Source organism: Lichenostomus cassidix, chromosome 3, assembly GCF_008360975.1.
Source record: "Lichenostomus cassidix isolate B80296 chromosome 3, HeHo_3.0, whole genome shotgun sequence".
Taxonomy (NCBI): Eukaryota; Metazoa; Chordata; class Aves; order Passeriformes; family Meliphagidae; genus Lichenostomus; species Lichenostomus cassidix.
The window spans coordinates 24151819-24440176 of record NC_139483.1 but is presented as its reverse complement, the minus strand read 5'-3'; the positions used below and the strand labels follow the sequence as shown (position 1 = coordinate 24440176).

Genomic DNA, 288358 nt, shown 5'->3' with positions numbered 1-288358 from the left:
GCTTGTGTGTTATGGTAGCAAGACTTTGTAAGGTGAGTCCAGCCTCTCCTTCTGCATTTTTGAAGACTTCTGCAGGATCCAGGAATTCCAGAGGTTTGAACCAAACCATCCCTGTGCTAGAGGAGCTAAAGAGCAATCCCTTTCTGCAGTTCCCAGCCCAAGGTGGAAATAAAAAGTGGTGGACTGAATCACATAGCAACAGTGCTCCAGCCAACATGGGGTAGTCCTTGGCTGAGCAAAGGACTTCTGCCATCAGGAGAAGAGCCCTCAGGACATGTCCACAGTCCCTCCTTTGGAGCCAAACTGCACCTTGTACCTTATACCATCATTGGTGGCTTGCCTTTCCAACCCAGCAGGAGACTTGGGAACTTATGCATGTAGGCCTAGCACTCTTCAAATTTAGTAAAATAATAAATAGCACACAGAAGATCCCCAGCTCTTTCTGAACTATTTTGCAGAGTGCTAGATCTTATTAATAAAAGCTGGCCTGGTGAATGCACTTAGAGCAGCAGGCACAGAACAAAACACAAAAGAGGAAGAATTGGTGAGCTTTTGAGAACTGTAGGTTTGCCCTCAGCTTTTACATACAAGACCTAATTGACATCTCATAAGAACAAGATTTGGAGTCTTCTCACTCTTAGGGGAAAAAGCCCAAACCCTTTCATTATGAAAAGAAAGGCCAATCTGCATCTAATTGATTGGCTTGCCATGGTTTACCTCCCCTCCCCCTACCCAGTGCATGAGATGCAGCAAAATGTCATGGTGCTAGTAAATAAAAGGGCTTTCTGTCTGTAGGTGGTTCAGCACTGAGAGTGCAGAGAGGTTAAAAAAAAAAAAACAAACCCAAAAAACTCTGTTGGGTCTCTTGTTAGTAAAAGTGAGAACAGTTACTGGAAAATATTTTTTGTGATTAGTTGGTGGTAAGCCATGACTAATGCTCATTGTGCCAGTATATGCTTCTTTTTGGGTTACTAGGTCCCTCCTGCCCCCCTTGCTTGTTCTGTGATAGAATTGATAAGGTTGATAAAGATTGCTAAAACTTGTGCTGTAAGGTCTTTGGTGCAGGGACTGCTTTTTCAAGATGACTTGCACATTCCTTAATGCAGTAGGGGTCCTGGCTCAGGACTAAAGACATTATGATAACAAAAATAGTAAATTCAGTGGTGGTTCTTGGTTGCATTGACCTTTGCAGCATCTGGGTCACTTCAGTTTTGGGACTCTTGGGACCCAGAGCTGATGTTTGGTTTCATTCAGGGAGTGGAAGCCAAGTCTCCAGCCATGTTCATTGTGAAGTTTTCAAAATGGAAAACAATTGCTGATTCAAGTCCAAGACATTTTCTGGCTCCGGTAATCTTGTGTTCAGCATAATCACAATTAAATACATTCAGTATTGGGTTTAGGGGCTTAGTGGGATGTATTGTGTCAGAAGCAAGAGAAAACAATGCATTTGTTACTGGGTTTTGTTTTATTTTAGACCTTTACTTACTTGAGGTTCTCTGGTTTTGTGGATAACCCTGAGGATCTTCCTGCAAAGCTCACAGTGATTGCTTTACTTTTCAGTAAAAATAAAAATGAGAGAGAAAGCCACACATAGCTTTCCCCTCCTTCAGGTATTCCAGAAAGTTCTTGCCCTACTAAGCTCCATCTGGCAAGCTGACAAAAATCTCTGTCCCCAGATGATCAGTGATAAGACACTCTGCTGGGAACTGATGTGATGATGCAATTCTAAGAGTGAAGAAGTGCTTGTTTCAGCACTGGCTCTTGGTGACCTACACTGGACTGGATTCAGACAAGGCTCCAGCAGCCAGCAGCAGCTGCAAAGTTATAGCAGCATACATTTCTCAGAGCATATAAAAGCCTGCTGTAAGGATTAATCCAAAACCAAAGGAAACATGCTTGGACACATAGCCTCTAGGTTGGGTTGTGTCCTTCTGCTTATTGCAGGAAGAGGACACAAGAACTCAGCTGCCCAAAAGGAAGATCTAAAGAAGTGAGTTTTCATATGGAAATGATTGATTTTTGTTCTATTCTCAGGGCACTGTTGTAAAGAGGTATTTGTATATCTTGGTGACATCAGTTAAAACAAACCATTATACACTCTGGGTTTTAAAATTCCTATTGCATGAGATAAGTTAGGGAGCACACTGTGGAAGTCAAATGTGTCTACCAAAATATTGAACCAACCAGCCAGGCAAAAACTGACAAAATTGTTGCTGACAGCATTTTTCCCTACACGTTCAATTACTTGCAATATTTAAAAATCTCTATTGATATCTCACAGGATGAGGTGTTAGACAAAGATCCTATCTGTGGAATGAGATCCCACCATTTTATAAAATCCTTCTTAGAGGGAAGTTTAAGAAACAAGTTTCCAGTTTAGAGTCTGTTGACTGCCTGAATTCTGTTAAAGAGTAAGTGTTTGGTGTACTCCAATTCATCCTGGTTCTCTGTACTCTGCAGATAGCTGTTTCTCCAATAGCAATCCAGAAGAACCACCACTCAGTCATTAACGAGTGATGCTCTTCTGAAGTTGCTGGGCATAATTTTTCTGTTCCTGCTCCAAGCACTAGCAAAATCTGACATCTCTTTCCTGTGTACAAAGCAGTTGTGTTCCGCAGCTCCACAATTACATGAATGTGGCAAACTATTTTCTATCTTTCATTTGTTCATGGCATAGTGATAAAGAGAATGCTAAAGTGCCACCCGTGGTATGAGGGTAAATCGGTAATGTATTATTTATAGTCTGTGGTTAGACTCATAAAAATCAATATTGTTTTACTCAAAACCATGAAGTCACATCCTGTCTACTGTCTAAGATTATTCATAAGAAGGAAGAGGTGAGCATGCTTCGTTTTTCAGCATCAGAGGAGAGTGCTCTAATTTATAGGTAGGAAAATCAATAGTACCAAGTTAAAACAAGATATTATATTGCATAGTGAGGAGAGTGAAAGTTCCTGAGGGCTGTGGTAAATCAGTCCATCCAACAGGACAGGGCTCTCTTTTGATCTTTCATGTAGCTCTCCTTATTTTTTGGCTATGTGGAATGCTGATCCCATCAGAAAGTGGAAGAAGGTGGAGACACTGAGAGTAAATGCTAAGTACATTTTTGCAAGAGATAAGGCAGAATGTAGCCAGTTTATACACAAATGAAGAGTTTACACACTGGGAGAGTACTGGCCCTTTGAAAGCCTCTTAAAGGTGTAATTGCGACTCATTATTGAGTTATGCAATAACCAGTAATATTGAATACTAATGAGGACAAAGGATAGGTGGAGAGTTAAAAATTCTGCAGTTTTTGCATTCAAGGGGTGTTTGCCAAAAGTAAGATTGTCTGAAAACAATGTGACTATTTCTGGCAATAGTTAATTTTGAAATAGTTTACATTTTCAGTAGTTTTAGGTTGACTCAGGCAGAGAAGTCTTAGTTATGAAACTATGTAACGGCAGTAGGGGAAGCTCCACAGAGCAGTCAAAACCACTCCAGCTTATGTCAATTATAAAGTGGGAGATTTTTAACAGAAGAAGAAAAAAGCAACGCTGGAAAGTGCCCATAACTGCTGTGAGGATGAAATGTTACTTTTGTTATCCTGGGGAGCAGATAAGTCTGGTCAATGGCAAAATTTTGACTTGAGAAAGAGAATGAGAGCAAGAGTGTGTGAAATGGAAGATGCATAATAATTCTCACTGGTCAGACTCTGTGGAGCTGACGGAGATGTTGAACAGGGGCTGAATGCTGACTTTTGCAGGCTCTAGCGCATCTAGTGTCTGTCATTTTGATGCTATTTGTTGGCAGTCCTTCACCAGGGCTGAGGTTATCACAGCTGTGTCTGGTCTAGTGGAGACAGGAAGTGTATGAAGAATGGTGGAAAGACAAGCTTTACTTGGGAACCCTTGCTTAATGGGCATCATGATAATATGAGAACAGCTCCTGTTGTCCTGCCTCTGACTGTGCTCAGTAATGAATAATGAGCTAAACGAGAAAGACAGACTTAGTGGTGCTTCTAAAAGTGAAACTCTCCCAGTTTTCAATAGTGTTACATTCTGGAGCTGAAATTGGTATCCCTGAGCTTAGTAGCCCTTGATGAATCTCTCTCATTTGGCTTTGTGCAGTTGCTTTTGGACTGCTTTCAGCACTGACATTTGCAGTAGCCTGTAGCAATACCCTCCACAGCTGAATATTAACTAGTGCAAGAAACAGTCATTTTCCTCTTTGTTTCAGGGTTATTTTCTGATGGTTTAATTTAGTGTGCCCTCATTTTTCTGTTTCTTTCTCTATATTACTATTTGTATCTTCAATGAAGGAGTTGTTTTCATATCTATAAATACCCTGATATAAATTTTCATATGGCCTCCCAAACAGATTCTGATATTTCAAAATGTTTGTCAAACAACATTTCCTGAAGTTCAATGATGTCCATCTGTTGCATTGGTTGTGTGGTGGGGTGTAGCATGGATGATGGGACTCATTGCTGCTGACACCTGTAGGCCCTCATGAGAGAGAAGTTAGTTACTAGGCTCTTCAGGACTGTCTTGTAAGCAATTAGGCTGACCACTTAGGTATCATTATGTGTAGGTGGGAGATGGAGATATGGTCTAAGAGGCTGTGGTTTGACTCAGTTGTTGTACTGTGCAGTTAGGATCATAAACTAAATAAAACCATCTTCTGTTAGAAATCTCGTGTCTGAGTGGTCAGTGACAAATGCATTTTATCTAAAATCTGTAACTGTGTGTCATCCAAGCATTTGTGAGAAGAAACAAGTCAACCTAACTAAGAGCTTTTAAGATGGGCCCCATAGTGGTGCTACTGGTAGGTGAGTTCACCTACGTATGAGACTTTAATTTCTAGAAAACTACACTGGAGTAACTGCTTCAGTGATCTCTGCCTGCCTAAGACAGTTGCTTTTTATGACAGACAATGTAGGTCTTCCTGTTTACTTTCCCAACCAACAAGTCAGTCAAGTAACCTTTTAGGAAATACTGCAGGCCACTTCTGAAACATGCCTCACTGCATGGAAACCTTTATTGCTGGGATGAATGATATTCTTAGATATTCATGGGAAATAAACAGCAATAATCCTGACAGGAGGTGTTGGCAGAATGAAGTGTGAACAGGAAGCGATTAAAGATAAAAGGCAATCTCAGGAGTTACCTGTAGCTCGTTGTGTGATTATAGGTGTGGCTGGAACAGGTCACAACACAACGTAGCACCTGCCAACAACAAGCAAGTTGAGATCCCAAGTTCGTGCCTCTCCTAGGCAGGCCCCCTGTTATATAACCAGGCCGGTCACATCAAATAAAATACCTGGTGCTTAAGATACGCTTTTTAGCTTTGACTGTGTTTCTGTGTAGACTGTGCTATGTGTCTTATAAGCAAAGCTTATGTGACTCCTAAATCAACCTTCCAAGACATTTCATGCTAAAACCTTTACCTTCCTTTTCATTATAATTATGCAGTGAATGAGGCAGGAGTCTAGGCAGTGTGTGATCACGTAATAAGAACTGCCTCATAATGACAAGGGAGGCAAATGATGGTTGCACCATCCACCTTCATTAGTGTATTTCTCAACCACTGTGAGTTTCATGGGTTGCTTTATTTTTTTTATTTTTTAGCCACCTTTCTTACAGATTTAGTATAAGTTTTAAGTAACGCTATTCATACACTCTACATAAAAAAGGTCATACATGTTATCTGTGTGATAGTCAAAGTATAATTGGGTTCTGACTAAAGGATAATAGGATGTGTATGAGAAATGTAGCCCATATATTTTGTGCAAATTACCTTCTTGCATTTCTGCATACAAAGCCTGAATCCTTGTGCTTTGGGAAAAGAGTCAGAAAAAATGAAATAATGAGTAATACCCAGGGTTTTAATGGAGCTCTCTGAAGTTACTCCTCCAGTTTACAACCTGGAATTGATCCCCCTCCACACCAATTAGGTAGCTCATACTTCTCAGCCTCCACTGCCCTGACCTGTCTTCAGAGAAATCTTCTAAGTCAATGCAGAGGAGAGATGTTTTCCTGTGGGGAGCAGGATGTGCAGGTCTTGCATGGGACATGTTCTTTTCACAAATAGGTAGCCTTTATCTGAGACCTGTCATTTACATTTTAAATTATGTGGTCAAGAGATGAGTGGACTATCCAGTGTAATTAGAACATGCATATGTAGCAGGTGAGTTCACAGGTCCAGATCTGAGCATCCCTAAACCAGTGGTGGTGAGAGGAGGAGGTAGAGGGAGGAGACCTTGGTGCTCCATGCCAAAGCCCCTCCATGCTCAGGTCTGTGTCTGGTCCCTGCTCTTTTAGATGGGGAGAGATTATCACTCTCATATTTATTCCTACCCTTTTCTTTCGTCTTTGTGATTCCTTTGTGCTTGTGTTTGCCTTTGTTGCCAGGTCTCAGCTTGCTCAAGCTTTTCAATAGCTTGCCTAGGTTTAATCTTCTTTGAAAGGTCAGTCACAGGATGAGCAATGTGTCAAACAGTGCAGTTTTGGTCAATCTGCAGCTCTGCAGTTTGGCAAGCTCACAGTGTGGTACTCCTCATTAGCTAGAGCAACCAAATTTACCAGAAGCAGAATGCATCACTTATGCAAGTCTTATGTAAGATACTCAGCAGAACGATTTAGACATTATCACTGAGGTAAGAGGGTGGTTCCGGGATGTACTCACAGTTCTTAAAATATTAGCTCATCAAATTAGCAGTAGGTAAGCATAAGGAGCAGACTAGTTAGCTAAGCAGGTTTTTTTTGTTGATGAGTCTCTCTAAGGCACTGCCCTGCCTGTGATGAAAAAGGACCGAGCTCCCATCTTGCAAACTGCTGCGGAGAAATTTGCTTAGACACCAGAAATGTTGCTGCGTTCCCTCACCTGGAGAGGGAGTAATTGTTTGGGACACATATGATTTGCAGTTCAAATTCCAGCTCCTCCCTGGGTAGGTCTGTTTACTCTAAACTGTTGGCTGAGTTTGGGTCTAAGGGCACTCGCACACACACAAAGGGCAAACAGGTTTGACTTGACTGAGGACTTCACAGCGGGGAGGTTGAAGGCAAGTTGCAAAGCCCCAGCAAATGAAAGACATGAAAAATGAAGGAGCCTAGTTATGTTTAAAAAGTCTTAAGTATATCCAACTTTTTGTTTCCTTTACATACAGCTTTGAGGGGAAACTGGCTTAAGAGGAAAACCATAGCTAGACTGCTCCCAGAAGATGTGTATCTTTGCCCAGGCTGTCTTGTGCAGTGCTTCCCCATGTTGTTTCATTCCTGCATTAAACAAGGCTAAGTGACTTTACCCTTGGAGCTGTCAACTCTGGAAAAGATTGGGACCTTTGAAACAATGACTGAACTATTTTTCAAAGTTTCTAGGATTAAATGTTAGCTCTCAGTCATGCCTCCCTATTTGTTTCACTATAGATATGCACATATGTTCCTTGAAAACACAGACCAGTAATCATACGAGTTTTTAATTTCTCATTAAGTTAAAATTTCCTTTGCTAGCTACTTTCAAAGCGATTTTTCTGTGTTGTCTTTAATGTTTGGGCAGTCCTTACAGATGTAACACAATCTGAACATGCATTGCTTTCGAAGGTATCTTTCACCAGCGGGCAAATGGAAATATTTCTGACTTGAAGGGAGGGGAAGGAGTCTGCAGAAAGAGGTGAGCTCTGACTCACATCTTTGGAGCTCATAAAGGCTGTGTTTGCATTAGCTTTGCCAAGTGTGCACTATTGAAGGCTTTCACTGCTTTGGGGGCTCAGTGGAAGCTGTGCCTGAGAAGGGCTCTCATGTAGGCATGAGGTTATGGAGGCTGGTCAAAACACAGCTGTGAATCCTGACAGCATTTGAGAAAACAGTGAACTGTTGACTCCAAGCCTCATCTTGCACCTGCTCTAACAGAGCTCTGCACTGCCACAGCACCTCCTGGTGCTGCCCCTTACAGCACCCACACCTGTGCCCCTCCACTTAGGGTTAGGGCCCACGGTTTTGCCAAGGAAATGGTGGTTTGGAAAATTTTCTGCTCTCATCTGTAAAGCAAAACAGAAACAACTTCTTTGATTAAAAGGACATGGCGTGGGAAAAAGAAAGTATAAGCAAGACAGGAAGAGAGACAACATTCATGTTATTTGATATGATTCATACAAGGAAACTAAAAAACTCAGCTAACTGAAGCTAGTCAAGGAGATGAAATGTGGGGAAAAGCTACATTACCCAGTGTAAAATTTCAAATTAATTTGCTTCAGGTATGTTCAGAGCTCTGTACCAGCTTTCAGTGAATATTCCTGAGTTTTGTGGAAACTCATGTCAGATGAATCCCTGTATGAGTTTTTAATGTGAAGTGTAATTTTGCTTTTCACAAAAATTAATGTTCAGCAAAAAGAACTGTACTGGGTCCAACACTGTTTCTATAGTTTGTATGTTGGTATTTTGAAAGAGAAAGGAGAGCAATTGGGAACTGAGACCCTGGAGTAGGAATATAAAGACAAATCCTTGGACATGGTGTTGCAAGGTAGCTTGAACCAAAAGAGAATAATAATGCTACAAAAAGGGACTCACAGAATATGTCGAGTTGGACGGGATCCACAAGGATCATCGAGTCCAACTCCTAGCTCTGCACAGGACACCTCCAGGAGTCAAAGCATGTGCCTGAGAGCATTGTACAAATGCTTCTTGAACTCTGTCAGGCTTGGTGCTGTGACCACTTCCCTGGGGAACCTGTTCAGTGCTCAGCTGCTGTCTGGGTGAAGGACCTTTGCCTAATATCCAACCTAAACCTTCCCTGAAACAGCCTCAGGCCATTCCCTCGAGTCCTGTCACTGATCACCACAGAGATGAGATCAGTGTCTGCTCCTCTTCTCCCCCTTATGAGGACTTTGTAGACAGCAATGAGAAGGATCATGCCTTGTCAGTATTCATACCCACTTGTTGTAGTAATGATAGCTCTTCTTTTTAGTTGTATTTTTTTTTTTTCTTTTTTGGCTGCTTGCATGGGTTTTGGCTATTTGCTCTGTGAAAGGAAAAGTGAATGCTGGAGATGGTGCCCTCAGGAGCAGATGGGGCCACACAGCAGGGACAGGGAATTGAGGGAATTGCTTGCTTCCTGCAGCTCTGAGCTGTTGCATGGTGCTGGTGCAAGCTAGGAACCACTGCAAGGTATCACAGCAGCTCAGGGTTCATCTCTCCCGCATAGGACCCCACAAATAGACCTGGAGAATGAACACAGTGATCTGGCATTGCAGGCAATTCCTAGGTATATCCAGGCTCTTCTGTACACAGGAAGCTTTTGCTTGCTCATGTGTACGTGTCACCCTGCCTTGTCCTGTTCATTTGTGAGGCATCTACTGAAATGTAGTGGCATCACTTGTGCCTTTATTTTAATGCCAGGAAATTTGGGCTGATGTTTGCAGATTTGAAAACTAGTGGCAGAACCAACGTCTGAGATGTTTGTAATTTTCTTTTGGGGAAAAAAGAAGGAAATTATCCCTTATAAGTTCTGTGAGTCACTGCTTCTATTCAAGACTATGTACTGTAAATGTTTCTATTAAAGAAAAAAAAAAATGTATCTATTCCCTAGGAACACTGCAGGCCATCCAGCAGTAAAACAAGTATTTTCACTGAGGAGACAGAGGCTCTTCTCCCCGAGAAGCCTTCCTTTTTCCTCCATCAGTATGTATAAAAGACACACAAAGCCAGCTGCTCAGATGGATTAGAAAGCATTGCACCACGTCAATGGGCACCCTTGTTTGTGTTGTTGAGAAGAGATTCTTAGTTAAAAAAGAAAGAAAGAAATGCCTCCCCTGTAATCGCCACTAACGAGGAGAACCTAGTGAAGTTTTTGTTTTATAAAAGGCTTTGGCAAAAGACGTTTTGGACTCTTGGATTAGTTTATGTTCCCTCCCACTCCCCACTTGATCCTTGAGGATTTGCCTGAGTCATGGATTTTTACTGGGCTTGTTAACTCTGTTGTTATTTTTTTTTTCAGTCAAGGGGATAAAGAAATCTTTTGGCGAGAGCCACTCACGGGGGATTAGCTGCGAGTGGACCGAACAAGGCGGTGACTCCCCAGAGGGGGTGACCCCTGACTCCTGGGTCAGGCAGTGACTCATCTTTGCCTCATAGCCAAGGCAAGCTGAAAATTCCCAACAAGTGTTTTCTCCGTCCTCTCCGATCTCTCTCCACGCAGTGGCAGGCAGTGCAGAAGATGAGCTCTGTTATGACAGCTGCTATTCTGCAAAACTGGGGGAAATAATAAAGTGTATAGAATATCAAAGGGTATAGAAACTGTTATTGGAAGGAAACCATAACCTCTTTTACTACCTAAAGGGACCTGTGTCCTTTCCTCCTTTATAATTTCAAAGCTGCAGGGGTTTTCCCTGCACAGCAGCAGTACATCAATTCATTGCAGAGCTGAAAGGTGGCAAGAGAGGCTTTGGGAGAAGTTTCTGTTATAGATGTTAACTCTACCCAGTGCTGATGGTATTACAGATGCTGTGGTGGTGACAGGAGAAGGTTTTGAGGGAGCTGCTTGCACAAGCTTTATTGATTGAGCTCACTTTGGCTGGCAAGTTACAAGCAATGCATTTGGGGGATGCAAAACACAGTAGGAAGTGAAGCCAAGAATCAAATTGAAAGCTGACATGTATCTGAGGTCAGACTGTGTGTATAAGGCTAATATGTAGTTGAGTATCACTGAGCAAATGAGTTAAGCAGACTAACTCTGCTTTTGAGAAAATGGGTTAAATACTTATGATATCCACTGTTTTACAGTCTTTGAAATCCTGACTTACAAAGCAGTTAACTGCATCCTTTTATCAGGTTATCAAAGGCTTGGATCAATTCATGATGAATAAAAGTTCAACCTCCTCTGTTGAAAGGTCTGTCAGTCACTGAAGTGTACTGGAGGTTTTCAAGAAGCAGCTGTGGAGAAGGAACCTTTTCCTCCTAGCTGTTAAGGAAAAGTAACAAAATGCTTTTGTTTTGGAAGGGAGTGTCAGCTCACACAGAGTCAGGTTCAGTGATGTGTGTTATTTTTTGTGTGAAGAAACTGGATGGAGTTTGGCAAACCTCCAGTATATTGTAGCAATGCACCTTAAAATGACATTTCCCAACAAGTCACAGAAATTAAGCTCCAGTGGAATTTAGCTGCCCTGGCATACAAAGAACACAGAGAGAGGGGAAAGAGTAATATTGAATATACTATACATACTTAGGTATATATGCATTTGATACATATTCATGTGCAAATACAAACACATAAGTGTAAGATTTTTGCTTTCTGGCTATTAATTACTTGTTGATTTTTATGATTGATTAAATGTGCATGGTAGAGCAATGGTCTTAGAGCCTTATAAAAGGAACATGCTGTAGGAGCTGTATAAAGGTAATTAGGTAGGGTCTCTTTGCATGAGGAGGCAGGCAAATAGGAAGTAGTTGCATGAAATGCTGGCAAAGAGCAGAAGTAGTCGGGGGGGACAGGTGATCTGCAGCAAGTATAGAAGGAGGAAGGCCTTTAGGATTAGGAATATGACAAACTTTGTATCTTTCCAGTATCTCCTTTATCCCTCACTCTGTGTAGATCTGTTTTGGTTTTGTTTGGTTTTTTTTCCCCCAAAAAAGCCTCACCTGGTTGTAGGTGGTGAAATGCCCAGTCAGTACAAACAGTCTTAAAACTGTTAGCCATGGGCAAGCACAGACAGCTGCAGCATGCATTTCTCCACCATAAGCAGCTGTTATGAATGCACCAAACTTCCTTTTTGCCTTGGCTGTCCATAGGGTATTAGATTAGGTTCAGAGTGTCCCTGTTGGTTGTCAGGGTCCCTCCTTACTGGGCTGAGGCTTCCTGGCATACTGCTGAGAGCTCAAGAAGAGCTGCAGCTTTTTCACTCCTTGGCTGCAAAGAAATCTCCTTCCATCAGGGTCAGACTGCTGAAGGTAAAGTGACATTTACAGCTGATCATCTCTCTTTTTGTGCTGGGGACACCCAGGGCCCTATCCTCCTCTTCTGGCTCCTCTCTCCTGCTCCTGGCTGGCTCCTGCCCCTGACCAGTAGCATGTCTAGTGCTTGTCAGGCACTGCGTGAAACGGATTCAACCCGCTGGCCTGGAAGAAAACTAACATGACAAAAAAGTGAATTGTTTGCTCCTGGGTTAATGAACTGAATCAGCTCAGTGAAGCCTCTAATGAACATCAGTTTGATGCAAGAGAAAGCGTGTGTTAGCATGGCTGGGATGGAGAGAAGAAAGGGCAGGGCTGGAGCATGGGATGTGCTGCTTTTGGCAGTGAGGAACTGTGAGAGTGACTCAACTCTGACTTGTAACTTCTCCAGGGGGGGTCTTAGTACAGGACCATGACACAGGAACTCCTTTTAGTAGAAGCTGCACCGTTGCCTGTCATTATCATAAATAGTCAGTGGCATGTGTGCTGAAGCACGAGACCATAGTGCACACAGAGGACTCCCAAATTAACTCAGAGGCAGAGTGAAGCACACATGATAGATGTTGGCCACACTGGTACTGCTGCAAGTCACTCCAGGAATGTAAAAGTAAAGGTTGTATCAGAACTTACTGGTGGGAGGACTGTGTGTGTGTGAAATAAGTAACCAAGATGGAGGCTGGGTATAAGCCTCCATCTAATCATCACGAAAGCACTGTCTTCCCAAAGAAGAAACACTGTTTCTGTAGACTATGATGAAAAAGTGGTAATCATAAATTAATTTTCTTAGACTGGGTTTTCAGGGTATTCCAGGGCTCTCATTTATTTTGGTTCTGAAAACCATTTATCACAGCTTTATTAAGGCTCTTGTGACAGGCATTTTTGAAGCTCTGTTTCATATCAGCTAGCCAAGTTCTTTTTAGTTGTGTTGTTCTAGAGGTCAGGGCTGAGATCTTTATGTCACAAGGTGACCCAAGAATTTAGGCAGAGTATTATGTTCTAATTCATTGAAAGTATGAAGAAGAAAATTTTCATTTTGTAGTGTGTTCACAGCATCGGTGAGTCTGAACAATCAGGTCCCTAATGAATATCAGTACTAAATAGTATGAGTAAAGATTTTCCTTTACTAAAGGAGGAAGGTTAGAGATTTAAGATTGTTGCCCTCATGTCTTTTTCTGTTGTCATTTCATCCTCAGCCTGCAAGCTTTTATTCTTGTTGTCCTCTTTCATTTAGTATATGTAACATACGTTCATGTAGTGTGTAGAGAATGAACATGTTGTTCTACCTGTAAGGTTTTTGTTGCTCACAATGTAAGGTCAAACCATTTTTAAATAGTAGAATTTTGTAGAGAGCACATTGTGGAAATTCAGATGTGTGTGTGATGGTGGGACACAACTTCCACCCTTTCCCAGCTTGCACTTGGTGTTATCGACGGGCTTTCCAGCACCTCCGTGCTTCATTTGCAACTCTGTGGTCTTTGGCAGAAGAGAAAGTGCTTCAGCCCTGGGCTGGCTGCAGAGATAGGTTTCCTTGGAAAGGCTACCTTTCCTTGGAAAGGCTCTGGTACAGTGCATCATGACTGTGAAGGGGCAGTCTGTGGGCTGGGGTTGGATCTAGCTGGATAAACCAGGCTTATTGGTAGTAACTTGCCATCGAAGGCTGTGAAATGGCACTTGAGCGCATCTCACTCTATGGTGTCACCTGTCAGTCAACCAGCAGCTTTCCTGCTGAAACACAATGTCGCACAAAGCTCTCCCTGCTGAGACTGTGTCAGAGAAGGAATGAACTATGCATTTTTGCATTGGTTACAGTTCAACGGCTAGCCCTTAAACTTAGAAAATAAACATGTATTTTTGTTCATTTTAATAAACCAGCCCATCTTTAATTCTCTTTCAACTTAGTTGTAACTTTTATTGGTATAGCTGAAGTATTTAGGGTAGAGACATCAGAAAGAGCAAGACACTTTAGAGTTGTCCTTGATACATTCAGGATTTGAGTATCTCCTCAGATAATGCTGTGACTTTAGGAAACCTTGGGCTTCACCCCAGTTTAGTCACATTTGAAAAGTTCGTCAATTCTTAGCAAGAGTTCTGCTGTTGCCAGAGCTGGCTGTTAGCTTTCACACATTATTGGTGTTAGCACTGTGATTTCTTCTTATCGCAATAAAAGCAACAGCCTTTATTCACAGGAGGACAACTGAAGACTCTTATTTCAGGTTTTTCTTCTTTTACTCATAAATGCCCTTTGCAATAAATCTGCAAATGCAAGATATAATTTATATCAGCTGGAGCAATACATTCAGTGGATCATGCACAGCAAATTGTAGGTGCTCCTCTTATGCCATCCAGGGGTTTTCTTTTTAAAATATTCTTGGCTAAAACAGGATGTTTTTGTGTGGACAGCAGTACTGATACTTTGTTGGTCCACCCAGCCCACCACTAACCACCTGGAATTAAGTTATTTTTATAGTTGGCAGATTTTCTACAAGCAAAATGGTTCTGATTTAGCAGATGGATGGAAATATCTGGCATGCTTTCATCCTCGATTGGTGACATGTTAGGGTAAAGCAAGTGTGCTGCAAACGTGGTTTATTTGTTTCTTTGCAAAGGGATTGAGGGCAGGTCTGGCTGAGTTATGCAGGCATAGGCCACCTAATCTCCCCATTTAAGATCTCCTAAAAGATTGGTGTATCTTGAAGCTGGAAATTTGGTAAATCTGTATCATATTGGAAGTATCCACAAAATCTGAACATAGAACCCAATGGGACTGTTGAATCTGGCATATTTGTTAAACAAGGTTTGCTATAAAATGCGTGATATATGCTGATATACTTTTCCAAGTTTCCTGAATTATTTCTTCAGCATTGTTAGAGAGGACTTTAGAATGACAGTCTCTGTGGGGACCCTTCAGCGTTTCTTTACACCTCTTCCCAGATGCCAAAATGATCTGTTCTCCTTTGCTGCTCGTTTTTCTGAGCTCAGGCAAATTAAAGACCATTTTCGAATCACCTTCCCCTGGGCCTATGTGCTTTCTGTGCAAGGCTGTGACCCTTGGATTTCTACAGGAGGAAAGCAAATCACATAAGTGTACAAGAAAAAGGAGAAAAAATGATTTTTTTTCCCCTACAGTCCACACAGATTAAGAGAAATTTCTTCACTTTTACTTATCCAAAAAATAAATTCTTGGAAATCAGTAGGACCATGGTGGAGTGATGGTTCAATAAGGTGTTTGATTTTGTTGTCTCTAGAGAAGCTGATCCTGAGCACTGGGAATTCCCACAGCTCCCATTGGCGTGAGAGTCCCTGATCCTGTGAGTGGATGGCTGGTTGCCCCATACTGGTGGGCTGTAATTCCTAGTGTGCAGGATCACATGATGTTTGACTTTGTACATGAGTTTGACCTTGCTGCAAGGCCCTCAGTCTCTGAAATTTCCACACATTTTTGGCAGCAGAGCAGTGATCAAATGATGTTAAAAGAGACAGTGTGAAGCTGACATCTGAGTGTCAACAGGGTCTCAGTTGTCAGTCTTTCCCTCAGTCCCCTTGTTCTGGTGGAGGCCAGCTTGTCAGCCAGAGCGTCTCAGTCCCCTGATGTTTTTCTGTATGTTATTTGCTCATGGTTTAGGCCAGGGACCAGGAATGTGGGGGCCATAGGCTGAAAAAATTTCCCTATTTCTCTGTATATAGCCAAAAGCTGTGTGCATGATCCTCTTTTTGTGCAAAGCTCTGGTAAGCTTTTGAACATGGGTGCTGTTAATGTGACAGGGCTGGGATTTTACCCCAGGTGTTTTTACAACTGCATGTTTAATATGCTCTGAGCGGCTTCAGACAAAGCTGCGATTAAAAATGCCTGAGCAGGTCTCCACAAGCTCTGTCCCTGTGCCACATTTCATAGCACTGTACTGATGTTGTTCACAGAAGGCTGCAGAGGGAAGAAGTGCAGAGTGACTATTGGACAGATAGTTTTCAGGGACATAGAAGTGGGAGCTCTCTTCAAATCGTTTAAGTAATAAAACAGAGTGTTGCTTGCAGGCCAACAGAGGATCCACTTGCCTGAGGCTCCCAGCACTCACTCTGAGGCATTGCAATGCTTACAGAAAGTTTTCCCTCCAGCTCTCAGCATTCGCTGGTTCTTTACACTACTTCCATCTGTACATTTCTTGTTGCCTCCCGTCTTGGTGGTCTGTTCTGCTTGAATGTGATTCCTGGGCATGCTGTACTCCTGCACCCTCCTGTTACATTGGGAAATGCCTTACCCATTACCTTTAAATAATGTACACAGTAGGAATGACACTGGTTTTCAAAAAAACCCCACAGTAAGGAGATTCAGACCTGTTCATTCCTTACCTTTTACTTCTGGGGTTCTGCTTTGATCTAGCCTCGCAAATGTTAGGTCTGAACTTGTGCCAGTGTCTGATCTGACAGTGTTTTGGTTTGAAGAAACATGCCTTTTATTTTTAATCTCTTTTTTTTTTTTTTTTCCATGAGAAAAATTAAACTTGAGTGGTTTGAGGGGGAATATTTTAAGTATTTGGAACAGTTTCTGTGATATGGAACCATGTGATCCATAGCTGTTGAAATACAAGTGATGGCCAAACCCTGTGCTTTTTCTCCCTGCAGTCAGAGAAAGGCCTGAACCCAAGAGCGCTGGCAAATTCTCCCAGGGTCTACAATCCCCTTTTGGTAGGTTCATTAGCAAGTAAAACAAATGTAAATCAGTTTAAATAGAAAGCTAGGTTAAAGTTATATGGGTAGACAGTTCAAGAAGTGCCCTGGAGAAAGCCATTGCCACCGTTTGCTGTTGACTTCGGTGAGCTCCCTATCACCAGAGAGTGCCTGCTGAACCTTGTGCTTTCTGCTGCACAGGGGGGACTGCATGGTTAGACTACCTGAGCAAAGAGATAAACCTTTTGTCCTGGGAGACTTATTTGTTTCCCCTTGTTTTGATCATGGGGCTGCTTTGGCAACATTTTGGGCAAATCTTTCTCACTGCCTGAGGTGCTACTTGCATTCAGTTCTGCTTGAAGGAAAAATTCCTTGTGCTGGAGCCTGTCCTTAAGTAGTTCCAACTGTTTTGGTGAATATAAATCATAGCTTGGTGTTACAGATTTTCATAGCTGTCTACTTGACAGCTATTTTTGCTAGAAGGTGCATTTTGAGAACCAAATTATTTATGAATATGTAATAAAAAAAGGAAAGTTTCTCTCAGCAGAGAAGCCTATAGGTAAAATTATATCCCATTTTCTTTTTGGTGAGTGCTGTGCTAAGGCCATGGGAAGGCATTGTAGACTAGACAGTTGTACTTGGAGCCTGGAGTACATGTGGCAGTACCATGAATTGCCAAAGATATCTGGGAGAAATAATTTTCCCTCAGTGTCTTGCTGATCAGTTGGATACACAGTGTGAACCTCTGAACAGCACGCAGCAAGTACCTCCAGCTGGCTTCTGTCCCCAGACCCCACAGGCACAGGCCCTAGTGTGAAGAAGCAGTATTTGAAACGATGGGGTTGTCAGAGAACACGACTTCATCTAACTTTAAGGGCTCAAAGTCAGTGTCCCCTGTTTGATGTTTGGAAGGAGGACTGCTATACATAGCAGTTAATTTCCAGCAGTTGCTGTGGTCTTTTCATAAATGCTTGGGGTTGCCTCAGTCTGCCAAGTGTGTGTCCAGTAGGACACTCAGATCTGCTCATCTCTCCACAACCTTATGGAGACTTCTCTGTATTTCTGCAGAGAAGTTCAGGATGGCAGTCACTGAGGCTGGGACTGTGCAGTTCTGTGACTTAGAAAACCCCTGAGGTTTGTAGTGCCCATAGCCTTCTCTTTTAGCCAAGATTCAGGATATGCTCCAGGTCAGGTTATGTGTCAGTCTCATCCTTTCCTTCCCTCCCCTCCCATCTGCCATCATACATGATTACCACTTCTTTTGCTACAGTACTCAAGTGACCCTGTTTCAGGGAGCTGATCCAGCCAAAAAGTAGCTTGAAAAAGAAGGAATAAGTTGTGGGAGCTGCTCTCCAGAAAGTCACAAGTGTTAGTGCTGGTCCATGGGAAAGAGTGGAAACACATATCCTAGAGAGAGGGAAGAGCTCTAGCTATGTGTTGAAAGAGTTTATATTGCATACAACCTCAGAGATTTAGATAGGGAATTTATAAATGTGAGCTTTATTTAAGTCACTAATTGTTAATATTACCATGTTTCTCCTGCAGCAATATCAGGAGCTTTCAGTTGTGATTGTAGCACTGCTGTACTTAGCTCTGTGTACACACCAGAGGAAAACTGCACAGTGTTTGCAATCTCTGTGGATGTGACAAACACAACCAACAATGATATAAATGTGCTTTGTCCAAAAGAGCTACACTGTTCCTGATGAAAAGTCTCTCTCATCTCTCTTGCCCTGTGTTCTGTGTGACAGGGCAGTAGCTTTGGAAAGGATGCAGGAAATATTGCATGTATAGTGCTGCTTTATGTGATACACTTGCATAGCTTAGGGAAGCTAGGCTGGTGCATTGTAGGTTTTCTTCAGATCACAGTAGTTAGCAGGGGATTTATCCTACAGGAGTTCATCTGAACTCCCAGTCTTGTCTTGAATGTCTTTGTGACAAGCCATTACAGTGAGTTGCTATCTTATCAAATGTTGTTTTAATTGCATTTCCTAAATATTCACTGGATGTTCCTTATTTCTTGTACCTGAGATGAGAATAGTTTCTTCTTATTTGCCTTCCCTGTGGCATTCCTAACACTGTCAGCCAGTGTAAGATGAGCTATTCTTTTAAGTGAAATGTAACCTAGTAGTTTATGATCTGGGCTGTTAGTTGCCAAAAAGCTGCAGCTATAGGCATGGGAACTGCATGGTGCCTTATAAAAGGCACTTCCTTGCTCTGATCTGCTCTTAGTACTTCTGGGAGTTGAGGTGTGCAAATGGAAGGAAGTATTCCTCTACACATAGCTTTGGGTTTAGCTCTGTGTCTTCATTCAGAGATATGAAGAATTTTTAATTTATCTGTCATTGGGCATTTCCTGTATGCTGAAACATTGCTCTGTGGTAGAAGTATGAGTGAATGAATGTATGTATCCATCAGGTTTTCCACCACCTCTGCCTAGTGCCTGGCATTTTAACCTAGCCACTACTTATTTTGCTATTACCCTGGGTTGTGAGCTGCAGTTGAAGAGCAGAGATATATAGACCCTACTTATTTTGCTATTACCCTGGGTTGTGAGCTGCAGTTGAAGAGCAGAGATATATAGACCCCACAACTGGGCATCCACACTGAGTGGAGAAGGGGAGAGCAGCAGGGGCTGGTATCCTTTTTAACCATTATTGTCAATTCTTTATTGCTGTACCATTTAAAAGCAAAATGAGTGAGCTAGAAGCTTTGAAGGGGTTTACTGCTGCCTTTTTTTGTGAGGCTCATGGTCACATCTCAGTGTGTCATCTGGTCATCTGTTGATGACCATCAGCTACTGCAGATGCCTTAATGTCATTTACTGCTGGATGAACATAGTGTCATTTGGGGGAAAAAATTGGAAACATTTGAGGAATTGGTAAGTTTGAGAGGATTTAATTAGTTGTGATCAGTTGGATCCCAGCAATCATTTAGGGAACAATTCCCTCAGTTCAATTCAGAACAGAACTCAAAAGTGAATGCAGTATGTCCAAGTCTTTTTTCTTGTGTAAGTACAAGCAATGTAAAATAATTTACATCAGATTTTGTCTTAAGAACTAGGGGTTATTTCCTTCCCCCATTTGGAAAATCTGAAGATGTAATTAGATATTACATAAACTGGATTTGACACAAGACAAACTAAGGAATTCCTGTTTCCCACCCCTGCTGCTCATGCCTGTTTCTGCTGCCAGTTTTCTGCTGCTCTGTTGTGCTGATGCAGATGTTTGTGGGTCTGTGCAGAAATGATCCAGGTTAAACATCTCCACACACAAAAATATCCAGCAGCAAGACTTTTTTTGTTCTTGTCAGTCCAGATCTGCAGATCCAATCCAACTTTATACACATCCCTCCACTAAGTCACACTAATGTAAACAAGGTGGCACTGGACTGTGGTGTGGCTTTGCACCCAGGGAAAGCAAAACAGGAGTCTTTTAACAGAATTATGTAAACCAGTGATACTGGTAGCTCCTGATGCACCCTCTGGCCTGAAACAGCTTCTGCTTTCAGCTTGTATGCTGAAACAGAGACTCCAGATGGAAGTGGCCTGGTGGCGTGCCTATCAGTGGGGTAATACCAAACACAAAATCTACAGGGGTCTACGTCATTCTGAGATGTTTCTATACCTGCTTTATAGCAAGAAAGCACCTGTGTTCTCTCACAGGCTGTTTGAATAGTAGCAACTGTATTACATACAAGAAACAAACTCAACACAACTCCTTACAGTTACTGGAAGGAAAATGTGATGTTGAGAAACCAACCTACTGACTCCAGTTCAATCTCTGTGTGTAGTGGCCTAAGTTCTCCATTCATGCTACAGTAGAAGATAGATAGACACAGCTTCTTCTGTAGATCACTTCGCATTTTCCTCCACTTTTGCTTATTACTGTAGGAAAGATGAAATAATTTTTTAAAGTATAATGATTTTTCTCTCGACTTATGCAGCTTCTGCCTCTAATACTGTAAGGTTTGGGCCTAAGGTGATGCACAGCTCTCCGAGTCTCTGTTTGTTTGAATTCTGTACTGACATTTGATGGCCAGGATATCAAGATGGGTTTGCTCTTTTAAATGCAACGTCAGTAAAAGATGTTAAGTCTGCACATTGTTGGACTGCATTCTGGTAGCTTTGAGCCTGCTTAGGAGAGAATTTTACTTTTCCTCTAACCTCCACAGGATGGGGTAAATCAGGATAACTCCAGATTTTGTCTTCTCTGAGAATGCCAGATAGAATTAGTATGTAAAGCCTTACCAATTAAGAGAGATAATTACAAACTGGGATGCAGGGAACTCCCATTCACTTGCAGCATTCACCAGTTTAAAATTTCTTCAGAGGAGATTCAGGGATAACACTCCAGGGTGGGAACACTTCCTTTTAAAATTACTAAGCAACATTATTGTCTTAAATGTAAATTAGACAATTAGTGGGGTCAAGAGACCACACAAAAGATTTTATTGGTTTGAATAAAATGCAGCCTGACATCAACTAGAATAGTGGCAACCAGATTTTCTGAGTAAGTGTGAATCACCATATAGTAGCAACTTCACCTTATGTCTCGCTCACACATCTACCGTGTTCCCAATTTATTATAGGGTGGTAATTATTTACATCCAGCTTTTCTTGCTGTAAATACTAAATTTTACCTACTCTATTTCTACATTAGGGCTTGTTTACAATGTCTATTCAGTCTTCATTCTACGCCTGATATGTCTTTGACTTTTCTTTCTTCAGTGCTTATTTTCTTCTTTTCTTGTGGGGTTTTGCTTAGAAGTTATGTAGATTATTTTTTAAAATCATAAAGGCAAGAGTTTAACAGATTGTAAATTATAAATATTGAGTTGACGTTTTGGCTAACACCCACGTGTTTTGGCTTTTACTACTTGTTTGGCATGCATTACCTTTTCATCCAGATGTAAGTAGTACTACTAAAGCGAAAAAGCTGTGGCTGTACTACAGGAATGTTTTTCACAAAGTTCTTCTTGTGTTAAGGGCTGCAGATCATCAAAGCAAAAGAAATCTGTTATACTCCACATTATATTTTGGATAGATTAGGCAGACAAATGATGAGAGAAAAGCTGCCATATCGTCTGGATCATGTGCAAAATGAACAAGGTTACTGGGAAGATGTGGTGAGAACATATGTGAAGTTTATAGTAAGTTGGAAACTGAATCCAAGTCATGTTTTAGTGCACTGCAAGTAAAAACTACCTCCCTTTCCTCCAGATTTTCTCAGCTAAATTCTGGACTGGCATGGTTATTACAGATTTAAATTATAGTATGTAAAGTTTTACTTGAAGAGAATGTGGAAAAATTTCGTTAGATCCTTATTTTCTGGGAAATGTTGTTAAAAAAGCATTGTCTTGCCTTTATTTATACATGAGAGACAGGGTTCCTGCCAGCCAGCCATGGATGCAGGGCTTCTCCCAAGTGAAATGCACTGTGAGGTGTTTTAAGCAGCAGAGCTGGAAGGGAAGAGAGGACTGGCCCTGCCAGTTAGGGAGACACAGCTAAATAAATTGAACACTTTATACAGTGGCAGGAGCTGAATCACGTGCCAGACAAAGCAGACAGTAGGTGTAAAGCCCAGTTAGCATCCCAGTTAGCATTCAGAGAAATGCCCACAGACATAAGGATGACAGAATTGGATTTTATTTAATTCTTCAGAGGTCTGTGGGATTACAATCCCATGCTTCTACTGCTAGGAGCACAGCATGAGGCTAATGCAAAACCTAATATTTGTTTTCACGTCATTTTGAAGCGGTGCAGCACAAGGCCTGGGCAGGTATGCTGGGTGTCCCTCGTACAGGGGATATTCAGTTGACTTGGTGAGAGAGGGAAATGTAATTATCTTTCCTTGTACAGTTATTGCAGCATAAAGGAAATGAGGCTCAAACCCTCAAAAGTTCTTTGTCTGACTCTGAGTGATTTCAAGGGCATTCAGGCCCAGTATTTCCAGGGCTTGAGGCCAATGGGATTTTGTGTGGTGCCACCAGCAGCATGGGCTGTGTCACAGGCAGAGCCAGGATTTCTAGGTCCCAGGCTAGTGGCTTAACTGCTGGACCAGACTGCCTTTCCTAATCTTTTGTTCAGATCTGTGCCTTTAACCTGTCTGTTCTGCATGAGGAAAACCACTGTGGTTTTTGTGCAGAAGCTGTGCCTCTGAGCTGAAAAGACTATGAGCTTCTTGGGTATGGGAGGTCTGTTGTGCTGAACTTGTACACTGTCGGAGTAAAAAGCCTGAGTTACCGTGCTGGGTGAGCAATACCTGACACCCACTCAGCCCAGACCTCTTCACTGATTAAATCCTGCACTGTGAGATCATAGCAAAATAATAGCACGAATCACCAGAATAATCAGGAGTGCTTAGCTTGTGTTTAGCAGGAAAATCTTGAGGAAAGAGTCCACACAGTAAACAAATTTTGAAGCAGAAAGAAGTGAGTTTCTACAAACTCTTTGATCACAAATACATGTATTACATCTGTGTGTGCATAAAAAATGAGTTTAATAAAAGCACATACTAATTCCAGATAATTAGCACACTGAATTTTACCATGGTTGGAAAATTCTGCTGAAGTGTGCTTTAAAAACAAAACAAAACAATTCTGCTTGATGCCATGTGCCTGACTTAAAAAAATTAGTAAAGCTACTTTCCGCTTGATTTGAGCCTGCACATTACTGTAGACAACCAGTAGATAATTTTGATGGTGATTTAGGGAAAGGGGGGAAAATCCAACTGGGCACAGAGTATCTGTGTTCACTCCCACTGCAAGGTTTATTGATGCTGTCTGCAGATTTGTGTTTGCTTTAGTGCTGGTAGTTAGAACTGGTGATCAAAGGCGAGTGTAGCCGTAGCCATGAAGGGACATAATTGGTTGGACTCTTTGAGTCCTCTGTAACAATACTCGGTTTGTTGTGTTAGGCAGCGCTCCACAAAGCATAAAACATTGTATGATTGCTGGGGCAGTCGGTCAAATGTTTTCTTCTCGTCTCGATTCCTTTTATACAGGAAACCAATATAGCTCAGAGCCCAGGGATGAAAGCTTTAAACCTGGAGGGTGCCTGGTGTTTCCTGAGAATCTCATGGGGGAAACATTCAGTCTCGAAACAGCTTCGCTGACAGATATATTTTTATAGCTTATTATTTTTTTTCCTCATTCTTTGTTTCATTTGAATATAATAGGCTCTTTATTTTTAAATGCTCATCTGTTCCTGCTGTTTATATCCTCACCCAAAAATCATAATTCTGTGGGTAATTTTCTTTTTTGACGTCCCATTTTAGTTACTGTTGAACATATGTGCTACAAGGCTTGTATAGAAGGGACATTGTTTATTTTTGAGTAATAAATTTTCCATTTTCTTTTCTGTCTTTGAAAAGAATCCCATATTCCATTTTGAAGCAGAAGGTTATAGACCTATTTATAGTTTTTGTATTTTGGCAGTGATGTAAGCATGTTGTGTGGTTTTGTGACTTCATGAGACAAAAAGCTAGAGTTGCAGCTGAAAATGTAAAAGCGTTATTTTCCTATTCTTTTTTCTTTATTACATGAAGTGGAGAAAATACTTCAGATGCAGCTCCACCTGGATATCGCATGTATTTCTGAGGACCACTCCAGGGGCCAAGCAGATGAGCTACCCATGTATTTAAGCTACCAAGTTTCCCAGTGGACTCAAAAATGCTAAATTTCAATGAAATGAAATGTTTAACAAGTTTAGTAAGTTTCCCAGTGGACTCAAACATGCTAAAATTCAATAAAATGAAATGTACAGAATGGCTTCATTGCTTGGCAACATTTAAATGGGGAATATAAGCCCCATACTACTAGTGGAGTTATTTTTCTGTTCCATGCTTTTCAAAATTATTTGGGTTTTTTAGTCATTAAAAAAGAACAGGCATACAACTTAACTGGTGTCACATTTTCTAATGCAGACGAAGAAGCAGCATAGGGTAGAAAAAAGGATTTGAGGAAACATAACATTGCTTACATCCCATCAGTTATGGAACTCGAGGCATTACAGAAGGGAGGGCCTCTGAAAAGCAGTGGAGGTTAAAGGCTGTGGCACACGGAAGACTATCACAAAAGTGACACAGCTACCTAGGCCACATTAGTAAGGACACTTGCCAAGCAAAAGCATTTGAAAGAGATTTAAAATCTGTGTAAGAGGCAGACAACAGGCCTTATTCTTCCATTCTTCATGTAAAATCTGTTTTAGTGTGCTGCCTGTGAGAAGCAGCCTCCTCCTGCTCCTGCCCCCGTGCACCCTGCAGCCCTGGGGAGCAAAGTGCTGATGTTTGCCCAAGTGCCCTTTGTGTGCCAGTGACTGCACAGTGCCAGGGCAGCGTGACACAAACACGTCACCTCTGGCACAGTGCAGCAGATTTCATGGTGAGTTCCTGCACCTTGAAAGCAAAGCAGGCTGGAGAGCCAGAGGCAGACTTTGCTCTCCATGCTGCCACTGGCTCTGAATGACTTTTGTACAGTTATTAAATCTGGTTTTTAATTACCTGTCTATAACTAAATCTGGTTCTTAATTACCTGTCTATAACTAGCAACTACAGTGTTTGCCTCTGAGAATATTTGAGAATAGGACTGTGGGAAAAAAGACTTTTTTTTTTGTCCCAGAAAAACTTGAGAGATTAAAATGTTATACATACATACATATTTCTGTATATAATTATTTAACACAGAACATAACTTTATACATCTGTAAAGATATACACTTATTCTCCAGTTTAACAAATACCCAGATGAATAATAAAAACCCAAATAATGAAAATCTTTATTACTGAGTATTTCCTCTTCTTCAGATTTGTTAAGTTTCAGCCATAATGTGTCTTGTTGAGACAGTTAAATATGTTGGTGGAATTTTGATATTCTGTGGAAAGAAATGTTTGTGCTAAAGTGGGATTTGCTATTCAAAAGCCATTTCAGGAATGCCTTCCTGTTGCTTAACTTAATGTAGTACCTGGAAATTATTACAAGCTCCTTGCAAAAGAACAGCCAGCGATCTCTTCTATTATAATTAATAATTATAATGTAATTAATAACTGCTGCTATGATTACTTAACCCTTTGAAGTACTTATGTTCTTTTTATGTGCTTTCCACCTTGCAGACTAATCATCTTAATTATTTCTGTTTGCATGTACTTAGCACCTATTAAAATGAAATTTAAAATACATTCTCAAGCAGATTAGAAACTGCTTTGTCTTTTGGAGGCCATTGCAGCGGGAATGGACTAGTTTTTTTCATCTCCCTGTGCTGATGGGCTTGGACTTTGTGTTGTGTCTTTTTCCCAGACCTTTGACAAAAAACTCGCTCTCTCTGCTTTCAGCATTTTGAGGCTTACTGGTAATGGCCTAATGATTAACTCTTGGAGCAATGGGGAGCCAACTGTTTGCAGTCATCCCAATACGGGGAGTTCTGCCAGTTCTTAAAAGAAAGAAACTTGTGGAAGTTTGTAGACTTGACACATTTTGTAACTGGATAATGAGTGGCTTTTCATGTTTCAGTCAGTATTAAAGGTTATAGACTCTTTGTCACTGTTCACAAGCCCCTTGGCAATGAGGATGTTTTAACATCCTCACTGGATGGAGGTCGAGTATGCAAGACTGCCCAGGTACTGTCTGCAAGACTGAACAAGTTGTAGATACAATTTTAAAGAGACCAAGAAAACCATTTTTTTTCACCTTCAAAATAAGTCATGACATAAAAGAATAAAACCATCTGCATTAAGTGGTCTCCAAAAACTGGTGAGATTAGGCTTAAATTTGAACATCACTGTACTGAGGCATTGCCCTGTTTGTGAAGCCCTGTCACACAAGAAATATGGGTTGAGTTTTGTTTCTTTTCCTGGCTGCAATGGGATCAGTGGATGCTGTTCCTACTCTCACTCACCCAGAGGAATTGTGCAGCAGTGCTCTGTCTCTCACTGCATCAGCTTTTTGAGCTGACTCACTGTGCCTGCAAAAGTGGCTCACACCTGCTGAGCTGCTGAACTGTCCTGGATGTCCTGGGAGACTCGAGGCTCTAAAGTGGTCTGTAGCTCTTCCTCAGATAAACCCTTGCTAACTGTGTTTATATGTATCTCTTGGGCAGTTTTCCTTTTCTGCTTCATCTGCTTCCCTTAGCACAGCCTGTTATGGGCAGGTGTCAGAAGATTTCCTTTTGCTCTCAGATCCAGATCTCTATCATACTGCTGAAGTACTGCTGAGACTTTGGGATTCAGGATATCTGAGTGGTTTGGGATTTTTTAGGCTTATTTCTGAGATGGTCCCTCTTCCTCTCTGGAGTGATAAAATTTGCCTGCCTCACTGGTTCATACAATGGTGTCTGTAAAAGTTTTTGAGATGCTTGCAGGAAATAGTAAAGGGCTACTGGTGGTGGTAGTGTCATACTGTAATCTTGTCTTCTCTAATTTAAACACAAGACTTTAAGTTTTCTGTACTTCAGCTTGGCATATGTTATATCATCATCACTGGAATCCAGGGCACTCTGTACACCAGTGACATACTAGGCTAAAGCACAAGGAAGGAAAAGCAATGGATGAAGGCTTCTGTCATGGATTGGAGCTGATATTGACCAGGCATTGCTCTCCTCCCTTAAGCTCGATAAGCTTTTCCAGTTTCTTCAGCCTGGTTGCTTTTATGCTGCCATATTTATTGCTATATGGTTGTTGTCTTTTTTATTGCAGATAATAGCTAATTGAGAGTCGAGGAACTTTATTTGTTTAACCTTGGATCCCTGGAAGAGAAGCTGTTACTTTGAACCTTTCAGCCTTCTGCTCTTAAATGCACTAAGAGAAGCAACTCGAATTTAGTGCTTTCATTGCAATTTTAAAGACACAGATAGATGCCTTCATTCTTACAAGCACCATCAAAAGGCCAGAGAGTCTGGAGTGAATCAATCATACATTGGTCATTCACCATTAATCAACCTACACATGCCTGTATCTCTATCAGGATCTCTTCTTCCAATGTGTTCACACTGCCCCACTGCTGGAGAAACACGGTCAGGAGGAAACCCAATAGGGCCCAGTTGTCATGTGCTGTAAGGACAACTTGACTTCCTGACATACTTTGGTATGAGTCTAGTGTTTGTCACATGAATGAGCCTATGCTTATTTATATGCAATGCCATTACATTTCAGCTGTGGAGCTTGGATTTTCCGTTTGCAGTTCTCATGAAAATTGCTTAAAATAACAGATCCTAACTGTTGCAGACTGATAACTTCATTTTATAACTGATAAATACAATAAAGTAATAAACATCAAAGTGCTTTGGTGCAAAGTCCAAAAATGTAAAGTAAGAACAAACATGAGAATGTCTGATAGTTATTCCCAGTTTCCCATATAGATGTGTATTAGTGTGCTATGACCCACCCCTTTTTTTGTGATGCGCAGTCTGTGCGTCATCATTGCTTAACTCTGCTCTCCGTGTTGTGCAATTTGTTTGGGCTTGCATCTCACTAGTCAATATATTGGTTTTCGTTAGTGCTCTGGTTTCATAAACAGAATTATCTCTTTGGATGGGAAATACAGTAAAAGAACAGATGTGTTGCTTTAGAAGGACAGTGATCTTGTTTGTGTGCATAGGTATTACTTAACAGAGGCTGTGCATACTAGACTGCATGCCTTTTTGGGGTTAGCTAAAATAAGATTGGATTGCATGTGAAATACATGGAATAACATTTTAAAAGCCCCTTTCTACCTAAAGCAATGAAGTTAAAACCTACTTCCTTATTCTTTCCCTTCTGATGTTTCCTGTCAACCCTGTTATTAATACTTTTATGCACCAAAGATAAGCTCACTCACCCTATAAATCTAGTGACAGGAAAACTGTGCCCTGGAAAGATTATATTAGCACACAAGAGCTCATGTTGTTGCTAGACAAGAAAATTATGCAGACAAAAGAAAAGTTATTAGATCACATGCAATCCACAGTTATGTAGGAAGTATGTAAGAAATACAAAAATTAGCCCAAATGTCCCGAATTCTAGTCAGTTTGTCAATGAAAGAGCTCCTGTTGGTTGTTGATTCCTTCTCTCTTGGTCATCCAAATCTCAGGTACATGCTTTTGTGCTGATATTCCCAATAGACACAACGTGAAGACAATACATGGAATACCTGGTGGGAAAATATAAGCCCCTTATTGGTTTGTTATTTATTGTTATTGTTTTTTTCTGTTTGTTTGGGGCTTTTTTTTGGTGGGTTTTTTTTTTGTTGTTTGTTCGTTTGTTTGTTTTTGGTTTTGGTTTTTTTTTCTTCAGCCACCAATCTGTGCTGTGGCAGAGTGGGAAAGAAGCTTCTGGCTGCTGTTGCTCAGGATTATAGCTGAGCAGATCTACTGTTTTATCTTTGAGAAAAGGGTTTCCTCCCTCCCTTTCCTTGCTCTCTGGTGGATGTAGGACAGCATGCTACACTCATTTACTTCCCTGGTGTGGCACAAGCTGGATTCTGGATAGTTTTGGTGGGTTACTGAGCCAGTGTTAAATAAGGGGTCTACAAATGCCAAGATCAGTTCAAGATATGCCTACAGAATTTCACTTCTGTTAACCTCTCCAGTTTTCTGATTTGCTGCCTAAATTTCTGTCTGCAAACAGCAAGGAACCCTTTGAGAAAAATGATTCCATGGTGATAAATGTGGCACAACCTTAATTTTGCTTTTATTAACTAGATACAGATCATTGTTTTTCTTTTCTCTTAAAATCTTCTTTATGTTATGGGATTGTCTAATGACAAGCTCTTCAAAGGAGAAAAACAATATTCTTACGCACATGCAAGCCATCATTGTTTCCCCTGCTACTCCTTTGGCTTGATGCTGTATTCTAGGAGTAATTGTGGGAAGTCAGTGCTCCTCTTCCTAAACATAAACTAGGCTGAACTGCACTCTTCCTGTCTGCTATTGTTAGCAAGAGCATTAGAAAACTGCTGTTTAGCAAGTCAGTCATGGAGAAGAAAAAGTAAGACAATTAGCAATTTGTTCACGGCTTAATGCAATGCCCACCTTTTCACCTGCCCTACATAGGATTGTTTGCACTGGGAACTATGTCAAATAGTCTTGGTGAGGGGGATGATTTCATTCCCTGTAGTGAAATTATACAGGGAAATAAAGCAAACAGATTCCCTTTTTTATTCTCAGCAATGCTATTCGCTTTCAGACAAGTGTTATCCCATAAAGGGAGCAGTTGTCTGTTCAGCAAGCATGGTGAGAGCTTTTTCAAACTTATATAGTGTCTTTGGCTAAGATTATTAAATAATTTGTCCTTAACTTTCTCTGTGTTGCCACAAGAGAAATCAGTGAAATTCTGTCAAACATAGAACCAGATATGCAACTAGTTTCTATATACCTTAGCACCTTCCTACTTCAGATTGAGAGATTGAGATTGTTAGGTGAAAAACAAACAAACAAAACAAAAAAAAAATAAAGAAAGGAAAAAAGGCACCTAAATCAAAGTTTGCATTTCTGGATTTATTTATTTATTTATTTAATTAATTATTTGCAGCAAAAAATAGTATAAAATAAGTGTCAGAGAAATGCAGGACAGAATTGCATGCTATCAAGGAGAATTTTGCTATAAATTTGTATTTTTAAAGCCTAGAGAGTTGGAAACTCTTTCTGCTGCTAAAATGTTCTCTGCCTGTATATACTGGGGATTTTATTATTCAGTCTTCTTTCAAGGAATTTTCAATAAGGTGAGAAAAAATAGTTGTTTTATGGCAGGTGTGAAATATCATATGGAAATTTCTAGCATGGAGGAACAAGTTTAGTTCTGTGTTCAGAATTAGTTTCAAGCTTTGGTTTCTGTTGTTTAAAAGGTAATGCAATTTTCTGAGCAGCACATCTAGTTGCCAGCTGTTTTGAAGGCTATGATTTTCAAAACATTTATCCTGTGACATAATAGTATATTTTCAAGTCTTGAATGTGGCTGATTTGGGCCTGGGGAATTAGTCAACTTCATCTAATTGAATATTTTTATTTCTTTTTTCCCTGGTTTTTATAAGTAAGGAGATTTATAAGGCATCCTTACAAGATCGAGGTATGTATAATTTAACAACATGATTCAGAGAAGCATTTCATCCCTTTGGTTGGAGTAAAAAATTTTCTTTTTTTGAATCACAAACACAGTGAATAATGATAAGCATGCTCAAAGGATTTTTTAGGTTAATAAATCATGAATAAGTGTTGTCTCTCCTCGAAGAGATGAATAAAGTGATTGTATTTACTAAGCTGAGCAATGTATTTAAGAATATCTAGTACTGCTATTCAAAAATGCTCTTTTAATAATCTTTTTGTGCAGATAACTGTAGGCCCATGTGAATGTCTTGGTCAAAAGTAAGGAGTCTGTTTCTGCATTGACTCAGTTTTAGAGCTGAGTTTGAAACTGCAAGTCTTCTCCAATAGAAATGGAAAGACAAGGATTCTTTTGCCAGAAAGAGTGAAAATTGTAGGTCTTGAAATGTGAAATGAAGCCTAACAGCTTGTGCTACATGGCTGGATTTTGGGATAGCCAGCCAACTTAAAAATATATGTTTTGATATCTCGTGTTCCAGAAAAGTCATTATTCTGCGCTGAACATAGCTTAAAAAGTTGAAATCTGTTACAATTTTCTGTCAAAACTAAATGTTGGCAGGATTTAGTCTAGGGAAATCAAGGCCTTGTTCAAATGGAAACATTTACATTTAGTAAAAGTTGTTGAAGCAGAGTCTCTCTAGAGCATCATACATGGCCTCATACATGATAGCCAGAAACATGTTATAATTGACTATAATTGTGCCTGAGGGTCTGCTTTTCAAGGAATTATTTGAAGTAGTCTCATAGCAAAACAATGCTATCTTCTTTATTGCTTGTGCTCTGGGGCATCATTTGTTCTTTGTATCTTAGAGACTGAAATGAATATTCAGCAGTTCTGTAGAGGTAAAGGAGGAAAACCCTGACCCAACTGAAGTCACTGGTTTCATGCTGAGGTGATACATAGGGTCATATATATTGGTTTTGCATCATAAAGTGTTACATTCCTTCCCAGGTAGTTAAACTCTGCTGAGGTGGAAGAGCATTTCTTGGCACAGGATGAATAATTTTGAAGATTTTTGCTCCTTCTAGACTTCCTGGCCAAGCTGTAAGGACCTGGTAGGGCAGAGAGAGGGTTGAGGAATACCCCCAACCACCATAAGCTCTTGTAGACAAACTCTGCTTCCTGTGGTGCTCAAGTACTGCCACTTTTACAGCTATGGGACGCATGGGATGAGTAGTGAAATCTTCCTGACACTGGAAGAGTTCACCATTCTGTGCATGAGAGATTTGCATGAGAGCATGGTTTATGCATAAGGGCCTGTTGTTTTAAAGAGGGGTGTAATGACTTAGCCATTGCCTGCCTGAGCACTCCTTTTTAATGTTAAACATCCATGGAACTGCAGTGGAAGCAGTCTCAGTTGGCCACATTTCTGAGAAAAGTGCATCACAATAGCACATTAGTCATCCTCACTTGATAAAAACAAGAAGGATGAATGAAAAGCTGTGGCACAATGTGGAGCTCTCAAGAGCAGCTTATATTGAAAGAGCTAGGGGTTTTTCCTTGATGTTTTTAAAGTGTATGCGAAGACACCACTGCTCCTTGAAAGCCTCTCGGTTTTAGGTTTGAAAAACTACAGACTCCTTGGGATTTCAGGGCCTGTACCAGTGGTTGATTCAGGCCTTTTACCCTTTGGAAGAAGAGAAAAAAAATTCTGGCTTCTGCCGCGGCATGAGGCCATCTGACGTGTCCTTGGAAACAACCAAGTAGAAAAGGTTTGCCTGCTCTGTGTAAACATTCAAGAGCACACAGCATTTTCTGGGAGAGCTGGGCTTTTGTCCTGAGTCACTGCATTCTTTCTCCACAACTGTGCAGTGACCTACTGCCTTCCAGCATACTGTACAGTGTAGCTGGATTGTACATGAGCAGTGCTTGGGGCACATGAATACTCTTTAAGTGAGTTACAGTGACCAACTGCACTATAGTGAATAAACGCTATTAGTGTTTCTCTGCTTCAGTGTGCAGTAAAGGGCAGTTTTCCAGGACTGAATAAATGGTGCAGTGCCAGATGTGAGGATCTGTTGAGCTGTATGTAGATCTTAGGGGAAAAAAGAAGCAGATTTGATGACTTATGGAATGACTTCTGCTTGCAAAATAGAAACATAGAAATGGTCTCTTAGTTGCTGGTAGAAAATAATAGAAAGAACTCTAGATGCAAAACCATGATTTGAGCAGTGGGTATGTTAGCTGAGCAATCAGGAAGAGAATGATTTCTGTTTCTCATTGTAAAATAATATATCAGTCAGATGTTAGCCATCACTGCAGGAAAGTGGCAAAAACACAGCAGTAAAGAGACCCCAATATACCTACCAGATGATGCTCAGACTGCTGATGGCACCAAGCTCACATCTGTAAGTTCAAAGACTTAACACTTCGTCCTTCATTCCCACATTTGTTCATCCAGCTGCTTTGGTTCTGTGGGCAAAATTTCATCGTGGGAGTCACTTGAAACTGGCTCATGAGTTCACTGGCATATGAGGAATACTTCAAAAATATGCAGCATTTTTACATGCAATGTGATTTATAAGTTTGCTTTTTTTTTCTGTATGACTGATTTCATTGTCATTTCAAGCTGTGATGTTACACAACAGAGAGAATCACCCTCTGCTGTTATAGTCACTTTTATTCTTTGCCTCTTGTTTGGTTTGCCATTGAAATATTGGGACAAATGCCTCAAGAAATGGTGCAACAATCTCTCTGAGGCTTTGGAGGCCGGGACAAAGCAATGGAAGGAACATGCAATGTGCAAGTTATGCACTAGGGAATCATGAAGACATTCAGTTATTGTTTTTTGTGTTCTGAGAAAAATTACTTTTGTTATTTAATTAAAATGCAGAACTCAGGCTTGCAAGGTGTTAAAGGACTCTGCTCCTCCTGAAGACAGTGAGGGGTGACAGATAGGTTTTTTTTTTTTTCTCTCCCCTCCTATGCCTCTGTACCACAGTGATACTTGTTTCAGTCCTGAGATAGCATTGAGATTAAACATTTGGAATTGAAGTCCCTAAATTTGCGTAAAAAACTAACTCTAAGGCAGATAATAAAACTATGAGGATAAGCTGCTGCTTCAAATGAGTGGAAATATTTTTTAAAAATGTTTCAATGTGTTTGTGTCATAGGAATTCAGGACTTGACTTGGCGCTTTTTTTAAACTTCCTGTTATTAATGTGGGGTTATTATTTGAGATAATATAATAAACTAAACTAAAATGTAATTGGCAATAAAAGTCTTGACACGTTATGATTTCTAGGAGGTCACTACTCCTATTTTCTTTAAAATGTTACAAGTGATGTGTCCTAAAATATAAATTTTCAAATATGGATTAGATCTTACATTATAAAATAATTTTGCTTATGCCCAAGCAAATAATGTCACTTGTCTGGTATTAGACCTTAAAGCAGGACTAACTAAAGGTTTCTGAAAAAATAAAAAGAGGGAAAGGAAGAGTCCTTGAATACAACTTCAGAACGGCAAAACTTTCTACTTCGTGTATGCTCTTTATTCATTTGACTTTTAACAGAATAACAGCACAAGAGCAGATTTTGAGAATGTCAAGGGGAAAGCACCAAAATTCTGTTCAGTTAAGTTTGAAAAGATGTGCATCTTAGCTGCATGTCTTCAGTATGTCAGAGTTAAATGCAGTTGCCTCTGGAATGAAGTTGACAACAAAGAGTGATTAGGTAGTGTCAGTGCCCGATTATTTATGCATCTCACCTTAAAAGTCTACAATGACCAAGACTGGCCTCACCAGGAGCCCGGGCTGAGGTGCCATCAATGCAATTTCTGCTTCGGAGGAGTGGAGGGTGGCATAAAATATGGTGGTAACTGAACAGGTTTCATAGGTGTGTGTATCCTGCATTCCTCCCAGTCCCACTGGTCAAATCTTGTTGCTGCTTTTTATGCCTCTGACACTGAAAGTGAAAAAGGAGAAAGTGGGGCAGGGAAAAAAACCCAAACGTTTGTCTTCACTGTTCTTACTGCTCTTTGTGGGGTCTTACCTTTCAATCCTGATGCCCAAGGAGGTGCAGAATGACAATATTTCTCAAAACTGACTTGGTTTTGCAGAAAACAACTATAATAACTAGTTCTTCTCCTTAAAATTAGTAAACTGCTGTTAATTGAGGGTGCAGGCAAAACTACAGAAATACTTAATGGAATGCATCTGAGTTTCCACATCCTGTGCTGAAATGAGAAACCAAGGAAAAAAGTAGATGTAAAACTATAGTGATTTGAATGCTGGAAATTAATTTCAGAGGATGACTGGTGTTTTTGGTGAGAGAACACTTTCTTTGGGTTTTTTTTTTTTATCTGAGTCAAAATATGAGCACAGCACAGAGTGAGTTTAAATGTAATAAAATGAGGGACCAAGAATGCAGCAATGAAAATGAAAATAATTTTCAAATTATTCCCATTAAAAAATCCTCAGGATGGTAAAGGGATCTTCTCCTGATTGAAAATATAAGGTCTTGTATGTCTCTGTGAAATGCACAGAATTTGGCTTCTAGAATTTCAGTACTTTGACAAAACCTTAAAAAGAGCTGAAAATGAGGGAGTCCTTGCTCTAAACGTCAGCGACTTGGCAAAGCTTTGGACAGTTGGCATTGACATCAATGCTAGTATTCAGCTGACATCCTTGTTCAATGTATCTTTCTTACTGCAACTGGCAGGGGACAAGAGCTATTGTGACTGCAACTTTGAAAGCAATATTTAATTAAGTAAATTGATGTGCTTATTGGGAAGCTGCAAATCATTTAATGTAGCCTTTTTCTTTCCTTAATTAAAGGCTCTAGAAGGGGTGCTCTTTGCATTCAATAAAGTTTTATCTTTACAGTAAGTACTTAGTAGGTTTCCATGCTTCAGCTTGCTGCTCAGTGGGTATCAGGGGCAGAATTTTTCCTTTAAATATCTTCATTCTCTACCTACACTTTCAGGAAGAAATAAATTTGATGGTGTTTGACTTGTGCTGAACATGCAAGATTTCTTCCTTTTTTATTAAAGGGCGAAATGTTGTTCAGCTCTGGTTGAGGAGTGAATGAGGGGAAAAAAAATTCAGTGAGTTGCTTCACCCTGCTTCCAAAAATAATTTTACATACACTGTGCTCATGGAAGTAAAAAGGAGATATTATCTAATGTTTTGGAGGGGAAAGCAGCTTGTGCAGGGAGATGTAATCATTATCCTCTGCTTACACCTCCCAGAGAAAAGGGAGAAACCAAAATCTGAACATTAAAAGGTTAAATACAACATTAAATGCAATTTGTCTATTGTTTCTCTATTAATGTCTTTCACCAACATACCACTCATCACCTTTTCCAAGTAGTCTCCATATAGCAACAAATGGCGCCATAGACAAATCAGATGCAATCTCGTGTTTTCTTTTCATAAACATTTGTAAATTTGTTAAAAGGAAAAGTAAGGGAAATGGGAGAAAAAATGTTTATTTTGTAGAAGCTGTACCAAGGAGCATTGAGAACAGGGGACTCTTTTTGCTGTAACCTGATGGGTCTCCACAGTTCTGCATGTAATTTGGTTTCCTTAAAGGAGTTGTTCTGTGTCATTGAAATGAACCTAGGTTGTCTCCACAGCACTCTTGAGGATCCTGACCTTGCATTCTGAATATTTAGAGCATGTTATCAGAACCCTAGGTCCAAAACTGGACTCCGTTATGTTCCTCCTTAAATTTGCTGCAATTTTTCATCTCTCTGTTTAATTCCATAACACGGTTTTCCTCACTGACATATCTGCATATAATTCCTACGTGTATGCTTTTCTGTCTGCAGCACAATGGCATGAATGCACAGACTTTTTTTTTTTTTTCAGCAATGTTGCTCAAAGTCCTTACATTTAAATCTTTTCTTTCCTAGGTAAGTTCATCACTTTTCTTTAAAAAGAAATCTATTTCTTTTCTCCTCCTTTTTGTTTTTCTTTTTTAGGTCTCTAAGCTTCTCTCAGTTGTAGCTGACTTTAAAAGATGGAAAGCATTTATCTTTCTTTACATGGAAAACAACCATATGCTTTATTTGAACATAGGTTATTTCAGTTAAAAAACCCCCCAAAAAACAACAACCGCGTACCAAGTAAAAAACCCCATCCCAACCCCCAAACTTATGAAAATAAAAAGTCTCTGCAAGAGTAGATAGTTTGTATCTCTTTTCTTGCAGCTGAATGTAAGATAAACATAAAATGCTAACTGTTCTTATTATAATAGCAGATTTCTAGGTTTTTACGAGCATGAAGCATTGTTGTAAGAGATACTTATTTTCCCTTGATGAGTTTTACAACTTATGAAATTTTCACTGAGATGCACAGAGTAGGCTCTCACATTATGGCTGAGTGCTTGTCAGCAGTCCAGGTACAACTTCTGGAGACTGGTCACAGGGAAAGGTCATCCTCCACCATTCAACCTTCCAGACTGTAGCAAAGGCTAGCCAAAATGTATTTAAAACAGCTGTTCTTTTGTAGCAGCAATTACTGTAGTTGTTACAAAGGAAGTTAGATGATCACAAATGGGACGCAGATCAGTTTAACAATTGTAAATCCTTGCTGCCTCTCTTTTCTGAGTACAGAGCCTTGAATGAATGGAATTAACTTCTGTTTCTTTAGAAAATACAACTGATGGAATGTTTCACCACCAAGATCCAGATGATCTTGTCAGTAAAAAGAAAATCAACATTAATTCCTTCCTGCCAATTGCACAACAGTAATATCCCAAGTTTTTCCCATCTCATTTGATGATTTGCATATATATATGTGCATAAAGGCTGGTTGGCCTATTTAAATGGTAATGGCAAGACCTGGCAAGTTTATTGCCTTATATGTAAGAGTTTTGGAGAACTTCTGTTACCTCTTCAGCCAGTAGTGAGTTTTGCCATATGATATTAGTGGACCAAGACTTTGTTAGCCAGTCTTGCTAGCCCCTAGCACTAGCAATGTGGATTCACTGGCCAACAAACCAGCACGAATTTCTGGTTGAAGGTAGTTTGAAGTATGTGTGGCTCTTGGTTGAACCAGAGAAAAAAAGCTTATGGTCAGACAGATTTTCCTGACTTTTGAAGAGCATCTTGTCTCCTTATCTTTTGCAAACTGTGCTGTAAACACTTCTTTAACTACTTCCAGAGCTCATTTCCACAAGCACAACATTTGGCTCCGCGGCTGGCTTACCAGCAGCACAGAGGCGAGCAGTGTCACCCGGTCACTTTGTAGCCTGCGTTGGGCTCTATCGCTGTCCAGGCAGTGTTTACAGAATGCCACAGTTAACGCTGCCCAGATGCTCTATCTGCGGGAAGCCCAGCAAACAGGCAGGAGTGCCGGTGTTTTCCAAAGCCGAGCGCCTTATCCAGGCCTGGCCTGTTTGTGAGCGGGGTCACCCCGCAGGCCCACACCAGATAGCAGTGCCCAACGTGCTGAAGTTTGTGCTGTTTAAGCCTCTCACGGCTTTTCAGCAAACATTTTGGAACCAAAGCGATGGGGTTTCTCTGGCAGCCTGTGGGCCCAAGAGCGTTTTTACTGTGAGCCTTTGGTAGGAGTTCTGTCTCTAACTACAGGAGTATTTTATGTAGTTGCTAACAAAGCACATGGACTTTGCAGGGCCTGTGTGGTTTCCAGGCTGTGTTTTGCTCTGGTCGTTACTTTTTGTGTTTAAGTGTACATTTTTTCCAATTTTTCCATTTCCCACATATGTTGATGATTACTAAAGTCAGTCATATCATCTTTTAAACAATCAGCTTTCTTAGGGTCTCTTGCTCTTCATGGAACACACAAAACAAGATTTTTTCTTTATTTGTTTGTTTTTGTGACAGATTTTAGATTGTGCATATCACAAGCATATGTCAACTAATCCTAGGAATTGAAAAAGTAAAACTATTTTTAGCCATACTGAGGAGATATATGAAGCAAAATATAGAACCTAACTACATAGTGTCATTATAGAATAATGCAATAATATATTACTGAAAAGAGTCAACATTTTTTATAAAATAAACACCTCAGAAACAGTCACATTCTGCCACGTGGCATATCTGGAATGTAAGACAATATGAATAATTTTAGCAACTCTATTTGTTTTCCACTAACTGTGTACAAGGCACAGAAATCTCTGGCCCATACAACCTTTTAAAATTATGTGTCTGTTTTTATGGGTTTTTAAAAGCATTTAAATTTCATAGTGTGGTTTTAAAAACTTTTTTTTAAAATGGGTTATTTGGTGTTGCATATTCTATTTAACAAAATTTTTTGTTGTTTGTTTGTTTCCTAAGGAACTAATATTTTTTTCCTGTGTATTTTTACCTTCTTGTACAAGAAACTTGTGTACAACACACAAATGACCTTGTTACCTGAGGTTCTACTACGATTTTTAAGTGTGTGAATAAAGGTTTTTTCCTTTAAGGGCTGGAGGTAGGGTTCTTTTAACTGCTTCATATCCACATTCCAAAACCTATTTAAAAACCTGAGTCTAAAGTCCAGCTGACAATGAACTCTATTTTCAGCTAAAACTCCCTCCTCCCCCACTTCGCCACACACTGTTTCTGCTGCTGGTCCACTTGTGATAAAGACCAAAACTGTTGTTTGGCTGACATGCAGAAGGAGTTGTTTATCAAAAGGAGGCTATTCTAGGAGGATATGCTCTTTAAACAGAACAATGGGGATTTTGAAGATAACCAAATCAGTACTACATAGGTGTTAGATCTGTTTTAAATTGTTTCTGTGTTGGAAAGTAGGTGGGGGCCCTGGTATTTGGCTTTGAATCCCTGGCTTGCAAGTGTGAAATGGCTAAATCCAAATTAGCTGCCAACTGTGCTTTGTACTGCAGCTCATGCCTGTCTGTAGGGCCTGAGCAGAGCACCTGAGGAGCAGAGGCTGGGGGTGCAGGGAAAGGGGCCCCAGAAAACCCAATTTAATTTTGTGATCCAAGTGTACCTTGCACTTCACACAGGTTAGTTTGTTTTGGCTTTTTTTAAAATCCATCCTTGGTGCTGCCTAGTTGAAGCAGCAGTACCTAAAAGCAAACCTACATGCAGAGCCATTTTTGGCCAGTAAGGTCAGGTTATAGACACATCCCCATCCTACTGATATAAATGAACTGGTTTCTGGACATGAGAGAAGTATCAATAGCTGATAAGTGGAGGAGAAACCAGGGAACCTCATGGGAAACTTAGTTGTGTACAAAAGATCAGCAGACACATGTGAGGTGTTTTTGTTTGGTCACGCCTTCTGCAGAGAAAGAATCTCACCAAGAATAAAGGTGACCTTCAAAGGCAAGGGAGAGGAATATTACATGTTCTGTCAAGCTCTTGGATGACTGTTTCTATTCTTTCTGAGCTATGACAATCCCTAATTTTCTCCAATGAAAGCTTTTATTCAAATATTTTCTCATACATTTTTGTTATTTTTGAATGTCACTAGGTGCAACTGAAAATTCCCCTTTCTCCCTTACTTGAAGTGGTCTTTCGTGGTACCACGAAAAAAAATCTCTTTCCAAAATTAAGAAGGTGAAGTTTCCCTCTAAATAAAGCAGTATCAACTGTGTTCCCTCCCTTCCCCCTGCAATGCCTCTATACATGAAAAAAAAAGGAGCAGAAAACTTCCTTCTTCTTTAGTGCTGATCATATGTAAGTGATTTATTTAAGGCCACACAGGGAATTGTTTGTAAGAGAGGGATGATTATCTGCTAGCCATCTGATTAAAGCTTTGCTTAAATATGTTTGGAAATTTCCAGGTGGTTCAGAAGAACATATGGGGATGTCCACTTTTCCTGAAATGTGTTTTGATTAATTATGGAAGGGGAGAGGTCTTTTTTATTCACCTGGTGGATGTCTCCGGGCCCCAAAATTCAGAAATAAACTCTTTTTTCAGCTGTAAATTTCCCACCTTCTCCCTCCTTCAATACAAATGCAAGCTCAAATTCTTTTAAGTGTGAAAAGGGCACTTCAGTGACCCCTGCCTAACATCACTGACACTGTTTGGCACCCTCACCTGAAGCCTGGATTTATTTTCTTAAAGATTCCCACTAGGTAAACCCCATGGAAAAACTAACCCTTGACAGCTCTTGCTGTTTTAACTGTCACCTTCTAGAGCCAAGTGTGATGATGTGGGGATGAGGAGGGGCAGTTTGTTTATGCTAGAGCCAGCATTGCTGTTTGTTTTTTATTCTGTCCTGATGTGACGCGTTTTCAGAGGCTGTATCAGACATCGAAGAAAAAAAAGTGACTCTGTGGTTATTCAGACAGACTTAGGGATGTGCTTTGTGCAGCAAGGTAAGGGGTGTAGCCTGATTATTGCAGTAAGTTTTGACAGAGACAGCTCTGTCAAGAGTGGCAAATAATGAACCCTTTGCTGTGCTTGCTTAGAGCAATTGCATCGCAAAGGGACACAAGGATATCTCGGCCAACTACAACTACCCTGTAGTTTCCTGTGTTGTTCAGTCCTCTTGGAACTGTGTGCTGTGCTCTGCTGTTAAATTTGCAGACTGCTTCATAGGTATGTTGCCTGAGATTTATACTTACTAAACTAAAATGGTCCTCTTTTAACTGAAATGGATTCCTAAAGAGGGTTGGGGTTTAAATTAGCGTGTCCCACTACAGACTTACAGGCCTATTGTTTACCTTTATGCTTGAAAATGCTGCCCTTGACTTTTTAATTTTTTTAATCTTATCTAAGTCAAGAAACCATACTTCCATTTGGCTGTGTGTTTTTTTGGCTTTGTTCTAATAACACTTGACCTAGGCACGTAGATTTAACTGCCTGGGAATAAGGGTTGTTCCTGTTTTTCACAATAGCTCATATACATTGACAGAGGTATTGGAAACCAGGTTTTATGACAGTGTAAAGGGTAGAAACCCAACTTAAGAGGTAATACATTCCCATTCTTGAAATACCAAAAGATTTAGTGGAGGAAACTATTATAACTTTCAGTGCTGCTGGAGTGCAATGAAGAATTCTCTGTTTTGTGCATGCTCACAACCGAAATCTTGTCTGTGTTGAGCTCCAAGCGTCAATTGCTACTGCTTGTATCTTGGTCTTGCTTTAATGATCGTTTCTTTGCGCTCACCATTGTGCTGGATGGAACCTTGGAGACTATCACAATGTAAATAAATATAATCTGTTTGTTTCTAGCCTGGTAAAAAAAAAAAGTAACTTGTATGTGTCAAAGAAGGGGAAAAACTGTTAAGGATTCATTTGCATGCCTTTGAGATGCAGGAGGTACAGGAAGCAAGGGGTTTAGGGGAGGGCTAGCAAAGCCATTCCATAGGGGTATAACAATAGGGAAACACAGTAGAGTGGTTAGATGCTGTTAGATTAGATTAGTGCAGATTTATTTGGCAAGTGGTGTTTATTTTTCTATTAATCATACAGAGGTACTTAAAGCTTGCAGAAAAAGTCTCACTCCACAAATCATTGTGGAGAAATTGTAGTGAATGGTTAGTTTCATGGGTGGGTGGTGTTTTTTCTTTTTTTTAAATTTTATTTTTATTTTTAATCCTTCATAGGAGGAAATTCCAATTTTTAGGGGTTTTAATTTTTTTTATTAGAAATGCTAGACTAGGACTAGAAAATAGAAGATGGCAGTAAAATAGTACAGTAGTTCAGGTATACAGAATTTGTCTGCTGCCATGGTTGTCCCTAGGCTGGATTTTTGTTCATCTTTTGCATTAGTGATATCTTTTCCTGCCTTTGCCCTTGTTGTTGTAATCTTAAATCTGGTGAAATATGCTGACTCATAACAAATTTTATGTTTCAGCAAAGGAGAGCAAATAGAGCGAATGAATTCAGTTTGTAGAGCTAATTTTGTGTAGTTACTAGCTTACATCATGGATTTCTCTGCCAGTTAGCTATTTGATAGTAATATAGGAGGCATGGCATGGCCTGAAATGGAGAGAAAGGTTGGAGTTTCAGAGGGACAGCCTCTTCACATTATTGCCAAATCAACTCTCATTTACTTTGCATTTGTAGTTATAAACTAGGACACAGGTCTGATTGCTGCTGACAACCCTCCTCAATATTTGTGGTTTCCCTTCAAAGGTTTTATTTGCTGTAAACATTTTCTTGATGAAATTTGCCATGAGGGAGAAAGCTGGGTAAGACGTGGCCATGAAGCATCACAGAGTTGGACAAAGAGGACTGTGGCAAGGCTCCCCACCTCTGGAGTGCAGCTTCTGCTGCTCCCAGGGCTCCCAGAAGAGCCTGGCTCAAAGCAGCCACCCTGACTGTAGGAGGCAATGCTTGCAGAGCCACAGAGAACCTTTCCCAGAGGCACATTCCTGGACTAGGCAACTGCTGCTCTGCACCCTTGACCCTCTTCTACTTCCTTCTGCTACCACACTCTTACTCCTCTTTTCTCCTGGTTTAGCTGCTTTTTTCTCTCTGAAGACTATGCAGATGGGCAATTCCCTCTTGTTTAAATCCTGCTGTGAGGCAGAGCTTCTTCCAGTGCTTTTCTCCCTTGTAATGCAACTAGAGCCACCATCAACCTTATCTAAAAGCTGATGGTTTGTCACTGGCGCTTCTCCTGACCTCCAGCCCCCTCCTGCCCTTACCCTCTGTCAGGTATCATTCTTTAACATGCACCTTCAGTGGATAAACAGAAAATTGGGTTTCTACTAAAAAAATGGGTAGAAAGGGACATATATGATCTGTGACAAATACATGTGTTTGCCACTGTGTTATTTTATTAGCATAGCCTTTTCCTGAGTCCCAAACGCTGGCCTATTTGCTCATATTGGGTGACTGTTCTGCTTTATTAATTTCCAAGGCAAATTTGAACTCTCCACTAAGTGCTACAATAACTGTGTGTAGACTAGTACTTTCTGTTCTTTCTGACTTTAGTTAAACTGAAGGATGGATTTGTATTTTTCAGCATTTCCTTTGACCCACTTTTCTGAATGTTTCCACTTTCCCTGAAAAAGACTGTCCTGCCTCCCTTCTGGTTTTGCTATTTCCTTTTGTTTGCTCAAATATTTAATAAAAAGTTGCAGCAAGTAAAAACTATGGACAGAAATGTAAGTGGAGAAAATTTCTTTGGTTGGACAATACAGAAGGTCATATTTGGTGACCTTCATTTTGAGATATATTTTTCTTAATTCTTAACTGGATGCAACTGTCAAGATTTATTTTTCTTTGTTTGATTGAACTATTTACTTTAGGCTAGCTGAAGATAAATCCTTTTCTTTTTCAGTTTTTACTTTCTTGATACTTGTGATGATATCATTACATTTGCTTTTGGGTCATTCACAGAGTGTTCCATAGTAGAAGTGTTGCCTGGTAATAAACTACTGGACTCTCTTTCTGAATTGATTTTTTAAAGGCAGAAATGGTGCACTCTAAATTATTTTAAAGAAATAAGAAAGGAAAATGAGATGAATACTCTCCCTGTCCCTTCATCTCTTAAACATGTGGTACGGTGCTGGAAACAGTGAGTAATCCTCACCTTCACAGCTCTGTCAGCCAGAGTGTTTCATGTGAGAAATGCTATTTTGCTGACGCAGGGCCCTGCTTACTCCAGTGCCTTTCTCTTTGTGCTTATTGAGATGCCAGAAAATCGACTGCATAGGTCGTGCAGAGGGAAATTAATTTGGTGCCATCTCGTTTCAGCTCCTGCTTATCCTTATCATATGCCTGTGCCCTCCTCCAGGGGCTGGCAAGGGCTCTGTGGAGTGGCCTGTGACAGGAATAGCCGGGAGAGTGGCTTCAGGAGTGGCCTGTGACAGGAATAGCCAGGAGAGTGGCTTCAGGAGTGGCCTGTGACAGGAATAGCCAGGAGAGTGGCTTCAGGAGTGGCCTGTGACAGGAATAGCTGGGAGAGTGGCTTCGAGTGCAGCGCTAGCAGGGCTGCCTCCACTGGCCTGTGGGAGCTGGCTGGCTCCATGCCTGCCCTTGCCACATGTGCCAGCCTTGTCCTACTCCCTCTTCTCTCATACTTTCAGTGTTCCTGGATCATTTAAATAAGATAGTTTGAAAATGCGGCATGGAAGTTTAGAGAATGACTTTTGGCAGGATTTACATATTAAGCACCAGATCCTGCTTGTCTCTGTACAGATATACCTGCTCTGAATTTACCTTAGGTGCAGGGAAGTGACTAGAATTACAAATGTGACCAAGAGGAACAGGGCTTGCCTGTGTTTTTTGGAAGGGTGGCACGAGAAGGGTGCATAGGATGGCTGTGTCAGGGTTTGATGTCTTGGAGCTGTGTCAGAGCAAACCATATGTAGGAGGCTGGGACAAGTGTGGTGAAAGCCACAAGAGAAGATCCTCCCATCACAGTGCAATGCATCTATACCAGGACTTTGTGGTATTGCAGCTACATAAATGTGGTTCAAGCACTGCAAAACAAACCCCTTCCAGATATCACAAATCATTCTCCTTTTGAAAGTTGTTTCTCTCTTCCCACACCTCCCAGCCTCCAATGCCTTACCTAATGCTCTAGACAAAGCATAATAAATCTTGCCTTCAGTTTTTTATCTTCTGTTGCATATCCTCCCTGTACTATGGAGACCATGGCATTCCTTTTTTATTATTTTCCTGCTTTCAAGGTATATCTACTGTTTAGCACTCTTCTCATTCACACCATTACTCAAAACTGACATCTTTCTCTGTTTCGTGGGAATCTGACAGTGTGAAATCTGTGCACCAGAAACTTAACTGTAACCACCTGCTGTTTTCTCTATAATTACCAGTAAGCAAGTCCACTGTAAGTATGTGTGTCTCCACTTTGGATGCCAAAAAGACATTGATAGCTTCTGAGTCAATCATCTGTTGGTCTGACGTGAAAAAAATACCTCTCACTTGAGTTGGAACCTTGTCCTTCTCGTCTCTTTGCTGGTTGAGATTTCAGGCAGTAGCTGTGATAGCTTGGATATTGCAACACTGTTGGGGCCTATGGAGATACCCAAACTTGTCCTAGTCCTAATCCTGGGTTTGAAAATAGCATAATTTCATAGAGCTAGCTAGTTTTGAAAATGTTCGAAGTCTACACATGCCTGGATAGACTTCAGAGGACCTCTCATAGCTCTTATTTTAGCAGTGTATTTCAGTGGTTATGTTAGTGACCTTTTTCAGTACAAGAATTCATGTTAATTCATGGCAACCTAGAGCATTATTATAAACCTCCTGACTGTTCCATTTTTTGGGCCTGTGAAATGTAATCAAGGGTGGGTTTATCTGATATTAAGAGATGAAACGGTTACCAGCCTTAGGTTTCCTCCCTTATTTTTCTAGGAGGTTACTGCCAGAGTAAACTGAAATTGGAGGTGGTTTATGATCATGATGCAGCTTGTACACTACACTTGCTCAGGAGTTTATCCAGGCAGATCAGCTGATCCTGCTGCAGGATGGTGACCTCTGGCAGAGATGCAGGACAGAGACAGCTGCTTCTACTCTCCCATCTAAACCTGCTTAAGGCGGTGGGTGGGAGTTGTTAATACCATTATTTGTTTAATTGTAGGGCTAATAGGTTTGTGTGTGTGCGTGCATGCACTTTATTACAATAAAATACATTAAATAGAAGCAGAGGAAAAATTAGATGTGCTATTTTGGGAGTTGGTTTCCAATTGTTATTGCTTTTTATTAATGAGACACCAAAAGGAAAAATAACTAGAAGCATACTCTGCTTTAAACTCTCCAGTAAAAAGACAGCTCACCCTGAAATGTCTGGTGCCATGGGGGTGTACAGTACTTTTAGGAATACAGGGCAAGGGTGAATTTTTATTTAGACTGGTGGTCTTATTTTCCTCCAAGTTTAGATAGGCTTAGCTTTCTCAACCTTAGTACTTGAGGATAGGCAGCCAAGGGTGGTCTGGGACTTATTTGTTCATTAAATCTATTAGAAAAATGGGAATCCAAAAGTTATTTCTATTTTAATAAAGAGAGGATAAAGTTTTTAATGATGATAGCCTTATGGAAGTACAACTTTTTCCCTTTCCCACCCCCCTCCATAATACCCTTAATAAACAAAACAGAGATAACACAAATAATTCACAAGCTACCACAGGGATCACAGTGGTATTTTGTGAGGTGCTGTGGGAGCTATCTGCTATACTCAGGCCCACTGCAAATCTGCAAGTGATGGTTTTCTCAGGGCAGAAGCTGAGGGCACTTGGCAGTGGAAAGTATCTTGCCCATAGTGGAGATGGTGAGAGAATTGGCAATGAGGAGGCGACTAGTCATTCTGCAAGGCCTGGTCTGGGGCCAAGTTTTCATTTTCATCTTGTTCTCTTTCTGTTTTTCTTTCTCTCTCACTTTTGTTATTTATACCAATGAGCAAATGTTGCTTATTTTTAGCAGCCTTTCCATTTTGCTCAGGCTCTGGTCCTAAGTAATGGAATGCCTATGGCCCTCCCTCAGGCACCATTCCACCTCTAATACGAGCAGACAAATGCAAGCTTTGGTGTAGGGAGTTATTGATTTGCTTCCAGGCAAGTAGGTGTGTGTGACACATATAAAAGGTGCCCATGCATGCCATGTGTTAGCACTGCAACATCTTACCAAATGGCCTGGCATGATCTGCCTTGGGCTCTGGGTGAGAAATTGTGTTATGCATCTCCATAAAGCAGCCTTGCAACTTGCTTATTTTAGAGGATAGGAACCCACCCCTAAGAGCACAAACAGCCTCAAATACACACACCCATTTCCACTAACAGAGCACAAGCAGGGTCCTCTCTTGAGTGCAGACAGTTCCAGATCTGAGAAGCAGATGGATCAATTAATAGAAGCAGAGCTAAAGGTTACATAGATAGGGGTAGATATTGTAAGCCCCATTTTTTCCCTTTTCTAATTAAGGTCTTATATCAGATCTAAATTATATTCCAGAGATGCTAACACTAGAGATAATGGAGTCCTGAGAGGAACAGTTATGGGAGGGCTTCCACTGAGATGTGGATGTCCAGGGAGTCCCTGCCACACAGATTAGCAGCTGGTGAGCCACAACTTCCATTGAGTGTCCTAGCAGTTATGTCTTCTTTCCAGGCCCCTTGTCTAAACCCCTTTAGGCTGGAAAAAATATATAAGGAAGGGCGTATCCAATCAGAGACAGCAAAGCTTATCCTTTCCTAGCCTTACTCAAAGCCTATCCAAAAGAAATTCAGAACCAAAATGGAGTATCTACGTATTTAAACTGCAAGGAAGGAGATGCAGAGTTCTAGGTCTTGCCCATCCATGCTAGTCCTGCATCCCTCTCAGGTACAAGGCATTTGCTGGGAGAACAAGTGTCCTTGGTCACTGTTACCTACTTTGCATCCACAGCACTTGTCTCTCCTAGACATATTTGTATTGCTGTCAGTGAGGTGATTTCTAGCTTGTGCCTATTTCAGTTCCAGATGGAAGGAAAGCAGGTGAGGAGGTTGTCCCAAACTCTCAGTGTTCCTGAGATCCCACCCAGCCTATAGGTACAGCTGCATAATGCTTGGTTTTCTCAATAGGGTCTGGCTTAGTTTAAACTCTTCCTGTAGGTTTTTGTCTTCCCTATTTTCAGGCCTGACTAGTTTTTATAGGGTTAGGAGCCTACTTATGTGCCCACTTATGCTGGCAGAGGAAATTAATTTTCTGCTAATGGAAAGAGAAGAGGGGCTAGGGAAATATTAGTCAGGCACAGTCAGAGCAACCAGTGGTCCTGTGCTCAATTTGCTATTGCCATGTCTATGCAAGTATTGTCACTTTTGCCACTGCTTGGGAGTTACCATTGACTGCAATTGAAATATATTGGAGAGGGGGAGGAGAAGAAACCTGGTTTGGGAAACAAGGTAATGCCGCCTTTGACAGGGACCCAAATACTTTTTCTACCATAGATCTTTGTGATCTTTCCACCTTTTCCCCTGTTCCAGTTGCTGAAGGTTTTATCTGTACTCTGGCAGATCTCTCAGCTGAAGCAAGTGTTCTCTGTGCCAAGTCCCTGTTTTGGTACTGTCATTCAAGATCCAGCTCTTATTAACTATCCTGAACCTGGTGGAAGGGGGGAAGGTGTCTATTCTGAAGATACTCTTTTAAATTTAGCCGTATTTGTGTGCTATGATCTGCATGCCTCTGCCCCCAAATTACTAAAATTGCAGCACAGTTGTCCAGGGCTTATTTTTCATTAAATGACTCTTATAACTGGTATTCCCATTAATGACTATCTTAGTCTGAAATGCAGCAAGACATTTAACATGAGTGGAATATGATACCCACCTCAAATAAATACAACGCTGCATTAGTAGATGTTTTCATATTTTCAGGTAAGCAGGCTGGTGTTGGGGAAAAAGGTTAGTCTATTAACACCTCTGCTCAAAGCAAGCTAACTTCCTTTTTAACATGGAATAATTATTTTTCCACATAAGCCCTTAGTGCCTCTGCTATGTTTGCACTTGTAAGTCTCAAACATTGCAACACAGATAGTCCTTTGAGTGGAATCTGAGGTCATGTGTCTGCATTTAAAATTTAAAATCCCTGTGCATGGGCTACCATGCAGTGGCTTGTGAGTGCTGTAGATGTAGGGGCTATGGACCCATATTTCAGGTGTGAAAAAAGTAGGGCCTTTTTTAGCACTTAAAGCACCCATGTGGAGTGCCTTTGGCAAAGCTTTATAAATTCTGTTGATTCATGGCTGGCATCTCACCATCAGTATGGTCAGGATTACATATAAATAGATATCTGTCCTATACATAACAGAACCATTTAGAACATCCCTACAGCATAAAGGTGAAGTGAACTTGGGCACAAAATTCACTCCATCTTTGTGGAAGACTTGCTGGGGAGAATACTGAAAGGCCTTTTGTCTGCTACAGTCCGGGGCTCATCAGTGATATGAGGTGGCTGGCAAACCTTACGTCTGTTTATACAGTTCCAGCAAGGATTAAGGGTCTTTAACCAATCACAGTTCAGACATCAGCAGTGGTGGGAACAGCGATTGTAACCAGCATGCCAAGGAAGTACAGGGATGGGAAGGCTTCTATCCTGGATCTTGGATCCTGAGGCTTTCATGGATAAAGAGTTGCAGCTGGAGTTGGAGAGGGTGTAACGACACACAAATCTTTGGTTTAATCATCTTCTAAAGTCGTGCCTAGGGCTGGCTTACAGAAGATGAAAAAAGCTAATGAACCCTGAGGAGGACTGATCTGCAGCTGTCTTCAATAGCTTCGTTGAAGGAGGTCTTTTTTCATTGCATATATAACCACTGCACGTTGCTGTTTCGAGCAGCTGTGTCTTGGCTACTCTGATATGCTTATTGCTGGAACTATATCTTAAAACTCTGGCCAGCACCTGAAAAAATATTATTATTTAAGGTGACATTAACATCCAGGTTCCAGCCCAGTTGAGCTGGGCGCACCACAGTGAAATAGGAGAGGCTGTCTGTGTCCTAGAAAGCTTATTTTTCTATCTGCAGACACCTAACTTTGAAAGAGGAAATGGGTAAAGGCAAGCTAGTTTTTTTCATCCAATGTGAGCTGGTTAGAGGAGTCAGGGAGATTCTTAACAGGTGTGGGATTGCAGTAAGATTGGAGCAATCTGGCCGAGCTGCAAAAAAATCTGATTTAAAATCCCCAAACTTTTGTCGTTCCACGCTGAGTAGCAGGGCTAGGAGAAGGAGCTCAGGAATGGAGAAAAAGACTGAATTTCAGCTTCTCTTGGTGCTGTTGCCACAAATTGTCGAGTACTTATGTATACTATATACCTATATTTCACTGCTGTGCTAGACCCAGAGTTTATACATTGTGCTGCTGTATTCCAGAAACTGTTGGTCTTGCACCAACAGCACAATTTACAAGGGACAATTGATCTAGAGTGATCAATTGCCCAAGTGATCTAGAGTGACTGTAACTGTGCTGGTGCAAGAATTTGAATTCAGAAATTGTAAGGGCACATTCACAAAGAAAAAAGTTGCAATACCAACATTTGTTAACCAAAATATGATAACTAGCTTGGGGTAAGAACTTAAGGCTGTCCTCTGTGCTAACAGGCCCATGTAGAGAAACTTGGAGAGCCCTGGGGTGAAAACTGCTAAAAACAATGTTCAGTACTATGCCTATGTTTTTAAATTTCTTTAAGTAAGGAGTCTTTTTGTCCTACCAAGTATGAGGTATTGTGATGTTTTGCAAATATTTTATATTTGTTTCTGTTCATATGTTATTGGCTAGTTGGTATTTTGAATAAAATTAATCATTGTGAAAGCTTTAAAAATGAACTCTTTACAACTGATCATTTAATAATAATTAAAGGCTGTGAAGGAAATCTGAAATATTCAGTAGTTTCAGCAGTAAAACTGAGGAGGGTATCTTCTGAAATTCTCTAATCTTTCTTTTGCAAGAACTGAGGCACGGAATTTATCTTAAGCAATTCCTTTTGGAAAAACATCCTTGCTAGTATTTTCTTTTTTATTCACAGAATATCCAAAAGAAGGGAAAAGCTTGTGAAGGGAAAAAAAAACCATTGCAACTCACTGCTAAAGGCGTTAATACGATGCTAACGAACCGTAGCCTTTCCAAAGCATAGCTGGCAACATTACCACCCATCTGTGCCGAGTGGGATGTGCAAGCAGAAGTCAGGGCTGAAAACCCTCCACCTGTTTTCAGAAAGTAAGTGAGCACACACTGAAGTTACTCAGCGTATTCACTCTGTCTTCAGCGGTCTGGGTGATGTTGTTACTACTACTTTTCTGCTGTCTCATATCTCCCACCGCCATGTGCCAGCTGATAGGGGAACTGTGACATACCACACCCCCGCGGCCAGGAAAGGGGGTCACATGGACTGGTCTCATCCAGAGCACTTTAAAGAAACTGATAAGCTCTATCTCATTTAACTTGGCCTTTGGAAGACGCTTGTGGAAATTTCTGCAAAGGAGGTGACATCAGTTGTTGTCACAGCTGCTGTGTAAGTCTGCAAGGCTGTGTCTGTTCAATATCTGCCTGGAGTGTGTATGCGTGTGCAAGTAGATATCGTTCATAGATTGCATTTAAATCAAAACCAGTCCATATGAAGCTGGCAATGAGGTTCAGTTGCTCAGAATATGTGCATTACCATCGAGACTTGGGGCAAGGATGGAGTAGGTAAACTTAATAAAGTGCAAAGACGATCAGCTTTGGAGGGCTGGCGTGTACATTTGAAACAAACCTTCTCCCTGGGGAATTCCAAGTGTTAGCATGTGGGACATACTCCAGCTGCTAGCTGCTCAGACTTAAAATAAACCAGGCAAAATCCCATATTCAGACTGTACCAAGGCAAGCTGCTATTGCAAACGTTTCGTCCCCCTTTTTCTTCCAGCTGGGTCAGAATGACAACAAGTACATTTGAAAGGGCATTTAAACATTAGTATTTCACACAGCTTTCCTCGTGCTTCTCTATAGTGACGTGTTTCTCAACACAGTTGTAAATTTAGTAAAGAATCTGGTTTGTACAGGTTGAAACATTGTCCCAGGAAGGCTGGAATTAAAAAACAGGGTGAGAAGGAGTATTTCTAGCTTGTGTGACAATGACATTACTGCCAATACTACTGCTTTCCTAATCCTAGGTGCTTTAAAAATCTCAGCATGGCTTCATTTACGGAGAACTATTTGCCTTGTTGAACTGTGGAGACCCTTTCTCTTAAAGAGAAACACATGTGAATTAAGGGTGGTTGCTTCTTTCTTCTTTCTTAACATATTGAAGAGGAAATAATTTAATGTGTCTGTGCAAGACACCATAGCAGGATTTCAGGGAAAAAAAAGATGTCTGGGAGATGTATGATTGTTTGACAACTAAAATATGAATAACTTTGAGGAGGTCTTAAAATAGACTACAGTACCGTTTGCTTTGTCTTGTGGTTTGAAATTTACTTCAGGACTTCTTTTAAATTTTATTTTAATGACTTTCTGACTATAATTTATTTCTAAGGTACTGAGATACTTGGGAGGGGTGGGAAACAAATCAACTTAATGCAATCTATGCAAATAATGTCTAATTTTTTTTCAACAGTAACCTATGTGAAACTTCATTCATCAAGACTACTCAGTTTTTCTGTGATAAAACCTGTTGTGCAATGTAATACCCAACGTTTAGGAATTCAATGCTCTTATTACTGTCAAAGCATGGATATTAAACTCTACCAGTCAGCTTGAAAAAGGTACAAGTGACTGACATGACCAACCTTTCTGTTTCTTCTCTTCTTCCTTTAGACACAGACACACAAATTCTTGTTCAAACCAACAGGCTTATCCAGGATATATTTATAAGGGTGAACTCTGCCAGGCATTGGTTAATCATATACAGTGCTGGGAATATCTTTTGAAGGTATCCCGAACACTGTGACAGAAGTATTTGTCACTCAAACTATTTATAATTCTAGGATTTTGGAGGGCAGATAGATGTTTATGCTTTTTCAAATGAAATGGCAGCTCTTCCTTTGCAGAAAAGGAATTGGCTATGCCTGTGTGGACACGTGAGGCAGATCTGGGCCATGCTGTTTTTATGAAATGCCACGTTTACACCCCGGACACACTTCTGGCCAGTTGATTGACCTTTCTGTCTCACAGATGACTTTGTAGCTCTGTGAATGTCAGCTTGTTGTCTGCTGGACCTCTAGGTTGTGTGGATTATTGGAAGAAGTCAGTGCAGGGTACCTCAAGAAATGTGAAACCATGTAGCTCCTCCATTAGAAAATCTTTAGGGGCTCTAATGAGTGTGAGCTCTGTGAGCTCTAGTATTAACCACAACTTCTTTATTTTTTGATGGTGTGCAAAACTATACTAAGGCCAGTCAGCCCTTGAGAAATAAGACTGATAAGCATAGTATGTTTTTTCTTCTTTTTTTCCTTTATTTTCATAACCACGTTAAGCAACTAGTTTTGAGGACTTCTGGGCAAAGTTTACATGCAGGTTATGCTTCCCTCCTAGTCCTCCTTATGTCTGTTGAATTATTCTTAACTCTGTGTTTCTGGGAATCGCAGGCAATGTATAGACACAACGCCTTCAGCAGACACGCAAGGAATGTTATGAGGGTAGCAGGCTTCCCTTTTTCCTGATCACTCAGAAGATTTATGTGCCAGTATAATGAGAATGAATGATTAGCTGTTGTTCATTGACAGAGACCTTGTGGGTCTGTCTGTGCACAAGAGGTTTAGGGAGTTGATAACCTTTGTGCTTCAGGTTTTGTTTTGAATAGATAGAAGAGGAGAAAATGGTTATTGGTAGATGTAAAATTGGACAAACAAATTGAATGGTATGAACCAAGTTCTGGCAGTAAAGCTGAAAATCGGAGCTATTTATACAGCTGGAAACAGCATTGGGGTATTTCCATTATTTAGGGACACAGCATTTACTTTTATAGAGTTATGGGATGCTCCTGCCTAGGATTTCAGTCTCTTCTTTTTTTTTTAAGTCTCTGTGAGACAACATGATGTATTGCAGCTTTGGTCTAAACACCAGCCGAGTATAAATGGAGGGGCCGATTTTGAACTCTGAAACCGAGAAGTCTCTAGGTCACTCTAAAGTTGCCCAGAGACAAGGCATGTTAAAGTATCTTTTTTGCCATTCAAAAGCAAGATAAAATGTCCACAGACAGAACCACTATTACTACTATATAAGTTATTCACTTCAACACCTTTCTCATATCATATCAAGTTAATGACCATTTTGTGTGTCTGGTATACATCCAGAACCCCTGTTGTAAAGTCAAGGTTGCATAAGATATCCCTGTTTGCATTAGTAAATGCTATAGGACACTATATTATTTTGACAATTAACATAAAGCTACATAAACCATACTTTTAAGATTTTTTTTCCTAAAGGATAAGAAGTAAAGATTAAATAGTGAACTTTGATTTTCAGATATATTACATACACTTCCTCCACATTCATTTCATAATACTAAATTCTTGGGAACCTGAAAGATAAGAACTAGAATTATTTTGCTTTTATATGCCTAAACTGTAGCAATCTTTAGAAGAAACCTAAGTATTATGTCTACTGCAACCACATTAATTCCAGAAGAAACCTCTGCCTTCTCTGGTATTTATGATTTCCTAATATCCACTTCTTAAAAGTTTTGGTTTTCTCAGCTGTTCCAGCAGCTTCACGTTATAAGCTTTTGAGGCTGATTTAAAATTTCACCATGCATTTTTGCATTTTGATCAAGAACTCAAACCAGGACTTAAGGGCTCAGGTCCTCCTCAGAAGTTACCCATGTGCAAAAACATTTTTATGGAACACATGGTAAAGAAATGGGTGCCTTTGCACACTTGCCTGGAAGGTAATTGGGAATCACTGTGCTCCATTTTTCAAAAATAAGAACCGTAAAACCCCCTCTTGGAATGGCACAAAGCACGCACATTTTCTCTCTGAGAGGCATAAACTCAGCGTTTTTATGCGTACCTACGATAGAGTGGTTGGAAAGGCATTTGGAAGCGTTCCCTTAGCAATAGTCACATCCCCATCCTCCTATCTGTGCTGGCTGCAGTGAAATGCTGCTGTTTACCCCTGTGCTGTTGTATAGCAACCCTGGGAGTTCGAGGCAGAGCTGCGTGCGGTGCTTAGTGCTGGCGTGAGCCTCGTGTGCTGTGCACAGCGCGGAGAGTGATCCTTGATGAGCAGGGCTCTGGTGCAGACAGGAGGCAGGAGAAACAGCCAGGACAGCCCTGTCCCAAGGCACGGTGCAACCAGGGGAGAAGGAAGGGGACAAAACTGCTGCCCATCTTTTCTAGGTGTGTACCTGTGCCTAAATGATTCCATTCAGCCCTGAACTTGTAATGGAAAATCTTGCATGGCTACAACTTAATATATCATAGTCTGTGTTTGTGACTGAGTTGGCTTGAGTTAACAGTACCTTTAGAGATACACTGCTTGCAAAATATGCACCACTAGCCAAAGTATGCCTTTTATCAAGATGGGTTAGGAATATCCAGTGCTTCCCTACAGGCATGTCACTACCTGTAGTTGAATTTAATAACACTAGATTGTTGTAGTGTGGTTTTTACTGGCTTTTCCCCCTTCATTCTTTTGAATCTATTTACTTAATTTTCCTACCATCAAGAGAAAAAACACCACTATGAATACTTGCAAAAGCAGGGTCAGATGCTGAGACTGGATTGAAAGAAGATATTTAGATTCTTAGGATGGTGCTCAAGAGAGATGTGGGCTCAGCTATGCTACACAGCCAAGTACACTATAGAGATCCCTGAGCTAATGCCATGATCGGAAGCTCTGTAAGTGTTGTTCTGTTTTCCCTGGGCTAATTAACAGAGGTGCCTCTCAGCATACCTAATTAGCTCCGTTCCCGCAGCATCCTCAGGGGCAGGGCTAATTAGCGTGGGTGCTTTGCTCTACAGACAAGGCTATATTGCCTCTGGGATCTAAGCTGGCATCCGTGCATGGCGTTGCAAAGTACCATGTAGACAAGCCAGTTTCCTCAAAGCTACGTCAGGATCTCTAACAGCCCTTTGCTGTGTAGACTTGCCTGGTGCATTAATGAGACCCCAAAAGCTTATGCAGGGAGAAGGATAGCAACTTGGGATGTGGGCAAGAGGGTAACATTTTGGGACACAGATGTTTCAGCATGAGTCTCAGATTAATTTGCTTTTACTTTATGTCTACATCTACTTCTTACCTTCACATATACTTCTTATCTTTACCTGTACCTGTGCTTCTTACCTTTGGATTACAAAGAGTGTTAAAAGTAATCACCAGCTGTGGTAGAGGCAAACTAATAGGCCTGTATCGAGGCAAATGAAGTCTGAACCTGCTACCTTGCAGCTTGTTGGTTTTTGCTTTTAGGTTCTCAGCTAAACTTATAGCTACTAAAAGATAGTTATGAACTAATGAACTGAAGCATTTTTAAAGCATATTTCCCTATTGCTCTGGTCAAATGATAATGATAACAAAGTATTCTTTATGGTTTTACAGACCCTGCTCTTTCTAATCCTTAAATGCTTTGCAAGCATGAGTAAGCATAGCTTCATATGAGCCCCTGATAAGGCAATACAATGATTCCTATAGTAAAGTAGTAAATCTGAGATGTGAAGACCAGTCAAAAGTAACTTGCATTTATTAGAAAGAGCACGTCTGCCTGAGTTAAACTTATTCTTGCACTGTGCTCCTCAGAATTTCCTTGTATAGACATTTTTCATATCAGCACTATTTTAACTCACTGGTATCAATTGATTGCAGGTTCAGTTTAGCTGAGCTGACTTGAAAATGTTGCATTGCATCATATGAGAGCTGCAGAAAGGTGGCTTATTATTTACAAAGGGGCTGTACACTGTAGAGGGCTGATAAACAAAAGATCCACTGTTTCTGTCTTCTGCTTACAGTATCACTAGCAACAGGCTGCACTGATACCTTCCCTGATAGCTCAGCCTTGCACAGAAAAACAGTGCCATTTGTGGCTGCAAATTTTAGCCTCTGCATGGAGTCCTCAGGGTCTCAGAACCTCCCAGGAGCTCAATGGGAGATTCTTCTCAATAAGTGGAAAAGATCTGTTAGAGGTAGCCTAATATGCGTCTTAGTCTTGTTTCTCTTTATTCTCGTCATTCTAAAAACCTCAAAGATACACAACATACAGCTATCCAATTTTCTCTGCTTCCCACAAGGAAAGCCTGTGGCTACACCTGCATCATATCTGAACTGATCTCTGGAGTGGTCTGAAGTGCTCCCTGTGTCTTTGCTGTGCAGTGCTGTTGCCTATTAGCTCAGCTTCTCTGGCAAATGATGGTGATGCCCATTTGTGAAAGACTCTTTATTTACCAGGAGAACAGAGTGGGATATATGGAAGTGACCTGGCCAGGAAAAGGGAAGTGACTTCAAGAGTTCCTTTGCAACCATCAATGCTTAACATGCACAGATCAGCCAAGAATGCACACCAGCAGGTAAAAAAAAAAAATCTAGACAATCCCTAGCCATGTCTTTAAATGCTGCCTTTCTGCTTCTCTCACTTCCAGTAGGGAGAAGTACTGTCAGAGACATGGAGCCTTTGCAGCATTTCCTAGAAATGCAGGAAGGAGAGGGGTCTGTTGCAGATAAATCACCCTGTGGCTGGTTCCACATCCACCTACCAAACCCTGCTGTGGTGCAAAAGGCACCCATCTTCCTGACCTTTCTTCTTGGGTCAGTTGTAGTTAGGTACCACGTGTGAGTTTTCAAACAAGAGATGAGCAAGACCTCCTAGTTAGAGCTCTGTAGAAGCCCCTCTTCATAGAAATGACTTCTGCTTTAATGGATGGTCGGGTGCCATTAGTGAGTGGCATTATTTACATGTATGGATCCTCCTCCATGGAAATCCCAGAAACATTCCTGCTTGAGCTATGTGCAAAACAAATCCAGGATTAAAAAAAAAGGCCTCCTGAGCAGAGAGGAACAAGAGACAAAGAGATGTGTGTCTCAGCAAGACTTCCACAGAGAAGCCTCAACATGTGTGCAAGGTGAAAAAGAATAACAGGATGACGTCAGCGTTGGCTGGCGATGCGCAAGGGAGGGCCCTTTTCATCACAGTCTGGCAGAGAAACACACGGCTTTAGCAGAGGGAGGAAGTACAGATCCTTACTTCAGAAATATAAATCCTTTTTTAATAAGTGACTGAAACTGTAGGAGCTCCTAAAGAAAGACAGCTTTCCTGCGCCTCGTATCTTTAACTCTTTTCCCTCCTGATGGAATGTTGCTATTGCTTTCACTTTTCTGCTTTATTCTCCTGTGCATTTTGGGGAAGGAGTGAGCAAGCCGTGTTACCTAACACTAAGAGGACTCCAAAAGGTCAAAAATCAATGCCCAGACCTGCACCAGAAATAACTGGTAGCCAGGGCAATTGCAGAATGCCCAGTGGGTGCATGATCCCACAGGATCCACAGAGTAGGGCTTTTAAAGGAAAAGGCATCCATGTTGTTATTGAAGGTGATTTTTCTTTCTTTTTATTTTTGCTCCCCCTGAAACTTAGATTCCAGTAACAGATTCTTCTTGCCTATTTTGAGAAATGAATTTAGTCACCTAAGCCCTGTCTGTAGTCAGTGAGGCATGTCTAGAGGACAATTCATCCCATGTGTGTTAATTTGGAGAGGTGGGGGTGGTGATGGTGAAAATAAGTGCCCCTGGGAAGGGTCTGCCCGCTCCAGCTGACCACACAGGGAGGCCAGGCAACTTTCTGGGGCTGTTTTTTTGTCTGGCAAAAATTTGAGTATTGCAGTGCTACTTATGGTTTTGATTTGGCTGAAGCAAGGAAGTGCTGAAGCCTTGAACATTTACCAGGCATCACAAAGGTGTAGGTAAGGGTCCATACCTCTGAATAAAGGATGCAGATAAGGTAAATGCTCGTAAATCTAATATGCTTGTACTTGAACAATTGCTAGCAGGACCTGAACACAAGATAGGAAGTCAGTATTTGCATACTGGTTTTGGTCTGTTATTGTTGAAATTGTGATCAGGTTTAGTAGCTCTAGCAATTTCCAGAGAATATGATACCCTTGAAAATTATCTTGTAGCACAGATAAAATGTAATGAACCACCTAGTGCCATAATGCAAAATTTTCCATTCCCCTCCTTATGTTTTATTCTGATATCTGCAATTCACCACCTCAAACAAAACAAATAGTTTTTTATTTACTTTGTGCAACAAAAGCCAAGGCTAATTTTCATAGGAATATTTAATTTTAATATCGAGATAAGAATGACCAACCCAGATTCTGACAGACAATTTTATCAGTGCACACTAACATATAAATCTTGTTACGACACTTGCCCTGAATAAAAAGCAGGTATGCTAGCACAGACGAGAGATTTCCCAGTCTAATGCATCCCAGATGATTCCAGTCTGGGCATATCTGTGCAATCTGAGACTGGCAACAGTGCCTTGCTCTCTTTTGCTTTTGTTGGAGCCAGTGGCCAGACAAGGTGCTCAGCACCCTGCAAGGCTGAGTCTGCTGGGCTCTGGGATGGTGCAGAATTCTGCTGAAAAGAGAAGGACTCATGATAACAACTCGATTCTGTGCTTTTTCCACCAGTGGCTAATTTTAGCAAAACTGTCCTTAGCATGGGTGTGTGGGAGGGCAGACGTTTCCTTCTTTACATGACCTTACTTTGTATAAAACCAAATCCAGAGCAATGATTTTTATCTCCCTTCCCCACTGTTCAAATTTCTGGAGCCTTACTGAGGGCCAAAAAAAAAAAGAAAAAGAAAAAGAAAAAAACGTATAGAAATCTGTGGTTTGTGTGAAGGAGAAAATTTAAATAGGAAGCAAGTTAGCAGAAAGTATCTTGCTGCAACTTGAAACTATACCAAAACATTTGGTCTAATGTCCCAGAGCTGTTTTCCTGCTGTTCTGTTCATGACTTGATTTATGAGTTTATGTGTGCCTAACAGGTAGAACTCTGGGCTGGGATGTATATTTTTGTTAAGACTACAAATCCTTCCTGTGCCTTCTCTCTGTTTCTCCTGCTCCCCATGGCAGAAGAAAAATTAGGGCATGTGTGTAAAGGTGCTGTTTTCTTCCTCCGTCCATTGTGTTGGCTGAATGACTCATAAACCAAACATTGATAATATCAGCTGACAGTTATTTAAACCTGAGGTTTCAGGTTAAGGAGTAACAATGAATGCAAATATAGCTGGTGAGAGGTTGTTTACAGCACACGCGCTTGTGTGTTAGAGCTGGAAAATTTTTAAGAATTGTTACACTAAGTTCTATAAAGCAAAATTAGAATATTATGTTGAGGGCCATGTTAAGATATCTGTTTTTTTAATGATGTTGCGGTGAACCTGCTTCTCAGTACCCCCCAAAAACCTGCAGCTCATCCCTGAGCTCAACAGAGTGAACACCTCTAGTTTTCCTTGCAAGCATCTCTTGTTAAATAACAGGATTGCTGGTCACTCGTAACTGCCTCCTGAAAAAGGAAGGTATAGTATGCTAGTTTAAAAAGACATTAGTGCTGTGTAAGTACCAGTAATAAGTTTAGCTGCGCTTGGGAATGCCCCATTTTGGTCATGGTCTTCCCTGCCCCAGCCCATTAGAGCTTTCCATGGAGCTTGGTCATTGCAGAGGCTACTCTACCAGACAGGTTGCACACAGCCACCCGCTTCCACCAGCTGGAGGAGGCAGCTAACACAGGCATGGGCCATTTGCAGGAGAGTTCTCAGATATGGCCACAGGCAGATTGCATAATATCATTCTTTCAACACAGCAATATGAACTATGATACTATCAGAAGTTTTTAAATTTAGAAAATCTGCTTATTCTGTTAGGTAGAAAAACATCCGCTTGCCCCTTGCACAGATTTTTCTCAGTGTGGATGGACAGGTGTCTTGCGTATTTTTTTTTTGGGTGGGTTTTTTTTGGCACCTAATTCTAGTCCACATCTTCTTTCTTATAGAGAGAAGAGAATTCCCTTTCTGCTGCTAAGTTATGTCTTTCTGGTCTTACTCTTAATAGCTGATACAGATGCCTGGGTGAGAAAACTTACTGAGCCCAAGACTGAAGCAGAGAAACACCAGGGAATATACAAAGCCAGCCAGCCAACAGCAGACAGAAACTGTCTCAGCAGACAGTTCTTATCCTTTCTTATAGTGGCAACAGGAAATGGAAGAGCCTCTGGGATACATTCTCACTTTTCCTCTTACCTTTAGGTCAGTGTATATTTTTCCAGCAGTTGTTCATCCCTAAGCCTTTCCTTGCCCCCTGAAATTTAAAGATGCATATTTTTTCTAGGGCAGACTGAGAAATTATAATCTATATTTCATTAATATAGGCAGCAAGACTACTTAGCTTAAATGTTGAAATAGTTTTCTTTCACATTTGCTTTCTGCTTTATGGAGATTCCCCCCCCCCCCCCAGAAAATCAATCAAAAATATTTTGATTCTTCTGTAGTGATTTTTGACTAATTTTTCTTGTTTTGGGTGAAAGGTGGACTGGGGGTATTTTTTGCCTTGGGAAATTCTAGTCAGAAGTGTGGGATGACATTGAAATGAATGGTTGGGTCTTCTGCCTATAGACCTTCTCCCAGATTGTGATTTGTTTGCTTATATCATTTGACAGCACCGATTTAATTGTGTTAGCGACATTTCACTGGATTTTATATTCAATTAGGAATAGAAAAACTTTGGTCACACTGACAAGTATGACCTTTAAGCTTAGTCTTTACTGGGGTTATTAAATTAAAATGCTTAAAATCATGGAAACATTGTGAACAAGGCATATAAACATATTGAAATGTTCTAGAACAATTTAGAAATAGTATAATTAGTATTTGGAGTAGCATACTCTCAGTACATTTACAATTCAGTGTTTGAAATCAAGCTAATTAAATTCCAAACTGGACACAAGATTTAATTTCAATCACCTAATTTCCCATTATATGTTCACAGTTCATCAGAGGACTCATGAAAAATTTATAATTTCCAGGAATTGGAAATTCTTAGAAAAAGCAGCAGTTGAACATTGGAAACTGTCAGACAAAACTTAAACTTTATCAGGTCTTGTTTATACAAGTCTAGTTCAACTGTTTCAATTACAAAATGTTCGTTCCTGTTGTGTGAGCATGACCCAACTGAGATATGAAACTGGAGTTATTTTTCTGAAACCCCATCCCAGTGTACTTCTCAGCTGTGTCTTTTTATCTTCTAGTGTTATTTTGGACAACAATATAATAGAAACCATACAGGCCTCCGTCTCTGGCTGCTAGCTGTAACACAGCAACGTCTGTAAAGTGATGCAGAATCGTGAGTGCAGCTCAATCTCCTGAATTCCTCCATGGTATCTTCCTTATGTTATGTACTGAATCTGAGTCAGCAGTGCCTTAGCAGCCAGGAGGACCAAGCCTGTCCTGGGGGGCATCAGGCACAGCATGGCCAGCCAAGCAAGGGAGGGGATTGTCCTGCTCTGCTCTGACCTGGGCCAGCCTCACCTCCAGTGCTGTGGGCAGTTTTGGGCCCTGCAGTATAAGAAAGATATGAAACTATTAGGGAGTGTCCAAAGAAGGAACAAGAGGATGATGAAGGTCCTTGAGGGGAAGCCATATGAGGAGTGGCTGATGGCACTTGGGCTGTTCAGCCTGGAGAAGAGGAGACTGAGGGGAGACCTCACTGCAGTTACAACTTCCTTGTGAAGGGGAGGGGCAGGCACTGATCTCTGCTCTGTAGTGACCAGTGACGGGAATGAAGGAAATGGCACAAAGTTGTGTTAGGGGAGGTTTAGCCTGGATATCAGGGAAAAAAATTCCACCCAGAGAGTGGTTGGGCACTGAACAGGCTCCCCAGGGAAGTGGTCACAGCACCAAGCCTGACAGAGTCCAAGAAGTGTTTGGACAATACTCTCAGGCACGTGGTGTGATTCTTGGGGTGTGCTGTGCAGGGCCAGGAATTGGATTTGATGATCCTGATGGGTTCCTTTGAACTTATTCTATTATTCTGTGATTCTATTCACAGTATTTTCAGGTGTTTTTCTAGAAGCTGATCTTGCTTATATTACCTTGCAGAAAATAAAAAGCCACAACACTGGAAAGTAGACAAAATCTTCATGAATGTTCACTGCACCGTATTTTAATGATGAAATAGTTTGATCTTTTTAAAAGCTTGTAAGGAAAACCCCTTCCCAAGGACCTCATAAAACTTTGTAATTCACAGTCTGTATAATGACAGATAGAAGGGCAAAACACTTTAATGACCCGAAAGTCATCAAAGTTACTTATCCAAATAAAGATCAATTGGATGAGGTCTGTTACATGGCATAAGTGACAAGAAAAAGGTCTTCAGTCCAAGTGCTTTGAACAAGTTATGCCTTCTTCCCCTGCAGCATCAAATAGTTATGGTATAACCATGACTTCCTCCTCCAAAGTATTTTGTTCTGGTTTTGTGCAGTGTGAATTTCTCAGGGCATTCCCTCTTAGTGGTGGGAAGGGAATTTTTTGTGAAACTTATGTTTACTTCATAGGAGTCAAAGTTGTGTACAAAATTTCAGTCTGCTTTGTGAGGCAGTGGCAGCAACTTAAAGTGTAAGTAGTACATTTATAATGGATTGTAGTGATGCTGTGTGTGTCCAGATAAAAGAATTTCCCCAAACTGGGGCATACTTACTCCCAAGATTTGTAAAAACATAGTAATGATTTTCTATTAATATACAACCTAGCATTGAAATACAGGAAAAGAGCAGGAGTCAAGATGGAATGAGAGTTTGGTGGTTATGTCTGGTTTGACAGATACTACATGTTCTTGTAAGCCTAATTTCTAAACCAAAGGAAACTTTGGATAAACAACTGACAATATCTAAATTTTCATTAATCATGCTCATTAATCTCTATTTCTGTGCCTCTGTTGCAACTACCTTTGCATGCTCCTCTTAAGTATTTCTATTGTCTCTTTTCAAGGGCTCTATAACAGAAATGCCCTGAAGAAGTGAGTCAGTAAAATATTTACCAAAACTTCCCTGAAAACCAACCATCTCATGGTGGGTAAATGTGGCTAGCACAGGTCTTTCCCATGAGAACTTCTGTGTTTTATAAACAAAGATAAAGTTTGTATGTTATTAAAAACAGTGTCTCGAGATTTGGACAGTTCAGGCCTGGCCAATCAGGCCTGGGGGAAGGTTTCTGACTGACCAATCTGGGTGACCTCTGAAAAGTCTATATAAGCTGAAATTAAAATAATAAAGTCCTCTTTTTCTTGTCACACTGAGAACCCGGGTCCTTTTCTCTGCTAGCGGCTCAACAGCGACAGGTAAATACTGACGTAAATCAGTGTGACCGATGATAACTTGCTTTATTTCATTATTTCAAACTTTTTCTTTACATTTTATTACAGTTCATTTGGAATCAGGTTGTAAAACCTTTCTAGCAAGCTTTTCATGTGAGTTTCCAGTGCAGTCAGTAATTAATGATGATGATATCTGAAGCAAAGCTTTCAAATTCTTCAATATTTTCTAATCATATTTAGTACGAAATTTTTAAATTGGTGTTTCATGCAAGTAAGATGTTGCCATTTCTTGCATTTACTACTACATGTTGCAGGTCACAGAGAGCTTGGATCTGTTCACTAGCAACTAATGTTATCACCAGGATTGTTCTTTTTTGTTTTTCCAGTGTTTGGAAAGGATGGATCTTCTGGTTCTGTTTTTGTTTTTGTTTTTTTTTTTGTTGAAGACCACTTCTGGAAAGCTTTCTGTTTGTTCTGCCTTGGCTAGCAGGGATGTTAAAACACGTTATGTTTTAATGCAGCTGTTTGTACGTATAAATGGGAAAAAAATTTCATTCTGAACACAGCTAAATCCCTTCACAGACTGCTACTTCTCTGCTGAGCCAACGTTACGTGAGCAGTAGGCTATCCCCAGAAATGGGTAGGACTTCCAAGTTAGTGCATGGGATATTGTGGTAGTGTGGGACCAGACTCAGATCATAGTCTGGACAGGCTCTGGCTGTCTCCAGTGGGAGCAGCTCCTTTCTCTGCTCTGAAAGGTTGAGGGGAAGAGGGCAAGAGCATGTGATAAAGGAGAAAGCAGGAGCTGAGTAGCACATGACAGAACTGAACTTGGCACAGTAACTGAAATGTGAACCAGAAGAATCTCCCAAAGCCTCTGCCAATGTTGGTTATGTGGGTGGGAGCTCAGGTGCAGGTGCAGTGTCCATTCTCTGGAATGGGACAAGGGACTGACATACAATTGCCCATTGTAGTTCAAACAGAAAGGGAAGTGTAACTTGCCCAAAGAAGTGCTAAAAGGACTCTGCAAGTGAGGAGTCAGGTGGGTAGGGATGATCAGGATGAAAAATTGATTAGGCACATATTGGGATACTGGTAAAGCCGAATGTTACACAGAAAATGAATGCAATGAAAAACACTAGAAAGAGTGCAATTTTAATAACAGAATACTACTGCATTATATTTATCAGATGTCTGCTGGAGTATTTACTCTCCCACCTGCAAGATTTGCCACCAATATAAAATCTGAGAAGAGATGAAAAGATGGTGCTGGTAAATGCCCTTTTTAGGAAAGTAAGACTAATACCAATTTATTTATCTCTAATGTAGTGTCCAAAATGTCTCTCAAGATCTGAGACAAAATAATTAATCCAGCCATTGAGCCTAAGAGATTAAAATCCTTTTGCTTCTGGCCTTTTCTCCCTCCTCAGTGTGCATTTTCAACACTGAGCACTGGGCTTTGGGCAAATCCTGTTCATGTTGGTGGGATGATTTCTGTTGCCTTCAGTTAGATTTCTCTTGGAATGCACCTCATTATATTCTTTCATAACGTTTAATGTTAGCTTTTAAGACCAACTTCAGTAGCATGGCCTGACAAATGACAGGAATCAAGTCTCTATCCACCATTTTTTAAATATTCAGGTATCAATACTGAATTTTGACTGTTGTTTCTGTCCTCTCATATCATCTGCAGAAATGCCAAGTAACTTTATACTATGACTGCAAATGCTGTAGTTTGCTTCTGATGGCTCTTCAAGGCTGTGAAATGATTTATTAAAACAGGATCTGTATCAGAGAGATTACAGATCAGAAGTAGTCTGATTAAAATATTTGGCAGTCCATGTTTGTTTTAAGATATGTTAAGAGACTGAAAGAATGATGTAGAAAAACCGAAGTTACTGTAATGAGTAAAATATTTTTCATCTTAAGTGTTTCTAAGAACTTTTTTGAAATTATACATTTTACCTCTTCAAAGAATTAAAGAATGACATAAATACCTGCGTATTTTCCCTTACAGACAATCCTAAAGTACAGCCGAATGAATTCCAAGTAAATCCTTCCTGTTTTCTGTCTCATTGTGTATCAAGGTGAAAGCCAGCATGCTATCCAGATCACTGCTTCAAACAGATAGTTTACTTTCTGGCTAGCTTACATCTAAGAGACATGGCATGAAATTAAAACGGTAGCAAAACTTAGAACCTAGATGTAAATTAATGGTCTTTGAGAAATGAATAAAGTTGCCCCATACCTAACATGTATCTATTTTTCAGATCTCACAAACCCACCTGCATTTAGGTGTCATGAGGGCCATCTGAATTTATAAAGGGCTCTGAGTTATTTCTAGGTATTTACACAAGTGTACCTAAACTTGTGTTGCCTAGATTCAATGCAACAAACTTTGGAGCATGTGGTCACACTTTAAAAGACTTCTGCAGTTCATCAAGAAGCCAAGGCTTTGACCATGTGTCCTCAGGTGACTGGTTAGGTAATGTTTGTACACCTCTACAGAAAAACAATGGGTTTGTATAGAGAAGTGTGTAAATATTAGGTATTATGGTAATTATTTGTCTTTTTGCAACTGACCTAGTCTGTTTAATTGTTGAATGTATTTATTGGTCACTGAATCTATACTTGCACAGTCCCCCCTTCTGCAGTGTCTGAGGACCTTACATTTCCTTTTAACAAGGAACTCTTTACTGTCTCCATTTAATGGGAAGGACTTTAATGCTGCACCAAGTCTCTCTTCACCCCTCACGAGCAAGTGTGCTGCCCTTTGCTAAACAGTGCTGTGCCATGGCCGGCAGGAAGGGTTCCTGCAGCCATCCCAGGGCTCCCATCCCGTGCCCTCATGTGGCATGGCTGGGTACACAAACTGCACCTGGAGCCATGGGGGACACCGGCTTCACCAAGGCAAAGCTTCTGTGACAAAGCTTTGGACCATCCATCTTCTCTCCTAAGCTGCTCAATAGAGTAAACCCCAAACTAATCTGGGCATCCACCACACCTGGGGAAGAGTCTGCCATGTCATGCAAGACACAAAATTGGGTTTTGTTCATGCTTGCAGCCAGGTGGTGACGGTGCAGAGTTTTGCACGGCTGTGTGCCCCTGTTGGCTGAGAGGGCTGGGGGTGTTTGCTGGCCAGCATTCCTCCTCCCCAGCTGCCAGTGGCTCCAGGCAGTGACACTCCTGCCTGTGCCCCCTACACACTCATGTTGCCCTGGGCTGTCTGCAGCCATTGGGCCTGCCCTCTGGAATGAGGCATTTCTCCTCCATCTCAACAGACCTTGGTTTAATTTGGGTGGCGAGTGTTTACAGATTATACCTTCTATTTAATAATGCTTCTATGACAGCTGTTTTGTCCAGCTATCTTCGTGATGTAAATGTTTTTAACCAAAGAGCCTTGGATACCTACTAATATGGTACATTTTCTCATGTGTTTGCCAATTTTTTCTTTATTTGTCTAGGAAACCAGCTGAATCCATAATTTAGAGTTTTTGCCCAAGAAACTATCTGAATTCATAATGTATATTTTTTTCTCTCTGTTTCAGAGTAATGTTTAATCCAGTACTTGAAGCAGCTTTTCCATTCTCTTCTCTGTAATAAATTACTAAACTGAAAGAAATGGAGCTAAGATCCCGTAGCTTAAATTCACTGAGCTTTTGTTTTGAGGTTGAACAGTGAATCTTAGAAAGCTTGTTTTTCATTTGTCCTGAAACCTTGCCCCTCCTGCCTCCTTCTTTTCATGCCAATAAAAGGTAACCAGAGACAGCTGGGGGCTCTCTTTCTGCCTCCCTTGAATGGGAGTATCTTCTGAATGCCTCTTTCATGTACCTGCACAAACCCTGCTCTGCTAAACCGCTACAGCCGAGGTTCTCAAAGGTTGAATAGGTTTTCATTGCCTGCATTTCTGGTCTGAAGCAGACTGAGAGAAATGAGTGTTAAGTAAACGTAGTGGCAGCCCTGCCAGCGTCAGCATTCCAGCCTGCAGTGTTGCTCTGGACTGTGACATTGCCAGCGCAGACTTCTGCACATCCAGCTGTCAGGGGCTTGTTTTACTTAATGGCAGTTGAAAAGAAGAGGGATGCAAGGCAAAGCAAAGAGTGGCGAGTCTAGTTTTATATGATGCTGTTTATTTTTTCTATAACAAATGTGTGGTGCCTTGTGGATGTTGGATGGGAATTTAATACGGTGATAAAGTAAAATTGTAAACTTACCAAGTCTGTTTTCAGGTGCCTTTGTTCTGCACCTCTAAACATCTGCAGAAAACATGTTCAACAACACTCAGACACTTTTGTGAATTTATATATGATCTTATTCAGCACCTTCTGCAGAGAACTGATCACCTTGCTGCAGCTGACTGAAGTTAATAGAAAATGAAGGTGTCTGTCTTTCCATACTGGGCCTTTTGTGTGTGAAGTCAGTGCTCACAGGCTTTTAAGTGAAAGTAGAGGTTTATTTTCAGTTTTATGTCATGAGCATTTAAAAAATCCTATGTTGCTCTTTAAAGAACAAGATTTAGGAAACACTGATGTTTGATAACAGAGGGGTGTGTATCTGGTGATTTTAGTAGTCAGGGCAAATATCAAACACTCTAACATTCAGCTAACAGTGGAATTTACACACAGAAGGATTGTGCATTCATAACCTACTAATAACAATGTCAGGGGTATTGTCTGTTGTAGCAGGCAAAAGAACCTGCACTGCATGAATTGGGGTTTTGTTTGCACAAACACCTAGGCATTGTGTAGGCAGTGGGGGGAAAAGTTCCCCCCTTCTACCAAAATAAACTTATTCATTTACCACACGTAGGCACTCATATCAATTCAAGACCTTCCCAAGCAACTACAGTTTTATTCAGTGAGAATGTGTGCTCAAGTAGTTATCTTGCAATAAATATAGTGCGGTTCACGCAGATCCTTCCACCTTACTTTCTTCCAGTTCCTGCTCCATGACCTGGAGAGGTTACTTCTGTCCCAGCTGCTTGTTCAAGGTCTTTTGCTGGTCAGTGCCGTTCCCATAGCTCTGTTATGGAGCTGAGGTACTGTCCTTCCTGTTTCACTTCCCCTGAGCTGGTGGTTGGAGCTGCAACGTGGGCATCTTGAGACATGTCAGGATTATCGAGTTTGGGTACCTAACATGGATGTACCAACGATGGCCAGAGTAGAGCAGTGGTGTTAGTGTTGACTTCTCTGCCTAATATGTGTTATATTAGAAGAAAATGACAGGTTAAAAGGATTGTCAGTGTAGCTGTTACTGTAGAAACATTGATGCAGTGCACTCATTGCTCTGCAGCAGTCCTGTGGCAGACACGATGGGCAGGCCCTGCAGAGGTGTCCTGCAGCGGAGGTGGCGGGAGGGCTGGTTGAGCAGAGAGACAGCAGGTGTGTGCCAAACAGCCTCACCAAACCTGGCCAGGCATCTCCCTCGTGCCCTGCAGCACCATGACTTTTGTGACTCAGAGTTCAGCTGCACCTCAGGGGGATTCTGGATGCTCAGAAACATAAGCTAGGGTAGCTCGCCCTAATAATTTTCAGCATGAGCTCTCAGAGCATCTGAAGTCATGTTTACAAAAATGTATGTGTAGAACTTTTAGTCTTCAGTTGTTGGTCCCAGATGAAAATTCCCATACAGACTTCAGGGTGACCACTGATGAAGAGTGCAACAGCTTCTTGGAAAAGGGATGTAAAAGATCTTTAGGGGGCAGCTTCTCCGTATACTTGAAACCAGGCCTAATTCACCTTGGATTTAAGGTAGTGGCAGTTATAACTTCCTGAAAATGAAGACCCTTTTCCTCTTTTCCGTATTTCATTCTTGTAAGTATGTGTTACCACATCATTAGGATGTATTTTTTATTTTTTAAACTATCGATGTTGCAGTGTTATTTGATTAGTCATTATTTTTAGTTTCCTATGTAGCTGTTTGTCAGTTTATTCAAATGCACTGCTATCAGGGCACCCTGATCAAAGGAAAAAGCATGAAATCCCACGTGTTTCACTTTTGAGAGCAACAACAATGAAGCTAACCTTTCACCCTTGACTTTCTTTTAACCCTAATTTTGAAAGACAGTAGCAAACAATTCAGCTAACTTCCTAAGTAAAAGAATATTCAAACTAGCTCGATTGTAATACAGTGTTCTTTTCAAGTGAATGGAAGGTCTCAGAGTAATGCATACGAATACAGAGGCTGGGTAAGTTCATTACTTTGGAGTTTCTGGTGTAGTAATAGCAGTGAAATGGTTAAAAGGCTGACTTTAAAGTGGTCACAATTAGGCTTCAAAGTTAACACCCCACCCCACTGAGATGAATGGGAGCAGTTGACATTTCTTAGTGCTATTGTTTCAGTCTGGCTTGCTATAGCTTCTAAAATAAGACAACAGTACATCTGTTTACATTCTGCTTCCGCAAACCCAGATGGGCTAGAAACTTCATTGTTTTTTAAGTGGAAGCTTGGATACTGGAGAATACAGCAATATCCACAGGGTATCTGTAGGAAGAAGAGCTGAAAGCTGCCTTAATCACAGACATCTCCCCCTTCTCTGTAAACTTCTATTGTCCCAGGACAAATCTGTAAACCACTGGGGGAAAAATAAAGTAATATATATTTGAAGTACTTTTTACTTACAACATGACATGCACACAATAACTTCTCATCAAGTCCCTGGCATGCAAATTTTCATAAATGGATGCAGTGTTTTGAGCTTTTTTCTCTTTTAGTAATTTGTAGAAGGTAAAGGTCCTGCTTTTACTGAATGTGGTAGCTTCTTTTAAACCTCTCCTACCAGAAAGCCTTTCTGTCTCTAGAGAAGCCAGAGTTTCACCCAGGAGAGTTTGAGATACTTTGCATTACTTTGCGTTCTCATGGGTAGAATCCTTTAATTTACTTCTGAGAGTGATATAAGAAGTAAGATTTTTGAGAGGAATGTCTTATGTTTTTCTGATACTCTCATACTGGCAGCTATATTAGCTGGAGTAAGATCTTAGGAGCTGCAATGGATTAATAAAGGTGCAAGTAGGGCCAGAATTTGGAGCAGATGGTCTCTATTACCCCATGCCTCGTGTAGGGAGTACACATCGTCCTCTCTGACTTTTGTTGAGGGGTCTGCACAGTGGCAAACTGCCCTCAGTAGCAGCCAGAACCCTATGAGAGCTTCTCTGATAAAAGCGACCCATTAGATATGCTTAGACTGTAGATTGAAACCAGCTGTGAATCTGTCGGAAAGATTTTCCTCATTGTGCTTTCATCAGGGTGGAAAGTTTGTGGCTTGTTTTGCATATATATGTATTTTGGCCTTCATTGTTCTGACTTTGCAAGTCCTAGAGCCTGCCAGTGACAGGAGCTCTCATGCATACAGCCTCCTTTTGTATCCTGGCACTCAGAGACCCTGCCTTCCTTTTGCCCATGGACAACACAGCTTGTGCCTTGGAAGTGCCATCGTGGGCTCTCCCAAATGGTGTCTCCCAGATTTCAACCCCGGGTGAATTGGATGGTAAAGGCAGGCGTGCAATCTGTGGTTTGGGCTCATGAAACTTGTTTCCTGCCCAACTTCAAGCTGCATTTTTGTCTGAGCATAAAACACAGTGGCCCTGAGCCTCAACAGGCCTCCAGGTTGTCTGAGACAGCCATGGGCATTTTGAGAGTGTAAACTGTTTCCTTTCTTGTTCTTCTCAGTTTCTGTGTTATGTGGAAGTGTGTGGCAATCTGATCTGGATGAAGAAAATACCAGAGAAAACCTAAAAGGAATATTTACTTTGAAAGCTTTTCACATGATCTAGTTTTCTCTTTCTATTAAAAAAACCAAGAAACCCAAATAACCCCAAACAAGTATAAAAATAAAATGTTAAATCATGCTGGGGAAAGCAATTCCAATATGATAAAACTCCTATAGTGTGAAACAAGAACCACTCAATTCAACTGCAAGGGGAAAGGCATGTTATTTAATCAAACAGAGGGTTAGAGAACAGCATAAAATATGCATTTGTTATATTTGCTTCCATTTTTTCTAGTCCATTTCAAACTGTGAATTTCCTCAATATTACCCTGACTTGAGCTACATCTTGTGCATCTTGTGGAAGAAAATAGGTATCCTAATAGACCTTTCAAATGTAGTTAAAATTACTTCAGCAAGGCTACAGTAGGTCAGTGGCAGACCTGGGAAAAGAAGTTAGGGGATGTTTTGCCCAGTTCTGCACGTTTTAACTAGCAAACTGGCCTTCCTCCCTGTATTATAACAGCATTGTGAATACCTAAATGCTCAGAAGCCTAAGCTTTGTATGCTAACCCTAACACAGAGAGCTTCCTAAGTAAACCTTAAGAAAATATTGCTATAGCTTCTTTGCCAATTGTACCCTAACCTGCTTTTTGCCTCATATTCAAGGATGATTTTGACAACAGAATTATCTTTTAGGGAATATAAAATACTAGGGATTGAAAGGGAAAGATCTGGACAGGGCAGGAATTTGCCAGCAGGATGACATTCTAAAAGCAACTTCTGAAAAATTAACATATTACGAGGAAAATAGAAATTAATTTTTTTAACATTGTGCACTTTTCTTCTTCTTTTAGAAAAGAAAAAGAAGCCTTCCATTATAAGGCTATTTAGTTTTCAGTAAATTGTGCATTTCCCTTTTGTGGCGTATTTCTTTAGTCAATTTATATTTTCCATGTCTGTTGCTTCCAGTCTCTCTGCTGCTCTGAGCTTGCTTGCCAACTGGTATTTGCCACTAAGCATCAGAATCATAGTTTTCTTTGAGCAGCTTAGTACATTATGGCAGTCATTGTCCCATAGAAGAGGATGCAGGATGCAGACGGTCACTCCTGTGGGTCTCATGAAAATGCAATAGGAAAAGAGCCCAGCAAATTGAAACAATATTTTTCAATTAATGAATAATAAAAATTGGAATGTCTTCCCAAAATAACCCTGAAGTTTTATTTCTTATTGGAAATTCTTTTAAAAAACCCCAACAAAACAGTTAATATTTACTTAATCATCCCAAGTCAGGAAAAAAAGGTTGAATAAAAATGTATTTTATAGGATTAAATTTCCATATTTTTTTCAGCTCTAATTATGATAAGGTTGTACAAAGATTAATTTTATTCTTTCTTTGCCTCATCCTTTTTCCATCCTAGACAATGAAAATAGTTTAATCTAACAGTTTTTACATTGTGGTCTGTGCACCAGAGCTGGCTTGTAAAACTTTTTCTTTCAGTGGTTTTATTGTTCAAGAACTGATGCTTCCTGTTACTTCTAGCCATGCATTTTGATTTTGTAAATGAGTATGCTTAGACAAAAGAATAATACTAATCAAGTATATACCTTTTGTACAGCTTTATATTCTCTTGAAATAAAAAATGATACCAGAACTGCAGAGGTAACAACTCCTCTGAAAGGCTTAGCCAACAGGAAAAAGAAATGTCAGCAGTGAATAAGAGAAATCTGGAATTCCTTCACTTCAGGTATTCAGTAAGGATGAGGAAACAGCACAGGTAAAACATAACATGGAGTATTGCTCTTACTGCACATATTTCAAACTTGATGGTGTAAGAACTGTGTTTTGGGTTGCTTTCCAAGGAAGAGAAAACTAAGGGGGTTGTGGTTCATGGCAGGGACTAACAAACCAAGTAGGATCAATTACAATTTAAATAGATGAGAGCTACATGATCTTAGTTGCTGCATCATACTGGTTTTTGTTTCTATATTGCCTTTTGCAATTTTATTGTTTTAGTGCTTCATATTTGTGTAGTTTGAAGGTTGTTGTGTACGTGACTAGATTCACTCCCCACTGGGATATAGGCCAAGATATTTGAAGTGATTGTTTATTTTGAGCACCTTCATTTTTCAAGGGTCCAAACCTGAGAAGTTTTGGAGTAGAGTGCCTTGAAAGGGAAACTCAGTTTGTGTGGTTTGTCATCATGACATGGAAAGACAAAAAGAAGAAAACATGGGTGCAATCAAAATCCTTGTTCACTTTTCATTGTCTCGGTGTCTGATCTTTGGTTTGCTGAATCGAGGTGACCAGATTTGGGTACTGCTGTGCTGGAAGCTGGAATGTGTACCTGGCCATGGTCCAGGCTAAAGGAAGCAAAGCTGAGCAGTGACATCACCCTGTTACTCCATTTCTCTTCCCTAACCTCCTAATTGCCCTACAGCTTTAACTAAGATTTAGATGTGGTCTTCTGGTAAGACAGTGGTGAGATCAGTGCTGACTGTACCACACGTGGAATAGGTATAACAGCTACAGTATATATATTATATATAAATAACCTATATATTCCATTTCTCTGTCCATTGTGTGGGTGGCTCTACCCAATGCAGGAGTAACAGGAGGAGTTGCCTTCTAAAACAACAGTGTGAGCATGGGTGCTGTCAGGATACTCGGCTTAGAATTAATTTTTCCTTCAAATTCTTTCTCACTAACACGGAGAAGTACAGTTTGTGTTGCTGAAGAAAGTGCATTTACAAGAAATACTTGAGTTGAACTCAAAGTAAAAGGAAGTCCTGGAAGCATTTAATTAGGTTCTAGCCTTTTGATTGCCTATTTTTAGGACAAGATGTCAGCTGATATAGCTCCTTTAAAAATGCACTTTGGATTTAAGGGGAAAAAACCCCAGCATAAGCTGTGAAGTCTTAATTGTTAGAAGTGCAACAATAGCTTAAAAACAGACTGTAAAGCCTGGTCTGACAGCTGGAGGAAGGGATACTTTATTAATAGCTATAAGGAACGTGTGGATAGGGCCTGAAAAAGGCAGCAGAGGATATAAAAAGCCTTGTAACATGAAACCATTGCCAAAACCCCTTAGTGAACAATTTATAAAAGAGCCTGCATCACATAAGCATCAAGTTAATACACAGTGAACAGGATAAACAACTTCTGACTGGTTTGCCTCACTGAAAGTGAAGGTGCACCAGAGCTGCAGCCCAGCTCTGCTGTGGCAGATCTTCAGTGGGCTGGAGATGGGCACATGTGGCTCACTGGCCAACAGCCTCTGCTTTCATGACTCAAAGTTTCTGTCTGGCAAGCCACAGATGACTGGAGAGGGCACTTGCTGTGTAGTCATCACACTTCAGTATTTTACAATCTGATAAGTCCCCTAAATATCCTTGCAACTGATAGCCAAGCTACTCTGCTAATATGACCTGAGACATATAACTCCAAGCACTCATTTCCTGAGGGAGGTGGCAGGGAAGATTACTCTCTACAGAGATTTCATGTGGCTACAATCTCTCCAAATTAAATCCCCAATTGAAGCACAACTGTATGCCTTCTGTGGCCAGGAGCTGACTGCATGGGAGATAACTGGAATGCAAGACCCCCCTTGTTGCTCCAGCCTTAGCTGTAGGGTTTCTCTTCTCCCAAACTGCCTGGGTATCCAACCGAGCAGTGTCCCATATTGGATGATGTCTGTTTATGACAGATCCAAACCACTGCAATTTTCTAGTTATTTAAAAAAATAAGTCCTTAGGTAAATGTCAATAACCCCCAGAATTTGGGAAAGCCTTGGAAGCAGAAGGGCTACAGTCCTGGGGAAGTTTTGATCTCATTTGAAATAATATATCCATAAAATTGCTTTAGCACAGAATCCCTGTGTCATGCCGTGCTGACTCTGTGTGAGATTTGACATTGTTCACTCTTTAATAATGTGAGCTCAGGAGGGTGGGGAGAGAGGAAATGCAAACAAAAATCTCAGCCTGATTTTTAGCATTGTACAAATTTAACCCAAGTTGTCTGTGCCAATCCTAATCCCTCCTTTCAGGTTTATCCTTTCCGTGTGGGTCAATGGCAACTCAGTTCCTGATACGTCAAATCCAGAAACTTGCTGAACTGTCAGTATCTCTGGCAGCATCCCATGGTGCATCACATGGACACTTATTATGTCTGTGGTACGTGGCAAACATTCTCAGGATCAGAATTTTCTGAGGACATGTTATCAGTGTGGCTTCCCTTCTCTGCTGCTCCCCTAAGTTGAAAGTGTGTTGCACTGATAAGAAGTATTATAAGAAGTATTATTTCTCTTCACCTTAGTTTTAACCATGTTATTAGGTTGGTTCGCTGTTTTGCTTTCCCCAGAAGATTGTTTTCCGTTTTCACCAGTGATCTTGGCCAGCTTCACAGTGTTGATGGGAATTTCTGCTCCTGCTACTCTGCAGCAGATGTCCTTCCTAAAGTGTTTCTTTTCTTTCTGTATGTTGTACAAAGCAGGTTTCACCTTTCATAGCTATTGTTTGCTTGCAAGAAGAATTGGCAAGGAAGGTATTTTCTTGCAGCTTTTCCTGCACAAACTTTTTTCTTCACCTTCTCAACTTCTCTGGGTGGCACTGGTACTGGGAGCAGCAGAGCTGCCAGATGAGCTGGCAGATGAGCTATTGTGTTGTGCTTTGGCTTTACTTTGTGTGGTATAAGCAATTAGCTAGTTAGAAGACCAGCCCTGCACTCATGAGATATTTCTGTGGTTATAGATGGCATAAAAATGCAAAAGTAGATGTTGCTTGTGAGACTGAAGAGGAGAATTGGTGTTGCTAAGGTGGGAGAGGGATTGCATTTCCATGAAATGTTTGGGGCTTTTTCTGCTGGATCCCTTTTCCACGCAAGAGAAATGTTTAAGGGCCTATCTGTTCAAATACTGTGTAGGAACTTGATCAGCCTAATTGCAAAATGAGGGTGATTGCAACTGCACTCATTGATAACTTCCAGGTTGAGAATCCAATTATGGTAGACTTTGTAGAATGTGATCAGGAGGAAAGGCAGAAACAAATTCTCTTTGTTTTAACCACTGGTAAAATATAAGCCCACAATTTCCTCATCAAAGCCATGCTGGTATATGACAGAAGGAGGGAGAAAACCCTTCCTCATCCTGTGCCAAGGGGGATACACTTTTTATTTCTGTTGGCACAGCCTGATGTCTGCTTGGATTGGCTCCCCCTTTTTGCTCAGGTATGCTTTTGGTGATCATACACCCTACCCATGAGTGCTAAATCATGATTTGATGCCCTGTGTCAGCTGCTCCATACTGAAATATGTCCATCAGAATTTCTAATTTGGTCCCAGGTGAGCCTTCCTTACGCTTTTCTAAATGCCAAAAAGTTGATGTTAGAAATGTTGCTAACCATGCCTCTGACCCACAGAAAACATTAGTTACATTAAAGGAAATCAACTTTCTTTGTTCTTTTTCCTCAGTTTAGGTTTCAAGTGTGTTGAGCCTCCTAGCTACAAGAGAACATGTTATTGCTTTTGCACGTTATTGATGTTATAATCCAGGAGAAACACATCCTTTCAGGACCTACTCCTTATTTAGCAGACTTGAAAAAATTTAAAGTGTAAGACATCGCATGAGACCGAAACTGCAGTCTATCTGTAGGGAGACTTCTTGCTGCTGTAGGATAGGCATGGTGATGCTGTCCTTTGTGAAACAGCGAGACCATTACTTCCAGTGACTGAGGCATGTTCCCAGTATGCAGGGGCCCACACCCTGATTTTTTGAGGTAGGCAGCTCTTAAAATAATGTTATCTCCCTGTCTTTCCTTTGTTGGCCTTTTTCTACTTTTAGACATCAGTTGCCTTTGTGAGTCTTCTTTATGGTTATATTTGCTAAAAAATGCAACTGGTTTGGATTCCCCACCTAAATAACTTGAATGAGAACCTACAATACTTGCTGTTCTCCCTCCTCTTCAAAGCTAGACTACAATTAATGAAAACTTGCAAGTGGTTTGTTTAATACACTATTATTTTTTTTTGAGATTTTTTTTTCTCTTCTCCCTCTCATCATTGCAACCTGTGCAGCTTCCTTGTACTGTCTTTGTTTAAACTTATGCAGAATAAAATATAATTTTGCTCCTCACTTAGACTTTGAACCCTTTGAAATGAAATCAAGGGAGTTTGCCTGCACTTAGTTGGTTTGAATATTAAGAGCTTCTACTGTTTTGCTGTGTAGGGAGTGCCATATCTGATTAAAATAGATTTCACCTTTTGCCTAATCCTCTAGATCAGCAGGTTAATTTATGATTTTGGATCTACAGCAGTATCTCAAATTTGTAAGGTATCACTGCACACTTCCATAGGAAAAAAATGTAATCACACCTGATTTAGCCAGGGTTTGTAAATCCTAGTGATTAATGCAGAATATATCTGAGGTGAGTCTATGAGTGCAGCTAGGCTATTGATTTTCCTCAATTCTACATAAGCAGAGAAGATAGAAAAATATGAAGTATTGACAATTTCATCACTGTCTCCAAAAAACAGAACTAAACATCATGACATAAGTGCATATTTAAATATATGTGTATATATACATTCTGTACATGTTCTCCATCAGTTCTGACCTCATAAATTACTAATATGAATGCCCTATAGTACATATCTATACATGTGATAAACATTTGGTAAAAAATAGACACAGGCAAAAATGCCTTGCAGTGTCTGTGGTCTGAATGACAAGATTTACCTCATAAGAATACCTACAGTGTTAGAGCTGAAGTTCATTCCTCATCAGATAGATTAAGTTAATTCATGTCCTAATAAGTGGTAGCTGCTCTAGGAAGCCCTCTAAGCTTTCTATAACCAGACGTGCCACTAGTAATCTTTCCAAAATGTGATGTCAATGGAGCTGCAGCTGGTTAAAGGGCTATGCAGGGCAAAAAGTGGTATTAGTGGCTAATAAAGGCTAATTCTTTTGCAAGCAAAATTAGCTCGCTTCACTAGCTTGTTATGACTTGAAGTGTCTGGCCGTTGAACTATGCATCTGCCTCATTTGTTGCTCTCAAAGAGATCCCACCCTGACTGACAGCTGTACTGGACTGGAAAAAAGTAGTCCAAATGACTGAGAACAAGAGGACTTCAGCTGGTGCCTTTAGGACAGTAGCAATCCGTGCAAACAACCTTCATAAGTAAAAGAGATGAACCCAACAAGGGATGTGAGTGATATAGGTGCTGGCTCTGGGCACTACTTTTCATTAACTTAACTGATTACTACTGCAGAACTTTGTTGCTCACAGATGCTGTCTTCCAGTCATGTCATATACAACTACCTAAAAGACACAAATGTACAGTAACTAGTTTCAGCAACCCTAAATAATCACTAGAAACTTAAGTTCCAGTACATCCCAGATGTTTTGATGCTCAAAAGTGATTAAGACAGCACCAGAATAGCCTAAGCTTTGTGGATGTCTATTTATTTTTACTCACTGGTGTTTTGGGGTAAATGCCACATCAGGGTGCTTTTATTACAAAGTTCCTGCTCAATGCAGCTGTACCTATTCTAAACTACTTCATCAAAGGCAACCATTTCCTTTTTTCTTAATCTCAGATCAGTTTACTGAAAGCAGTTGTCCCTGACTTCCTTAAGCTTGCCCTGAATAAAAGGTTTCTTAAAATCTTCCCTATGTGCATTCTTTCCTTAGTGCATGCTTAGAAATGTGTGTGCACGTGTTTAAACATGGACACACACATGTGCCCGTGCATATATTAATCACTTTCTGCTTCAGTCCTACAGCCTTGTGCATGGTCAGGCTGGGAAAGGACACATGGAAAAGCTTGCTGCCAAAGAGCAGTGAAACACTGGCTTCCTCATGTACTTCCAAATGATTTTAACGCCTTCTTTATTTATGAGATGTTTCAAATTTCTGAACTCTCTGATAACATTATGCAGACAAATGTGCACTGAGGTCAAGACTGATTATTTTTTCACTGTTGTATTGTTTTTGCAGTTGATTTGACAGTCAGTGTTAACACAGGTCATCCAGAGTGGCAGGTTGGTGATGTTGCCTTTTGTGCAATTAAATTGAATTAAATTCCCTGGAATGTTGTTCATGAATTGAGAGTTTATAGAAACCACATGGAAATATTGGTTTATGCTGTTAAGTAAATTTTGGGTCCCAAACTTGTTTTCATTATGAAACAGTATTTGAGTTAAAAGGAGACCTTGGACTAATGAATGAGTTTGGCTTCAGTAGCACACCTGTGACATTGCTTTCTTTGTGCCAGAGACTCCTGTGAAGTGCTGCCTCCAGTATTTTGGTGACACTGGAAAGGGAAATCTCTCAAGAGAAGATCCATAGGTCTAACTCATTGTGGCAAAAAATGACAAAGCAGAACTTCTATAGAAATTAAGGCTTCAAATTGGACTTTTTCATCTGTTTTGCTTTGTTCCTTGTGTAATTTTTTTTATTAGCCATAGCTGGGTACAGCTTGGATGCCCAGCCTTGTAAGGGAGACTGAGAGATGGTGAGAGAAAGTAATATAAATGATCTTTGTTTACTGAGGATCTCAGGAAATCATGCAAGAGGAAAATCCCAGTGTTTTCTTTTCATGCAAAAAGGGCTTTTTCTCACACACACACACACACACACACACAAAAAAAAAAAGAAAAAAAAAGTAAAAAAAAAAAGTAAAGGCTCTTTGATCCAGACATAAAGATATACTCAAGAATTTTGAAGAGCATAGTCTAACTTATGTTGTTTTCTAGATGATGACTTTTCACATGGAAAAGATAATAAGAAATTATAGAAAAGAGATCTTGTAAGAACCAGGATGGTAGAGAGGATAACTAGAGCTACCATTGGACCCAAACCAAAACTACCCAGTCAGGGATACATTTAAGGAACTAAATTGCTTGCCATGGTACATGAGGGATTGGTGCTGAAGTGTCCCCCTCTGCTTAGATGCCACCACAGTCAGAATATAGCAGGAATGTATCAATGCTGCTGACCATGCTCAGGCTTCAGGAGACAGTCACTCCTGTGAATCTGAAGTATAGAAGTGTTAGCACCATGTATTACCAGCAAAGACTTGTAGAAAATTTCTAAAGATATCTTTACTGAAAAGTCAGAATAGTCTGTTTCTTGCTGAATCAGACAGTTTCTCTGTAAGGAAGGAAAGAAGTACCAAAATAATGTAGGATGGGATATATTTGTGCCATTAGCAGTGCTCTTTCTGTCAGTTTGGGTCCTCTAGTAGGATAAATCTCAAGTCCAGTAGGGGAGTGGTAGGTTGGGTTGCTTTTCATCCTTTACACATTATGGTTACTCTGGCCAGAGTTCCTACCTCTCCTTTGCCTGCTGAGGAAATTCAGCTCTATATGAATATTCTTGATTAAGTTCTGCTGTTATCACTCAGTCTCCATGGTTTCAGTTCTTCTTGGTACCGCTGTTATCAAAAGTAAAAGTGCTGCTCAAACTTTGTTTTTCTTTCTTCAATCTCCCTTGTTTCTTCTGCTGTAACTCCACACCTGTACTGTTTTTTTATGCTTTTCTGTCTTTCATTCTGCAAAGCTGGTTTTGTGCAAAAAATAGCACCATGCCAGAGCAGCAGCCAGCAGTGGTGCAGTTGCCCCAGCTGTAAGCTGGTAATGCAGACAGAGCTGAAGCATTTCTACTTTTGGGCTTTGAACTCCTTCTCAGAGCTGGTTTCCTGATTTGCCTCATTAGCACTGATTTGCTTTGTACTCTGAGTGCAATTGCTCAGTTGGTAAGAGTTAAAGCAACTACATCTCCATTTTTCCCTAGCTTGAGCAAAGCAGCAGTAATGGCCACCTCTCCCTGGGTTTTCCTTGGCAAACTTCCCAGAAAGATGTGTACTGAATTGTAATTTGCTCTCTGTGGTCAGCAGCAATATCTCATCTTTTAGTATCTCAACAGCACCACTACATTTAACTCTGTGTGTGTCTGAGACCTCACCTGATCTCATACAGAGTAACCCTGTATTTCAATTAGGCTGAATATGTGCAGAAGAGATGATCACATTTATTGTATGCACAATCAATTTCTCTTTCATTTGCTACTTCTTCTGCTTTTCGTGACTTAAAAACAAACCAACAAAAAATTACCCACCACTTTCTTCTGGAAAAATATTATCAATTTTTGGGGGAGGCTTCCTCTGTGCCTCTAGTGTATCTTGCAAAAGCTGGTTTTGAATTTTATACAGACAAGCAACTGTCTGTCAAAACACTTCAAAAGAAACCATGAAATGACCAGACCATAAATCCAGGCGTGGCACAAGAGTTGGGAATATGAGACCTGCAATATGTAATATGAGTCTTTTAGTCCCCTATTTCCACCCTGGTGCTAAATATACTGCTGACGTCCTTGCAAGAAAAGAAACACACTCGGCTTAGACGTTGGTGTTTTTGGCAGAGCAATGGGCACCCTTAGTTTAGGCTTAGTTTAATTTCTGTAAATTTCCTTGATAATACATTAAAAAGAAATGTCAAATTATTGTTATTGTATTTATGACTTTGGTGGTGAAGTTTGGCAAATATCAGATCATCTTAATAAAATGTTGATTTTTAAATCTAACATTTCAATTAAAAATACTTTAACAGAAGCAAAAGTGAGAACTTTCATTCCAGGTACATGTGCTCTCCTAGAACTCCTGTTCTGGCTTAAGAAAAGTAAAACTTTCATCTGAAAGTTTGTAAAGTAAGAAGGTTTTTCCAAAATGTCTAACTTGCCTGTAGCATTTGCATCAGATAAGTCAGTAATACTTTGCTAGCCACTGTTGTGTTGTATTTTATGCAGGAGGCAGAAAACCAACCCTGTGTATCCTGAAATGAGCTTTTCCCTACTGTTAATCATGTAGTAGGGTTTTTTTTTTTTTTCCCTTATCTCTAATCTCAGGGAATGTAAGGAAAATGATACTGTTGAAAAAAGCAAAAGAAACAAATTTGGGTTAAAATCAAATTAAAAACTCAGCTCGGGTTTTTGTGTGTGTAAAAATAGGATGTTGATATTGAAATATTATTATCCAGCTTTTCCAGATCTCATGTCTTTCACCTATACCATCTTTCCTGTCCAGTTTTATAATCATGCTTGGTCATCCCCAAACCAAATTTTTGGGCAAGTGTGGGATTTGCCAATTTGTACTCTTAGCACTGTTGATAGAGAACAAAAAATCCATCCATTTTGTAAATGGGACCTCATAAGGAGTTTCCAACAGTTTCTGAAATATTCTCTGTTAATGGCAGGAATTCTGGTTTTGAACTTTTATATGTAACTCTGCTTTGTTTCGTAATGCCTAACTAGGGATGATTCCTGATAAAAACATTGATTTATTTTGCAGGAAGCTTTTCAAAATCTCTTTCAGAATCTCTTTCTGTTGCCATTCAATGAATAGTTCAAGTCTCTTTTTAAGGCTTTTATCTCAATGTTCTAGTTCATTCATTGTGAAATGAAGTGTTTAATGAGTTTTAAAATATTAAAAATATTGGATGTAAGTTGCTTATGAAATCAGGTAGTTTTTGTTAATGTGATTTATTTCAATGTGTTTTGTATAAACAGTAAGTTTCATTAAATAATTATTAATGTTTCACAGATGAGTAATACACTTTTTACTTTTTTTAATAAGATTTGACATGCTGCCCCAATGCATGTTGATTCCTAACATCATGGGGGTAAGAACTGGCATGTGCCCCATGTCAGACATGGAGGGTCATGGCTCTGGTGTCGGAATGCCCACATCAGACTGAGCACTGCTGTGCCCCTTCTCCCCGAGGGCACAGCCTCAAGGGGCAGTGGAAGGAGCACAGCATCAGCTTTCTGGGGGGGCACCTTTCTCCCTGGCCTCTGTGAGGAACAATTTCCCCTGTTCAGGACCCCCCATGAGGCTGTCAGCTCCGAGGGGATGGCACAGCTGTGTACTCGCTGTGTCTGTGGGGTTGAGATCCCAACTTTGGGATGAGGAAGTAAAGCTGCCCTGGAGATGCATGTGGGCAGCATTGCTGTGGTGCAAATCATGGTGAGGTGATTAGAATTATAAGTCTTCTGTGTGTGAGACCAGGAAGGCTCTGCAAAGTTTGTGAAGTTCTGCTTTTTGATATATTTTTTTCCATTCTAGGCCCTGCAGTAACCTGTTGGCTGATTTCAGAGAGCCACCTCATTATTCTGAGTTGGAGTTTCTCCATCTCCAAAATCAGAGGTAAGGCTCAAAGTATCTTAAGACAGCAGGATGAAAAGTACCATGGCTATTATGATTGTACTGCTTGCTGTTAATATCAGAAAGGGAGATGCTCTGTTCTTACATTCAGAAAGAATTAAATGCCATGAAACTAGTGGAATTGTAACAATAGAATGAGGAATGCTGGTAAAATACCAGCATGACATGGCTTGAGTTAGAAGTATTATATTTTTTGCCACATGTTAGGAACCACTAACTCTGGTGGCTACTGTAACTTATTAAGAATTGTATGGGAATCTGTTTTTAATATCTGTGACTTAAAAATATCTTGGAATGTAACACTGGAAAAGAAAATATATTTCCTGAAATCTGCTTCAGTGCCATTTTGTCGCTGTCTAATCTTTGCTGTTCTGGTTTTAACTTTATTTTTCTTGTTTTTTTTTTTTTTTAACTTTACTGTGATTTTGTACACAATTGCATCATTTTCCCAAAGAACTGACATTCATCAGAGGTCACATGCTGAAAATCACCTGTGTAATAGTCTCTTTATTTTCAAAGAGACTATTAAACATTGCAAGGAGAAGAATTCATCTTTCTGATTTCTGTAGTACAAAATAGTAAGGAGACTTGAAGTGTTTTCTCTATGCTTCTGCCACGTCTATTGATTTTTTCCTCCTTAAGTATTTGAGTGTTACAGCTGAAAGGATCTGATTAAACAAATTAGGCTTTTTACTGTTCTTATGGCCTCTACTTAAAATGCATTAAACACTTAAAACTCAGCCTAGCTGAACTGGAATGGATGCTTTAAAATAAGGATTATCTTCCATTTTGTAATAAGGAAAACTGTAGAGCTACAAATATCATCATGGCCACTTTTCTTTGTAAACAAGTCAAACAGCTTTAACTCATGGATAGCATAGTTTCTGCCCTGTGGTCTCGAAAGCTCAGAGAGAATAACAGATTATCACTATTGAGTCCAATTTTTAGCTCGGACACAGATTTCTTCTGTGGCTTAGAACAAGTTATTTCTTCCTCATATGTTTTAGCTTACCAGCTGTATAAAATCTTTGAGGTGCATGTGCTTGCAAAATGCTTTAAACCAATGAGGTGAAAGTTTTAGAAGTTCTTTAAAAGAAGTCACTGTGAGGTCTTAGCCTGTTTCTGTAATTGTTGGTGAAAGTTTTACTATAGACTTAAATGGCTAGACTTAGGGTTAGAATAAATTTCATTTAAATTAGTGACTTTTTCTAGGTGTTTGTATTAACAAGGCTTCTAGTCTCCCTTATGCCTCATTCAAGTTAGAACTTGATTCTCCTGAGGTGTACTAAGAAGCATTCAGGAAATTAATTAATAGGCCTGATTCTTCTCTTTCACCCGCCTAAGAACATATGTTCTGTCATCCTCAAATCATATAAAATAAGATGCTAATGCCTGAAATGTCACCATATGTAACTGGTTTGGTCTAAAGATGGCAAGATCCAGAGTTTCTGAACCTCAAAAAGCACTGACAGTATTCCCTTTGTTTAATAAGGGATTCTGGCCTTAAAACTATTACTGCCCTTAAATGTGATGTGGAAGTAGGAGAGAGTCTGTTTTTAGGCTGTACCTGACTCAGTAGGACTTGAAGGTTAGTTATCCTATCTTGAGAACACTTAAAGCCTTCCAGCAAGGTCTTTTGGTCAGGAAGTGAGAATCAGGAGGGTGTACTAGCACCCATGTCTGCTGCTGAAATTGATACTGCCAGATGGTCCCAGGGGCTGACAGGTTCAGCATCTATGTGTCTATGTACTGGTGGTGAGCTGGTTATCTTCTCCTGCTGGTTGATCCTGGGTCTGCCATACACCTGTTGGCTTTCCAAGGAGTGCAGAGTGGTACCTTGTTGCTTTGCAAGGTTCAGGTGGATTGTTTGTGTGGCCAGAGGTTTGGCTCTAGCTATGCAGATTATCCTTAGTTGCTTCCTCAAGGTCACTGTGCTCAACTTTTCTTTTCATTGAGCTTACTATGGCCTGTTCTTCAATATTCTGGAGCTGGCTGAAGCAGATAGGACCTGAATGATAGGACCTGGGCAGCAGCCCAGGAACATGAGGTTTCCTGCTGTCCTAATGACCATGCAAATATTTCATGCAGGAGTGACTTCAAAGTGGTTTTCCTCTAGCCTGCACATCAGTGCAGCTCTGCCTGAGAGGACAGTTCCATCAGAGAGCAGGCTTGTCTGTCTACTGCTATCAAAGACTGCAGTTACATGTTCCAGGTACAAACTTAGGTGTGTGTCATCCTACAGCATCCTACAGTAACGATCCGGGGGGGAGGCAAACCTATATGCAAAAATAGGTATCCCAGCAAGTCCAAACTTTTCTCAATGTCAGGTGGTATCTGGTGGCTCTTCAGCATGGGAGCAATGTTGCCAGCTGGTTTGTATATAGTAGTAATGCTTAGCAGCAAATTATTGAATAGGCAGATGGAGGCACAACAAGAAAACTTGCTAGTACAGTATTCTCATTTGGGAAATTTTATCCTCAGTGTCAGGAAAACAATTCTTCTGGATGCACTAGATAGCATAAAAGCACTGGAATTTTAGTAATGTTATTTTGAATATCAGAACTTCAAAACTTAAAATTATGTAAGGTGTCGTAATAAATACGTATGCAGAGTTTGGTCTTCGTGGCTTCACAGAATTACTCAGACTTCCTTTATTTAAAAAAGCAACCACATTTTTCACATCCTAAAAGTGACAGTCCTTCAGTGAAAAGAACTAAGTGTTCCTTGAACACACTGATCCCGATGCACATGCAGGGGTTAAAGGTTCACACCTCAGAGGAAATGGCATAGTGGCTAAAATTTACCTGGCAAACAAGGTCAGCTCTGAGGCAATTGTGAGTTTTCTACTCAGTGGCCATAACACTCCTACTCTAAACCAACTTACTTAATTGTCACTACAAGGGATGAATGGCCAGATGAAGCAGTTCTGTTATAATTGGAATTAGCTGAGTTATTTTCATGGTTGGAACTAAACTAGAGAAATGGTCAAAAATATTTGAATGGTGTTGGCACATTTGGTACTGTGTAACTATTAACAAAATGTAAACAATTACATGGTAACTAGAAAGATGCATGCCAGGTTAGTAGTGTGAAAATGCCTTGGCAAATTAGAGTAATGACTGCATGGGCCACATTCTGGTACAGCTCCCACTAGTCACATGAGCATGTTTGATGGGAATGCAATGTGAATGGAAGGCTGAGCAAACACAGGCTGAACCAAATGCTCATCCTGTTAATAGAAAAGATTCCCAGAGTTTTACTATCCTGATCCATCTTTCTGTGTGTTCCTGCATCCTTTTGCCTGAGCCATGAAGCTGCAGTGACCAATCCCTTGCCATCAGTTGTTCAAAGGCAGGATAAACATGTGTTCAGAGGAGTTACCACAAGCTATCAGATGCACAATACTTTTGATTTAATGATAATTTTGTGAAAATCCAACCCAGGGCTAAGTCTACCAAAGAACTTCCGTGTTCTAATGCACCCAATGGAATTTATCCAGAAAAGATGTACTATACTGTGCCAAGGACCATGACTTGGGAGGGAATGTACAAAACTCTGTACATACCAAGGAAAAAACTATTGGTGGGTAGGAATTGTTTGGAGGAAAGATAGCTCACTTTACCTTTTTCTCCAGTCAGAATGCAGTTTGGCCTCCTTTATTCCAGGGTCCTCAGCCATGAACTGTTAGAGTAATGCAGGTTGGTGCTGCATGGCTAACAGTCTGCTTTCCAACGTAGAAATGGCTTCCCAAAACATTTTAGCCAGTCTTAGACCCCCCATCTAAAAGTGGTAATTTCTTTTACCACTCCTTTTCTAAAGTGTTAATTCACAGCCCACTGTCCTTTTCTCAAAGTTGTCTTTCTTTACTCTCTTTAAAACAAATCTCTCCTTCCTGGACTTAATTGTCTTGTAATGGTTACAGAGACACCAGCCTCCCAGTTCAGTGATCCTAACACTGGGACTGATCTACTATGTAATTTCTTTGCTCTGTAGAGTCAGTCTCTCCAACTGTTGTCTCAAAAATCAGCATCATTCTTTTTTGCAGCACTGATATTTTTCAGCTCTGCAAATTCTTACATTTTCTAGCATGATGAAAGGTCCACATAATCAGCTAGTATAACAATTTATACAACATAATCCATGGAAATATACATAATGAGAAGGGAAAACTTTAGCCTTGTTTATGGTCTTTTATGGTTGTCCTGAAGTACTGTAACGGGTTTTAGATACTTGTTTTAAAAAAGTTGTCTAAATCTTGAGCTATGTAAGAAAAGTGATGGTAACCTTGAAAAATAAGGCCTGCGGTATGATGTTGAGATTCATTCAACCATGCTAATTCCAGGAAGTTTAAAATGTCCTCTTATTGTCAAAATAGAAAGTAAATGAAAAAGAGATGATATTTGTTTGTTCTCATTAGTTAAGAAAGCAAGCAAGAAAGCAAGAAGTGGCTGTAAGCATTGTGAGGGAAAAATTAGAATAATATATCAGGGAAGGTTTATAAACATAAGAACTCATAGCCAAGGAAACCAGCTGCCAAATGAAGCTTTGGAATCAGCACTGCTGAAGATATTCACGGCTCAGCTAGACATCCATCTATCAAAAAAGGATAAAGAAATCAGTCCAGCCACAATGTAGGGATAATACAATAATGTTTCCTGCCAAATTTCTACCCCAAATAGTGTATGATTTAGTTGGAATGGAAAAGGAAAGCACTTTGGCTTGCTAGATCTTTTACTGGTATAATTATAAAAGCATAAATTCTTCTGCCTTTAAAAAAAAATATAACTAGCAACTTCTAAAAATTTTACTTATTGTAACTGGAGAGTGTAGGTTTTGCTCTAGTTTCAGACACTTAGATCTTAGATGAGAATGTTGTTATACTTTTTAAAATAAAAAAAAAGATAGATTTAGAATAAAAAAAACTCTGTTAGAATGAAAAATTGTTTCACAACATCTTTTTTTCATAGCAATTTTCTGGATTTAGCCAGATTACTCATACCAAGCCTGAGGAAAAACTGTCAGTAAGGTATTTATTTTTTGCATGCTTAATTAGAGGTATGAAGGCTGGTAAGACTGGAGGGTTAGGATAATAAGGTTATAAAGGCATGGTTAGCTTTTTTCCTCTATGTCACTGCTTCAAATACAGGCCAAGAGGAATATTTCCCATTCATTACTTCTGAGTTACTGTTCAGATGGGTGGTAATGACCTACTTCTAGTGGGTAGGCAGGCAACACTCATACAGTGGGGAGTTCAAGACTGAGTTGAGCTGGCAGACTGAGACTACTGGTCATCAAGAGCTGGGGTTCAGATTTTTAAGGGTTCAGGTTTTAAAGGTTCAGATTTTTACTATTAACATTTGAGTAGTTGCCTATTTCAGTTTTGAGGAGTTTGAAAGCAGTCACTTTGGGCTGAAGTAAGCAGAGCTAAGGTACCTAAGCTCTTTACAGAAAGCTAAGTGTACATTTATCTGGAACACTGAACACCTTCAAAACTGTAACCTAGCACCCTCATCAAGTTTTCAGTGAAGCTCTGATTCACCACTTTTTCATGCAGCCTCAGTAAGTGTCTGATTTCCCCATTGTTTATCCCAGCACATGCTGTAAAAGAGAAGATGGATGGTGGTTCGCTGGCTTTCAAGTGCTCTGCTGCAAGCATAGTCTCCTTTCAGGGCAATGTCTTCCAAAGCATCAGTCATATCAGAGAGCCCAGCCTAGCACAGAGATGAAGCAGATACAGTTTTAAAGAGGCTGTCTCAGGAACAGAATTAGACTTAATAACAAATGCGTCTTCAGGCTGAGTACTGAGTTTCTACAGCAATGTCACACAGAATTTGGTATTTTCAAGCCATCAATACCTTGCATTCCTTAATTTATACTGTAAAAATTAGTGGTAATTTCTAAGATATGCTGTAGAGTAGATCAAAGCTAGTTCTTTCCAAAAGTAAATCTGCCATGTTATCGCTCTGCATTATGAAAATGTGCCACATGATGCAGGGAAGGGAAGTATGAATATCTGCTATCTAATCTATACAATTGAAAAGGGAAATCACAGAGTGAAATCATCAAGCCACATTAGCCAAAGAGAACAGATAAGTAAGGGTATAACACTGGAACTGTAAGCAGTCACGCCTGTTTGGAATTGCACATGCTTTTTAGAAGTGAAAACTATAATGTTGACAGTAGAAAATGAAAAAATCTAACACTGCTTATCAGCAAATTTTCAAAATGCTGTATGGGTAGGACAATAAACATTAATGTGTATAAAAAAAAATACTATTTTTGGGTGTCACTTGAAACTTTTGTACAAATAGCACAATTTAGAAGCAAGGAAATGAGCTGCTACTGGGCTCAGGTACATGTATGCATTTTGTGCCCTTCCACCCAGCTTCTTGCCACAGTGCTGATGGTGTCACCAGCTGTGTGCCACAGCTCTCCCTACTGCTCTGCCAGTGTGGCCTGGCACCCAGCATACCCTTCTCCACCAGCACAGGAAGCAGGTCATGCATGTGCTGATCATCTCCTTTCCCTGTTTGAATGTTTTTGTGAAACCACATGTGCTTGAGTTTGTAAATATGGACATCAGATAAAATTCAACAGAGTCTCAACATCAGAAAACTTGCCATTGAATGTGTCAGAGTCTCTGTTTTCTTTGTTCCTTCCCCCTGCACTGTCAGAAACCACGACAGCAGGAAGAGTGCAACATTTCCTCTGAAGAGACTCATTGCTGCTCTCAGTAGCTCACATTTACCCAGAATCTGCTCTTTCAGTGTGCATGCACTTTCAGCTGCAAAAATGTGACACTGACCTGTACATTTCAAGTCTTGAAATAGGACATTTTGGTAGAGGAAATAGTCAAATCAGGTTACCACAAAACAGGAGCTTTTATAGTTGACTGTTCAGGCAGTGCTGCTGACTGCTGAGCTAGCTCTTAGTAAGAATGTGCAAGTTATGCTATTTTTACTTGCTATGTGTCTAGTACTGGACTTGTTTGGAATAATTTATTCTTGCATGTAGAGGTGTATATGTATAGCAACAAGAATATAGAGGAATTTTCTGTAGCTAATAGTGTCCTCACAAGAATTCATTGAGGAGAAAGAGAGAAAACCTTGCTGAGGGCAGCTTTAATGGACTTTAGAAAAAAAGTCCAAAAAAAGTCCAAATTTGACATTCTCCTCAAAATACTCACTTTTTTGCTTGTGAAAAGCACACTTCATTACCTTGTCATGCCACTTCATAACTTCTTGTTAACTTGTTGTACTTTACCCACTCATCTAGTTCAGTGGTTTTTATTCTCAGGTTTTCAGCCACTATCCTTTCCCAGTTTTCAGTCTTTGCAGTTTGCACAGACACCATCTGGCTTCACCCCCGGGGTTTCCTAGACAAGGGCAATCTAGTTAGCCTTGTGAAATCCAAACCCCAGGCAAAACAAAAACTGTAGAAAACTTCCACAAGACAGGCTTTGTCAATACTCTGTGAGGGGCAACTCCATTACCCAGAGAAGCTGTTAGAACAGAAATCATATTTAAGCACTAAGTTATCTTCTCAACCAACATACTCTTTTCTCAAACTTTTCTTTTCAATTTACTGGAATTACTGCCAGTCTTTTCTGGTCAAGAGAAAGTTTGACCACTGTGTGTGTAATTACAGAACTTCAGAGTAGAACATCATGTAAGAAACTGTCTATAAAATGCTTGGGATAAAGTAGATTAAGAACAGATTTAATAAAGAAATTAGGAAGTCATTCCAGTGTTCTTTTCTGTTCTAAATAACATAGTGAAAATAAATCTCTGAGGCAAGATTCTGGACAAAGACATTCCTTTGAAAAGAGACCACAAGATTCCTGGTCTTCTTAATGGAGAAAACAGAAAGAATTGGTCTTGGTTTGAGACTCTCAAAATGCTGATTCTTTTGAACAATGTGGACAAGTACAGAATGTTGTCCAATGTATTCATCCTTGAACAGAAACAACCCAAATTTCTGTGTGCTCTGACTGTCTCATAGGAGCAGAAAAAGAAAAGGACCCCTCCCTTTCTTTTTTTATGTTTGCTGTGTTCCAAAGTTTCTAAAGGAATTTATTTGGGCAAGGCATTTTGATGCGTACATCTGTTTTTCCCTGAGAAATTATGATCCAGTTGCATAGTTCAGTGGTTTTGTGGCAGATACTCTTTTATTTCAGGCTTTGGAAATCTAAAGTCAGCAGGCAAATGCGTGTCTCTATAGGTGCATTTCACTAGTGATGCCAATAGAATGAGGATTGAGGTGAGTTCTCCACAATAACACAGCCACCCCAACTTCTGAACCATGAAGACTTCCCTTTTGTTTTTTATTGTTTGTTGCCTTCGGTTGTCTCTCCTACCTTAATAGTTACTCCTGTGTGTGTTCATGGGAAGAATGCACATCACAGTCCTGCTCTGAGCATAGGCCCAGGGAAATGAAGAAGAGCCGTTTTTCTATTATTATAAACTGCAAAAAGGTAAAAATATAATCAGCCCCTTTCTCTGCTTGGCAGTCAGAGGATTGAAGGGGAGAGTGTATGAAACAATTATTGGGTACCAGTGATATAGATGTTAACTTTCAATCTTGTTAAATGTTTTGTGAAAAGCAGCATATCTTGCTGTCTGCCCTCAATATGACTGAAGTTTCATGATATTGAGATGATAAAAGACTCTCATATAAGAAATAGGTAGCATATTAAATGTACTATTTTAGCTTTATGTTGTTCCCCAGTGAAAATCACAATTTCACTTTGGTTTGATGAGCATGCTGTGATGGCATTGGTAGGTTTATCTTTTGAAATGGTTGAAGAGTAGAAGAGGACTGGGTACTGCTAGCAGGGAGCAATGTCTGATATCAATTATTTCAAATTTTGCCGTCTAGACCTGAGTTTTGCTTGTTTTTTTGAGGTTTCTTCTAAAATAGTGGCCTTTTCAGTCAACATTGTACAGAGAAAAGTCTCACCAGTGTTCTTGTGTCAGTTAAACTCAGTTATTTAAAAACAGTCTTAGAAGGGTGACTTTTAAAGAATGTGAGATGTAAATGTGTGTTCATCCACTGTCATTGAAAACAGACTCCTGATTTATGTACAGTGTTGACTGAAAAGGCCACATCATGTGGCACATTTTGAGTTGCAATGAAGAAGTTCAAAGCTGGAGACTACAATAGTTTGAAATAATTTTGATGGTAATTTTTCACATTTCCAAGGTATCTAAGATGTGGCTAATAATAATAGCAGGCGTTGTCTGTTTCTCCCAGCATGTGGCATGAAAGTAGTGTGGTCGCAGAGCTATGCATTATTTACATGGTGTCAACATGTCAGCAAGTGGTATGGTAAAGAGCCAGATTAAATCACTCCTGATTTTAAATACAGGACACTGAGTAATAACTCCATGTCACACTTGAGGACACTGGAATCTGGCAAATCAGCAGTAGCTCAATGGGTCAAGCTCATTTGGATGGCTTCTTTCCTTCCTGAATGATCATAGAATCAAAATCAAGGTTCAAAGAAACAGTATAAAGTTGGCATTTTTTTATTTTCCCCCAAAGCAAAAGGTTGTACCCAGGAAACAGACACTTTTGGATTGCTTTTTATAAAGATATGTCATGAGGTCACTGCACACGTGCAGGAATGTCTACTCTTGAGAGTGGGCAACCACCCTATGGTGCATGTTTGCTGTTAGCCTTTGTTGTGTCTCTAAGTGGCAAACCTGGTACAATTACTTTCATTTCTTGTTTTTTTTTGCAAAACCTACTGCAACAGGTGCACCATCTCAAACAGGAAGTGTATTTTTAAGATGCCATCCCATTATTTAGAATAGGTATTTTGAGGGTTTGAGGTTTCCCAAGAAAATCTTGAGTGCTGTTCTCAACCATTTCTTCTGCATCAGCTCTGATTTCTGTGTAACCTCTAGCGCTGGTTCACCTTGCTAGCTGGTAGGAAACCAATTCAGCAAAAAGCCCCATGAATAGCTTTCTGTTGGTTTAGGAATCCAATTACATTCATAGTGGAGCCAAGTGAAAATCAGAAAGTGGAAGGGAAGGAATGAGCCTGGATGTCAGGGAAGAAAAGATGCAAGGGAAGTGAAGGGAGAAAAACTGTTAGATGAATTTAACCATATTTTGAAAACTCACCCTGGAATAGTTAATGGACAGGGAGGGAGCTTTTGGGAGGTTAAAAGAAGCATCCAAAATACTGGGATTCATTTTGCCTTGTCACTATAATACCCTTTTTATGAAGCTAGAACTATGTATGCTCATAAAAACCTTTTGCTTTTTTTATTTTAAAGTATAATGCAACCATTGGAGTCTGTGCACAGTTCTTTCAAGTTAAATGCTTAGTTCAACATTCCACTTCCATTTCCTGGTAGAAAATGTTTTATATGAAAGCAACTTTAACCTTTCAGAAGGGTTCATTTACTGTTATGTTTGGTATCAGCTTTCCAAAAAATGCAGTCTGCATTTGGCTTGTTACAGATTCTGGTTTTAATATTGGTTTAGGAAAAAAAAGTCATATGGCATAATTCAGAAATAAAATATTGCAATGGAATTCTCTCTATACATGAATACACCCCATGAGTGAGTGGTTTAAAGTCAGTTTGATCACTTAAAGCCAAGACTTGGGCTCAAGCTATCCATGAACCAGCTGGTAACAAATAACACATTCAACTTTCAGTCACAGGAAACTGTTAGGTTGCCTTTTTATAGACAACTACAGCTCCTGAAGCACAAGGGAATATCATACGGACTTGGAAAGAATTGAACACCTACCATATGCACATAAAGAAGGGTAATAAAGATGAAAGGCCAGAACTGAGCTTTAATTTCTATTTTTCTGCTTTTGATTTATCATCTGCTTCTGCATTGCTGCAATTTTCTTTGGGCTAAAATTAGGGAGAAGATGCTTGAATTGCTTAGTTTGATCAAACCAATCAAACTTAGGCTTCCCTCTCAACCAGTGTAACAGATGTTAAACATGAAACTTTAAAATACATTCTCGCCTTCTTTATATCTTGACTCTGCATTAATTTCTGACGTGCTGATTGCTGTAACAAGCCACTGCAGTGGGCAGATCCTGGCCATGGGGTGTTGTAGTCATGGTGAGGTGGGCATTGAACTGGTCAATCTGTATCAAGATGACTCTGAACTAGAGCTAGGGCTGGCTAGTTGGGTGCAGGGCCATATAAACATAGCAGAGCCTCCTTTGGGACCTTAGCAGCTTCTCTGCACAGTGCTTCAGGACTATCTCAGTTGTCAGGTTTGCTCAGGAGTCACTGCACTGTGGGCCAGTGCCATGTATGGATATATTCCGGGAGTTATCCTCCACAGGACTTCTGCTCTCAATAACCACTTACAGAAGAAAAGGACCTTTAGACAGGCCTGGCCAGGAGTGAGACAATAATAGCTAATCCTCTGTGCTGCTGAGCCTTAGCTTCTAATAAAGGACTCAGAACTTGTAAGGGTAAAGCTTCAAAGTACAGATTTGCAGAGGGAGTGCAGATAAGGGGGCTGTAGCCCACCCATCAAGACCACCTGGTCTTAATATATGGTAGCAGTCAGCCTTTGTGAGACACACTCTTTCCATATCCTACCTCTCTTCCAGAGAATGAGATTTCCGAGAATGCTGCTGGCAATGTACATGTCAAAGTCGGGTGCCCTACCTTGTCTAAGTCTGTCAGTCATACACAACAATTTTGATCATCCCAGAACTGCAGCAGCTAAATCTGACAGTGATGGTCAAGCTGAATCTTAGTAAAATAACCCTTACGATATTTAATATCTGATGAGGAATACATGCCCAATACCTTGAAGATGGAATGATCTGCAAAAATGCAGACTATTATTTTATCTGGAAATACGTTCTGTGGCATCCCAAAGTGTATTCACTTTTCTTATTCCTTTTTTGTGCATGTGCAGTTCTCATGAACTTTCAGCTATGAGCCCGTATAGGAATAACTTCATTGTGAGAAGGTGGCTTCATTCTATCCTGAAAAAAAGCTGCATGGAAATCACAGAAAGCTACAGAAGAAAGTACCAGTCATTGTTTGAAAGCATTGTGGCCTATGGAGATGAAAAACAGAACGTGGATTTTCCTCCAAATTTTATAAGCTTTTAGAAACATGAATGAATGAGAAACAAATGCAAAAAGTTCACAAAAGTAGGGTTGCTTAAAAAAATATTAAAGCTTTGTTGCTTTCATGATAAACAGACCTGACAAAAAGGATGTTAATTATCTTGACTGTCATTGTTTAAACAGGTAGTTCTATTCTAGTCTCAGTATTTTTTTGTTGGCACCTAGATTAGCATTACTCCTCAGCTGCTAACAATGAAGTTATCAGCCACTGGAACAAACTGTGAAGAGGAACAGTGAGCTTACAGTTTCTTGAATTCTGCAAACTGAGAGGGGCTGGTATGCCTTAGCAAACAATGGATACAGAGCTGGGTAAAATAATATTGTTGTACTACAGAGAAGTGAACCTAGAATATCCTATGTGGTCCTTTCTAGCTTTAAGAGCCATAGTCCATATTTTCACAAATATCTTATAAATAACTCTTTAGAAGCAGTGATAACCATAACACAAATCTGAATCCTTCTCCTGATTTGGGGTTGATTATGCCAAAGTATTAAAAAAATTACAGACTGTAATGTTTGCATGGTTCTGTCACAACTCATATTGCTAACATAATTTTACAATATTGGAAATTTGGTTTTGGGGACTAAAGAGACCCTTCCTCTTCCCCAAAGACCAGAATGTGCTTTAGTTCATGAAAGAGATTATAAACAAGTAAGGACGCAGGCTGCTGCTTCCCTATCTATTGCAGCCAATAAAATCAATAATCTAAACTCACTCAGTGAAATAAAAGACATCCCATGAAGGAATTCCAAAGATATTTCTCATTATTGTAGATGATTTCTAAGCTAAACTTTCATTTTCTTCTCATTGTAGGATAATATAGCACCCTGTTTAAAATATTTTTATTTCCTTTAGCAGCCCTCCAGTTGAAAACAGCTTTTTTACCACCTCCAGATTTCAAGAGTTTTGGGGCACTGAGCACTGCAGAAACTTAAATGCAGTGGGACAGTTGAAAGTTTGGTAAAGATGTGCCTGATTGAACAGCTGGACAGGAGAAACACCTCTTCAATACCGAGTGGGTTTGGCAACACAGTTAGGTCTGCATAGTTGGGATGTCCTAGATAATCCTAGAAGATCTGAAAAAACATCACGGTATAGCTTTTCAACTATTTCAGGGAAAGCTGATGATTTTGTGCCAAAAATGGATATGCATAATTCCAGAGGGAATTTTTTAGGTTTTAGATTGCTGTCAGTGACTAGTTACCTTTGTTTCTGAGTGTCTAAAACTCCCTTAGTGGCCACCTTCTTCTGTATCTGTATGTTGTGCCTAAATAAATATCTCAGCTGTCCCTCAGGTGGAGGGATGCCATCAATGCTTGCTTTAGCCAAACACTTTGTACAGTGATGGGAGCACAATAGGATAGAACCCAGAGGAAATTTCATAGCTTGCCATATAAAAGCACTCAGATTACTCTATCAAGCAGTCTTTTCTGGTCTTAAGTTTCATAAATTTATAACCTGCACCAATTCAGAGAAGTTCAACTTTCTCTTGTTACTGTGTTTTTTGCTTTTCTGAAAAGATGGTTGGAAGACAGAGCTGCTGGAAAAGAGGAGTGGACTCTAATTCATCTTAAGTTTTTCTAATATGTTATCCTTTAAAACCCTCCCCACAACCTAGTTTGCTGTAATAGTTCCAGCATCAACAGTTACTAACCTCTTTTTCATGCAATGGCCATTGTAAAATATAGTTGTGTATATTTAATGCTTTGGTTTCGTGAATCTAAAAGAAAAATTTGAGGCGGTTTCATTTGGAGGAACCCCTCCATTTTTGTCCCCTAAGAACTAGCTGTGTAGCTTCTAAAAAGTATAATAATATAAATAATATAAAAGAAGTCTCTAAGCATTTAAATGGTTGGAGAATTAGACTATGTTTCCATTTATCAGAGGAGTTATAAAAAGTAATTTTTAAGCTGCGCTGCAAGGAAACTGGGAAGAGCTTGAACTGCTAATGTTCCCTTTGCTGTGTGGATATACAGAACACAGTTTTCTTGTCCCACAAGGATTCTGTTGATTTTGAAATTTCAGGCCTGGCATGGGATTCAGTGAATATATGAGTGACTTAAGAAACAAACAAATGTATTTCATTTTAATGGTGACCCCTTTTTTCTTTTTTTAACCTTTTAATATAAACTAAATTAAGTTTCAACGGGAGAAGATGCCTTTAACCGCAAAAGCAAGACTTTTTGTTTTAAAAATGTTGAAATGGCATATTTCTAGAATTTCAAAACCTGGGGTTTTTCCTTTTTTTTTTTTTTTTTTGAGGGCAGGAAGTTCTTTTGGGAATAATTTCAGTTTTGATGAATTGTCAGTTGTGACCCTGTCTCTTCTTATGAAAGCCTTGTGTTCATTCCCAACTCTAAACCCAGGCTCCCAATACTTTCCAGCAGTGTAAGGTGTGATTGCCTTGGTTCCCTTACTGAAGCATTAGAATTGAGACAGAGATTTTGGGCAACTGTCTTTATTCAGTGGTGCAATAAGACAACAGTGAGAGTGTTCTGATGATCTGCATTGGGATTCTTCTTTCTCTACAACTTCTTGATGTTGGAATAGTCCTGTGGTTTGTGTTCCTAAATTCCACATATATGGTGTTTCATGTCATTTTTTGGTTCACAATTTATAAACAAGTAGATACAAGTTACATGTATGCTAGAAATTAATTTCTTTAACACACTGCATGTTTTTTTCCATTACATCTTTCAAGATGGGTTATCTTCCTATAACTAATCACCATGGTTGTGTCGATGGGCCAAAATCTGGTACCTTTGGTGAAGGACTATAAAAGAATTTTGCTGCAAGAAGTCTGCATGTCTCTCATACCTGGAAAGGATCAGTGGCTTTTTTTTTTTCCCACCCAAATTTGGTGGCAATATTTGTATATATTTACATTACCCTAGAAATAAATTCCTAGAAATAATAATACCCTAGAAATAAGTTCCAGTCAGTCTGAAGCTCCAATGGTGTATATATATTTGCATTCTCAGGTTTCTCTTTACTTTCTCTTTTCATTTCTTTTCTGTCTAGCAAAGTTTTGAAATGGTCACAAGTACGCTGAGGTCCATCTGGAGTCTGATTAACATTGTCTCTGGGATCAAGATGTCTTCATTGCCAGACAGCTGAAAGGAAATACATTGTCTCAATTCAAGTGTGTCTGTATATCCTGAGGAGCAAACATTTATTATGAGGAGTGCTCTTCTGAGCTGGAGGAATTAGCAGTGGTCTCTGCAAAACATCAGCACTCCTCTGTAGTCCCCGAGAGGAATGATGCCTCATGATGCATCTTTTTCCAAGTAATAGTTTTGAAAGTTCTATTCCATGATCCTTCCAGCCTTGGAAACCAGAGGTCTTTTCTATTTTCTGTGCCAAGACTTACTTCCACCCATATTGCAAACTGGCAATGCACAAAGAGCAGCTAGTGGAATATCCCATTAGCCTAATATATTACCAAAATTAAATGCCCTGCTCCTATACTAGTCTTCATTGTCACAGAGCATTGTGCATTTCATCCCTTGCTGTCTGTGCTAATCAGTAGCACTCTTTTGCTAACCAGTTCATTTTGCATTGTTTCAAGTCCCAGATTTTGGGATTTGGACTGACTGAGCCACCAGTGCATTGTAGAAGATCAGTAGAGAGATTCTGGCAATGGAGTAGGGACCAACAGGGGTGTGTGGTTCTTGCTGCCCTTTGCACTTGGAGTTTTCACAAGAGGAAGGGCTGTGCTTCTCTTCCTGTCAGGCACAAGCAGCTTGTGTTCAAAGGCACAGGAGATTTTGTTTTCCTGCTCCTCTCGTGCACTGTGAAAGTGACTAACTGCACTTTCATTTTGAAACTGAAAAGGAAGCACATCAGATTGTGGTTCTGCTGCTAAAATTTCATTCAATGGCAGTTCTTGTTTCTGAATCATGATGATTATTTGATTTCGCTGATTGTGAGTATCTGCAGACTCAGGAAAATTTTAGCAGCTATTATCTGACACCAGTTTTACTACCTGTCTTCTTGACTATTGAATAAGTACTTCTCTATAAAAAGGAGAATGCTTCTTGTGCACAGTTGTATGGCAATTTAAACAAAGGCAATTATTTGGAGGCTAATGGTAGTGGCATTGAACTGCATTATCTACTTGGCCTAATTACAGCTGACTCCTGGCATGTCCTGAATCTACAGCTACATAAAGGAAGTGATAGGTGTCACAGAAGCATAGTTGAAAATACTATTGTCTCTGAACATCAAAAAACGTGTCATAAGCCTAGTCTTAGGACTAAACATTTATTCTGATCATACATAGGTCTTGAATTCTCACTGTGGGTTCAGAATTACGTTTGGGTATTGCAACCTTGTCCTGTCATTGCCTTGCTCAAATAGCATATTAAATGTTGTATAAATACTTATGCTTGTTGAATAATAATATGATTATTGTCAATAGATAATATGCATCTCACAAATTGGAATAGGATCATATAATTATAGAATGGCTTGGGTTGGAAGGGGCCTTAAAGATCATTAAGTTGTATTGTAGAATACAATTAAATGACTTTATAAATCTGGAAGGCATATAACATTTTGTAATGTTGATTTAAGTACCAGCCAGAAGAAGGGACATTGTGAATAGTTAGGCTTAATTCTTTATTAGGAGAAGCACTTGATTCCAAGTGAGTTTATATTGGCTACATTCACTTAGAACTTATGCTCTCAACTATTTTAGATATTTAAATAATCTTATATATATAATGCAAACTGAATGTAAGCCCTTTCTGTTATTAGGAAATCACATACTTGACTCTTGAAGAAAGACATAGTTGTTATGCTGGGATACTTTCTTGCCCCCCACCTTCTAGACTTCCCCACTCAGCTCTGTTGTTCTCTAAACAAAGATCCCTGCTGCCATAGATTGGGCCTAACCTGACTTCATCCTATGTCAGATCCTGCCTTCAGCTTAAATTCTTGCAGTGCATCTTAGGAGTTTGGGTGAATAAACCTGTTGTGTGTAATGTAACTATGAAGGGCAGAATTTCATACTGACTCACAAGAAGAAAAGATTTATTACGTACTTAGATGTTACTTCTATGCATAATTTGGAAAATTGAAGAAAAATCAGTAGCCTTCTGTCCCTTTCTCCCTGAAGCAAAGAAATTTGACAGCTGTGAATGGAACAGACTGAAGCCGTTTTGGAGATGGATGTTTAAGTTGTACAGCTTTGATGGCATTGTTTAATAAGTATTCTCTCTTTTTCTTTCATTACATGAGGTTTTGCTTTTCTTGGATCACACAGATTCTTGTAAAAATGTAACAAGCTACAATTCTGAATATGCCAAATAAGAAACAGATGGATCTCTTTAAAGAATAGTCTATCAGTAATATTAATGGCATCTCATGTTGAGGAACCAGGCACCTCCCTTTCCTGATGCCAGCCTTCTTGGCCTCAACAAAGAGGCTCTTCTAACAATGACTTGCACATGGCAACAGAGAAGAAGGAGGTTTTGGTAGCTACAATATAAAATATGACATTTTTTTCTTCTCAGGATGTATTTTTAATGTGCTATACCCTTGGCTGTTATGCACAATGTTCCCTGTGGGGGACTGATTTGCACACAAGGCTTGACTCAGTTGTCGATGTCTCTCTTACAGCACAATTCAACTGGTGTAGTGGACATCCTCTGACATAAGTGTCATCCTCCCCAGTTAACACCATCTAGAGCTTTATTCATGTCACTAAGCAAGAACCTTCTGAATAAAGAAAATTCCAATCGGTGTAGCAAACAATAGGATGTACATAATACTCCTTAGACACCAATTTATGCATTTGAGATTAGAACTCCAGGTTTTGCATTATCTTTTTGCTTTAGCAGAAGTGGCCCTGTACTCTCCTTCTCGCTTGCCTTTTGTCAGCTTTCTCAAGAAAGAAAGCTTAGTGGTATCAATGGCTCTTCGTGAGCAACAGCTTCTTGTAACACATAGCAGATATATTTCTGTGCTATGAACTATCAAAACCTGACTTACCTGCTGTGCTGAAATCCAGAATAGCAGCTTCAGATATAAATATGCTTACTAGATCCTCATAATACACTTGGTGTGTCAATCCCTGGTTGTCTGTGAGACAGCCGCGTGGATAAAGGCAAGTGTGAGACAGATTCCGTGATTCCTGTAGCCACCCTAACTGTTAAATGGGTGTCATAGGCAAAGCATGCAAGTCACACAAAAGATGCACTTCAGAAAAATCGAATAATAAAGCTGAGATGTTTCCTTACTGCTGTTATTTTCTTTTATTTGGGCTATTTCCAAAGTTGGGCGGATGGGCTGTACAGCACTTGTTTGTTGATGAAATGATAACTTAACCTAGATAAAGCACATACGTACTGTTATTTTAATAAAAGAAACAAGGCTCACATTTAAAAGGGAAATATAATACAGTAAACATCCTTTTGTACTGGCCTAGATATTTTTCTAAACTTGTGCCAGGCTGAGGTATTTGCCTTCCAAAGTAGAATTTTTGCAAGAGTCTGCAAGTCCTGTAATACCTTTTGCAGTAGCTGTTGACTGAGCCAAAGGTCTGTGGTCAAGTGGGCATGTCAGTTACAACTCTTTATTGAATGTCTAATGCATTAGACTTTAAGTCCCACAGACCTTTCTCTTCCTAAGCAAAGCTGTTGAGCATTTAAATATCAACCTCATTCTAGTTCCAGATGAAACACCAGAAAGTGAATCCATTCTTCAGCTAGTGATGTCCATGAGTTTTTGATGTCCATGATTTTTGTTTAAACTATTCAAAGTTTAGATATTTTTTTAAATTTATTTAAAACAACCTGAAAACACACAGAATGTTTTCAAAATTTAAACTATTTTCTTTCGAACACCAATTTTTTTTCATTAGTTACTGGAGTCTTTTTAGGATCTCCTATTCAGATTTTATTACCTTTGTGTGCATCTCATCTTTAATGCATTTTGGAATTATTTTAAAGTAAATTCATCCAGTCTTGTTCTGTAGATACTATTGCCACTTCTCTCAAACTGCAACAGGATTGTTCATTGTAAACAAAGTAGAGGTCTGAATAGAGGTAGATGTGAGTGCCACCACCCATGGTACTGAGAACAGTTATGCCAGGTTACTGGCCTGGGATGCTCTGACTCAGTGATAGCTCCCATCAGTGATTTGGTTTGCAGCATTTCCGTGTTAAAATGAAAATGTTCACCTTGCTACCTTGTGACCTGTCAGAGGACTTCAGATGGAAACATCCATTTTGGAGAGGAGAGGTTAGATTAGATTAAGGAGTGAGAAGAGGTGTGAGAATAAATATTTTCTTCATAAAGAGGTCTGTCTTCAGGATCAGTCTGATGTGAGGCAACAGGAACCTGATGCCACCATCTGTACTTAGATCTGCTGCAACAACAACCATTACAACCTACTCCAGGCCTTCTGCACTTTTGTCTCCAGCATTCCTGGGATCCTTACAGCTGTCTTAGATGGTGTTCTCTGTAGTTTCTCTGTAGGAGAAATAATGTTTCCTTCCTTTGTACCTGGAGCAAATAAAGGAAACCCAGCAGCTGCTTTGGTGCTCAGCTGTGATAATGGTGGGCTGAAGGAAGCTTTGATGTCAGCATGGTGGAGAGCAGATGCATTTGTCATATCTTGAATGGAAGAAAAAGGCACACAGGGAGTATTGCCTGAGTGTTTTGTATTTGGTATTGTTTTTCCATAATACCAAGTGTCCTGGTAGCACAAGCTAACTTGCATTTAGAAAACTCCCTAGAAAGATTCAAAATGGTTTGTCTTTACAGAAGATGAAAACTGAGCTCCTGCCTGGTGGGATGTTTGAGGTTTCGGAGTATATGTAGTTTATTTTTGTCTTGAATTAGAACTGAGTCAAAAGTGTTTGCAGAAAAAAATTTGAAATGTTTCTCTTTGATACTATCAGATCAAATACAAGAAAACAAAAATTCTCTCCTTTCAGAGAAGAAATGCTGAACATTTGATGATGACAATATTAATGACCTTTGAAAATGCATGATAAATCCAGGGCAATGTCAACATCGGTATTAGTGGATAAGTTTGTTTAAATAGCATTTAAGACAGATTATTCATGAAACACAATCTTTTGGATGTTTAGAAATGTCTTATTGTATTATTATGCTTAGAGCTTATAGTTATTATACTTAGAGCTGACCTATTGCTCATTTAGCTGGAATTGGTTCTTGCAGTCCACTGTATTTGCTTTGAAGGAAGGAAGGCTGGCAAAAAGTGGCATTGCCGATAACTTAGTTTCTGGTGAGGAGATGCTAATAATGTTCAGGTAAATATCCAAAGCATTAGGCCTCCTTCATCAGACTGATATTATGATGACATGCTGAACTGTGAATTGTAGCCAAAAGAATCCTCATTTAGTGTCTCTGAACAATGCTGGTACATATTTTGCAAAGAACAATGCTGGCCATGTTCTTCGTGGGATAGTCATTAGTAGTTTGATTAGCATTGTTCCGAAATATGATTTTCCAGCCAAAACCTAACAGTCTTCCCCTCAATCCCCCTCTGTGAAAATTATTCTAAAACTCTGTAAAGCACAAAGAGGTTTTACAACCATTTGGTGAGCACACTTTTGTTCCTGTGCAATAAGGGGAAATCTGCAAAGCAGTGAGCTACCTCATCCCCTACTATGCTCAAGAAGAAGCACCAGAGTTTAAATAGTCTTTAATATCTCTTTCTAAGAATTTGTAATTCAGAATTAACAATATAACATTATCAAAATGCTCCCTTTCAGCAGCCAGGGGGTGTGTATATTTTAAACAAGACACTACGCCATATTGAATTGCAAAAGCCCAGGTGATTCCATGGGTCTAGCTCCCAAGCCAAAGAGGCCTGGTACTGCAGTAAGAGCTTGGTACCGAGACATGTCTGAATCTGTGCTTCAGCGGTGCCTGGTGGAAGAAATTTTCTTTTGCTTTGTGCATTTGGGCTTAGTTAATATGATTGCCTCTGCAGCCCAATTTTTTGTGTCCAAGGTCAGCAGAAGAAGTAAACCACAAAGTGAAGGGACTAAAGTCTTCTGCAGATTGTGCAGCACATGAGAATTGAGACTTCCCTGCTTTCAGTCTCTTACAGTGATTCTAACCATCATCAACTGGAGTTCACTTGAGAATTATGGGATAGTTCTTACCATTCCTGTAACACTAATGTGTTTCTCCAAAAAATTATTCTTCCTGCCATGGTGTATACCATACATAGGTATGGATCTATTATACTCTGAATTTTTAATCATGGCAGGTGAAGAAGAACAGGAAAGGTGTAAAGAAAATTTAGCTTTGCTTCTCTGTTTCAAGGCTGGAACAATTACTGAGAATACTGAGAGATGTAAATGGCACATGTGTCATGGTGGAGTGTGCATTTTGCTGGTCATTGCTACAGATTTTCATCCCCAGGATTTTTGTCATGTTGCCACCAACCTGGTATTGGCTGGAGACTGAGAATGGTGGATGTCGAAGATTACCTCTGTGGTCTCACTAAACTGCTTTTTTCTGTCTTTGGCACAGCTTCCTGCCAGCATCCCTGGCATCACACCTTGCCTTTAAACCTGCAGTCCAACTAAAGGCTGTGCCGTAGTGGATGCCTTATAATGATGTGTTTCAGCAAATATGAAGAATACAGTTGTTCTAGCACATCTCAGGTTCAAGCTCTGATCCTTTTCTAACATGTAGTCCTCACAAATATCTTTAAGGCTTAGGAAGACCTACAGTTGAGAAAGATATTTTACTCTTAATTTGGAAAGCTTCAGCATAACGATGGGGATTTAAACTTATCCCAGACTCACAGAAATGCCAGACACTTTGGACTGAGGGTTGCAAGGAGATGCTAGGATTTTGGTGTAGACCTAGTGATGGTGTTGGACATGACCTTAGAATCAGTTTCAAAGGTAATCAAAAGCTAGAGTTGTCAACTATTGGAGGATGGGAAATGAAAAAGTGCAAGACAGAGGCAATGTGCACTTATGTTTACATTTATCTGTTTATATCCAGGCAGCAATGCTAGAATGCTGTACGTGACTTCTTGTGTAAAGCTGGAAAGCTCTCTCTTCTTCATGAAATTAAAGAGGCTTGTTTCTGCTGAAATCCTGCACAGACAGAAAATGATGGCTGCCTTTCCTGTTGCTAAGAAAAGCTTGCAAACCCTGATAACTGATCTTGCAGTTTTCACTTCAGTGCCAATGTCTTACTCATGTGTCCTGTGTTGGCAGACACAAGACAATTATTTGAGCTGGAAAGCTAGAGCAGCACGCATGAGGTGTCTGTTTTTCTGGTTAGAACCTGGCTTTGGCTTGCTGCAATGTTAAATTATGAGCATTAGCAATGTTTCAAATCTGCTAAACTAAAAATTTAACCAGCTAAGATCCATGAGTGAAAGACCATGCACCGCTGAGGTTTCACTGTGGTGCTGCATGGAGCAGGTGAAGCAGGGAGTTTGCAAAATATTGTTAGACTGGTTGTAGGGTGGGGGGAAGAGGTACAACTATTTATGGAGCACCCATAAATGAGTGCTTCTATGACTAAAACACAACATTAAATAAGAGTGACATGCATGCTCACAATCCTGTAGCTATGTCCCCTTTCTTGTTTCTGCCTGGACAGATTACTCTGACCCATCTAGATTATAATGGATGCTCAACTGCCTTAGTATTTGAGTCACACTTGATCTCTCTAGAGATTGTATGTCCTAGATATTTGGACCAGTGGTCCTCCATGTCAGCCTGATTCCTTCAGGTGCCCATAAATTGAGAGATTTATATGACCATGTTCCTGGATTACAAATGAATAAATTCCAAAAATTGTTAAATTGTTACGTCATTCTGGCTTGCTGTCTTGCATGTAATTTTCAGTGCCTGTGATTTTGATCTGATAATGGCTCAGGATCCTGATGGCCCCCATGGCATATACTATATGTAAATGTAGCCATGCTTTTCGCTTTCAAATCCTTGATCCAGAGAATAAGGAGGTTCCTCAGGGACCACTCTCACACTGAGACAGATCAGACTTAGTATGCTACAGATGTGACTTCAGAGGTGAAGGAATAAATATGGGCATCAATAAGTTAAAACTAGAAGAGTACTTTGGAGGTAGTTGCTATCTGTCTTGCAGGAGAATTGCTCTCTGAAGGTAGATGAGGGTAGTAGCTGCAGTATCCAGTGAAAAACAGCATTTCTTTCTCCACATGCAGGAGTAGGAAAGGGACTAACTTACAAAGGAACATCCAGAAACATAATTTCCAAATCTTTCATAACTGGAGAAGGGGCAGGAGGGCCTCCAGCTTGGTGCAAAGGCAATTCGGGGCATTGGGAAGTACAAAGATGATCACAAGTTTTTCCAGAAGGAATGGGTGTTCTGACTTCAGCTGGGATTTAGACAGAGTTAAGTCTAAGAGCTGCCACAGCCAATCTTTGGTCTGCTATGGATCAGTGACCACTTTCAGGTCATTTTACTCAGGTTTCTATCACTTTATGAATCAGACAGTATGATGTTATCTATGTATGAACATTTCCCTCACACAAATCTTTTCAGCAGCCCATAAGCTTGTCAATCTGGGCAAAGGTAACTGTTGTGATGTCAGAAAGGCAGAGCTTTATAAGGCTCTGTTAAAATTGGAAGGAAATTTTTTTCAGTCAATTAGTACTGAAGAAAAAAAGCAAAACCAGTGTCTTCCTCAAACACAGCACAACATGTACTTCTTGTTAAGGACAATGTGTGTGCTGAGTGTCACATTTCAAACTTCAGCTGTTTTTGCTGTTGCCCTATTCAAAAACAAGTATGGTTAGAGTTTCATTACAATGGGAAAAGTGTGTGTGTATATTTGTTTCCCACTGTTCCATAGCACAAAAGCTGTTGGGAATTTGCTCCCATTTTAGTAAGATGTACTGGTGTTGTGTTTTGTTTTTACCTTAAAGCATAGAAAAAATAAGCCTCAAAAGTGGATAAATGTGTGAAACCAAGAGGCTAAGGAAGCAATTATTTTCCAGCTTTAACTAGTGTTGCTGCTATTACTGTGATAGTTTGCTGAATTCTTCAGCCAAGCATCTCAAAGTATATAAAATTAAAGTTATAATAATCTATGTATTTCTGGAAGCTCAAGTGAGATCAGGCTGTTATGTGATGTAGTGTGTTACTTCTGTAAGTAGCTTAGTGGCTTCTGTGTTTCACCATAGGGATCTTTTGTGGCTGGATATGAGGCTTTTAGGGCTCTCTTACATTATTCCAACCACATTATGTAGGGTGAAAGGGTTCATGTACATGTCTAATTTGACAAGATAGATGAAGTGAAGGAACCAGTCTTTATTGCTGAGATAGGGAAATGAGGTGAAGGAGACATATGCCAAAGTTCAATCAGATAGATGAGGGCTAAGAACTGAGGCCATGTCTTACAATTCCCTTAATGATAAGAGAAAGTATTTCTGTTTGGTCATGGCAAACCAACACAGGTAACGTGCCGCATTGAAGTGGTGTCTGTTAAGGTCTTTTGGAATTCCCCTCTCTCCTCCCCTGCTTTTTCACAGTAAAATGTATTTTCATTAACAATGATTCTGCAGTGCTTTTGTACTATGTGTACAGGAAACTGAATGAGCGTCTGGGGACCTTTTAACTGGATCTATAAAAAGTCTGTGTCAATAAAATCCTGTCAGATCTATCCTTCAGTACTGTGATTACAGAAGAGGAAAAAGAAAGGTATTGCTCAATGTGACTGCAATATTCCAGCGTGTAATCTTCTCCCATGTGGTCATGTTTCCTCAGATAAGAAAAATTGCCGCTCTTGTGTCAGTGGGGATGGGGTCACTGAATGGGAACAGGAGCGTTTTCATTTTTTTCACAATGGACAGTTGTTTTTTGTGTTTTCCTGACTGGATAAGCTATGTCCATGGTTACTGAACAAAGTTTATTTCTGGAGGAAATAGGTAACCGTGTTTGTGCAGTGGGGGTATCAGAACACAGAGGATTTGAAAGAAAAGGTCCAGAGGTCATCAGCAGAGGGGATAGGATGAGGAAATGCAGTGAGATATATCGTGTGGATTCTGGCATATTCTTCATGGGATGCTTCCTTTCGAGTGCTGGTGAGCAAGAGGGGTGAATAGAAGCCCTTTGATAACACAGCAGCAGGGTGAATTCATTTCAGGACCAGCTCTTCACCTTGTACAAAATAGTGCAACTGATTTATGCCCACAGAGGATTTAGCTTGAAGCTTTAATTGCTTTCTTGGCTAAGTTCTGTTTTCCTTATGAGTGCTCAGACTATCAAAGGAGTGTTAAATGTTGTATTTCACCAAAACCTCTCGCTCTTGCCACCCTATTTGTTCATTATATTTCCTTGAAGAATTGCTGCAGAGTAACTTTATTTCTTAGATCCAATAAAAAGTGTGTCCAGAACTGCAAATGGCTTTGTGAATGCCAGCAGCATTCCTAAATTGTTCTTCCTTGTTTAGTGACCAGTGGAATGCTGACAGGCTATAAATGCAGAGTTAATCTTACCAGATAATTTATGCCATTGCCACACTGTTTGTATCCTGTGTTTCCACATTCATCTTCAGGTTTCCATGTTGCTTCAGGTGTAAGTTGTGCTTTGACCTCATGTAACATTATTGCTCAGAGCACCAATTAAACTGTGACTGCAGCTCATGGGTGCAAAGCTGGGTGCTGGGGAGAGTGCTCTGAGCTCTGGTGCTCAGAGCAGACCTAAACTCCTGCTCAAACAGTGTGATGGAATCTCAGGCAGTTCATTCCTGCTGAGTACTAGGCACTTATCCTGCTCAAGTTTAGGATCTAAGGCCTTTCCAAATTAACATCTACTTGAACCAGATTTACTCTTCCATATTGTGTAGCTCTTGCAAGGAGAAAGTGATGTATTTTCCCCAAAGGGTTGACAGTATAAAGCAACAACAACAAACAAATAGTGAGCATCAAAACGGATATTTTTTAAATTGTTTTTTGCAGGTAGGAGAGACCGAACGGTTCATCTAGGATCATGCTAAAAATTTTGCAATGTGTTGTTGAACTGAAGTTTCAGATCAGCATCTTAAAGGCAGGATGTGAACTACTTTTGTTTCAGTGCTCCTTTCTGATTCTCATATGCATAAGCGTATCCATGTTTTGGTTACACTTCAATCCTAAATATTCATGGTAGAAAAAGTGGCTGTGGAAATATCAGATGTGACTGTATCCCTGGCTGTTTTTTATCACATTTCTGAGCCAGGAGGTGGTATGGGATGCAAGAAAGTTCCTCATCTGCCTCCATGCAGAAGCCATCTGTGTCTGGTTTAGCAGCGTGATGATTACCTAAGGGTGGCTGGCGGGTTTCATGGTGGAGTAAGCCAAAAATCATACACAGAGACCATTTCCATTATAATATCTACTAGGATATTGTACAACGGGCTAGAAAAATAATGTACTCATTAGAAAACTCATTATTATATTCTTCATATCCTCCCAAAAATCTTTGAGTTTTTAGACTTTTGAAGTCTCTCTAGAGGTGGGTAGAAAGGTATGAAATTGCACAACAGACTACACTCATAGTAAAAGATCATTTTTGCATGGGTAGCATACCTGTCTGATCTGTAGCAGACTTTGTTTGTTACCTTTTCCCTCATCAGGTGCATATTCTTGGCATTGGAAAGCTGTAATGCAGTCAGCAGTTTGTGTTGTACCATCAACTCACTACTCTTATAGTCAAAATAATATGTCTGAGTTGCAGCATGTTTTAGTACAGCACAAAATATTCATTGGGTTTTGCGGCATGCCTAAGGCACTGCTGGAGGCTGCAATGAAAGAAAGTGAAATTAGGAATTGGAGTAACTTTTTGGTTCATGCAGTTCATCTGGAGGCAGACAGATTGGAGCTTCCATGTCCCTTGTCAGCATTTTCTTTGACTGACACTCCTGGGGGTGATGTCAGCTGAAGCTGTTTGCCCAAGTGCAAGAGGATTTATGGTGATTTGTGTTACATATAATGGACTTGCTGCAGATAAATAATGAGTATTCAGCCTGGGGTGGAGGCAGCTTCAAGGGCAGACCAACAGCAGCCTGAGAAAGTGCTGCCACTATGGACAGCAGTGCATGGTGAGAAGGTGAGACCCAGCAGATATTTACTGAAATAAGAGAGAAGCAAACCGAGCACAGGAAGAGACCTGTTTTCCATGAGGACAGTCAGGCAGGGAAGACAATGCCCAGAGGGGCTGTGTGGTCTCTGTCCTTGGAGGTTTCTAAAACCCATTTGGTCACAGCCCTGAATGTTCTGGTCTGACCACATGGCTGAGCCTGCCTTAAGCAGAAGGTTGATCCAAAGACATCCTGAGCTTCCTTCCAACCTGAAGTATTCTCTGATCCCCTGGCACCTTAAATTAGTGAACTTTGTAATGTAATTTCTGGAGGAAGCCAATACATTTTGTTTTAGTAGAATCATACATCTTGTATAAACTCTAACAGCATTGATTAAACAATTATATCCTCTTATAACTATTTTGTTAATTATGCTTATGATTTAAAAAACAGATGACAGCTTAAAGTTCTCTGTTCCAAAACTCACAGTGAAATTAGAAACCTCCTACCCCTTCTCTGCTTTTTTTTCTCTTTCTCCTTTCTCTCCAGAAAACATCCCTAAATATAATTAAAAAATCCCCCAATTACTAAGTGAAATATCAATACAGAGGACAATATTGATGCATCAAATCTTTGGTTCCATTTCAGTATTATTAATTTGTGTCCTTAAGTTATTCGTAATGCCTTTTGTTGTTATTTAAAGAAGGTTTTGCTAAGTCATTGGGGCACATCTTATAGAGTATGGGTTAATTATGGGCCACATGGGCACATTATTTTCCAGACATAGATTGGTCTAGCATCTGGAAGTTCCCATCATCTCATTGTAAGGATTAATACTAAAAAATAACCAATTTTTTGTATAAGCATTTTAAAATATTATTTTTAGAAATGCTATATTGCAGAAATAAAGTTGCCAAAACTACAAGAAGAGAATAAATAGTATGATATTGTTCTAGGATATCTACTAGGAATTCTGTGAGTTAAATCCATAATAGAGATTCAAGCATGCTTTTTCGTTTGATCTTGAAATGATATAATGCACATGGCTCAGTTTTTATTCACCATGTACTGGATTGAGTATTTATTCAAGCTGTGAGATAACGGATAAGATTTTGAGATCTTTGGCTTGTTTTTGGCATTTAAGTGGAAGAAGAACATGATAGGAATCACATTCATATGGTATTTGAAAAAAAGAACAGTGTTACATCATGCTGTCACCTCTGCCAGCTTTATTTACCTAACCCTTTAGCTAACACCAGTGGTACTTCAATAGGGCTATTCTTTTGGTAAAGGAGGATTTAGGCAAGTAATGGCAGCAGAAGTAACTTAAATTTAACTTGTTTGTCCCTACACAATGAAATAAATTCCTCTTTCACAAAGACATCTTCTGCCTGTTTTTCTCATTCTAAGTGATATTTTTCTTCAACTATGGTAAGGTACTTAGCAGAGAAACAAGAACACTAGTAAAGCATGTATTAATCTCATATATTTTAGCTGCTTAAAATTTGCCCTTTCTGAAGCAGTTGCTTTGTCTCCTAAAATTGAGGCAAAGTTATAGATCTATCAATGTTGTTCACCCCTTCACAGGAATATCTGGTTGACTAAGTTTGTTCATCTTTTGGTTAGTTAAGGGTAAATGAGATAAGCCCCACTATAAGCATGATAGATTTTTTTTTCAAAAGTAATTTTATTTTTTATATATCAACCTGTATAGGTGGATCTGAAGTAAATTAAGATGGTATTGTAGTGTTTAAAAAAGGCTTGTGAGTCATTGCTGTGTATTATGTAGTCCAAAAAGCATACATTCTCCCAGACATTAAAAATAACAAGCTTTTTATTGTGTGAAGTAGCAATCATCTGTTGCAATTTGTATATTATGTAGCAGGTTCTTTCCTGCTCAACAGCTTTCTGAGCAGTCATTTATTTCACTATGCCACAAAGTGGGATGCAAGCCAACAACACGAATAACATAAAATAACGATAGTGCATACAAATCTATCAGTAGCACACCTTCAGCTCAGATATTTACTGTATGTAATGCCTTTGGTCCCGCAGTGCACAAAGAACCTTTTGTCCAGACAGCCAATAGAAATCGTGGAGAATCACTATATATTTTTTGCAGAAGGCACTGAGATTAGCCAGAGCAGAAAAATACCTGAGTGTCAGTCCTGATTATGCAAACATTATTCAGAAACAAAAATTTGGCTGTTATAGCTGTATTTTTAAAAACAAATACACTGTTTCTCAGAAGTAAAAGAAGATCCCAAATCCAGTTACAGTCCTAAACACACTTCTGCACCAATTGCCCCATATATTTAAGGTGAACCTGTTAGGAGGAGGTACTGAGCCCAGCAAAGACAGTGATGTTAAGAGTGGTAGAACAATGCAGTCAGAATTGCAGCTGCCGAATTAATAGACCTGATGTGTTCTAAGATCTGAAAGAGTTAATTATAAAATGTTTTAATGGTGAGTTATAAAATGGGTTAGAAAGTCTTAGTTATAAAAACTGGCAGTGCTGACTATGATGAATATGCTGCTTCAGCGACACTAGCACTGAGGGAAGTATTTTTTTCACCAGTTTTCTATTTTCAGCGTGAAATATCTGGATCTTGCTCATGGTCAAGTGGCTGAGACACACAAATAACTTGCCCTATATGAAGTAGACTAGTCTTATTAAGTTACTTTTTATAACATATTTCCAGCCAACTTTGTGCTTGGAACAAGACAAGGTCCCCTCTTCCACAGGGGGGAAGTGCCTGTGTCTGACAGATGAGGCAACCCTCAGCACTGCATTACTTGTGTTTGACTTATTTGCAGAACTTTAGTCCCCTGCTTTATGTTGCCAGTAGGTCCAGCTTTCAGCAGACCATGCTGGCTCTTCAGATGTTTTAAATAGAACAATGCATTATTCATATGCCATCATATGAATTCATGGCCCTTCTGAAAAGGAAATTACTTCTACCTACTTCTAAGACTTCTTCCATTGAAGAAAATTAAACAAAGCACTCAGAGATGGTTTTAATTGCTTACGACTCAGTTGAGAAACTTCTAAGAATGAGTTTCTTTTTGTAATGTAACTTGAGAGCTCATTCATTGAATGTAATTATGCTGTATGACGGATTGGGAAGTATACATGGAGAGCTAAATAAGATGGAGATGACAAAATAATGGTAATAAAAATAATAGTGCTTGGGTTATGTGATACTTCCTCACACTACATCACCACACTGTCACTGTCTTGTAAAACAGACTAATGCAATCTTGTGGCTTCTTCCTGTAGCATATATTTAGCCAGCAGCATGCATTGTCCCTCTCCTGGACTTCAATGTAGAAGTGGCTTGGCCACATGCTTTGGAGCTCTTTGGCACCTCTGTGGAGAGAATGCAGACGTGCATTCTCAGGGTGGACGTGCCACCCCTCTCATCTGGGAGACCGAGGGGTAATTTCACAGTTCCACAGAGGCCATGGCCCTGCTCTTTCCCTGCCTGGGGGCTCAGCTGGAGTTCAAGATGAAGCCTCCAAAGAGCTGTAAAGCCCCTGGGTGCAGACCCGTGTGTGCAACATCACAGTGACCCAGATAAGGCACTGAAGTTGTTTACCACTAATGAAACCTTCATGACCGTTTCAATGCAGTGTTAGAAAAGGCTTTTATAGATTCTTTAACACAAAGCAAACATGTTTTATCAGTCACATGAATGAACGTGTTTGCCTGTCTAAATTGCTGTGTGGTACGAGGGCAGTTCCTGTTAATCTGTAACTAGGAGGCTGGCTGGAGAGGGATCACTTTGATACCCCAGTTAAGTGCTCACTGGGGCCTACAGAGCAGGGAAATAGCCCGCATTTTCATAGCAAGCAACTAACAGAGGTGGCTGAGGTATAGCTTCAAAGAGAGAACAGGAGCACTTCTGAGCTATGTGGGGAGGGAGGGCTTGTTGCTGAACATTTTCATTTCTGAATGCTAACTTTCGCTGTAACTTAAGAAACCAGACGACATGTGCTTTCCAGACTCCCTGGTTTTGTCTAGTGAGAAGAATCCCACTCTTCTGTTTCTCTTTTCCCACCCTATTCCAGATGTGCAGGCCTGCATAAACCAGCAGGATTCCAATTATAATGATACTTTCCCATTCACTATTCATCCAGTTTTTTCTTGATGTGAAAATGAAATGTGACCCAAAATAACCCATCTGGGGGGGTGGGGACATGGTCTATCATTACGTACATGTGATTTATTTTTCCAGAGTGTTTTTTAATTTTTTTTTTTTAAGTACTAAAACAAAACAAAACCTCAAAAACAGGAAGAACAAAGAATTGGATGTATGCAGGAGTCTCCTATCCAAATGAATGGCATCTGAGGACAGGAATTATCTCCTAGATGGAATGAATGAGCAAGACTCTGATACATAGTGATTACTCATTAATAAAAACAATATCAAGACCCATAGTGATGAGACTCAGAAAAATTACTTCTGCGAACAATACCAGCATCCTTGCTAGGAAGTTACAGATGAATAACAAGAAATATAAAGACAAAACCTCTGACGCTAAGTCTTGGAACAAAATTTTAGTTTACTTCTATATTAGCTTTTCTAGAATCACAGAAATATGAATAGTGTTGAATAACTGAAAAGGAAATGTTGTAATATTTACCCCACGTTAATAGTGACTGGTGTATTTTAATGTTATGCTGTTTTTCCTTTCCAGGTAAGTTGTCAGGCAAAATGATTGCATTGCTTTTTGCTGTGTAGTTTCTACATCAGACCTGTAATGAGTGGAATTTTACAAGCTAGCCAGACAATATCCAGAGAAAAGCTAAAGTGTAAGTTAGGAGTGTAAGATTATTTCAGCTCTCTGCCCTTTTCAGAACAAAAAAGGAGTGTTTTTTAAAGAGTGAGATATTGTATTTTGAATATGAGAGGAGGCTGAATAAAGGTATGAAGTCTTTGAAAAAAAGGTCAGAAAAGGCCTGAGACAAGAGAGTAAAGATGAAGATAAAGCCAGTGGTCATCTAGCTCAAGAAAAATGGAATTGATAATTTAACATCAATTTGAAGAAAGCCCGGCTGGCTCTCTTTGGCTTTCTTTAGCTTTTATCTGAAAACCTTTCAAGAGTGCTTTTCTACAACAGCTATTTGAGTCTTGCTAAAGATCAAAATCTTTAGAGAACTTGTTATAAGAGAGTCAATAGAGAAGCTGATTTGATTTTTTTTGTCAAACAATCATTAGAGTTTTTTTAAACTGAATTACTACTCTGACAATTAAATGCACCAGGATAAATAAGAATGTGCTGAACTATTCTGAAGAAACTGTTTTCAAAATCAGCTGCTTCAAATGACTTTGGCTCTCAGGTGTGGTTAGCACCTCTCCTGTGCCAGTGCCAGAGACAATGGCTAACCTTATGGTTAATGCAAAGGTTTCAGGAGATCCAGAGAGAAAGTTGTGTCCTGATGTAAAGCCCAACAGATCCAACTAATCTCTCAAAACAAGGTGCTTCAGGCAAAGTTCTCAACCTGATTACCCCATTTCTGTACCTGAGAAAATCTGGTCTCATTCTTCCCATCTCCTTAAGCTGCTGAGGTTTTTAATGACCGCTGGTCTCATTAAGGGATATTTAGTCCTTCTGAAAAATTCAGTCCCTAATTACTCTGTCCTTCCAGGAACATGCGGGATGTAACTCTGCAACACTGGTGGAGGTGAGAATGCATTTTGCTCTTTTTTTTCCCCCCTCTCTTGGTATTTACTTAGTTACATACTTATTACTTTCAAATCCTGCTTCTTATACATTTGGAATAAAAGACAGTATAATCTTATGATAGGGAAATCTGTGTAGTTGGCTGCATATTTTCAGAGCTGTTCACAAGTAACCAAATGTTTTAATCGGAGTGTCATGCTTTATCATAATTCTAAATACAGGATGTTAGGTTCCAAATAACTTTTGGAAACTTTAAAAAGTTTTTATTGTATAAGAATAATTTTTTCCCTAGAACATTTTATTTGTAAAACATTGATAAGTAGTTGGAAATTTTTTGTATTCCCCTTGCAAGGATAGTATAATTTTCTGAATTAATGGTAACTGGTGCCTTTAGCAGTTTGAATTTGATTTATTGCAGAACCTGATGCTCTGACCTGAGTAGAGACATACCCAATCATATACATTCTCATGAGCATGCTGATATAATTTTAACAGATTGATTTGAAATCTAGCTCTTTTGCATTAACACAAAAAATGGACTCAGAAGGTTTATATTCATATGAAAATTCATGTTTACACTAAAGGAGATTTCCTAGCACAGGGTTAAACTATAAAACTAGAAGTAACAGATTTGTCTTGCAGTACTTATTCACGGAACTGCATAGCAAAATATGCCTTCTGAATTCACAGCAGCCAGGAGAGTTGCCTGTTGGTGTTATTTCTCATGCCTTCTCAATGAAACCTGATATTCCAAATTTTTAAACTTTTTTGAAAAACATATATACTTTAGGAAATTAATGTGAATGTGGCATAGGTGAGAATGGAAATTCTCAAAGGACATCTCTTGGATCTTTGTGACTGCAGTCTCCACCTCCTGATACATAGCCTTTTTCTGTGCTGTCTAACAGTACTGGCTCAAGGATTCTTTCTTTCACAGTGGTGCTGAGCTATCTTGTGGAAAAAAACTAACACATGTCCTCTCTTTCATTCATTCCACTGAAAACTTTCTTCCAAAATTAAATGATGGAACTTCTTCCGTGTTTCCAACTGGTAAAACTCTGCTGAGTTCAATTTTATGATGGCTGACAACTGGTGGGATAGGAGAAAGATCAGGCTTGCAAATTCTGCTTTAGAAGCCTGATTCGAAACAAAAAGTCACGTTTAAAAAGGCTGAGCACTTGCCTGTGCACTTGACAAGATTTTAAACAATTAGGAAACCAGCAATGGCTTCTGATCCCATGGAAACGGCTGTAGAAAAAAAAAAAAAAGCCTTCCTCCATTGAAAAGTGATTAGTTTAAAGCATTCTGTCCCATTTTTGGCAGTTTGATGGCAGTTTCCATGGGGATGGGAGTAGAGGATTGCTGAAGTGTTGTCATAACTCCTGCAAATGACACAGATGGAGGTTAAAAGATGTAAATTATATTTCAACAGCACCTGTAAACATATTAATTTTGGGAGAGGGAGAAAGGAAGGACAGCAGCATGTTTTTCCTCTTTCTCCATATTCAGTGCATTTCTGATGAAAGACACAACTAGCCAGAGTAAAATAAAACAATCGTTTTTGGCTTCTCATTCATAGTTCTGCAATGGTAGTAATATTTACCACTTTGAGAACATGAGGGTCAAGGGTGTCAAATTTCTTCAAAACTAGATATTATTTTGCTTACTTTATAAATTGGTCAGTTGAGTCAGAAAAAAAGTTAAGTCACCAAAAAGACCAGGAATCAGAAATAAAAACACTGTCTGCTTGTTTCTAAAGGCCTGACTAGGTGATTCTACTACTCAAATAATGACATTTTTCTCAGGACTCCCTGGGGGCACCAAGAAGTCCCTGCGTTCCTGCTCAGACAGGGATGCTGCAGGAGGGCTCATCTCCATGCCCACCCACAGGCCTACATCCTTAAGCTGAGCCCGGGTATGCTTAGGTTGGACATTAGGAGGAATTTCTTCCCAGAAGGGCATGTTAGACATTGGAATGGGCTGTGGAGAGAGGTGGTGGAGTCACTGTCCCTGGAAGTTTTTAAGGAAAGACTGCATATGGCACTCAGTGCCATGGTCTGGTTGACAAGGTGGTGTTTGACCACCTCGATGATCTCAGGGGTCTTTTCCAGCCTAAATGATTCTGTGATACTGGCCTGGCCTTGGTGTGTCCCCATCCCCAGGGAGATGCCTGGTGCCCACTCTGGAGGACAGGAGGTGTCCATGGGGCCTGGCCCTCCAGTGACAGCCAGTGACAAGAGCAGGGTTTTCTCGGGAGAAGCTTTTCAAAGCTTTTCAGCTCCGGCAGTCCCAACATGGCAAGGTAAATTTTGTAGCTTTTGAAAATGACCTCAAATCAAGTGCTGTGCAATTCTGGCTTTCTCACACCTTACCCCTCTGTGATGTGGGGAAACTACAAGTCAAACCTGGTGCTCTCTCTGTTTCAGCTGATGGCCAGGCCTGAGACTGAAGGGTTTGAGTTACTCGTGCTTTGGTAATTTTTGCACTCAGTCAAACAGACATCTGAAAGGACTTTTTTGAGAGGAGGAGGTTAGGAAGAAACTGCACAATTCTGACAGACCCATGCTGAGAAAAGGTCTTACTGTCACCCTTCTTTGTGTCTTTAATTGGTAACACTAAGGACCTAGTTCGTGACTGTGAATTGTGAAGTATCTGCACGGAGATCAAAATCTCTTCAATAGAATCATGACGTGAAAAAAAATGCTATGTGGATTACTCATGGAAAATCTAATTTTAAACAGTGTTGGTTGGTTGTGATTTGTTGGAGAGCTGCATGGCATCGTTCCTCTGGTCTGATGTGATGAACACTGGGATACTACATATTCCATACTGGCTCAGAATTTCCTATGAAGGACATAAGATGTAATGAAGAGTACAGTGGCCTTTATTTGATGTTAGCTCAGTAATGCATTGTGCAAACACAATGGGTTTTTGCCTATGGGTATTTGTGACAAATACACAATTCAGCTATTATTAGTTCCAGTTTCTTTTAAAAAATGTATTTGTCAATCTTAATACATTTCAGTTCATCTTTACTCTTTTAAGTTGTGCTGTGGAGCTGTACAGTTACAGCTGAATTTCATTTTAATTTCAAGCTAAGTCCTAATCAATATTCAGGGCATTTCTATGGTCTGCTTAAATCTATTTAAATGAGGAAAATATTCTTTCCACTGTCCAATTTGGATAGGAAAAGACATCAATCATTTCACAAGTGGTATGAAACTGAGAGAACAAAGATTTAAAGGTGAAGGCCACATAATTGCTTAGTGAATGACTCTTGACAGGAGTGATTTGCGTGTATTCACTTTCAAAACTCCATGTGTAGTTTTATGACTCCACAAAGAGTCAATTTTGAATCATACTGGGGAAGTGTCATTTGCTAAAGTCCAAATCTGAGTTTTGAGTTTTCTGATTTATTTTTTGGATAGGTATTTAATAATAGCAGACTTTTTTTTTTGGTTGTTGTTTTAATTCAAGAAATTTCTGTAAATTGTTGAGCTTTGGTTGCCAATAAGTGGCAGAAACAATGACTAAAGAAATGCCTGATCTTGCAAAGCAATGCAGGAATTCCAGAAAATCTGTGGAGAGCTTAATCACAGGTTGGATTAAGGGGCTGTGGGACTGTGTTATGGGGGAAAAAATGAAGATTGGTTGTGATTGGAATAGTGATAATGCACCTTGGTGGCTGTCTAACTGAAAGCAAATATTTATCCTCATTTTTGGTTAATTTGCATGCAGAGTGGAGTTGCTAATGATAACGCCGCTACCTATAAATGGTGCTACACTGTCAAAGTTGAAGGAAGTGGAATTTTAGTTTATGCCATATTTTCAATTATTTTTAGGTTTGTTCACTGTTGACTGAAAAAGATCAAACTGAAAATTTCACATGCATGTCAATAAACAGGTTTCCAAGCTAAACCAAGATTGTTGTGACACCTCAATCACAACAGAGAGCTCTGGGGCACTAAGTTTTTAGCTATATACAGCTAAAGGAAGAGCTAATGCAATGCTCAGAATGGTAAACTTTCTTCTAACAGGATATATAACTTAAAATCTGGTGAAACTTGGAGAATTATATTACTTAATTTACTATTGCAATCAAGTAGTTTGTATTAATTGTGTAGTATTAAACTGTGGTACATTGCTTTTGTAGCACTTAGCTTTTGTATAACTTAACATTTTTGAAAGATGGAGAAATTTTATTCTGGCTGACTTTTTTTCCTTTGTTCTGACACTTGTACCTGAGAGCTCACTGCTGTGAACTGAGAAACTTCTGCATAAGCTGCAGCTCTGTGGCAAATATGTATTTTTACTGAGCTATGTGAAATGATCTAACTCACTCCAGAAAGAAGGAGTTGTCGTTTTAGAGATTGGATGTTAGTGGGATGTAATCATTAGAGTCACTGGCATGTCTGTGACCTGTGAAAGGAATGAAAGAAGGCTAAAAATTCCTAATTAAAACCAACTTTTGGGCCTGATCAATTTGCTCTGTATTTTTGTCTGTTAGACCAGTAGACTCTTGGTGCTATCCAAAATCTTTCCCAGAAAAGTATGCAGAAAGTATGCAGCTAAATCTTCAAATAAATGATTAAGCATACAGGAAAATCCTGCCAAGACTAATTTTAAGGCAGACTAGAAATTCTATTCTAGAAATTTATTTCGCACTTCCTCTGCTTTTCAGTGGCATTTCTAAAATTACTTAATAAAGTATTTGAATATTTGGATTTAAGCTACTTCAAAAGTGTTAACTGTTGGAGAACAAGTACATTTGAATGGATTTCAGACAACAGCTCTTTGGAAGGAGTGGAAATTAAACTTTTCCTGACGTTTTTTCTCCCTTTATTTGCTGTTAATGTTCCTATATGTACAAAACCTGAAGTCTGGGTAATATCATGATATGAAGAGTAAATTCTGAATGATGAGAATAGACAATTTGCTTTTATTTCAATTGCACAAGCTACTGTATTAATGACATAATTTATATTTTTTTCCTCTTTTAGTGTTTATTAATAAAGATTCTGCAGTGAAATTCTGCACTGACAATAAGGTTGCTTAATGTTTATATTTTGTTTTTATCTTTAAAGACAGACAGGAAATTAACTCAAGCCAATGTTCTTAAAATAAGGGGTAGAGATTCATTCTGTCTGGTTTTGTTTTAAACACTTTTTGACTTTTGAAAACTTGGCTGACTTTATTTGTCTACTGTAATTCTGTTTCATGTGCCCTGATCTTCAGTCCATGATTGTCCTCTTTCCAACTGCAAGTGAAAATTTTCTGTAATTCTTAGATTTACATGTAAGCCAGACTCCACAGACAGGTCTCAGGTGTGGAAGCTACTTGCAGATCTCCTGAGTTATACTTTGCATGTAAAGATTTTATTTGCAAACAGTTACTCTTCGGTATCATTATAAATAAAACAAGCGGAAAATTCCAATGTTTAGGAATGTAGAAAGTACATCATCTGTGTATGCATATGTATTTGTCCAGTCTGTACATGTATGAATTTCTTCTTCCCAAAATATCAGAAGTATCTTGGGTTTTGAGGCTTGCTGATTAAGGGCAAGGAGAAGCACAATGAAAAGTTTTATTGATGACTTGATATGATGAATCCTAGCAGTTGGTGCAAGTCATCACTTCTGGAAACAATGTTTGAATAGCTAAATGTGATTGTGGTGCAGTAAACTGTGTGTACAGAGATTCTAAATATAGATGTAGTAATTCAGAGCCAGTTACTGTCAGCCAAGTCAATACAGATCTTAAAAATGTCTAATTCTATTTTTGATGATGAAAAGTGCAGTTACTGAGACTTTAGCAACTGCCTGATAGGCTTCTAAGAAACTCTGTGAGTATTTATCCATGCCTCAGTGGCCTGTTATAGAAATGTATGTAAGTGTCCTGATATCTGCATCTCTATATTTAATATATACACAATAGTTTTGGGGTTTAAATAAGAAAGGCCTGTAGAGGAAAGTGCTATCTATATCCATGTCCAAAGCTGGCAGTGCACTTTTAGCAGCTGACATCTGCCTTCCCATGTAGGAAATTCCTTATTTGCTGTAGAAACCAACAGGGACCTCATGTGCATTAACATCTTTATCCCTTTTACTTCATGTTTGTTCCACAATGACAGTCTGAGTTGGACCTGACCAGGAGCATTCATTTGGTAAGCCGCTACAGCTGAGAGAAACATACTCAAAGAACTGGAATGACATTTCAAAACCAAACCAAAAAAACCCCAAACATTCACAAGCAAACAAAAAACGGGTTTAAAGTGGGACTAAACCCAAGCTGGGTGCCTAGAGAACAACTGGACTTTGTATTAATGACGGCAGCAAAGAAGGCATTAAGCACCTCAGCCTTTTCCTCATCCCTTGTCACTGTTTCCTCCTCCAGCCAGTAGAACATGGAGATTCTCCTTAACCCTCTTTTTGTTGCTAATGTGTTCATAGAAACATTTTTTATTGTGTCTTATGGCAGTAGCCAGATTAAATTCTAGTTGGACTTTGGCCATTCTAATTTTCTCTCTGGAAAGCCTCACGGCATTTTTATCTTCCACTCTAGGAACCTCCTAGACTGCTTCCTCTCTGCTGTAGGGTATTTCCAGCAGACATCTTGTAGGTTGCTGTCGTCCACAAAAAAAAAAAAAGGCTAGTGATTGTGACATCTCTCCTAGGTGCTTATAGAACATTCTGTTTGCATGTTCATCCTGCTTGAGTGGTCTGTAGCAGACTCCAACTATGATATCCGCATTGTTGGCCTTCGCCCTGACTCTTACCCATAAACACTCCACCCTATTGCCACCATCATTAAGGTCTAGACAATCAAAACAGTCCCTGACATGCAGGGCTCCCCCACCATCAGTTTTTCCTTGCCTATCCCATCGGAAGAGTTCATAGCCATCCATCACAGCTTTCCAGTTGAGTGGGCCTTCCCACCATGTTTCCTTGATGGCAACTGCATCATAGCTTTCCTGCTGCTCCTCCGGTTTCTTGCCAATGCTGCCTGCATTGGTACAGATGCACTTCAGCTGAGCTACTGATCTTGCCTTTTTTTTGGGAAGGAGAAGCCCTAATTCCTATGTGACCATTCTCAGGAACTTTTGTGGCTTGTAAGGTACCAACAATCTTCGTGTCTTTGCTGCTGCATGGATCTCCATGTGGGAAATTACCCACATTTCTTTTTATGAGAAGCAAGAATATATGATTTTTGGTAGAAAACAGAGATACAAGGAAAAGTTTTTTTGGTGAATACAGTTTAAAGAAATACAATCACAAAACAGGGATTAATTTCTTAAAATATATCCATCTTCATGATGCAGATACTCTTGCTGTTTCTTCACATATGGATTGTAGCGCAGTGTAGTTAAGGTGGCTTTTGTGCAATTAATCATAAAACAGAGGCTCAGTTAAATTGTCTCACAAATGCATTTTATTCTGCAAGGACTCATCAGAGCTCCATAGGAGTAGCATTAATTGCAATTTTCAGTGTGTAAAATGAAAATGTGGATTCTAAAATGAATATAAAATGAAAATCTGTGTGCTAAGCAAATTCTCGAAAGAGTGACTATTGTGAATTAAAAAGTTTAAACATCTAAAAGGTGTTTAGCAGCTTGGGGTACATCTGAACCTTTGCTTCCCCCTCCTTAGCAGTGGTTCACATAGTGCAATTGTTTTGTACCTCTGTGGTGTCTTGAAAGACAGGGAAAACACAACTGTGCAGGAGATGATGTCAGCATCTCTGTTATCAAAAGATACAGTGAGAGTGTGTGTGTATGTGTTTGAAAAAAAAGGAAAAGATACTGGTTTTGAACCCAAGTAAGAGCTGTGTCTGCCATGCCATTACTTTTGCTGAATCAGTACTGATAGAGGGAAAAAAAAAATCACTTGGACCCTCTGCTTCTGCAGCTGTCAGACAAAGGTCTGAGCTTTCTGCAAACACTGTGAGGATATCATGTCTCAGGCTGTCTAGGGAAGCTTTATAAAAGCAGAGAGATGGAGGGGAAACCTATCCCTCTCCCTTCCTCTCTCCCATGTACAGGGCATCCATCCACTGCTGTGCCAGAAATGAAGTGGTTTTCTGTCTTATCTGCCTATACACCCTCTTTTCCCATGCATGTTTGGGCCCAAATCCTCAGTTAGTTTGGCATAGCTCTTCCCAAGCCAGTGGAGCTGCCCTGCTCAGGAGCTTGCAGCTGAGGATGCAGCCATCAGTGTTATTCTTAGGCTCCCTGGCATGCTGAATGCATAGAAGAGCATCGTGCTGGTCTATGCACCCTTGGACTGGGTGAGATGATCTTACAGCTATGAAGCTGACAAGAAGGGAGGTTTGGAGAGGGGATGCACTGTTTTCTGGAATCTAGTCCTAGTTGCTGTTTTGTGTTTACTTCAGAGGTAGAAATATATTTTGCTGGGTCAGAGCCAAATCCTTTGGGAAAGTTCAGTCACTGTAAGTCTGATAGTCTGAATTTATGCACTCCAATTTTGCTTTAACAGTTTTTTGGGGTTTTTTTTTTCCCTGACAGAAGTTAATCCCAAATCTGGATTTTTGTTTTAATTTTTATTTTGTGCCTGATTTTCTGATAGATTACAGCCAGGGTGAGAGAGCTTAAGAAAGTGTTTTGCACCTTAATCATTCTAAGGAGCACAAAACTACATCTAAGGCATTTGTAAACCAGTCACATGGGAAGGAAAGTCTGGAGGTATTGAGCAAACTAAAATCACTTGCTGAGTGTTTTGAGAAATTCTTCCACTTTTTGGCGGAATGTGGCAACTGTTAAACAGTACATGGCAACCACAGAGGACAGGATGGAAAACAGGAGTACAAGATTCTTGTGGGAACTTTGGGGGAAATATAGAGAGACAGCCTGCCATGCAACAGACTCCAGGATCTGTTTGTGCAGAGGAATGCACAATTGGAGTGGAATAGGAATAGGAAAAATAGACTTCCCCTCTGTGAAAGGGATGTTATTTAAAACAATAGCTGAGACTTTCTCAAATTACCAAAAAAGTATGATACTGAAGAATACAGAGGCAAATACACAGCTGAAGAGGGGGAAGGAGAGAGCAAGAGAAATCTCAAAATTAGCTGGCTAGTGCTGGTAATTTCAAGACTACAGGAGGAATACTTGTCCTAATACGTGAGCCTTCTTAACACTAATTTAAATGGAAGAAAATTTTACCAAAATGGTTATCATAAAACATAAAACCATGGGGATTTCCAAGTGGGGACTTTCTAAATTAGCCTGAAATAGGACTTAAAAAAAAAAATTCTCTTTTTAAGTCTGTTGCTTTGTAGTTGCAGTTAATTCAAGGGAAAATGCTAATTCTGAACCTACAGCCACATAACTAATAGGGGAGTTTCAAGAGACTTTTATTCCCACTTTTATCCTATGATATGTGACAAGCTTTCAAAATCTTTTAGTGTATGTTTTACAAAAGACAGAGCCCTGAGTGTCTGGCTGTAAGCTTTTGGGTACTGAACTCTTAAAAATCTGAGCCTTCTTTAGCTGCCTGATTGGGCATCACTTGTGAGTGGTGGAGCATATGAAAAATTGCTCTTTGCCCCAAAGGTCAAAAAAGATGACGCTCAGCCTCTCTTAGGCTCTCTAGGTTCCACTTTGTCTGAGACTGTATCTCACAGATGTGGTTCATCACTGCTTAATCTCCAGGTTTGCTGTGCTCCTGAGGCCTTGACCTGTGAGTTTCTGAGAACTGCTACTGAAATTCTTTTAGTTACCTGGAGAGCACTCCACAACTCAACAATCCAAGTCTGGTGGTCTTATCCTGTCATATGCTTGTCCTTCTTCTGGAAGTGCCACAGTATTTTTTCTTTCTCCTGGAGGGAATTTAAAATGTGATTTGACTCAAGAATTTTGCTCTTATGATGCTAGAAAGTGGGGTGCATAGGTAAACCTGCTGTATTTGAAGAACCTTTATCTGTATGGTTGAACTTCTGAGCTTGTGTCAACTTCAGCCAGCACAGAAATCTGCTTGTACAGCTCAGGGCGCAGTTTCGCAAGCAGGACTGTTTCATTTTTCCATAATACAACATGTCAGCAGAGACATGAAGGGTAGAGCCAAGGGATCCTGGCTCCCGGGCTCCTACGTTTTCTCTGGACAATAGTTTTCCCTTAGAAACTAATAAGTTATGGACTAAGGACTGCTCCATTTAAAACTATCTTGGGCTCCATGGCTAAAAGGATTTTATTAAATAGGAGTGATTACTAAAGTATGTTACTGTTGGGGGGGGTGAGGATAGTTAAAACTCATGAAAAGGCTTTGCTTGCAGCAGAAAAGCACTGTAACCACTTAAAAATATCTTTGCTAATGTTTTTATTTTAAAAACGGAAAAAGTGAGTCAGCACTGAAAGCTCTGTATTCACTGCTAAGTCCAAACTCAGCTGCTCTGGAGAGTCTCCCCATTCCCTGCCCCCATCTATGCCGCTGGTACAAGTGAATATAGCTACTCCTAATTTAGCAACATGCAGTTGCTACCTTTGCATGGGCTGTAACAATCATCCGAGAGATCTGCTGCTGTAAGAATTTCTTCTCCAGGTCTGTAACCTCTGTGCAAAAATACAAAGAAAATAATATGCAGGAGTCATCTTTGACAATGACACACACAGTGAGTGTGTTCTTTCTCTGGACTGCTGGAAAAAGAAAGGGATGCTGGTGGAGCATAGCAAAAAACCAGATGGATTTTCATATACACTTAGCCTTACTTATGCTTGGTCCAGAGGGTAATCCACTGTGGTAATAGCTCTGAGCAAACCTAGAGAAACAAATCTTTCTAAATGCTAGGATATTTTGTATCTGCACTCCGATTCTATACAGCATTTTGCTTTGTGATGAAAGGCGGAATAGCTCTCTTAGAATGTCCTCAGCAATAACTGGGTCCATAGGAAATAAATAAGAGTGAACTATTTTCTAGTCTAAGTAGATGCTGTGGTGTTGTCACAGAGGTGTGTATGAAAATATGAAATGCATCATTTGCCTCCTAATACCACAAGTCTTCCTGCCTAGCATGCAGTTTTGCTAAAGAAAAGCTACATTCTATATTTTTTGATCCAGTATCTCCTACAGGTTCCAGTCTGCCAGGGTTTTCAATGCACACTGCAAGCCTAAGCGAAATGCACACCATGCTGTGAAAGAGATACATTACATAAGAGGTCTCTGAGGCTTACACAGAGCTGGACTGCAGTGTAAACTGTCTCCGGGACGGATAAAAACCATCTCGCAAACTAGGATTAGCACTGATTCTTGTCAGGGGCTCTTGATTTGAGAGAAGAGAAGGAAATTTGTGTGTGCTGTTTTAGTGAGTTTTAGCAGCTATATAAACCCCAGTTTGAAATTCTGATGTGTATCTAACCATCAGCATGCCTGAACTGTGTTTGATAAAAGGGGCAATGAGCTCCAGTTATGCAGCCCTTACTCCTGCTGGTTCTCCCCTGTAACTGGAGAACAACCAGGACTATTTGCATATAAATCCTGAGCGTTTGGCAACTTTTGCTGCAGCATGAAAAAAAGAAAGGCAAATTCCCCATAAGTTAGTGTTTCAGACACACTGCAGAAGATTTACTTTATCCACTGCTTAGCAAGCGATCCCAGCAAGGCAGCTGGGTGTCTGTCTGCCTGTCTGCAGCTTATCTACAGTGGCCTGAGCCTAGCATCTGAAAGATTGTCTGAAGTTCTGGGGTGACAACCATGGTTGCAGTTTGACACTTCATACTGTGAGTTCCACTTTGTGGAGGGAGAGACAGACCTTTCCTGAAGGTCACTGCAAAGCTTCTGACCAGCCATCCACAGAGACTGCTTGCTGTGACAGTTCAATTCCAGTCTCAGTGCAGACAGGTTGCTTCCACTTTGACTTTTAGTAAAGCCCAACAAACTGCTTTCTATCAGCACACACAGGATGGGAGATGTCCTCCCAGACCTCCAGGCAGGGCAAGCACATGGACCTTTTTAATTCCAGGGAGAGAACAAAAGTTGTATGTTACTGAAATTTCCTAATGAATTACTGTCAGGCATTCAGATTGCACGATAGAAGACAAATACTGTAAATATCTGTGTTAAAAAAAGATGACAAAAGAGGTATATGCCAGAAACAAATCCCTGTACTTAGTGACCAATATCCTAAATATGGATCTGCATGGTAGAGAGGTGGAGAAATTGGATCATGTTAATTACTGAGCACCTCAAGTCATGTGCACTGCAATACCAAGTGTTTCACTGGAGATACTCAACACCTCTCAGAGTGATAGGAATGCTCCAAATTCAGTTTCAAAGCACGAAGGTAAATTAAGCCATGGATCATCATCAAGGAGGATGATGTACTACCAAATTATTAAACCTATGTTAGTCTTCTATACCAATATATTTTCCTTCAAATTTCTTACCAAATTGCTTCAGAAAGCTTTATGTGATGGCTGTTACATGAAGCTATTAGATAGGGATATATGAATGTATCCTCCTGATACACAGTGCTTTCAGAAAGCCTAAAGCAAACTCTAAAATGTTGCAAAGTGTGGCCTGTTGCGGAGCACAGTCTTATCTTTCAGATCTTTTGGATATTTTTAGGCTGCTGTTTTTTATACATATTATGTCTTAGGTAAAAAAGAGTTTTTAAGTTGTGTCTGCTTTTTGTTCCTCATCTATCAAGGGAAGCTCTTGGTATCTTCTGAAGGACTGTCACCTTGCTTTTCTGTAGGTTTAGCAGTCATTTGCTTAGAGTTGCAGATAAAGTTGCCAAATGTTTATCAGCCAAACCATCTTCAAAACATATTTTCTTTCCAGGAGAAAGGCCTACACACAAGCCTTTTATGGCATTGTGTATTTATAGCTCTAGTCTGTACTGTGAATGAATGGATTGCTCCACAAAACACAATGCAGAGGCATTTGATGAGATTGCTCATCAGTCACAGAATCACAGGATCACAGAATGGGTCAGGTTGGAAGGGAGCACAGTGTGTCACCTGGTCCAATCTCTCTGCTCAAGCAGGGTTATCCCAGAGCACATGGCACAGGACCCTTGAGTATCTCCAGTGAGGGAGACTGTACAGCCCCTCTGAGCAATCTGTTCTAGTGCTTGGGCACTGCACAATAAAGAAGTTCTTCCTCATGTTCAGGTGGAACCTCCTGTGCATCAGTTTCTGCTCATTGGCTCCTGTCCTGTTGCTCAGCACCGCTGAGCAGAGCCTGACTCCTTGCTCTGACACCTCCCTTCAGATACTGACAGACATGGATGAAGTTTCCTCTCAGTTGTCTCTTCTTGAGGCTGAACAGGTCCAGCTCCCTCAGCGTTTCCTCATGACAGAGATGCTCCAGTCCCTTAATCATCGTTGTTTCTGTCTGCTGGACCTGCTTAGTCCAGTGGAGGCCACTGGGCAGGGAGTCAAAGGTGCAAGGATCCTGCTTGGTTTTCCATTCTTGCACAAAGAGAAGAAGGAAAAGGCTTATCTGAGTTTGGAACCATTGAGGGTGTCATTGCAAAACTGGCTTTTTCTGAACTGCTGCAAAGCCAGAACTCTGCCCCTCACTCCTGAGTCTTGCACAGGTCTCTGCAGAGAAGTGGGGAACAATGTCAGGACAAAGCTGAGTCATGACTGTGGCAGCTGGTCATTCAAAACTTTCCAGAAGGTAGTGGTTCTTTCCAGAGCTGGTGCTCTGAGGCAAAACATGCACAAGCCTCTCTGGTGCTCCACCAGCCAGCAAGTTCACTGTCTGCAATTCCTGCTAGCACTGGAAATAGCTTACAGCCAGAAAGGTTTGTGTGTCAGGGCTTACATGGTGCCTCAGTAATCCAGTGATAGGGTACCATATTTTACACCTTTGAATGTCCAACCTGCACACTGTTAACAACAGTGTATTTCTGACATAGCAAACTTAGGATGGCCTTGCTCAGCACCCATATTTTCTGAATCCATCTGCTTTTTTGAGTTCCAGGACCTAGAGGAACATCTGGAGCCTTAGAAATAGGGCTGTTTTCTTACAAAACTGAAGACTTAGGAAAGATAGCATATTTTGCCAGTAAAAAGGGAGATTGAAGTAATTGCTAACGTGAACTGTGAAATATACAAAATATATCAGTAAATCAAGCATACTCAAAACACTGTTTTGTATGTAAAACTATGATAAAAGAAATATTTAACATTTTAAAATGTATCATACTGTTTTTCACTGGAAACAAAGTTTGTCAGTAAATTGAATCCATGATAGTAAATTATCCATGATAATTTGTTCTGTACAGCTTTGATATTTTATTTTTTAGAACTGGAAACATTTTTAATACTGCATGATTCTTATTTGTTTGATGTGTGCAGGGCACATAGGAGGATGCTGTTCAAAAGCTTGTTAGCAAGTGAATGACATACGTGAGCCCTTTGAGAAAAATTGGTTCAGCTTAAATCTCTTCCCCACCATTAGGTATCTGCCTTTATCTCCTCTGAAAGTGCAAAAAGGGTAAATTTTCTGAAGTATATTACAGAATAACTTGTGCAAAATAAGGTCTCAAGTTGTCCAGACTTGGAATGAAATTACAGATTTCTGTTTTATTTTTCAAGTATTTCAGCAAACATTGCCAAAACAAAGCAGAATTTTATGAACAAAACGTCTCTCAAAAGAACATCAGGCCAACTGTGAAATCAAACACTTAAAAAAAACCCCAAATGATACCAAAATGAAAATTTTCTTAAAGAGCCACAAGAAAGGATGCACTTCTAGATAAGGTGGTTTGGTTCCTTTGCAAACGCAGGCAGATTTGCAGGCCCTTGTTATTAGGGGGCATAAATGACGCAAACTGCAAGTCAGAAATGTATGTTGCTGTTAAAGATTGGGTGCAGTTTTGGGTGAGCTGTGGTGTGATATTTCCATCTGATACCTCGAGGCAGCCAATAGCAGCAGGTGGTGAGAAGCTGAGGAGCACAGCATGTTCCAGTAGCACCTGAGGTTTGATCTCTGTGGCACGCTTGCTGCACGCTGCACAGAGAGCTTCTGGCAGGGTTTCCTTGTTGTCTTTGAATTCAGCACATACAAACCCAAAGTACCTTTATTTAGCTCAGATCTTCCATAATGAGTGACCATTTCCTTCGAGGTGTATGTCACTGAACAAACAAATAGTTCTCAGACATTCTGGTGCAGGCACTGATGGATCTCTAGCAGATATCTATTTAACCCTTTTCTTTCCGTTTGCACTCAGGAGTTGTGCCTTCTGCAGGATCTCACTCCCTACCACCCACAATAATTACAAATGATGGGGATTTAAATTCTTTGCTGAGATGTGGTGCTTTTCTGCACGACATAGAAAATCACAATTTAGAAAATAATGCTTCCATGATCAGACAAGAGGTAACATGTTTTGTACTACAAGGATCAGAAGAAGGATGGATGTTTCTATAATTCATTGTGGAAAAAGAGAAGGTGTGAGCAGTGTTATCTCAGGGAGTGTAGATGTGCCTACTTGTGTTATTTTACTGCTCTTAACAAGATGTTCTCCAGAGTGAATGCATCACCCTGGGAATGTGTTTAGGTTTAGGAATGGGACTCAGCTTTCACAAATGAAAGGACAGTACCTAAAGGTCCAGTTTTGCTTTGGGTTCTTCATCTGTGAAACATAAATCTTTGACAAATGGGAATGAACAGTTTTAACACAGGAGATGTTATAATTTAGCCTCAGGGTACATGGGGCTCTGGTGTAGTGCTCTCTTCACAGTGTCCCCAAGACAGAAGATCACAGAACTCATTTTGCACATGTAGGTGTAAATCCAGTGGGAGCTTTTTCTGACAGCTCTCTATAGATGAAGCAGTCCAGAAAAGGGTCACATGCCACTGAAACCTAGCAGAGACAGTTTAGGGTGTTTAGGTGGTGAAAACTGCATTTTAGATTAGAGTTTTGACCAGAGTGGTCCTGCTTACCATCTCTTGCACTTGGGTTTTACAATTTTTTTTCAGTATACATATGTGGGTAGTTTTTGTCTTTCTTTTCTTGGCTGGTTTCATTTTTTTCCCCTCTTCCTCACAAAAAATGCAATTGTGCTTTTATGTCCCCAAGGAATATAAGAACCTCTAAATGAGACAACCACAAAAGTGGCCTATAGGGCTGTATTTAAATTTTGCCGAACGACAAAAGGAATAAGGATCTGGTTGGTATCTGCACTTTCCTTTATTTCAGGATGGTACCCAGAACTGGTTGCTACCATATGGTTATTGCTGCCCACTGAATCTGCTGTTGAAATGTGCAGTCAGAAGACCCCAGCTGCATGAGGTAGTCTTAGTCTAGATTGTAGTTGCAGAGAAGGGGTCCTGTTTCTTCACTATTTTCTTATGAAGTCTTCTAATGCTGGCTGTAACATCCTCTGGATGTTGTGGGTTTCAATCTGCTTTCAGTTTTAGTGGTTAGATTGGTTGGTTAAAAAGCTCTTTTCCTAGTGAGGCTGAATGAATTTGCAAGCTGTAAGTGATAGGAGAATGTAATATCTGTCTTTAATTTGTACTCCCTAAATCTGTGTGGTCCTATGTGCCTTTTAATTTTCACTTGTATAAGCGAACAACTGAGTGAAAAAAATCCCTGCAACTTTCTGGTCTTCTGACACATTGGAGTAAAAAGGTTTGGTTTTGTCTGTAAAGAAATCTAGTCACATTTCTGAAGAATCTCCTGCTTTGGACTCTGACTCAGATCTGGTTTATACCCCAAATACATAGATGTACGTCCTACTATAATTAAGATATCACATGAGAATTTTTTTTTCAGTGAAAGTTCTTTGTTTTCTTTTCCATTTCATGATGTTCCAGCACAATTCAGACCTACACATTGTTTGCAGAATACAAACAAATAATAAAGACATCTTTAAGATTAATATAGATAGGCAAGGTATACATAGGTATATAAGATGTATATAAGTAGATTTTTAAAGTTATTTTTCCTGGTGAAATTTTGTGACTGCCAAAGAGAAGATGAAAATTGATGATAGGTGAAAAGATATGATACACTTCTAATGCATGATAACCTTCAGCTTGTGCCAGAAGAAATGACTGTAAGTGGCTTACACTTGGTGGGTACAAAGCTGAAGTGAGATTTATATCTTTACTTTCTCATATATCTATGCCATTTTCAGTTATTTTCTGTACCGCATTTTTCTCTTTTGGTTTTCTTTTGGCATATTAGTCCATTCCCTACAGAGAACGCTAATTAAAGAAAACATGTAACATTTTAAGTCAGACTGAGGCTAGACTGAGGACAGAGTGGAGTTGTACTTTGTGGTTGGTATATCCCTTTTTTAAAATGTTCTATGTGTGTTGAATAACTACATATACATGACACCTTTTTCCTAGGGTGTCCAATTACTCTGTGAAATGATGACAGGGCTAGCACACCCTTTGGGAGATCTATTCCTTTAGGCCCAGAAGGAAAAAGGCCTAGTGCCTTTGCATAAGAGGCACTGGACAGTGAAAAGCTCTGTAATTCCTGCTGATCCAGTAATACTGTGAAACCACATGAAGGCCACTCATTGCCCTGTCCTGGACTGCTGTGACAGTGTGGTATAACCACCTGTAAAGAGAGTTTGCTTACACCAAACTCCAGCATCATGAGGCATACAAATTTCACATTTCTCTAGGAACCAACATAACCAACATTCTCACCTTACCCCTTAACCCTTAGCACTGATGTAGGTGTGAAAGCACATTTGCTTAGACTAGAGAGGCCCCTTGCCAAAGGCAGTTTCCTGCAGTTTCACAGCATATACAGTTTGTGTTTATGATCATGCTGCAAGAGTAACTTGTTTGTGAGTTATGTGTCTTCGTGTAACATCATTGGTTTCAGAAAATATATTTTTTCTTCTTTCTTCTTGTGGTGGAATTCAGGTGGAAATTAGAGATGTATGGTATAATTGCTGATAAATAGCACTTGTCTTCCTGGACAACACCACTCTAAAATGATCTTAGATACTACTTTGTGAGTTTGTTGTGGTTGTGCACTCAAGATGTTAAGCATTCTAGATTTGAGGAGTTTTATATTGTGATTCACTGTACTACAGAGATCTCAGCTTTCTAGGGAGTGGTGGAGTCATGCTAGCAGCCATCAGCTACACATGGAACAACAAAGCTGCTGACATCTTCGTCATGTTTAAGGCAAAACTGCCCTAACTGTCAAAAAACGACTCTTGCCTCTTGAGTTACAACTTACCATATTGCTTTGCAGACTTGCTATTGGCAGACCTAGGTGAAATTACTTCCTTTAGCAATATTTAATCACTTAACAGTGTATTTAAGTGAGTATGCTTCATTTTCTACAAGGTGATGAGTACTCCCATTACAAGAGAGTTTCAGTGGAAACTCAAAGTCCTTGCCACTTTGCTACACCGTGTCAATAAAGTGCTTTTGCCGCTACTCTGGTTTATAATTTTTGAAGTGCTCTATGAATTTATAGCACTGTGTAAAAAATAATCCTTAGTCTAGTAGTATTACCTTGTAATTAAAATAAATATATAATTGCAAAATTATATAGCCTCAATAGGGAGGATTACCTTTAAAAAAGTTTTTCCACACCACTGAAAAAACCCAAGTTCATTTAAATGAAAAGAAAGTGGCTGCCTGCAAACTTTTAAGTAGTTTCCTCAAGTTTAGATTGCAAAAAAATCTTGTGATTGCTTTTTGGGCTAAAAGAATATTTCAATAGCTGAAATAGAAAGCTGTAGATTGATAATTGTAGTAAATGAAGATTACATTATCCAGCCATATCAAAAACCAGTGCTGTGCCCAATGTGCCAGTTTTCCTGACTGTGTCAGAGAAAGGGGCAGTAGTGAAGCCCAGAGGCTGCAGCTCAGCAGGCCCCGGTTGCCTGTGTTCTGTGCCATCAGCATGGCTCTCCGTACACCTCCCTCCCAGGAGGGCCAGGCAGGAGCACCTGATGGATGAGGAAAGCTGTGCTCAGGCTGGTCCTGCCCCAGGATGTAGCCAGGATGTGGTGAAAGGCCATGTGCTCCCCTGGGAGCTGTGGTCCCATCCTGTGTCCTCCAGTCTGGATACAGATTTTGAATTTCCTTTTTTGAATAGTGCAGACTGTGAACCCTAAAGGACTGTAATAGCAGAAGGTAAATTAAATAGATAAGTTTTGTTTAGTTACAGCTAAAAGCAAAAGAAAGCTTGCATTTACAGTGTGCAACATATTTACGAGTGCCTTAGGAACCGGGCTGATAATTCTTCTCCCTTGGAGAAATAATATAGAGTATACTTTACTTTTAAACTCGAGTGAATGACTGAGCCAATCATTTGAGTGTGTGGCTTTGCTTCTACATAGTAGAGTATATCACAGAGCAGATATATTAAATCCAGAAAGTTCCAGAAAGAGAACCATGATTTAGTGTGGATCTGCAGCAGAATAGAAAATCTGAGCTTTGGCAAACCTTACAGTGAGTATTTAGGAAGCTACAACAAAGTTTGGTGACACCAAACTTTGAAATTGAAATTGCAGTGCATGTTCCCATCTGACAAGAATTTCACTCTGGGTGGTAGTACTGATGCTGAGCAGAGTTGACTGACCTTGGTGTGGAACTGTCAGACACTGCAGCTTGTTGCTCTGCTACAGTTTGGAGCCAAACAGGGATGTTCCTGGCACACCCCTTAGCATGAGGGTCCTACATGCACTTCATGCCTCATAGTCACAACAAGGCCTTCCCTGAGTTGGAAGCTTTTTGTCCCCTTTTGTCCTCTTTACCACTAGTTTGTTGAGGCTCCAAGTAAATCATACACTTTGCTGTAGAGTTTGTGGCTGAGTCTGGAACTGAACTAGCATCTCTGTGTCCCAGCCTATTGTCCTAGTCACTCTCTGTTCTTCAGACTCTGACTCAGCGCTCCTCAAACATCTCAATTTCCATTTCTCCATTTTTTCCTGATTTTGTGTTTTCCCCCTCAAGCAAATTTCTGGCTCCTCTTCTATTTTCCCTTCTTGCTATTCTTCATTATTTGATCTTTAAATATTCAGAAAACTCAATGGATACCAATATAGCATTGTGGAAAATACTCTTGCAGTTGGATGATGTGATGTAATCTCATTGCTTATTGTGTTAGAGATGATTTATTCTGTTTTATCTGTCTGTGAATAGGTTACCCTTTTCCAAATACTGGGATGTCTTTTTTTCTTTAGCTCAAAATTGATCCTGTTAGTTCAATACTATTTATTTTCATTTCTTCAAATTAGGCTCTTTTTCAGGGGGAAAAGGAGGATACTGAGCTCTCTCTGGGTAAATTTATAGAATTTGCCAGTGTGCAGCCTCTCCAAGTTTGGACTGGAAAAAATGTGGAAATGATAAAATGTCATCCAAGATAGAAAAGAAATGGAGGGATTCCTTTTAAGCACAGTCATAAGAATCAAAATTAATCTTTAAAGATGAACTACCCCCTACAATTTCTGGGGAGATCATTATAACCAAAACTAGCAAGCTCCAGCTGTAAACTAGTGATGAGACCAACATTAAAAGGAGAGTTTGTTTTGGAGGATGATTTCACGCTCAAAGGCACCAATCTCAAAAGCACACAATGTTACTAGTAAGAGGAAATATAATACCTCACTTGACATCATTGCCTTGTTTCATGAACTGTGCTTTTGTTTTATCTCCATGCTAATCTGGGAATATCTCTTCTTTGCAGGTTAAAATTATAACATGTTGGCATTTAGCTGGCATCTTCTCATTTTCTTCATTTAAAAACATGGTCAGAACAGTTTTCTTTGGAGTAAAAATTTGATTTAATGATACCGGCACTAATATACTTAATAAATGTGTTAACAACTTTTGTGTTGTGTAGGTACATTTCAGTTTGGTGAGAATTGGCTCAGTCCATTTTCCCATTTAACCCCATTCAAATAAAACTACAGAGTCATATATATGGTTCTGTATATGCATGATAGATGGGAGAGAGGATAGTCCTAACCTCTGTTTTATGGACAACATACTGGGTTTATTACAGTGATAACAGTGTTCTATTTTTTCCTTGTCTTTCACCTCCTTTTTCTCTTCATGCAAGTTGGATGTAAGAAACAGACGTTTTTGTTTGTCATTTTACTAGTAATTTTTTCCTGTCTATCTTTGATGGGAAGCTGCAATGTTATTGCTTGCCAGCAACAGTCAAGCTTTAATGAGGTATTTGAGAAGTCCCAATGGAGAACCTGCCACATGTAGAGAAAATATAGAATAAATGCAGGAAATACGCTGGCCAGTGCTTTGTTTTATGGATTGTCCTGTCACACATAACACAGAACTGTTCATTTAGTCATTTGTATGACTGTTCTTGATGAATATCTTTCAAAACTAAATTTCTCATAGGAAACCAAGTAGTTGGTTTAATCTAGGCATTAGAAAAGAGCAGCCGAGTCTTCTGAGATAATTCATGTCCCTTTTGGAGAGTCATGCCCAGTTCTACCCTTAACTGATCATGGATTAATTTGTTTCACAGTTTTTTGGAAACCCTTTCTTCCTGAAGACTCTGGTTTTGAAATCTGTTGGAGTTTGGGCAGTGAAGGATCAGAAGCTGAAACTTCCTCCCTCCCCTTTTTTTTTTTTTTTGTTCAAGGTGCTTTTCCTACTTCTAATTTCTTGACTTTGACAACGACTGAGCTTTCAGCAGACCACGGATTGTTAGCACCCTCGAAACACCAAAACTAAAGCTAACTTTTGCAGCTGCACTGCTTCAGTCTGTCTGAAGGGTGACTTGCTTTCTATATCAGGGTTATGCTCACACTGCTCTCTGGCAAACTGTAAAGGTAAACGCCCAGAGAGGGGAAGGCAGAGCCTGTGGGGTGAGCTGTAAATACAGCAGTCTGTGAATCAAACCACTCTCTCTCTCCCACCCTTTCTAGAAATCTATCAAGCTGGCAGGCTGCCCTGCTTGAAATGTGGAAAATATTATGTAACTTTGCCTTGTGCGCTGCGCTGACAGTGTCGGCACTAGTCAGGTTTTAGTTACACTATCTGCCGTGGCTATTTTTGGTGACCAAACGCTTCTCTCTTTAAATTTATGTCTGTATTTCCTTTGCCCCCACCCTCTCATTTATGGTTTTTTTTTTTTTCCCATTGACAACAGAATGCACCTCAGCTTCTGCAAACAGAAAAACAACTTCAGCAAAGCTGTTCAAGTGATATTCCTTTTTAAAAATAATACACCTTCCCCCCAACAACAACAAAAAGCAAACAGAAAACCCTAACACCCTGCTGGAGGAGGGATTTGTTTTTTCTGACTGTAGCCAAGCACTGAAACAGTCAGTCTCAGATCCCCTCCCCTAGAGTTATACGCTGTGTCAATACCTCCCTCTGCTGAAAGCTCTACATTCTTCCTCTCTTGCTTGACTACATTTTGCTGTGGCAGAACTTGCAGAAGGAATCTGTGATACATAATAGAGCTGCCTGCTTGCTGCAACACAGCTGCCCTACCGAGACTATATCCTCTGGGGAGGGCATAAACTTAAAGTATTTGTGCTTCCCCAGGGTGACTGCAGACTAAAATCTGAGATTAGGAAAAGACGATAATTTGGAATCAGATGACTTTTAAAAATACTCTTTCAGGAGCTCCTATGATGGGATTCAATCATTGTCAAGGGACATTCTGTTTAAAGACAATTCTATGTGTGTGTGCGCCTTACAAATTCAATTTATTTCCTTCAGTTTTAGTCACTTAATTAGTTTTTGTTCTAGAAATAGTAAAATTACTGTGTGGTTTGTGATCCATTGTGCTTCATAAACTACCATGTAAGACCTTAAGTGTTGTGTTACTCAAACAGATTGAATTATCTTAATGATTGGAAAATCTATGAATCATCTCAGCTACAAATGGTGTGGTTATTAGGGAGCTCAGAGTCAAGAGCTCAGTTTTTCAGATGCTGCAGGATTAGGGACCCAAGCCAGTCATTTCTCATCTCAGACCATTATAGTATAAAGATTTTAAAGTGACCAACACATTTTATTTGTCTCTGTTTCAGGTACCCCAAAGTGACATACTGAAAAGGGCAGTGATTATGTTGGAGGTGAATGATTGAACTTAGTAGAAAACTGAGCAACTTCCAGATGTCTCAAGTTAGCCCCCTAATTTAAGTAGAGGACTAGAAGCAAGAGGCCCTAATTCAAAATCAATATTTTTCTTTATGTTTATCACTCCTTTGGAACTTTTGAAGTGTCTGCCTGTGTTGTGGGAAAGGCTAATGCACTGCAAAGCAATAGCTGAGCTACACCAGTTCACATCATTTTCTAATTAATAATTTCTAATATTTCCTTGTTATATTCAGCTGCTTCAGATCAGATGAGTTTTCTCTCTGTTTGATGGCAGATGGCAAACAACCATTTTACATCATGGAATGATGTGATTCATCCTAGAAGAAGTACAGTTCAGGTTGCTCCTACTAACTTTTTCAGCTGAACTTTTTAATGTCTTCAGGGAGGTTTGGTAACGTTGAAGGTGAGAGCACTAATAAGGAATAAGGAAAAAGCATAAATTCTGTGTACAGAAAATTATTCTGATTGGTTGGGGTTCAAAAAAACCACACAAGGCAGAGCAAGGGTAGAAAGCAACAAGAAAGTGCCAGAAGGAGCATGGCTGTAGGGAATAAAAACACTCAGGGGAAGGTCATATAAGGAGGAGAAGGAATAGTCATCATGTGGTAAAGTTTTCAGGAAGATGCTATTGTATGCAGACTTGTGAGGAGAACTGACCTTAAAGAGGAAGAAATAAATGACTACTTGCCAGAAAAATTATGTTAGGAGCTAGGATTTGTAGGAAGAGAGGAGTGTTTGACTTAGAGTGTGCTGTGAGGTTGAGGTCTTATGGCTGTCTGGAAGATGACTTTTTCTACCAGAACAAGGCTTGGTCAAGGAAGCATGAGGAAGCTTGAGCAAGGGCACCCTGCAGAGAAACAGAGGTGTCAAAGATACCTGTGTGATTCATTAGGCATAACTTTTTTATGGAGGTTTGCTCATTCTTAATTATGGTGCAGCATATTCAATCTTTTTTTTTGTCTCATACTTTGAATATTTATAACCAGTAGGAAAATGCTCACAAAGTTATTTGGTTTACGGAAGGAAAGTCTTGTCATGTATTTTTACTTGATATTTTTTCAAAATTATATGAACTGATATTAAGAGTTTGTTTGTATGCTAAGCCCCTCATAGACAAGTTTTATAAGATGCTGGCTGTGACCTGCTGAGACAAACCTGAGAAGCAGAGATGCAAAATTACTTAAATGGATATGGAAAAAGGGATCTTAATTGTTTTTTCTAGACTTCACTGGAATATTGGATATGCCAACATTTCTGGCACTGGGCTGGATGCTATTACTGCTAAAGAAAATGGCATGTTTTATGCCTATGACTTTTTTTTTCCCCCAGTCTGTGACGCACAAGGATGATTTAGAGAGACGTAACTGACTGAGCTGTTTGGTAATTAACATATGAGCATTGCTGCACTTTGTGCTAGCTTATCCACTGTGAGAGTTTCAGAGGGATGTGGTCAAGGTACAAGGTACCATTCTGTGTGTTTGAGTTTACTGAGATACTTTGAGCACTCAACTGCATGTCTCCTCTAAACAGAGCTAGATTTAGATGGGGGCAGACAGGCTACAAATTGTGCATCCTGGCTGTAACAGGGCAGTCAGAAATGCATCCGTAAAGCTGTGGGTATGTAGTTTGGAGTCAGCTGAGTGACAGAATCTGAAGCAGTGACTCGATGGGAATCTGCTGCTGGCTTTGGGTCTCAAGTGCTAGGTTCAGTTCTGTGAGCTCTGTAAAGCTTCCCCAACCTGCACAAGGCTCTTAAGGGATCTTTACAGAAGACATATGAAATGAGGATATGAAAGATTCTGTACTCATAGCATAACTGAAATCAATTCACTTTTATCACTCTTTCAGAGAACAAGGTATATATTTGTGTAGGGCTTTTTGCTCAACAGAGTGGCCATACAACAAGATGCCTCCTAATGGAGCTACAGTTTAAGTATCAAAATATCTAAGTAGCTGGGCCTACAACACAAGAAACACATGAACCTTTAGGATACCAGAGTAAGTTAGTAGGGGCACACTTCTGCTGCAAAAGCAGTGCCACATGTTTATATTGCTTAGTTTGGAAAGTAAACCAAAAAACTCTAGGAGATGGAATGTGTATGAGAAGGGCTCATTATCAGTTGTGATAAATACTCAATGAAACCTGAGGCCACACAAATCTCAACTGGTTTCAAGTTTTCTTAGAGTCGAAACTCAGATCAGGTTCCTCAAGAGTTCAAGAATTTCTAAGCAAAACTAGACCTGCTGAATGCATAGAACTTGAATAGCGGCTTTACAGTACATGTTCAAAGCACTTGCTATAAATTAATACATTTCCACAACACCCATGTGATTTAGAAAAGTTTGATTAACCTCCTCTTACAATTTAGCCCACAGGCAAACAAAAAAGGCAATTCGTTTTAGTATTTTAGGATTTTAGGATTTTAGTATGGTGTGATGCACTTCATTGGGTGACTAACCTCTAAAGGTGGACCCTCTAGGTTCCTGTCTGGTTTTGAAGAATGCACAAACTTTTACAAGTATTGTACTGAGCAGGTTATCCTGGCGAAGTCTGGTTGTGATGAGAGTAGGATGAACTATGTGCAATGAAAGCTTTGTGACAGAAGTATAGGTCCTGATTTTGGTTTGTAAATTATTTTTTGTTTTAGTATACTTGATCGTGATACAGACAGTTAGGTGAGCTATTAAATGGAACGGTTGCATATGACTGAAGTTTTGCTCTGTAAATTCTATTACTTGAATCCTGGTGTTCTCATCCCTGGGTAACCACAAAGCCTGGAAATATATGGTGTTTAGGTGGGTAGGTGGGTGAACAAATAATAATGTATGTTTTCTGATACTTGGGGTTTTTGTTTTTTTTTTTTTTTTTTTGCAGGAGTCCTGAAGAAAACTGGGCAGCGTTATCGCACAGAGTAGTTCATTTGGATGTATGTGTGTCTACACGCACATGTCCTCTCCCCTAGTCCCCAAAGGAGTTATACAATGTACACGTGCAGAATCAACAGGATGGCCCCTTCATTAAGTCACTGAACAGGAAACCAGGAGAGTTAACTCCTGTTCCTGATTCTTTGAAACTTGCTGCTTGCAAATCTGGGAAATCCACTTAAGAAAACTGAGGCACGTGAAAGCTATCAGTAACACAGGAGATGGGTAAATTTGTGGTTGGATTTGAATAATTGAAACTGGCATGGAAAAATGTGGATGTCTTAAAAATACTGTTAGAACTGACTTTGAAGGTTTGGAACACATGTCCAAGGATAGAAAATACTTTAAAGATATGCTTCAGGATTATAAAAAACATGTTGCTTTGACTGCTTTTCAATAACAAAAACAAATTTGGCAGTATCAAAAGGCATATTTTTTTTTCTGTTAATTACTCTTGAAATGTTTGTAAAACTCTTTATCAAAATATAACTTTTTTTGCTTAAAACGTCCCTTTTTTGATAGGGGGCAAAATAAAAATGTTGCTTGTTGTCTGGCATTTTAAATGTTATCTCAATCTGTGTAGTCTTAGCATTCTACCAAAACAAAATAAGTCTTCCTTTCCAAAACCACCTGAGGATTGAAACTCCTCATATTCTTTATTCCAATTAGTTATAGGGACATGTTTTTACCACCTCTAAATGCTTTGGATTTTCTGTTTTGGTTTTAGTGTCAGTGCTCTACCTCTGCTAGTTTCATGGCAGGGGTGTGGATTATATTCAGTCACGAAATCCTAGGAATGCTAGGACTAGTGAACCCTGATGGCCTATCAGGCCTGATGGTTTCGTCTTGTTATTACGGCTTGGAAAGTTTTTGTCCACTTTTGTGTCCATAAAATTTGTTTCCTTTCTGTGCAGATTCCTGGGTGTCTTACAATGTGTGAGCTCATTGTTGCTTTTTCATTTAAATGTCTACCAGGAAGCGTCCCTGTTTCCTTCAGGGAAAGTTCCATGTATGCTAGAAAACACTACTGCTGTCACTTCTCCAGGTTAACTACCTCAAAAAAATAGACGGGATAGATTAGTCTGTGTCTTTGCTCTACTTAACTGCCCACCTTAAATATAAACTTTGGAATCCCCGAGGCTGGTTTAGGCCGTGGGAAATGTATCTTAAAACAGATGAGGCCAATACAGGACTGCTAGATCTTTGAACTTTTTTCCTCTTCCTGGGCCACAGAGACAACATATGTTGAAGTTTCTGTATAATTTTTTGAGTAATATTCAGGAATCCAATTTCTTCTTCTAAAAGAGAAATTTAGATGCTTAATGGATGACAGATGCCTAATGGATGACATTGCTGACTAGCTACAGCATTTAAATTCTAATTGCAACCTGATCTGCTTCTCTTCTCTAGATCTTCCTCCAGCTGAACAATCTGTCACCTTGCCAGTGCTTTAGCAACTTCAGGCTTCAGGCACCTATTTTTGTGTGTCTGTTCCTCTGTCAGCCCAGAGATCCAGCTCTAGGCTTCCCAGCAGTGGGTTCTAGGAGGTGAAGCAATCAGCACCTGCCTGTCCAAACAGCAGGGTGTCCATTCTGTCTGTCTGGGTGGAAGGTGCTGGGCAGGCTTTGTGTTTATAAACTTTGATTGATAACTGCACCTGTGTGGCTGCCAAGGTCAGACCGCCTTTGGGAGAATGTTTTATCACCACGGGCACCTGGCTTGGCATAAGATTTAGGGACATGGCCTGTCTTTGATGACATGGTTCTGGCAGTCTGGAAAGACTTAATTGCAAGACATTGGCCTACAAAGTCTAACCAGGCGACAGCTTTGCTTTTTGATAACAGTTGGAAACTTGGAACAAACAAGAAAGTCTAAACTCCATCCACTGCATCAGTGACAAGTTGGGTTTCTTAGCCTCTCCTTGCTGGGCGAGAGTCCAAGCCATGGTTCTTTCTCACCCTTTTATTAGCAAAAATGCCAGACAGAAGAACAGAGATCTTGAGGGGCTAAAAGACAGAGGTATTTTGCAAGGAAGACTGGGGTAGATGGAAGGGAAAAAAAGCCTTTGAGAGTAGAGCCATTCTGCTAGTGTTGCCTCCCACCCTTGAAAGACATGGAGGGATTATTTGTAAAGAGAGGCTGAGACAGGCTGAGACAGGCAGAGATAGAAGCTTAATGTGCTGATTACAGGTGACACAGCAAGGAGGTGCAGATCATGGTGCATCTGGGAAAATACATATGGCACTTTTTGGCAGGCTGGAAGGAAAGGTGGGGAAAGCTATGGGCTGGGTATTATTTTCCTGCATCAAGACTTTGGGCTGAGACTGAGATGACACAGTGACTTGGTTCTTTAAGAACTGGTATAAATTTAGTGGGGGTGTTGCAGTATACTATAGTTCTTTGAGCTGAGTTTTCTATTCTTAGGTGTCACTTACTGAGACTAAAGCTGCAGAAATCGATACACTTTCTCTAGTGTTGCTAAATATCGAATGCCTGAATATACGCTACCCTTTCTCCAAATCTTGCAAGTTGGCACTTCATATCACTGACATAAATTTAAAATAAAAGACTTAGAAGGAATTCCAGAGGTTGCCTCTCCACTCTTCCAGGGCCTTGACATGTCTCTGTAATGACAGAGTTACGTTGAATACAGTATGCCTTTTCTTATCCTACTGAAGTAATATTTTTATTAGAATGCTCTGCTCTGGAATAATTAGAAGTAAAATTAGTCAATAAGATGTTTAAATGCTATGTTACTTTAATCTAACGGTATTTTGAATTGTACTTACACTAAGAGAACCATTTTAGAACAGAACACTTTACTGCAAGGTCTGACTTACGCAGGGGTTACATATGTTGGGTTATGTGGTATGTTTGAATATTTTGTGGTGGTTTGTGGTCCCTTGATATCCATAAAATCACTGCTTGTACTCATGACAGGATTCCTAACATACATAAATAACCTGTGCTCCTTCTTTTTCACTTCCTGATGGGTAATGGAGTATTGCCTAAAACTCCAGATCCAGCAAAAGCAGTACACTGGAAAATATAATTCTTCCTAGTGATTTGGGTAATAAAAATGTCAATCAGGCTTAGGCAAAGATGCTAAAACTTTTCTATAGATGTCTGTGTCACAGGATAAATATGTATGTGGGTTTTAACCCACTGTTTCAAAGAGTTCCTGTGGCTGGATCAGAGAGAGAGTTTGGTCTCCATGTATGGCTTTGGGTAGGAAAATTATACTTAAGTAGTTCTACTGTATAAATTTATAGATAATGTATTTGAAGGGGAAATGCATAAAAAATGTCTATAGATGTTCTAAACAGCAGAGGAAAGCTCTAGGCTTCAGCAACTATTTAGAAGATGCAGGTGAAGACTGCATAATAATTTCTTGTAATGACTGGCTTAACTTGTGGACAAATAGCTGTCCTTTTGGATACCTAACTGCAAGTACAAAAATATACTTGCTCTTTCTAGTTTTCATCTATATAATCTATATCACCAGCCCCTGTTCTCATGGGGCACTTCAGCTTACTAAATGTCTGCTAGAAATACAATAGAGCAGAAAGGAAGCAGTGTAGGAGGTTCCTGGAGGATGTGGAAGATAACTGCCTGACACAGCTGGTGAGTGAGCCAACCAGGGAAGGTGCCCTGCTGGCCCTGTTTGCAACCAGAAAAGGACTTGTGGGTGATGGGATGGCTGGAGGATTACTTGGTCATAGCAATGACAATTCTCAGAGAAGTAAACAGAAAGGTCAGCAGAACTGTCACCTTGGACTTCTGGAGGGCAGAGTTGGGCCTCTTTGGGAGACTGCTTGACAGAGTCCCTTGACAGAGTCAGGCAGTCCTGAAGGGCAAAAGAGTCCAGGAAGGCTGGATGTTCTTCAAGAGGGAAATATTAAAGGTACCTGGTTTTCTTCAAACTGTGCAATCTGTTTTTTCGCCTGCATCTTAGTCTTCCACTTGGCTGTTGTTTCTCTCAGAAAAATCATGTTGACTCTGCAAACTTACCTGATCCCTTGACTGTATGCTTTTATTGTGTGTGTTCTTGCATCGTGATTATTGGTGTATCAGAATGGTCTTGTATTTTTCCTTCTTATGGAGATAGAAGAGAAAGTTGCCCAAGGATTAATCTGAGGAAAATAGTTCTCAAGCTTTGACAGGAAACTTCATGACATGCTGGAGGCCAAATTCTATGCCAATTGCTTATCTGAAGCACTGACTGGAAAGATATGAAAAAAACATACCGGGCTTTGAAAAAGGCTTTTGAATCCTTAATTTTATGGATAATGTCTTTGAATTCAGTAGAGTTACCCCACTCTGCCATGAAAAACAAAAGATGTGTGAATGTGACTGGCTAATTTTTTGTCTTTGGTGTAAGAGTTCTGCTTATTCAGTGGGTGGTTATGTACTGTGCTGACTAATTATAGAAAAATGTCAAATGTTTTATCCCCTTTCTAAAGTGGGACACTGCAGAAGGATAACCAAAAGGACTGTTTCCTTGATGGTTTCAGAGTCCCTGTCCAAGCAGATTATTGGGTATGGCCCCCTGCTGCTGTCATCCATATTTGCATGGACAATAACTAAGCTTTGGTAGATGCTTTGCAATCTGTAAGCATTTGGCTGCAAATTCATGGTGTCAGACAAAATGAGGATGTCTCAAAAGCTCAGCTGAAGTGAAATGGGAACAGGAAGTCAAAACTGAGCCCATGTGTTCTGGTGTCCTCTTTAATCTGTTTACATCTAATAGACCTGTTTCTACTGAAGCTGATGGAAAAATTGATTTGCTTAATGGAATATATTTGTCTTAATTATGTACTTGTTTTAATTATATGTTCTGAATCTATTATCACCTACTTTAGAAATCCCCACGTGGGTTTGCAGTAAAAGCAAATACATGAAAGCAAGATAGCACCCCAGGCAGCTCAGAATTTCAGTTGTCATTTGATAAGTGGATAAGTTGAGGGGAGCAGGTACTCCCAAGCTCCTCTCCCCCTGTCCAATTTTATTTTTTCCTTTTTTAAATAAGATTTAAAGACTTAAAAGCCTCAATCAGCTCTTAATTTTAGATCACATTTGGTGATTTTTTTGTTTTTAAAGGAGTCTCTTGCAGAAGCACTTGATCTACATTTCACTGCTAAGGTAGAGCATAAAACATGCAAGCTTCTCACTGAGTCAACGAGTTTATATATACTTTTAAAAATTTCCATCACTTTCCATTTCTATCTGTGTGTGAACACTTATATGAAACTTTAACTGTTCCTGCATTCTATCATTCATATCCCAGTGTTGCCACCAGCTGGCCCAGGTCTAGTAGGGGCTGTTTGAGGGCTGCTCTGCCCTGCACAGGGCAAGCACAGCTCCTCAGGGGTGGCTGTGCCCTGAGCAGCGAGGTGTGAGCACGCGGTGTTTCCACATCACCCGTTACCTCACGGGTGTGAAACCACGCACGGAAACCACCACATGGGTACCAGCTTCAGAGTGTGCCTTCCTGTTTTTCTACAGTCTTCTGACTCGAGCTCAGAGTGTAAACAGACCTTTGTTTTTGTTCCTTTTGCATAGCATACGTCTCTGTGGCAGCTTTATCCATTCAACTGGCAGCAGAGAAGTGAGAATTTTTCTCTCGATCACCACTGTGTAGGCCAGCCCCAAGTGCTTTGCTGAGCAAAACTGACTGGCCTCAAGCAGTAGTTTTGCTTCGATAAAAGAATGTAGGTTTGGCTTTTTTTATTTCTAATGAATATTTAAAGCATATAATTTATTGTCTTGCTAGGATACTGTAAAATGAATTTTAATTTTTTTTAACACTAAACATCCAGGAAATAATGCAATAAAGCAGAAAATATTTTAAAAAACCTAACCAAACAAAAACCAAACCCAAAAGCTTACTACATAATTTACACTTTTTGTGTGGTTAAAAGTAGAATCAGGACAGGCCAGTGGGCTCATCAAAGTTCTGTTGGGTCATATATAAACTTCTTTTGGAACTATCTGTTAATAGAATATAAACTATTTAAAATAATACATGGTATGTTCACCTACACTTGTTTTTCCATCTCTGGCTTTGTATTCATTGGCATTGGTGAATTTTGGCCTGAAAAAAACCCAAGTTGGATGAATTTGTACTAAAATACTGAGTGCAAAATTGCAATTAAAAATTTCAATTTAAAAGCAACTTATATAAAGATGTAGGCAATTTGCCATCAGTTGAAATCTTGACCTCCACATTGGATAGCTTGCTGAAAAATTAGCTTGGCTTTGTCAGATGTTTTGGACTCACTGGATAAATTTCATCTCAGTTTATACCACACGTCAGCCCAAGTGGTCATAGGTTTCTTTGTTTCTGCTTCTTGTGGAACTGCCATTGAATTTCAGGCATGGAAAACAGGAGATTGTATGTATTCAGAGGTCATATGTATAAACTTGCTGTCAAATAATTGAGTAAAATTAGGGGCAATCAAGTTTGCTAAGGGAAGCATTCAGTGCCTGGTAAATGAGAGAATCCACAAAGGATGAATTATATCCATTCAAAAGCATTGTGAGCTAGTTCTTAAAGCTGAATTTATCATTATTTTACATACAATATTCAGTCCCTGTTCTAGAGGCAGGTTCATGGAGGGTTTCCCCTCCAGGACCATTCTGTGTTGTTTGATGTTGCCATGCAGCCACCAATCTCTGTTATCAACATGAACTGAAAGGGGAGGGCCAGGTCTGTTCCACACACCAGATCTGCAGTGAACAGAGACTTCCCTGCATATCTTGACTTTTCTTTTTTATGTAATGTTCACATCTTTTTACTGCAGACAGTTTGAATGACTCACCAGCAGGACTTTGGAGGCAGCTTAGGCCAACCAGGAGTCATAGCAGGTTGTTGTAGACAAGTACAAGCATGGAAAGAAATCCAAACCTTGCAAGTGAGATCCACCAGTATTCATGATGTGGAAGCAAAGGGAAACGTGGATACCCAGGATTCCTTTTTTCTAGACCAAAACCTCACACTTTGGTTAAGTTCCCCTCTCTTCCTCAAGCAATCCCTTGTTTTCAGCTTAAAGGAATGTTTTTTAAACGTATTGAAAAACAAACACCACCAAAACAACACCACCCCCACCACCCAACAAAAAAAAAAAAAACAAAAAAAAAAAAAAACCAAACCACCAACAAAACAAACCCCACAAAAAACAAAAAAAAACACAACACAAACCACCAAAACAACAAAAAACCAAAACCCAACAAACAACACAAAACACACAACAAACCAACCAACCCAAAGGGTTTTCTTGTAAAATGTAATGCTCCTACTCCAGGGTCTAGAAGTTAGGGATGCAGAAGGAAAAGGCTGATAGAATTAGAGCTTTGGAAAACCAACTGAGTTTTGACACCCCTTGCTCTTAGGAACAGCTAAGCTGTTAACTGAATTTTTTCTTCCCTTCCCCCTCCAAATCTGGTTTAGTCAAACACATGGCATGGAAAAACTTCAGCATTGTTAGTCTTGCAAAATTAGAAATTTGTTTCCAATTCATTATACAGAGAAGTCGCTGGATATAATTAAAGGTAGGACTATGTTCTCCACTGCCATAAATATATTTTCTGTTCTTCTAAGCTAAGTAAAACTAGAAAGAGAAGGAAAAGAACAAAAACTTTGTTGTTTGCCATCCTAGTTTCCTGCTTTTGGTTACTGATTGAATGGATAGGTGTATATTTATGTATGTTTATATGCAAGTCCCTGATTTTTTTTTTTTTGTGGTATCTGTGCAATAGAATGTTGTTTATTTGTTAAGACTTTCTTTTTTTGCTGCTGTACAAGATTTAACTGGATGCATCAGTAAACAGCAACTGAAATGTCCAAACTAGTTGGATGGATTTCTTTTCCCCAAGCAGACCACATTGCATATGAGAAGTCCCAAAAAGTGAAAAGGTTCTACTGTTGATTTAATTACACACAGTTCTAGTTCAGCATTAAGTTTTATTATAAATGGCTCTCTCAGAAATTAAAGTCAATAGATTATATTTCATAATCTCTGCTGTTTCAGGTTTTCTCATACTTCTTCCTTCATTGGTGTTAATAACTTTTATCAAATTTCTAGAAAGCTGAAAAAATGTGACAGGGAAATACTGGAGAAAATTTGGTAGCACCTGCAACTTCCTATAAGCATAAATTACAGCAAATTTAAATATTCCTCACTGTTAAGTGGTCATTCTTACATCTGGTACTTTGGAGGCCTGTTATAAAGATAGGTTAGCTGTCAGTCATTCGTGACCCCTTCCCCTTATTTTGGAGCAACTAATAGGACAAGAAAGACATTATAGCTCAAGCCCCTGGGGACAAGTGTACAAGACAAGACACTATAGCTGATGCCTTCAGGGAGTACAAGCTTTCTGTTGCAGTCTCTGCTGTAACTGATGGCAGTTAAGAAATGCCATGTGTTAATATCAGAATCCATAGGTTTACATTGGTGTCTACATTTTCCCCCCCTCTTTATCCTAGATCTCAATTTTTTAGACATCCTTAAGGTCTGGGGTTTTTTTTTGCTAATTAGAGTGCAAAGGAAACTGAGAAATAGTCTTGCTTCAATTACAAATGCTAGGGAAAGGGGCAATTTGATTTCAGGGAGCAGAGTGTACAATGCTGCTAACCCCCTGGGCAGAAAGTCATGTATTGGTGGAAGGCAGTCCTTGCTGCATTGGTTGTGCAGCAAAAACTCCTTTTTTGCACTGGGAAATGCTGCTGCTTTTTGTTTTATCAGCTAGTTTTCTGACTTCCCTGCTTATTGAGATGTCTTCCTGAAACCTACTGCATTCAAACGGAATAAGTTACAAGAATATTTGTAAAGATTCCCTCTGAGCCATTGCTCAGTGTGGGCAGAAACAGCTATTTCTATTGATATGGGGGAGTTTCCCCAAGGCAGCTGTTCATACCTTTACAGAAATGTTTTTGCAAAGTCCTGCACAGTCCCTTTTTTATATTGCAGTAAAAGTTTGTGGTTTAAACCTCTTAGATGATGCTTATATATAACAAGACTGAAGTTCCCCTCATGTGAATGCTGTTTGTTGCCAGACAAGTTCTTCGTATTTTTATTGTAAGATTGAAGAAGTACAATGAGGTGCTATTTGGCAAAGATGCTAGCTAAGAAAAAGGTTTACAAAGTGTTATGTAATCCATTCAGAAGCAGTGTTTCCTTAGCTGTCTTCTCTAGATGTTGGAGGAACTTTGTTAAAAAACTTATGAAGCCTCATGCTACACAAGTATGATTGCTGAAGTAATTGCTGAAGAAGAGCTGTTGAACCCAGGTATGACTCTATTTCAATAGTCTAGAACACATCCCCCCATCCTCTTTTGTTCTAAATTTGTCCAAGTAAGTTTTATCTCTAACATATCAAAAATAATGCTCAGGAGTAAGCTTTAGAAGATTGTCTTGTGGAAAGACTCCTCAAGAGAAAAAAACAATACTAAACTTGGTTCTCCTAACACTCACTATCAATGGATGTCCCTCTAATTTCAGCAATGTGATCCTTATTTTTCTTTATGATGTAGGGTAATTAGATTGCCTTACAGATGGAAAAAGTCTATTCTGATAGTAAATGCAAAGTTAAAAAGGCTCATTTGGGCACATTGTGCCCCAGAAATATAACTTCAAAACCAAGATAGTGCAAACCTGAGTTCTAGTTGCAACTATGATAGTGATCATCTCTGATCTTGGGTGATAGATTTCAACTCTTACCCCTTTCCTGTCTTATAACTGGCTTGTATACATCATCTTTGTTCCTAAGACTAACCTAAATGTACCAGAGGAATGAAACAATTTTAAGCAAAATTTGCAAACTATGTGAAAAAAACACTAAATCTCAATCTATCTGGCCTTCATTTGCCTAATGTTTTCTTTCTGTCTTCTCTTATCCCCTCTCACTTTTTTCACTAAATGTGTCAGCAAAAGAAGTGTGAAGCTGAGGTGAAGCCTGGAGATTGCCCCTTGCATTGCTACAACTTTCCTCTGAAGAAGGAGAGTTGTCTTGAGGTTTCTACAGTTTGTCTTTTGGGTATATATCTGTCTGCCCTCTGAATTTAATATTGAGCCTACTGAGAAAGAGCTCAAAAAATCAGGAGCAGGATCACTGTGTCTGTTATGACCAGCAATAATAATCTGAACCAAAAAGCATCTAGTTCTTTTGCAGTACACCCTTAGTCTCACTTAGGCTTGCCTCTATGGGCTGTACTTATTTACCTTGAATCTTGCCTCCTTACTGGAGGAGAATGGCACATGCAGCTTGGCTGGCACCACCAGATCCTGCTGGAACTCTGGATTGTCTGAGCAACTTTGTTGTGGAAGCATCAAACTAGGAATCTAAAGGAACGGTATGAGTTCCATGTACCACTAGGGATTGTGTCATGGTTTGGAGGGGATGGATCTGTACTCTGTGCAAACCTGAGAGATAGGACTGCTTGTGGTTTGACTGTAGATCTGCCTATTGGCAAGTGCCAGCTGGTTAAAAATGCCATTTTCACAATTTATTCTCAAGAATTTTTATGTTTTTTCAGTTCTGTGAACATATTTATAGCACATTTATCCTAGGATGAATGTTACTGGGTTTTGAAACAACTCATTATTACAACCAACTTATATTGCTGAAAATGGCTTTTTCACAGGCCAACTTCTGTGAAAAATTAACTTTTTAAGGTGGCCTAATTGGCCTCCTGTCACACTAGATTTTACTCTAGGACTGCTAATTTGGCATTTGGGGGTTCATTTGGATTTTCACTTGAAAAAAATGAGAGGCAAATGAGGCCTTTGAGTCTATTCCAATTTTAATTTTTATATAAGTGTCTCAAAAGCCCACAGCAGCCAACTCCCATCTCAGGTTTTCTACTCAACAAAATGTTTCTAACATTATATGTACACACTTATCAGCTATATGTTGTGAGATCAGGCATAGGTTTTGCTAGGTAAATAATTACCATATCAGAATCTTAACTCTGTAAGACATTGTATGGTAATAAAAAAGACAGTTAAAAAATTTATATAGGTTTTCATTCGAAATGCCTCACGAGAGGTCTTGGCAGCTTTTGTCACCCTGTCGTAGCAACAGCAGTGAGAGAAAGCATTTGGCTCTAACAACAAAATGATCTCATTCCATAGGACAGGAATATAGGGTGAAGAGCCAAACCACTCTGTACTAATTTTAGGTTCCACTTGAATCTGTGACATGTATTTAAACTTTCTTCACAGCATCCTCATTTGCGTTGAATCTCTTCAACAACATCTGATTTGAATGGATCCCCAGTGAACAGCATAACTTCTTGGTGCTGCTTTGCTTCCTGTTTGCTAGTGGAAGGCTTTTACATTTATTTTGGTACTTTCCTCTTGCAGACTTTTTGCATCAGTATCTGACAGAGCAGAGTTTCATCTGAAACCTATATGTGAGAAGCCACATGTTCAAGCTGCCAGAGTTCAGATGACATTTCAACTGAACTTTAGTGTTTTAGTCCTGTGTGTTTAAAAAAAAAAAGTAAGTAGGAAGCCACAAGAACTACCATCTTAAAATACTATTGATTCATATTAGTAATTTAATTTTATCCTTTTTTATCACCTTAAGTCACTTTGAGACAATCCATACAAGGTCAGTGCAGTTATTCCAACCCTGTAGCATCTTTGCACTAGTAATGAGTGGGAATTCTGAAACACCCAAGGCTAATCTAGCACCCATGTGTTGCCCTAACAGCTCATAGAACTCGAAGCTGACCGATTTTGCTGGCTGGGGATTCCCCAGGCAGAGGGAAATCTGCAGCTGGTGCTGTGTCTGCATAGCTGGCTTTCTGCGTGAGCACAGCGCTGCAGCTGCTCGCAGGCAGCCGGTCGGGATCAGCCCCAGGGGTGAGCACCAGCACAACTCTGGAGCTGCTCTCACACTCACTCAGGAGCTGTGCTTTTCCAAGGCTGGTCGAATCCTAAATGTACTGGAAATCCTGCTTTAAAAATCAGAAAAGGGGGAAAAAAACCCTCCCTCCACAAATTTTTGACTGCAGTGATCCACAGGTGGTTTGGATTACTTGAGTATAATCTGAACTGTTTGAGTTATATAAGAAATATCTCCCTCTCATGCTCTACTGCATAAGCCCAACATAAAAGCTTAGGACTTAGGATGTTAGGCACATAAATCCCACAGAATTTTAGTGGAATTTAGGGTATTATTTAGTCTCTCTTGAAAAATTAATTCTAAATCTGTGCAGGATTAGAGAAAACTCCCACTGTGAACAAAACTTTTTCGCAATAATGCACACCTTTTCCTGAAGCTTTCAGCCACTGTTACAGTGTTCAAAATATCACTTCATGCCTGAGGAGTCTGGCAGAAATCTTAAAGTTCCCCTCAGTACAGTAGGCTGCAGACTGGTCTAATTTACAGCAGCAACTTCTATTGCCCCATGAAACTTTGGATTTGCCTTTCATTTAAGTTAATAGAATTAATATAACTATATTAAGAGTTGCTTGAGGCAAAGAATATATTAGATAAAGGCTACAACAGTGGGTTTTCCTTTTTTTTTTTTTTAATAGTAAATTAGGTGGTTTCTGGTGTTGTTTTAATTGACATTCTGCAAAATGTATGTTTTTCTTACAAAGTGAACATCCCCCCTGTTTGTGAGAGCCTTTCAGGCCTTAAAAATCCTAGGAGTTACAATAGCCATCTTAAGCAATATTGCCAGTATTTCTTCATCCTAAGGCTCTGTTACCCCACTCAGCACAACTGCCCTGCCCTACAGAGTCTGCCTTTGGGCTCCTGTAACTGCCTATGGTCTGCTCCATCTTTTGCTTTCAAGATAGGGCAGTTCACAGGTAGCGTTAAGTATTGTAAAAATAATTGCCAGCATCCCTCAGCTGCAGAAGAGTTCTTTTTGAGACAGCACTTCAGTTTTATGTTGCCATTAGCTGTCAGCTATCAGCTTGCAGCTTTTGCCCTGCTCCTCTCCTAGCTGAGCAGGCTGTGTTCCCATCTCCCAGAGGGGGAATCTCCCAGTGCTGTTTGGCTTCCAAATTATTTACACTGAAACATCCTTGTAGGAATGGAAAGAAGCAAAGGTCATGTTAACAGCCCTATGTTAAAGGGCAGCAATACCATGGTAACAGTGGAAAACCATCCAGCTGCCTGCAGAAAAGCTGAACCCCTTATGAAGAGGAAACAACCCAAATAAACAGGGAGATAGATAAAAAGCAATATCTTAGCCCTGAGCCACGTGTCAACTGGAAATGTAACATTTGTGAGCTCGTTGGGTATTTCCTACACCTAACTTTGAACTGCTTTGCTGAAAATAAAAGCCGTAGCAAATATTTCGAAAACTAAGCGCCTTGTAAATGTTCTGCCCCTCAACCTGAGGCTTTCTTTTTACTGCAAGCGTGTAATGCAGCCAAGTGTTGTTTAGTATCCTTCCTGTGCCTTAAAGTGTGACTTTTATGGGTGACGTTATGTTTATGGGTCTTTGTTCATCCTCGGCCTCATGTACCCCACTGCTGCTTCCTCTGAGGCTTTGCCGCCACACCGCAGGGTGTTAATTTCCTGTTTTGAGTCTGTCACAGACAAATTCAGAGCCTCGATTAAAACACAACACGCAGATACATGCTGCTGACAAAGGCACTAATAAAACTCTAAAGTTTAAAGGTGGCCCTGGTGTTTCCTCACCGAGCAGCATGGGGACCTTTCACCCCTTGGAGACATGCTGTTTGCAAGGGTTTCTTTTCTTTTTAATTAGGGCTCGCCTGAATGACTCTTAGCTAACTGCTCTAGCATTTGGTGTGTTTGGTTTATGGATGCATTGACTATAAAACAAGCACAGCTTACTTGAGATTTTTTTTTGTCTTAAAAACCTCGACCTCAACAGACCCAAAACAAGACTTATGAAACTTACAGGAACTGCAAAGGAAAAAAAAAAAAAAAGGTTTAAACAGAAAGCATGTTGATTGGGGTGATGGGTCTGGTATGTAGGTCTCTGCAAGACACATGCATGGGCATCTGCATTTCCTGACCTCTTATCTTGGTCACTGAGCAGAAGTGGTGGGGAAAAAAATAACCAGCTTTGGTTTTTCTTGCTTTGGTGAAAATCCAGCAGTGGAAGACTAACAAATGTCATCACTTAGGCACGAATTTCTACAGGCCTCACTTGTTTAGCAGTGTTTCAGCACACTTATTTTAGACTATCCTGTAGAGTCACAGGTCTGACAAGAACTTTTTCTATTACCCAGTATTGTTTTTTTCCTACTTTTTAGTGTGATATGTTGCTCCTAGCATCATTGTAAAAGCCCTTCCTCCCTATATAAATTCTGCACACATGTTTATGAGACTGCATTTTAAACTTGAATTTGAATTTGCTCTAATGGAGGCCTTGCTATTTTCCTAGAGTGTTGGGACATTTTTTTTTCTGTTTCCAGTAAAATACTACTTATTTCTGTATTCTAATTAGTTTTAACCTTTACACATGTATTTGGAAGCTGAAGTTTCTTTCCTAGTCATTCTGACATATGACTGCTAGTTTGCATGTCTGCTACAACTCCTCAGAAAGCCAAATACCTCATCAGAGTTCCCTCATAGTCAAGAGAGAAATCCTGGAGTTTCTCCAGCAGTCACAGAGACCTCTCTTGCTATATACCTGAAGTTTAAAAATTTAGCCTAATTATATCTGCAGTACAAATTTTGTAGCCTGATTTCTTGCAGGTGTGGCTGTGCCCCTCTCACTCATATCAAAGGGAATACCATCTCTTCATAATTTTCAGACAGAAATGGCATTTAAAGTCTTGCAGCATCTGCCTCTGACCAGCCCTCACTGTCTGTCTTTAAGGCTGCCATGCCTTCTTTCCTCCTCATCCTCCAGTGTCATATGTTTGAGCTTACCTGAATGACTTCTCACCTCTTCTGTGTACTCCAATTCAGTGGTGCTCTGTGCTCACACCCAACCTTTTTTTTCCCCCAGAATCAAGTCCCAGTGTGGCTGCAAGGATGACTTCAGGCCTGTTGCATGGAGAGGGCATCTGGAGGGGTAAGTCTCACACATACTGAAGATGCTGCATGTCACCTTGTGCACTTTTTGCTGGTATTGGATGGACAAAGTCAGCTTCAAACAACACATTTCCTCTGCTTTCCTGCTGCAATATTTCCTACAGCTCAGGTTCGTAGCCTTTTGCTGTGCCTGTGGGTTCCTGGACCCTCTGTGTCTGCTGTGTTGTAGTAGAAGGAAGAAACTGCAGCTGCAGCTTAACTACTTGCTCTGATCTGCCCAGTGAGGCCACAGCACTTAGCTGGGGGAGAGGGAAAGGTGGTCTGGGTCCCATCCTCAATGGCTCAGTAAGTGACACTGAATGCCTCTAAAGACACCTTGCCAGGCCCTGGGGGGCAAGGCCAAGAAGTATTTTTTGTTTTAAAGCAGAGCCCTGAACCAAGTAAACTGCTGCAGGATTTTGTGTGGATCTGACTGAATCTTAATCAATGTATTTGAGCTTCTTTACTTCATCTTCTCATACTTTTACTTTTCTATTAGCTGTGGTTTGTCCACAAGACTTTATCTTCATTTTTGTCCAGTTTGCTTTTCTCTTTTGTGGCTGTTTCTACACGTCTCCATATAGCCTTTCCATCTATTTCATCTAAATCCTCACCAAGGAGGGAGAAAAAAACCCAAACCAAAACATTACTAAGAGCTGCTGTGGTGTTGCGGTTTCTCTAAACTGTTGTTGTCCTAGACTGTCTTGCTGTCTTGCCTATTTAGATGTCAGTGTGGGTAATCCATGGATAGCAAGCCACTCTTGCAAAAGCTGAGTATGTCAGACTTCCTCAGAATAGGTGGAATTTTTGGGCATCAAATGTGATTATTAATTCCATGTAAGGAGTTGGTGTGTTTCTCAGTACAGACTAGGATCTGTATGTTCAATGGAATAAAAGGAGCTAAAACCACACCCCTTCTTATGGGACTTCAGGCTTCATTGATGAAACAAGCTCTAAGATTCAAATTCCAACTAAGAAAATTTTGGCTAACAAGCAAGACTAAAGTTTTGCTTGAGTGCAGGCAGATGTTGGTGCTACTAGCCCTTTGCAAAAAAATACAAACAAACAAAACACTGCAAAAGACAGCATAATCAGATATGGAGGCATTCCCTTTTTACTGACAGTGTATCTAAGACAAAACGGGATGTGATGACTTTGTACTCCTAAGCTGTAACTGGAAAGGGTAGGGAATGAAAAGCTACTGGAAGACTTCCAGCTAAGTTAGAGCATTCATCAGGCATTCTTAACTCTCCCTGAGGAGGGGTTCAATGCATTTTAAAATACTCTCATGTCTTTAAAGAAGTCCATTTCTGCTTTCAGATTGTGTCATTGTTACTTGCTGTGGCTGAGTTGACCTAGGGATTGGTAGGAGAATTAAGCTGTAAGTCTTCTGAGGCAGCAATTCTTTGTTTGACTCTGTACTATATAAACATCAAGATGGGTGGCAGCCCATAAATGAGATCTAGGCATGCTGCTATATATGTATGATACAAGTGTTAGATGACTGTTCTGCATTGTTCAGTCTTTTTCTATTCTGAAATGGTACATTCTTCATTGGTCATGCCTTCAAGGTTTCATGTATGGGGGCTAGTACTTCACAGTGATAAGCTTCTTTATTTTTTTATTTTTTAAAGCTGGATGTTAACAGTGTGATAGCAGCCATTATATAGCTGGGATGAGCTATGCGAGAATAAGAAATGTGGTTCATGCTTTAAATGAGTTAAATGTGATGTTTTCCATATGCAGGATATATATCCTTCTCTCTGAGTAAGACACAGATCTCATGCAAGTCATGGGTTCTATGTTTTTTGCAAAACATCTGTGAGTTCTGACCTTTCAAGGCTTGTGTGCATATGAGCAAGAGCACTGGTGTGCTCACAAATTATGGAACAAACTTCACAGAGAATAACAGAGTAAATCTTGGAATGCATGAGAAAAGCTGATGGAGCTGGAGGCCAGTGGCAACGCTGGGTAACACAAAAGGCCAGACCAATTTCCCAAGGCACCGAGTTGTTTTAGCCAGACCAACTGCAAAGGAGGCGTTGTCAGGGTTTCTCAATTTTCTGAGTTATGCAGCTGCTGTTCCTAAAGTTATTCAAGTGTGACAATGATATGAAAGCAAAGCACTGGGGCTGTTCCAAACTATTTTATGTTAAAGTCATACCTAGCACAAGCTGTGTCTGCAGTGCATGCACTATTGTCTAACCCAAGAAACAGACCTGTGAGTGCTGGCTGTCAGTGTGAGGGACACAGAATGAGGCAGCGTCATTCAAATCCTCCAGTTTTACTTCAAATAGTGGGACATTAATGAATTCCATGAATGTCAAAGGTGTTTATCTGTTCTGACCCCATTTTAACTTGGACTGTTGCCTTGCTTGTCTCCTGGCTACTCAGGGCTGCACTTTTCCTCTTGTTGTCCAAGAGTGCACATTCTTTCTCTTTAATGCCTTCCCTGTGTTACTAGTTTGTCTTTGTTAAAGCTCTCTCAAACTTTGCTCACTTCTGTTTCTGCTCTCCCCTCTCTTTTCTGTAACCAAGCTGAACCACCTCTTTTACAGCCAGCCTTTGTGCTTCTATTTGTAGTGCTTTACCTGTTCCTGTATCTGGTGGTCATGATTGCCTGCTTAATTATTTCCTGACATTGTCCTCTCCCCTCCCCCACCCTCCTCTCCCCCCCACCCTGAAGCTTCCAGTATGGGCCTGTTGAAGGGAAACTGCTACCATTCTTCCAGTTTGAGAAAACTGAATGGAGAAAAATCACACTAAACAACCCCAACGTCTTGAGACGGCATCTCCCTCAGATCTGCATCAAACTCCCTGGAAGAAGGAAGTGTCTTCTCTAGTATAGAAAAAGTTGAGTATAGAGTATAGAAGAAGTTGCTGATTGCTAAATGCTTCAGAGTGGATCACAGCTCCACCACAATTGCGTTAGGACAGTCACAGTCCTGATTTGCTGTATCTGCAATAAGTTAGATGAAAGACTGAGCTTTTTGTGCCATTCTGAGAACAGCATTTTCAGCATGTCTATCAAAGTTTGGCTAATGGGCTGGAGATGTAGCACAGCTTCAGGATATTTTTGCTTGCATGCTATGAGAATGTTCTTTCAATCTAATTGCACCTTGCAAGCTGAATTTAACAAAAATTCCATTGTTAATTTTTTTGTTGAAGTCCAAGTAGGTGATGTAAGATAATAGCCTAGTGCCAGGAAAATCACTGAACTTACGGAATAAATCTGTTGAGCTGTAGGCTTCTCAGGGTCATCAGCTTGATCATGAGCAGGCTGAAGAAGGACTGTAACTGTTTTTCTAGAAGCTAGAGTCAAAGACAGACCCTAAAATGATTTGATTGTTTTAGCTGGCTACAATATGGAAAAGGTTGCAATCCTCAGATGCTGTGGACCTTCAGATTGGTGAAAGCCATATAGTTGCTGAAAATACTTGTGTAGCCCAATAAAAATCTTGCCAATATTGCTGTGTCAGGAGTCACTAGATGGCAACATTACCTGTACTCTTACAAATCCACGTATATGGGCATTGTCCAGCTTTTGGAAGAGGTGTGCCTTGTTCTGTGGAGATCTTTCTGTTCACTGGGAACTCAGGCCAGCCATAAGGGCTTTCCAACCCCGTTCTGAATGGGGAGATTACTTGAATGCTGATAACTGCATGCAGAGTGTCCAGCAAGCCACTCTAATGGGGTACCAACCAATTTCTTTTTACGTAACTGTAAAAACTCTTTGCCAGAAGGAAAGAGTGATTTAGTGTGTATGTATGACAGCTGTGGCTGCTGTCAGCGGGGAAGCTGTAGTGGGGGGTGGGTGGGAGGTAGCAGTCAACTGGAGGTGTTTCTGTAGCCCACTCACCTAAATCTGCCAGCAAATGTGAGTTAAGACCCCTTTTAATCTTTTGGCTGGAGGCTGTACTGCCAGGGCTTCACATCTGCTACTACTCAGAGAAGCTGAGAGTATCCCTCTTCATTCTGGCCTTGGCAGGTTTTGCACATGGTTCTGATTTTGTGTGAAGTTGATTTTAGGTATGTGCCATAGAGGTTGTGCTAATCTACTAAAAAAAAAAAAAAAAAAAATCATGGGATTTCAATTTAGGATTTCAGTACCTCTGTGAGAAGTGTGGTTAAGAATAATGCTTGAGATGTAGCTGTTTACAGTTGATTGAGAAACTGGCTAGATAAGGTATATTATATTAAAAACTGTGGATTCTGGACTTGGCTCATTTGTTGAAGATTTCCTTGTTAGAACTGTGAAGCAACATTTTAGTAAAATTTGGCTTCTATTTTAAATTCAAATTTTCATTGACAAATTTATGTCTGGTTCACACAAGTTATCTGGAAATCACAGAACTGTTGAAGTATGCAAAAAGTCAGCCTTTTTGCTGCAGATGTTTCTATTATTAACTGTTATGACTAAAAAATTCAATTGAAAAAATTTTAGGGGGACCCCAACTCAGAAAAGTCCTGATGCAGTTAATTATTTCTTCTTAGTTTACACTGGAATGCAAAATAAAAATGAGTTGTGAGAGTAAATGCAATATCAGTCAAAACTTCTCCTAATGAACTTTTATTAAAATCTTGCAATTTGGGGATATTTATTTTAAATAGGGAAATTTCTAACAACTATAAGGAATATTATTTGGAATATATTAGTAGTTTTCCTTCTCTCTATATTGTTCAAAGTTTCCCACTGTGATGAGGACATTGTACTTTTTGTCCTTGTAGCCACATATCCTATCAGTAAACCCATCGCAGGCTCACATGTGGGACAGCCTCTTCTCAACTCTATAGTCAGTACAGTAAGTCTGAGAAACATTATTTTTCCCTCACCTGCATTATATTTTCTATTTGTGAACTAATTATTCTTGAAGAAAATTCAAAAGCGTATTGTAAGTAACACACCCTAGAAATGGGAAATGCACTAATGCACTTAGGAACAGCTTCATCTTGCAAATAAACAATAGAAATACAGACTTTTTTTTTTTTTTTTTGCTCCACTAGGGAGAAAATAGCTCGCACAACCCCTTTGGAGGTCATTGTATTTTCTCTTATCACCCTGAAAAACAGAGACTTTGCACAATGTGAGCTATAGAGTAATATAGATTGATAGCCACATAGCTGTGCTCCTCCCCCCCATCAGTTCCACAACCTCCTATGTTGGTGCTCATCTCCCTGGGTATCATGCATAGACATTTAGGCATAACATCTCACAGGATTCAATGCAATATTCTACTGGTAAAGTTGAATCAAAGCAGGGCAACAACTGGTGGAGAAGGCATCTGTGTATCGATTGGCACTGTTTCTCTAGCAAGTACTAACAGAAAAAAGAGGGGAAATCTGGTATCTCTTCCTTCTGAAGTGCTGATTACTCAGTTAAAATACTAAAATTGTATTCACTAGCAACAGCACCTATATGGGCTACTTGTGCTGTACTTGCTAAGCTGCTGGATCCAAGTAGTGTTACAGAAAACCCAGACTGAGGACTGCCAGGCCAGCTTGCTTTGCAGAGCACCAGGGTTTTTCCTGACTCTTATTTGCCCTTGGTTAGGGCCTCTGGTGAGCACTAGTGCTGCTGCTCCTCATATCAAGTGAGGAAATTGAAATGTGCTTGAATTAGAAACAGATGACTGGAATTTAGAGATGAGTTAAAACTGCTATAAGCAAAGGGTAGGAGTGATATAATTAGCCTGTCTTGAGACTTCTTGGCTTATGGTACATATTAAAGTCCTTTCTTATAGCTTTGAAAAGTAACTAAAGAGACATGAAACCAGTGCAGATACAAACATAACTCTTGGAATTGAGCTTTACAATTCACTCTTAGATCCAAAGTGTCCTAAAGAAAAAATGCCAGAACCTGATTTTCTGCTGGTCCAGATCTTGCACAGGTATGATTTCACTGGGATCAGTAAGATAGTTTCAAACTGAGATGGGAATTAATAGATGACATTTCCTCTCTGCCTGCTGAAAATTTGGCTAGCTTCCTTGGTTTAATAATGAGAAAATTAAAATACATAATAGAATCTGTCTTAATTTTGTACAAGACTGAGTCACTATTTAAGCTATAGGGCTTGGATCCATCTGTTTTACAAGCCTGAATTTGAGGATGGACTTTTTGTATCTGCAGTGATCTCTTAGCTTTATTATCAGCATCCTTAAAGAACATTAAAATGAAACCTTCCAATGAGGAAAGTGGTCTCCATTACTGTTTGGATGCTTTGACCAGTGCTGGCTGTGCTCCAGGACTGTGGTGACATTGACATCCACTGCACTGATGTGTTAGTTGATGTAATACTGCTGAATGACTCGGGGAGCCTTGGTTTTCCAAAGGCATATAGCAACTGAAAACAAAAAAGTGAAACAAATCGAGTAACAGATTATTTCAGATGCTAAAGACAAACAAGGCTTTCTGTACGTAATGCTTGGTTCTCGCCTTGTCCTTCAGAGCCCTTAGCTGTCAGCTGAGACTCTCTGTGTTTTGAGCACTGAGAATGGGTGCACTAAAGCCTCTGATCAAATGAACACAGAACTGCAGATAATTAATTCCTGTTACAGCTGCAGGAGTTGAAGAATAACTTGTGCCAAAGTACGGCAGAAGGACAGAAGAGTTTTACTGCTACAAACAGCAGAATGTTTGGCACGCTCATGCTCCTTGTTTCAGAAAAGCCTAGGTGAAAGGGGTGATGGAAACACCCAGTTTAGTGCTGCAGACTCAACATGTTTGGCCATGATCAGTTTAAGGTAATGCAGAGAGCTCTGACCTCAGAAGTGGTTATGATGGAAGCAGTCATATTGTTGTGTGTATAAAATGCAAGATTATCAGAGGATTTTGACAAAACTCATGGAAACTTGTGAGTGTATTTGCAGGACCAGCACCTATTTTGCTGTACAGTGATCTTTGCAAAGAACCCTCATCTGGAGCTCCATAGTAATCTATTATTGTAATGGATTATTGGAGCTAGTAATATAAAATTATTCAAGCATTCAATTTTTTAATGAAATGTGGCTTTGTTGAATTTTCTGTATTTTGCAGGTACATAAATGTGGTAAACCTTTGGTTTTTTGTGGGGTTTTTTTTTTCCACTTGGAAAAATGTATTCCTTTCTATCCCTTGAGATGCCTTAATTTAAACTTTAAAAGGCTAGAGAATATTTTAAATGCCTTCCTGTTTTAAAGTACAATACATGCATTTAGCAGTGTTATCTATTTTTATGGCTATAAGTTAACTTTATTCAGATCTTTCTAGAAAGTTTCAAACTCTAGCCTGTCACTTGGGATGCCTTTTGTTTCTATGCTTATGAAGCCAGTTCTGATTTCTGACCAGCCTTCCACTTAACAAAGGACTGTAAGGACATCTAGTCTGCTTCTTTTGATATTTCTTTGCTCTAGGAGTGGAGTGTGTTTCCATGTGGGGGAAAAAGAAGAGTTGCTTTTCCCATTAAAGGTGTAGGGTGTTTTTGGTAGCAAGTTTAAAGCTTGTTGGCACTAATGCAGAGTGCAGAGTCACAATGTCGACCTGCCTAGAGAAAAGACATCTGGCTGGGTGTTGTGCAGCACTGTTCAGTGGGATCACTTGTTTTTCTGCCTCTCTGTCTGCTTTCCACCCCACTCAGTCACAAAAGCTGCCAGGTTATCCTGACCTGTGTACGGCTTAGACTCCCTGTTGGTGAAGGCTGGGGGTCACGGTATTCTCCCTTTATTTTGCTCCGTGCCCAGACTGGTGTGCCAGGCAGCTGGTGTGGCCTGACACAGCTGAACTTGCACTGCCCTCTCTTAAGGAAATGCTTGAGGCATTGTCAGCTTTAGGACAGATTTAAGTGTCTGTTGCGCTAATTAAGTTGTGCAAAGGAAAAATGCTGAAGATCTGCGTGTCTGGCTATCATGGCTTTTCCAAGTAATTGCTAATGTTTGTCATGCAGGAACTGCCAGTTTTTGAATTGTTATTTTGTTATTGTTAAATTATGGTAAGAAATTACTTTGTCTCCATAACATTCTCTAAAATTGAAAGTACAATTAACAAAAAATCAAATTTTCCAGTTTGTTCCAAAGAAGCATCTGCAAAAATACTCTAGAGGACATGATGATAACCACAGTCTGCAGCTGTTGTGTGTTGAGAGCTGATCTCAGATCTGTGGTCAATGTTGATTTCAATTTTGTACTTCACATAGGGATTCAACTTTTATTTACAAAGTCTTACTCCAAAATGTTGTATCCACTCTTTGAATAGGGCATGGATTTGAAAGTTTAGAAATAACCTTGTTATAAATTAGGTCATTTACTGAACAATTCTTAATCAGAAATTTCATCACTACTTTTTGGAGAACACAGGATCTCCAAAACAGAATAGCAGTTAAAATCGTATTTTACCATGGTTAAATTTAATTTGAAAACTCAGGGGCAGGCTGGGTTTGAAGAAGCCTTTTTAAAAGAAAGGAGGACTTGTTACCACTACTTATCAGACTGGAACATGTCGGCAGGGTGCTTTCCACCTGAGAAATTATCCTCTTCAGAGTTTCGTGAGGCCTTTTGTAATGATGGAGTTCACACTTAAGGACCCTGGAACAAAGACAGCTTTAACTCAAGTTTGTGCAATTAGGACTCTGGGTTTGTAGCATTACTAATGATGATTACAGAGTTACAGTTTATCATGGAAGGGCACCCAATGATTATTTGGCTCCTCTTGAGAATCTCAATCCTCATGCATAGCTTTCCACTAGGAAACATCTGTTCCTGAGTGGTCTGACTTTGAACCTTAACTTCCTATCACGTCCAATGGAAAGATGTCTCCTGCTGGTGCTTATTATAGAAGAAAAAAAAGAAAAAAAGTATGCTTGGTTAATAATGCCATGCTTTGGGGATTTCACTTGTCATCTATGGGGTCATGAAAGAAAAACTTCCCCACAATAAGTCATAATTTGATGTGTGCATTTTGGGTTCTCTGGTCTTTCTCTGAAGCACAGGAGACTAAACCGCAGTAAAAGAAGGGATTTAGGCAGGGTACATTCTTTGAGCAGCATTACATTTTCAGGGATCTGGTTCATGTTTTCATGTAGACATATTTGGGGCTAAGACTGCCAGCTTTTAGGTCAAATATCTTTTGATTGTCAGGGTCTATTGGATTTTTTTTCTTTTCTATGCAGATTCACTGGAATATTAATTTCTTGAATAGGCAGAAGGATGCTTCAATTCAGACTGAGATGAATTAGGTGTTTCTGCAATTAAAATATGAATCCAATCTCTTGTTGCAAACTAATAAAATACAATATGTGTATACTGACTCCTAAATATAATGTGCTCTTATTCTTTCTTCAAAAATGCAATGCAAAATCCCTGCCACTTCTAATCTGACTGGCAACAATATGCAATCTTGCTTCAAGCTTCCAAACATCTCCCTTAACGTGTGCTAAAAACTCCAAAAGCTGCATGTAAAGCTGTGGTTACAATCTTTCATTACACTGGCAGAAAAACTTTTCCCATAAGAAATTGTATTGTGATTTTATGGAACCATCAGCTACAACATAATAGATAAGGAAAACCATACAATTCCACTGCAAAGTTGATATTGTAGCACAGTTTAGAGGACATGATAGAAGGCAAAAAGCTAGACTTGGTGCTTTTATGAGTCTTTGTATACCTCTGTTCCTCTACAAGAAGCCTTTCCTGTCAGAAATCCAGTGAACTTTGCTATACACTCTCAGGCTATAGCTGTGTGTCAGACAGGCCAACAATATCTGTATGAACTCATCTGAGTTGGAAGGTATCTTCAGTATAAAGTTTAAAAGTGGTCTAATTTTGGTAAGCCTTGGTTAAATGGGCACTAAAATGAAGTCAGTGCCTAAAATCTAATCACAAATGCTGTAATACATCCATTAGAAGAACTGATTTTAGTACTGACTTATTTGTGTGGGGATATTTGAGAGGGATTTTTAAAGATGTAAGAGAAATAACTTCAGTAATGTAGAGTTACATTTGTATTATGCACTCCGATGCACAAAATTTGAAGATTAGAGGCAGAAATGGATTCTTTGAACTTTGTGCTTAGAAGTGGAGTCCTTATTGTTTTCTGTTTAATACAAGCAGTAAAGAACAGCTTCTGCTCCAATAAATCAGAGCTCCATCAAGAATTGAGAAGGTGAATATACTGTACTAGGGGAATGCAGTACAAGAAAACAAGAATAGGATTTTTTTGCCTTTTACTCAGGACTACAATGGTGGTGGGAATGGAGTAGCATAAAGGAGGGCTGGAGCAGAAGAGACCCAGAGAAGAAAGACCCTGAAATTGGAGTGCAAAGCCTTCACAATATTCAGTGTAGTTGGACTGCAGGAAAACAAGGGCTGCAGAGGTAGTCTTGCATTTTTCTCTTTCCTGAGTGATGGATGTCAGGGTCTTTTTTCTGCCAGCCCAATTTCTGTGCTGTCTTTACACCTGAGGGTATTTGGCCTTCTGCTACCTGTAAATGGCAATAGCTGATAAGGGCTGTATGAGAATGTGCACGTAGCATACAGCTGTGACAGACCCCAGTGGTCCATTGCATTATTTCAAAGATCAGAGTGTCAAAATTTCTCTCTGTGTGTCATTGTAACAGAATTTCCCAACTTTTTTTTTTTATTGGTGACATGGAATGTAGAGGAGGTTAAGTTACTCATAGTGCCACCCTGTTCTCTGAGCGTGTTTAACCTGGGTGTCACTCCAGGTTATGTGAATTGAGTAGTGGTAAGGTTTGCTGCAGTGAATGCAATTGCTAGTATTCAGTTTCATAACACTTTGCTGGAGGCCTTCAGAGATTAATGGCTAAACACAAACCTACTCATGCTTTTACAACAACAAATGCAGTCTAAATTCTGTATAATATCACCCTTGGAAGGCAGAAGGAGTGAAAATTGCTAATTCTCCAGTCAGTAATAGTACTTTTTAATTATTTCTTTCTAAGCTCTATGAACAATCCTGGAATATTACTTTGTTTGCAGCTCATTATGGATTTAAGGTGGCTGCTCATGTCTTTGCCATACTATACCCCATGCAGGTCTATGTATCTTCAGGGGATTGTGTAAAGTGCATACTGGAAGAAAGATCGGCTCTGTAATTTTACTGTCTAGGAGCTTCTATGTAGCTACTTACATGAGAAATGGCACTATCTCTTGTTTTCTAAGCATAATAAAATAATGAGTAGTGAATTGCTTTCTTTTTCCTGGAGATAAGAAGAATCTGCAAGATTTATTCAAAATTTGTCTTTTATGTAGTGAAGAGATCAGATTTTAATGTGTTTGTAGCATTGGCTTCCTTATGTTTCAAAGTTTGTGAAACATTTGCTGTGGAAACATTTGTTTTCAAACAACCACTATTCATGTTTTGGGCCCCTTCAGTACAAATTTTGTTCTGCTATCAGTCTGTCATTGTTGCACCAGTAATATTTCATGGATTACTATCAGTGCTTCAAGAGTCTGTCAGCCAGGAGATCAAAGTCTATTTTGAAAGCCACAACTCTCACCCCTCCAGATTGGTGAGCAATCTGTACAATTGTTATAGAACAAGGATAACTATAATAGAGGAGGTGTAAGACATGGCACACTGGCTATGGTCAACACCAGAGTTGTTTGCAATGTATGTTTGAGTTGTTTAAGTTGATTGTCAGCTATGTGGTACAGTAGGGTTAAAAGATTTTGCCCCAAGATATAGTCCTTGATCTGTGTACTCTTTCCCAGCTGGTGTATTGCTCTGCTCTGCTTTGTGGTCAAAGCTGTGCCATACCAGATTGCTTGAGACCTCATGGTGAAATAGGGAAAGACAAAGATTGTGTGTAACTTTCATTCTTCTTGACTGTGTTAGTCCTAAATGGCTAAACCTCTTTGTCTTAGCAATAGAGAATCAAATCCAGGAGTGGCTCTCACTTAAGGAAAACAAGTTATCTTAAGCCATTAAGCTGAACCCTGAATTTTGTGAGAGACAACTCTTGTTTTGGTTTGTAGGACTGTGCTGGAATTGAAAAGACTCTTGGCACAACATAGAGCTGAATAACAGCTTTGAGATTTGGCCCCTAGGAATTTCCTGTTTAAAAAATGCTGGGCTTGGCCATGAACTTCGTATATGCAGCACACACAACGCCAGATGCTTGTTCCCTCTTTTGCAAAGCTGAGGGAACTGAAGGCACTCCTGGATTTTAGCAGGATCTGCAGAAGCTCTGACAGCTGATAAATATGAATGTTGTATCCATAACTCCCGAGTTGCCATAATAATGTATATCATACTGCATAGCAATCAAGTAAGATCTGTAGCTTTACTTAGGATATCTAGAGTTTAGATACAATGCAGATTACAAAGCTTTTTTTTCTTTTTTGCTTTATTTCATACTTACATAATTTTGAGGATATAGAACAGCAAATCATGATTTAAAATGTTAATTTGAAAATAAGTATGTAAGTTCTGTGGTTGTTTGGAATAAAGTAAAAACATTGCAGAATAATTTTTACCTCCCTAAAACTGGTTCACCCTAGGTTGTTGCAGAAGCTGCTTCAGGATCATCACCTGAGTATCTGTTCTTAAAACAAAGCTTTGATTTGATTACAAACAATGCCTCAGACATTTAAAAGCACATCTGGTATAGTCCTGAATCCAATAAATATTTAAAGAGATGTAAAAAAACCCCACAAAACCCAAAAATCAACAAAACCACCAAGGAGAAACTATAACCAAGCTGGATGATTCAGCCCCAGAGACAGGAAGAGCTAATGACTAAAGACTCAGTGTAGAGAATTTGGGCAGGAGTTGGAATGCTTCTCTTTTGGACTTGAAAATGCTCAAATATAGAAGCTCGCAACATTTCCATTCACCTTGAGATATGACTGTTGTATAGCTCTTTGCAAATTGTTTTATGACCTAAATGATACACAAATCCTAACAGGCCATAGTGCCTTGTGTCCTTCAATGTTGTTACTTTTCTACTCCCTGGATTCCTTTTGTCACCTGGAGGGTTTGTACTCTGTCCTCTTTTGAAGACATTTGAAATTGCTGAAGCTTTCTCAATAAAACTCCATCCGTCCCTGCTGACTATAATTAAATCTTGTCTAAATAGTTTTAAGGTGTTCTGTCTGATATTTCTTCAGTCCTTAAGTATCTTAAAAGGTTTAAGCATATTTTCACTGTTAACCCTTTGTGGTAGGAGGAGGACAGGTTCATATTTGTTGGGATGGGGTAATAGTGGGGTCAGCTGTAGTTGTGATAGAAAGCAGGTGTAGTTTCCTATTGGCTGGAGTTGTTGCAGGACTGTGAATCCTCTTTATAGGTGATGATCTTGTTCAGCATCTCCTCTGTTTCAGCAGTTCCTCTTGACTAAATTGGATGGTTTCTTGCCTCACTTTTTGTCTAAATTGTCCTCTTTGACCTAATTTCTTCTGATGTGCTCTACCGTGGGTATTGGGACCTAATTGAGGATTTTGGATTTCACTAGAAACCAATCAATTTTTTAAGCACAGGGCTGAGGATGAGCTCACTTACTTTTGAGTCAGGCATCCTTGAAAATTATACAACCATTGGACTGAAAATTCTTCCCACTATGTTTGTGCTTAAACTGGCAAAACCTCATGACTACTCAAGAAAAAAAAAGAAAAAAAAATGGCTCTTACCCAACTACAGGATGATAAAGCACTCTATTTATTTAACAAATAATCACTTTGGGCTAGACTGGGTTTACTTTTCTTGACAATATTTTCTCCCAAAATTTTACTGAGGCCTGTTCATGTTTACAAACTTTGCCAACACTGGCTGAGAGCTTTAAAAAAATAACAAAATCAACAACAACAAAAAAAAGAAGGAAAAATAATCCAAGAATTGTGCTGGGTAAATTTAGATTAAGAGGTGGTGGCTGAGAAGTCCTTTTGCCACTACTGTTTACTTTGTTCAAGCAGTGACAAATGTACAGAAAGGGCCAATTTAACAGGTTTCCCTCCACTTAAGGTATTTGGTAGCAGACAGATAGGAAATCTGCTTAAACTATCTGCATGTGAATTATAGATTATGCAGGGCTTCAGAATGGGTCTGCTAACTTGGTTGAAAACAGCCTCCTCCTTCCACCTATAGGTGCACATTCTGGGTCTGATTATGAAACAGCAGAACTGCATGGGATCCAATGTCCTGTGGGGCAAGCACGTACATTCCACAAGCAAAAATGCCTGAAAGCAAGAGCATTTTAAAAGAAAAAAGGGGCCTTCAAGTTCCTTGACTTTTATTGCACCTTCAGGTGATTTTGGAGGCAGACCGATGCTGGCATCAGGCTCCCTTGTTCCTCTACTTGTCATCAAATACATAGGTATGTACTGAAAACATAAGAAGTGAGAGACCTTTTAAACTGTGTCCAAATAGGTCAGTTTCTCAACCCTCTTGAAATATGAGAAATAAATAAAGAAGGATTAGAGGATTAAAGAAAGAAAATGAGGAAAAAATAGAAAATGGCAGAGAAAATGAAGGATAAATTACAATGGAAGTGGATTAACATTAAAGATTGAAAAAAATTAATGCTTAGAAAGGTCCATATCAGTATTTTATACATCCTTCACAGTAAATGAAGGGATTCATTGAGTACTGCACCCTCCTCCAGGGTTGCATGCTAGTTAAGTATTATAATTTCTCTTGGTTTTCTCCTCCATCACCTCACAAGGAAAAAAAACCCAGGGAAATACAGTTTTAGTATGACACTGAATAAAATATCTGCTTTTGTTCTTTTTTTCCTGTCCAGTTTTTATCAATGTGAGCCCTCTGTGCTGTGAATGTCAGACATGGGCAGCTGAGTCATACGGGATAAAACGGAAGTACGGTTGACCTGCCATTGTCAGCGTGTCCTATCACAGCTGTTTTTCTTACCCATATGAGAGTTTTTGTTCTTTGCACAGCTATTCCTTTCTAAGTCTGCCCACTTAATTGTGTTGAAAACTGGTCCCTTTCTGTAAACCACCCAAACATTCACAGCAGAGAAAACTACAAGTAGACGAAAAGCTTAGTTGTAGATCCTAAGAGCTACCACACATCTAACTTCTACTTACATAAATTTCACTGAGGCTGGAGAAACAGCATCTGTGAATGCTGAACTGGCATCATTCTACACCTGAATAATCATGAGAGGCTGTGATGTGATGCCAATATGTGTAACTTATGTGCAGCTGGCTGGGAGGAGTTGAGGAAGGCCACAGGTAGGCAATACGAACCCAAATGTTACTTTTTCTTGTGAGTGGTTCATCATGTAGCAGTGCCTGTAAAATACTGGGTAGGCAGAAAAACTGCCACTCTGAAAGAAAGAGAGGATGATAGAGAAAAATGAGTGATGCTACTGCTAGTCAATATTATTTGGTTTGTATTTCCTTGCACTAACAAGTGGAGATTTGGTTCAAAATGCAAAAAGTACTGTGAGAGATTAGGGTGAGACGTTAAATAAGAAAATAATTATTAGAATGTTATTCGCAAGCTAACAATCTTACTTTTGAGGTGCAGCATTGCAGGTGCTTTGCAACAAAAGGGTAGTGGATATAAACTGTTGTCTCAGTTTTCAGAACCTTTTATTGTTGTTGTTCAGTCTTTGTAAACCATTTAATTCCCTTCCACCTGCCTTTTCCTAAGACCTCATGGGTGCAACAGTGTAAAATTAGCTGCTGAAGCTTTTGAAGGAAGCTCCAGGAAACAGATGATGTGCTTTCAGGCTAGACTGTCAAAACACTTCCCCAGCAGATCAGATTTATTCTGTATTGGCTATTCAGAAGGGAAATAGTAAATTATGTTGCTGTGTCCCTTGGCTGAGGAACAAACCAATTTGAATTGAATACATTATGCTGGAGCAGGGAATCCAGTATTTCTCTGGGGTGGGCTGTGGCTGAAGTCGTTCACTTTGTCCTAGATTCTGGAGTGAGTGTCCAGAGAGATGATTTCACATAGCTCTATAATGAATGACATTTGGAAGAAGCTCCTTCAGGAATGCTAAAAATATCTTGCTCTATTTAGCCTTTTTTTTCCTGTTCTAAGCAGGTCAGATGGCTTGACAGGAAGAATTCTTTGAAAATAAGAAAAAATTGGGGTGTGTGTCATTGCATCTATATTAGGGGTATACGAAAGTACTGCCAAGAAAAATTTCTAGACTTTTTACTGTAATGTCATCTTCAGGTCTTTATTTACAGTAGCCTTTGTCCTTTCCTCAAGTAGGCATACTTAGGACAAGGTTCATCTGTCTCATGTTTTTCCATGCATCACTAAAATCCATACTCTTTTGGAATGTATTTTCCTTCCATATAAAGCAGCAGTGTGTGGATACACTGAACCATTGCATCATTATCAGGAAAGGGTGGGGGTCATGCTCTCTCTGACCTTACACCTCTCAGTGCAAGTGGCTGCTGTAACTGCATGTTCTGGTCAGGTTTCAGAGTTCATGTGGGAAGAAAGAATTTATTCCTCCTTTGAAAGAACAGATGGTGTGTGAATACTGACACACAGGTCACAGTGGGCCCTCTTAGGCCCTGCACAAGAGGTCAGAGTGTAAGTGAACATTAAGTTCACTGCAAGGGACAGGTACAAGTGTGGGGGTATGTTGGCAAAAGGGAGCAATAGCCTGGTTTGAAGTAAAGATAACCAAGAGGGTTATTGGAGAAAGCTGGAGGCCAATACATCCATCTTTTCAGAATATGAACTTATCTCCACTCTTTAATTTTCATTTTTTATTGAAATCTCTCAGTTGTTTCATATTTACACTATTTTTTTTCTTCATGTGATTTGACTTAGAAATATGCAAGCCAGTTTTACTTTGACAAGAATCCTCAAGATAATTTTTATGAGACTCAGTTTCTTGATTTTTATGCTGTGTCTGACAACAGATTCATAGGTTTTGAAGACAGAGAGGACCATTGGGATCACCTAATCAGCTCTCTTATGTAAGATTTCCTTGAATTATTTCTGTCTGGAACTAGAGGAAGTCTTTCAAAAACAATAAAGGCAAAAATCTTCCAGTCTTAATTTTAAGTAGAGATTTCCTTTTTTAAAAATAAAAATAAGTTACTTTGACTTGTTGTGTTTCAGAGAGTCATTTGATCCATAACATTTTAAGGCAGTTTGAATTGTTCATGTTTTCATATTTTTAAACTATAAAATTGCTAGCAAATTTTATTAATGAGAAATAGGTTTAGGAGAGCCAATGTTTGCTATGGCTTTGTAACCTTTCACAACCTTTGGCTCTTCTCTCCTCTCCTCTCTAGGTACTCCTAGTTAATCCAAATGAGCAAGGCACTGCTGTGCCATGTTAATTCAGAAGGGTGCATGTGTTAACTGCCCACATGTCAAGTGGATTTGCTGCTACTGCTTTCTGCTGGCTTTTCTCAAGTAGGGAGCACGAAATGAAATCTCTTAGCCACAGTTTTTTTACAAAATGTTGAGATTTCTATCCAGTGTCCAAACCTGAAAATGCCCGGCAAATTCCAAGCTGCCTGGGGTAGGGTGCAGGCAGTAGGGGAACAGCCTAAGGTGATGGTCATGCCTAAGCCCCATTCCCTTCCATGTCTAATTGACACCTGGCAAAATCTTGAGAGCTGAAACAGTGAAAGCTGTTATAGTTCCGATCATGGCTTTGAATTGGCACCATAGATTCAGATCTTCTCTGACTTTCTACTTCATGAGGGCTGTAAACTTTGCAGGTGGATCCCATTCATGGAGGGTATAATCATGATTGTCTTTGGGAAGTTTGAATTTGGATTATGTATACTGTGCTCTCTCTAATCATGTTGTCCATATCTTTCTCTGCCAATACAGCATGATTTTTCTCTCTGGGCTTTTTAATGGCAAATGGAATATTCCATCTTCCAAATTTGTTTTCAAAAGCCAAATCTGTTGTATCATTTAATTTAGTAAATCTAACATAAATTGAGAATTCAGTACCACATGGTCATGGTAGACATAGAATTTCATAGACATTAAGATGTTCTATGACTTTTGGATTTGCTTAGAAGTCTAATTTTAAGAAGCAACAGACATTAATGGGTATGGAAACTAAGCTGCTGCTATATTAGCGAAGGAGAAATTATTCCTCCAGGTCATGGGTGAAGTGATGAAGCAACAAACTGAAGTGAGCTGACAGCACACTGCCCACGAGCAATTACTTTGGACTGTGGCTATAATGATTTTCCATATGTTGCTAAAAAGACCTTCCGTCTTTATTATAGACAGAACCGGCAATAATAATAAGAATTCATCACATTACTGAAGGTAGAGTCTATTTGGAGAGTTATCAACATTCATTTAAATTCCTCTGTCGGAGATTTAAACTGGCACAGGCAACTATTGCCGAGGTTATGAGAGCTGCATTTCCCTTGTCCTAAGATGGCCAGCTGCTCTGTTGTGCTGCATGTGTACATGCTATTTTTACAGAACTGTCTATTGTCGCCAGTGTTGATGATCCAGAGCACTCCTGCCCAATGGCAACAGGCTTTAGGAATGTAAGCTATTTCGTGACTCTTTGCCTTTCCACACACAGAAATAAAAGTAATAATAATAATAATAAAATAGCCTTGGCTGGCTTGTATAAGGGATCATTAAAATAATCAAATAGAGAACATTGAACTCACATGTTGGAAGCCTGATTATGAATGGAAACTTGATTAAAAAATAGTTGCTGTCGTGTCCAAAATAGCAGAAGGCAAATTAATGTTTCTCTCTCTGCTGTTTGATGTGACAGCATGTTTAAAGATTTACCATTTCATCCAGTGACAGGGCGGACAGCCACATTAACAAGAAACAAGAATTGTCATTCTCTTTCTGGCATTGACTTTACATTCAGTTGTGGATTTCTCCCATGGCTTGAAAGGGAATGTGCTTGCATTGACTGTCTGTGAAGATGGCATTCTGGTTGGGTCCTGTGTACATGCTATATGGGTAATAAGATTTGTGGAAGGATGCATTATGTTCTGAAGCATATAGGCAAACTTATCTCACTTTGCAAAAATCCAACATACATTAACATAGGGAGGAATTGTTTACACAATATAAATTTTGAATTCCATCTTAAAATTGAAGCAATATGTGAAACTGCTATCTTGCTATGAGATCAGATTTATGAGAATCACAATGACTATGAAAAGGCTGACCTTTTTTCAGGCTAGGATCTAACTATATTGACTGAACACAGGTCCCTAAAGCTTTGGCATGGCCCACTGGTTGCAGCTTGGAGCATGCATAGCTCTTCAGTGGCACATGAAAAGAAACTGTCTGAATTGGCTTGCAGCCCTGCTCTTGTGAGTCTTAGGTCAGTTACTGCCAGGATGCAGATGGTGATGAGCACCACAAGATGCTTCCACTTTTATCTCACCTGGCTCTTGACAAAATTAACAGCTTTGTACGGCTTAAGCAGCTCTGAGTTTCTCTTTGAAATCTGTAACTAGCTAGATCATAAGAAATTCAGTCTCAGAAGTTTAGGTTTGGCTTCCATGTTCTCATTAAAATACTGGTGTAATTTAGGAAACTTTTGTTTTTCAGCACTAACCATTATGTTGCCTCTCCCCAACCTGGCATTTGGGTTTTTTGGTTTCAAGATTCTGTTTGCCACACACAAGTGTTATGCACGCAGTTAGTTTTAAGCAGTGAGAAGGTGTGAATGAGCAGTGGAGAGCAGAGATGTCTTAAGATTACTTGTGCAGTATTGTTGCTGAAAGTAACCACAAGCTCAAGTTCACGCTATTTCTGCTAACAAGTCCAGTTTCAGAGTCTCTGCTTTCTCTTTGGGTGGTGACTATGGGAGGGAAGGCTAAAACCAGCCAAAAGGCATTACATAACTTAAAATGTTTTATGTCTTGAGTTTGCTGGAGTTATGGCTCTGGTTTATATGACACTCTCACAATAGAGTGAGGGGAACAGAAGGTGAGATTCTTGCAGGCAGTGACAATGTAATTGGAAGGAGAATGTTTTCAATGATCCTATCTCATAATAGCGTGCCCCTGAGCAGGGCTCTGTGGAGGTGTCTCTGGAGCTTGCTTTTATTGAAAATTTACACAGTCTGTATGATGATGCATTTTAGGTTTGTAGATAACACCCAAACTGAACCTGCTGAGGAATGTCTAAAATTTGAAGAGAAATTGAAGAAACATTCTGAAAAAATGAGGTATATTTCAGTAGGAGTAAGTGCTGAGGAGGATGATGAGAATAGGCAGCAGTAGAGATGGAATACAGAGAATAATGAAGGTAGTTGTTTAGTAGAAAAGAGTTTGGTACAGTCATGGCTAAGCAGCTGAACAGGAATCAACAGTGTTTTGTGATTGCAAGGAGGGAAAAGGCAGGTGCTTTGGAAGGTTCTAAAAGATCAGAGCTTTTCAAGGTGCATAAAATGAACCTCCTGATCTCACATTACCCTCCTGGGTTTAAGTTTTTGTTGCAGGTATAATCAGTTGGGTAGAAGAACTAAAACAGAGATTTAAGGGATTGAAGGAACATCTGCATGGAATATTGAAATCAGATTTTCTTAACCTACATGAGAAAGGAAACAATGGATTTACAATATGTATCAAGCAGCTGCAAAGAGGAAGTGGTCAATCTGGCAACCATGGCCCTGGCAGGTATGAGAGGAAGTTAATGGGCATAAACTAGCACAAGAAAGGTTCAGGCCAGTTTTTCTACTGGCAAAGACAGACAGATGGTAAAGAACTGCAAAAAATTGTCTGGGATGCTGTAAAGGACCTCCAGTATTAGAAATTCCAATAGGATAGATAACCATTAGGCAGAAAAGATATAGGTAGCGTTCATCTTGCCTTAGGACAATGGCAAGTTGGTGGAAAAATCTCAGTGACCTTTTGAAGACTTTTGCAGGTTAATTTTTCTGTTCATCTATAACCAGTTGCCAATCCTTTTTTGAGCAATAGTGTAACATGGCCAAACTCTAGAAAAAGTACTTCTCCATATGCATTTTGCTCTAGACATCATCTGCTACCCTTTTCAAGTTACAGCTGATGGTATACTGACTCACTGGCCATGTCCAGGAGCTGTGCCCACTGCCAGCATGTTTTCACTTGAGAAAATCAATGGCATTACATACAGCAAAGACAGAGAGCATATTAACACAAGCAAAGTGTAAATGTCATGCTTTCTTTCAAGACCAAATGGAGGAAAATTAATTTGTTGCTTAAATTACTTATAAAAAGCTTCATTTGGTTTTGGGTGTCAGCTTGAGAAAAATATATGTATTCATAAATACCTGTTTACTTTGTCATTTATGTGTTGCCTCTTTATAAAGCTAATAAGATGCCAAGCCAGTTGTAACCCTGTTTAAATTTGAGATAAGACTGAGAATTGTCACAAATATTTGATTTCTGACCTGGGCCAAGCAAATTTAATTTGTAGGAATTTGTGAGCTTATTTCATTGTATATACATTATGCCTTTGCTAAGCATGTATTTGTGGGAGCTATCTATGACTATCTGTGTGGAGACCTGATGCTGATTTGAGTAAAAATAGGATGCAAGATGATGTGCAGTATTTGTTGTTGAACCTGGAACTTTATTGATGCCAAGGCTGGTGTTCTCTGTAGTATTGTTTCCAGGAAAATGTGGGGATGATGGAATTGCTTGACATGGTAAAAATCAGTGCATATATCCTAAATTCTGTCTTGAAATGAAGAGGCAAAAATATCAAGATGGAAAGACTCGAGAATGCTATATGATGCATTCAAATGGACTCCAAATAAAGGTTTCACAAACCAAACCATGTTTCTTGAGTTTCTTCCATATTCCTCACATTTCCCATATGCAGAGCAAAGTTGCCTAATTATATTGCCTGCAGCAAAATTCTGTCACTTTTTTTCTGCAAAGCTTTGTATTCAGGATAGAGGTAGAGTTGCTGTACCAAACCACAGGTATGGCTCCCTGTGGTATTCCAGCTCATGAAGGCATCAAATGCTGGAAGGAGAAGGGTTTGTACTAAACCTGGTGTTTGTGGTGATGCATGAGCTGTGAGAGACAGTTTTCTGGAACACAATTGCTCCTTCATGGACTCTCACATAATGTTTTAGGGACAGTGGCTTTCTCATCTTTTGATGTCTTTTAAATATCTGCAGATTTAGAGGAAGAATGAAGGGTATTTTACTCTTTTCAGGAATGCTCTTTTCTTCCCTGTCTGAGGTCCTTACATTTAAGAGGAAAGACCAAATTGTTTAGGCTCAATAAATAGCTTAGTATGTGCAAGCTGTATATCACTGATCCCCCCAGCCTTACACCAGAAACCACAGGTTTTTTCAGAACACAGGTAGATTTTTGGAAAAGTAATGCTCGTTTTCCTTGTGGTTGCCTAGTAATCGTAGGGTATTTTCTAAGGCAATGCCAACATTTAGCTAGTTTAGTGAGTCTGAATGTGCAGAGTAGGACTACAGTTGGCAGAAGATGATTACATAGGAAATTGTTTGTGCCTCTGAGCCTCTGTTTGTGCCCCTGACACTCTGCCTCAGGGGTGACCCACCTGCCTGACCCTGTAAACAGCATATTTTTATTTGATGAAAAACACATGATTTGTGTTTTTCATCAAATAAACTGGGAACCAGCAGCATTTGAAAAGTGGGACACAGCAGGGCCCAAAGTTGCTACAGAGTGTGCACAGGTATCCTGGAGTCATAGCATGGCTGGGGAGTGGTGGCTCTGGGTCTCCTAAAGCCAGGTACTGAGGTTGTACTGCAGCTTCTGCATCAGGAATGTGTTGGCTCTACACAGAGTCCCTGCTTGAACTGCTTGGAAACAGCAGGCTGTGGCTGCCTGTGCCATTATTTGCTGAAGTCTTAGTGAGCAAATTTTTCAACTGACCCTGATCCATAGATCTCTCCAACAGTTCTGTTCTTCCTCTGCTTACTGCCTTCATATGTAAGAAATCTCATTTTATCTGCTCATGCATGTGGATGAAACCTCTGTGGGTGAGAATTGGACACTTGCCTTCAAACAGAGCAGTACTTTTTGATTTATTTAGATAGTCCTGTAATGAATGGAAGATCTTATGGCTGTTGAGTTTGGGTAGGGGTTTGCAAATCTATTCTTCAGAAGTTTGTGATCCAGTTTATTTCCATCTTCAGTACTAGAGCAGTTACCAAGTGGGTTTGAAATTCAGGGGAAGTCCCCTGTGGTTCTTGCACTATTGTCATTCTCTAATATCAGCCTTTCTTGTCTTCCTCTGAATTTTGCTTACTCAGTGGACTGTATGATTAGGTCTATGTGGGCATATTATATTTCATAACGAAACACACAAATGAGGTGTTATTATTCATTAATCTAGCAATAATAAATAGAGCTGAGTAAGGTTTTAAATACACAGCACATGTTTTCTGATGTAGAGATCTGTGTCATTCTGAGCCTTTGACAAATGTACCAGAAACCAATGCAAGTTTGTGTACCCTGCTGTGAAATGGGAACGTAAACTGGGAACACATTTCTAATGATACCCATGCAGCAGTGCATAGCTGATATGTGCATCTAATATTGAATTGGAAAAGAGAAAATCAGTTTTGTAACTTAAGTAGGTACTTGCTGCAAAGCACTCTTGGAATCTAAATGGAGATCAAATTTGGAGATGTACCTGACCATATCGCAAATTACTTATGCAAATTGTGGTTTTTAAAAGATGTTACCAAGCTGCAAATTACAGTTAGGGAGTTTTGTTTCTCCTGTATATGGCTTTTCTGGCAAAGAGAGGAATTGGACTTGTATCTAAAGCCTCATTAATAAAGCATGGTTCTATTATTATTTTCTTATTTTATGATTTAATTTTCTTTAGATGCCAACAGTTAGGGACAGCTAATCACTATTTGGAAACAACCAAAGCCAAGTCATGGATGCGTTTTAAGATCCTGCTGTGGGTCCTGGAAGTTCAGCAGGACAAAATTGAGAGCATCTCCTTACATACAGACTATCCTTTCTTTTATCCTCAGCCCCTCAAAAGCAAAGAATTAGGGATATCTTCTGTGAAAAGGGAACATGTCCTTCAGGACCTTGTGAGAATTCTCACTACTAGAATCATCTACATCAATATGTAGTTGATCAGTGTGAAGAAAAATGAACATTCCTATGGCACCATTCCTGCTAAATTTGGGTAGTCCGCTGATCTCCATGGGACTATTCCTGTGCTGTATTTTTGGTCCAGTACTTACCAGTTTGTTCATTTGGAAAGCTATTAGAATTGTTACTGGAGAATCAGAAGGGCAGAGGCAGCATCTGCAACCAAGAGGTTTGCTGCCGTAAATTTTTAAAATGTCTTTTTAGGATAAATGTTGAAGACTGGAGCACCTCTGGCTGTGCATCTGCAATGGTGAGTGATGCTTTTCAAGCTTTTATTACTAGCAATAGTCATGGGGGGATGTTGCTGTGGTTTGACACAGGAAACAGAGAGTACTAGAGCCACCCCTGCTACCAATGTACTACAGGGCAGTACAGCCTCAATGCACCAGTGTTACAGCTTGCACCCTGGAATTTGGCAAGCTGGAGCAGTTTTGAGGCTGAAAGGTTCAGACTGTATGCTTAGAGCCTGCAAAAAGATATTTGAGTACATATAATGATGGTTCTATGCAATCTGTCATCTTGGCTTTTCTATTTATTAAAAGGAGAGCGCAAAAAATAAATTCTTGCCTTGCTGGTAGTAATTATCTCCAAATTTGGAGAAACATAAAGAAAAGTCCGAGCAAGATTTTCACTTTATTTAAACTGAAGTTACTTTTCTCTGCACTGCTGGTGGTTTATCTAAAATGATCCCACTTACTGGATTGCTGTGGCTGAGAATAAAGTTGAAAAACTCGTCCATAGGTGATTTAATATATGTATGCACATGCAGGTAAACATATAAAGACACCACTGAGACAAAATTCATGCAGCCAGTTCTGCAAATAATCTGCATGGAGATTTCATTTCTTATTTTGTCATAGTTACCAGACAAGTCTGTTAGATTTGTCAGGTCGCTGTATACAGATGAACCCTTTGTTGTGACATCCAAATTTATAATTCTGATCCTTTCACTTTCAAATGTTGCCCAAAGGCAGACTAAATACTAAGAAACTAAATAGCTACTTAAATTAAAATATTTTGCTGGTGTGGAAAGCCAACCTTTCCTATCCTTTTTTATAAAGATCTTGATATGTGACAGTGATGGCACTCAGTCACTGTCATGTTGCGAAAGGTATGCCATACTGTGGTGTATATAGTTAATATTGCAATATTAAAATACTTTTGGTAAGTCTCTGCCTCCTCTGTAATTAGTTCTCTATGACGAGAATACCTGTACACTGATACTGCAGTGGAAAATTAGGAGCAGGAGAGCTTTTTGCATAGTAAGGAGAGAGCTAGGAGTATTGGATACCATAACAGAGGGAGCTCGGGGATACATTTCCCTCCTGTGCCTCTGGCAAACGTGAAAAATGCTGTGCTCCTCAAGAAATGTGTTTTGCTTTTTATATGTTTTCATATGTATAATGTGTGGGTTATACATATGAAAATTCTATGTGGAGTATTTGTAAATTGTGTGTTTTTAGGAAAGCTGCAAAAGATCAAGGTATTAATGACGTTTGTGGAACACGTTTATTTAAACCTGACATCATCAAGATGCCTACAGGACTCTGTTAATGACAGGTGACTGACTTCTGTGGAACCCAAGGACTCAGCCCAGTCCTTGTGATTTCTGCTGGGAATTTTGACAATAGGGGTTACAGCTGGTGAAGGTTATGAGGCTTTCTGTAATATAGGCCCTTGTCCTGTTAGGGTGTTGTGGAGAGGACTTGCTTTGGCAAGACCTTTCTTGTACTTATTCTTGAATTCATTTCTTGAATGTGAGGTCACAGTCTGTTCCTCTGCATTTTAATCATGGTTGTGATTAATGCAAAACTGAAAACTTTTCTGTCTGTGTGATTCTTTACAAGATCAGAACTCCAAAGTTTTGGTTGCTTGTTCTCCAAAAGTGGATTTTTTGTTTCAAAGCAAGATAAATGAGTAGAGCCACAGATGCAGACCTGAATGATGTTAAAGAAATGTTTGCAACAAAAGAGGTTGACGGGATCAAAACAACAAAAGCCTAAATTTAGACGTACATTACTTTATTCAAATGCATTTTGAAACATTTACCAGCAGCTTTGAAAAGTTGCCATGGTCTGTTAAAAAAAAAAAGTGAACAAGAATTTCTCACTTAAAGTTCGTATAAATATTAGCAAAAAGAAATCCCTCAGTTTTTCAGCATTTATATTTTCCCCATCCTGGCAGCAGCAAACCTACTCTCTTCTTCCTCTCCAATAACTGCATTTTCCCCCTTTATTCATTGTGCTCCCTGGTTGAAGTCTTCTATTTTGAGAAAACAAAGAGCTTTGAAGATAATTGTTTTATTAAATGTATGTAAAATTGTTGTGGGTCAGCTCTGTGCTACACCACCCTTGACAATCTCTCTTGACACTTCCTCCTGCGCTAAAAATAGTATTACTTGGTACTGTGGTGAGGAATGAGTGAGGGGGTGAAGAAAAGACTTTTTATGATGTGAAGTCAGGAACATGCCTGCTCAACATGGCAGAAAAGATTCATTCTAGATGCTTCTTGTTATAGAAAAGGTGGTCAAGGCTGCAAAGCGACTTAGGTATGGCATCCAGGGGACTTAAGACATTTCCAAAGTACCCTGAAGCCATTCCTTGAAAACAAAGAAAAAAAGCTAATGATGGATTTGATGGGCTTTTTTCGTACCTGTTTGCTGCCAAATGAGTTATGTAGCTCTTGGATGATGGCCTGTAGCTCTGAGAGACTCAGAGTACATAATTACGAAGCTCACATCAAGTGCATAGTTTTAGCTTGAATATTCATCTTTCTTTTGACGTGTCATACAGCCTGTTCTTCTGGAGTCGATCAACTGCAATTACAATAATGTGAAATGGTCCTTGCTGTTTTGCATCGTATGATCATTTATGTACATAAAACATATGTGGCTCTGGCTGGCCTATGGTGCTTATGACTAACTCATTCCCTACAAAAAAAAAAAAAAAAAAAAAGGCCAGACTCCCCAAGAAGATTTTACTATAGCCTTTTAAAATGTCTCATCAGTGAATGAACATCTGGGGGACAAAGTCTGAGTTTATTGGATGAATCCTGAATTTCCAGGATTTGCTGGTTAAACTAGTTAATTAAAATTTGGATGCACTCGCTCTGTCAGGGCTTTGGCTCTCTTTGGCCAGTTTACATTTGTCTCTAGCTTATGACTCTCAAACAGTCTGTTTAGCCTGTCTGCTCTTGAATTTGCCTTGAGAAACTCTTGCTATCGTTGCCAAGTGCCCATCATCTCAAGGAAGAGTTATTTATTGTTGATTGTCTCCCTGACATGCTGTGAATGGAGAAAAAGAAAATCACACAGGGGTTTTGAGAGGCTTAGATGTTTAAGGAAACACTCTGCAGATTTATTGAAACAGTTTAGAAAAGCAACGGCTGCTGACAGTGCCCCTTTACTTGATACCTCATTTGACAAAATCACGCGCCTTCAATTCAGGGTGTGATATAAATAGGTTTACAGTAGGTCTCTCTGAGACTTAGTTTTATTTCAGAACCAGAATTTCTGTTCTTTGGGTATTAACAATATCCCGGTCAGTTCAGGTGGTATCTGTGAGGCTCACCTAATATCCTGCACAGAATAAAGAAAAGGGAAGAATTAGAGCAATTCCTCCTACAAGGAAAGAGCGTTTCCTGCTAGGTGCCAAGAGACAAGCCGCTCAGAGCACATCTACCAGCTGTTGCTGGGGTGATACAATAGAGAAGTGAATCAGGACAGGCGGTGACCCTGGCTCGGGTTTAAAATGAAATTTAGGCATCATTTAAAGTTGTGAGGCCCAAGTGACTCCAGGGTCTGTCTGGTTTTGGAGCTGATTTATACTGAGTGCAAAGCACGTGTCCACACCATGCTAAAGGGGACAGGGTGGGGGGGCTAAAATATGATCATGTTAGCAGAGATGGGGCTGGAAATGGAAAATATGTTGCTGGATTGGAATGGTGCTTTAGGGGATCTCACAGGACCTGCTAAGCTGCTGAAGGGATGCAGCTATGCTGGTTCTTGGTGTGACTCTCTGCAGAACCAGACTGTGGGGAGGCTCGCTCTGAGCTCGTGCTACCTCAGATGTTTTGAGCTGCAACGTGGCCCGCTTTTCCAAAATGCTTCTGAATAATAATGGCCCTCTCTTATGTGGTTTAGACCTTTGTGCTGGTTTAAATACTGTCAGAAGAAACTGCTGTGTATTTTATAATCTGGGCCAAGTGATCTTTCCATTTGGGGAATTCAACCTTTTAACATGCTTTAACTTGGGGACCAAAATTAGTCAGAAAATTCTTCTTAGCTGTGTAATTTGCTAAATAGTCATTGTCACTGGGATTTTCTAATATTGTTCACTTTTGAATGTAATCTTGCTGGCAGAGGCTACTCTATTCCAGGAATAAATTACTCTCAAAGGAGAGTGATTGTTAATGTTTCCATCATTGCCTTCATATGGTGGAGGTTAAAAACTATGTTTTCACCATAAAATGGGGAATTTATTTTTGGGTTTTTTTTGTCTCACATAAGAATATGAATCTTGAGATAACTAGCTGACTGTAAAACCAAAGCAAACCAGAAAATCATTCCTTTCCCTCTGCCAAAAAAAATCCCCTTCTACTTTCTCCCTCCTCCCCAGTAGTGTGTTGACAGTTTATACGTCTGACTGTAATTATGCATACTGAGATAAAAATAAGCTATGCTTCTTCTGTTACTTATCTCAATGTAAAATCCTACTTTGACATACAAAACACACATTTTACTGTTATTGTTCTCTTCACTTAAGGAGATCCTCTGGTTGTGCAGTGTGTGGGAGGGTGTTTTAGTGACTCTGTATAAAGGGACACACGCAATACAATTTTTTTTTTGGGTAGCTATAGGATTGGCAACTATTTTGTAGGCCAGTCTGATTGTGTATCAGAGTTTCCATCGTTGAACATCCCCGGCAGGCTGAATTCAACTGCAGTGATGTCAAAGCCCAGAATGACTCAATAAGACAGCAGCAGAATGTGGAAGCAAGCTGCTTTAGAAAGTGCTGCATAAAAATAGATGGCACCAGATGTTGATAGGAGGGTGTAAGGATATCCAAATGGTAACTGTATGTGGAGCCTACCTGAGTGATATGCTCAGAGTATGTGCAAAGGGAGACTGGTGAGACTCCGTTTGGCTTTGGAGTTAATGGACTGCTTGAAACAGGCATATGTGTGTGTGTGTGTGTGTGTGTGTGTGATTAGCTTTGCATGCAGAAACAAATCTGAGTGAGAGGAAGGATGTTTAGATGAGAAATTAGGTTCACAGTCAAGCTTTATTGCTCACGTGTAACCACTGTGCCTCAATTTCTCACCTATAACATGGAACTGAGGGTGCCCCCCACCCTGTCCCTCAGGGTGTATTGTGAGGGTGAGAACAGCTTTAATTCTGACAGACCTTGTTAGAGCAAGATGAAACATTTTAAAATTGTTGTGATTATTTTAGGCAGCACAACGTCCTCAGTCTTCACTTGTGCTCGTGCAGTCTGTGTTGTTATTACATTTGCTTCTGAAGTTTCATTTAAAATGTCATCATAATTCAAAATGAAACTGTCCATTTTTTCCCCATTTCACCTAGTTTTGATGTGAAACTGCACATTTCTTATAGTTCTTTAGATCACAAAGCTTTGCTTGAGGCTGGGCCCCAGTTGACTGAATAGTTATGCAAACATTAGCAAATTTTCCCTTGAGCTAAGTTTCATGTTTGCAATGAAATCTGAACTCAGGCAAATTTTGTGTGGTTTTCTTTGCAAACATGTAGGCAATGCATGAAAGCTGTGCATTTTCCTGTCTGCTCTCTGGAATGATCTAATTTTTCATTATTCTGAAGTCTCCCATGTTAATAACGTAGCAGAGTTGTCATTAATTTGCAGTTTAATATCTTCATGTTAGCCATTTGGTAGAGTGTTTGCTGTAATTTTGCAAGGCATTTTTAGTAATTTAGGCAATTAGAGTTCGACTGATGGTTTACATATTAAGATTTTATCCCATGCATTAAAAAAAATTCTCCTTTTTCTTCTTGTCATAGTCCGAAACCCCAAATGTACTTTTGTTTGTTTGTTTACAAGCATGTGTCATTTGAAACAGAAGGCTGGCAGATCAGTGTGAATGTCTAGCCCCCTTCTGCCAGATTTTATATTTGGGCTGGAGTGGCGGATGGCTGTTGTTTTTGTAGGTTGGCAAGAAGTGTAATTGCACAGAGCCCTTCCACCCCCTTACGGCACACTTGGAGTGTTTGGTGCTGCGCTTTGCAGTCCGTGCAGATCTGCCCTCAGAGCAGGAGCCCTGCCAGCTCTGAGCAGTGCTGATCGAACTTCTGCCACCAGCAATAATTATCCAGAGTTATACCTAAAATTCCCCGGTTGTACGGTGCACATAGCATGGAAGACCTGGGTTGATCTTCATGCTTTTTGTTTGTTTTTAATAATTTTGGTTTTCTGCTCCATTTCAGTTCGTTTTTCAGCCAGTTAAGAAAAATTAATTGTTTATGCATATTAACAGCCTACGGGAAATCTTGCACCTTTCCCCCTATTCCCTCCTTTCCTCCCTCCCTTCATGAGCTCAAAAAGAAATATTTCTAAGCTAGAGCATGAGTCAGTAATCTTGATTTATTGAGCTGAGATACCTTTGCCTGTATGTGATTAGAGACAAGTTAGAGATTCTTGTTGGTGCTAGTTTGCAACCCCAGATGTCACAGCTTTGAACATAAAAAAGAGCAGAAAAATTTGCAGTAGTCCTGAAGCTGCAGAAGCTGTGACTGTTCTTGCCTTATTCTTTCCCCTTTCAGCAGGGTTTGAGGAAAGCAGTGTGTGCCCTCAGTGATTTCCAGACATAGTCAGCTCTATTATCTTAAATTTCCAGCAGAAGTGGTACATTTGCAGCCAAACACTGGCATTTGCAACGAAATGGGAGAGGTGCAGACAGTTTTCTTTTACTGATCTTGCCGTGGTAAGGGAGTAACCTTGATCAGGGGGATTGGTGGGAGGCTGGAGTTTCTTTCTGGATCCTGTAAAAAAGAGTTTACTGAAATTACTGGTGTAGTACTAGTTATATAATGGGACAGTTAATAGTGCATTAGTCTCTGAATTATTTTATCCCTTGCTGGCTAAGGACATATCACAGAAACATGGGATCTGTGGTTTTCCAAATCCAGCAATTTGCACCCGAGTACCCAAGTGGCAATGAATATCTGGTGCTTTCCAGCAAGAAAGGCTCTTTATGAGCAACTGGTCGTTGCATAATGTGGTATAGAGGATATAAATTAGACTGACTACTGAAGGGAATCTGTTTGTGTCCTGAAGCATAGTATTTAGAGACTTTTTCGAGACACAAAACTGTCCTATTCTTTTTATTTATAGCGTACATAATGTTACTAACTCTTAAATGCATTAAAGAGTTCTCAATCATTCAAGCATGTGCACAGTAACCCTCAGTAGGGATTTTCTTGGTTATCCTCATTCTCCTGGAGGCAGAAATGGGGCTGTTTGGACTGGGAGCAAAACAAAGCTCACAGGGCAGGGTCCCTTACAAATGTAGGGATATTATTATTGTTTTCCAGTGCATAACAACCAAATCCTCTTGTTTTGCTAGTGTTATTTTGTTACCTCACCCCTCTTCCCCACTTGTCCTTACAGCTGAATGACCTTTCATGTGCATAGGGTCAGCCTTTGAGATAAATGTCCATCTGAAGAAAGAGAAACAGAGGGTATTGCAGTGATAAAGCTACAAGTTCCTTTTAAGCATGCAACAAATGCATAAAAGCATTCAAATACATAAATTTATGCTTATTACAGCTTGCTATGGATACATGATTTTGTACACTAGCTTCTGCCCAAACATTTTATGCTGTATACTAGTTCATCAAACTACAACAGCCCTCTTCTCTCCTCTCCCTGTATGTTTATTGCGAGTGTTTGGGTGGATTAAGTGGCATGCAATGTTAAAAGAAGAGGGAGATGTAAGAAAATGCTGTAAAACACTAATTGAAAAGCTTGTTTATAAGTAGTCATGGTGAAAAGCACAGCAGTCCACAGTATGACAACTAAATATATCTAGAGCATGTAGGTACTTGGACGGTAGCTGTTTGATGAGAACTTGATTATATCTTTTTATCAATTTGCCCTCCAGCTTGGCCATGCAGGCATGGGAGGAACTGTAACACAGAGGATGCCACTGCAAGCACATCGTCTCCTAAGCTTTCCTTCAAGGGTAAAACCTTGTTCTCTTTCAAGGCTGCAGTTAGTGACAGCTGCTTATATTGGCAAAACAGGGCTCTGGAACTTTTCAGCTCTCTTTGGTCTGTCTGTTGCTCAGCTAATATTGGTATCTTTTCACATATGTCTGTTGGGTTGGTATAGTTTTTTAGCAGGTCTTTCCCCATTCCCTTTCTTTGGCTCAGAACTCTGAACCCTGTTTCTGCTCCCTCACCTCCAAAACTCACACTTCCACCATTTTTATGGCAATGGAAAAATCAGCAGTGGCACACAGCAAGTCTGGATGATTGCTGAACCACCCCTGGATTGTCTGCATACCATGGCAGTGTTCACCACTCTGCAACAGGGAAAGAAGCAGCCTCTTACTGCCATCACTTAGATGTGTTTTCATGAGCAAGCTATAGATTTAAAAGCATGAGAGTGTTTCTCTGCTAGGGTACATAATGCTTTCCTGCTTTTATTCATCCTAGTTTGAATTTTGCCATGAGTTCTTAAAAAGGCTTGTAATTTTAAAATTTTTATGTACTCCCACAGCTGTGTACACAGACTAGCTGAAGTTCGTGCACTACCACTGAATGCCACAAGCTACAGGCAATTGCTGTCTGAAATTTTTCTCCTTTAGGCTTTTCCTCTAGCTGCTCAAATACTAGGGGAACTCTGACTAGTTTGTTAATGTGTAATAGAGTTCAAAGATCTCTGGTGCAAGCATGTTTGTTCACAATGTACAGCTTTATTTCTGTTAGAATTACAGATGAAAGAGGTTCTAACACTTGCAAGATATTTAATGTTTCAGATTAGTATTATTAGCTCAACTTAATTCAGGTTCATCTAAATCACTTGCTTTCCATGAATCTCTTCCTCCCTTCCTACACCCATCTGTTGGTTACTACAGTTTTTTATCTATTTTTGTTTGTTTGTTTCACCTACATACATTTTTGCTACTTCTTTGTTGCTTAAACCAGAATTTTCCCTGATTCAACGTAGCAAACAAAACCAAGGACAACATGGAAAACATCTGAAAAGATTGGTGCCAGCTGCAATCATGTCAGCAGAGCAGTTTATATTTAGAGGGGAAGCGTGCTGGAGAGGAGGTGAAGAGTTCAGAGTGGGATTCAACCTGACTGCTTGGATCTGAGCGAGGAAGGACTGGCTGCTGCTAGGATTGAGCTGGCCTGCCCAGCTCCTATATGTAGTGCTGATTTCAGTCTATTATCAGGGCATTTTCCACTGCAGCCTCATAAAATCTGTTGGGAAGGAGAAGGGTACACCAACACCCACTGAGAAGTCACAAGGAGCTTTCAGTGTTCTCTCTTCTTGCATAAACCTGACTCTTAATTCTGTATCCTTCTCAGTGGACCACAAGTCTTTGTATTTAATGTGAATTTTTCTGTCTTGGTAATTGCATGTCCCCTTTCAATGCTTGTTTGTCACTCATCCCAAAATTCATGGCTCTATTCCTACAGTTTTCTTGTCATGGAGGGAGCTATAAATGGATCCCCATGTTACAGATGAGGCATTGACACTGACAAAGTGATCACAAAATAAAATTCTGTAAGAACAAGAATGGAGCAAACCTCCGTTGATAGAAACATAGCTGAAATTTGACCCACTGATAGGTTTTGAACCTGACTACCATATCTGTAGGCTTTGTTGCAATATTTCCTCTATTTCTTGAGATCAATTTCAGGAGAAAAAAATGAACAAGGGCTTTTCTTTCAAATATTAGACTGTATCTGCTTCTTGCACAAGTACAAAAAGGATTTTTTTTAAACCCACAGTAAAAACCCACAGTCAAACACACAATAAAACATTTATTAAGAGGTCTTATTTAATATCTTTTTAAATTAAGAAATTTAATGAGATATCTTGGTGATAGAATGTTCTCTCCTCTGTATTGTCTTCACCAATGTACTGTTGAAAGTGAAGATTAGAGGTGCCAGCTAGTGTAAAACTGAAAAATTTGAAATAATTGTTTTGTAATATTATGATTCAGAAAGATAAGAAAATTGTAGCTGCTGCCTGTTAACACTGCAGCTAGTAGAGCATCTGGAAACTGGAAAAGAAAGCCATTACCTCAAATGATGCCCTTTATTAGTTGAAGGAAGTGAAAACTTTCAAAAAATGGCCTGGAGGAAGTATAAATAATCATCAAAAATTATTATTTTAATTTTGCATTTATGGAGACTGGGATGAGCAGGTCTTATGCCTCAGTATATGAGTAAAATAACTTACTTAATTACAACAGTACGGTTTAATGGCAAACATTTATAACCACAGCAATATCCATTACCTCTTAAATAAGACTTAAAATTTCTACAAAGATTAAATCTGAGTGATAGCACTGTCAGCCAGAAGAAACAGCCCTTCCTGAGGTTTCCTAGCATTCCCCCTCTGCACTCTCCACACTGCCCAGGGTGTAGGCATCCTGCAGTGAAAGGGTTAAGAATGCAGAAGGGTGAGTCTTGTAGCTGAATTTATCTCGGTAACCCAAGATCTGCATGAATGTGGAACACTGTTACTACTGCAGCTATTCTTGTATTGGCTTCCCCACCAAGCCCTGACATGCTTTTGTCCATGTATGCTTCTTGAGTTTCACTCCAGGGGGAAGTTTGGGGAGATCTGGTGACAAACAGGCCTCAATCCCTTGCATGCTTACTGAATCAAGTTGTTTATATTTTCCACACATCCTGCTTTTGTTATGCTGGAATTTTTATTTCCTTGTACTATACTATACCCTTGTGTACTAATTAAGATTGAAAATTATTTATTAATTTTTCTTTGAAAGGAAAAAACAAGTATAAGTCTTGAATACTACTTACTTATTTTTTATTTTTATGATCTAGAATTGAAATAAGCAAATAGACAAAGGAAAACTGTTCCCTGTGCTCACAAAACTCTGGTGGACTGATGCATTTAGACACGGACTCCTTGCAGATGGCAAGTATAGATCTGTATTATTGGAGGAACATGATGGAAGGCTGAGTTTTTTCCCAGGATTTGGCAGTTCCCATCCTTCCTAGTCTTCCTAGGGACAATGAATGCTTCTATGAAGAATTTCTGAGCTTCATTACGTTAAAAAATATTATTTTATTCTATTAACTGTGGAGACTGGCTCATATCAAAACCTGAATTAGAAGATGTTGTGGTCTTGGGAGAAAATTGATTTGCATTTTTGCAAACAAACAATTTCCCTATCCTGTTCATTTTGGTATATATTGAGCTAAGTGCTAGATCCGGATATGTCCACCAAGACAGTGTTGAACTACCATATCCAGCTGGTCTGGCATGGGATATAGCTCTGACTGCTCATGGTGCTAGGAGGTATGTGTTTAAATATCACTGTTAGAGTGATTATTGCACATGGGAATGTTTAGTTGCATTTGCTCACCCCAGAGTGTTGCATTCAAATACAACTCGACTAATTTCTAGGAGCATGGTGTTTATGAGGTAAAATGAAGAGCACTGCATATGCTCAGGCTGGGTTTCAGCTCTTTACTTCTTCCAAGTCTTGAAGCTCAGGAAGTAGCCAAGCTGAATCAAACTGTATTGGAACAATAAGATGAAAGGTTGGGTTTATAGATTGAGTTGATATGTATAATTTGTGGGAATGGGATTGTAACAGTGCTGTTGCTACTCTGATACCTGAAGCAGAATTTTGATAAATCATTTGAAATCTTCTCTGGTAAGGGAATTTTAAGCTATACTTTATTTAGCTGAAATTCCTATTATCCAGAATAAGAACATCCCCAGAATGAGATCATCATGCTGTATTTTCTTTTAAGTCTTAGAAATTTACTAGCTTCATTAAAGTGCTTTGGTAGGGAGAACAATCTTTGGATTGCCTGGATAGGGGGAGCAATGGAGGTGGGCATCATTTTCCTTGTTCCCTCTACTAAAAAGGTATATGCACAAGTGCGTATTTGTGTCTGTGGATCATCTTGCATCTCTTGAGGAACCTTTCTCTTTATACTTTGTGTAAAAGATTCAGTTGTACAGAGCGATAATTACTCTCCCTATTATCAGTGCAAACCACTACAAATGTATTTGCAGACAGTAATAAATAGTTAATGTTGATGCCTAAATAAAGAACTCATGCGAAAAATTATCTTTTACTTTAGGTGGATGACTCTCTGAAAAAGGTATGAGTGTCAATATTTTAAAAATAAACCTTAATACCTAAAAAAGTGCTAAAACTAAGATGAATATCCATTTTTGAAAATGCATAATGGAAGTTTTCTATCTCTGGAAAAGCAAACAACAAGCCCAGAAGTCTAGCTCTAGGCTTCCAGTTTTAAAAATAATTGGTAGATATTTCCTCATTTCCAAAACTGGTTATCTATTCAGAAGGGAAGTTGTGAATTTGCATATGCTCTCATTCTGAGAGTGAAGTCCTTTGAGATCAGTGGGTGTGAAGTGCTGAAGAGCTGTAGCATGGACTTGTTCCAAATTAGCAGAACCTTTTTTTGAGCAGGAGACAGTATTTTTAACCTGCTCCCTCAAAGCTGGAATGGTGTTTGCTCAGCTGCTAACATGATTGTGGTGAAAGATACAAATAACATAAAAAGGAAAAGCAAGTGCCCTGGTGAGCTTGATAGTAAATACATCCAACAATGTTACTATTATGAGGACACTTCCTTTTTTGGGAAAAAAAAATGCTACTCAGCACAACATAAGCAGAAGTTCCTTTCCTTCCCAATTCTGTGTGAGATGAAACTTCACAATTTACAAGTCTGTGGTCTTTACAGTAAGCTGATATAAGCAGTGCTGACTACATGCCTTGCCCAGCAGTGTGTGGTCAAGTGCATGTTAGTAAAGATGAAAAACTCTTAGTGGTTTGGCCTAAATTCTTTTGGCTCCATAGGCACTCTTGTGCTGCATGTCAGAATGGAAATTGACATACTTTGAAATCCTACTACAGCCGAGTGCAGTTTTAGACTATAACACAAGGAGTGAGAAAGGAAGCTCTCACTTTGTAGGCAGACATCTCTACTGATTTCTCAGCAGCTAGATGTTTCTTGGGATCTCCTGTCAGTAAGAGTGCTCTTCTCAGGGTAAAATTTGGCAGACTGATTTGAAAAAAGTCCAGCAGAGGACAGCAAGAGTGGGGGAATGCATAAACTCCAGTGCATTTCTCAAGATCAATCTGGGAGAGTGCCATTGATCTCACTCCTCTGCCTCTGTAAATTTCTGCCATCTGAGAACTCTTTGGTGGGATGTTGCTGTGACAAGAGCCTCAGCTCTGATTTTAACTGCTTGTTTAGCTGCGATGGGTTGCTGAAGTGCCAAGCTCATGGATAATAATATGGGCCTCAATGGTATAAATGCCAGCTGATAATATCAACAACAGTGAAAATTACACAGAATTTATTCCACCTTCTTTTCCCCAGGAGCAAAAGACCTGAGGTTTGTTTTTTTTTTTTTTTCCCTTATAATTCAAAGTATTCAGAACCAAAGTATACTGAAGGCAAGATTCCATACTCAGTAAGATCCTTGTGGTTAATTAATGGAAGTGAAAGCTCCTCAAAGGACCTTCAGCTTTTTATCTTTGCTGATACTGTTAGCCACGGAGGTCATATGAACTTCAGTGAACCTCTTTGTCTAGATGTGCTTAACTCAGGCTAAAGTGGGAGTCTGAGTGCAATTTTGCAAATCAGAGGATGGACTGCAGTGGTGAATGCAAGTGAAGCTTGGGGAGAGAAAGCTGCACTGGGAGGATGGTACAGAGGCTGTTAAAGACACTGTTGTGGAATTAGTGAGGACCAAGACTTGTGTATAAATCCCTGGGACAACTAGCATGCGTTTAGTACATTGAGTTGGGTTATTTAAGTCAGTTGTGGAATCCTAGCTGCTGCACAGTGATTTAAGAGCCCTTTACAGGATGAAAAATGAACTTGTGTATAAAGTAAATTTGAGAATATATGCTGTAGTGCCTGAAACTTCCTTCAGACTCCACATCTACAGGGAGTGCTTTTCAGCCAGCTACCCACTCTCCAAGTGCCAACTCCTTTAGAAAATTTGCTATATTAAAAGAAAACCCCAAAGCCAAAAAACAACAGCCCACGTCCCCAAACAGATAACTCTTTAAAATACAAAAGCTGTTTGAAAAAGTTGACTACAGATCTGTTTTCTCAAAAGCTCAGCATTTAAAAAGTGTCTGGTTCATCCCAGATCTACAGACTCAGGCCTCACAGAGCCTGAACCTAAGAGTAGTTGGAACAGATCTTCAGGTACTGTGAATCAAAGTGGCCCTGCTGACAGAAATGTAGTAGTGCCAACATGTGCTGTCTTAGGATTTGTGTAAAGCAGGTCCCTTTAATAGAAGGTCAAAATCATGTTCTAATAGAGTAATTGCCTTTAGAATCTCAGCTAATGTTTGTGATCTTTTTGCCATTTGTTAGTTGTTTTGACCTCTTGTGTGAACTGGAGTAATGGTGCTGGGGAGGGAGGAAAAAACCTTTGAAAAGAGGAAAGTAACCCAAACCCATCTATTTTGAAATGATATGAAACAGCTGACTTAGTATTGCTAAATTCTTCTTTTAGAGCTGGTGAACAATTTGTCTGCCCCTAATTCCTTCTTTTTTTATTGTTTCTTTCAAAATGTTCTTTTATTATTGCAGCTTATGAGAACATGTAAATTCCTAAAAGCCTGTCCTTTTCTGAACAATTAGGTTGTGCTGATCCCTCAAGAGATGCTGCTTAGACACTGACACGAGACTTATCTGAGCATGTGCCCCTCTATTTTCATTTTGTTCCTAGGATCTCAAATCTTGGCATTGCTGCTTTGCTTCCCAGAGAAAATAGAAAATAATTTTCCCCTTCTTCCTCCTTGTCACCCATTTTAGATGGTGGTGTGAAGGCCCTCTCCTTCACCTGCCTCTATTCCCCCTCAGGAATTAAACTGCACTTAAAGCTTTCTCTCTTTTCTGAACAGGCTTCTCTCTCTCTTCCTTTAATTTGTTAGCTGATAGTTAATTCTTCTTCTCAGTATTGAGCAGTTACTTCAGCACTATTCTCCTAGAAGCACAAGGGGCTCTATCTAACACTTCTCTGGCAGTACAAAAAGAATTTACAGTTTCAGCCTCTTAAACTGCTTACATCACTTGTTTTTGTGTTTTTCAGAGAACTACTGAAACAATAAAAAAAATCTTTGAGCTCTAATTTGCCATTCACTATTTGACATTTGCATTTCTGTTTCTGTCATAAACCCTGGCCAACCAGGCTATAATCACATTCATGTTTGATTGCTACATCTCACAGATCCAGTAGCTGTTACACAGATGTTAATGGGAGACTTTCTGCTGAAGGCCTTAGCACAGGCAGAAGAAAAATCTTCAGAATTTGGCCTGTTGATTCCTTCTGTTGGAAACAGCTTCCTGGGTTTTTCTTCAAAACTTCCTACCTCGTTTTCCATTTCTTTAGATGAGAATCGAATCGCCAAACTGTGCAAACATTTTGAGTAGAGCTGATTACACTGATAGTATTTATGGCATAATTTTTGCCCAGATTAATCTGTTCTCACTTGCTTGGGCTAGCATGAGGAGTGCTGTGCAGGCTGGGATGAGTGGATGCAGACTTTACTCACCTGGCTCAGCTTCCCTGCCCTGGAATGCCTCCTCACTGCAGCCAGTTAGAACAAGATCCCAGCCCCTGTGGGGACCTGAGGTGTGAGCACAGCTGCTGCTCTGGGGTCCCCTTGACACCAATGGCTGGGTCCTCTGCAGTCCACAGAGAGCACACAGGACTGAATGAAAGTCTTTGCTCTGGTTTGTTTCTAAATTTAAAATAGCAGCAAGCAAAACATGGTTGGACTGTCAGAATTTTGGTTCTAGTCTTGTTCCTTTAAACTTCTAGTAAGACACCCTCATTTCAAAAGAAATGAATAAAAATGTTGTCACACCCATAGCACCGACATTTTTGGGGGCTACAAATAAAATTGGAAGAGTGTCTCCATATGCTAGAAGGAATCACAAGATTCTTTCCAGAGTGGTCTGAAGCCTGAAAGTCTTTAGACAGTGCATAGGACACAAGAGCTAGACATAGACCCATAACTACGGCACATTGCAGAGTGTATTTAGAAGTTGATAGCAATATTTTGAGACTCTTTCAGGCTTTCCCAGTAAATATACCTTGTTCACTAAATATCTTTAAAGTAATTTTACTGGTGTCACTACTAAATATAACTGTGCAGTCAGGAATTGGAGGGAAAACCAGGATGATGGCATCCCTTAGCTAAAATAGCAGATGCATTATGCATATCAGCTCCAAGAAGGGTAAACATGTGTCCAAGGTCATGGTTTCACCCTTGGCTGACTGAGGTCCTTAGGGGAATTTTGGTTTTGCCAGAGTGTATTTAGAGTCTCTGAGAATTGCATATCATGTCCCAGGTGCCTCTTGTTTTCTAAAGTCCAGCTTGAGGCTCCATGTTCCAAATTGCCTCTTTCATAATCAGCTTTTGGCAGACTGTGCTGCAGAAGTATTCTGTCTTTTAGTGGACCCTCCACACAGGAAAAACCTGACTTGCATTCCTGAAAAGAGACCATAATTGAAAGGGGTGCTGCAGCAAGTACAGACGTGCATTATCAAGTATTGACAAATTTCTCCTGATTTCAGTTTAGAGGCAGAGATAAATGCATCTCTAAAAGGTCAATAAAACAAAAAACTGTCACATTTTTAGAAGGGAATCAGCTGTTGCACAATTTCAGCTTGTCTTGATTATGAGTGAGAAGAATCTCACTTTAGTTTCAGAAACTGCCTTGGAGCATCGCAATGTGTTTTTTTTCCTCCTTTGTCACTTCCTATCTTTCTGAATAAGCTGCTTCCTGCTACCCCAGAACGGTCAGTGCCACCCCTTAATTTACAGTTAGGAATGCAGACACGAGGGAAGGCGAGGGGATGAAATATGGTGTCAAGTTTGTATCTGCTCACATTTCACACACTAAGGAGACAAGCCCCTTTGGCCAGTTGCCATGGGGAATTTTCTTGCAGAAGTAAATAAGTCAGAACAGAAAGAACTCAGATTCATACTACCCCAGCTGCAGAATGTCATTAAGTCTCAAAGGGTGCTATGTGCATTGTGTGAAAGGAATTTTGTAATCTGGCTGTAACTGTAGTTGCAAAACTATGTTTGAGTTTAAACCTTTATTTTGAAATTTTAATTATTGGCTTGTTTCTTGCATTCTGATTAAAGCACAAATTGTCTTATAAATAGTTTCTATTTTTAAACCAGAAAAAGGTTTAGATTAAACATTTCAATAGCACATGAGTGGTTAATTTTGTTTTGTTTTCTTGTTTCTTCCCATGCCAATTTTGAACTAATCTCCATTTCCTAATTCACTTTTTAAGGATGCTTGAAAAGCGAATTAAATCTACCAGGGCAGTCAAAATATCATGTAGATGGCTTTTCATTTTAAAATGTCATTCATTATCCAGCTTTCTGATCCCAGTAATCTTCAGAAACTTGGGGATAGGAGAGGCTGTTTTCTTTCTCCCCCCACCCATTTCATGCCTTTTTTTTCCCTTAAAAGGTCTAAGAAGAGAAAGCACAGCAACCTCCCTTCCACTAGTAGGTTTTTTTTTAATTTCAGTTCTTTTTCAGTGTGAGTTACGTGAGTGTGGCATCCGTGAAGCTGGTGCTGGTATACATGGGAAGAGGCTCATGCTGTGGATTCTTAGTTCCAGAGGACAAAATAGCTTCTGTTTTGGTGGTGTTTCTTAGAATGCTAGTACCTCTTCTCTGATTTGGTGAAGGAATGGGAAACTTGCATGCCTTTAGCACTGATATTTGAAATAAAACCCATTATCTGGATGAAACAAATAGCTACTGGAAAAAGGCATTTTCAAAGTTGCCATTAAGTCAGATTCTATGTCTCTGGAATAATATGCAATGGCACAACTTACATTACAGCTTTTCTTGAAGTGTTTTGGATGTTGTGTCTGGGGCAGTAGCTGTCATGAATTTCCTGGAGAAAGGCTGATGCCTGCAGAGCTGCAGTCATGAAACCCTGGATTCGTGCAGAGCTTTAGTGGCTCAAGCAGCCCACGTGAGGCTGGTTTAATGGAGATGGTCTTTGAAGCAGCTGATCACTGCAGGCTTGGTGTAGTGAGTGCAGGCTGCTTGGATGGCAGCAGGGCAGGGGATGTGTCTGCTGACCAAAGTCCAGGGCCCTGGGCTCACATGGCTCCCACAAACCTTTCTGTTGAGGAGTGTTATTGCTGTCAGGTCTGCCTTAGATTCACCATGTCAGAGGAACCATGTCTTGGCTTCATCACATGCTCCCAGTCTCCTGTCCCCCATCTGTAATGACATCTCATTAACAAAAACTTCAACCTAAGCTTTAAACTGCTTTGTGCTTTGTGGTCAGTGGGTGAAATTCAGGCCAGAGCCTGCCAGCTCCTAAGCATCCCATGTGACGCTCGCTGGCTCTGTCAAACTTCCCTGCAACCCAGGCAAAGGGAGGTTAGAAATAAAAATACCACCTGGGTGGGAGGGAGAGTACATGTGTGTGTTTGTGTCATTGCCCATGAGCTCCCCGAGCTGCAGTTTGGTGGAACGTGTACCGAGCAGAACGCCAGGAGACAGTACATCCTGCTCCCAGCTCTTTCCCCCGACTATTTTTGTGCTCTCCACAACTGTTATTAAGCAAGACCACAGAGTATTTTTACAGCATAAGCAGAAAAGGTCTATGTTGCATTTAAGGGCTGTGAACCATCAATAACCCATGCTGAAATATAGGGATACGTAATGCCTGTATGCAATCTGAAGAATGTGTCCTGGGATAAAAAGGAATTTGGATGTTGATGATATTTCACAATGTTTGATCAAACAGATTAGTTTGCCATTGGATCCACCTCTTCTCCTTGTTTCATTTAAAATACTTCCTATCAAGTTTTTAAAGGGTTTATTACTATCACTTCTGATCATAAAGTTTTTATTTTACTTTGGTTTTGGTGTGGCAGGAGTTGCATGGGACATCCTGGACTGGGCACAAAGCAGTCATACAGCAGATTTTTCTACCTAGGCTAACAGAGCCAAGCAAATGGAAATCTTCTGACCTCAGCATGGTGTGTCTGAGACTGGGCTTGGGTCTCTGCTCTCCTGAGAGTGTCTGCCATGTCACCCTTATTAGAGCTGACAAGCCAAAATATTTCTTCTGGATTTAATTGCTCTTACTAGAATACTAGGCACTTGTAAAATGGACAAATTTTAAGAATTCTTTTGCCCAAAATTTGAGACAGCGTTACATTTACACCACTATCTTCTTGGTTTGTTTTTTAAAGAACTTTATTTTTTTTTAATGTTTAAAATGCATGGCTCTGTGTATTGCTGATTTCAGCAGGATCTGTTGAACTTGAAAGATAGAGATTTCTATCCTGAGTTATTTCCTATGCACAACTAATTGTTATACCTGAGTGAGAAACTTTTTTTTTTTTCATTTTTGTATTCCATTTAAGCAACATTTTATAGTTTTGATGCCCAGTTTAAACCCTCTGGATGACATTAAGAAACTTCATCTACTAGACTCAAAATTTTGAAGGATTACATTTCAACAGGGAGATTAGGACAAGGTGGTGTAGGTGGGTCAATGCAACTTGTAATTTATGAAGGGGGCAGCTGAAAACAAGAGGGGTTACACAGAATGTGTGCTCAGTACTGTGCTCCTGAGGATGGATATGGGACTGCAAAAAGGTGTGTTCTGCAGTATTTCTGTGCCTGTTTTTCATGCTGTGGCAGTCCCTCTATGGAAATTTCTTGGGCTGTTTGGATCTGGAGTACATATAGAAGACATACTGCTGCCTCCTTTTGAGAATGTAACAGTCAAATTTCTCTCTCTTTTTTTTTTTTTTTTTTAACCTAAGGTGGTATCAGAGTAAATGATGGGAAAATTTGTCCTTTCATTCCTCAATTTTTCCTTAGTCTTAGGCCCTTTTAAGTTGTACTCTTATTTTGTGCTAGGGATTACTGTCAATTAGAGCCCAAGGTTTGGAAGAAGAAGGGTGGAGGGAAAGAAGGAACTACGTGATCTCTGAGTTATTTGAGTATACTTAAAACATGGAGTAAGCACTAAGAAAAAGGAAGTGAACGACTTATTTTGGTCAGATGAGGCAGAGAGTAGATTTTGAGGAGTGGAGCTGAAGTGCCCCATAGCAGACAAAGTTATTGCTGAAGAGCCCTGCTTCCCCTTTTGATATTAACTTACCCCATTTTAAGAGATTTTTTTGGGGGTGGGTTTTCAATGTGTCAGCAGACTTAACAAAACTGAGTTAAAATTTCCTCTCATGTTTATGTAGGAGCAACTGCAGGGTGGGTCAGCTGGCAGATGCAGGGTGGGACAGGAGCTGGGCTGAGCATCACCCAGGTGTAGGAGCAGGGTGAGCTTTAGGTCTGGGAGCAGGATAAGCAGCAATTAGGAGTGGGTGAGCATCAGGGTGTCTGTTTAGCCTCCCAGGATTACACAATGCATGGGGATGAAGAAGTTTTGTCCAAAACCTTCAGGTTCCTCTCAGAGCATTTCTGTAAGGTGCAGGACCGTGGCTAGCACAGGTCTTTCCCATGAGAATTCTTTTTGTGTTTTATAAACAAAGATAAAGTTTGGATGTTGTTGAAAACAGTGTCTCAAGATTTGGACAGTGCAGGCCTAGCCAATCAAGCCTAGGGGGAGGTTTCTAGCTGACCAATCTGGGTGACCTTTGAAAACTCTATATACATGTTGGATTCAAACAATAAAGTACTTTTTCTATGCCACGCTGAGAATCGGGGCTTTCCTTCTCTGCTAGCGGCTCAACAGCGACACACGACTCTGAAATCCTGCTTCTTGTCATGCCTTGGTTTTCTTCTCTAAGGAAGAAACACTGTTGGAGGTGTTTCAATGAAAGGCTTGATCCATGCCCCACTCCTTCTCTGTGGTGTGGCTGGGGACAAGGACCTTCCTCAGGAGGCAGACAGCTCTGCTCTATGTAGCAAATCCCAGTCTCTTCTGCTTTCCTTTCCAGCCACACCCTTTTCCCTTTCTTGCTGGAGGGGCAAGCCTCAGCCCCTTTGCAGAAATCTGCAGCCTTGCCAGGCTCCCCTCTTTCTCCCTCCATCACCTGCCCAGTGCTGCTGCCAAACTTCTGTCATCCCTGCAGAGAGAACGAGTTATTTTTTTTCACTGAAGCAGCAGATTTGGGTTTTACCTACCCATCCATAATGGTTGCTCTGGCTCTGCTCCTGTCCTGGGTGCACTGCAGAATTCTTACAGGCCCCCCTTTTAGTGCCAGCTCCATGGGTGGCCTGGAGAAGATGGGTCAGTGTGGGAGCGAGGAGGGCTGCTTGTGCATTGCTAGGAAAGGTCCTGACCATGGTGGGTAAACCCTTGTGGGGAAAGTGTCATCTGCCAGCAGATTCTCAGTGTGGTCTCCTGCTCACAGCAGTGCAGTGCAGAGTCCAGAGTGTGGGGATGGGCTTTAACACTGACTTGCTGCCCTGGCTTGGACTGTCCTTTGCTCCTTGCAGTCTTCACTGCCAATTTTGAGACCTTGAGATTTTTTTGTCATTTGAGAAAAGTCAGGGCATTAATATGGGTAGGTCTTTTACTTTTGTGTGACTACTCAGGAGGTGTTTAGCTGAATGACACTGGCTTTTTTTTACCTCCACCAGGCTTTCTCTTTCACACATGTGAAACCTTTAGTTATCCCTTTCAAGAAATGCCAATGTTATTCAGAGTTGTTAGATTACTGTTGTGAGTAAGGATTTTTGATGGGCTGCCTAAACATGGATTTGACAACATGCAACAACTTGTGATAACTATTGCACACAATCCAAAGTGGCTCATTATGTTGTCTGGGAAAGAAAGAGTGCTGGTGTTGTCTTCCAATCCCTGCACCCCAGGAATTAAAGAAACTGGAAAGGGGCTGTATGGATTTTATATAACAAGTTAATGTTTTAAACATTTCTCTGTTTGTCTGGAATATGAGCTACCAGTACTTTTGTTGTTGCTGTTGCTAAGTTACATACAAGTGTTTCTTTATGAAGTGACACCCTCAAAAAAAACCCCAGCCCCTCCGCTCTTTTGAAAGATTTTGCTGAATTTTGTTTTCTCCTTTTCAAATTTTTTTAAATCCTGCTCCCCTCTTTCCTCCCTGCACTTCCTCCCCAGGGCAAAGAGAGATTATAGAAAATTATTCTGTGACAATAAGTCCAGAAATAGCAAACGATGATAATGAAAAGACACAATGGTTTGCTTTTGGTTAGGACTAATTAGGATTGCTCTGATGTGTTGGGATTTTTGTGCACCCATTTTTACACAGATGCATCATCCAGCAGGGCGCATTTTTCATTGGGCCTGCTGATCGCTTCAGTGCATGCCAGACCTCTGAAAAGTACCACAGTTTTTACTACCTAAAACCACGTGAGTTTTAAGTAGATCTGCTTTTGGGGAATATTTGTTTGCTTTGATCATGTAGAAGTCACTGCTGTTGTAAGGGCTGCCCATTTTAATATGGGGAGTGCTAGGGTGGCTAAAAGGTCTGACTTCTGAAAATATTTCTGAAGCTAGCGAGCCAAGTTTTGTCCTGGCTAAACCCACATGACTTCACAGCATTAGTGCTTCAGGAGCAGAGACCCTGCAAGCAGCTGGTCCCTGTCAGGCACCCACTCTCCCAATGGGGCTGTGAGCTTTTTCCACATTGTCTTCCAAAAGGTCTGCTGGTAAATGGGGCAATATTCCTGAGTATGTGCCTGCTAAAAATATTGTGAAAAGTGTGAGAGATGGCCAGGTGATCTGGGCAGCGTCAATGACACGCTTTGGAGAATGAGCTTGGGGGGACTGAAAGCAGGGTGCTGGCATTTTTAACAAGACTGAATTTTCTTTCCCATAGCCATTTGAAATCCTTCTGGGCAGGGGCTTTTAACTGCGATGTGTTTAGGAGGAAATTTAAAGCAACTTATGGTTAGGTTACATTATAGGTTCAAACAGGATACGTATCAGATACCTGGAAGGAAAGTATTACTATTTTGAATTGCAGGGCAGCCCAGATTTTGCATAGAAATGCTATTTCAAAGCTCCAAGGCAGACACAACAGTTTTCCTGAAATAATACCAGCAGTAATCCCTTCAAATATCCCCAAGTGTATTGGCTCACGCATGTTTTAAAATTCTTTCTCAGTTTTGTTATAAAAACTTGCATATTTCTCTCTCCTTCACCATATGAAAATCTTCTAAGAATTTTTTATGAGCTTTTGTAGACTTCAGAATAAGCCCTGCTTCCCCTCCCCTTCCTTACTTTCTAATCCAATTTAGTCAGATAGTTACTTCAAATCCCTTGGAGGCCTGTAGTTTGTTCATTCTCCCACAGTGCTGAGATTTCCCTCCAGCCCAGCTGGCAGGAGTTTTTAGAAATAACAATATCTCAGGGGGAAGGAGCTGAAGATTGAATGGGGTCTTTTGTCCAGGTCTCTATGAAGCCAGATTAATTATGCATTGCAGAACACAGTTTAAAGCTCTGAATTAGGTCCTCATTGCAATGAAAGGAGAGCACAGGCTTGAAAACTGAAAGAATTCCCATTTCTATCAGAGGGACAGACATATAATGACTGAAAGCAGGAAGAATTTTTGAAAATTGCAATTAAACAGTATTTTGTATTTACCACTCGGTAGCAGTTGTCTTAAGCGTTTACAAAAGTGATTCTTTGACATTTTTTTCACATGATCACTCCATAGGTGGCTGGACTTTGAGGATTTTCAAGTCTTTTCTGTGTTACTAGGCTACTCTTGAAAGTACTTGTGCTTTGATGAATGAGAGGTTTTTTTTTTGGCCAGCACTTACCTGAATAGAGGTCTTTAAAACCTCAGCCGTACAATTAGCTGTTGGTCAGATGATACTGATGGTACAGGAAAAAAGCAAATGGTTTTCTCCTTTACTTCTGGGGATTTTCTAAAGCTGCCTGACCCAGTGTGATGTGCAATAACAACATTTTTCTTGGTTTTCTAATGCACTTTAATTCCAGTTTGAAGAAAGTAAAACTCTTTTGTGGATAATAAGTCCATAATGCTATACAGCTGCCAAATAAAAAGTTGTCCACAGGCATTTGTATTCATAAGGGCACTTTCTGTCAGGCTGGGAGATTGTGTTTTGATAGAGGACTGGGGCCAAAAGACGGATAAGGAAAAGGTTAGCTATGAAACCTCTTACTGTAGAAAACCATAGTACTCTCAGATATGAACAAAATGGGATGGATGGAGTGTGAGCAAAATAAACCGATTATTTTCTTTTTTATAATTTCCTTTAAATCCCACGTATGGACTAACATGCTGCAAAATAACTCTACCATTATTAACTCAGCCCTTCAATAATTTTATTTAAAGATTACAAACTGTAAACATCCAAAGAGATAGCCAAATGCATTCTTAGAAGGATAGCAGTGTTTTGGGGCTGAGTAAATAATTTACTGAATCACACTGGAAAGTCTATAAGTGGAAGCTCAGTGTGGAAGTAATTTGATACAAATATTATGCAGGAGAAGCATTTTTACAGAGCAAGCACACATTAATGAAAATTAATAATGTGTTTAGTCAGTATTTGAGGCACATGGTTCATCCTAGATTGTCTCCACATTGCTTCTCTAGAGGTGCAATGAGTTAATTGAGAGCTGTGTTGACCCAAAGCAATGGCTGCTGGCAGGGAGTGGAGGAATGGGCACCTATGGCAATGGTCTCCTGTAGTGTGCCTTGAGGAGGGCACAGTGTCAGAGCAAATGTGGCTGTGGAAGAACAGTTCCCAGCTGGTGTGCAGTTATGGGGAAGCTGCCTCCAGCTGGCCTCATTCAGAGTCACCTGGAGTTGCTCTGCTTTTTGCTGTCAGAATGGGGCTTGTTGAGGAGAGTGAGAAGTGTGCTGTCTTGCGAAGCTACATCCGAGGAATTTACCTTGCACCTCTGCTTCTCTTTGCTGCTGCTTTGGGTCTGCTTTGCTCTCTTGCAACAAGAGCCTAAGAGCCTTGTTTTTCCTCGCTCTTTGCTTGTCCTGGAATGAGCTAGCTGCAGTAGTTAGTAATTCCCAAGTTTTCTCCAAAACTCAAATTGAAATAAGGTTTCTGTGATTTGAAAGAAATGCAAGTGTTTCCTACTGTCATTTCATTTGCAAGAATGAAAGGATGGAAATAACTCCCACTGACTTGAAGTGCTTGGTGAACAAATGCTCCAGAGAAGGTGGTGGCAAGGCTGGAAATAACCAGATACCCAGGTCTGCAGCAGTGGTCTAGCTCTCAATATCTGCTATTTGAACCTTCTCATCAGAGGTTTTTGACCTCACACCAACTTTGCCTGGATGGTCTCTAGAAAATATGAACAAAAGTCAGGTTTGCCTGGTAACTTGCAGAGTAACAGTAGGGCTCACCACATTAGTTACAATGCTGTAACTAGTGTGCAATGCAAAAAATCTTTTCTACATCACTGATCTTGCAACAAAAACAAAAGTTCTTTCTAAGATAAGAATACATGGACAGCTAGAGCTATCTGGATCCTTTCCCAGCAAAAGCTCTTCTGTAATAAAGCTGAAGAGAATGAAACAAAATGGACGGCAAAGTGTCATCTTTGATCTGCCAAAAGAGGTGAGAAGGGCTTGCTGAGGAAATGTGCCTCCTCTTAAGGAAACCCTTCTAATTGTCTCCAACACAGTCTACCTTGTGCCAGTCTGCTTGGGAGCTGCTGCAGTGAAAAACCTGGGAGCCTCACTTGGAGCCAGGAGGTCTCAGGGCTTCCAGGTCTCTGCTGGGGAGTCTGCAGGCTTGGGCTTAACTTCCTGGGGCCACAGGATTGCTGGGCTCCCAGCCGCTGGGCTGAGAGCAAAAGAAAGGATGTCGCAGTCTTCCAGAAGAGTGTGATGCTTGGTGAATTTCAATTTGAATGTCTCCACATGAGAGAAGCATTTTCATTAAAATAAAAAAAAAAAAAGTGTATTAATCCGTCTCCCTTGAACTTAGTATTAATCAAAACTGTGAAGATAATGAAGTTAATGCCAGGGCTAGGAGTACAGTGTCAGCTTTTCATCTTTGGATGTCCATTATCTGAACATTCTGAACAATCCTGTCAAAAACTCTCAAGTGATTATATTTAATTTATTTAATTCCTTTCCTTCTCAGATTTCAGGTCTTCCACATTTGGAGAAGTTTTGAGTTTTTCCAGCAGAAGATCGGACATGTTTTAGGGTTCATAAAAATATTACTTAAAAAAATTTAACTGTTTACTTTTGAAAATCCTGTTTATTTAGTTAGAATTTCTGTTCAGATATTTTTCTATCATTCTTCTTGTTGTCCAGTGAAAAGAAAAACTGAGTAGAAAAACCCCTTTAATGTCTGAAAATGACAAAGATAAATCCTTCATATCAGTAATGTTACTATAAAGCTGAAGACAAGAATTCGGTAGATTAAAATTACATGAACTTAAAAGCAGCAAACCAGCATTGTCATGATGACTTATACATGGTTTTCTCTGTTAGTGGGAGATAAGGAGAGTTCTTTATCACAGTTGTTTCTTTCTTCTTTCTAAGCGGGCCCTAAAGTTATTTTCCTGAGCCCTACAGGGACAGTTTCAGGTGATCTAAAAATGTCAAGTTTTGTCTAGTTTTACTGTAAAATCTGGGATCCTCAACACTTGAAAAGCTGACACATATCCCTATGTGTGGAAGTAGAGGCTCAGCTGCAGTTCAGCAGTTTTGGCTCAAATAATCCTTGTGTCTTAGCTGGAGTATTTGCTTTCATGTCAAGAGCCACGCTGCCGCCACTCAAACCTTTCAGGGTTTTTTTCGAGCTGAGAGGTTTTTATGCATTTTGCTCTTACTGGACTAGTTTAGTTTCTGAGTTCTGCATATGTGCAGTTGTAACGAAATCAAATATTACAGCTGGAAACTGTGAGATCAGCCTTGTCATTGCTCCGGCCTCCCATTTACCGTGAAAACAAACACAGTTCTCTTCTCATGTCTGCCAGCAGGAAGGGGGTGGGGAGGCAGTCAGAGAGGCAGAGGAAAGTTTTTTCTTCAAAAAGGAAGAAGGTCAACTATTTTGGGAAACTAAAAGCTCCCAGCAATTAGAAGAATTCTTTTCTCTGCTCAGTGATTAGAGAAGTCTGCAGGCAAGCAGTAATTGCTGCAAACAGTAGAGCCTTGCAGATGGACAAGCGGTAAATGCATCTCTTTGCCTTTGCAGAAACATGTCTTTGCAGAAGATAAAGTGGATAATGCAACATACTTTGCTGTGCCAACAGTTAAATTATAACACAGAGTCTATAAATCTCTATGCTGGGTAAATCAGTTCTTCAGGTGCAGTCAGCTGATGCGCTGAAGGCAAGGACTGTGTGACTGATTTCTCCCTGCTGCTTCTGACGTCTCTGCGAGACTCGCTGTGTTTCTTAAGGCTGTATCCACCTAAGATAGGGAAAGAAACAGATCTTGGAGAAATTCTTACCTGCAAGATGCAAAACGATGACAAGTGTTATTTCAAAACATAAAAAAAATTAAATTCCAAATCTGGGAAGTGCTGTGATTGCCTGGAGAAAATGCAGAATAACTTTTTAATGTGGCTTTGTTTTGGAGTCCTTGTGTTTGCCCCACATGTCTTGCCATGAGTTCAGTGTCTCTGAACTCTTCTGGCAAGCAGACCCTTAAAGGAGTCCATACAGAAAATTGCAGACATGTTCCTCATTACTCTTTTGAATGTGTTTGTGAGTGTTCTTAATTTCTTTAGGTTTCACCTCATCCTAATCAATAACTAGAAAACTAGTGCAGGGTAGAATCTGAAAAGTGTATTATTTAAATGACCTATTGAGTCATCTGGTCTTCTGTTCTGCTAGTTTTCATGCAATGAAAATTCCCTCATATTTTTTAAGATGTTTTCCCAAAGCCTGATACTTTTTGTTCAACAACTTTTTTCTCTATAGATGCATTACTTTTTTGTGCCTATGGTTGTAATTTGTTGCCTTCATTCTTGTTTACATTGCAAATACTACCAGACTGCTGTTTACAGTCCTTTCTCTGAGAGCTCTTAGATGAGCTATAAATGTGTTTATACAGAAAATTAAATAGTAATCTATTACAAAGCATCGCTCAGCTCAGAAACTTCCCTAGTTTTCATGATATGGTTCTGGTAATCTGATGCTCAGCTGACTGTAGTAATCCATGTAGGATCATATGGGAACTGTATTAACTGTTAAAATGTCCAGTCTGCACTATCTCCAGATGCATATGTGCATTCAACACTGAGTTGTATTGATCTTTGCAGCTGTGCTACAAGCTGTTGTTTATTGGCTGTCTGCAATCCCTCCTAGGTGTCCTTTGTTTTTCATTCCTTGAGTTTTTCATCTGATTGCTGACATACGTGAGGACATTCTCCCAGATGTAGTCAACCTTTGTGCAATCTTCTCATGGCTGTGCCTCTGTTTTGTTCAGTAGTATCTATGGAAAGCATGTTTCCACTTCCCCACGTCCTTTAGGAAGAGCTATAGCACAGAACTGATCTGGCTCTCTTTCTCTCCATCCTTCCAGTGAGGGTTTAGCAAAATGCCTAGTAGAGAGATTCAGATCATGCTGCTCGAAGCACCTTTCCTCTGGTTGCCAGAACTGGGTGCCTCAATGTAGGTGCATCCTGGAAAGCACAAAGTCCACAACACCAGCAGGGAGTTCATAGCCTCTGCCTTAACTGGAGCTCCTCCTGCAGCATTCATGATTTTCTCAGCCACTGGAGTAACTATTTCCTTTCTCCATCTTGAAGATAAAATAGTTCCTACTCAGGATGTGCTCCAGTTGAGCTTTGTGCTATCCTCTCCATTTCCCTGCAACGCCCTGCCTGTTCACTGGCTTTACAGGCAGCTAATGCTGTATTTGGAGAAGAACCCAGTGAGGAAAGGCCAGAAAGAATCCTGAGGGAAAGATCCTTTCCTAGTGTTGGGTGTGCACAGTCTTCTCAGGCCATATCTGTAGCAGCCTTTTCTTCCCCAAATTCCCATTGTTATAACTATCATTTCTGTTGCAGACACAGTGTTCAGTGAAAGACTTCTTTCACTTCTGATTTTGTTATAACATTTCCAACCTTTTCAGACCAAGTTGTGATAATATTTGCAGCATCAGTGTGTTTTAAGTTATTTTTATGTTTTATTGGTTTTATTAAATATTTAAATTGATATGGTATTTTAGATTTTATTCTATTTTTATTAAAAATTCACGTATCTTCTGTAGCATTTTGCAGCCAATAGTAACATGGAATAGAGTGAGCAAAAGAAGTATTTTGGAGATCTGTGTGTCCATCTTCTGAGATGGCTGTTTCATTTCTCTCAGGTCTCTTGAGATCACATACCCTTATTGCAGAGAGTTAGAATACTTTGCTACTGGGAGGGAAAGAGGACAGGGAGATTTTGGCCAACAGTCAGAGAGCTGCCTCAAGTCTTTCATCTGACAATGCTTGTGCCTCTCCTGTGCTGATCATGAGATCATTAGATTATCTTCGAAGACAATTAGTGAGGCTGATACTAGCCACAAAATTTTCTGTCACATGTTGAGATTACTGTGCATTTGTCAATTCCTACATAATGAGTTTAAACTGCCAGTTCATTGGAATGCATAATTATTCTGCTTTTACTTAATTATCTTATTTTTTGGGTGGCTCTGTGATGGGACTGATACTTTTTGTATCTAGGAGTACTAGGAGAAAGAGCACTCCACTGAAATTCTGGGAGTACTACTGGAAGGTCTTGGAGAAGAGCTAGCTAAAGATTTAAAAATGGCTATTACTATAACCCAAAACATTTATTCTTTCATTGCTCATCCTCTCTTCTCAGATGTCATCCTATGAATGCAGTATGACGCATCAAAAAAACCCCAGTGAAGCCCTCCAACAAATATTTGCTCACAGTAGGTGCATGATTCATGAGGTGGTGTTCTGCCAGCATACGAACATGTTTTTTTGTCCTGTTTATTATTAACTACTTGGAATCTTATAAACTTCTCTAATATTGCACTTCTGCAGTGTTTATTTTGGAGACTACAGATTTTCCTTTATTCAGATGCTATAAACAATGTAATGTCATGAATCACTATGCCGTAGGGACTGGTATAGTTAATGCTTTTAATGGAAGTCACTGGCATCCATAAGTTGTTTTTTTTTTTCTCAGTAATGGGTGGAAATTTAGTGTGGGTTTTCTTACCATGGCCTAGGAAAGTTCATGATGTAAGTCTAAGATAGCCCAATCCTAAGTGGAGTTCCAATTAGTAAAGGTAAAATGAATTTCACCTACACTTAATGGTCAAAATTTGACTTGAGATGCCCATGAGTCATTTACATTTTTAGCTTTCTTTTTTCATTAATAGAAAAAGCCTGTGCTCAGGGAGTGATTCATCTGAACTATGTAAACTACCTAAAATTAGGATGAGATAATTCCTCTCTGGTAGCCCCTAATTTTTTTCTGATGAATAGGGTGCAGGAATCCTATCTGAGATTTAGAAGCTATATTGTATAGGTAAAAGTAAATGGGGTGAATCTTTCCAACAAAGACAGCCATGGCATTCAAACCAATATCAACTCTACTAGTCAAATACCTTCTACTACTCTGACTTGACTGAGACTTAGAGAGGAATGAACTGACATATGCCACTGAGATGCTTTTTAGCACATATTTCTGAGGAATGTAGAATGTTTTGATTACAGCTCTGGTCCTGAATGAAAAAAAAATTCTCTTGATTCAACAGAAGTACTAACACAACTGTGCCTTATAGCTCATTGACTGGTTGCATAAAATTAATGTGATTGACTTGGAACATAGAAATCCTGGTGATAATTCTTGTATTGCTACTTTCTGAATGTGCAGAAGCTTCAGTTTAGAAGTTTTTCTAGAGAAAATCTGCTGGTTTGGAAAACAGGACTGTAACTTTACCAGGGAATGACAGTTTTCTGTGTTCTGTCTTGATGAAAATCCTCACAGCAAACCTTAACTGATGGTGCTGAGAAACTGAGCGCAATAAACAGGTGAAAGTAGCTATTTTCCCTACTTTCACTACACTGTCTTCTACCAGTCACCCAGCCTTCCAAAGTCCACTGTCTTTTTTTGGCTGCAAGGCAAATAGTCTGTTTTTTCTAAAATTGAAGTTACACCTTATGAACCTGTGCTAATCATGTTTTGATGAGTAGGTACTGAAATAAATTATCTTCCTTCAGTAACAATTTTACAAATGTCCAGGTTCCTATCTCTCTATGACTGCTGCTGAAGTCAATGGCAGCAGTCAGAAAGTGGTTTCTTGCAAAGGTTGTATTTCAGAATTTTTTTTCACTCTGGTTTATAAAACTTTATAACTTGCTTTCTTACTCATGTGAACATCAAAGTTGGGTAATTTCTGTTTTCCATAGCAGTATTTTAAAAGCACAAGTGCTCTAATTCTCTTCTCACTTCAGATGAATACTGACATGGTTTCTCTTAGGTTGTAGTATCAATACCAGTAGGCCCTGGAACATTTTTATATGCCTTGTTTACATTCAGGTAAATTCAAGCATACCAGGCAAGATTTCAATTACTAGCTAATATTGTATTATAACTCTTGCAGCAAATCAACTATTTGTTCAAAATGTACTCCAGAAATTGTATTTAGGACTTGAAAATTTGTTGGTGTTTTAGATCATACACAGTAACTGTTTTTTTTTTTTTTCTATTTTCTTTTGCTTTGCAAAGACAACAAAATCTTTAGCAAATTGCTCTTTTATGTAGATTCATAGGCAATTGGCATTATTTTGGAAAGCATGTACAACATAATGAGTCATTAAGATTTCAAAGTTTAGTATGCTGGAGGGAGAGAAGAAACCAAATTATATAAGACCTTGGAGCAATAAATATTTTATTTTGCTTATGGTGTGATGTTCAATGATTGTAAGTTACAAATCAAGATTCTATTCTTTGCTTATGCAGCTGCTGCTTTTACATGTTTCATTCACAATGTTTTTTCATGAAGCAGCAAGCTGACACTTGCCATGTTTTCTGTTCATTTTTCTCAGAGCTCTAGACTGGAACAACATAGCCTATGAACCGTATTTGAATCTGTGAGCTATGTTTGATTTCTGTAGGCATAGGTCCAAAATCAGTATAGCTCTGTGTTGTTTTGATCTGAAAAAATGCAAAGCATTTTTGAAAGAGGTTGGTACTGCTAGCCCTATTTTACAGATATGAAAACTGAAGGAGGTCTTGTATAGCCTTGTGACCTTCAGTCAGTTAAGCAGTATTGCCTGGTTTTCATTGGGAGCTCATGGAAGCAGGACTCATGAGATTTTTGAAGTGGTTGTGGGATTTGAGGTCTGAGTCATGACAGGCAATTCTTGTGTTTTGTTTAATTTCTAAGGTCTTTCCTATAACTGGGATCTCAAACCTGTAGCACTTGACTGTTGTTGCTGATACTCTCATTGACTTTGGAAGATGGTCAATGTTTCTGTGCCTCAGAGTGGCATAAATTAATTGATGTTAGCTTCACTGCAAGAACTAACTAATGTTTGGAGTTACTAAAGAGAAAAGAACCTTGACTACCATTTGTCCATCCATGTTTAATATTAATAAGTTTAAGTGTTCTTTTTAATGAAACAAAGGGTAATTTTCCTTCGGGTATATGGCTTGAGACTTGCTAGACCACAAATTAACAGAGCAGAAGTACTTGTGATCTTTGGCTAACTGAGAACTGAAAACTGAATTGTTAAAAACAAACGCTGCCTGAAAACTTTCTCTTCCCTTCTTTCTAGGATTCATCATTTCAGCTTGAAGAAACTAGAATGGACAAATAAACAAACAAAATCCCTGAAATTTAAGGTAAAACAGTTGAAGAAAAAATTCTTCATAAATGTAAGATAATGATTTGAAAATTAACTGTGTCTGATAGAATAATAGAACTTTCTGTTGCTGTTTTAGAAGTAACTTTGATATTGTTCAATTTTCATCTCCTTTATTTCAACACACATGATGAAATGCATTGAGATTTACATGTAGATATTTTATCTGTCAATCTAACTGTGCTTTGAAGGTTTCTATCAGTACACTATTCCAGTATCTTACAAATCCTTACTTTAGAATTAAATTCATTTTGCCCAGATATCCTGACTCCACGTGTCCGTGTTGATGTCTGCTGAAAGAAATTAGAATCTTTTCACTGACTGTCATCGATCAAACTTCCCAAAGATACTTGGGCCTAAATTTTGTATCTCCTTAGACACAATGATATTAATAAATTTTCATTCTTTCTTAAAGAATTGTTAACTATTGTTAACTATGTTAGCAATTGTGCTGAAAACAGGATTATAAAGAAGCACAATTTAATAGTGTTTTGTGTTCAAGCCTCCATTTTGATGAGATATTTGGTACAGCCATTTTACATCAATTCAGACTCGTGTTGCAATTTTACTTAAATTTATTTCTTCTATTGAAATTTAACCAAGGAATTAGATTTTTGTTATTGACTTGCTGAAATATATTGACTAATATATATATACATTCATGTACTGGCATAAACCCCCCCAATGAATATGGGTTGAAAGAGCTGTCTTGCATTATTTCCTCTTTATGCACTCTAATTTAGATACCTTAAATACTTATATGCTCTTATCCATGTGCCTGATTGATTCTAATGATATAAAAGTGGCAGAGTGGCTGCTAATGAAATTCCTCACTCAGGAAGTTATCCAATAATTATTTCTGTGAAAAAATGCAGAATTTTCCTGAAAAGTGCCTCAAAGGATTCCATCAGGAATAAACACATTTATGGGAGAAAGATTGCTCTGAAATTTAGGTCTTTACTCTCAAAATTAAGTCAGAAAAGCTATTGTATCAATACTGCACTGTGATGAATATATTTTGATTGTAAACCCAGTGTTTCTCTTGCACTTGCCAAAGAAATGAGGCTTTTCCAAATGATAAGCAAGGAAAAACAGCTTGTTTCAGAGGTATGGGAGTGGCAAAACCATGTTTCCTCCTCTATTTTTCTTTTCCTCTAAAAAAGCCAGTGAAGGGGTTTAGGGTAAAGTCTCTTTAAGAAGTAGGCAGAGATCATTGGGAGGGAGGGAAAAGAGGGAAAGCACCAAGTGCTGCCATTGGAGAGGGTCAAGACAGCTGAATCAGGGTGATACAGACTTTTCATTATCAGAAACAATTGCTCCAGCAAGAACAGCATGGGACTTCATGAAATGTTTTTGAACTCAGATTCCTGATAGGAGTGCATTACATAACTTGTGCTTTGTGAGTGCTGGCAACTGGCAACCTACAGAAAGACACAGCCAGAAGCAATGTGCTCAGCTGCTTGCGTTTTTAAAAAAATCACCTATATCTGGGCCAAGCATTAAACAGACAAGCCTATCTTTACCCTTCCCCCTGCCCCCTTCATCAACAGAAGCCTGGTTTTCATCACAGATTAATAAATGAAACCTTCTATCATTTTACTGTTCTTCCCACAGCCTTTTGGTAGGAGTTAACAATGCTCCGAGTCAACATTGTCATAGTGCTCAAAATGTCTTTGCATGTTTGTTCACTTGAAAGAGTTGTGGCGATTGGATTAGAGAAAGGCTTTTAGTCCGTCACCGTGTACAACCTCAAAAACTTCAGGATGGTTTTGAGCATGTTTGGTTTCACAAAAATCTGTTGGGGAGCTGTCTTGCTTTTTGCCTTTTATAATAGCAATAATTTTTTTAAAAAGAGCCCATGTTATGTATTTGACTGTCTCCTGAAGTGATTATTTGTATCATTTGCTGTTAAGGAAATATGTCTAAGTGATGAGGAATTCTAATTAAGCAGGCTCAGCTGGAACAAATAGCTGGAGGATTTCACAATACTGTTCTGAAATTATTGGCAAACCCAGAAGCCAGGGAAATTCTTGATTTTTGGGGTTTTACCATGGTGGACATAGCCACTAAATCTTACTTATTTGTTTTCAAATCAATGGGTTGGTAGACCATGTGATTTCACAATTGCTGTCAGTGGTTGTTCCTCTTTCTTACTTTCTCTTCCATCTGCCCTAGAAAAGATGCAATTTTAGCCAAGCAAGCAGAACCTCTTCCACATTTCTAAGAGAAGTGTTTACAGGACTAAATACCTTAGAATTTCCTTGGATTTGGATGGGTTATTTATGAGAAAAAAATTTGGTTGTTTTCCTTGGAGGTAGAGGCAATTCTGCTGAACCCTTGAGGAGAACCACATTGTAGGTATTTACTGAATTTGTGAAAAATTAACAGTGAAATCACATATTAAATTCTGCTGTAATATATTCTTTTCTGTGTAGTATGCTCATCAAAAAACAAGTTAAAACCTTTCTGTGTTGTGTAACTCTAATTCCCTGTTTATATGGTAAACACTTCTCTGTTTTGCTTTCCAAGGGCCATCATTCCCTGCCTGCCTAATCTACTGTTGCTAACAAAAATGACAGTAACAAACCAGGGAGCAACAGCCTTCTCTGGCCCTTTGTTTTCACTCTCTCGGGTAAGCACATGTTTTTTTTTCCTTTGCCTTTCCTCTTTTCTCCTTTTCAGAGAAAGGAAACCATTTGTATGTTGCACTAAGGAAAAGTGATTGAAAAGTGGAAGCCCATACTTTTCTCTTCAGCAAGAGCAGATCTGCTTTCAGTCTGATGTTTGGTGAAAGGAAGCTTCAGAGCTGCAGGCCAGCTGCCAGGAATGTCTGATTTCCTTTCCACCCACTCCTATGATCCTCCCTTTTGGCAGTGATTACCGATGACCACAGCTGTCATGCTAGGTCATGGTAAGCTGTCAAGTACATGAGATATACGAGGCCCAGTCCTTGATCTGAAGAACAAGATCTTAAATTGAATCTGGTATCCGCCAGCATGTGAACATACCACAGCAAGAAGCGCTGGGTTGACGTCAACTTGTCGTTCCGGTTTCTTGAGGAGGTGGGCAAGCCGTAGGTGCTTTTCTAACTTTACAAGCTTATGATATCCTGAAGCACAGAACAGATGATTGTCAGGAATGGGCAGATCCTTCCAACCAGCTGAAATGAGAAATAGCACTTTGTGTAGCTCTCACCCAATAAGTATGTAACAATACAGGCCAGCTCCGTAGTCAGTGATCAGAACAGCAGCATTCAGGTGGTTGTTCTGCTGCTGTGTGAGTAACCCACTGTTGACATTATGGTGTGACTGAAAATCACCACACAACTGCAGGCTTCAGTTCAGAAAATGATGGATACTTTTGTCAGGGACATAACTTCTATAAATAGGACTTGCCCTCTAGGTAAGACAGTATTTTGTTAAGCTTCATGTGTTCGGAGCCGAGTGCTTAAAAGTCTTCTGAAGAGGTAATATTTTACTACATTTTGTACTGTTATGCTGGCTTCAGAATGCACTTTTTGCTGTAGCATCTGTTCTTCTAGTAGCATATTAAATAACATGACTAAAATCCATTAGGTATTTGCTCTGTAGGCCTTCCTCCAGAGAGGGAGGCATTTGTGATGAAGTGTTTGTTTTTAAAACATAAAAGATTGCTTTCTGTTTCCCAGCGAAAAAAAGGTCAACACTAGAGGGACAGAAGGTCATAAACACTGTGATTGTCCATTGTTTTTGTGGGAGTTTATTGCCGCTTTAGGCTGGCACAGCCAAGGAACTTGCCTTCAAAATAGCCTCAGGGTATGTGGATGTAGGTGATGCTGATTTCCTTTGGTTCTCATTTAAGATGACAGGGTCTGATACTTGTGGTCTTGCTCCAGTTGGAGGAGGATCACCTTAGCAAGTTCCATGTGAACTTCATTTAGCATGATTTACTTCAGAACAGCAAACATAATTTCAGTCCGTTTGCTCTTTGTTCTCACAAAACACCTATGGCCTTGTAACAAATCTTACATAAAATTAAATTTGACTTTATTAAGCTCTTACACAAGGTTGGTAGAAAATTCCAGGAACCTTGTGGACAAGAGCCAGTTTCTTTACTGATTTCTCCTGGCCAAACAAGGCAACTAATGACTACTTTCACAAGGCTGGGGAATCCACAGCTACAGCTAAGAGGGGTAAAAAAATGTAATAAATAAACAAGTCTGTCCACAAACCCTTCCTTAGGAAACCAGCATGGGAAGCACAGACATTTAGAATGACAATCCAGCATGTTTTGCCAAAGAGAGACTTTCCAAAACAGTTGTAGAAATGGTTGCATTTTCCTTGAATGTCCATTTTAATAGCATTATAGCCTCAACCGTTTATGTGTTAATCTAATTGTTTTCTTGCTGTCAGCTGTATTTATTACCATCGTATAAAGTTGTTAACCTTCATAAGTAACCCTTGAGAGGGAGTGACAAACTCCAACAAATGCTGCTGTCCATGAACCCAGTTACCTTCCAGCCTCTGTTCATTCAGGTAGTCAGTTCTGAGGCTGTGACAGAAGCTCTTGTTTGGTGTCCCTGCAGGATACCACGTTTGCTTCATTTGTTCAGAAAGCTTTTCATAACTGCCCGTGTCTGGAGCACTCAGGAGTGAATATGCTTCCTCTCTTTGAATAATGGTTGAACTCCCCGTGGAAGCGGAGGTATTTAAATAACTGTGTTGCCATGTAGAGTATCTCATGATTTCAATCCTCAGAGTCCCTAAGCTATCTGAGCACATATTTATAATCAGCTTGGTGAATGCTCTCTCTGGCTATTTATCAGCTGTGAGCCTGTGTTTCCATTTCACAAGTGCAACTCTATAACTTAAGAATATGGTATGTCCTGTTGTTAGCAGATTTTTTTTTTTTTTATGTCTCCAAGAACAGAAAGTTCCCAGCATAGGACAAGCCTTCTTTGTGAGATAAATACATATATACTTTCTTCTCTTTGTCTTGCTGTCTTGGACTGTGGGACATAGTTGCTGAGAGGCAAAAGGATTTCTGTGTCTGGCCCTCACTGCCTTGTTAGAGGGTTTAGCTCTAAATATATTTGCAACTGGCAGGACACCTGTGTCCATACTGTTGAACTCTCCTACACTCAAAAACCCCAAACTGATTTTTGGAAGCAATCTCTGGCCTATACTAACTTCTGAGCTGTGGCTGGGAATGAAATGCAACCTGGCGCTCTCCCAAATCCTAGCTGACCCACACTACAGCTGTGTCAGGGCTGCTCCACCACTTTGATAGGAAAAACATTTGATATTGCTTAATCTACAAGGATATGTACAGTTCTTAGCCATAAACAGGGTCATCTGTACTGGGTAAAGGGAAGACACAACCCTCTTAAGTGAGTCTCAGATGCCTAAATTTCAGTTCAGGTTGAAAGTTTGCAAGGCTATCTGTAGTCAGCATGGCTTCTGAAAGCCCGGAGACACAATTTTGTAAATAATGTCTTTTTAAGTATTATGCTATTCTGAGTAGTATTACTCAGAAGTAATACCATTCTGGCGAGACTGAATGTCCTGGCATGGTGAAAGCACCATCAGAAGTCACAAAATGGCCTTCCCTGATTTCACATCTCCTGAAGGGTTGGCTTTGGTGGTTCTGTTTGAGGTGACAGACATGGTTTGAACACAGAGATGAGCAGCTGTGACTTCTTCCATTTAGGAGTGTGGATAGTGCTGGTGGTGCAACAGTGAGCTGTGTGTCAGAGCTGCCACCCACATGGTCAGAGCTGTATCTTTCACCTCAGATAAGAACAATGAGGTTTGCCTGGAAAATACTCTGGGGTTTTCTGCTGAATGAGGTATATCATATGGATTTGGGACCCTAAGGGTGCTTAGGTGGATCCATCCTAAGGTAGATGTAAGGTTCTGATTGCCTGTTTCCTTCAGAAGGAAATTATTAATGGGCAATCATCAAACAATTGCTTCAAGACAGGCTTTGGACTAAGACTGCTCTGTTGGTCAAATCTTATATCCTGTTGTCACCAGTACTCCATGGAATAGCTGAGAATACTGAATACTCACTTTTTGAAGGCTGTAAACTGACTTGTGTTAGATAATCAGAAATGAGAATACCCACTTTTGAAAGTTTAGATTTACAGTTTTAAAACAAATCTTCCCACTTCCAGAACAATATTTTATGTGGAGGGAGCCTTAATTAAAATTTGTGTTTAAGAACAACAGAAACTGTTGTGAAATGTGGATTGACTCAGAATTTTTAAGGACATGCTAAAAGATTAAAGAAAGAAAACAATTGTTAAAAGTGCATAAATTTCTACTTGCTTACTCTCCAAATGGGAATTCAACTGAAGTGAAATGGATATAAATTTCTGTTCAGGCCTACTTCAGCTGGTTCACATCCCATCCTACCTGGGACAGGACATGAACCAGATTTAAGAGAAAATTTCATAGTACTTTGTGGTGAAAAGCATTCTGCCAGGGTGAAGGACTGAATTAGAAATGACTGGATTTCTCAAGAAGGAGTCATCAGTCATGAAGTTTTATTTTTTGTGAGTGGCCTCAAGAGACTAGGCAGATCTAATCTGTGAGGAGCACTGCTGACTCAGGCTGCTGCGGGAAGGTGTCGAAGGACAGCCAGGGAAACGTCTGACCTTCACTTTGCCACTGACCGACACTTGGGTTTTCCTGCCTGGAAAAAAGGCAGTGGGTTGGGGTAGCTGGGAAGGAAACAGAGACCAGAACCATTGACCTCAATCTAAACACAATACAGAAAAAGACAATAAACTCCAGGAGAAAAAACACGGGAGTGATTTACCTAGGAGGAAGTGAAAATATTAAATTCTTTCAAGTAACTTCAGGAGGTGTAATAGAGGAAATCTATTGAAAATGCACAGAGAAGACATCTGTCTCTAGCTAGGGATTCCTATGAAACACAGAAGTGATAGATATCTACTATATAACTAAAATTTACAACTAGTTAAACCTGTGAATACTGTGGATTATTGCAGAGAGTGAGAGACCTTTGTTCAGTCACTCCTCTTTTTAAAAAACATGGGAAGGCCAGATTTTAACAGTGGGCAAGTTACAAATAGTAACTTACAGAATCCCACTCTGAACAGAAATTCTTTGGTTTTTTTCCATTACAGTGTTATGTTGACTCTGGTTTCCATGTACCAGAAGCATATATCATATCCTTATCATATCCTTAGGTTCTTAGACACAGAGATCAATTAACATATGTCAGTTCTTACACTCCAATTGCACCTGGCTGACTGACACACCTACCTGTGTGGAGAGAACAGAGTGCCAGGATTCAGGTATCGTACAGGAATTTTGTCCTGTCAGATGATGAAGATGAAATAATGGAAAGTATTCTCTTTCTCTCCAGTCTGAGTGTGATATTTTTATAGCTCTTAACCCAGACTAAATTTTCATGCATTATGAACATCACAAAAAAAAAAAAAAATTAGAATTTCTGTCTTTTATAAGGTGCACATTCATTAAGAAGGAAGCTAGAAAACCATCTTTAGAGTAATTCCTTCTATGACAGAGACAAAAAGACCAATTTATTCCCTCCAACTCCACAAGCATAACCATAACAATGCAATTCCATAATTAAAATGAAAATAAATTTTACTCCTTTGTCTTAGTTGATGCCATATTGCCAGAAAATTGCAATCCTTTTTGTTTGTGTGCCTAGGACATTGTGCTCATCCCCAGTGTGGTAAAAGAAAATTAAGTAAAAAAATCTATTTTGCAATGTTCAAAGTAGTTCTTATTTCACGGAAAATAATGAATTTCATCAAATCAACAGTTATGACTAAGTGTGCCAAGTACAAGACAAATTGAATAAAATGGTAGGGTTGTAAACCATTTAATTTTCTTCCCAAAGTACCTTGAGAAAAAGTTTCCTCAGAATCTACCATGCAGCATATGAGTAAAGGAAAAACATACCAAAAACTTGCTATGTGTGTGGGTCATCATCCCATACTTTGGCACATCTTTTCTTTGTTCCCTATACTAATATAATGAGTGACTGAACATGTGGAAATATATCTTACTATATCAGTATTTACTTGATATTAACTGTGTTGAACAACGGCTTGGTAAAAGAATCATTGGTAGGTTTAATGCTTTGTTGGCTAACCAAGAGTGAAAGTGGAGTTTAACATTTTGTTTATTGCTTGTTTGCTGTATATCACTAAGACATGTTTGGGCAGCCTAGATCTCATTCCCATAATTAAAAGAATTCCTGAGTGCAGGAATATTTCTGGGAAAGCAACAGAATTAGATCATCAGAGAAGATTTGATTTATGTGAGCGATTCTTATATTGGATATCTCCAATCTTCTTAATTTAGGAAGATCAGGCTATCAAATGCATAGGGATTTTGTAACAAGTGCTTTAGGTTCAGGTGCACTGTGGATTTAATTTCACTAAGCTCTTTGCAGCCCTTCTAATATCTTTAGAGTTGAGTTAGTCTGTTTGTAGGGTCTAGAAAGTGGTTAAACCTAACTTTCTGAAAATGTGCAGGTCACAGCTGATAGTACGACCAAGTGAAAAGTCCTTGGAAGTTCTCTTCTTTAGAGAGTATAAAGTTATTTTTCACCTCTGAGTTATCTTGACTCTAAGTCTTCATTCAAATAAGCGCCAGCTGGTAGGAATATTTCTGTAATTGCAGAGTGACATAATAAATAGGGCTGAGAAATTTCTAAAGCTGTTCCTGTTCCATTTCAGACAGGCACTCTGGCAGCATTTGCTGTATAAGGGAGTCTTCATCAGCTAATGGCAGACTTAGCTGTAGCTTAGCTGTGTGGCAGACCTGTGGTTATATGCTGAGGCTGGAGATCCTCTGGAAAAGTCATGCCTCAGGGCCATGTGCCCTACAGGAGGATCTGGGAGGATATGGGGAGAATGTTTGGTGGTGTGTCTGGTTTAAGAAACACACAAGTCAATATACAAAAGGAAACTTTGTACACTGTCAGTTGGTATCTACTGCCAGTAAGAAATGAGAAAGTAGGGTACATGCCAAGCCTCCTGGCAGCCTTTTGTGTTTGCCTTTCATGCTGTGCAGGCAGAAATATAAAACCTTAATATGTAGTTGGTATATTTTCAACCTACTCTGTATTTCAAATGGTGAATGAAGAACCGTGTTAGAGGCAAGATCTGGAGAAGATAAAAACAAGACGAGCAAACCCTAGAGATAAACCAGTTAGAGGATTTCATATTATGGGGCTGAGAAGCTACTGCAGACTCATAGCTGGAGCTGTGGCTTTTGTGTACATGACCAGCACTTCCAACGTTATTTTATTCTTAAAACCACTGGCAGTGCTGAACAAACTGTGTGGAGTACTTTCAGCTTTGTTTTTGATTGTTGTAACTTTTCCTTTAGATAACATAAAATTAAATACTCTGTGGATTCAGTGACAAAAGCTCAAATAGCTGCATATGTAAATGAAACCTCCTTGTAAACTGAGCATCCCAGTGCCACAGAGCATCACTGGCACTTGCTGTGGGATGTTTGCTCTGCTGACAGACTGGAGCAGGACAGGGAGTACATGGGGACTTATTGGAATACATCTCAAGAGTAATGGCTTATAAAGACTCGCAATAAATAATAAATGCTCAAGGTAATATTCTTTCTAATGAACATTTTAATGGTTTCTTTTCCCCAGTAGGGGACTTTCAGACTTCTTAATAGAGGCACAGAATGAACCCTTTGTGCTGCGGCTGTCTCTCTCCATCACTTTTTTTTTCTTCTCTCCTGTCCCTTATTGCTGGCTGCCACTGCTGCACTCTGCCTCCAGCTGTGAGGGCAAAGTTTACAGTGTCTTCAAAACCTTCTCTTTGTTTTCTTTGGTTGGGGTAAAGCTTGATGAGGGACAAAGCAAAGTGCCTCCCCTGCCCGCTGGAATGCTCTGGACAGCATTCCCGTGACTCAGCCCTGCTCCCTGCACCAAGCATGGACTGGGAACAGAAGAACCCAGCATATGTATGCAGTGAGACACCATCACATGCTGCCCTGGTGACATGGTGAAATTAGCTGGAGAAGGTTTTACACTCTCATCTGAGGCAAACTTCAAACATTTTCACATGGAAGCAATGTATCCCAGTGCATCCATGCTCTCTGCATAGCTCGTCTTTTCTTTAGGTTCTTTGCTAGGTGCAGGATTCTTTCTTTTTCTCCTATAAAAATTTTATAGGCACCCTTTGTGATGGAAAACAGCTTCATATTCTGCCCTAGTGATTTACCAAACTTCATAATATCAGCAAATATGAATATTAGTTTCCTATCAAACTGTTTTGTGTTAAAATTCTGTCCTGCTGTGAGATTATGCCTAGCCACCTTTAAATAGTTAAGACGTGTATTTTTAACTGGAGTTAGAATATTTCCTAAAGGAACCTACAGTCTGGGATGGAGTCCAGATGTACATTTGAGATGGCTAAAATGGAAAGTCCTGATTTTTTATTAGGCATGCCATTCAGAGTGCAAAATGAAGTGTGAGCAAAGAGAGCATGTTGGCATGGCAACAGCAAGTAAAATTTAATGCAACAGGTTTTGATTCTGACCTGAAAAAGGAACTATTTGTCCTGAGAGACAGCTTGTAGCCCATAAAAATTTTAGAAGACAGTAACTTGTCTTCACTAAAGGCCAGCAACTGGAGAGCTGGATACCTCAGAGGTTTTTAGCCAACAACAGAATCTATATGTTCTAATGGTTGTTGTTCTGACATAGATGTGCAAAAAGGAATTGCTTCAATAACGAGTCTATTGCTCACATAATAACCACCTGCAGGCAACCTCTTAAGTATAAAGTGTCTCTATTATTTTTAATAGGGTATGAGGTATTAATAACACTAAGACATAATGAGACTAAATACTTTGTGTCAATTACCATGATTAAAATTTTGGTTTTAGAAATTCCCAACCCCCAAATCTATGGTGAATCCACAGTTATGTCCCATTATGTGTTGCAGCTATTCAACTGAAAAGACTCAGAGAAACAGCAGGTTTGGTAAAGCAAGCTGTTTTCTAGATTAGTTTATTAAGGCTGGAGCTAATGGCAGATAGCTTAAACTGCACAACTGATGCCAGGCATTTGATTCTGAAGGATGTCATCATTTTCCTTTCAAGATTAGCTGCTCTGGATTCCTGAGAGTGGAGCTGGCTGCACAAATCACATTCAAAACATTTGACTGTCTAATTCCTTCTGCAGCCACCTCATCTGTCTCCATGGGAAGAAGCAAATTTACAGGAGCAAAAAGAGGAACGAACTACTTTCCAGTGTTTTGATTTGCAGGAAGAAGCAGGCTACTCAAATCTTAAGCGTAGCTTTGATCTTCCAGGATTTGCAGTTCACCCTCTGGCCTAAATATGCTTGTAGAAGTTGGGCTAAGGGTAAGGGATAATCTTCCACTATGAAGGAAAGATTCTAGACTTGACTCAGGGACTCACCTTGGAGAGGACTTGGGTTACCCCACTGGATGTCAGGCAAGTGGAGAATAAGCATCTGTTTGCCCTTTGTGACCTGAGGATCCTTGCATTGTTTTAACCTCATTGATTGCAGGTGTCTTCATAGAAAAGTGGTCAAAGACATTTGTGCTTACAAACCACATATGCACTGCAGGCAATAAAATCTTCCAGTGCTCCTGTGAAGTAGAGCTTCTCTAGTCTTCCCTGTGAAGTAAATTTCTGGTCTTCTGACATACCATGCCATGCTCTTAGCACAGACACATTTGAACGGCTCCAGGCAGAACCAAAGCGTAGCAACATCCTTGTTGCACTGTGACTTTTTGTTGGTCAAGACTTTTATGACCTTTCCATAAAAGGACATAAAAGCACAAATCCTTTCTATAGTGGACAAACACAATTATAAACCACACAAGACTTGAGTTTAGTGCATTTCTGATGCTATGACTGCTGGCAGTGTTTGGAATGGACATCCTAGTTAATATAGGCCCATCCTGAGCTGCATTAACAGTTCCTCTGTCTACATATTTAATTCTTTATTTCATTTAATAGGGAAGATGCTTAGAATCCTCCAGTGTGGCTGAAAGCTTTCAGTAGAAATATGCTTAAATGATATGTTATTCTTTTCATATTCTATTGAGGGAACAAACAACATGTGTGGGGCTGCAAGCAGTGAGTTTCAATGTCTTTTCATGCAGGATGGGTCATGACCTGAAGTCCTTTCTAACCCTCTTTTATGTGAGTCTTCCTTTTCTGGTCTTGCTAAACCGTTGGGATTTCCTGCTGTGGATGAGGGTTTTTTTCCAGAAGCATGCATATATGAAATTTTGCTGTTTAATAACATTGCCTAAATAATTTTCCATTGCCTGCTGAAATCAGTGGAAAGCCAATCCCTTGAAAAGCCTTTTGCAGTTCTGATATTTTTCTGAGAGGTATATTTTTTTCTTATAGCAGGAAAAATATAGCAGGAACCAGTGGTACCTACACTGGAATAAATTTCATCAGTCCCATGTACTGTAAATTGCTGACCCCTTAAGATTCATCAGGTAGATGGTGCCCTTGGCTTCATCACAGTGGGATGCACCACAGGAATGTAGTGGCTTAACAATGCACGATAAAAAATACTAAGAAGACAATATTCTTTCCTTCTATTTTAAGTATACCATGCAGCACTTCCTTTGGAGGAACAGAGAAGTAATTATCATCATACCACCATTTCCTCAGTGACTAGATTAACAACAGGTTATGGGGGTCCAGAGCTGGGGAATTTAGCCTTGTTACCATTTATAGGTTCTCTCTGCATCCTATAATATGGTTTCCCATTAGCTAAAAGTACCATTTCCGGAAGTTGCCTTAAGGCTTGGTTTGATTTGAGGTGGGGGTGAGGGAAAAAAGCAGTTGCCCTGTTCCACTGTAGCTCTAGACAGTAAGAAGCAGGTATGCAATTTTTTAATCTGTCAATTCTTTTCCATTTATTGTTCAGCAGGATGTCATCTTCAAGAAGTTCACACAGACCACTGCTTCTCAACCTTTTACAGGTAGCAATAGGGTAAAAAGATTGAAGGGATATTAAGAAACGGTCTGGTTACAATTTTCTGCTTTTCCTAGTGGTTAATTTTTATTAGACAAGACCAGAATACTAGCTGTGTTAATATTGATTAATCATAGCTACATGGAAAGATATTTGTCTGTAATACCCAGCACTGGTAATTGTACTGAGATTATTTTCCTTTTGTGCCATTACTGCTCCTGACAGGACAACTCCTCCTGGTCTCGAATGGAGCAACTGACAGTCCTTTAGGCCATGTCTAATTTTAATATTTCTTAAGGACCTCAGTAGTTTTGATTTGTGGTTTGTGGTGTTTCTGTCTCCTGGTCCATATTTACTGAATTTCAAAATTCATACATGCTCAACAAAGCAGTCCCACAGGAGAACGTGTTTGGGCTCAATTCCAGTCTTAAATACATTTACACTTTTTTTCTTTTATTTTTTTTTTCTTATTTTTTTTCTCCCCTGCTACTGCAAAATCATTAAGGATATGTTATATTTTAAAAGAAAGTATTTTTGATCCTGAATGAATGAGATTATTGGGTGATAGGAATCTAGTAATTGAAACTCTGGATAAATTTCAAGTAGAAAACCCCATACTTATCTAATTCCTTTCTGAGATATCATAAAGTAACACCAGAAGTGAAAGGCCAGCAAGGGCCTTATGTGCTATCTATGAAAGCCAATATTTTTTTTCACTTAAGCTATGTAATATAAATCTGGAATAACTCAATTTTAAACCAGATTACCCAAAGGAAATTTTTTCCCTAAACAACTTGGGAAATTCTATATTCCAACTGTTTTATGCGTAATTTCATGAGCGACAATGCTCTTCCAGCAATATGTTTTTGCACATAATCATCTGTGAACAGAAAACTTCAGTAATATTTTTGAATAAATACAATAGATACCATAAATACTGATCTGCAAATTGATTTATAGTCTCATGTGACTCATTAAAACAATTAATTTGTGTGGGTTTCTTCCCTCCTATTTATGCAGAAACCTCCCATACCTAGATGTAGAATGACCACAGTAACCATTGTTAGGATTAGTGGGGATTTTGTTTTGATTGTTATGTAAGGAGTTGAAGCAAGAACTGATTATATATATAGTGCATTTTTATTTTATTTTGCATAAAATCGAATCATTCAGCATCTTTATTTTCAAGGGTAGTTCTATCAGATTCTTACATCTGAATGCCTCCTGGTCTTCCACATGACTTATCAGTTAAAAAGTAGATCATCTATTTTAGTAGTGAATCTGATCAGGGATGTTGTGCCACTTCATTCTTAACTCAGTTTTGACAGATGTGTATTTAGATAGCCTATATCATCTGACTGATGCACAAAACTTATTCCTCCAAAGAAACCATGTGTCTTCTGCACCTTTTCCATCTCATTTATGCACATGTACACATAGGGCTGGCTATTCAAAAGATGTTAATATGAAAATGATGACAATTTATTTTATAATCAGAACAGGGCATGACTGGAGCAAATCAAGTATGCTGCAAAGACTGTGTGCCAGACCTCCTTGTCAAGAGCAGGTGGCTGAAGAGTCAACAATGTGACATAAATGCTTTGAGTGTGATCCGAATGAGCATAACTGATTCACCACCACATGGTATCCATATACTTTGTGGGGCCTTTATTCCACATTGAGGCATTGAGACATAAATCAGCATACAGGGATACATCAGTGAGATACATCATTTATATGAGATGCATGGTTCTGTGCCTACTCAAGACCTCTTACAGATGCTGCCCCCATAATAGTGAGTGTTTGAAGAATATGTTTTGCTGACAAGGAACTCAAAGGTCCTTTTGATTTTTGCATAAAATTAATTTGCATGATATTCCATGCCAGTAGTTGATTGTCAGTTCATACTCAATGACAAAATCACCAAAATCCCCCTGAAAACATTCAAAATGTTCAAACATTCCAAAGCAAATACAACACAGAGGGAGAGAGGGAATATCTAATAATTTGTTAAATTATGACAAAGTAAATTAACTTCCTGCTATGATGAGGTAACAGGTCCACAGGTTCAGAGGAGAGACTAAGCCTCCACCTCCTATGTTACTTAAGTTTTGGAACTCTTTTGAATGATTCTTTCATTGGAAAGCGAAGGAAATGAAATCTTGTGAGTAAATGCAAAGCTGAATTAAAAGAGAAACTAGATAATAATGACCTGATTATATTGTTTAATTGAAATATACTGAGGAGTTTCCACAGGGAGTTGCTCTCAATTAAATATTGTTAAATATTCTCATGAATTACCTGAATGAAGGAATAATATTCTATGCAGTAAATTTGCATATGACAGGAGATGGGGGTGGTTCTGAACATGTGGAAAGCAGAATTAGAATCCCAAATGATTTTGACAAATTGGAGAGATCATCTGAAAGAAATGGGATTAAGTTCAGCAGGAACAAATGCAAAGTGTTAGGCAGAAATAATCTGCACAGATACAGGATGGGGTAACACAATAGACAGCAGTTCTCTGGAAAAGATCTGGGAATGTGAATCGAATTAAACACGAATTGATGAATTATTAAAAAGCTAAGTGACCAGCTAGTATGTATATGAAAACCAGAATGCAACCTGCAGCAGTAATCTTCTAGGAATTTGTACTGGTAAGGACTCACTTTGGAGCACTGTAGCCAAGGACAACTTGAAATTTTGAAGTTATTAAGCACTTGTAAAAGAAAGTGGAAGGGTCAGGGCAATAATTAAGATGTAAAAGAACCTCCGTGCTTTTTATTACTTCAAGAGGAAAGAAGTAATATGTCCTTTTTGTTCATGGCAGACATTTAAAGAAAGAACAAGCTAAATTACATCAGGGAAGACTCAGAGTAGTTATTAGGAAAACCTTTCTAAACATAAACGTAGGCAAGCCTGGAGAGGTGATTAAGTCACAATCATTGAGAACACACATGTGTAACAAGTGACACGAATATTGATTCTGCCTTGAGGAGAAATAAAATGACCTTTTAAAGTCCTTTCCAGCCCAACTTCTATAATTTTGTATAAAGACAGGAATAAGTTTTGCCCCTTTGCTTATCTCAGATTGCACTCAAATTGAGTTCCATGAAGAGATTTAGTGAATCACAGGAAAAAAATCCGGGTCAATGAGATCAGTACTTACTTGTGTATAAGAACTCAATTTGGTGAAATTATTGCTTAGCATTTGTGCGCTGTGAATTTTGTTAAACTTATGTTGACTTATAACAGGAAGTATTTTAAGATCACTATTTCAGGTTAGTATGAGTATAATAAAATAAATTCTAGCTTCTGAAGTGATTTGATCTACTCAGGGAATAAGGGTGAGTATTCAGTAAAGTTAGTTCTTACCCAATGGCCCATGGAAAGTTTTTGGAAAAGAAAGATGACTGAATCACGCCACCTTTATATATACTCCTGCTGTTTGGACTGCAGCTCTTTAGCTCTTGGCTGGAAGAGATCCACAGGGAGCACTGTGTTCTGTGCACTGTGTCCATGACCTGAACTTCAACACTGCTCCCTGCAGAATGGGAGACATGAGTGGTGTAAAGCCAGCCCACTGACTTTTCATCACCTGGGCTCTGTCTTTGGTTATTCCTTTTGTGCAATGCATAAGGGGTGATCAAGGCATGAACTGCATCAATTTCATTCCTGTGTCTATCCAGAGCTCTCTCTCTTGATAGGGACTTGATGTTCTGAAGTGTTGCTTGAACACTGCTCTCAGTCTGTTTGTTTAGGCTGGTGCTTAAATGCTTAAAGGGTGTAGTGGTGGAGAAATATTTGCACCATCCAAAAAAAATATTGGTTTCTGAATATTTAGGGAAGCTTGTGAAATTCTTCATACCTTTCTGCTCCTTGAAGTCTGTGGTAACTCTTTTGTATGCTACTTCCTTCCAGCTTCGTGTACCACATGGTACCAAATATCTGTAGCAGAGATTGGGAAACCTCTGTTTAGCAGGTCTGGTTTATGGTTATGCTATAAATAGAGGTGAAACATGTAACTCATTTCAAGAACATTTTCTTCACTGAGATCACAGGATCATTTAAAGCTGTCCAAACACTTAGGGTGAGTGTCCAGGTAGTCTGGATTTTTTTTTTTCAGGAAATTTGGAAGTGGGACAGCTTACTCACTGTAGATGATTCATATCTTTATATCCTAGTTTGAAGTGGTTCACCACACCATGGCCACAACTTCAAAAGTGTCAGATGATCATCAGACAGCACTCCTGCCTGTAAGACTGATTGATTTTCCCAGCTTTCTAGAGTTTTCGTAACTTGCTAACCTCTGCTCTTAAACCCAAACAATTTAGGTTCAAGAACAAGCATTAGGAAACTGTTTATGAAATAATGAAAACACTAAATTCCCCAACAGAAGAAGCTTTTAAAACCAGAGCTCTGGGGACTCAAATGCAGAGATACTGCCCTTCTCATGGATTCTTAAAGCACTTTTCCATGTTCCTTTACAAAGGTTTTATCTTTTCCAGTTTTAAATCTTTTTGTCTAGACAGCAGTAAGTAACTGGCATACCTTTCTGTCAAGAATGGTATGGTTAAGTCTTTCAGATAAATATAGCTGGATATTTAAATACAAAAATAAATGTCTAAAGCTCTACTTATTAGTAGCATCTGTCTCGCACTTGATGTGTACTTCTCAGAAATATTCTAATACCTACAGAGGCTATATTTAAGCAACCTTGCTTCTGCTTTGGTGATCACATGTCATGCACTGCCTATATTGTTGATTTTGTTGCTAAGACCCGCTGTGAGTTCTAGTTTCCAGTGTTTCAGGTTACATGTTTAAACCTGGCCTTCCAACTGTTTCACGCTATCCTGTGTGTCCCCATCTACTAAAGCTGATACTCTGGAGGCCCTCTCTTTCCACACTGGTCCACATTGGCATGAAAAATTGAGTGGAAAGAGGAGTTAGGATTACAGATTTTTTTTGTTTATGGTAGTTGTTAATTTTCCATTTTGGAAATGTCACTAAGAGGAAGACTTAGGAAGCATATATTGGGTGTATGTGGTCAGTAGATTGGCCTCTGTCACCTTCTCCCTTCCCAGAGTATTGCAGGCATTAGGGAAAAACCCCAGAAAATATGAGGAACCTGGCAGACATCAAAGCTGAGAAACCAAAGAGGACTAGAGAGAAAAATTTTTACTTTCAATCTCTTTCCCATAAGCCTTTGTTTTGACATTTTTCATTGGGATAGATACAGAAAAATTTGATCTTTATGAACACTTATTTGGAGGATAATTTATATTTAGGCTCACTTGTGATACTGGAAGAGATCTTCCTGTACACCTGTGAGGCTTTAGGTAACTTACACTGTAAAGCATCAGTGACTTCCAGTGGGACTTGGGTTATCCCAGTGAAGTTCTGTGCATGATGACATATCAGCCATCATGATAGGGCTTCACTTCTGCAAGTAAAAACACATCATGCACTGTGTTGTGGAAATTACTATTCCATGCCAAAAAACTGTATGTTACTCTATCAGGCTCAAGTTCATTCCTCTGACTCTCTCCAAATATTTTTTGTACATGGCTATGGTAGTTTGTGTTTCTTCAGTGAAATAACTCTAGAGTTTGTATATATGTTTTAATGCATTGTAAATTCTTTTGGCAGCATGTTAATACTCCTTTGATTAGAACAGCCACTGTTGTTTGTTTTTATATTTAGAGCAAAGAAATGCAAACATCCTTACCATCAAGACTAGGTGGGGTAGCACTGAAGGTAGGTTGTTTTGAATCTCTGTACTGCCTGTATTCTAAGCTTGTGTGTGCCTGTTTTGCTCTCTGATCCAGCAGAAGCTGCTGCTTTTCAGGACGCAATAAAAACTATTTTCTGAACACCTCTTTTGAGGGGATAAAGGGTAGAGGAGAGAAAAAAATCCAAGCTGAACAAATTCATAAACTGAGGTTGACTTTACCTTAGAAGAGTTGTTTGGATTTTCATGCCCCCACATGGGTTCATTGATCTACATGCCAAAAAGAGCTGGTTGGTTTTGATTTACAGATTCTACATTTTTTAGGAGATTATAGTCTAATTCTCCTTCTGCTGTGACTAGTCAGGGCATGAACTGCAGTCATAATGATAGGCACTCTGTTTCTGGATTTTAGCATGCCAGGCAAGGAAGTCACTTCAAAGTAAAGCTGAAACACGTGAAGAAGTTGTGGGGGAGAGAGCACTAGGAGGAGGAAATTAGGTTGACCCCGGCTTATTAAAGCCTAGTATGCACTGATGAATTGGTGAATTTAGGCACCACTGCAGAGGATAATACAGGATGAAAATGACGTCTGGCTTTTATTAATATTGTTGGTATGAAATAGCAAATTTAAGAAAAATGTAATTTGGAAAAGGAATCCATTTTAATGGGAAAATACTTTGTTTTCAATGGCTGTTGGTATTACTTGCCTTGGAGTGCTGTTCAGGGTCTGCTTTGAGATGAGAGCACAGGGAGGAGCCACGCTGCACTTTTTGCTCTGCATGTGTCTAATAAGAGTCCTTGTCTTCAGTGGTTCACAGCTCCCACAGGGGTGGGATAAAGGGACTTCCTGCTTACAGAGAGCATTGAGGGCAGGAGCTTAACTTCAGGACTTTGAAATATCCTTGAAATTGCTTGGTAAAATGTAGCTCGTGGATGTGTAAATCTCTTCTAGGCATTTTGACACATTTCAGTTTCATTTAGATATTTTTCTTTTTTTTTTTTTTTTTTTTAATTTCTCCACCCCTCTTATAAAGTCTGGCCTGGGACTTTAAAAGATGCTACAGTTTAGAACATTGTATTTTCACATTTGGCTCTTTCTAATCGTTTATCTTAGTATATCTTAAAATGCTATTACAGCACAAATGAAGTACAAGAAATCCTTGACTGGGATTCTGGATATTTCCTTGTAATAGACAACCTATTTGCTATATTCTGTCTCTTTGTAGCCAAACATGATTCTCTTTCCTTGGATATTTTAAATGATTTCCTTAATTATTTCTGGAACTAATATTTGGGTTGTTGCTTGTCCAAGAGTGGTCTATTGTGTGCTCTGATGACAATGAGCAGATTAGGCTTGCTGGTACTTGCTTCTATCTCAAATAGATGAATGTCATTGTGAGAGCTGAGTTTCTGACACAATATTTACAATTATAACCTCAAAAGTTGCTTTCTGTGCATTTGCTTGAATAGCCAATTAGGATTCTTTGTTCTGGTTTCAGTCAGTAAATTTGCTCATTAGAACGTTTTTATGTAACCACTTTTTGGTTGAGATATCTGTGGAAAAGTGACAGGGAAAGCTTAACAAGTTAAACAAACATTAAACTTTAAAAAAAAATTCAATTTGTGAGGCATTAAAACTGTCTTTGGTGTAAAATATTTTAGGTCTTGATTCACCAGTTCATCTTCTTTCTGAAAACACTTCAGTTTGGGAATTACAGAGAGATTTTAATTTAGGTATGTTCCTCTGCCCTGTTGGATCAGACCAGCATTAATTTGCCCACCTGCAGATCTGCTTCCTCTAACAGATAGAGAAAAAGTTTGCTTTATAACTGGAATATTAATGTGTTACCAGATTTCTTAAAGGAAGCTTGATTTAATCTGAAAGCCTAAATGCTTCTAACTGGATATGCTCACCTCCCAGCTGCACACATTCCTGGCACTGAAGAGAATGCGATGAAGCAAAGATTTCTCAGATGTTGGCATTGTAGAGCCCCTTTCTTCTCCCTCTCCTTCTCTCCCTTGCCCTTTCTTTTTGGATTGAGGGGTCAGAGAGGTTCAATTTGGGTATTGAATTACAATGCTGGCACTATTTTGGAAAAGAAAATGTTGACTGAAAACCTGAATCCTTTTTTTCTTGTGTTTGGCACAGTGTAAAAGTATATGGATGCAACTGCATAGCCAAATTAAATGGTATCAAAAGCATGGTAGCTTTAAAATTGTAGAGCTATGTGGCAGACTGTTTAATCTTTTACCTGCTGTATGTGATATAATAACATTGATATATGTTTGAGCAGCCTTTTGGGATTTTACATATCAGAGAGACTGTGTATTTTGAAATTTAATCCTCATGAAATATTTGACATCCTGAATGGGATAATTGACAAAGGGACACTAATTAGGGAGTTGTAATTCAGAAGGTTCTGATCATGTACTTTACACTGACATATATATTGTCCCCCTGGTAACGGTGTTAATGGTGCTTAGACATGTGCATCAAGAAAAGAGAGCATACTCCTGGGAGCTCTGGAAATCAATCTCCTATGTAATGCCATTTTATAGTGCTCTAGAAGGAGCAGATTTACACATTTTTCCATTTATTAAGCTGATCGTACATAAAATATTCTGGCTTTGAAATAGTTTGACTCAGCTGGTGTTTTCATTCTTAAAAATCTGCAGTGAATAATATTTTCCTCTGAAACTGAGCTTGTCTCTAAACTGCTTTGCATTTCTTAGCGTTCACTTGAAATCTTGGGTAAATCTATTCTATTCAGCTAAACTGAGTCCTGTTTACCTTAGGCAGGAATTATTTCATCAACCCCTGAAATGCAAAACCTGTGGCAATAGAGAAAACTCAGTCTTGTGACTGCGCCTCTGACCTAAAGGACAAGCTTTCTCCAAGTATGATTTCATTCAGGTAGTGAGAGCAAGAGCTGGATTAAGAAACAAAAAAGATTGGCCTTAGGCAAGCAGGTGAGCTCAGTTTTTTCTGTTTTCCCCCTGGCTTTGTGATCATACTATGCACATAATCAGGCTGTCTGCTTGCCCCAAACAGAGCATTCCTTTATGGCATTTCAACAAATCCAAGAGCTCTTGAACTCATCGTAGTAGACTTTTCAAACTTTCTGCATGATCATATGGCTTAAGTCAGGAAATATTTTTAAAGCACTCATTTGCTATATGGTAAGTGAATACAGAGCCTTGTTAGTTAATACTGCTTATGGTGCAGTGCTCTAGCACTGCAGAAAACTGAAAAGCAAAGAACAGGCTAAAATCCAGTTCAAATTGCTGGAGTCTGGCAAAATGTATTTACCAAATCTAAAACCACCTGGGGAATACTGATCTCACTCTTGAAAAATGTGTAGAGGGATTTTTAACTTTTTCAACATTAAGCATTTTTTAGGTCTCCTGGTGTGCAGCTTATACAGATGCTGGCTCTTTTTGCAGTACAGCATGTCCTCTGATGCTCGTGTTTGGACATTGCTTCAGCAATGAGTCAGAGTTCCAGCTATTGTTTCACTAACATCAGTTCCTGCTGTGCTGGGGGTTTCCCCTCTCATCTCTTTCCCAAATTATCAGCCACACTCAACTCTCTCCTGTTCATAAAATCCAATGGGAGGCCCTGGATTGGGCTAGGGTGGCTACAGTATACTATTCATGCAATTCTAGCATTGCATCTACCCTGCAGAAGAAATTTATTTCCATGCCTGACCTGGGAACCCAAGAGCTCTGAGGCGGCAATGAGAGAACAGTCATTACAATACAGTGCAGACAGCAGCACTTTGCCAAAGACGGCGCTTGGGTGGGAGCACCTCCTGTCATCAGCATCGTGCAGCTCTGTGTGGCTTCTCTGCAGAACAGTCATGCTGTCATTTCAGGAGTTCACTTGGGGGAAAAACAGTGGCAGATAGGCTTAAAACTGGTAAGAATTACCAGTGTACAAAAATCCGTGCAAAGTGTGGGGAAAACCTTTTGCTATTTAAAAAAGTACAGAGAGCAAGAGAAGATGGTGTGTACTTGGAAACAAGAAACCAACCACGTTGTTCTACAGCAGCTGGATGGGAGTGGAAGGAGATGAGGGCATCAACCCCTTATGTCCTGTAGCACCAGGACATGGAGAATGGGAAAAACGAACATGTAATGTACAGACTAAGCCAATGTTGTAAATGTGTCTGAGTCACCACAGCCACCTGGGCTGGAACCTGTTATCATTTGGTCTAATACTGAAGGTTTATAAAACCAGCCTTTCTCAAAACTGAACTGTTTATGACAGATGTCATCTGTGCAACACAAACGCCACTGTGATAGGACTTGCTCTCGTGAACTTCTCTGATACACCTAATCTCATCTAGGCTAACGAGAATAGCCATTACATGTGTTCAGAAGTGTCCTTGACTTATGGCAACGCCCACATCTCATATGGTTTCAATCTTCCCTGCATGTGGATATTTCCAGAAGATTTTTTGAAGTTGTTTTTAAACTTTTCAAATTTGTTTCTTGTGGAAATACTAAAGAAATCATGTGTATGGTATTTTCTCTTAATAATGGTACTTAAATCAGCTATTTTTTATATGTCCTTAACCTTGCACCTCAGCAGCAGACTAAAATTCATTCATTATTTAATGCTATCCTCAGAGATGGGCTAGGAGGTAGAAGGAGTACATGTCCCAGTCAGACTGAAAAGTTGCTTGGTATTTTGCTTCATTTGTGATGCTTCAGCATGAGGCAGGCAGATTTCCAATTTAAGTGCCTTTGCAAACATTGTTGGTAAATTCTGACAGTAATAAATATGATTATTCTTCTTGAGTCTTAAACTTTCCACAGGCTTTTTTGATTTTGTGCTGCTTACAGCCCTAGGACCCTCAATATAAGAGAGAAAAATGCTTTATTAAAACAAGCTGCTATATAAAATGTGTGCTTACTCAGCTGGAAGCTACTTGGCCATTTCTGCTGCTGGTCTCAAGTTCCAGAGCTGCAGATGGAGTTGGGTTAATATAACATAACTTTCCCAAGAGCCTGCAATAGGACTTGATGTGTTTTCTGCTACATAGCCTCATCTTCCAAATTAACCTGGAGACAAATGGGATCTATTTATTTGCTACTTCTCTGAGACAATATATTTGGCTGTCATAGTAGTGTCTGCTTTGTATTTTGAGTAAAGCTGGCTCCCTAAGGAGCTGGTTAACAAAGACCAGAGAATACCCTATGTGCAAAAAAAAATCAATGCCACCCTTGAGCATGCAACTTGACAAGGAAAAAATCAGCAGAAAAAAACTGAAAAATCTTGTGAGAGAGGGCATGTGTGCCTGATCTTTGGTTCAGTGTCTTCTCCCTGTTCTCTAGGCGTGTGGCATTCAGTTGTGAGTAAAGAATCAGAGAGAACCTGAAAAACAATAGCAGCAGTGTGGAAATCAACCCATATACCCACACTCCCTGAGTGCTTCCAGAAGATGTGGCAAATTCCATTGATGGAAAAGCTGATTCATACATTCTCCCTACCCCAAAAATGTGACAAACAAAACCACTCTAGTATATTTAAAATCTGTCCACTGACTATGCCAGGTATTAACAGGCCATATCCTTGACCATACTTTTATCAGGAAAGCAAAATCAAGTATTTGAGAATAAAGCTTCATGAAGAACAACACAGTGGGGCAACAAACAGATCAGCTTTTAACAGGACTGACAGTTCCCATTCCTCCTCTTCATTACTCTGTGAAGATAGACAGAAACAGCAGTAGATGTCAACTTATTGACCTGCTAGATCTGTTCTGTTATTCAGGCTGTGATGCCAACAGTTCCAGTTGTTACTGACCAGGCATCCACCTGGAGATGCTTGTGCACCATGCCTCTTGTGTCTGTAAAAGAAGGGAGAACACTGTGAAAATGAGGTTGGGACGCAGCCCCAAGCACCAAAGTCAAAGCTCATTCATGCTAAAAGTTGGATTCCTGCTGCCTTCAGTGGATTTACTTTTTGTTTTGTTAAATAGGTGTCTGTATTTCTGATGACCCTGCTTTTTGGTAAGAGGGAAACTGCATTCACAGAGGCACACTGTGATTCAGAACCTTTAACAATGAAGTAGCACAGGAAGGTAACTTTTCTCAATAACTCCAGCTTGCATGAAACAGAATATATTGTTGGCATTACACCTTAGGACAAACCAAAGCCACTGCAAAGATGCACAAAACTTACAGATGAAAATATGCACCTGCTGTATACAGACCAGCTTGTTGTTGGTTCATTCAACATTCCAAACTGAGTTTTTCATTAAAGCTGAAAACATCAGTGGGTGAGTCCCCAGTTCCCTGTGGCTGGCTTGGCATCTGCCCAGTGTGCTTTATGGCAGCTGCTGCAGTACCGACCAGGCAGCTACTCCTCAGGAAGACCACAGCCTCCTCCCACCTGCTATTTACATCCCCACCCATTCAGCTCCAGGCTTAGGCAGGGGAAGGAAATGGTCTCACACTACATGTGCCTACGTGACACGGTACGGTGTGTTAGAAATAAATCAAGTGGTTTGCTGAGGATGGAAGTTACCAAGAGCCCCTGATCAACTCTGACCAAGCCACACTGGGTCTTCAGCTGCATGTTCTCCACGGGTGAAGGGTGCAGGTGACAGGACCAAATCAAAGTAGCAGTGTCAATACAAAATTGTATTAAAGCAAATGATTTTGAGAGAAATAATTGAAAAATCAAAAACTTTAGGAAAAACTCCAGAGGTGACATTGTGTGCTTGAAAATTTTAGGGTACATTTGCTCTTCTCTGTGCATGAATATTGGTCCATAGGCTGCTTTTTTAACCAGCAGTGGTGATGGTGATGAGGTGATTGTCATTATTTTCTGATTGCATTTCTTTAATAAGTCCTTAGACTTTTACAGGTGATGAAAAATGTCAGTAACAGCAACATCAAGAAAGATGGAAACCAGTACCATTGCATGTTTTTTTGTAATGTGGGGAGCAGACGGGACTTTCAGCTTTTTAGAAATTGTTTTAGAAGTCATATTAAAAACTATTAAAAAACCTCCCAAACACCCAAACCAGTGAAAACCTCAGTATTCAAGGAGATAAAAATACAGCTGTAAGTGACATGGTTTGGTCTGGGTTACTGCAGGAAGTCAAAGAAGGCAGCTTCTCTTCCAGCATCTAATAGCTGTGAAAGAACAAGGTGTGAAAGATAAGTGGAAAAAGCACAAGACTAATTCCTTTGAGATAGTTATTACTCCTCCTCTTTTCCATTTCATTTGGAATAAAAGAGAGTCAAACAGACTTTTCTGTTGTGTTCACATTTGCTAACTGTTTACAGTTCCCTGTTAATTATCTTCTATATTTTAATGAAAGAAAATCTCAAATTCTTTGTTTTAAAAAGCTTACATTTGCTACACCAAAGAACTGATCAAGTTCCTAGCTTTCAATCCAAAGCAGGATCTTTCAGAGATTTGAAGAAAAAAAGAGCAAACACCAAAATAGACTTTAAAGTGCTGCTCATGCTGATACAACATCAGATAGGAAATGAAAGTTTAACATTTCAGCTAGGGAACATTTCTTCAGCTTCTAGGGCAAGACAGAGTTGCTCAGGAAGTGTGGCATTTTGCCAGAGCAGGGAGCCTCCAGGAACTGAAAGATAACAGTGCTGGTGACCCTTTGCTGCCTTTGACCAGCTGGAGAGAGGGAGGCAGGCACTGGTGTGTGCACTGCTACGTGAAAAAGAAACAAGAGTGCATGAAAGCTGCAATATCAGCATTAGGCTGGGAATGTGCGTCTTTGCTGGTGGGAATGTAATGTTTCCAGGGTTAATTTCTTTTCCATACTGTTGTTTTATAGTCTACATCTGCAATGATACATTATTTCTTCTCTAGAATTCTACCTACATTTGTGCACTTTCCTGTGAAATGCAGTGTTATGTGATCACACAGAGTGACTACTGCAGTTGATGGGATCTGTCCTTTAAAATTCCTTAAGGAGTTTAAAAGATGTGCTCTGGGGAGTTGGTTTCTCCCTTTCCACTGTAACTAATGGAGAACATAGAGTAAGTAAGAATCACAAATGGGAGTTGTAGCATTTTGGTGACCCAGACAGGGTAACTTTTCATTCCTGACTGGATCTGCTCTGTGAAGAGATCTGAACTGGGTGACAGGGACCAAGTGTGTGGTGATTCCACTGACTAACTGTTGGATACCTGATTTCTGTACTGGCTGAGTTGGAGGGAAGGCACCAGGGCTGTCCCTGCCACCACTACACACAGGCCACAGGCTCCATGCAGCCTGTGAAGCAATGGGTTGCCTTGCTGGGCAGCACAGAATCATCTTGGGACTTTTGCTCCTTTTGTCTACTTTTGCCTCTGGATTGTTGGGCTAGTAAAAGAAAAAAAAAAAAAAAAGAAAAAGAAAAAAAAGGAGAAGAAAAGAAAAAAAATCAGATGCAGCTAAGAAGAATGGGAAGTTTAAGCTGTTCACATGGTGTTATTGCAGATAGGTTCACAGGGCATGTGAGGATGGGAATATTTCAGTTGGAGTAAGAAAAGAAGAGCCAAATGTTCAATGGAGAACACATGCTTGTTTAACTTGCACTGTGCTGACACACAGTGGAGGGCTCCACAGTACCCTTTCTAAAATTCCCTCCAGTCCTCAGTAAGAAAAGAAAGTACAGATTTTGAGTACAGAGGGGGCACTCAGCAACCCTAGAAGGAGCAGCAGCTGTTGAACCAGCTACAGAGAGGGCTAACCAGAAAACACTGAATGCTGAGATCAAACAAATGAGAATGAATCAAAGAACCAGCAGGAGACAAACAAGGGGATGTAGCCCAGTGTGCTGCCTTGAACTCAGTTCTCTCTTAATCCATAGTGACCTGGGTTTTGTCCTAGAATAGGAAGTTTTCCCAAAATATTATTACCCCTGGATGGGTATTTGATTCCATTTCCTCAATTTTTACTGAGGTATGCTTATTTGTATTACTGAGAAAACTTGTTTTCAACATAATTTTACCTCCCAAAAGTTATTACTAACCATACTGATACATAATTTTATTTTCGGCAGGGAAGGGGCAAATCCACTACTAGTAATTGTTAAGCACTTCTTATCTGTATTTCCTGGGTAAGAATTCCAGAGCATGGCTTCTTTTGAAACTCTTCTCACCTGCTTGGGCATGATGCTGCTAGCTTAAATGTATTTCTTTCTGTTTTGAAACAAGCCACGTGAGAGGATACTCCTAATGCTCTTGGCCAAATTGATAGTGCTATGTCCTGCCCTGGGAGTCATGAGCATTTGCTGTGTTCCTCAGAGATATGTATTTGCAATTAGTCATCCATACAAGGAGACTGTTTAAGACAAGCCTTTCCCCCAAAGCAGTTAATTCTTCAAAATGAAAATAATCAGATAATGAGTTCATTTCCTATTTCACATTTAATGCCAAACATTTTTGGGTAAACAAGATATGCTGGCAGAGTTCTGCCCTTATTGTATGTTTTTTATTAACTGGGAAACAGACAGTTGATTCTTATCCTCTCTATCAGCTCAAATAAATTACACATATTTTAGAATGAGAGACTTGTGCAAACCGGCTGGTTGGTTTCAATGCAGGAGCCCATCAGCCAGTCTGTGTAAACTGCACCCAGGCCCTGCTAGCAAGAAATGAAAACCTATTAAGACCCAGCCTGGGAATCTCCCACTCAGTGGAAAGTTTTACCACAGTAACTCATATTCCTGCACCATGAAAATAAGTAAGGCAGTAGGGAGTCTATCCCTGGCAGCTTTGCCAAATCAGACAGGAGCAGTGTTGGAGCTGCTGTGCTGTTCCTGCTGACAGCTCCTTGGGAGAGCAAGGGAGCCCTGCCCAGTGTGGGTGCTCCACTCGGCTCCACACAGCTCCTGAGCTGATGGAAGCACCTGCTGTTCACAGTGCAGAGGTACACTGCCAGGTATCCAGGGACTCTGTTTTAATGGGCTTGCAGAGAGAGGTGAGAATATAGGAAAGAATGGGACCAACAAAAGTGTTAAATACTGCTCTCTCCCCCTGGAGCTCAGCTTTGGTCAGTAGACTTGCTGTGAGGTTACAGACTTGCCAAGGAGAACAGAATCTGGCTCAGAGTCTGGAGTCCCCAAACTGGTCAAAATTAATACTTCTTTCCAGACAGCAGAAGCTGAAAAGAGAGAAGTTGAAAAGATTTATTTGGAAGTGGTTTTTATGACTTACCCTATGTCTAAAGCATTTAAAGAAGATTGTTCTTAAGGTGTCCCAAATTTTAGCAAGAGGTCAAAGGATTCACAGTAATTTCTAATTTTGATCAATGAATGCCTATTGGACAAATAATATTCTTCCTGTCTGGGCACAGTGAACTTCAAGATGCCATGAAGAGACCAGCCATTCATAAACAAAGCAAAACTGTTTTCCCTATTGATCCTTTATATCAGCTTAGCACTGAGGTTGATGCTGTTGTTTCCTGTCCAAACAGAAAAAAGGTAAAAGCAATCTCTCTGCTAAAAAGCTCGCAATCTGAACATGCAAAAGGAGTCAGGAGATGAACACAGACAAGAGGCAGGAGTAACAAGAGAGCACTATGGATCAGCCCAGCCCTATGGATCAGCACAGCCTTAGCCAGCAGTTCAGGTTTCAAGTGTGTATTGCAGAAAATGAGCATTTCAAGGTAAGGTTTGAAAGAGCAATGAGTTTATTTGTATAGAGGTTTTTCTACTTTTTAAAAATAGTGAGAAACAGTGTCAGAGAAAACAGTTTATCTGAATGCAGATGGCATTTTTAGGAAGGCGTAATTGGCCCCAGAAGTCTCAGATTCATTTTTTGGACAGAAAAAAAGATCAGTAGAGGTTATTGAGATGATTGTTTTTTCTGATCTGCAAAATAACATCCATGACAACGGAGGGTGTATCAGAGCTATATAGGTGCAGCTGGAGGAAGACTTTGGCTCTGGTTTGCAAACTAGACAAATCCCAGCTTTGACAACTTTGCTGTATATATCTTCTGAGGACCTATTAAACAGCAGTAACCTGAGATTTCGCTGGGGTATGGAGCAGAGGGAGTCTGGAGTTCACAAAACAAAGCCAATGAACATTGTGATTTCTGGGACAAGCAATATTTGCAGCATGGGCTCCAGACAGGAGAAGCTGGTGTGTTGGTACCATGTGACTGCAGGCAACCTCAGCAGCACAGCTCCTGCTGTCAAGAGAATAAAGGAGTGTCTTGAGAGAACCACTCTTTTCCAATCCTCTCCTTAGAGGGGGAAAAGTGCAAATATTTTTCTTTCTGCTGTCATTTTGAGGGTGAAGCCACCATTTGGACTTTTACAACCCAGTGTTTAGCTTTCAGATGACAGAAATACAACAGTTGACAAGAACTCAGCCCTCATACATGCTAGTTAACACTTTCATGGCTGAGTTAAATGCTAGGAGACTCTAAGCTGCTTAAATAAGAATTTGGCAAATGACCACCACTAGCTTAACCCCCTGCCCAAATCTGAATAGATAAACATATGTATCTCTTCTCTTTCTTTTTATGGACCTTCTCAGTTTATTTATTTTTCTCTTTCAGTAAAAGCCTGATTTGGAAAGTTGTTGGAGGCTGTGTTTGCTTAAGGCTGGTAGTGTCAACCTGGATTGTCCAGTGTTAAGGAAAAAAATCTTTACAGAAAAAGAAGGAGACTTACCCTGTTGTGAGTCATCAGGAGCTGTGTGCTGAAGGAAGGAGACGTTCTTGGGGAACAAGTTACTGGCATGGGTCATCTTCAGGGGAGAAGCAGTGTTGCACTGTGGGTATGGTTTCACGAGGAAATTTGGAATGTGCTCTGTTTTCCTGTTCTCAGGAGGTTGTGGTGGATTGACAGTGGCACTTGTTTGTTGCAAAGTCTTGGGGCTGCTTCAACCACTTCAAGCCCTATACCTGATGTTTGGGTTTAAAGAAGTTTGAATTTGCTTAAATGTCTACAACTTTTCCATACAAACAATGATAGGTTCTGGGCCAGATACATAATCCAAAGGTGCTTTCTGTCAGCTCCTCTGAAATTTCTGGTTCATGGCTGTTTTCTCAGGAATAGTTTTGTATTCTGTTGGTCTCCAGTTACAGGAACTTTAGTACTATGTGGTTTTTCAAGGAAAAATAGCCTGTGGTGAAGGAACACTTAGAAAAGGGCCCAGCTTCTCTTCAGGATTCTTTGAGGAACTGCACTGCAAGAAAACAAAAATGTTACACCTGAGTGGAGTGATATTTTTCAAATGGATCTTATTGATTTACCATGTGGTTTGCCAGCCTGTTTCAGCTGTGAAGGGATGTTTGGCATGAGCACCCCATTTCATCACCTAGGAGGGTCACCACACGGTATAACAACATGAGCTATAGCCTTTTGTTTAATTCTATGCTCCTGTCACTCTAGTTTAATATGTATGAATTTTGAGTAGGAATAGCCCATTTAGACTAGTCCCTTGCCCTCTCCAAGGTCTGCTGTAGAGCAAATGTCTCCCCTCTCAGACTCAACCCTGAGAGGGCCTCCACCTCCAGCAGAAATGTCTCGGGACACGTGATGCGACCTCCAACTGAAATGTGTGGCACTGGTTTGTCCTTCAAGTGTGAAGCCAGTAAGGACTCTCTACCACAGTTTTTGAACACATTTCCAAGTATGGCAGGGTTCAGTGGCAGGCACATAATAGGGCTTTTGGCATGTATTATACTGTGCTCAACAACTCCACTCTCTGATCCAAACATGCCCACCAAAAATAACTTCAGTGAACAGCTTTTATTTTAATTATTCCAGTGTGGGACTCGTGAAGTTTTGCCAAAAATCTGGCTTGTAAAGCTTTTTGTATCTAAGCACAGAAACCCCTAGTGTGTAGTTAATCCCCCACTGGGATTTTCCTGATCCGGTCACAGGTCTATTCTGCAGCCTCATCTTTCTTTACCTATCACTTGCTGTCTCTCTTCACCCCACCAGCTCCTTGAATTCTTGCACTTTCTTGCTTTCTGTGACTGTTCTTTCCCAGCTACCCCCTCTAATGCTCTCTTTTCTCATTCAGCTCCACACTTAGTGGTTGATGGTGTTTTTTGGTGGTTCTGCAGTAGTTCTGATATCTGCAGGAATTTCAGTAAGTGAACTCCTTTCTCCCCCCTTTATTCTCTCTGTCCAACCTACTACATGGCATAATAATGAAAAACCTGCACTTTTGCCAACATCTTGCAAACCTGCCTTTTCCTATATGATCTGTTTCATTTCATCGCTGAGGCTGTTTTCTTCCAATCTCCTTCCCTTCTTCCCCATGTCATAAATTGTAAAGGAAACATAAAAAAAAAGGGAATATCTCTGTGGTGTGGTGAGATGAGCTACTGGGTTGTGCAGAACACTTCCAGGCCCTGAGAGGGCTGACTGTGGTAGTTACTCTCATCTCTGTGTTGGATTATTTATTTAACCTTTCCTTCATCAAACCCTAATTTGCCTTGTGGGGAAACACATGCAATTTAGGATACTACCATTTAAAGATGTATTTTCTGTTTTTTGCAAATAACCTCAGAGAGTTAATAAAATGTTCCTCTAAAAATATTAAATGAGAAGGAGAAAAACAAAAAAAGGTTTGATATGATGTTCACTTTAGGTTAGGTTCATTCCCTAAGTACGCCAAAAGAGCAGGAAACGGCGGAACTTTCTAGAGCAGGATAACCTATAGCATGATGGTTTTCAGCACAGGTGGGGATAAAACAGATTCAGATGCCTGGAGGGAACTGAGCCCAGCTCTCCTGCAGTCTGAGGGAGTGTTCTGGTTGTAACTCGATTGCTTAAAGCAGCTCTGGCAGCAACACCCACTTCTTTACTGTTTTGGTGGAGGAGGTCTGGATAGCAGAGGAGGAGGACGGTAATCCCTGCATTGAGATAGGTGACCAAATTCCAGAGAGGCTTAAGCTAATTCTGATATCTTGTGCATTTCCTAATGGCTCACTTGAGCAGCTCCTGCTCAGTCTCCTGTTTGGGATCTAAGCCTCTGGATCCCAGCATGCAAGCACTCTCCTGGAAGTCAGGAGCTGCAGTTTGCAGTGATGTAGGGCCTAAAGATTGCTTGTGTCCAGAACAAAATATTTATCTGTATTTATGTAAATGCTGAGCTTTACAGGGTCTGTGCTTGGTTACCTTTTTAAGTGCTGCTAAAAATAACAATATGGACATTGTGACATTTATGTGCAGCATTCATATAACATCTGTTACAACATCTATAACATCGTGCTGGAATTTATAGAGCAAAACCATGGGGAATGTCTTTGCACCAGCTAGGGAGAGACAAGACATACACTTTTGAAAGAATCCCTTTGCATTCAAGATACTTTCAAGCTACTGCTTGCTAGCATGCTTCTCTGTGTTTGACTCAGCCTGAAACTCAGTATATAATACTGGCATTTTCATTTTGTCTCACATTTGGACTGTGCTCTGGTTCTGCTACTGTAAGTTTCTGTGTGTATGCAATGGGGAATATAAAATAGGGGATTTTCGAAGGTCTGGAGGTCCTTCAGTGTCAAATTACTTTCGGAATTCTACTTTAGCATTTCCATAGGGCCCCCAAGTATTCTTGGCAGTTTACAATAGGCCTTGTCCCAAACCATTTGAAATACATTTCAGATGTGCTGAGAATAATAAAACTAGAAGAAGGGAGAAAAAAGGTATGAAATAATCCAGGATATAGTTAGAGGATCAGTGATTATACAGGTACACTTTATTTTATTTTTAAGGCTTGGATGGAAGAAAACTTCATTTTTAATTATTTTTTATTGACTTACATTGTGGCAGTGTGAGGAATGTTTCTAGAAATCCGATTTGAATTAGAGGGTTTCACATGAACTCTGACTGCTTTTGAAAGAAAGAGTTGCAAACACTAGACTTCATTATCCTGTAGAAAGACTAGAAACAAAATGGTTTATTCATTTTCTTCTCATCAGCTACGCTTTTCCAAATCTACCGATGAATTTGCCCATCTGTGATTGAAAATATAGATAACTGGGAAACTTTTGCCTTATGGTTAGTGTAAAGAAAACAGAACAAAAAGTTCTGCTTTAATATAAGAAAAAGGATGCTGCAACTTTTGAGCAAGAATCAGCCAGAATCTGTTTTTAAAAAAAACCCTTACAAACAGAAATGAAAAAAAAAAAAAAACAAACCCTGAAATAATCGAGAAACTTCTACTTAAAAATTTAAAACTTTTAAAAAACAACAACCTTGGATCATGTAGATTTGGTGCCTACTCACTGGAATGTCACCAAATCTCCCTTGTTTTGCTTGGGCCTCACTCAAACATAACTGGCCTCAAGCTAGTAAGCAAGCCAGCAAATGTCCTGGCTTGTAAAGAAATCTGATCCAACCCTGTAAACCGAACCCAGCCTAAGAGCAGTGGTGAGAGGAACATATGGAAAATTAATGACAGATAATAGAATGGTGGGACAGACTTAAATAAAAGATTGTTGTTGAGTTTATGCAACAATGCCAGCTAATGGTTTTCTGAGTTAAGAAAGTTATAGAGTTATCTGAGCAATGTTTTTGACTTTTCCAGCACTTAAGCTCTAGAAAGGGCTGCTGTGTTTCTCTTGTCCCATTGCACGTTCTTAATTGATACCTGTAGCTGCTGGATCAGCTGCAGCAGCACTTTGGGAAGTGCAGAGACCCTGATCCCACCTGTTTAAATAAATGGGAGCCTCAGGAAGAGGAGTGCATTGGAATTTCCTTGGGCTCAAACTGGGCATATCAGCAAAAGCCAGGCTGAGAGCTACAAGCCTGCCCAGGCACTGGGAGGAGGAGCTAAGGGTGCTGTGTGTGTTTTCTTTTTCCCTCTGCAGACCTCCAGGCATTTTGCAGAGATAAGCTGCTTTGTGATATAATGGCACATATGGGGAAACAGTCCCAGGGAGCTCATAATTTCACAGCCTCTCTCTGGTGAAGGAAATGGAAATTGAATGAATGGAAAGAATGATTTTGGTGAAAGAGTATGTATTTCTGGAATACGCAAATGATGGCCTGGGATGCTCATTTAGGGAGACTTTGATATGTGATGCCATGCAGTAGCTATTTTGTACCAAGGTTAAAGTGATTCCTTTCCCCCTATTCCTCCACATTTGTTTTACTGAAGACAAGCTAAGATTCTAACATTCTTCCTGCCTGGACCCGAAAATGTCTCTCAGTCCTCCCTGGCTGCATCCATCCTGCTGCATGAGCAAATGCTGAGGTTGATTTGCCCACTCAGAGACCCATTAGGGCCAAAATTTGTGCAACTGTTCTGTTCATTCCGGTGTTTTAAAAAAACTCTTATGCCATTCAATATACTTATGTTTTCTTCCTGAACCTGTTGCTTCTGGGCCAACACAGGGGCTCAAAGTCTTTCCCAGAAAAGCATTGGGGAGGCTCTGGAGAGAACCAGGCTCACCTCAGATTCCTTTAAAGCAGGCACTGAGTGTCTCTGGTGTCAGCTCTAAGCTTCTCTCCTTGCTCAACGAAGAGGAGAAATGGATTTTCCAATAAAAGCTGTTCAGGTGACCTCTGCATCTTTATTAGAGTTCAAAGAAATATCCTGAAATTGGTGTGTCAATGATCTGGTGAATTTGGTAGCTTACTTTAAATAGATAATCATATTAGACTACCATAAGGACTCATACTAAACATAAAAGTTGATGTCTATAAAACAAAACAAAAAAAAAAGATAGCTGACTTGTATAGGACAAAATGAATATGTACCACACAAATACATAAATACATGTTGTATGTACACATACACAGTGGTAGCTGTAATACCTGTAGTGCTGCAGAAAGCCTTAATTATGTGTGTGGGGTGATTTCTCAGGCAAATTTTTTTTTCCCTGAGAAGTAACTTTTAAGCCACTTCACATGGCTCAAAGACTGGGAATTGGTATCAGTGGGAAAGGGAAGAAATGAGAAATGTTTAGAAATACCAATGTTTCCAAACATAAATATTTCTATTTCTGGTTTGATAAACCTGTTTTAATCCCTTTGGGTTCCTGTGGAGGAGTAAAACAGCCTAAAGGTAAGACTTATGATGTAAAAGGGTGTTTGCTGTGACCTTGCCAAACCTATGAACTGACCAAGAGAGGTGATGGCTCCAGAGTGCACAGAGCATGTTTTGCTTTTCTAATGTCTAGAAGATTCAATACATCTGAAATATAGCAAGAAAATTTCCTGCAGGGCAGTGGAGATGTCCTACTGACAAGAGGGAGCTGTATTCTTTTCTCATCACCTCATAAACAGTGGGGTTCTGACTGAGGATGTTAGGTAATGCTTGCCACATACAGAACTCAAAGGGGGTATTACTTTCATTGTATAACCCTTTGAGATCTGAGGCAGTATTGTTTAACAAAGCATATTGTTTTTCCCTCTTGCTTTTACTGAGCTTTGATGCTGATTTTAGAACTTGACAGCTGTGTTTAGACTTGTCTTACAGTTCTTGTACAGAGTGGGGGAAATAGAGATGTTTGGGGCAGCAGGCAACATGAACTATGTGGAGGGAATAGAGTCAAGATTTGCCTTGGGAAACTATGGAATTGGTGCACAATGCTGAACTTGTAGCCACCCTCCCTTTGGGAGACTCCTTTGAGATGAATGGGGCACTCATCCCTTATGCCCCACCCAGAGCTGAGTGCCTCAGGGAGGGAGGAACTCATGGCCATGGAGCACCACTGGTGAAAGGTGTGAGTCCTAGCTAGGCACCATACTTCAGAAGGGCTCCTGCCTTTGCTTGGGATTGTCATCCAGAAGATTTTAATAAAAACCCCCAGCACTGCTTGATTTTCTCTGTAGTGCTCTTTAGTTTTTCAGTATTTAGGTATGAATATTTTGTTTGGCAAAATAATCAGAATGAAAGAATATCCATTAGGAATGGTCTCTGAAAAAAATAAAATTCTTGCAGATATTGTAATCAATGAAGAGAAAATAAACTTCTTGTCATTACTCTCAAATCCCTAACATCAATTCTTGTAAAATTGTGTAAATTCATCCTCTATGGCATAAAGAAAGGTGTAGAGAGTTCATATTTATTCAGCAGCTGAGTTTATAGGCCCATCTTTGAATAACTATGGATATCTTGTTCAATATCTGAAAATTGCAATATTCTGCCATCTCTGCAGATGTCAGTGGGACTGCACACAGGAAACCAGGGACTGAGCTGAAATACAAGAAGAGAAGGAAACAAAGGACATTCAAAATGAATAAAATAGAAGTAAGGCACAATCCTATTCAAGGACTGAACAGCTCCTCTCTCCTCTCTTATCACCACTCCTCACTGAAGCAGAAGAATACCCAAGAATCTTAATTCTTCTCAACTTCCGTAAGGTACCATGTGAACAAGGGCTCTTAATGAATTCTGTGACACAATATTGTTCGGTTTTCTTTTGAGAGAATGATGTTTCTATGGTGTTTGCTTAAGTCCTAGCACTGAGGGGAGGCCCCCTGAGTTTCAGTACGATTGTATCTAAGGGAAGACGCAAACCCCCAGGTACCTTCAGATGTTCCTTTCCATGATGTTTATGTACATTCTTGTTTCCAAGATGGAATCCAAGATGTGATCCAAGATGGATCTTGTTTCCAAGATCCTATGAGCACAGAGCCCTGGGCAGCTTCTACAGCTTCTCTGTAGAAACACCACCTCCCCAGACCATGAGCTTGTCTATTCTGTAAAAACACTTCTCCCATTCTGAGATGGGATGTCTTCGACTTTGTTTTCTCACCTTCTCTCTAGAATTTATTTGCCTTTGGCAGCCAAGGGATGTGGCATGATGAGCAGTCCTTGCCATCCATTGCACACACTTACACACAATTTGAATTAATTTTTAATGCAAGGATAATTTAATGGCTACAACTTTTAACCATTTCACAACAGATCAGTTTAACAGGAATGTAAAATCATTACACTTCTAAACCAATGTAATATTGTTTGCTACAGGTCAGTATAATTTGTATCCTCTATAAATGAGAATTAGCAGTTCAGAGGCTATATTTGGTTCCTGAGCACAACCTTCATTTATTTTCATAGAACAAAATGTGCTACAGGATTCTCACTCCTAACATGACATGCTAAACCATATCCCCATATCTTAGCCCCCAAGTTTTGGTCATTTTAGAGAGCAAAAATCTAAAAATTCTTAAAGTATTTTTTGTCACTTTCGAAGCAGACCCGAATTTCATCTCTTGCACTGTTCTTAATTTTCAAACCAGTTTGGTAGAAATGTCTGGAATGTGGAGTATTGTATTTAAAAATAAAGCAAAACAATTCCTAATAGCCACTCTATAATTTAGCTAAACAAAATCGCATACCCACACCATTCTGGAAGCAGGGAGTAGTGAGGATGGACAAGTAGTGGAAAAAAAAAAGAATTAGGAGTAAAACTGTGTATACAGTGGCCAGAATTAATCACTCTGAGGTTTGGAACAAAGATGAAAATATAAATTAAACAAAACTGCCTTTATCCCATAAAATTCTTAAAATGCTAGTTCAAGAATTCAGAGGGTGCAGTGTTTACTTCCAAAGAAAACTGTATGAAAGGCCAGGAAGCCACTTCTGCTTGGTTAGCCTTATACTAAGGATCAAAGCAGAAAGGTATCTCATTTCCACATATAACTTTGAAGTATTTTATAAAGAAATTCAGAAAATGTGTCTTAGAGTAGTTCTTACTAGGCTGCCTTGCATCAGAAGAATAAGTAAAAACTATAATATCTCTTTGCTAGTAGATGTACTGTATTGTTCAAAACTTCTTCATCTGTCTCTAGTAATTCTTGGTTTGTGAAGACCAAGAAAGAGTCAGACAGGTTTTTTATTGCCTTGGGATAATTTTTTTCCTCTGCTCTCATAAACCTTCCATATGCTTCTACATCCATGTCTTGTTTTCAATTTTGGTGAAGGTTTTTATTTGGAGTCTCATAAAATTCTAATTTATTGCAGCTTCTTTTTATAAAATGCAGAGGGGAGGATGGGAGTATTGAGATAGCATGTGCAAGGCAGTCCCAAGGAATGCATTTGAGAATTTATAATGCTGGGCAGTTTATCAACCCCTGCTTCAGCTATTGGCAACTACTTTTCCTAACTCTCTAACCTATGATCATGTGTTCTCACGGTGTGCATAGGAAAACCAAGTATTATCTAAACATAGTAACATACACTTTTTCGGGGGAGTGCAGAATTCAAGTGACGAACTTCTAAATCAAATAGGCCATATTGCTGCATAATGTGTATATTGAGAGGTGGTGAGGAAAAGCTGCCCTCCAAATGTGCCACATCTGGCACTACTTGGTAAAAATTTCTCATGCATTTTTGTGCATTATGGTCCTTGGAATCTGCTTAAATCAGGAACAGGAATGTCAGCTTAGCAAGTAGTTGCTGGTTTTGCCAGCACAAGGAGTGCATCTCGAGCACAGGGAAAGGCATTTCCAAGTCTTACCTCTTGTGGGGCAGAAGCCAGAGCAGAGAGTTATAAGATGCCTAAAATACTGAAGTCAATATCATAAGAGGTCTGAGGAACATCCAAGAGCACAGTGAACTCCCAGATCTCTGTTTCTTGTGCACATGAACTCCTGCATACAAAGAGATGTCAAAGGACAGCCTAGTTTGATATGCACAATGGGGAAAGAGCACCAAACATGCCTAAAGGTTCATGGACTTGTGCATCACTAGTTTTGCATTTTTACATTTACTTTTGGATAGAACAACTGGGCTACAACTCATATCAGTCTATTTAAGTAAGAAAGTCTTCTTTCTTTCTTATGCAAACTAACTGCGTTCTCAGAGAGTGAGGGGAAATCAGCTAGAAGAGCCTTCCCTGTACATGATGTGCTCCTGTGGCTGTCAGTTCTCACTGTCCTGTTGGGGACTGGTTTCCATCAGTATGCATCATTTGTTGAATGCTCATAAGAAATAAGATAGGAGAGATATATCCCTCTGGAAGTCACTGGTGACAGCTGACCCTTTCCTAGGTTAGGAGCAGAGCCTTTGCCTTTGAGGGAGCAGGAATACATTCATGCTAACCTATTTGTCCTCTGTTCAGAATTGACTCAGGACCAAACTGAACAAAAAGGAACAAAGTGTATTTCTCACCAGCAGAGCTGTTTTTCTTTGCCCCTCTCTGGTGTTAAGTTGACCAATCTAAATGAAAACCTTATACTACAAATAGTGAAGAATTGTGGTGCTAATGTGTTACCATGGTTCAGAGTTACTGCGAAATTTCAAGTAGTCCCTGACTTCAGTGGAATGAACACAACCTTTTTGAGCAACGAACTACACCACTTTTACATAACTATGTGATTTGCTGAAGATACCTGTAAAAACAAATATTCAGAGTTTGCACCAGCACAACCTACGTAAAAGGTGTCCTCAGGCAAAACAGTAGTTTAAGAATTTTGAGCAAATGACATGTGTGCTTTTGCACGTGTGGTACGTTTGATATACATGTAAACATACATGTGCACACACGTGCAGGTATTTTCTCAACATATTTATCTTTGTGAATGTTAGCCCTTTCCCACTCTGTACAAGTTGTGGTAGATCAGTAATACAGCACTTGTGATGTTTAAATGTTTGGGGAGAAGACCCTCCTGGAAAAAGTTCATAGTCGGGGGTCACGTAAGTACTGAAAGAGAAATTCAAGTCCTATAGCACATTTGAAATCTATTCTTGCAGGGGCTGTAAGGAAATATGAGAGCTGCTTTGCTGGAGAGAAACTGCTGGGCACCAGACCCTTTTTTTTCTCCTCTAAATGAAACATAGAATAGGCTTTTAACTGCCTTTTCTCTATAATAGCTACTTAACCCTGTTCACTAACATTAAGAAAAAAAAGGAAAATTCCAAGAAAAATTCCTATTCAGAGTAAAAAATATAAATTAAACCAAAGTGCGCAATGCACACCCTTTTCTTTCCTTCCTGTTTTGTTTGGTGTTTTCTAACTCTGCTTTTTGGACAGCTGAATGGGGGCTGGGAAAGTGTTTACAATATTTTCACATGATTGAGATGGCAGAGTTCTTGCACTCTGTGAAAGGCCTTCTGTTTTCAGATGGCATTGAAAGTTTACCGTCTTTCCAGACAAAAGGAAGAGAGCCCGTTGCCAGCGGATGAGTAATGGGCATGGCCTCTGCACAATACCTCCTATCCACTCCTAAATCTACATGGTGTTCTTAGGCTTCCCGGCTTCTCCAAAGCAACCTTTGTCTCTGCTCTGGGAGACCAAAACTGCTCGTTGGGCAAGTGGGGATGCAGCCAAGAGGGGAAGGCTCAGTGACAACAGTTGCTCAGTGCTCACTGCCCAGTATCTGCCTCCTTACCACGCTACTATAATAGTTGGGAACCCATCAACAATTGAGCATCTTCTATACAAATATGTTGCAGACCATCTGTGTAGTTTTCAGTTCCAGAAGATTCCAGTAACTCACTAAGTTTTAATTTTTTTTTTTCTTCTTCTTGCTAATCTGATGGGCTGCCCTGAGATAAGTGATTAAAGCAAAAGCCTGACATAATTTCTTCGGAGCTAAAACTGCACAGAAGTTGCCAATTCCTGTATTTGTTTTCTTACAAGGAACTTGAAGCAGGCATTTTCCACTATTTACAATTTCTAGGTTCTATCAAGTCATCTTTTTTTTTGGTCAGAGAAGTATTTTGGTGAAAATGATTGCTAATATAATCTTAGAAAATATTTGAACAGACAATTCTGAAGTTTTTCCAGAGAATCTGTGCACTTGTTGGTGTTATAGAGACCAGTAGGTAATTTTTTTCTTGTTTCTCTTACAAAGCTCCCTAAAGCTTGTCTATTTGGAATTTATCTATATGTATATATGTGTATGTAGGCTACCTATGTGTGAGGCATGTATGTGTGTGTAAGCATATCTGTCTCTGTGTACCTGTCTAAAAGAACTTGCATTTCACTCTGCTAAAAAGTGCATGAAGAAGAGCTTTCTAAGAATTAACTAAGCATTCATTAACTGCACTTAATTTTGTCTGTGTGCTCAGCTAAAAATTGTCAGTATTAAGTTCTTATTCTTTCATGCTAATTTGATATTGCATAGTGACTGATTTATTGTTGTCAGGAAAACAGAAGCAAAGACGTAAGAGATACTGGATTTCTTAAGGGTTGGTTGTAGCTGGTATCAGCAATTTACTGATTAACCTGTAGTAACCTGTAGTGCTGACAGTCCTGGGTACACAAGCAATGCATTAAGGTTATTAGCAAAACAATTTTCTAAATTACCTGAATGGAGCTTTCAAGGTAACTAACTCTATTCTTTGGATGTTTTTTCCTATTTCTTTTTTTTTTTTTTTTTTTTAGGAGTTAACCACCTAAAGCAGTATTAAAATAATCTGGCTTCATTTCCTTTGCTGAAAGAGCAAGTCAGCTGAAATTTGGACATTTTGCTGAAAGGGGTGGGGGGATGGAAACCAAGAAGTTTTTGTTTTAAAGAGCATGACCATACACATTCCGCTCTGGTGCCTTTAAAGGGGACTTCCCTGTTTTAAATGCCCTTGAGCAGAGAAATACCAACACCTCTTAATTGTTTAATATATTACAGCCTAAAACATTTACAGAAGTGCTTTCCAAGTATTTCACCGTTCCAGGTGCTTGGTCCCGCACCTCCTAAAATAATAGGCTGTTTCCCCTCAGTTTTCCTGTGCTTGGTGCCACAATGAAACATATGCTGTGTATCAAGGGAAGGGGAAGTGAGGGAAGTGGCATGCCTGACATTGGTGCTGCTGCTTGCGGCATACACAGAGCTCTCTGTCTTGCGTCACAGAGCTGCTAAAGAACGAGAAAATAGCATGGCTTGTACTTGGGCTGTAAGATCCAAGGAGAAAAATATCATATTGTTAAGCGTTTGAATGTCACTCTGCACAAAGACCCCTTATCACTGTGTCCTCTGAGAAGAATCGCAAAAAGAATAATAATTCTACTAATTATTATTTAGTATCAGGAGTGCTGAACATACACTGGTGCACAGTACAGCTGTCTTGCAGCTGCCTTATGGCCATGCTCCAAAATGTATTTGTTCTTGCGTGGAAGGGTCATGAAGCCACAGTCTGATGTTTGTCACGGGTAACCATCCTACAGACTGAGGCAAAAAGATTATTCTGAAAAAAGAATTATGCCTTATTTTGATTCAGTAGGGGCAAAGTAAGATACAGTTTTCTTGGCCTGTGCTTAACTAGTTTATTTTTCAACTTGCTTGGCCAAAATGGACTGTGGCTTTTCCCAGCGCGAGAAATAAATCCCCTAATAATGCAGAACACTTAGGTTCCCCTAGGTTCTGAGAGACTCTACCCTGCTGTACCAGGATTTGAGCAGCTCTGTTGCTCTCATCAGCACGTCGTGCCTCTGCTCAGAGTCTGGGGTACTGCATGCTCAGAGCTGTGCAGTGCAGCCATGCCATGAGCATGGATAATCCCAACACACTGGGACTCAGTGCGTGGGCACTCAGCAAAACTGGGCAGGCACAGGGACTTTGTCTGGAAGTGAATCCTCAGAAACTTCCTTCTCCTTCTTGAAAATCCTGCCTACTGTGCAATCGCAAGCTAATGCAAATGGTTTAAAGAGCTGGGGTCTCAAACCCTTCTAATAGCTCTGTGTAAGGGAGCAGCAGCTGGATGGTTTCCAGTAAGGAGCTGGAGGGAGAGAGGCTCTGTCTGTCCTGAGGGAGGAGATAATGGGAGGTTAAACAATTCTGTGAGAGTGGAGGACTGAATCTTTCCGTGGCTGCAGTTTCCATCAAGCACTTCCCAGCACAGTTGCCTGCCATCCCTTTGAACCCACGTCTCCCATGTGACAGAGCAGTGATCTGGCTGCTGAGCCACTAGACTAATATTGTTCTTTTAATCTCACAAAAATGTGTTATAAAAGAGTTGGATTCACATGAGAAATTAAGTATAAGATCTGTCCTCATAAAGACATTATACCATGAATGCTCTCTTTCTGCTGCCTGCAAGAATAGGTGGCTCAAGGGTGAAAGGGTAGCATTTACATTTAAATACACCTATTGGAATTGCACAAACAGAAGGCTAAAGCTACTGCTCCCTCTCTGAATGCTTTTAGAGTTTGATGCCTTTTTTTTTACATAGTAGCATCTTTTATTTTTTTTTTACACAAGCGAAAAAGGGAATCGAGATCCTTAAGATCCCATAAAATAAAGTAAAGGAGGTCTTTGTGCCAGCAGGATAAATGGATGAACCTTTTCAAAGTAATTATTTTACTTTCTTCATCTGTATGTGCCACTCAGAAGGTGAAATCCAGATTTCAACCAGAGCTTTCTCTGCTGTTATATCAATTGGTGGTGCTGGCTTGGTGGATGCTGTTTACATTTCTCAGAGAAAGTGAAATGCACCTTTTTTTTTTTAATATCTGCCAAACCCAGATTTACCCTGTCATAAAACAGAAAGCTCCCTAACACCTGGAGAAAACAGAAACTTAAACAGGGTGGAAAGGGCAGTTGGTGCAAGGGTAGCCTGGCAGCCAGGGGGCAAGCTCAGTGAAACCCTTGAAATGCACCTCCTTGACCCAGGCCAGGGCTTGCTACCTTTCCTCTCCAATATCTTTCTCTCCTCTGTACAGTGGCAGAGGCTTATGGGATGGAGCTGCAAAAACTCTGGGCTTACCTTTGCTTTTCGGAATCTCTGATTGATGAAAAAAGGAAAAAAAAAAAAAAGGAAAGAAAACCCCCCAAGAGTAAATGTGATTTTTCTTCACATCTTTAAATTGCTCTTTTATCATGATTTTTCACTTCCACACAAGGGCCAAAACCAAACAGCAGGAATAAAGGCCTTAAAATTACAATGTAGCTGGAAGTAAGAAATCAGCAGCTCTATGCTGAAAATTTTTTGCGTGTACTCCCTGATATGTATTAAATTACTACACAACAATACCTCTGAACATTTAAGCACTTGAAATCCAGGTCTGGATGTGTCAGTTTCTTAATATGTAGTTAATTTTTCCTTTGAATATGTATGTAAAACTGCTATCCTAATATATAACCTTGGACAGTGGGGAATAATAAGTAATTAAAAAAAATGATCGAATGATATGGACTTTGGAAACTCTGTGGAGTGAAATGATCACATTATCAAAATGCATGCAAAGATGGGAATAATGAAGGAATCCATATCTCCATGTTCAGTAGCCTTTTAAGGGTCTTTTTTACAGTATAACTGACTCTGTTTTGTTTGGGTTTTTTAGAGTTTTGGGCTTTACAACACTGCATGTCTGTATAAAACAAAATAGTGGCTCCCTTAGTCTTCCTAGTCTAGCAGGTCCTAGTCCTCCTAGTAAGTCTTCCTAGCTTTTGTGTTCTAAGAAATGATGAATAATTCTTTCCTGTACACTTTCTTGATTTTTAATAATTTCATGTCAACAAATTACCAGACATCTTTTCCAAGACAAGGAATCCTCTGCCACATAAACTCTCCATGTAGAGAAGCTTTTCTACTCATCAGATAATCCTTGTTGCACCCTGCTTTAGCTTTCCTCTTTCTGCTATGCCTTTTTGGAGGTGAAAGGGTCAGAGGGGTGCTCAGTATTCACCCTGAAAATCCTCTACATTGTCATTTTTCCCTTCAAAAGGACTCTTGAAATCCTATATGCACTCTGACTGCTAGCAAGCATTGGGATTATATTTTCATGAGCTTTAAAGGCCCATTTTACAAGGAATTATTCTCCTGGCTCATGGATTCATAAGGCCACAAAACTTGAATTCAGAGGATTTTATGTTCTCTGAAGAGCAGTTTAGACAGCCTGAGTTTCATACCTGTATTTTGAACTTACTTTGAAGGTGCCTCAGTGCTCCTGAAGGAGAAATCCCTTCTAGCCAGCCAACAACCAATATTATGCACCTCAGCCCATTGAAAATTTAGGCAGAAATTATCTTCTGAGGAATAAAATAGAGAGTAAAACCTTTATTAAAAAAGTAGAGGGAATGGCAGTTGTTCTGAGGTTCTGGTTCCTGGCCTCAGTTTTCTGTTTCCAGTGGCAGTGTAATATAAAATACTAAGTTATTTCCAAGAGAAAGGACCAGAATCAATCTGCTACTGCTATTTGAGAGGTAAGTAATTTCTCTTGTTTCTGGGGAAACCTTGTCAGGTTTCTCTTCCAGGTCAAAGAAGGAAGCCTGTAGTTGCTTTTGTGTTTTCATGTCATTAGACTGGTCAGAAGATGGTGCAAGTTGCTATTTGAGGTTAGAATCAGACACATCCATTTAAATTCAGGCAATATTATTGGAGATGGGCTGAGGAGTTTATGCTAAAAGTTTAGTATTGTGAAGTTATATCAAGCATAGCTCAACTATCAACTATCAACTATCATAGTTGATAGTTGTTAGTTGAAGTTATATCAAGCATAGCTCAACTATCAACTACAATCAAATATTTATTTCCTGGTCTGAGGCTCTCATTTTACACTCTGAATGAATAAAATACAGCCTGACCCAACACAGGCTGTAAGACAAGTGCAAGCTCTACTTAGAAATTCACAACCTGATTTCTGCCTCACACCAGTTTTATGGTCATTTAGTTCCATTGACTTTGGCAGAATGAGTTCTGATTTACAGCATTGCCTCAGTGCGGGTTTAAAGCTGTGCCACACAATAGCAGTGCTGGTGTCAGGTCTTTGGGAGCAAAGTGTCTTCACACTGTTATGGCCACTGTAGTATCAGATCTGAGGCTCTAAAGAAAATCTTTATTAAATCTTGATCCACAGAGAGCATGTTTTCCAAAAATTACTTTGGTTTCTCATTTGTGGCGTTATTTTATCATTTAATATCGGTTCTGAGGTTTGGTTTTTTTTTGGTTTTTTGGGTTTTGTTCAGTGATTTGTCACTTACCAAGTTAATCCTGGGGTTTCAGATCATACATATAGGTCAGAGGTTTACAAAGCCAATATTTGTGTGTAATTTTGGTTGGAACAGATACCATCAAACTGAAATTAAATCTAAAAAGTGCTGTTACATTTAAAAACAGAAGCCCAGCAACTAAACAGAAACTAAACAGATAGAATTAGTATTTTTAAGAATGACTTGGAAATTAGTTTACCTGCTGTCATCTGTCCTAAGTATGATTGTAAGTTTGCACACAATAGACTATTATTTCTTCAAAGTACTGTGCACCACCATGGGAGGTCTTCTGTGCTGCTTCTTGCCTCATATTGACTTCCTAGTGTAGAGCAGGCAGGAAAAAAATGTCTGCGTGAATGCATCTGATCAAGAAATGAGAATCTGTGCTCTTAGCTTGACTCGTTGACACAAAATACTGTGGGAAATCTAAGCAAACTGAACACAAACTTTCAGGGAGCTTCACTGCTAGGTTGATACAACCTGCCTGCTGGAGCTCTCCTTTAGGATCTTTAGCTCCTGTAGACTGAGGATAGGGAAGAGTACATGTGCTTTTGCTGTCTCTCTGGTGTGCTGGTTAAACTGCCAGGGTTCACTTTTCACAGTCCTTAGTCTGTCACTGGGAAGCTGTAGAATGATCTTCCTTGTGAGCCAGCCCTTGTCTTCTTATGCAGTGCAATGGCCACGTTTTTTGGAGAAGAGATCAGCTCTCTTGTCTTTCCACTTAACATAATCTGAAGTGCGGTAGGAACATCAGGAGGGCAGGGCAGCATTAAAAAGAAGGATTTGTTTCCTGAGAGATGGCATTGTTTCTCAGTTCCCAGCAGCAGAAACTTTAAACTAATGACCTTTCCAGAACATGTAAGCCAGCTGAGCCCAAGACTCATGTTCGTTTTGATGATTTGATATTATGTTATGATTATTTCTAGCAAGAACAATGTTTTGCAACATCATATTAATGATAATAATAAATAAAACCATACTCCCTTTTCTCCCCAAAAAAACCAACTTCCACTGTGGTTATTTAGCCGGTGGGCCTTGGAGGACTTCTAGGCTGTGACAGTTGTCAGGGGCAGTGCAAGACAGACTCTGCTGAAAGAACCAGGTACCTGTAGTGCTACTTCTGTGTTTCTCTTCCTCCCCCTCACCCAAATCCTGACTTTAGGGAGGGAACAGAATTTTTTTCTTATGTGCCTGGCTTGCTGGGAGAGCCACATAGCTGTGGTCTGTTTGCTCAACATTAGCTGTGCTGCCCAAGTGTGAAAGCAAGCATGGAGTGTAGATTCTCTCAGACTTCTGTGGGATCTGGAGCAGATCCATGAGGAATGCTACTGTTTTCAGCACTTCCCTTCTCTGCCTAAGACCAGGCACTCTGAGATATGAATGTTGTTACAGCTGCCACATACTATATATAAGCCTCATGTTGACGATTATTGCTTTAAACTAGAAGGTCTTTGTTTAAAATGTTTTCTTCCATCTAGAATCTACTAGATTTTGTGTTATATTTAAAGTAATGCTTTCTAATTTTAATGTTGTTAACAGTGTACCTGGAATTTACATAATATCACCATTTGTATTTATAAAAAAAGACTATCCATTTATTTATTTATTTATTTTGCAGACAGCTTTATAGTAATGGAGAACTAGCCCTGAATTAATTGAAACTAATTGGTCTATTCATTTTTCAATTGTTTGTGTCAATTTATGTTTTTGTTTCTTTATTACTTCTAGGTCTGCTTTGATCCACTTCTTCAAGTATAGTGCTTTAAAATATAATGAAATCTGTTGCATTTCAGAGAGCTGCATGGTCAAATTCTGTCACTTCTGTCACCCTACTGAACACCATGCCACACTGCCAAGGCTTGGAAGCACTGACTGCTGGCTTAGGCAAGACTGGAAGGAAAGGAAGACCTGGGCACATTGACTACATCCAATCTATTAAACAAAATTAGTCAGAGACTTTTCCTGGAGGCCAGCTGGCATGCAAGAGCTTGAATCCAAGCAGCTAAACTTTCTTGCCCTCCAAATCACTGTGGCCACATCCAAAATATCTGCTGGAGATGGTGCCTGACCTGAGTCAATACCCAAGCTGGGCTTTGGCATTGTCTGGAAGACCATTAGCAGGCTTTCACCAAAACCATGCCAGGCACCAGTTTAATAGTATGGATGATTTCAGGCCCATGCCTTGCTGGTCTGGTTTAGTTTATTTAGTGTCAGAAGGAAACCTCAGTAATTCTGCCAGGAGTCAACAGGAAACCCCTACTGGCTTCAGCGACCAGAAGCTGTTGAGAAGTAAAATCATTAGGTTGTTCACCTCTTTTACATTTGGATCCTTCTCCTCATTTTAATTTTTACCAAAGGAGCACTGAAAATTTTTGAAATCTCATGGAGTAATAAAATTGGGTTGCTGCCTGCTCAAAACTTGCCAGTTTTGAACTACCAAGAGGTTTTTCACACAAGCTGATCTTCTGGAAAAGCCAGCTTCAGCTCTCCTCCCTGATGAAGGATCTCCTATGGCTTTGAGCACATAGCTAAGAACTCTTGTGACCAGCACCCTGTTTGGATATAGGGGTAAAAAGCAATGAGGTGTTGAGATACAAACACACCAGTGCTTGAGGTTACATAAGCATGCTAAACTGATGTGAACATAAAACTCCCCTTTATTTCTGTGGCAACTTATTTCACATGACTGGGATGGCAATTTATTTTAAACCCTGCACAAAGGATATGAGTTTGTTGGCTCTTATATCATGGGCTTTTTCAGAGCACTGGGGGTGGGTTTGGATAAGACTGATGTCCTTCATAGAGTGTGGGGTAGTTTGGAGAGTTGGTGCTCTGTGCTTGTAGAGCTAACCCTGAGCTATCCCATGGAACACTGCACTTCAGAGTACTGTGTTATACTTCTGCCTGCAGCAACATAAATCAGAATCAGGCAATTCATGCTATAATCTTTTTCTCTATTCTGAAGACAAGTGGCAGTGAAGGCCAAGTAGTTTTAAAAAGCTCATCGTACAAAATTATCATATTAGGCCATGCTGTATTACTGAGATTGCAGAAAATTACCTATGTGTATTGAATTAAACCATGATTTTCCAATGATCTCAGCAGCAGCAGCAGCAGACTTGGGACAATTTAATCATTGCGTTATCGGTTTGGTAGGTAACTACTATCCTGAATTGCTGCTCAGAATGAAACAAACTGTATTGTTTTATCCAGAAGGTTTCTGGTTTCCAGCACTAGCCCTTACTATTCTTAGAGCTCAGCCATATGTTTGAATTTCTGAAGCTGACAAGTACTGATTTCAACACTTTAGGTAATGCAAATTTTGCATCTGGTTCGCTACAGGCTGAGTGTGCTCTTAATTAATGTGGTCACTTGATGTGCAACATCTTCCTGAACTATTAGAACTTGATTGTGTGCTTTTAACCAGTGTTCCTTTTTGGGTAAAAAGACTGTTTCTTAACCGACATATTAGTGGATCAGTCTCATAAAGGAGGTTGTAAAGACCTACATATACATAGTCATACCTAGCCCAGGCTGTGCAAATCTTATTAATTGAAAATGTTATGAAGAAAAGAACCAAGTTGTTGCCCAGAAGGTTATACTCAGAAATTGGTATTTTTTTGCTGAGCTGGATTTTGAAAAGCAAGAAGTATGGCAAAGCAGAGGAGGAACATTTGACATTATCTAACTTTGCCTCCCTTTTCCTTCCCTTTCTGTCTTGCCCCTCAATCTTAAAGCACTCTCCCATGCATGCTTGCACATGGCAGTGGCTCTACTCAGACCTACTGAGACCATTGCATCAGTTAAGGCTTGTGAGGCCCTAATGTGTTTATTTTTGCAGTCTGGTCTTGTGAGAAACTGAGGAGGGCTTGCATCTCCCTCCTACTGATAATGGTGGTGTTGAAAACTCTTGGTGCATTCCAGGGCAAAGCCTTGGAGGCTGCGGGTTAGAGAGCTGCTAACTCTCCTTTGGAAGTGCACGCAGATTCCTTTGGCCTTCACTGGGGGAAAGCCTGGCTCCCCACTAAAAAAAAGGAAAAGAAAAGAAAACAACAAGAACCTAAGATACAAACCCCCAACACAATAGTAGTGGTGGTCCAAATAAAACATAAAAACCCAAGCCTCAGCCCAAGCACTGGGTCTGGGGAGCCTTTGGAATTAGAGGCTTGAAGCTCGACCCGGGGATGAGTCCATGGTCTCTTTGTGGAAGGAGGGTGCAGGCTCTGCCCATGTGTGAGTGGCTTTGGTGTGCAAGGACATAGCCCAGCGGCCTGGGCTGGTAGTCCCTGCCTGCTGGCTCGATGCTTGCTCCCTGCACACAGGCTCTGAGCTGTGCTCTGCAGCCATCACCCCAGGCTTCATCTCAGGCTCTTTCTGACCCTCTTTGGCTGTTTTAAAGCTGGATCCTTTCAGCTTATATTCTCTCTCTGACAATTCACTCCCTTCCCCCAGACCCCTTTCTCTACTTCCACAACTGAACTCACTTTTCCAAACTCCCCATTCCGCCAGCTATCCACTCTATATGTTTATATTTTCCTATTGCTGAGGCACGGCATGCTGACCTGCCTGGACAGAGCTCCTTTATCACAGAGATAAACATGATGTCCCCCTCACATAGAGTTTCTATCATGTGTGACCTTTCATCTTGAACTGCCATGACCTTTTTTTTATTAATGCTGTACTGTGCTGCTTGCAGAAGCCAGGAAAGAAAATCTTTTGTTTCTTGATAGAATACTGCTAAAGGACATGATACGGTCTTGTTTTTAATCCAGCTAATTAAAATCTGCATGTGCAGTGTAACTGAGAACGCAGCCTTCGCCCACCACTTTCCCACAGGCAGGGAATAAAGGCCTTTAGTGCAGCAGCAGCTAGCCACCCTTGGATAACAGAGAACAGAGCCCACAATTCATCCCAGCTTTCCTTATCATATTCGCAGAGGGCTTTCCCCTCCCTCCCTCCATCCCCCTCTCTCTCTCCATGGAATCACTTACTGTAGCTATGTGCCTCTATACATCACTGCAGAATGTAATCAAGTTAAAAATATGTTAGCTCGCATTTATCTATGCTCCACTGAGCTTCAAATATAATTCATTTCTAGTTAAAAAAAAAAAAAAGAAGAAAGAGGGGGGAAACAAGCAGGAGAAAGAGAGAGAGAAAGAGAAAGAGAAAGAAAAAGAAAGCAAAAGTGTGTATTTCTACTAAAACGCCAACTCTACTTATTTTAAAACTGTCCTGCCAAGAACTAAGCGAATATCACAGTTTAGCAGTTCACACTTTTTTATGTTCATTTTGTTGTGTTTTTTGGGTTTACTGGATGGTTGTGGTTATTACTAAAGCTGCCTTTTGTGTGTGTGTGTGTCAGGGAGAGGGTGCCACAGAATTTTTTCTTATGAAACATTTCCTTGGTTAGTTTTTCACTTGTTGATTTTTGTTGGGTAGCTGAAATGAGGAGGGAGGAGGAGAAGGAGGGCAGCCTGGTGGGAAGGAGCAGTGAGGGCAGAATGGGAAGCACTAAAACTGAGCCTCCACCTGTTTTCTCTTTCTTCAAGTCATGTTTTATATGATGATGATGAGGTCATCAGGAAGTATAAAGATGTGCCAGGAGATTCAAAACTTGGAAGGAGATTGTCCAACATGAGTAGCAAATACATTTCAGTGCATGTGCAGAAGCCCTTCCCCCAGAGGAGCACACAAACAGGCTTTCTGTGGGCATTCCCTGGTAACTCACACAAAGAGCTGCTCAAACAGCTGTGCCTTTGGCTGAGCACCATCCATGGGGCTGCTGTGGAAAATGCTGATTTTGGGGCATTAACTTCCTCAACACAAATTCAGCAAAATATACTTACAGTTATTAATGGAAGGGATTGTGAATCCTGAATGAATATGCACCAAGCTGGGAAATGGTTTCCTTTATTTATCATAATGAATGATTCATATGTGCATTGTACTCAGGGAATGATTAAAGATATACGAAAAAGTCATGTTTTGAATTCCCATAAAGCTTATTTGGTGACATCAGTCTAATTAAAACACCTAACACCACGTTTTTAAATATCTAAATATTTTGAAAACAGAAAACAGCATGATTATAAGATGTCAGAAGTACTATGCTGACTACATATTAAAATATGCCATGTTGAGCAAGCACGAGAGTGCTTTTCATCACAATTTGATTATCTTATGCTGAAATCTATAAACATGAATAGAGATCTGAACAATTTTCTGCTTTTACTGCCTATGGAAGGACAATATTAAATCAGAAACAGCTATTACTATACTTTTATAATTCTGATATATTATATTTATATAACACAGCATATGTTTTTTATGTATTTTGAAATTAGTGTCTAATCAGTCAAACAGTGATGGCCGAGAGGATGTTTATCTGTATTTTTCCAAGTTAAGCTTTCCTTTTTCTCATATTTTAAGGAATATATTCAATAGTTGCTCTTTGATGGTGACACCTACTTTGACACACTGAAAAGGTTGTTAATATCAGGTAACATATGTGATATGAAATTAGTGTTTACATATTGCATAAGCAATATAAGATTTATGAGACTTCATGTATTCCCTTTAAGTGGGCTAATGCTAATAAATATGGCATTTTTTATTGTTAGCAGTCTTCCTTAGACATAAAAGTAATTTGTATTTTGGGGGACAATTATAGTTTTTATGGGCAGAGCCAATGTTAAATAATGTCATGTGACTCCATGTAACTAATAACATAAATTAGGGTGGTGGTTATTGTTTTTGTCACTAATAACTGTTGTAGAGCACTTTTTAAGGGTGGTGGTTATTGTTTTTGTCACTAATAACTGTTGTAGAGCACTTTTTAAGGAGAGGGCACATGACAAGATCAGAAAATCAACCCCATTGCTATGTTAGTCACACATGGCAAGAAGTATGGTATAAATTCCCTCTCAAAGTTACTGAAGGATGCTGAACAGGGCGTACTAAAGGTCAGGCTTAATAATGGGGCAAAAGTCTCAGATGCCCATAGTGAACACCTAATGTATTGAAAATCAGGATATCTTCACTAAATCTCTAAATTGCTTTATGCACTCAAAGCTACATCTACAGAGTTCAGATTGTGACAGGACCCAGAAGTGTTTAGGAGGTTGTTGTCTATACACTTAATGAAAAGAGGGTCAAAATGACATTCTGTAATCTCACCTGTGGGACCTGAACCTGCACTTCCTACCTTCTGGTTCATCTGTGTCATCAGCAACCATTTACAGGGATTCCTTGCTGGTGATACCTCAGAAAATAAGACTGAGACAGGGGGGCATACCTGAAATTTTGTATCAATTTTTTTGATAGTTTTCAATTCCCATTTCAAAAATTTATTTCACAGTTTTGAAATTTTCAACATTTATACATCCACTTTTTATGCCACTTTTTTATTAATCTTGTGCATGGCAGATGTATACTGGTCTTCAAGAACTAAGAAGATATTCTACTAAGTGAAAGTTCAGAAAGCTGAAGAGGCTGACATGTAATACATAAATGGCAGCTATGTTCAGCTGTGGCTGCAGCTATGGCTGCAGAAAGATCCCTTTAAAAATGACTGTTCTTCTTTCCTATACTAACCTCATATCAAAGCAAGCACTTAAATCAGCGCCAAAAGGAGTGAAAAGAATAATTGTGATTAAACTCTTTTGACGCTGCAAATTCCCCTTGCAATCCAATTCTCAGATTTCACTGCAGCCCTTCTTAACAAAAGCTGGCTAGCCCAATTGTGCAAGAATGTTTTATAAGGCTATGAAACCAAGGGCTGGTTAATCAGGCCCTTTCTGCAAACGATAAAGACCAAGGCAGCAATGCTGCAAGCAAACTGATGATTCAGGGGGACAGTAGGAGGCAGCTGTTGAACTGCAAACAGAACATGAGTCACCCTCTCTCTCACTCTTAAATTAAAAAACCCAAACCAAAACAATAATACAATTAGAAATTACTTTCCCTACCCTCAGAGTCAAAGAAGAGTGTGGCAGCCCATCTGTTCTTGCAAAATAACTAGGTAAGTTTATTACTGGTGGATGGAATGGTGTAGCCACATAGCTCTGGAAGAGGAAGAGTAATGCTGACCAAATGATCATGCCCAAGTCAGGTTTTACCTACTGAGAAGAATTCTGTGTGAATAAAAGGCAACTTGGGAGCTTGGGATTTAGCCTACTGCAACGTAGTAGTCACAACAATAATCCTAATAAGTAATGGGAACACGAGGACAGAGCTCGTTAGCTGTAATGAATTAGTTATCAGCCATGGGAAGCTGTGGTAGCAGCAGGAGCCCCAGGCTGGCTGCCCTGCAGGTACCTGGCAAAATGAATGTGGATAGCACACACTGTGTCTCCTCCCCGGGCCAGGCTGATTGAGAGCAGTAAACTACTGAAACAGAACCAGGGAACAACTCACTCAGAGGCTTTGTAAAGACTCTTTTCTACTCATTTACCCCTTGTCTGTCAGTGAGGTCCCAGGCTTTTTTCTGGAACGTGATTAAGTCCAGAAGGAGCAAGGTGAGCTTCCATTCAGTTCAGCATTAAATCAGAAATGAGTCCTTGCGAGCTCTGTTTCTCTGCCTATGGTAAGAAGCCTTGAACCCCTCCAAAGAAAAAACAACTGAAATCCATTCTTCCAAATTCAAACCTGATGCAGTTCCCATTCATGTTGGTTGGATCAGTGTGCCTACCTACTTCAACATCAGGATTTTAACTTTCCCTGTAAGAAATAAAATCCTGAACTGTACCTTCTATCTACCATCAGGGAGACAGTGTTGGACAGGTAGAGTATCCAAAGCTCAGTTTTATGAAATTGTGCCCACAAGCAACTAGCCAGAGTTTGGCCTCTCAATTTGTTCACTTCCTATGAGGGTGGCAGTATTATGACATTTAACATGAATACAGTAATTCAAAGAAAAGCAAAATAACATGTTTTGCACATTTTCTGGTACTATGGTGTATTGGTTTGAAAAACAAACCAGTGGGAGATCACAAGTCAAGGATGAAATTAAAAATAAGTGAAATAATACAAGGAAAAGCACTGACAAAGTCAGATACAACCTAACACCCTGTTAGGGTGGTAGTAGCAGTCCAACTGAAGTAGTCCAGTTGAAGCGGTGATCCTGTGAAGATCTAGTCCCACAAACCAACCCCCCAACCCAAACACACCACACCAACCAAACCAAACACCCCCCCCCCGCAGAGCATCCCACAATGGGATGAGATAAATCCATGAGTCACACGGTGGGTCCCTGATGGCCCATTGCCTGTCATGTGGGGTGGGTCATTAGCAGGTGATAGCAGGATAACGGCCCACAGCTGGTGGTAATAGAATACTTTACATCTATATTGCAACCTAGGACACATGGGATTACTATTTACTGCTGCTGTTTAGAAATACTTACACACATATATGTAGCCTTTCTAATTTTCTCAGAAGAAATGGGAACAGGATTTTATCTGAGCAAGCTAGCTGAACATTTACTAATGCGACTAAAATAATTCGTGATTCATCTCACTTTTACCTTTTTACCTTTTTGTATAGTAAACTTTGAATAATTTCTTCCTGACAGACCGGTACTATGCATATGCACGGCCCAACACTTCTACCTTGCTCCCTGTCACTGCAGGAGGATTGGGATAATCCTTCTGATTGCACCAGATCAGGTAGGACATTGGTAGCAGCAGACCCTTAGTTACCACTACCCTGGTTTTGGGTTCCAAACAGCTGGGTGCATCCCTGACAGCTTTAGCCTATTGAAAAAAATGGAACTCTGAAAATTTCAGTTCAAAATTTAGCCATCGTCAAATCTGACATAATCTGTTTTTCAGAGGTAAGTGCTTAGAAGGAAATACCCCTGAACATGTGTAGTAGTTGAAGTTTACCTCTGACAACATCTTTGGGAAACACACTGAAACACCCCACAGGAACAGGAGATGCATAAAGCCTGCAAGCTCTTTCCAGGTGGAAAAGTAATTCTGTGACAGCTAAGAGATGAAATGAAACAAAAAAGACCAAGTTCAACACACATGAACTTCCTGAATGAAGGCAGCTAAAAGGTCAAGAGAATAATCTGAGTGAACAGCTATGTGGTGAGAAAAGTCACCAAAAGTCAGCTTCAGGTGTGCTTCCAATCAGCTGCTTGTTTTGAGGAAACATCATTTCAACCTTATTTTTTTGCACCTTCAAGCTGGTTACCTGGATTAGCCTGATACTTAACATGTGCCCTGTGACTTTGTTGTTTTTCTTGCTAGGGCTGTGTTGATGCCTGGTCTTGGTGCTTAGGCTCAGGGTAGTGCATGCTTTGCTTATACATTACAACATTTGTATTTCCTTTTCCTTGGCTTTACTTTCAGAAATCTATCAACAAACCTCTAAATATTTTTTATTTTTGTTTTTCATGGTCTACCATTTTTTCTTCTGTAACATTTTTTTTTCTGATACCTGTGACATCTTGGAGGTCAGTAACTGTCCTTTATGTAAACCTGCAAATGCTGATCAAGATGCTTTGATCTCTGTTTAATGCCTTTCTCTGAACTGCTTTCTTTTAATTTCTAGTTATAGTATTTTCTCCATCTTTTGCCTCAAATGCTTTTCTTCAGATAGTAAGATTTTTAATTTCAGCTTTCTAACTTTGTTGTCTCTTATACTTCAAAGTGCTTGAAACATTCTGATCCTTTATAAAAGTCCTTGCTTAAATATTCTTTTTCAGAGACTCAGCTGCGCACACCATGTTTTTTCTAAGAGTTTTTTGGTGGTTACTACCCTAACAGATGGAATTCTTGACTCTTCCGTGGTAAGTAATCCACAAAAAGTTAGGTGGCCTTGGTGTCACTTGTGAAGTTGGGATTTTATTTCTTTCTTTATTTACGAACAGCCAAGAACATTATTGGTTTCTATAGTGAAGATGGAAATATTGCCGTTGGAGCTAAACTGAGGTTCAGGAGGGACCATTGTTTTAAAAGCAGTGAATTTAGGAGGCAAATGTAAACTTTCTTAGTGTGATGAAAAGTAATATGTTCCTTTGAAGTATGTTTCAAAAAATGAGAAGTTTTAATTAATCATGCTTTGAACGTAGTATATGAGTTGACTTTTCATCTCTGACTTTGACTTGATTAGCTGTCAAAATACTATTAATTAAAATACTCTTTTAAAATTTTTTTTAGAAATTCTTTGTAAGCTGCCTTGAAGAAGATCGTAACATAAATTTAAGCAGTTGAAAAACCCTTCCTTCCATTTCTAAGCATTTACTCTTGGAACAAATCCTGCTGAAGTCCCTGGGAGTAAGGGACAATCTGACCCATGATCTGGGAGACTTGCTGATCTTATTCTTACCATAGCTGTGTCTTGCCTGGTATCTTGCTTTGTGTCTGTCAGGCCCACTATGGAAATCAATTATCCTTTGTCAATGTCTTGTTGGTAGATTTAAATATGTCTTAGAGGATTAGTTAGGCACAGCTTTTCTCTGTAGAAATTCTGCTGATTTGACTCTGTGGCATCCTGAACATTCAGTCATTTTATTATTTTGATTTTAATGACTATTTCAAATAAATGCCTTAAACAAGCAGTAGAGACTCTTCTAAATAAAGGCACAGCACTTGTTACCACCAGTCTTCTGGAACAGTTGTTGTTCACATGTAGTCTGAAAGTTTAGTTTCCTCACAACTTGTGTGTCTTACAGGTTGGGTAGTTTTTAAAAAATTCTATATATTGGTAATTCAAAATCTTGCACAGCTGCTCCTCTTTATTACAAAACCAACCAAATAACTCCCCACCCCCCAAAAAACCAAACCCCCTGGAAACCCCAAACCTTAAACAAAACAACAAAACTCAAGAAGTTTTGAGATTAGTAATCCTCTGATGTTCTGAGCAAAGAAGACTGATGCAGGAAAATAATATAGCTCTTCAATAAAATGCCTCAGATTTTCTAATTGCTTTCTTTAGGCCCTTTCTGATCGAATGCCATCACTGACTGTTGTGTGAGCTTTTTACTTCTGATGGACTGATTTTTTTCCACCAGCTCTCAACTTGTGATAAACCCTCCAATGCATGCCCCAGCTTCCTGTTCCTGATATGCAGAACACATGTCAGAACAACTGGCCCAACTAGAGATGAAAAAAACCCCAATAACCAAAAAGCCCCCAAAAACCTAGAGAGAGAAACCATAAAATTAAAAAATAGAGAAATACAAACACCAACCCAGTATGATCTCTAGGATGTTAAAATCGAGATTTTGGAGATTCTAGAGATTCAGTTGTCATGTAAATGAGTCTGAGATTTTTTTTTTTGTTGCTGCTAATACAAATTTCTTTGGCTTGTAAAAGGTTCAACGAACGCATGGCTGTTTCTCATTAGTGGTGGCTGTCACTAAAATGAATATGTTGCTGAGTGTTCAGTTTCTGGGAAACGTGGTTGAAACACGAGCAGCTCTCTCTGTGCAGAGCTCAGAGTCAGATGTTTTCAGAGGGGATGTTCCCCATTAAGTAATGACAGAGAACCATACGGAACACATTACAAATCGAAATACTGATTGATGAAGTGCCTGTGGTCAGCTTTCTACAGAAATGAGAATTTTGAACGTATTATCACGTCAGCATGGAATTGATCTCATGTACAATCACATTTTGTTTTCATTTCTTTTTTGCTTTACAGTCTCACACGTGCTGTTCCAGATCACGTTTATAGCAAGCAGAACCTCAGACTAAAGGAAATAAAGCATCAAGTTTGAGCTCTGATGTTTCATTGATTTAGCCCAGTTCACAGAAGCCAAATATGTCTGAGTTTGTTCACACAGCTGGTGAGCTATAAAGTCTTTCTCCCTATAGCAAACTTCTCCCCTCCTTCCCAAGAGCTGGGAGAAGAGACAGAGTTTGCTGGAGCGTGCAGGTGTTGGGGAGGGAGAAGTGGGGTCACCTGGTCAGGCAGAGTGGGTCTTGTGTGGGATTGCCTTTATCAGACTAAAAGCTCCTCTTTGTCTTCCCCAAAGTAGATGCTTTCCATTTTCCACTTAGCTCGTTTGCAGGGGTCCAATGAGGAAAATCAACTGGTTCAGGCTGACTTTAGGGCAAGATTGCTTGGTTATTTTTTCGCATTCAAGTTACTTATTACTGTGGCTGCAAGTTCAGGTTTGTTTCAGATACAGTGACCTCTTCTGTTTTACACAGAAAACAAACAGGGCTGATGATATGAAATGTGTGCACACAAATTGCAGTAAATGCATGTCTGAGTCACAGCATATTTAAAGGAAAACAAATAGTCAATGGTAAATTTAGAAACTTGGGTCAAAGGATCTATCTTTTTTTTTTTTTGCCAGTTCTTAAATGGTGCTTCAGTAAAAGCCCAAGCTGGAATAGACTTAGACACATATTTAGCACAATATTATGAACACTTGAGTGTTTCTGTTTCTGAGATCCCAACACGAGATTATTAGAGTGGTAAGGCACATCAGGTGTAAGAGCCAAGTCTTGCTTATGCCTTTGCTAATGGAAACTCACTCAAGTGAATAGAGTTGCTTGGTTTACATTTGCACAGCTGAGGCCACAGCTTGGCCCAGAACCTACAAGTTTGAACATAAGGGAAAAATAACAATCAAATGTCTGCTAATGTCTGGAAATTTGAACAGTGGACTGGGTCTAAAAATTAAAAACAAGGAGAGAGAAATATCAGACATTCACGTAAAGCACATGGGTAAACTTTAGGGTCTATTTTTTCATAATCATGGATTTCTGACAATTGAACCTGATTATTCAGAATTCTTGAGAATGCAAAATCCTTAGCTGAGTTCTCTGAAATAAAATCTTTGAGATTTACAGCAAAAATCAAGTCTCCTAGCCCTCTTAAATACATGTGAGTGGTTTTGGCTGGTTCTTTTTTTGCCCTAAGAATTAGCCATGGTAAACTGTCTTTCAGGCATCTGATTTCTGCTCTTCAGACTTCTACAGATGTTCTTCAAAATGCAGAACAAATGTACCTTCCTGATAAGCAATTTATTACTTTTCACTTTGTGTTTATTCATGTCAGAAATCTGCATTGGTATGTAAGCAAACAATAGTGTTTAAGTGCTTCATGAATTAAAAGGATAAATAAATGTGGAATAAAATGAGGAAGTATTTACAAGCAGCTGTTCAAGGGTATCAGATTTTAAGCTATCTGTAGACTTCATAATTATTTCCATGTTCTTGTGTTATTAAAAATATAATGCAGACATCATTGTGATAGTAATGATGAGTAATTAACAGATTCTACTACCTTTCAGATATTTAAGTCAGGAAATACTGGAAGTCTTTTTGATAGCGATGGTTATTCATTGGCAATAGATACAGACTTTTGGTGGGGCTGAAGGGTTTCCTGGCAGGAGGAAGGTTGGGAGAGCTGCAACAGTCATTCAGATTGCCTTCCTCATGTACAATTTTCTTAACATACACAAGGACCCTGCAGCCTTCATGGCTACTCAGCCCAGCACTATGATCTCTGCTCTCAGAAATGTTGCAATTGTATTTTTGGTGCTGTCCAGGAATTGCAAGTCTGAGCTTAGATTGGGCACAGATCAGGAAAGACTCACTGAGCTGTTATCTGGAATGAGCTTTGGATCTCACGAATCCTGCTAGTCTTGGAGGATCAAATATTCCAAAATCCTCAAATCTTCTCCAAGACTTGTATTTTTTTTCTTGTGTACATGAAGATAACAGCATAGTTTCATCTCAGATAAAAATATTGAATGAATTTACCAGCTGTAAAAAAAATACAGCTGCAGCTGTATTTACCATTTTCCACAAGTATGTGTCATGGACAGAGAAGACTTGACAATATAATCATCACTAACACAGATTTCTATTTCCTTTCATTACTGTATCTTCTGAATGGCTTTGTTCTATTTTGTTCCTTTGAGGAAGATAGCTTTATTTTTTAATTTGCCAATTCTTATACATTCAGAAAAAAAAAAAACCCAACAGTATTTTCAAATTGTTCAAGTAACTGAAGACTTTCTCTCTTTATCAGATGTGATCTGGTGCTTACATGTGGGCCTGGAAATGCCATTACCTGCCAAAACACTAGTGAAACTGGTGTGATGCAGACATCTGAATCTTCTGAGACTCTTGGTCTCATGTAGAAGATCTGGCACTAATACAACCATTTAGGTTACTGGTATGTGTTTTTATTGAAAAACAGCCCAGTACAACAACATTTATAGATATATAGGCATCCTATGTTGTTTCTTCCCTGTACTGATATTTCCTTTCTAGATTGAAATAGGTGATACTGCTAAGAGTACCAGTATAACTGCACCAATATTAAATGTTGTATTAACTATATCTGACATCTTGTTGAAAGTTGTGACAGGCTAGTCTGTTCTGAAACTGAGATTTAAGGTCTAATTCCACAAAACTTCTTTGCTTTCTTTTTATATTGGGGCTTTTTGTCTGTTTGGCTCTCTTGGAAGATTTTTTTAATGGTTATGTTTATGCTGCCAAATCAGATTGGGATTCAGACTTCGGGTAGGACTTTGGGTGTTATTATTTCAGTCTCATAATAATGATAAGGATTAGGAACACTGTGAATGAAGAGAAGGGCTTGAAGTTTTTGAAGCAGAACTATCTCTCACCAGAAATGAGTCCATGCTAACATTGCACTTCTTTTACAAGTCTTATTTTCAGCTTCCCTAGAATTTTTGAGGCAGTCATCTGAGATCTAAACAGCAAGGCTGCCTAAAAAGTAAACAAATCCTTTTAGATGTGGTGAGCAGATCAGATTGGATACGAGTTCCAAGAATGTATAAAATGAAATCTATTTAATTCAGCCGCAGAAAGGTTACCGCACAGCGATAGCACACGTGACTCATCTCTAGTGTCGCAACACCATTAACCAGGGAGATTGGACACACAGATGACTGTTCTTGGCCTTGCTGAGAATACCAGTAAGAAGTCTAACCACTGCCAGTTGTGCTGTTTCTCAGTTCATGTGTTAGTCATATACAGAAAAAAAATTATTCCCTGCTAAGTCACACTGAGTAGCACCAAACCAACTATTACAGCTGCTGAATTTCCATGGCCACTCCAGGACTCCTCCCGTTAGAATACCACGTCTGGGTGACCACATCTGACTGTCAGAGAGCAACTTGGGGTCTACTGTTTCCACAGAAATACTGGCTTGGACCTGGATTTCCTAGTCAGGATCATGTATTGATCTGCAGTTTTAGTCCTATTAGGTTATTGATTATATAACACTAATCATTACTATTTTCCAGAGTGGCATGAGGTTTCCACTGCCTTTTGCTTTTCTGGAGTGATGTAGGACACAGCCCTCACCCCTCAAAAAAAAAAAATCCCCAGGCCTCTCCTTTTTCTGACCTGTATGGTGCAAAACCATCTTTGCTGGAAGAATCAGCGGTAACTACAAAACCAATAATGCTTTGTACAGTTTTGCTTCTTTTTATCCCTCTGTTTTTTTCTGAATTGTCTAATTACTGAAAAGCATCAAATACAAAAGGAGAACATAAAGCAAAGGTAGGACTTTTCATTTGCTTGGGGCCACTCAGCTCCCAAGAGATCTGAAACAAGAGGGCCCTTCTAAATCCCAGAGAAAGACCATGTTTTTCTGCAAATGCTCTCACATTCTCTCTTGCTCTCACTTGCTTTAAAGCATACATCTGACACAAATTAATCTGCAGGGTTTTTAGTCATTTCCCATCCGCTGCTGGGGCAAATTAGACTTGCTGATGTTGTTTTGGCCTAACCCTGAAGCAGCATGAAAGGAATGGCCCAGAGGGAGAGCGAGCATGTTCTCCTTGGCTCTTCTTCCATGTACTCTCCAGTCTGTTTGAAAAAAAAAAAAAAATTAGTTCAATTGGCCTGAAAAGCACTGGGAGACTGAAAACCCCTCTGTAGTACCTTAAAGAACCAAAATTACTTAATTAATGTGGAGACCATTATGTGAGGTTACCATATGAATGAGTAAGTGGACTGCCTGAGTTACAGAGCAGGAAAGAGGAAAGGATATCTGAGGTCAGACTTGTCAGGGTAAAGGAATCCTAAACAATGAAGGCATTGGTTTAAGATTTGAGGAAGAATTTGAAAAAGAGCCCTGAGAGTGAAATTAAATGAAGCATGGGAGAGTATTAGTGGAGATTAGCAGTGCAGTGAAGGAACCCAGAGCAGACTGCCAATTGCCCCTAAGCACAGGCAGCTTTAACTGGGCTGATGCAGACAGGAATTAGGCAGTACTGGAGTCTGACTGAAAACTGTTTTCTCCAGCAAGGCTAAAGAGTTTCTCTTCTACACCCCCTTTCTTTCACTGACTTCTGAAAGTGAACTTCTGTCTTAGCTGAATGTGGGTTTTTTGTTTGGTTGGTTTCTTTGGTTAATTTTTTTTAGTTTTAGAGTGGTTTTTTTTTGCCAGGCAGACTTATGACAGAAGTAGATAAAGCAGAGTCAAGATTTAAGAAGCAGCTGGGCACTCTCAGTGTAAATGTGAGATTCACTTAGTAGCATGGGATTGTCATTGCAAATGTGCTGCTGCTTCAGATGAGGAGAGGGCAAAGCCTAGTGAAACTAATGAAATTAATATCTGTGCTTATAGTTGAAGTCTGTGAGACATATTTGCTTACATAGATACTGGTTTAGTGAAAACTAGATTATTTTTCTGAAACACGTGTGCTTACGTGGTCTAAATTTTTCAGAGCTCCTTGAGTCCATTTCAAGATTTTTCTCCTTGGAAATTTTCTTATTAGCTGTAGTTTCCAGAAAGAAGTACCTGCAATAGAATAAGTATTTATAGAAAAATAACCAGCTGAAGGTGGTAAGGTGTTGACTACAGTACTTATTTTATTTGCTTTGGTTTCATTTGCTGTCTTTTTGAAACAGTGCTCACATGTTGTGGAGTAAAAATCCTGACTGCTGGAAATGAGCTCCTAGCGCTTTCCCTATCAGCTACAAGCAGAATTGTTGCTAAAAGCAAGGGGAAAGTGAATCAACTCTCTGAAAATACTTTTATTGTGTGTCAAGTTTTACAGAAGACAACGGATGAGATCTTGAGTAACATTTGCAAAACTATCCAGAGAGTCCCAGAGTAACACCTGCCAGAGCCTGGAGGAAGTCAGGGATCATATTTAGACCACGTTTTTTAGATATAAATAATGCCTCTGATTGACTGTATGGTTTGGGAGGACCTAACAGCTTTGGAGAGCAGTAATTCAGTGTGTTGTGTAAAATGCTGCTGGACTGGGATAAGCAACAGCTGCTTGAATAGCTGGAAGAAGCTCTTTATTGTGGGTGTGGTGAGACACTGGAACAGGCTGTCCAGAGAAGCTGTGGATGCCCCATCCCTGGAAGTGTTCAAGGTCAGGCTGGATGGGGTTTTGAGAAACCTGGTCTAGTGGAACCCCATGGCAAGGGGCTGGAACTAGGTACTCTCTAAGCTTCCTTCCAAACCATCCTGTGATCATATGTTTGTATGGATTAATGTCCATCTTTGAAAAGCTGCATTGTATTTTCCGCAATAAGTACTCCAGGTAGTCTTACTGCTGTGAATCTCCAACACTGGGGTTTAGACCTCCACAGCAGCTTCTGTGTTCTCTTGGGGCATCCAGGGAACCTGTGTGCTTAAACTACCTCTGGGTAATGGGCTGAAATGCTTATGTTGCCTTGTGAAGTGGCATTCCTAAAACTTCACTGGTTTATGTCCCTGAAACATCTAGGTGCTTCTGGAAAGGGGGTGGAGGTGGCCCCTGCCTGTCAGCAATCCTAATAGCTTTCAAGTGACACTGAAACTGCTGTCTGGCTGGTGTTCTAAAATAGAGTGAATAAGTGGAATCCACACAAATGTTGCTTCATTGCATAAACTGCATTTCAGAAGAAGATTGGATGACATTTTCCAATGTTCCCCTTTGGAGCAATTGTTTAATTTCTCTGCAAAAGAATAATTTAGTAATTGGAATTTTCCTGCAGGATAGGAAAAAATTACCCCTCTTCCAGCCCTTTCTTTTCTATTTTCCCATGTATTAATTTAATTGAAACCAAAATTGTTTGAAATATTAAATACCATTAGAGGCCTCCCATAACTATGGCTAGAGCTGTGTGGGAAATACTTTTCTAACCTGCACAACTTTTGAATTTTCCTAAACATCCCAGTTCTGCTCTGAGACAAAACCAAGCCCCTTTAAAGGCAGGAGTACTTGTACTTGAGTTGCTACATGGGTTTTAGCATTATGAGAGTGCTGTGTAACCCACCAGAAGTTTCAGCTTAGAAATACCTAATTTTGTTCCTGACCAAAGAAAAGGTTGCTAATAAAAAGTGAGTTGTTCCATGATTTTGTTTTCTCTCCAGAGCTTGAACAGGCATACTAGCAGGGCACTGCCCTTCAGCTGAGTGGTCTGTAGGGTAATATGAAGGCCATGAGAAGTCTAAAGTCAGTAGGAATCAACACAAAGCATGTCCCCACGTGTACTTAGCCAGGCTGCCTTCCAAACATACCTTGCAGCCTGGCTGAGTGAGGACTGGGTTCTTTTTGGGAAGCAGTGTTACTTTGGGAGACTTGTGACCTACAGTCACCTGCTCTACAGCTGTCATGCAGGACTCCACTGGTAGTTTTTCGAGCTAGGGCTGACTGGTATGTCCCACCTGCCCTGGAGGAGCTGTGTGTGAGGTGCTGAAGCTGTGCTTTGCAGAGGAGGTGAGCTCAGGCAGTTGGCTGCAGGTGCAGCTGCAAGGCAGAACTACCTGTGGTGCACAGATAAGGCCAGGCCAAGGTGGCATGGGAATCTGGACACAGCAGAAAGCTGCCAGGAAGCCCTCCAGAGTGTGACTTTCTGTTAATGTAATGTATAATGGCCAAATTTTGCCAGCTATTCATCTAATAGGTACTGAAGCACATGTTTAGTTAAGAATACTTTTTCTATGAAATATATTGCAGACAATGTATTCCTGAGCAGTAAACTATTCCTGTTTCTCCACTCCCATCTGAATAGCACACAGTAACTTTTTATTGACAGATTTTTGTGTTGCTTCAAACTAACTTTAACCCTGGCATTACTTCTTCATGAAATCTAATTAAAGAAATGTGATTCAAGAGATTTTTCTCTGTCCTAGCCAGTTCATAGCAATTAGGAATCCTTTGCCTTAGAGCCCACGTCGGAGAGACTTGGATTACTTAAACTTTCAATGCTTTTTCATGTGTGAACCACAAATATATTAACTTTCAATTATTCACAAATTAAGCCCATGAAAAAAAAAGCAGGGAGGCTGGTAGCTTCATATTTTCTAAGAGTTTGTGAAGGTTTGTTTTTTTTTTTTTTAATTCTTATTTTAAAAAACTGGAAAGAGCAAAAATCAGGAATAAATGAGGGATACATGAGATAAAAAAAACCTACATAGTTCTTTTAAAGGATTCTGAATAACTAATCCATCACTGAGATCACTTTTAATGGCTGGTGCTCCTTCTAATTGGTTAAACTACTTAAGAAAGTATTTCAGTGCAATCATTAGCATAGAAAGCCTGATTGTTTATGCCTTTTGATCATTGATGGCTATCAGGGAAGAAGCTGGATTTTAATATTCTTGAGATGGATATGTAGAGCTCTGCCTGCCATCCATGCTTCTTACTTGTAATTCTATATATCTAAGATCCTTAAGTTGCATAGAGATATCATTTTATTTCCTCTCATCACATGTTTTCATAATAAATGCTGTTTTTGTATTATCTATTATATGCTATCCAGTGAGCTCCTTGGGAATCAAATAACTTAGAAGGAAGGGGGAGAGAAAATGTTCTTTTTGTAGGTTGTGGGAATGTATATGCTGTGCCTTGGAGATAAATACTGGCTTTGGGATTTTTAATGATGTATCTGACTTCCTCTGATTCAGTATGAATTGTTGCAAGGGCTAAACCATCTGCCATCTGGATTCCATCTCTTCATGTTTGACCCAGGTCAACAAGATCTACCAGAGTAGTGATAAAGTTATTTGCTCAAAGAAATGTCTGTGCTGGTTTTGGTTTGGCAAGTTTATCAGCATGCTCTTTTGCTTTGAAAATTGAGAAGGAATCCGTTCAGGTGAAGCTTTCCTATGACGTTTCTACTGTTTCTAGCCTTGAGACATTGTTGCCTAGCTGGGTTTTGCCTTTGGTTCTTTGAAATCAGCCCAGAGGCAAGATGCATGCTGTGAAGAATGCAAATTATAAGATGGGTGGTCTGGTGACATACTTTCAGTACCCAAAATAGTCCATGACATTTGTCATGGGCTAAATTAATTCTTAGTGTCAGTGGGTACTCTAATAGTGCTTGGTCCTTAGTGACACTGGGTAGTAGAAATCAAAGGATGAGGAGCTTTGGAATCCCTCAAAAGCAGGGAGGCCCTGCAGAGAGAAATCAGCAAATTCGAGGCCTGGGCAATCACCAACCACATGAAGTTCAACGAGGAAAAGTGCTGGGTTCTGCATCTGGAATGGGAAAACCCTGGATGTATGGACAGACTGGGGAATGAGATACTGGAAAGCAGAGCCATGGAAAGGGATCTGGGGCTCCTGGTCAAAGGCAAGCTGAACATGAGTCAGCAGTGCCCTGGCAGCCAGGAGGGCCAACCCTGTCCTGGGGGGCATCAGGCACAGCATTGCCAGCTGGACAAGGGAGGGGATTGTCCTGCTCTGCTCTGACCTGGGGCAGCCTCACCTCCAGTGCTGGGGGCAGCTTTGGGTGCCACAGTATAAGAAAGATATAAACTATTAGAGAGCATCCAAAGGAGGGCAACAAAGATGGTGAAGGATCTTGAGGGGAAGCCATATGAGGAGTGGCTGAGGGCACTTGGGCTGTTCATCCTGGAGGAGAGGAGACTGAGGGGAGACCTCACTGCAGTTACAACTTCCTTGTGAGGGGAAGAGGAGGGGCAGACACCAATCTCCTCTCTGGTGACCAGTGACAGGACACAAGAGAATGGCCTGAAACTGTGTCAGGGGAGGTTTAGGTTGGATCTTAGGAAAAGGTGCTTCACCAAGATGGTGGTCGGTCACTGGAACAGGATCCCCAGGGAAGTGACCACAGCACCAGCCTGACAGAGCTCAAGAAGTGTTTGGACAATGCACATGGTGTGACTTTTGGGGATGGTGCACTGCAGGGCCAGGAGTCAAACCCTATGATCTTTGAGGGCCACTTCCAAATCAGTTTATGCTGTGATTCTGTGAAATTCCTTAGAAACTATAATTTTGCTGTGAGGGATGTGTAACTGTACCTTTTCTGGACTGAAACCAGCAAGAAGTTAATTCTAAAGAAATCCATTATATGTGCACACATGAAGCTGAAATTTTGATCTAGAGAGGGACTGTACCGTTTGTACAGTCCTGCTGCTGCCTTAGGCAGTAGCCAATAGTGAAGCTGATTTTTAGTCTGTCAAATCTAGTGTCAAAACATTCTTTGTCAGGTAGGTAGATATGGGGCATTTTATACTAATCTGCTTCTGAGTAAGTCTAGAAAGCAGTTTTTAAAACCACACTTGTTTCTGAATTCAAAAGTCTGTTTCATGTATCATAATCTCACGCTCACTTATAGGTAAGCTCTATTATTTTTAGCTTTCAAAATGTTGATGGGAGCACACCTATGGAAGTTGAGCTGAGTGAATAATGACACAGTGAATTCATATGATGCATTTTGCTTCTGTTCAGGATGTTTCCAAGAAAATTTATTTGGAACGGGGACTATTTTACACTGATGAGCAACTTCCAACTCCTGGAAGTATGAGCTGTGCTGTCTAGCTGCTCTCTGCCTATGTGGGCTCACATGCTGCTCTGGCATGCAGGCTGGAGGATGGAAATGAAGCCTTTGGTTCTGGAAAGCTACATCTGCCAAGCTCCCTCTCCCCCATGTCCTGCTTTCTGCTAGCATGTTTGCCAGTAAAAGTCAATGCTGTGAATATTTTCAGACAGCAGTCATAAAAATAGGCGAGGCACAGCATCAGTTAAAAGCTTAATAAAAAAATATTGAGTCACAGAAAATAGGTGGGGTTTGTTCCCCCCACATCTCAGTCTCAACTGTCCTCTTAAGAGCATTTACTGGGAAGGAAAATAGATACCATGACTGCTGTTACAGGTTGCTGAATGTTTGATTTAGACAAAGCTTGCAGATTAAATTTCTTATTTTTGCTTACATAGACTCTACAATGTCTTTCGGAAAACCCTTCTCAAAAGGTCTTTGAATCATTGTAACTTTTTGCATCAAAAAGTTCAGCTGCAGTCGCTCATTTCCAGTCATGGCCATTGCAATTCACACTGTAAAGGAAAAGAAACCTGAGGAGGGCGGCTGTTTCAGAATGAAGGGTGTGATGGCTGCCCACTCAGCTATTTAGTCAGAAGTCTTGTTTAACACTGTCCTGAGTTACAGGAATTCTGCATTTAGTGCCCTGTTATGCTGTGTATCCCCCAACATGTATTTGGAAAGCCTCTGTCAGCAATCAGGGGGTGAAGAAGCACTTGGGTGGGGTGAGTGGGAGGTTATACCTAATTGCAGCTGTGTTATACCAGCATTTTATTTCAAACCCTTCTGCTCATGTGCGTGATTCACTCAACATGCTATGTGATTATCTACCTGACTTGTGAACTTCTGTGGTGAGGAGGAAATGCCTAGCGTGGGGAAGTAGCTATGGTAACAATTCATATAAAGTTCTGATGTTGATCAGAACGAAAGATAATGCTTAGCTTGCTGACTTCTCAGGCCTCCAATTCTGTAATGTACAGAAAAGTAGATACGCACACTGCCCACTTATCAGACAGGGATTAAAGCTGAGTATCTAAAGCATTTGATGATTCTCCCTGGACTCAGATGCATCAGTTACCATTAGTATAGGAATTAAGAGGTTTTTTTAATGTAGGTGAGAAAAAGCTACAAATCTCTGCCACACATTAAAAACACATTTGTGGGCCTGAAAGTTTTCTTTTGACTATACCACCTGGCCTAAAAGGTTTCTTTCTCACTCTACAAACCCTGCCTTAGCAATGTCACGGGTTATCACTTAGTTCCACATTCTCCCTTCCGAGCAGACTGTATGTCTTTGTGTTTCAGCACCGGAAAGCCACAGTTTTGAGTGGGATCCACAATTAACAGTTCTGCAACTAAGTCTCAAACAGTTTGCTGTGCAAAGTGTCTTTAGTTCACTCTTGATCCCTGTGCTTAAATTAAAGGCTGCTATTAATTTAGATGCAGACTGAACATTACCCTCAGCAATAAAGTTCAAACAATTACAGCTCTCCATTACTTTATTGGGTAACCTCATCTATAAATTTCCTGTTTATCATTCCTCTGAAAACTCTATGAGGAAGAAGTGAAACAGAGTTCTTCAGAGTAAACTCTGGTCTTCTACACAGTCTGAAGCATCACAGCTTCAAATGATCCAAATGGCTTGCCTTTTTTGTGGCCTGAGCTTAAAGAGCATATACCTGCCCACTTGACTTCTAAAAAAGCAGGCTAGACTGCAAATGAGCTATTTGAAAGAAACATTAACGTTCTGAAAACGTGGTGTCCTTCCTATAAAGGGCTTGCTTTAAAGCAGCAGACCTAGCATCTTAAAAGGCAACATGGGAATTTGATATGTTTCTTTGCTTAATTAAAGGAAATTGCAACTCTCTGGTAATAGAGCTGTGGGTATCACACAAGATTTTCTGCCTAATGGCTGTTTTCAGTAGGTATTGATCTATATTGTGTTCTCCCTTCAGTGTAGGAGTTTTCTATTTTTAAGAAACTATTGGGCAGTGGTTATATTCTGTACTGTTATGTTTATTTTAATTTTAAAACTTTGTCTTAATCGAATTTTCATAGTCTCATAGGAATTTTCACAGTGATTTACACTGCTTTATAGTCTGTAACCAGTAGCAGTCACTGGTCCCCATCTTACTTTTGTGCTCTGAGCACTTGATATGTGATGCTTTTTTAGCTGACTTCTTTTTGTACTGTCCTTTTGTACTGCTCTTTTTGTACTGAGCAAATATTTCCAAAACATTTTCTATCACTAGATTTAACACCACCAGTATAGCACCTGACCCTGCCCTGACTAGCAAGGATCACTTTCGAGGTTTAGAATACCTGGGTGTTTTGCTGTGACAGCTTACTGGGCCAGTTTTGTACCACTGGTCTTAGAAACTAGTCTGTAAGCATCAGCTACTTTTCAGACAATTTGTGTGTTCCCAGTGATGAGCTGGCACAAAGAGTCACATTATGTGATAGAAAATCAGTCCGGAAGGTGCATATGACAAGCTGGTATTTTAAAAAATTCTCCTTTTCCCCTGTTCAACTTCCTGGTCACATCTGTTTGGCTATACGCTTGTAATCTGCTGAAACTGACAGAGTAAAATGTTTGCAATGAATAATTCAAACCCCTCTGAATTCCCCAGCTCTTTACTTTCCCCACGGATTTCCATGTGATTTAAAGAAATAGGTTTACCCCATGGTACTGTTTAACAATCCAGATGCACCAATCCTGAACTGAAAAGGTTATGTTTTAGGAGGAATGTAATTTTTGAATGTACATGATTAATCTTTTTAGTGATCATCATTATTTTCTTTGGGATGAAAACATTACATTTAAACTTATATTTTGAGTTATGTAGGAGGCTTAAAAACTAACAGGGAAAGTTGTGAGTGAGTCAGTATCAGGATCTTTTCAAATTCAAATTATTTTCATGTTCACTGCTCTTCTGCTGTAGCTTTTCTATATCTTCGAAAGTAATAAGTATAGGCAGATAGTTTAATTTCATTTTGCACTGCATTTCCATGTCTCAAAATCTGCTGTTATCTGCTTCCCCTAAAAGATATGCAGTAGAATCCCCTGCCTCCTTTTCAGTCTGTTTCCATACTTCTAGACATGCTTTATCACCAAAACCTTTCTGTTTACAGATTTGAGGCATACAACACAATGCACAAATTGCTACCCATAGAATAAATTCAGGCATGAGCATAGTATAATTAACTCCAAGAGTCCCAAATTACATATTGTACTAATTACATATAAAGAGGCAAATTACATGGCCAGAGTTGCCTGTTGCTGCTTGTGCAAGTTTGCGAAGCACAGAACCTCCTTTATCTATACCATGATTCTCCAGCTATCCTGAAGTTTGATGATTCAGAAGCAGCTTTTCCTAAGGTCAATACAGGTCACTGAAGTATCCTTGGAGATTTAAGTTGCAGCTTTCTTACATCCTGACTCAGCTAGGTTTCTGATTCTTGGTTCAGGCTCACGACCTTCCTTTGTTTTCCTGATTAGACCATGGAAGTTGCAAAATACTGGTGGGAAGTACATGTAGGAGAAGCATGTTTTCCATACAATATTATTGCAGTCAGTGAGATTGCCTCAGTGCTAGGACACTTCATTACAAGTTGGATAACAACTTTTAAACAGTCATGACACTGTTGCAAAAGTGCTGGAGTGATATTAGGGGAACAAAGATGAAAGTATTTTCAAGAGGATATCTGGATGAAGCTGAAAAATATAATTTACCCAACATTTCAGCTGATTATTGTCCCTTTCATTTTCTAACTAGGACTTAAGCAGCTTACTGTCTGGCATCTGAGTGTCACAACACTTGGAGTGATACAACAAACAACTGCAAGATCCAGAACAACAACTGAACGTCCAGATCTAAGTGCAAAAGCAAAACTACATCTTTGTTCATATCTCCTTGATCTTAACTACACTGAATCTAAACATCTTGATATTATCTAAAAGCACCATGCCTTTCCAAAACTAACCCCAAAGTTGCAAACATTACAAAGGGGTG

At 39.8% G+C, this 288358-nt stretch overlaps 1 protein-coding gene across 1 annotated transcript; it reads left to right on the top strand.

Moving 5' to 3' along the window:
• The first annotated feature begins 51032 nt into the window (after positions 1-51032).
• Positions 51033-274339, top strand: LOC146439296 (uncharacterized). Its single transcript, XM_085054974.1, has 13 exons — positions 51033-51188; positions 84060-84140; positions 157935-158000; positions 182240-182285; positions 214989-215055; positions 233765-233818; positions 236589-236762; positions 239780-239881; positions 244240-244431; positions 245331-245551; positions 251895-252099; positions 263406-268097; positions 271184-274339. The coding sequence occupies exons 1-5, from the start codon at positions 51136-51138 to the stop codon at positions 215028-215030; spliced, it is 288 nt and encodes a 95-aa protein (XP_084911100.1). The 5' UTR covers positions 51033-51135; the 3' UTR covers positions 215031-215055; positions 233765-233818; positions 236589-236762; positions 239780-239881; positions 244240-244431; positions 245331-245551; positions 251895-252099; positions 263406-268097; positions 271184-274339.
• Positions 274340-288358: the final 14019 nt, after the last annotated feature.

Excerpts from the sequence above, each read along its gene's own strand:
- LOC146439296 (XM_085054974.1), top strand. The coding sequence starts at position 51,136 with ATGTGCAAGCAGAAGTCAGGGCTGAAAACCCTCCACCTGTTTTCAGAA. Across the intron at positions 158,001-182,239 it reads TGGAGAGGGCATCTGGAGGG|GATAAATGTTGAAGACTGGA; the intron begins GTAAGTCTCACA and ends ATGTCTTTTTAG. Across the intron at positions 182,286-214,988 it reads CTGGCTGTGCATCTGCAATG|GATTCATCATTTCAGCTTGA; the intron begins GTGAGTGATGCT and ends CCTTCTTTCTAG.